The following is a 243,793-nucleotide window of genomic DNA, read 5'->3' on the forward strand; positions in this document are numbered from 1 at the left end:
GCACCCTTTGATATGGATTCAATTTGTCTGTCAAATTAATGTTACCCTGTTCATAGTGTTAATATTTTCAGGTAATTTTTGACTTTTGATGGTATTAATCCTGTTAGCTAATGTTCATTATTAGTCTGTAAAGACTGTATCATTTCTAAACGTGCCTCATTCTTGGTTTTGTCATCAAACCACTTTCTTAAAGATATAATATGAAGAAAAAATGAGTCCCAATATCCAATAAATGGATGTATCACAATAACCATATAAAAATACAATTGATAGCATTAGCAAAAAAGTTGCTGAAAGTTTTAATAGTAATGTTGTTCACAATTATATAACTTTCAAGTTGATTGATTTTTAATTAAGAATATATTTACCTGGTATGAGGTCAGGTAAATTGTTGTAGGTGTAATAATCTTTATTGTCCAGCAGGTGTTGTGGTTGCTGAGTCATGGCTAGTGACTCAACCTGGTGCCACAAACAGTCCTGAACCTCTTTGGCTTTCTTGCCTTGGTGCTGGTTAAATACTGGGAAATATGCTTTGCTTGACAAATTAAAAGCAATTAAGTCAATTCTGTACATGGAGCAAAAATCCCAGAACTCCCAAGAGAGTACAAACTAGAAGCTGTGCAAGTCATCAGGTGGCAGGAAACCATGCCAGGGAAAGTGGCAGTGGGGGTGTTGGGGGTGTGCCCTTGGGAAATTTCCAAGTTGTTACTACACGCAGTTAGCTCTCCTGTGGTGGGGATTCTACAAAAAACACTTAGGTAAAAGCAAGCCAAGTGGGTGGGGGTGGAAGTCTTTCTGGGCTGTGGACCTAGGCCTTTAAGCTGGTCCACCCGGTAGGTGTGGAGTTCATATCCACATGGGCGCCATATAAAGAAGGATGTTTAAAAGAAATCACATACTAGGTCAGAATTGAGTATAATAGAGGGCTATTTATTTTGTGGTAGACTCACAGATCACAATCTTCTGCTGGAACAGGGAACAGCAACTGAATCCCATAGCTGGAAAAGAGGCCAGACATGTGCTTTACATGGGCATATATAGTATAAGAGACCACACCCAAGTGGGCAGGTAACAGAAAGGTTACTGGTGGTAGGAATTCTTACAGCATGTTGCAGATTACAAGTTGTTACTGAAAAAAATAAAAAGAGGAGATTCTATTAATTATTTAGGTTATAAAATGGATTTCCAAAAAATTAGACCACAAAAGGTATAAATTAGGTAAGATTGATTGCAGACTCTTAATGACTTCCAAAGATTGTTAGGAGAATTTTCCCATCTGCAGCCCAATATTTGGATAGGCTCTGATGACCTGATAAATTCAAAAAAATCTTGGATGGTGACAAAGACTTAAATAGTCCCAGGGAATTATGAGCTAAAGCTGAGAGAGAACTGTATTTGATTGAAGAGAAATCATGGAATGCACATGTGGATCATGTAGAACCAAATCTTTACTTCCCTCCAAACATTCTCCTTCAGGAATTTTAATGTAGAGGGAAGATATTATCTTAGAATGGATCTTTTTAGCACATAAACTGAGTAAAAAATAAAAAACTAATGTGGAAAGGTCTCTGAGTTAATTATAAAAGGAAAAATGAGACTTTGTCAATTGTCAGGAATAGACCCAGCAGAAATTATAGTACCTTTTAATAATTATGAAATCGCCAAATTATGGGAAGAAAGTGAATCCTGGCAAAGAGCTTTTAGTATTTTTTTTTCAGAGAGATTAACAACAACTATTCCAAAAGCTAGAAAATTCAACTTATAAAGAGAACTAATTAGGTCCTTCCTCACACTGTAAGGGATACACCAATAACTGGAACCCCATCATTCTATACTGATGCAAATAAATCAGGAAAGGCAGGTTACTAATCAGAAAATTTAAGTAAAAGTAGAACAAAGCCCTTATAGTTCTTTCTAAAAGTCAGAATTTTATGCTATTCTCACAGCACTAAGGAATTTTAAAGAACCTCTCAACCAAGTTACCAATATGCAATATGCAGAAAGAGTTCTTTTTGCACATTGCAAATGCTGATTTATACGAGCAGATTGTTGGTGGATGCCATAAAGTAGTTCTACACTAGCTCAGAAATGAGTATAATAAAAGGGGTAGACTCACAGATCATAGTCCTCTGCAGGAGTGGGGAGAACAGGAACCCAATCCAGAAGCAGAGAGACACAGAGAGAGAGAGAGAACATTTCAACATTTCTAGTACCCAAGGCCATGCCCAACTTGGTCCAGCATCTCAAAGGACATTGGCTGAAGGAGTTTTCCCAGCACCTCAAATCCAATACAAAACCATATTCAATAAAAACAGATATCAAGTGTAAAAATTAGAATTAAAACTAGTATAATCAATATTAAGGAAGAAACATATGCTAAATGTTTTAATAATTACTCTATCCCCAGGAGTCTACGTTTTGTACTATAAATGGTTTGGCTAAGTTATGAGAGGAAAGTAACTATGACTATCCAGTCTTTAACCCTATCAAAGACCTGAGAACGTAAATAATATTACTTGAGTAAACAGAAGGTACAAACTTCCAAAAGGTGCAATAAATGACAGAGACAACTGGCTACCTGGGCAATCACCCAAAGTCTCATTTGCAACGTTGGGGCAACCAACTTTGGCTAAGGCCTAGAGTAACTGACAGACCATTTTCAGAGGTAGGAAAAACTGTCTTGGCACAGTTTGGCAGTGCTTGTCCAGTTTGGACATTTTGTTAGAGGTAGTCCCATACTAGCTCAAAATTGAGTATAATGAAGAGTTCTTTATTTAGTGGTAGACTCACAGATCACAGTCCTTCACATGAGTGGGGAAGAGGAACCGAATCCAGCAGCTGAGAGAGACAGTAAGCATGTGAACCCACACATTTTTAGTACCCAAGGCCATGCCCAACCTGGTCCAGCATCTCAAAGGCCATTAGTTGAAGGATTTTCCCTAGCAGGAGATACAGAATTGACTTTATTATTTATTCAGGTTGAAGATATAATCAGGAATAGGCATTATCCCACATACTTAACACACATTGATCCCACACAGGTCTGCCAGGCCCTCTAGCACAAGGTAATGCAGAAACTAATCAATTATTGATAGGAAATATGCTGAGGGACTCAGAATTTCATAAGCAAAGAATTTCAATAGCAAAGCTTTAACAAAGGACTTTTCTATTACATAGAAACAAGCCAAGAAGATTATAAGGAGACTTTCTACTTGTTCTTTATACAACCAAACACTGCTAACTGCAGGAAGTAACCCAAAGGATACTCAGAGGAATAAAATCTGGCAGATGGATGTATTCCATTTTGTAGAATTTGGAAAATTAAAATATGTACACCACACCATGGATATCTATTTAGGTTTTCGATGGGCAACTACGTTGACTTCAGAAAAGGCTGATTAAATGATCTCACATTTACTAGATGTTATGACCATCATGGACATACCTGCACAAATAAAAACAGACAATACTCCAGAATGTGTCTCTAAGAAAATAAAACAGTTTCTTGCTTATTATAATATAAAGCCTATTACATGTATAATATACAATCCTACAGGTCAGGCAGTTATAGAAAGATCAAATTGAACTATAAAGGATATGTTAAACAGAAAGGGATGATAAATATATCCAGAAATAGATGTCACAATGCTTTATTAAACTTGAATTTTCTTAATACTGATGAGAAAGAACAACAGCTATAGAGAGATGTTGGAAAATAGAAGAAAACTTCTGAATTAAATCAGTCTGTGTACTTCAAGGATGTGTTGACCTCAGAATGAAAACCAGGAAATGTGCTACAGTGGGGGAAGGGGTGTTGCTCTTGTTTCCAGAAGAGAAGAAAATCTATGGATGCCATCAAAATTAATCAAGATTATGTTTGGAAAGGAGAAATATTTTCTGTGAAAAGTTTGTTAGATATGCTAGGCTTGTAGGTCGAAGATAGATGTCCCAACATGACAGAAGTACTTTGGGTAACTGTCCAGGCATTCAGCTGTTTCTGTCATTTCTCACATTTTTTGGATGTCACTTGCTTGTACTTCCCGCTTACTCAATAAATATTCTTTCCTTCTTGGAACTCTGAGGGAGTTGAAGACTAGTTGTTTATAGCTAGAGTTTTCCTTGTCTACCAGACGCAGAAAGCAAGTTATGATAGAAAGTAAATTAGGTACAATACTTTGGATTCACCAAGATAGGATAAATAAGGAGCATTTTCTCTGAATTTGTCTAAAGCAAATGAACTAGACATTGTTGATGTATTTATTGCCTGTATATATTATAGATAGTCATTGTACTTATTGTATATAGTTTTTCTTATATTAGTTATGGCCTTCTTTTTATTTTAGACAAAAAGGGAAAATGTAGTGATATTTCATTTGTATTTTACTAAATAATGCTTACCTGAAGATCAGAAAGCAAAACAGCTGCCCTGATCAGCCTTACAGACCAGGCAGTGGTGACAAACATCTTTAATCCCAGTAGTCACACTAGTTTACCATAGAAACTGGGCATTAGTGGTGCATGCCTTTAATCCCAGCACTAGAGAGGAAGATAAGACTGAAGGAGACAACTCTCCAGTGTAGCCTCATTCTGAGGATTACTGGAAGTGGGATTGTCACTTCAGACTAAGGTAGAAGCAAGAGCCAGTGGCTGGCTGATTTGCTTTTCTGACCATCACCTTGAACCCCAATATCTATCTCTGGGTTTTTATTGGTTGTGCTACAGGAAACCAAGTTTCCTAACTCATTTCTTTAAGATTATATGAATAGTATATTTCTTGGGCCTTACATTGGAAAACAACCAGCTGGTAGGTCTTATAAGCTGAAGTTCCCAGAAACAGACAGACAGACAGACAGACAAACCCAAAACATCATGATAAACATTTTTCAAAACTAATTGATTAGAATTTTTTTAAATAATGGAGCATTGAAAAGTTATAGATACAGAGTCAAATTATATGTTGAGTCAAACATATATATATATATATATATATATATATATATATATATATATATATTTAAAGGGGTATATATACACCCCTTTAAGAGTCAGTCATTCATTGCCCACTCCTGTGTCTTCTCTAACATTCTTGTGACTATTGTGTAAAATCTCTGGTTCCTACCAACTCACATGCCAAGAATGTAATCAAACCTATGGAAGAGATCTCCTTGGTTTACTGTAGCTTCCAATCTGATTTTGTACCAAGGTGTTTGAAAAATGATTTAATTTATGACTTTTGTTCTATAGCTGTAAAAGCATTTATTTGGAGCATTTATTTATACGGCCCATGCTTCTGGGCCATGGTCATTCATATGCAGCTTGAAATGAGAACTGGGCTTTGGGTGGACAGTCTTCTAGCTTTATGATATACCAACTCCTGCCGCTCATGTCCCTCATCATTTTCTTGGCTTCTTCTGGTCCCCGCTGGATTGTACTGGCATTTCAACTCCATCTAATTTGGCTCCTTACTTTCCCTTCTAGGAGAATATGAATCATCATGATACATCATCTTCTAGGTTCTTGCCAAGATCATCAATCTTGGCTCTACGGACAATGCTGCCAAATCAGTAAATTTCCCCTGTTCTATGCTGTGATCTAGACTGCTCAAGATTCATCCCCACATAATTTTTTCCCACTCTGCTGGATTCTGGTAGTTAGGGCTGACTGCTTTCTTGGTGTCTAAAGTATATTTCTTCTCCTTTCAGACATGACAAATACTCTATTGGGTTATGCAACTATTTAATCTTAGCTCCAAACAGCACAATGGTAGAAGTCACTGTATTGTTTTCAAAGAATGTAGAAGTAGAAATGTTGGGAAAGGAGGGAGCTGTTAGCTCTTCCATAGGTTCAGGTTTGTAGAACTTGGACATTCAAAATTTGAGATCTTCCTTCCCAGATGTTCCTGACAAATTGCAGCATTCAGTTTTTCCCTAATGTTTCCATTCTCCTTGGACTTCGGCCTGTGTAGTCTATGGACTAGAAAGGACAAAGTCAACTGTCCTATACAGGTATCCTAGTTTGCTTTTCGCTGCTGCAAGAAGACACTGACAAGAACCAACCTGAGGAAAGAAAGGGGCTACTTGGCTTTCTAGTTCCAAGTCACAGTTTATCCCTGAGGGGAGTAAGAACAGGATCTCAAGCATGAGCCTAACCCAGAGGCAGGAACTGAAGCAAAGACCATGGAGGAAAGTTTTTTATTGGTTTGCTCAGCTAACTTTCTTATAATTTCCATACTCCAAGGCCTACCTTCCCAGTGATAGCACCACCCACAGAGAGTTGGACTCTCCTACATCAGTTAACAATCAAGAAAATGCTTTGATAACCAAGAATCAGAGATTAGATAGCCCAGAGAAAGAGGGTAAAACCAAACACTACTGGTCTAAAATAAATAAATAAATAAATAAATAAATAAATAAATAAATAAATAAAGGATTCCTAATGATAGTCTGCTCTACTCATAGATCAGTATCTTATCTCAGTCATCATCAGAGAAGGTTTTCCCAGCAGCAGATGGGAACAGATGCAGAGACCCACAGCCAGACATATGTAGAGAGAGAGAGTCTAAATGGGTTGTCTCCATCAAATTCCTCCCCTCAGAGAAGAGACAGAAAGAGTGTAAGAGCCAGAGAGAGTGGAGAACACCAGGAAAACAGGTCTCCTAAATCAATCAAGAAAGGCTCATAGGAATTTAAAAACAAAAGCAGCAAACACAGGGCCTACAGGGATATGTACTAGGTCCTCCGCTATATATGCGTACATACTCCCCTTGTTTAATTATATCTTCACCAGTTTTCCATCCTTTGTTGCCTAAATTTGGCTGTCATTAAAACTGGATCTCTAGACCAGGCTGGCCTCAAACTCAGAGAACTGCCTGCTTCTGCCTTCCCAGTGCTGGGATTAAAGGTGTGCCCTACCACACCCAGCTCTATGCTTTTCTTTAGTTCTTTTTCACAAGTTGGAATTTAGCTGAATGGGATCTTGCCCTGAGGTCACCACTCCCTCATTTTCTATTTCTTAATCCATTGATCTCCTTGGACACAGAATTTGGCTCCATTCCATTTCCTGGTACTCTTTTTCTCCTCAAAATTTACATTTTGTAATTTGCCCTGTTCAGCTTGCTGCTTTTCGTTATAATTCTTTATAAGCATGAACCCTAGTAACTGCATGAAGATCTATACTAGGCTGGTTTGGGATTTCTTCCGCTAATGGAATTAATCCAAAATTCTTCACTTCAGCCTCAAACAGACTTTTCAAATAAGGACAAAAACCAAAAAAACAAAAACAAAAACAAAACACAAAAAACCCAACCACTTTCTTCAACAAAATATCACAAGAATGATCTCTAGGCAACATACTAAAATTCTTCTCTGTAACCTTTTGAGTGAACCCCCGACAGTTCAACTAACTCTTAGTACCTCTGTCTTCCATACTCCTACTAGAATGGCCCATTAAGCAGTGCTTATAGCATTCAACTGCTTTCATAACCCAAAGTACCAATGCTTAAATTCTTCCAAATAAAAACATGGTCTGACCTATCACAACATTATCCATGTCTCTGGTACCAACTTCTGTCTTAGCTAGAGTTTTTGTGGCTGTGAAGAGACACCATGACCATGGCAACTCTTATAAAGAAAATATTTAATTGGGGTGACTCATTTGCAGTTTCAGATATTTAGTCTATTATGACCATGACAAGGAACATGAAAGCAAGCAGGCAGATGTGGTACTGGGCTTGCTGAGATTCCTATATCTTACAGGCAACAGGAAGTCAACTGAGACACTGTACAGTATCCTGAGCATAAGAAACCTCAAAGCCCAGCATCACAGTGACAGACTTCTTCCAACAAGGCCATACCCACTCCAACAAAGCCACACCCCCTAATCATGCCATGAGATCTCATTCCTACAAGATTATGGGGGTCAATTACATTCAAACTACCCCAACCTTCAAGCTCTCCATTGACAAAATCACTTAACCCAAGAAGGCAAATTACTATTATAGATTGCTACTGTTAAGTCTTCATTTAACCATGTTTTTCTTTCTCATTTTAGCCACCTAATCATAGGATGGTTATGAAAACAGATGTTTACTTCAGCATTTATACATTCTTTAAAAGAAAAAAAAGGACTTCTGAAGGATGAGAAATATGTAATGGTCCAGAGTGGTTAGGAAAGAATTTTCGATGACTCACAGATTGTTAAGGAATTTTAAATAGGAATCCTTAGTTTACTTAAAGCACAATATATTTAAAGACTTTTTTTGAAAAAAGGGCAACTTTAGTTTGATTATCTCCAGTGATAGGGAACTAAAAACCAATTTTATTTTTATGAACAAGGTTTTAAGAAATCCTGTTTGGGAAACATTTACGTAATTTTAATTCTTACCTGTTGATACTACTTGTGTCTTTTGGAATGAGAAATATAGAATTAATTCTTTTTTTAATATTTATTTATTTATTTATTATGTATACAATATTCTGTCTGTGTGTATGTCTGCAGTCCAGAAGAGGGCACCAGACCTCATTACAGATGGTTGTGAGCCACCATGTGGTTGCTGGGAATTGAACTCAGGACCTCTGGAAGAGCAGGCAATGCTCTTAACCACTGAGCCATCTCTCCAGCCCCTATAGAATTAATTCTTTTCACTCCACCTCTACTCCAGTAGCCTTTAAAATAATTCCCAAGAGTTTCCTGTTTGTCTTCCCGAACATTCTCATTCCTCATTCATCATTCTCATTCATCATTTTTAGGATGAAAAATCCTAAGTATTATTGATGCGAGTAGCCATGCTGAATTCCCGTCTGCCAAATGTCTGCTCATACTGCCTGTATCTAATTTTAGCCTTGCAGGAACCATAAATCATTATTGCTGCCCCTACTACAGATATGAACCCTGAAGCTTCAGTCCCTCACCATCATCTGAGTTGTTCCTTTCTAGATGAATAGGTTTGACAATATATCTGAAAAACATTTGGGGATTGACCTTGTGAAGTGTTTTTTAAGCAAGGCAGTTGACAGTAGACACCCACATTAGAAGAAAAACATTTGAAAAATGAAAACCTGTTAGAAATCTGTGGCAATAATAAGAGATGATAAGTTGGGACCATAAGCTCTAAATTAGAATGATATCCTCTTGGTTTGGGAGGAGAAAGTGGATCTAGGAAGAAGGGGTGAGAAGAGACTTGAGGGGGAGCATGAAGTCTTAAATATTTGTCAAGAATGGCTGTGTACCATGCTGAGTGCTGAGAATGTGTAGTGAACAGGATAGATACATCCATTCTATGATGAGGTCCATGGTCTGGTGGGGAGAGTGATACAATCTGCATAGAAGCAGAGATGCACAAATGGTTCTGAAAATTATTAGGAAGGGAAAGAGCAAGCACCCAGAAAAGCGACCTGCGACCGGTCTGAAACAGAAGAGCATTCTCTGTGACCCTAGGGATGGCTGGCCGTTCTAATCATGAGAAACCCAACCCCTTGGTCCAGGTTCTATGCTCCGTGCAGCAATCGCGCAACTTTACCATGCTGCTGTGTGTAGTAGAAGAGAAACCGGAGTTTGGATGGCCCAGTCATGTTAAGGAAAGAGAGTTTGTGGCTTGAAAAAGTGAGATGGAAGTGGGGAGATGTTGGGGGAGTAGACAGCACAGTTATTTTCTCAGACCAAAGACTTGTGCTGACAGAATTTGGTATGCTTACAGTGAGACCTCTTGGGTGACCCAGAGCGCATATTGACATGCCTTTAGTCCCAGCACTCGGGATGCAGAGACAGGCGAACTTCTGTGAGTTTGAGACCAGCCTGGTCTACAGAGTGAGTTCCAGGACAGACACCAAAGTTACAGAGAAATCCTGTCTCAAACCCTTCCCCGCATAAAGAGAAAGGGACAGAGAGAGAGAGAGAGAGAGAGAGAGAGAGAGAGAGAGAGAGAGAGAGAGAGAGAGAGAGAATATGAACAAATGCTTTAATGAAGACTGGGGAAACGGATGCATGAAAACAATTCAAGACATAAGGTAGAATTTAAGAAAGAAACAGCATCACTAAAGAAAGCCTAAACTGAAATAATCCTGGAAACGAAAAACTCAGGCTACCAAACAAAAACCCTCAGAGAAACGTTTCACCAACATATTAAAAGGCATAGAAGAAAGAAGGTCAGGTCTTAAAGACAGGTTGAAGAAATGGAAATCAAGTCCAAAAAGTATTAAATCTAAAAAAATTCAGGCATAAAACATCAAGGAAGTTTTGGACACCATGAAAAGGCCAAAAAAGATTAATAAGTATTATATCTCAAAGGCTGTCTGTATATTCAGAAATGAGTTTAAATTGAAGTATAGGAGGATTTCTGACCATTAGAAAAAAAACCCAGCAGTCCTCAGGAACTTGTGAAACTGGTTCCAATACACCAAAAGAAATCATTTCCCTTACCTCTGACAAAAGGGACTGTAGTAGGGAGCTGCGGGCAGGCCTTCTTTTCTTCCCACCCGGCTCCCACACGGCTAGACATGAGGGGACCTGCTTGTTGGGGTATCTGTTCCCGCCCAGTACCCCACAGCCGACAAGTCCCAGAGAAAATCAATCACACAGAGATCTCTATAAGTTATAAAGCTGATTGGCCCATTAGGTCAGGCTACTTATTAGCTCTTATAACTTATGTTACCCCATTATCCTTATCTACATTAGCCACATGGCTCAGTACTTTTCTCAGCTGGGCAAGTTACATGCTGCCTCTTTGGTGGTCTGCGCAGGAATGGTGGAGGGAGCTTCCTGCTTCCCAGAATACTCCCAGTCTCTTTGCTCCACCCCTACTTCCTGTCTGGCTTTCCTGCCTATACAGCCTGCCTGGCCAATCAGCGTTTTATTAAAATATGATTGACAGAATACAGATAATTCTCCCACACCAAGGGACGTATGACTCTCTGTTGACAGGTACTGTGGTTGCATATCAAAACCCATGCCGGTCTCTAGGATCCCTCTTCAAAAGTACTTGTTATACATTTCAAAGTCCATGCTATCCTTCCAAAGTTTTATCCTCACTATTCTCACTATACTGTACCATCTCTCTCTATATCTCCCTATCTCCCTATCTATCTGTCTGTCTGTCTATCTGTCTATTATCTATCAGTCTATTATCTATCATCTATCTATCTATCTATCTATCTATCTATCTATCTATCTATCTATCTATCTATCATCTATCATCTATCTATCTATCTATCTATCTATCTATCTATCTATCTATCTATCATCTATCTATCTATTATCTATCTATCATCTATCTATCTATCATCTATCTATCTATCTATCATCTATCTATCTATTATCTATCATCTTTCTATCTATCTATCAACCATCTATCTATCTATCTATTATCTATCATCTATCTATTATCTATCTATCTATCAATCTATCATCTATCTATCTATTATCTATCATCTATTATCTATTATCTATCTATCTATCTATTATCTATCATCTATCTATTATCTATCTATCATCTATCTATCATCTATCTATCTATCTATTATCTATCATCTATCTATCTATCTATCAATCATCTATCTATCTATCTATTATCTATCATCTATTATCTATTATCTATCTATCTATCTATTATCTATCATCTATCTATCTATCTATTATCTATCATCTATCTATTATCTATCTATCTATCTATCTATTATCTATCATCTATCTATCTATTATCTATCATCTATCTATTATCTATCTATCTATCTATCTATCTATCTATCTATCTATCTATCTATCTATCTATCCTCTTGCTCTCTCTCTCTATGTGCTATTCTCTCTTCTCTTGAAGCTATCCCAGGCCATGTCCAGTCTGCTGACTGTGTTCAGTCTGTTTTCTTTTCTCTATATTCTGAATTCCTTCAGATGACTCTGGGTATTTTCTTTCTCTTATGCACAATAAAAACTTTCCCCCTAACCATACCATGGAGTGATCATGGTGGCAGATTCTTTACTACACTCCTTTGTATACAATAGATACAGAAGTAAAAGAAACCCAGGTCAAAACATAGAGAATATTTCAAACAAAATCACTGTATAAAATCCCACCAATCTAAAAAAAAAAAAAAAGAATCAAGGTATAAGGTTTATACAGACCAAATAGACCCAGAAAAGAAACTTCACATGATACAAAATGATCAAAATACTAAAAATACAGAACAAAGAAGGGATAGTAAAAGCTGCAAGGGAAAAAAGGTCAAGTCACATGTAAAGGCAGGCCCATTAGAGCAATACCTGACTTTGTGATGGGGACTCTGAAAGCCAGAAGGACCTGGATGGATGTTCTACAAGCTATGAGTGTTATGATTTTCCTGCGGGTCCCGAGCACCTCGCGGCAGGCCCTGGTGCCTGGTCCCGAGCAGTGGGTCCCTGACGGGGAGATCCAGCAGCTCCAGGCAGGGCCTAGCCATGCAGCGCTGGGTCCCCGGAAGGTGCAGGTTCCCAGCGGCGAGCGGCTGGGCAGGCGAGCGGGTGGGAGACACTTGGACAGACACATCGTACAGAATAGAACTGGATATTTATTACTTGGGGGGGGGGGGAGAAGGAGAAGAGGACAGAGAGAGAGGAAGGGGAGCGAAAGAGGAAGAGAGAGACAGAGAAGGGAGCGGGAGAGCGGGAGCATCCTTGACCAAAGAGAACAGAGAGAAGCCAAGATGGGGGGGGAGGGCTGCAAGGAGTGGGCATGGTTTGTCTCTTAAAGTGACAAATCATAACAATGAGAGACCACAGATGCCAGCCCAGACTCAACTACCCAGAAAAACTACCAATCACAATTGACAGAGAAAGGAAAATATTTCATAATAAAAACAAATTTAAACAAATTCTGTCCACCAATACAGTTCTGTAGAAGGCATTAGAAAGAGAACTTCAGTCTAAAGAGGTTAACTAAATCCAAGAGGACAAAAGGAATAAATAATTTAGAACAGCTAATCAAAAGAAGAGGAAAAACCCCCACATCATCACAACAAAATAACAATAATCAACAAACACTGCTCATTAATAACTCTTAACATTAATGGTCTCAATTCCTCAGGAAAAAGACCCAAGGCTAGCAGATTGGATTAGAAAACATGAACGATCTTTCTACTATATCCAGGAAACACACCTCACTATAAATGACAAATACCACCTAAGTATAAAAGAATGAAAAAAGGCATCCCAACTAAATGGACCCAAGAAGTAAGCAGGCACAGCTCTTTCAATACTTGACAAAATAGACTTCAAACAAAAACTAATCCTAAGAGATAAGTAAGGACACTACATTCTCATTAAAGGAAAACCCACCAAGAGAATATTATAATTCTAAATGTGTGTGCATCAAACATAAGGATACCTAAGAGCAAGAAGGAAACACTAATGTGACAGGGCAAGATAGAACAGTGGTTCCTCCATCTTGTGTTCTTGCTGAGGTCATTTGAGGTGTAACTAGAATTTGATCTCCTTGATGGAGAAATCGTGTAAAATACCCAATTCTATGCTAGGAAATCAAGGTCAAGATGCCCTACCTAACTTAGCTTCTGTTAAACTTCCTGCTTGTGCGGAACCTCTCACAGCAGCTAACTGCTATCTTAGCCTCTGTTTAACTCATTACTTACATAAAACCTTTCTTGCAGCGGCAGAGGAAGGTATCAGGATGTGGTTTTTGCCTTCAAAAACCTCTTACTCTAAATGCTTGGTGTTACACTTGGGTCTCAAATACCCAAGGGCATTCCCAACTGGTTGGGGTAAAGACTTTCAATTGGCTGTAAACCGTGTCTGAGTGGTCATCTTTGGTGGACTCCCCATAACACTGCTACAACTAAAAATCTCATATTGACCCTAACACAACACAGTGATGCAGTGACAGCTGGTTGCTTCATTATCCTATTCTCACCAACAGACAGGTCACCCAAACAAAACAGAAGGGCTGTAGTTGGATAATGACATAAATCCAATGAACCTAACAGACATCTACAAAGCATTCCACCCATACTTTAAAGAATATGCTTTCTTCTCGGCAACCTATTGAATTTTTTCCAAAATTGACCACGTTTAAGACACAAAGAAAGCCTCCATATATAAGAAAATTGAAACAACACCCTCTTTTCTATCTGACTACCGTAGATTAAAGTTGGATATCAGCAACAATAGAAATGTCATAGAGTATACAAATTCACAGAAGTTGAATAATACACTATTGAATAAAATTGGGTCAAGACAAAAATAAAGAAGGAAATTAGAAACGGTTAGAGTTGGATGAATATGAAAACACAACACACTCAGTCCTATGGGACACAGTGAAGGAAAGTTCACAGCACTAGGAGTCTACATCAGAAGGCTGGGGGGCTGTTATATTAATATTAATATTAATGATGGACTAGGAAACTCTGAAAAAACAAGAAGAAATAATTCCCCTCAAAAGCAGATGGGACTAAATAATAAAACCCAGGACTGAAATCAATGAAATAGAAACAAACCAACAAACAAAAAAACAATATAAAAAATTAACTAAATAAAGAGTTATTTCTCAATTAAACAGTTGATAAAACCCAGCAAGATTGACAAATCTTTTGCTAAATTAGCTAGAAGATACACATAGAAGATCAAAATTAATAAAATTAGAGATGAAAAATTGTTTAATACAATAGACATTGATGAAATTCAGAGAATCATAAAGATGTTCTTTAAAAATATGTATTTCACCAAACTGGAAAACCTAAAATAAATGAATAAATTTATTGATATATATGACTTACCAAGATTGAATAAAGATGAAATAAACAATATAAATATTCTCACAAACCCTGTAGTTTCAACACAGAATTCTACCAGAATTTTAAAGAAGAATTAATGGCAATACTACTAAAATTATACCATAAAATAGAAACTGAAGAAACATTTCCTAATTCTTTTTATGAAATCACTATTACTCAGATATCAAAACCACACAAAGAGCTAGTACAAAAGAAAATTACAGACCAATATCTCTTATGAACATAGACGTAAATAATCTCAATAAAATCTTAACAAACCAAATTCAAGAATACATTAAGAAGATGATTCACCATGATCAAGTTGACTTCATCCCATGAATACAAGAATGGCTCAATATATATAAATCAATAAACATAACCTACCACATAAACAGACTAAAACTACATGATCGTCTCACCAGAGGCTGAAAGGTCTTTGTCAAAATCCAACATCCCTTCATGATAAAGTTCTGTAGAGATCAGAGATACAGGGGATTTATATCACACTCAGAGACTCAGGGAACATTGCAGAAGATACAGTGAGAAGGATGTAAGAGTCAGAAGATATGGGGAAGGGCTGTGAAATGTCACCCTATGGGCACAACACAGCCATCAAACTCATGACCTCATAGCAACTGTAGATGCCCACACTGGGTATGCACAATAACAGGCCCACCAGTCCCAATATGACTGGAACCAGGGGTTAGAGGGTTGAACCCTCACTCGAGACCTATCTACTTTAGACAGATCCTAGGGGAAAGGGCGCCATTGTCTTCAGTTTTGCACCCACTGCTGAGCCCACTAGGCTCCAATAGATCATTGGACATCATAATCATTGAGACATAGACCATTGAGACATCTCTGGTTAAACTCAGTGAGTTGCAAAACAGACAGGAATGTGAAAAACATTTGTGGGGACAAGAAAAGGTAGATGGGGTGGCAGGGAGTTACAAGAGGCTGGAATATGAGAGTAATAATCATGCTTTGCATGCATAAGTGAAATTGTCAAAGAACACATTTAATTGATAGAAAGGAAGAGAAACACTAATGGAAATCATTATATATATATATATATATATATATATATATATATATATACATACATATATATTCTTAGTTCTGAATGATTTCTGTTTAAAACACTTCTTGCTTTTCTTTGCACAAAGTGGAACACATTATCAGTCTATTCCTGTTTAGGGAAGGAAAATGCTGCCTTCCGAAAGGGCAGTTTTACTATGATGTACATTTTTGGGAGGTCAGAAAATTCATTTTCAAATTTTTTTCACACTGTTACTGTTCTGCTGTTAAATGATCCCCAGTCCTCTACAATGGATAAGGTTGTAACATGGTGGATATTGGAAATGTAAAAATCCCTGTCCTATCATGTTTAGCTCTGTGGAACAGAAAAGAAGAGAGGGACTGATGCTTTGCAATAAAAGTTCAGTGTACACTAGAAAAAGCAAGAAAGTTCTCTCCTCTGTCTGCAGCCTAAAGTGTTTTCCTACAAGAGTTTGAGGTTTCAGTTAAGGTTTCTGAACCATTTTGAATTGATTTTTGTGTAGCGGAGACAAGGGTGGCTCAGCTTTCCTTTACAACCATTTGCCTGAGGGCTGATAAAGAAACCAAAACAAAGTGGTAGATAAATCAAGTCTGCTTCTGATAAGGTCAAGCAAGGCGAGAGACAAAACGAGGTGACGAGGTGACGCAACCCAGGCGACTTTATCTCTCAAGTAAATGAAGATTATGAGAGTGTGGGAGAAGGGGGAGGGGTGACTGACGGGGCGGGAGAGTGCGCACTTGTGCGTGTGCGTGTATGTGTGTGTGTGTAAGCATGCCCACGCTAATGTGGGTGGAAGTTGGCAGGAATCCGGTGGGGTGTTGGCAGGGGCTGTCTCCCAATCCAACTTTCCATCAGGGACCAAACTTTACTGTTACTGGCCTCTCAATAATTTGGCCTCTCAGTAATCTCCCTAGCCGATCTTGCAAAGGTCCACAAGCTGCCTCAGGGCCTGAACTGTGAGCCGCTGCTGCCTCCTTGTGTCAGAACCCTCCATGGTCAGAGAGACTGTGGTGTCACAGACTTGAGCAAGCCTGAGCTTGCTCTACATTAGGAGTGTGCAATCTGTTGTGTCCAAATTACGACCCCCAGAGAGAGACCACCAGAGAGGCCCAGACTGTAATAAGCAAGGTTTAATCAGCATAATACAAACATGTTTGGAACTCATCTCCATCCCCGTTACAACAAGGTAGAGAGGAGTTGTATCTCCTCTGTGGGGTAAGCTTTTAAAGGCATAACTACAAAGAGAATCTTTGAAGATGCTTTGGCATGGGTACAAGGACTTTTGCTCCCTCCCATTCTGTTAAGTTAGCTTTTTCCTTGTTTTTAGAGCAAGGCCACTGTTCTTGAGTTAGGCCATCTTTATCAGCCTGTACCAGGTGGCTGGCTGGGCTGAGCTAAGTGGCCTTGTGCTCTCCTGGGTGGGAGAGGGGAAGGCCACTATCTTCCTGGGAAAACATTCTGCTAGGAAATTTTTTCTTGCCTCTTTGAGAAAAAGGGGTGAGGGTCCCACACAATCATTGTTTTGGGGTAGCAGGTATAACTCAGGACTGTTCCAGGGAATCCTCTAAGAACAATGGAAGAAGAGGCTTTGTTGCCCAATGTTTACACTGTGAAGATATGCCTTTTCCAAGGTGCCTTCTGACTGGCTTAATAAAGAACTAAATGGCCAATAGCTAGGCAGGAAGAGGTTAGGTAAGACTTCCAGGGAGAGAGAGGACCCTGGGAAAAGGAAAGGTGAAGACCCTAGCCACACATGAATGAAGCAGTATGACCAGTACAGGAAGATGAGGTGAAGAGCCACCCAACAAAATGTAGATAAAGATGAATGGGTTAATTTAAGTTATAAGAGTTATTGGACAAGCCTAAGCTAAGGCCAAGCTTTCATAATTTATAATAAGTCTCTGTGTCATTATTTGGGAGCTGGCTGGTGGGACAGAGAAAGACTCGTTGCATATGGCATCCAACATGGGAACACATATTTCCACATAGAACCCAAGAGAGCTTTTTTTATAAAGTTCCAAAACCACAACACAGAGATGAGGTAATGAGCCATGCAACAAAATGTAGATCAAAATAAAGGGATTAATTTAAGGTATAAGAATTAGTCGGACAAACCTAAGGTAAGGCCGAGCTTTCAGAAGTTATAATAAGTCTCCATTTCATTTGCAGGCTGATGGGGCTGATGAGAAAATATCACTACAAGGCTTTGCTGGGGAACATCTGGCAGGGTTTCTTTCTTTTCTTACATTTCTTCCCAGCATGCAGGCTCCTCTACTACCCAGGCCATCCTACGCCTCATACACTGTTAACAGTATATGAAAGACATTTGAGTTCTGCTGACACACACAAAGAAATCACAATTATGACCAATTTTTTTTTAAAAAAAAAAAGATTTTCTATACTACATGGGGACAAAGCAGATACCAAATACAGTTGCTTTGCTTTGACTTTAAAAATGCACTTTAAATCAATGAAGGACTGAGGAGCCCAGGAGGCAAGCCAACAACGCCTTTCCACAGATGGGTGCCCAGTGGAAGACAAATCAGAAGGAAGCAGACAACCCGAAAGCCTCCAGCCCCGAGAGTGGGTGGTCAGGGAGGAAATGGAAATGGGGGTCTGTGTGGAAAACGATGCTAGGTTTTAAATGCTAAATGTCCCAAGGACTTATTGCAGAAAGAAATGAGGCGTAATGAAGACTGCTATTCAAAAATTAGCTTGGCTTTTATTTTTGTTTTTTTAAATAAAAAAAGAATCCTAGAAAATTAGTCTCCCCAGTTGTGTGTGTGTGTGTGTGTGTGTGCACATGCGTATGTGTGTGCAGCCGTGTGTGTGTACATGTGTGTGCTGATGTTTTCAAAACTGCCATATATGGAAAGTTAAGATAAAAGTTTGTATTAGAAATGAGACTAAATGTTAAATTTTGTTCCAGTATATCAGTTAATAGAAAAAAATCTTTTATTTTCTTCATTTTCTTACATAAAGCTTAACCTGTTATCAGCCTGGAGGATTCTGTCTTACTTCTTCTTTTGGTGGTTTCTGATTTGGTGCATGTGATTGCTTAGGTGTCACCCTGGTCCTTCCTAGACTCTGTTGACCAGTCATGTGATGTCTGCTGAGTTAATCTCTGGAGAATTCATCTCTGCCTTAGATCCTATCTGGCCTGGTGGACTGAGCATGAGAGGACGACTATCTCACACCGAACTTCCTAAATAATATCTGTGCTTTTCCTATTGTCTTCTACTTCATCAGTTGCACACGCAACAGTTGTAATTTCCCCTGGAAATCTTGTTCTTTCTCAAATATTTTCCCCTAAGATTCAGCAGTGGAATAATGCTTCTTAATATCTTGTCTAGAATTACTAACGACAGCTCCTAATCCTGGGAACTTTGCTGACTCAGTAGAGACACTTAGGTACATATGAGAAAAATAACACTTGGAACATCAACCGTGACTCATAGTTCTGGAAAGGAGAATAAAGCATACATACATAGAATAGGGAAAAGGTCTCAGGAATACGCATAGTGCCAACTGTTGAGAGTAAGTTCCCTGGAAACCAAGTATGTGGAATCAATGACAGAATCTAGTATGATCCAATGGGAGAAAATGCAATGCAAAATATGGGATGGACCAGCAACTAATGGAAGCAGCTGCAGAGATCCATGGCTAAGCACTGGTCTGAACTTCCAGAGACCAGTCAAAAAGAGGGAGGAGTGATAATATGAGCAAAGGGGTCAAGACACTGATGGGAAAACCCACAGAAACAGCTGACCTGAGCTAGTGGGAACTCACTGACTCTGGGCTGATAGTGGAGGAATCTGCTTAGGATCAAACTAGGCCCTCTGAATGTGGGTGACAGCTGTGTGGCTTGGGAAGTCTGTGGGGCCACTGGTCATGGGATCAGGATTTATCCCCAGTATTTGAACTGGTTCTCTGGAGCCCATCCTTTGGGAGCGATACCTTGCTCGGCCTAGATATAGGGAGGAGGTCCCTGGTCCTACTTCAAAGTCAAGTGTCAGACTTTGTTGACGACCCATGGGAAGCCTTACCCTCTTGGAGGAGGGATGGAGGGGAGTGTGGGGGGAAGGTGGAGAGAGTGAGAGGAGGGGAGGGAGTGGGAACTGGGATAGATATGTAAAATGAGAAAAGATTGTTTTTTTAAATATTTATTTATTTATTTATTATGTATACAATATTCTTTCTCTGTGTATGCCTGAAGGTCAGAAGAGGGCACCAGACCTTATTACAGATGGTTGTGAGCCACCATGTGGTTGCTGGGAATTGAACTCAGGACCTTTGGAAGAACAGGCAATGCTCTTAACCACTGAGCCATCTCTCCAGCCCAGAAAAGATTGTTTTAAAAATAAATAAAAATAGATTAAAAATATGGTCTGGAGAGATCCATATTTCCCATACACAGGGACTTATTTTGGTGGAAGATGCATGGTGTAGTGGGATGGGAAAGAGTGCCTTCTCAGAGTCTGCCCTTCACAGAGAGATGGAGACACGGGACCCTTTGGTGGACAAGGGAACGGTATAAAAGCATGTCTTGCAGACATGAAAGAATTGTTTGGGTTTGACTGCTGTTGTCTTTAAACATTATACTCATGTCCATTACTTTTTAATTTCATAACTGCAGGTTGCAAACTGCCAGCTGACACAAGTGTTACTAAAGCAGGTTGTGTCTGGGTCGATACTTAGCTCAGTCTGCAAAAAACATGGAATTCTAAGTCTAGAATAAGGTTTTGTAGGGGATAGGAAAGTGTATTTGAGGAAGCATAAAGGGGAAAATGGGGGCTTTCATAATGATTATGGTATATTTCTTAAAATATGACATATTTTTTAAAAGTCAAAAATAGAAGCCAATAATAAAGTTGTTCATGTAAGTCTGGTAGGAAAAAACTCTGTTAAAGTATAAGTAAAGATGGCTCGAGTTATTGGGGCCACATGAGTGCAGTCCACTCTGCTTCTCCCATCTCATGGACCTGAACCTGACTGAGGCTAGACCCTGGCTGCTTTCCATAGCCAGTACCATGCAATTCACTCCCCCCAAATCATTTTTGGTTCTCTCAATCCCTGTTTGGGTGTCAGTTATGTTGTGTGACTCTATTCCTTGGGAGTCGCAAACACATTCCTATCCACCACAGATAGGGGACCAATGACAGATCAAAGTAAGGGTACCACCAGAGTCAAACTTACTGAACCAGTAAGTATTACTGGGGTTCATCCCTAGAGCTTATCTGACTCACAGACAGCTGCATCATCAAAAGCTCACCCCAGCATGGGTGATGGCTTATAAAAGCTGGGAACCTGGAGCTCACTGCACGGCATTAGGGCAGCTGGACAGGTTGGAGAGTATTTTTCCAGGTTGTTCAGTCTGTCCGAGGTTCTCCCAGGCAGCTTGGTTGGTCGGAGAGTGTCACTCAGCAGCCCTTCCTCTTTATATATGCTTGTGGAGGGGGAGACCTAGTGAATCTGGTCAGTTTTAGGGATTTCCTGAAACTATTGAGTTGTTTCCTGAGCTTAAGGAGCTTTCCTGCAGGATGGAATGCTTCACCTTTCTTTAGAATATCAGTGTCTTCAAAGGCTTCTCTCCAGGAAGGAATATTTTATCCTGAAGGACACTCTTGCACAGCTCACTAGCATTGACTCAGTGTTGCTCCAGTCTCTTTTGAGGTGGTCTGGTAAGCTGAACTGTGTGAAACCTCTTCCTGAAAAACTAGTTAGTTCCTCCTCTGATTGACACTATTCCTTCCACCCCTCCCCACAGCACGGAATTCCTGTGGAAATTTTAGTCTTTGGAGTCCATTATTTCAATAATCTGGTAGTCAAAGGGAGTACAGTCAATACCACTGTTTAAAATATCTTCTCTTCCGTTAGGATGGTTACATGAGTGTTACCTGTGTGTGGATGAACTCACAGAACAGGAAAAATATTGAGCTAATACGTTAGAGATAGGCGTTACAGGGAATGGATATGGGGACCTTTATAGCATGTTACAAAAGCACACTTGTACTTCATATTGTACAAAGGGAACTGTAAGTGCACACTCAAGTAACTCAGCATGTACACCACTGATGGGCTGCTTGTTCTGAGTTAGCCTTTCACCTAGATGTAATGGCAATTTAGGAAGAATGTGAGACCCAGTGGCCGCAGTGGTCTACACAGACCCCTCCCCCACAGGCAGATGATAATGAAGGAAAAGTGTAGGTCAGGAGAGGGAAACACCTACCTTGTTACTGGAGTTAAACCACAGAGACCCTGTGGACCATCCGGGAGTCTGTTCCTGGGTCTTGAGGAGAGGTTTCAGTTTGAGCAGACCCGAGTTGTGCAAGGTATGGTCCAGCTCACATCATTTTCTCTTCAAAGTGTTCTGCCAAGTCAGAACTGTGTGAAATCTTCTCTGACACACTCCCCCCCCCACACACACACATACACACCAGCTGACACCAGGCTTCAGCCTTGTCCTCCTGGTGTAAGATTTCTGGGGAGAAATTCCAATTTCTTGGTGATCACATGTTCGATGGGCTGAGGGAAATGTGCAGAACACAAAAGTTTAGCGTATCCTAACGCCTGCCGAGCCTCTCAGAGATGGGACTGACCACTTGAACAGGGAGAGAAGACACATTTGAAATAATTTATTGCTATTGTTCTGGTTCCTGATAAAATATGCTAACACTTTGCCCCTCTCTAACCAGCCCTCTAAAGGTTTGGGTGATATCTTTTTCTTCCTCAGTAGAAACAGTAATGTTTGCTGCTGAGGGGGTGGTTAGCCCCTGAAGGACAGGCCTGGCGATTGTTAGTAGGACAATGGCCACGTGACCTGTCCTATCCAGCTTCCCACCCCATCTTTTCTGGTCTTGATGTAGAATTTCCTCTTAGCTCGTCTTATAGAAGAGTTTTTCTGATCTTGTTTTATAGGGATAGAACCTCTCCCCAGTACTACTCCTAAGAAACCCCATTTATATCAAAACCAATTCCCAAAGACAGCTAAGCGGAGGATAGGAGCAAGCTGCTATTACAGAATAGGTTTCATGCTGTCAGGTGATGTCACCCTGAAGTTCCAGTACCTGAGTGATGGAAGCAGGAAGACAGGGAGATCTAAGCCAATGAGACCCCATCTTAAAAAGTCATTGTCAAAATAATAGCTTTGTAATTGTATTTAGAATATACCAAGACCCAGAGAAAAATTTGCCTATCCCTCTGTCATTTAAAGACACAGTCTGAGCACTAAAGGTTTATTTGTCCTCCATGTTTCCCCACAAAATTGAAACAACCTGTAATAATTCATGCCTCCTGAGCCCAGATGACTGCACTCCCTCCTTCAATTCCTTCCCCTGCCTCTAGGACCTCTCCACGGCTACTTCTTCACATCATCCACATTTTCCTGGGGGAGTGACAAACTTGCCAGCAACATCCAAAGAATATTGACATCCTGATGAAGGCAGTGGGAGATGTGGGAGCCAGCCGTAATAAGCTAAGTATGGGCAGGTCACCCCAAAAAAGCTCTTTACTTCCAACCATTATCACCTGCCAGCATAGAATTCGGCCATTGATAAATTTACTAAGAGGCCAGAGTCTCAATAGTTTACCCTGAGGCAATACCTGGTTGCAGGAAGTACCACAAACTGAGATTATGGATCACCACCCAAGAACAGACCATTCAAAAGAAATACCTAACATTCCAACTGCTGTAGATAGGATCACCTGCTAGCGCACCTCACCAGGATGCCCCTAGACAAATGTCAGCCAATCAGGGATCTTAAAACCTCAGAAACCCCTCACTCCCACCTTTACTACTATAAAAACCCAATTCTAACTGAGCTTGGGCTCTCTATTTATTCCAATACGTTGGGCATGCAGAGAGATCAATTTTGAAAACTTCCTTAAAATAAAGGCTCTTTGCTTTTACACATGGGGCTCAGCCTCCCTGTTGGCTTTTGCGAGGACTTCACGGATTTGTCCATAATAGGAGATAATACAAAGAATAAATGATGGTTGAATACCCATCCATAAACAGGGTGTCTGTATTAAGCCCCACTCACCAAGGCTCAGGGAATATCATCGAAATGGGAGTGGAAATTAAGAGCCAGAGAGCCTGGAAGGCAAGCAGTGAAATGCCACCATTTGTATTTGACGTGGCTATTAGACCCATGAACGTACTCAACTATAGTTTGATACCCATGCAAGATCAAGCCAACAAGATCAGTCAACATTCCAGCAGGTCTCACTTACTGAACACAGTGGGTACAAAATCAAAGGGAGGGAGACCTTGGAGGGGAAGAGGAAGGTTTGTGGAGTGGAGTAGATATGATCAATATACATTGTATACATGTATGAATAGTAGTATGTTGGGAGTCTTGCAGCCTAGTTTTGGTTCAGTATATGTGTGCTTGTCCAATGGGTCTCCAGGTGAGGCAGAGCCCACGGGGGCAGTCTCACTCAGCAAGGACCAGTGGGCTTCCCGACTGCACACAGTACTGCTGGGACCGCGTGGCCTGCGTGCTCTCTTACCCGTCATAACATTGATGGTTTTTTTTGTCGGTTTTTGGTGTCAATTTGTCAGTCATGCGTGGGACAGATGTGATCATTCCTAGAAACCCTATTTTTTTTTTAAATATTTTCCCCTAAAATTCTTTGGGAGCTGATGCTTCTCGGGTTTGTCTGGAGATGCCCACTGTCACTTCAGACCCCTGGAGCTGATAGGATCAGAGGCAGGCAGATCACCCCTATTTCTGCAAATATACTTTTAAATATATTTTTTTATTGATTTTTATTGAGATCTACATTTTTCTCTGCTCCCCTCCCTGCCTCTCCCCTCCCCTTCAGCCCTCTCCCAAGGTCCCCATGCTCCCAATTCACTCAGGAGATCTTGTCTTTTTCTATTTCTAATGTAGATTAGATCCATGCATGTCTTTCTTAGAATCTTCATTGTTGTTCTCTGGGATTGTGATTTGTAGGCTGGTTTTTTTTTTCTTTCTTTTTTTTTTCTTTATGTTTAAAAACCACTTATGAGTGAGTACATATGATAATTGTTTTTTGGGGTCTGGGTTACCTCACTCAAAATGATGTTTTCTAGCTCCATCCATTTGCCTGCAAATTTCAAAATGTCCTTATTTTTTCTGCTGTGTAGTACGCCATTGTATAAATGTACCATATTTTCCTTATCCATTCTTCAGTTGAGGGGCATTTAGGTTGTTTCCAGGTTCTGGCTGTGACAAACAAAGCTGCTATGAACATAGTTGAGTACATGTCCTTGTGGTATGGTTGAGCATCCTTTGGATATATATCCAAAAGTGGTATTACTGGGTCTTGAGGAAGGTTGTTTCCTGATTTCTGAGAAATCATCACTCTGATATCCAAGGTCTGTATCCGCTTGCTCTCCCACCAGCAATGCAGAAGTGTTCCCTTTACCCACAACCTCTCCAGCATAAGTTGTCATCAGTGTTTTGATCTTGGCCATTCTTACAGGTGTAAGAAGGAATCTCAGGGTTGTTTTGATTTGCATTTCTCTGGTGGCTAAGGATGTTGAGCATTTCCTTAAGAGTCTTTCAGCCATTTTAGATTGCTCTGTTGAGAGTTCTCTGTTTAGGTCTGTACTCCATTTTTTATTGGATTATTTGTTCTTTTGATGACCAATTTCTTGAGTTCTTTGTATATTTTGAAGAGCAGACCTCTGTCTGATGTGGGGTTAGTGAAACTCTTTCCCCATTCTGTAGGCTGCTGTTTTGTCTTGTTGACTGTGTCCTTCGCTTCTGTAAATATAGTTTGAATGAGATTATTGTTCTTGAAAATGTGTGCCCATGTTTATCACCTTTTAGTTTTATAAAGACAGGATATACCTGGCTCGAGATTTGGTCAAGCTAGCAAAACGATAAGTGCTGCTTTTGGTTTAAAAGATGTTTTGATGTAAAAGTTGTTAGTTTGTCAACTTGAAACAACCTTGAATCACCTGGGAAGGGCATCTTAATGAGGGGTATCTAGATCAGACTGGCCTATGAGCGCGTCTGTGGGGGATTGTCTCCATCACCTTAACTGAAGTGTGAGGACCCAGTCTGAAAGTGGGCGGCACCATTGTTTGGGATCCCGAACTGTGTAAGAATAGATAGAGCTAGTTGAGTACTAAGATGCATGCATTCCTCCTCTCAATTTTCTTAACCAAGGAAGTGGCCAGCTGTCTCGCGTTCCCTGTCCCTTCTCCTCCCTCCTATCCCGGGTGCTTTATCACAGCAGAGAGATGAAGCTGACAATGCTAATATATAACTAGACATCAGGACTGCGTATAGAGCGTGCCATTGTTCCTACACAGCCCTGCTGTTTCAGCTCTGCTTCCAAAGTCAGAGCACACATTGATGCCATGTTACTGATTCTCAAGATGGCTAAAATGGCATTACTTGTAGATTTGGTGTGTGAATGATTTTTCCCCCATGACAAAATTTAAAAGTAGTTTATTGGGTTGTTTTTTATATAAAAAATTGATTTTTCATGGAAGCTTTGTTTAATCGAGATATGGAAGGTTTTCATTCTATCTACTGTGTTACCTGGTAAAGTGAGTTTAGTTTAGAGTTGCTTTGAACTGTTGGCTAAATGACTTGCATGGGCCACTAGGGGGCGACCAGCAGACAGAAAAGGTTTGGCATCTTTGCAAGGTAGGGGATAGAAGACAAAAGACTTGCTCAGGCTACTTTTTAGTTAACGTATAATTCACTCAGCAGCTCGCTGGCACACTGAAACACTTCTAGAGAACGAACATAGCTTAACATAAATATGATCAGAAGCAAGTAATCTTACCAATTCTAGACAAGTGAGTCACAGTTATTTATTTTCACTTTATGTATATGAGTATTTGCTGTGTGTATGTAAATACACCTTAGAAAAGAGTACCAGATGCCCCAGAACTAGAGTTACAGACAGCTACAAGCTGCCATTGGATGCTTATATATTAAATTAAATTAACTCATTTCTATTAGTCTATGTATCACCACAAGGCCGGGTAAGATTTTCTGGCATCTCCCTGACTCTGCCTACTCTCTCTGTATATCCCTTCCAGCCTGGCTATATTCTGCCCTGCCATAGGCCAAAGCAGCTTGTTTGCTTTTAATGCTCTCAATAATAGATATTATTGTCTCTACTAGAAGTACTTGAAGGCTGGCAAGAGGGTTCAGTATCTAAAGTTCTTGTCACAGAGACTTGATAACCTGAGTTTGTTCAACTTTCAGAGTCCACGTAAAGGTGGAAGGAGAGAACCAACTCCCAAATTTTATCATCTGATCTCCACACATATACCCTCCACACCACACACACACACACACACACACACACACACACACACACACACACACACGGGGAGGAGAGAGAGAAAGAGGAGAAAGAGAGAGATGAATCACTAAAGCTAAAAACTTGCGTTTAGATTTATAGCATTCTTTTGTTCTGGAAAGCTTATTAGATCAATGACTTTACTACAAAAAGAGTCTTCTAGCCCTGTTTCCATTTGTCCCTGATTTGACTAGTTCATTGATTTCTTTGCCATCTCCTCAGACAATTAGGGAGCATTCCATCATAGGCCCAAACCACAAATGGTTTAATCAATCCCTTAATGGTTAGTAATAAATCTCTTTTGCTAATATAAATGGTTTCACTGAATATCTACATTGATTTGCCTTTTTGTATCTTGTACCAGGAGTTATGGCGGTTGGACGCTTAAAAGAAATCCCACAATAACTCAGAAATAAGAAATGGATAGGCATTTATTAAGGGGTAAACTCACGAATCGGAATTCTTTGCTTGACCAGTTGTAAAGACCTCTATGCATAGTTAACTAGAGTTTATATATGTGTGTGTATATATGTATGTATGTATATACATTGTATATGCATATATATGTATACATATTGCCATTGTCCAACTCCAAAATCATCCTGTGGGTTAAAATAGAGAAAGTGGGCCCAATCAGAAAACCATTCATTTCTTTCCCACACATACATTATTTTTTGTTTACGTAGGCCTTCTTCAATAGTTTTTCCACAAATTATATTTTTTTTCTATATTAAAGCCTCACACTCTTCTTTTTAGAGTCATTTTTAGGTTCTTTTAAAAATATTGTTTATTATTTGTATAAAATAAATTAAAACTATAGTATTAAAGATAAAACCAATATTTGCATTATTTGTTTACTTTAGTCACCACACTATATTTTCTAAATTATTAAAATGGTATGTAAATTATTGGAATGAATATGCAAATTACTTGGTGTTCCCTATGTGGGATTCATATCATTGACAAATAGCAAAAGGTTTCTTTTTAATTTTTAGAGATTTATTTATTTTATTATTTTGTATGCATGGGTGTTTTGCCTGCATATATGCATGTGTACCATTTGCATACCTGGTGCCCTTGGACGCTAGAAAAGGTTGTCAGATCTCCTGGGATTAGAGTTACAGACAGTTCTGAGTTGTCATTTGGTTACTGGGAATCAAACCTGGCTCCTCTCTAAGAGCAACAAGTGTTCTTAACCACTAAGCCAGCTCTGCCCGCCCCCCGCTAAAGTTTTCTTTTCTCTTTTGAAACTATTACATTTTTCTTGGTATATTGAGCTGGCTGAAAGGTCTGCTGTAAACCTTGCTTGCTCAAAATGAAGCAAAATAAAAATATCCTAAAACAACAGCACCCAAAGTTTGAATGCTGCCAGTGTGAGAGTCTATGTGTTTTGTTTTTGCTTTTGTTTGAGAGAAAGTCTTGCCTAGTAGTTCAGGCTGGACTTGGTCTTGCATGTACTGTGTAGCTCAGGCTGCCCTTGGCTTTCCATGTACTGTGTAGTTCAAGTTGGCCTTGGTCTTGCATATACTGTGTAGCTCAGGCTGGCCTTGGTCTTGCATGTACTGTGTAGCTCAAGCTGGCCTTGGTCTTGCATGTACTATGTAGCTCACGCTGGCCTTGGTCTTGTATGTACTGTTTATCCAAGACTGGACTTGTATGTACAGCAGTCTTCCCATGTCAGTCTTTTGAGCACTGGGGTATGTGCCAATCCTGGCATGGGCATGGCATGACTAGACTGCAGTAGAGGTTTTAACTACATATTTACTGGAGTTATTAAGAAAACATAGTAAAGTAGTCAAATGTAAAAAAATGGCATTGACAAGAGTATGCAAGTCTTTCACGTAGGAAAAAAACACATTTGGGAAAAAATATGAGAGAAGTCCTAACTGAATAGAAAAAATACGTGTTCCTTTCCCACTAAAATATTATGAACCAAGAACCAGGCTGTCGCCAGGCGCTGGATGTTCTACTGTGTTAACCCTGGATCGCCACTGTCTGTAACTGAGAAAAATAAACTTCTTGAGATAATCCACAGATGAAATGAGATGAAAAGACATATATGTTTGAATTCATTAGTAAAGCATACATTTGAATCCATTGGACATTTTGACATTGCTTATTATTTATTCCCTGAAGAGAAGGGAAATAAACTTCAAACCAGGAGAATATTATTTAGCTACGGCAAAAGCAAAATGTAGGAAAATTTACCACAAGCCAGTGAGAAAAATAAAAACAAAGTGAAATTGCCAGAAGACATTTTCCTTTCCAACAGAGACAACCTTAAATGGTCTCAAAGAATGGGAGAATTCTTTGAATGTGTAATTCATTGTGTAATGAATACACAATAAACAATAACAAAAATACCAGTTCAAAGTACAAAGAGATGATCTTGCTCACTCACTAAATTACCTAAGATTTGCACAGATATGATAATGTGTGTATATGCTACAAGAAACTGTATGTCTTAAATGCTGAAAATGGAAGTAGTTAGTAGAATGAAGTTTTGGAAAAAATTCAGCATTAACTATTATAATAACACTGAAATGGTATAACAACTCATAAATTCCACCTTTTGGCATGTACGGTCATTCTACACTGTCCATAAAGGATTGGCTCTACACACCACCCCCCAGTCACATGGATATCAAAACCTGTAAATGTTCAAGTCCTTTCTATAACATGGCATAGTATTTACATATAACATACAACCTCCCCTATTTATATTAGGTAACTATAAGTTACTCGTGATATTTAATATAATGTATTGGATTGCTACATTGTAATGTTTGGAGAATAAATAGTAAGACATGTATTTAGTACTGACTCAATATAACTACACAATACAGAAAAGAGACAAGGGCAAAGAACATCCAAGCAATCAATGATGTTATAGAGATACTGAAACTCTGTGAGAGGTGACAGGCCACCACAGGGTATGTCTAAATATCACTTCATTCATAATAGATTCAGCATGGTTCTTGATTCGTGATTGTATTTTGAAATTTTGGACTTAAAAATATTTGAGCAGCTGATTTTTTAATATTAACTTAGAAAGCCAGAACTGTTTGGATCTTTCAGCAACTTCTGAAAGAAGGCCATGGATGCCAGGTGCCAGAAGATATAATTATACCTAACAAAACTATCTGTCACAAACAGGAGAAAGAACATGATAAGAACAGGTTAAAGAAATTTCTGACCACTGAGTCAGTTATACAAAGGATACTGGAAGGAATACTTTAGTCTTTATTTTTGAAACAATCTTTTTTCATTTTACATCCCAATCTTAGATCCACCTCCCTCTCTTCCTTCTGCTCTCCCTACTTTCCCCCCACCCCACCCCTGTCCATTCCTCAGAGAATGTGAGGCGTCCCGTGGAGAGTCAACAAAGTCTGTCACATCACTTTAGGCAGAACCAAGGCCTTCTTACCCTGTAATTAGGCTGAGCAAGGTATCCCTCCATAGGGAATGGATTCCAAAAAAGCCAGTTCATGCACTAGGGATAAATACTGGTTCCACTGCTAGTGGGCCCCACAAACTGCTCAAGCCACATAAAGTCATCCACATTCAGAGGGCCTAGTTTGGTCCTATGCAGGATTCCTAGCTGTCATTCCAGAGTCACTGAGCTTCTATTAATTGGGTCAGCTGTTTCTGTGGCTTTCCCCATCCTGGTCTTGGCCCCTTTGCTCATATTATCACTCCTTCCTCTCTGTAATTGGACTCCAGGAACTCAACCCAGTTCTTAACTGTGTATCTCTACATCTGCTCCCATCAGTTGCTGGATGAAGGTTCTGTGATGATAATTAAGGTAGTCATCAATCTGATTACAGGGGAAGAGCAGTTCAGGCACCCTCTCCACTAATGCTTAGATTCTTAGCTGGGGTCATCCTTGTGGAGTCTTGGGAGTTTTGCTAGTGCCAGGATTCTTGCTAACCCCATAATGGTTCTCTCTATCAACATACCTTTTTCCTTGCTCTCCCTCTCTGACCTTCCCCCAACTTGACCTTCCTAATCCTTCATGTTCTCCTCCCCCTCCCTCTTCTTTTCTCCCCATTCCCCTTCTGTTCTCCTCCCCCTTCACGCTCCCATTTTACTCAGGAGGTCTTGTCTATTTTCTCTTTCTAGGGATTTGGTGTATGTTTCTCTAAGGGTCCTCCTTGTTTCCTGGCTTCTCTGGAGTTGTAGACTGTAGGCTGGCTTTCTTTTCCTTTATGTCTATTATCTACTTATGAGTGAGTACATACCATGTTTGTCTTTCTGGGTCAGGGTTACTTCACTAAGAATTTTTTTTTTCTAGTTCTATCTATTTGCCTGCAAATCTCCTGACGTCATTGTTTTTTCACCTCTGAGTAAGTGAGTAAATGTACCACATTTTCTTTATCCATTCTTTGGTTGAGGGGCGTCTAGACTGTTTCCAGGTACTGGCTATGATGAATAATGCTGCTATGAACATAGCTGAACAAATGTCCTTGTGGCATGAATGTGCATCCTTTGGGTGTATGCCCAAGAGTGGCATTTCTGGGTCTTGAGGTAGACTGATTTCCAATTTTCTGAGAAACTGCTATGCTGATTTCCAAAGCAGCTGTACGAGTTTGCACTCCCACCAGCAATGAGAGTTTCCCTTGCTCCACATCCTGTCAAGCACAAGCTGTCATTAGAGTTTTTGATCTTAGCCAGTCTGACAGATGTAAGATGGTATCTTAGAGTTGTTTTGATTTGTATTTCCCTGATGGCTAAGGATGTTGAGCAATTCCTTAAGTGCCTTTTGGCCATTTGGGGTTCCTCTGTTGAGAATTCTATGTTTAGATCTGTATCCCATTTTTTAAATTGGATTATTTGCTTTTTTGATGTCTAGTTTCTTGAATTCTTTGTATATTTTGGAGATCAGTCCTCTGTCCGATGTGGGATTGGAGAAAACCTTTTTCCATTCTGTAGGCTGCCGTTTTTGTCTTGTTGACCATGTCCTTTGCCTTACAGAAGCTTCTCAGTTTCAGGAGGTTCCATTTATTAACCATTTCTCTCAGTGTCTGTGATATTGATGTTATATTCAGGAAGTGGTCTCCTGCACCAAGGTACTCAAGGCTACTTCCTACTTTCTCTTCTATGGGGTTCAGTGTGGCTGGATTTATGTTGAAGTCTTTGATACATTTGGACTTGAATTTTGTGCATGGGAATAGATACAGATTGATTTACATTCTTCTACATATTGATATCCAGTTATGCCAGCACCACTTGTTGAAGATGCTTTCTTTTTTCCATTGTATAATTTTAACTTCTTTGCCAAAAATCAGGTGTTCATAGATGTGTGGATTCACATCAGCGTCTTCGTTTTGATTCCATTGGTCCATCTGTCTGTTTTTGTGCCAATATCAAGCTGTTTCCATTGCTGTAGCTCTATAGTAGAGCTTGAAGTTAGGGACGGTGATGCCTCCAGAAATTCCTTTATTGTACAGGATTATGTTAACTATTCTGTGTTTTTTGTTTTTCCATATTGTGGGAGCCAAGAAATGCAGGCCCATTTCTCACCATTGTCTGGTGGTCAGAGAATTTAAGAGACTAACAGGTGTAATTTGCAATTTGCACCTTCTAACACAGGAGGTGGTTACCTGGCTCTTTTGAAGTTAAGAAAACTTGGTGACATCCTGACAGGTGGTCAAGATATGCCAACGTACCTCTGCTCCTTCCATTGTAACTATGAGACCACCTGGGGAAGGGGTATTTTTTTGCCTATGTGACCCAGTGTACATGAGTAAAATGTGACTTAAGTCATCCTGCTACCTAGGCAACAAAATGTTGATAATGGAAAGTCTCGTGCTGTCATGTTAATGAAGCCTTTGTTACCTTCTCCCCCAGTTTACGTTCCATATAAAAGCTGTGGAAAAATAAATATGGGTGATTTCAGGATTTAAATAATTCCTAAAACTCCCTCCAATATTGTCCCATGCTATCAGTCTTATTGTTTTTATGCATCTTATATTTTTATGTGTCACTTATATTTCTTCAATTCCCACACCTCTACCCTGGCAAAAAGTATTTTTATTGAGGCCTAGTCTCAACATATGGCACCCAGTGTGGGTCCTCAACTGTGGGAGTCTGCGTTTCTCAATGGTTACCCACGCCCGACCCAGGCTGCTCGCTTCCTGAACTCGGGCCCACGAGAAGGGACAATTTCCTGAGGGTTGAAAAAGAAGACACGCACACAAAGAGACCTGGCTCATCTACAAGAGTAAATGGCAACTTTATTAAACTCAAGTCAGATATTTATACCAGTGGGCAACCAGGATCAAAAAGGCAAGGCCTCCTCCCAACCAGAAGCAGGAGGAGAAGATTAAAGCTTCCCGGCCCCTCGGGCAGGGTCAGCTAGGGGAGGCAGGCTATCAGCCCACTGCTAAGACCTTGAATACAAGTGGAATTACTATAACAAAGAGAACCAGGTTCTTGCTAAGTTATCCCCTCAAGCCAGAGCTGGTGCAGAGACTCCAGGAAGCCGGAGGTCACACGGCCCTGCGAATCGCCAGGAGAGAAGGGAAGAAATTTGGTAGCTACACTCAACACCATATGAAGTTGAGTATTGTTCTTTCAAGGACTGTGAAGAATTGTGCTGGGAATTTAGTGGAGATTACATTGAAACTATGGATTGCTTTTGGTAAGATCACCATTTTTACTATGTTAGTCTTAACTATTCGAGAGCATGGGAGATCTTTTCATTTTCTGATGTCTTCTTCAATTTCTTTCTTCAAGGACTTAAATTCTTGCTATACAGGTCTTTCACTTGCTTGGTTAGAGTTTCTCAAGATATTTTATGTTGTTTGTGGCTATTGTGAAGGATGGTGTTTCTCTGATTTCTTTCTCAGTCCATTTATCATCTGTATATAGGAGGGTTACGAATTTTTTTGAGTTAATCTTATATTATGCCACATTATTGAAGATGTTTATCAGTTGTAGGAGTTTCCTGGTAGAATCTTTCAATCACTTATGTATACTATCATATCATCTGCAAATACTGGAAGTTTGACTTTTTTCTTTCCTATTTTTATCCCCTTGGTCTCCTTTTGCTGTCTTACTGCTCTAGTTAGAACTTTAAGTAGTGTATTGAATAGATATGGAGTGAGTGGCCAGTCTTGTCTTGTTCCTGATTTTAGTGGAATCACTTTGAGTTTCTTTCCATTTAGTTTATGTTGTTCAGTAGCTAGTGTGAGATTTCTCCAGGTTCTTTATGTAGTCACTTAGTGCTATGAACTTTCCTCTTAGCAGTGCTTTCAAAGTGTCCCATAAGTTTGGGTATGTTGTGCAGACATTTTTATTGAATTCTAGGAAGTCTTTAATTTCTTTCATTTCTTCCTTGACCCAGGGGTGATTCGGTTGAGCATTGCTCAATTTCCATGAGTTTGTGGGCTTTCTGCAATTAGTATTGCTGTTGAATTCTAACTTAAAGCCTTGGTGAGCCAATATGATACAGGGAATTTTTCCAATTTTTTTTTGAATCTGTTGAGCTTTGCTTTGTTACCTGATGTAGGTGGGTCTTTTGTCTATGTGTTACTTTCATTGGTCAAATAAAGAGACTGCCTTGGCCTTTGATAGAACAGCAGCTTAGATAGGCGGAGTAGACAGAACAGAATGCTGGGAGAAAGAAGCAGAGTCAGGCTGATGCCATGAAGCTCCGGCCAGAGATGGGCATAGGTTAGAATCTTCCCGTTAAGCCACAACATCGTAGCTTAATTAAACACAGATTAATAGAAATGGGTTAATTAAGATGTAAGAGTTAGCCAGTAAGAGGCTGGAGATAATGGACCAGGCAGTGTTTAAATGAATACAGTTTCCATGTAATTATTTCAGGGTAATACTTGCCAGGCGGCTGGGAGCCAGGCTGCAGGAGGCGGCCTGCCACTCCTTTTACAGTTACCGAGTATGTGGTCAATTTTAGAGAAGATTCCATGAGGTGCTAAGAAGAAGGTATACTCTTTTGTGTTTGGGTAGAATGTTCTGTAGATGTCTGTTAAACCCATTTGAGCCGTAACACTTGTTAGATCCTTCATTTCTTTGTTAAGTTTCTGTCTGGCAGTCCTGTCCAGTGGTGAGAATGAGGTGTTGAAATCTCCCACTGTTCCTGTGTGCAGCTGGATGTGTGATTTAAGCTTTAGCAATGACTCTTTTACAAATGTGGGTGCTCTTGTATGTAGAGTCTGATGTTCAGAATTGAGACCTCATCTTGACGGATTGTTCCTGCTACAAATATGAGATGGCCCTCTTTGTCTCTTTTGATTACTTTACTTTGAAGTCTACTCTGTTAGATATTAGGATAGCTGCTGGGTGGTGGGTGCTTTGCTTGTAAAACAAAGCAAAACAAAACAAAACAAAAATATTAGGATAGCTACATCAGCTTGTTTCTTAGGTCTATTTGATTGGAATCTTTTTTCTCAATCTTTTACTCTGAGGTAATGTTTGTCTTTGAAGTTGAAGTGTGTTTTCTGTATGCGTCAAGAGGAGGGATCCTGTTTTTGTGTCTATTCTGTTAGCCTGTGTCTTTTTATAGAATAATTAAGACCATTGATTTGTTTGTTGTTTGTTTGTTTGTTTGTTTTTTGAGACAGGGTTTCTCTGTAGCTTTGGAGTCTGTCCTGGAACTCAAGCTCTCGTAGAACAGGCTGGCCTCGAACTCACAGAGATCCACCTGTCAAGACCACTGATATTAAGAGATATTAATGACCAGTGATTGTTAGTTCTTGTTATTTTTGGTTTGTTGTTGGACGTGGCATTGTATGTGTTTCCCATCTTTGGTTTGCTAACTTCCTTGGGTTGGAGTTTTCCTACTAGTACTTTCTGTAGGGCTGGATTAATGAATAGGTACTGTTTTTAAATCTGATTTTGTCATGGAATATTTTGTTTTCTCTGTCTATGGGAACTGAAAGCTTTGCTGGGATAGTATTCCAGATTGGATCCATGGTCTCTTAGTGTCTGCAAAACATCTTATCAGGACCTTCTGGCTTTCAGAGTTTCCATGTCAGGTGCAATTCTGATAGGTCTGCATTATGTTACTTTATGTACATTTTTTCCTTTGAAGCTCTGAATATTCTTTATTTATTCTGTGTGCTTAGTGTTTTGATTATTGTGTGGCAAGGGGACATTTTTGAAGGTCTAGACTATTTAGTGTTCTATAAGCTTCTTGTACAAAGCTTCTTTCCTTCTTTAGGTTGGGAAAGTTTTCTTCTATGATTTTGTTGAATGTATTTTCTGCGTCTTTGAGCTGGACTTCTTCTTCTATCCCTATTATTCTTAGGTTTGGTCTTTTCATGGTGTCCTAGACTTCTTCAATATTTTGTGTTAAGGTATGTTGGATTTAACATTTTCCTCTGCCATATTGTCAACACCTGAGATTCTCTTCCATCTCTTGTATTCTGTTGATTGTGCTTGCATCTGTAGTTCCTGATCATTTACCCAGATTTTCCATTTTCAGAATTCCTTCAGTTTGTGTTTTTGTTATTGCCTCCATTTCAGTTTTCAAGTCTTATACTGTGTCCTTCACCTATTTGATTTTTTTTCCTTGGATTATTTTACTTGAAAGGATTTGTTTGTTTCTTCCTTTTTTTTTTGTCTTTTTCTCCACTTCTTTAAGGGAATTTTTCATTTCCTCTTTCAGGGCCTCTATCATCTTCATAAAGTTATTTTTTAAGACTTATTTAATTATGTATACAGTATTCTCAATATTCTATCTGTCTGTATGCCTGCAGGCCAGAAGAGAGCACCAGATCTCATTACAGATGGTTGTGAGCTACCACGTGGTTGCTGGGAAATGAACTCAGGACCTTTGGAAAAGCAGGCAGTGCTCTTAACCACTGAGCTATCTCTCCAGTCCCCCATAAAGTTGTTTTTAAGATCATGTTCTTCTGCTTCATATACACTGGGATACTCAGGTCTTGCTGATGTGGACCCACTAGTTTCTGGATGTGCCATATTGCTTTTTATGTTGTTGAATGGATTCTTCCACTGTCATCTACCCATCTTTTCCTTCAATGGATACAGGTGGGGCCTGGCTTCAGGGTATCCCTCTTCTTCCAGTTGGTACAGATGGGGTCTGTGGGTTAGGTGGTCACTCTTCCTCTAGGCACAGGTGTAACTATGCCTTTGGTGGTGGTTGATGTGGTTCTGAGGTTCCTCCAGGTATAGGTGGGGCCAAGGTTCTGGTGGTCCCAAATGTGGTAGGGGATGGTTGGGGGCATGGGAAGGGTGCTCCTAGATCTCTGGTATTATCCTCCAGAACTTGACAATATGACCCTCTTGCTGAAGGTGCCACATATCTGAATCACAGAACATGGAGAAATCAAGCTGGTACCAGCCCAGAAACGTCAACACTATTGCTTAGCTGTCAAGGTGCTAGAGGGCACTGTGCTTGTTACCAGGGGAGAAAAGTCACCAAGAGTCTTATCCAGCTGTGAACTCAGTGCTAGAATAACTACTGGCCTGGCAAGATATGTCCAGTGTGGCAATAGCAGCATGAATGTTATGAGAGTAACCAACCATTTCTGATTGGATTTAAGGTCCATGCTACAAGATGAAACCTATACCTGGGTCCATCACTGAGGCAAGAACCTGTGACTAGACAGGTCATAGGCCCTAGGAGAGACAATACTGCTATTGTTCTGCTAAATGAATATAGTATTAAACTGACTTCTAATGACATATCATTATTCGCTTACCCATAGATTAATGCATCACTTAACTTTCATCAGAGATGCTTCTTTATGTAGTAAATGGTGATTAACACAGAGGCCTGCAGTTGGCCAAGGTGCAAAGGATAAGAGACAACACAACGGCCATATCTAAGTGGGACATCTATTTCACGCCCTTCCTCCAAAGGCTCAGGGATCATTCCGAAGGAGTGGGCGTGTGGAAGGATTGTTAAGATCCAGAGGTAGTGGGTTACAGTGGAAGTGTTCTCCAGACACAACAGGGAAGGAGCATGTATGAACTCTCAGAGGCTGTGACTGCAGGCACAACACCGGGGCAATATCAAGCCACTGAAGATTCCAACATGGATGAGAAAGATTTCATGAGGTTTGAGCCCTAGCTGGGGAGTCATTGGCAATGGGTCGTTGCTGCGAGAGGGAGCCAGTTTTAGTTTGGGGTGCAGCACTTGTCTGGAGCTGCCTTCTTTACCACTCCGAAACCTGGACAATGAGACGTTCCTCAGAACAGTGGCTGAATGTGTTTGAGATGGCATGTCTCAGGAGGATTCTAGGCATCACACAAACAGATAGCCTGCACAATGATGACATTAAGAAACATCTCCGTCTACAGAAGGAAGTAAATGACAGGATACAGCCAACGGCATTTGAGATACTTTGGCCATGTTATGAGAATGAATGTTGGCAGATACCCGAAGATAGCAGTGCTTGGAGGAATGCACGGGATAAGGGGAAGAGAAAGGCCCAAAAAACGCTGCAGAGACAGCAGAAAGGAAGACTGGGGAACCTTAGATATGACAGTAATACAAGCATCTAGAGCTGCCCAGGATAGGAACAACTGGAGAACCGCTGTAAATGGGCTGCCCGTGCACGCTTAAGCATTGCCGGGGCATAAATGGTGAGTGTGATGAGGACCTGAGAGGCCATCCGTTCTCCAGTAGGTGGCCCTAGACCCATTCAGCACTGCATGGATTCAGAGGTTTAAAAATAAAACCCATAAAATTGGGATGGAATATTAGTCTATCTATGTAACATCTATCTATCATTTATGTGTGTACATACACACACATACTGTGTAACTCTCAAATAAATAAAACTTAATTTCATTCTGCAGTTAGTTGAGTGTGGAGATGTAGACTTTTTGCTGCTAAGAAGGCTGACTATTTTCTGAACCTACAGAAACATTGTGTGTAACAGAGAAAGACTGGGACTGACTTATCAATGTCTATCAATGATAGAATGCATTTATAAAGTACAGTATATATAAAGATGGATTACCAACAGTCATAGACAGCAATACGAATGCATCTAAGAGCACCCTAGGAGTTCCTCAGGGTTTCTGTTTGGGAATGTGAAATGGTGTGGTCACTTTGGAAACCATTCTGGCAGGTCAACAGAAAGCTAAATGTAGAATATCCACATGTCCCAGTAACTCCAACAGAAGGAAAGCATGTGTCTCTGTAAGAATTGTCCACAAATATTTACGGCAGCATTATTCAAAATGACTCAAAAGTGGACACAAGTTAATGGTCCACTAGCCGAAAATGGATAAAGTGTGCACAGCAGAACGGCATTCAGCCACAGAAATGAAATACTGGCACGAGCTCACTGTGGACAGACACTGAAAACAGGTGAAGTCAAAGAAGCCAGACACATTTTGTGAGATCTGTGTATTTGAATGGACAGAGGCACGCTTGCAGGCACAGAGGAAAAACAGTGGCTATCTGGACCATGCTGAACAGGACTGGAGAGCGATAGGAAGTAAGCATTGCATGACTGTGTCTGTATGAGCAGTGAAAATGTCTGGAAGTGAATTATGGGTGCAAAACTTTATGAATATACAAAAAAACCACATTGGGCACAACCACTGGGCTGCGCACCTCTAAGGAAGGAATGTTGGCTGTGCTTGTAGCAGTAAGACTAGTAAAGTGACAATTAAATAACAGGAGATCTTGACGATGCAGTCCTGTAGTCTCAGCTGCTTGAACAGCTGAGGCAGGAGGATCACACGTCTGAGGCCAAACTGGCCCATCTCAAAATAAAAGAGAACAGAGGGTGTGGCTAGGAGATAGACTATTTGCCAAGCATGGATGAGGGCCTAGGTTCAGTCCCCAACACTACAAAGACAAAACAAAAACAGAGAAAGAAACCAAACAACAACACCCCCAAACAAAGCACAATATTGTGGGGTGAGGGGAGTGACATGGCCAACAGAGTGGGAGAAAAATATTCCCCAGATATTCATCTGACAGATTAATATCTGTAACACATAATAACTCAAAAATCAAACACCAAAAGCGCAAATAAATCCATTGTCAAGTGGTCAAATGAATTGAATAGATATTTTCTAAATGAAGATGTACAAATAATGAATAAATACATGAAAATTGTTTAAAGGAAATGCAAATCAAAATGACATAGAGGTTTCATAGGACCTTGTCAGAATGCCTATATTTAAAAACAAATGGTCAGATGGCTCAGCAGACAAAGGCCCTTGTCACACAATCCTGGTGACCTGAGTTCAATACCTGGAACCTGTGTAAAGGTGAATGGAGAGAAATGACTCCACAATAACATACCATGACATGTGTACCAACCTATACACAGTAAAACTTAGCTCCAAATAAAACAGGCGAGCAAATAAACCAAAGGAAACACTGGTGAGGCTGTGGGGGCAGAAGAGCCCCGCGCAACACTCCTGTAATGTATGTAAGTCAGTGCAGCCCCTACGGAAGTCAGTAGGGAGAGTCCTCAAAAAACTAAAAGTAGAATTACTTTGTCATAGACAGAATCTGAAAACAACTTCCAAAATGCATTTCTTTCACATATATGATAAACGAGAGACATCATCCTTTACAATAGCCATAAGTACCATAAAATATTTTGGAGTAACTCTAACCAAACAAATGGAAAAATCTATATGTATGTATGATAAGAACTTTAAATCTTTGAGAAAAGAAATTGAAGTCATCAGAAAATGGAAAGATCTTTTATTTTCTTGTGAAGATAGAACCAACATAGCAAAAAATGACAATTTTATTAAAATTAATCTACAAATTTAATGTAAATGCCCATTAAAATTATAGCAAAATTTTTTACAGACCATGAAAGAACAATTCTCAGCTTTATAAGAAAAGATGAAAACTCAGGATAGCCTAAACAACCTTAAAATCCTGTATAATTAAGGAACTTTTGAACGCACCATAATCTCTGACTTTGAAACTTTACTACAGAGTCACAGTACTGAAATTAATCCACCTTGGATACAAATTTACATGTCTACAAACAGTAGATTTTTGACAAAGAAGCAAAAATCGTGAATGGAAAAGAAGCTTATTTAACCTGCTATTTATTTTTAATTGTCCTGAAGCTGTAGCTCTCTGAGGTTATCTTATTTTCAACCTGTATTTTAGCTTCTAGGTGAGCTGCTCCACATGGCCGGGGGTGGGACATGGGCATGCGCTCTCTCTCTCTCTCTCTCTCTCTCTCTCTCTCTCTCTCTCTCTCTCTTTCTCTCTCTCTCTCTCTCTCTCTCTCTCTCTCTCTCTCGTCTGCCATCCCAAGCTCTGGCAGGTGCCGCTGTGTTGATGTTTTAACTTTTTTTTTCATTTTAACCTGTAATCATAAAATTAAGAGAATTGTTGAATCCTCTCTGCTGTTTTATTGACTGTGTGGGGTTAAATTTGTTTTCTAAACTTACTTTGTCTCTTGCTTGCCTTTGCCCTCAGGTGGGTTAGATTTAGCTGTCTATTGTGTGCACATGGCACCTCAATCTCAGCAGTAACCTAGGCGATTGTTTTATTCTTTTTTACCTGTTTAGCAAGTGATAAAAGTTGTATCTCTGTGTCTACTACGCTTACAGATTTTAAATATTTTTCTCATTGTTTTTGTTTTATTTTAACTTTTTTAGCTATTAACATATATAACTAAATACTCTTTTTTGTCCCACTTTTATATATTTTTTTAAATTGACTTTTTATTTTTGAGTGTTTATTATTTATGTATCCACCTGTGGTTAAATTTTTTGTGGGGTTTTTTTACAGTTTTTTTCTGTACTTTTTTCGTGTTTTTGGGGGGTTTGTGGATTAGCTTCACATTGGGTGCCATTATGTGGGGTCCAGTGCTAGCCCTGACCATAAATTATTTCCCTGGACCAGACCCCAACATAAACTATCTCTCTTTGGGCCAGTGTGGGAATAAAGAAACAACTCACATGGCTTTATCGGGAGGGAGATTTTTAGTGATCCCTAATGAAATTTTGAGTTTACATCCTGAAGAATTTTTTTGTTTATTTTAAACAGCCTTATATATCGAAACTTAAACTGAGGGGAAAATCTATTAGTATTTTGTTTCCTAGGCAACCAAGTGAATGGCTTTTAGTCACGTCCACATCTACCTGTGCTTGCTGTCAGGTTTTTTGGTCAGTATGCTAGCTCAGTCACGTAAGTTTGAATTAGCATTTCTATCTAGGCATCCTCCAATATAGGGAAATGAGCAAAACAACATCCTGACCTTTTGTTAGGCTAGCGACAACCTGTCTAAAAGGTTACATGACCACTTCAGACACTAACTATGACTTTGGAGCCTGGCTGCCGTACCATATAAAAATATGGGTCTACAGTTCTATGAGTCTACAGTTCTGCCATAGGATCCAGCTGCCCTACTGAGCACAAACCTGAGGGAATACCAGTCAGTTGACCATAGAAATGCCTCACAGTCACATCCACCATAGCATTGGTGACAATAGTCACGCTGTAGAATCAGCTCAGCTGCCCATCATCGATGAATAAAGAAAATGTGGTAAAAATAGTTTAGTCTGTCCTAAAAGAATCGTGATGTTACGCTGTTTGCAGGAAGGTATTTGGAGCTGGTCATGGTGGTGTGACATGTGATTCTAGCACTCAGGAGGCTGATGCAGGAGGATCATGAATGTGATCTAGGCTACAAAGTGTGTGCAAATGATGCTGCTTAGGTTCCGTAGTGAATTCCATGCCAGTCAGGCCTACCCGAGAGCTCTTCTTCACACACGCAAGCAAATAAGCAAACGAGTTGGATCTGGTGCATTACGTTTAGTGACATAAGCAGTCTCCCCAAGACAAGTATTGTGTGTCTCTGTTCATGTGAATCATCTCTGTGTGTGAGGGGATTTATGAAAGTAAAAGAGAGGCTGGACTATCGGGAAAGGTAATAGAAGATCAAAGTACATTATATACATAGGGAAATGTCAGAATGGAACATATTACCTTATATAGTTAATACAGGATCATAAAAAGTGGCACTGGAAAACATACAAAATTACTTCATTTTTATGAAGAAAACATTTAAAAATCATCTGAGGGTTGTTTATAATAATAGGTATAAAAAAAATCAAGGGATCTGCCTGAGTCTGCCTCCCAAGTGTTGGGACTAGAGGCAGGGAAATCTCTGTAAGTTCGAGGCCAGCCTGGTCCACAGAGTGAGTTCCAGGACAGCCAGGGCTACACAGAGAAATCTTGTTTTGAAACAAAACAAATAGCCAGGGGATAATTAGCACAGTTTGAGACCGTGGTTACTTTAGCAAGAGTGAAAGATGTAAGGATGTCATCAGGGTGGGTTACTGAGAGTCACAAAGAAGAGATTGTCATAGCCTCTCTCTCTCTCTCTCTCTCTCTCCCCCACCCCCCCATGCTAGGTATGTTCTCTGCCACTGACATACCCAGACCTTCTATTAGGTTTTTAAAATTGTGAGACATGTGTATATGTCTGTCTATCATCGTGTGTGTGTGTGTGTGTGTGTGTGTGTGTGTGTGTGTGTGTAAGTGCATACTCACAAGCCATAGAATTGCATGTGGAAGGCAGAGGACAGTTTTTAGGAGCTGATTCTCTCCGCTGAACCATCTCCCTGACCCTTGAGCGGATATATTTTAGTTCTTTATTATGGTTTAGAAAGATCATTTAGGTGGAGGAGGAAATACGGTTAGTAAGTCTGTCGCTTTAAGTGATAGGTTGGGCTACTTTTCAAATAAATATGATAGCAAAACTTATAATGTTTACTGAATGCCGACTTAGGGTTAGATACTAGTCTAGAACTTTGCGTGGACCATTTTTTATATTTTCACAACAACCTTTTGACCCAAGTACTCTTATGTCTTCTTGTTTTGTAGATGAGGAAACCGAGAGACAGAGGTGGTAAACAGCTTGCCCCAGATCTCAGAGACAAGGAAGCAGCAGAACCAGGATGTGACGTCAGCCAGCCTGAACCCAGGAGCTCCACAGAGTCACCCTGCAGGTCCTGTGAAAAGCGGAGGTAGGTGAGAGGGTAAGAGGATAAAAGGGAGTGACACCCGCACCGGACTGGAGAGCTCAGTGAAGCAGCTTCCTCAGCTGGGAGGACAGGCGCAGCCACAAAGTGGAAAATGCTTCCCCGCAGTTAGACAACTGCTGTGGGTGGTGTGAAGCCCGCTTTCCAAGTAACTTCTCCAGCAGGCTGTTCTTCATGGGGAGATGGGGTCTTCATGGGGTTCTTCAGGGTCCTGATGGGGAGGTGCTGGGGGCAAGAAAGACAGAGAAGATAGAAGATAAATGCTTGGGTCTTCACGAGCTTTTTCTTATGCCTGTGCCAAACAGGGTTATTCTATTTGTTTGTTTGTTTACTTATTCATTTATTCATCTATCTGTCTGTCTGTCTATCTATCTATCAATCAATCTATCTATCTATCTACTTATCTATCCATCTATCTGTCATCTATCTATCTTTTTTAGGTTGAATCACTTTATTTTCAACTCTTAACTCAATTAATGGTCTCCCTTTCCCAGATTTATTTTTTATTACAAACACAGTAGACTTCCGAGGACTGGTAGCTTCCTTGGAATGTTTAGCATCTCACTGATCCTTTACATACTGCTCAGATGCCTGCAGTTTTTCTTTACTTAGGGGCCACTGCTCAACCCAAACAGGCTTACTAGTTAACCATGTTAAAGGTAGAAGAGTTAGTATTCTAGCCGTGGCCTCTACTCCAAATTTGGGTGGCCAAATCCTGCTTTGTCCTGCTGCTGAACAACTTTATAGTCTGGGATGTTCTCAATGCCAGTTAGTTGTCATTTTTTATTGTTTTTATTGAGCTATACATTTTTCTCTGCTTCCCTCCCTTCCGCCCCTCTTCTCTTCTACCCTCTCCTGTGACCCCCATGCTCCTAATTTACTCAGGAGATCTTGTCTTTTTCTCCTTTCTGTGTAGGTCCATATATGTTTCTCTTAGGGTCCTCTTTGTTGTCTAGTTCTCTGAGGTTTGAACTGTAGGCTGTTTTGTTTTGTGGAGTTTTTTTTGTTTGCTTTTTGTTTAAAAGCTACTTATGGGTGAGTACATATTATATTTGTCTTTCTGGATCTGGGTTATCTCACTCAAGATGTTTTTTTTCTAGGCCCATCCATTTTCTGTCAGACAGATTTATTAAGAATTACAGAATCTTATATTATTTGCAGGGTAGAGATAGCTAAGGTCAGGAGAGAGTTAAGTCAGACAATGTAGGCAAAAGGAACAGGGAGTGCCTTAGATACAGCCACCTTAAGCCTGGCATACACAGCTCAGGGGGAAGAGTCAGGTCCCCAGGTACTGTAACCTTGACTCCTTTGAGGCACTGGTTCTAGTCCTAGACTGACTTTGCCTAGTCCGCTCTTGGACAAGGACACAGAACTGAAGTTCCCTTTGTCCTTTCTTCAGGGCCTCTAAGAAAGTCTTGGGTTGTTCTGGCTCTGCACAACACCCCTGGGCCAACTTTATTCCAGTGATGGGTGTCTTAGAGGGGAGAACAACTGTTGATCTGCTTGGCCATGACAGCATCCAGTCCTTAATTTCCACCTGTCCTGACGCTGTCCCCAAACCCCAACCATTTCAGCAGTGACCCTGACTACTCTGAGATGCCCCTTACAATCCCAAAGCAGGATCCCCAACTTTCCCCAAGAGGCATCTCCTACTGAGCCCCGTTGTTCATTCTTCTGGGACACCCTTCCTCATTGCATGGAGTCAATCAATTAATCTAATTTGTCGGGCTACATGTGTGCCTGGTGGCCTCTGCTGTTTGGCTATCACATATATATGTGAATTCTTACAGATTCATTTCTTTGCCTTAAATTTGACCTCTTTTTCTGGTTTTCCAAGGCAAGATTCTTTTGTGTAGCTTTGGCACCTGACCTGGAACTCACTCTGTAGACCAGGCTGGCCTCAAACTCACAGAGATCCGGCTGCCTCTGCCTCCTAAGTGCTGCAATTAAAGGCGCCCACCACCACTGCCTGGCTAAATTTGACTTTCTAAATATGTGGAACACCTTAATGCAAACTTTGGCAGAAGCCAGAATGATGAAAGAATCCCATAATTCCAGTGCTCTGAGGGCCGTGGCATGAGTTTGAAATTCTGTCTTAAACAAATAAATACAACAAAAGAAAACAGAGCAAATGAGACGACTTAAGCAGGCATAAGTGCTTGCCATCCAAGCACGGTGGCCTGACCTCAGTCTCTGCAACCTTCATGATTGGCGCACATCTGTAATTCCTGCTTTCTCACGGAGAGACAGGAAGCAGAAACAGGGGGACTGGGCAGACGCTAGGCAGACGTTCACGGGCCAACGAGCCTGGAGTATATACCACAATACAAGCAAAGTAGAAGGGAAAAGTGACTCCTGAAAATTGTTCTCCGGCCTCGACACACACGCCTTGGCAGGAGCGCATGTGCATACCACACATGCATTGCAGATACACAGGCAATGACCATAATAAAAGAATAAACATCACCACAAAACACAGCAACCTGAGGGTGTATGTATCTACCCAGTCTTCTGACTGGCCTTGGCCCCTTTTTTTGTCTGCTTTCTGGGCACCAAATCCTTCCAAGAATTTTAATTTTAGATGTCAGTTTTAATCCTGTTTGGGCTGCCGTGACTGTCATTTCTGAGGTGACGAGTACCTCCTCCCACTTCCTTCAGAAATACCTGCGGCTCCAGTCACACGGCGCTTTAGAGTGTGCATGTCTCAGCGGAAAGAGGGTGGTGTGGCCCGCCGGAGCCTGCAATGTCCTCATTCTAGGCAACATAACTAAGAACTGAGCCTCTGCCTGTCCCTGACTGCCTTAGGGTTGGGGACAGGAGGATAAATCATCAGTGGGGAACCCAAGCTGTGTGCACTATGTTCTGAGATCTTGTCTAGGAGTCCTTTGATGCCATAAATGAATCACATGCCAATGGACAGAATTATTAGTACATGGAGCTGTTGTCACCGTTGACATTGTCACTGAGACGTCTCCCAGTTGGTCTTGTGTTTTCCCTTTTCTCAGATTGGCCGCTTCATCCCTTCCCTCTCATCTCCTCATCCCACATTCGAAGAAAACAGCCGGAGAGGCTGTGGGTCTCGTCTACAGTAAAGTTCCTTTCCCCAAGCAAAGAAGAAAACAGCCGGAGAGGCTGTGGGTCTCGTCTACAGTAAAGTTCCTTTCCCCAAGCAAAGAGTCATTCCAGTCCCTCAGCGGAAGAGAACGCTGAGCACCGAGTGTTGGGGACTCATCTGACTCTGGTGTCCGCGCTGTGGACATGCTCAAGGGTCTTGATGTACAGGCCAGTAGAACTGGAAACTGCTTTTTATTTCCACATCTGGAATGGAGACCTACCTATTAGCCCCTCCTCCAGAAGCCGCCCAGCCCTGACAGGGGAATGGAACCATGCCCTGGACTGTGTTATGTAAGTGGTGGCTCGGCTGCTGCCAACTGTCTGGGCAGGGAGGGTAGAGGTGGGCCCCTAACCTCCTGAGGGTGAGTGTGGGCACAGGAATGTGGTGAGGTCACTCGGAGTTAGGTGGGATGGGCCTTTGCAACCTGAGGACAGTGGGGAGACAGGTCCAAACCAGTTCAACCAGTAACTTCAAAATAGGGTGGACATTGCATTTTTCTACCCCTCCCCGAGTAGCTGCCCCACTGGAAGGAAGCCAGGGGGCAGACAGGAGGCGGTGAGGCAGCACAGTGTGCCAGGAGGATTGATGCTCAGCTCCTCTGAGCTCCTCAGGCCCATGAACGCAGAGGCTTAGTGGGCGTGGTTTAGACCCCTGTTTTCAACCCGTTCTCTTCTATGGAGTCAGCCCTTGCTCTTTGGGCCATTCTTTACCCAGCAGCCAAAGTAAGCCTCTAAAATCTCACGTCTGACCGTGACACTTCTCTGGCCATCAGCCCACGCTGTATATCATATCCAAATTCTAGGCATGACCAACGAGGCGACAGGCAGCCGCACTCTGCTCCATTTTCTGACTGCTAGGCAAGCCAGCTCAAGTTCTTGGCAAGGACCCTGGGTTGCCTTGCCTCAGACCTTTGCACCTGCCGCTCCCACAGCCCAGAGGAGCTCTTCTACCTCCACTGCCACGGCCTAGTGGGGCTTTCCTACCTCAACTCCTTCCTACACTCTGTTCTCATTTGCATTATTCCAGTATGACCCCAGCATCTTCTTTCAGAGCTCTCTACTCACACACCGTATTCCACTTTAGGTCCTTAACGTGCGTGCCCCATGCTCCACACTGTGCCTTCTCTGTATTTGTCATAAGTGTATGAGGCAGCTGCTGTTTATTTGACGGCAATCTCACAGTGGGCTAAAGCGACTGCTTCACGAGGGACCAAAGCTCACTTCTCATTGTAGCTTCTCTCCTGCTGTGTGTGTGTGAATCCGGGGCTCAGATTCATCAGACACTTACCAGGTACCTCTATGTGTCCAATATGCTATACCTTCACAGAAACTCTTAATTAGTTAATTTAATTTCCATATACTTCATGCGAGTTCAGCATTTTAAGTTGTCGTGTGTGTGTGTGTGTGTGTGTGTGTGTGTGTGTGTGTGTGTACACATGTATAAATTCTTTGGGCACTTCACACTTTGGTTTTTGGTCATATGTAGCGCACTCCTCTAACTCCTCCCAGATCCACCCCTTTCCCTACCTGCTCAACTTGATGTCATCATTTTTTTAAGCCTTTGAGTTCAGTTAGTGCTGCCTGTATACTCCTGAGTGTGTGGCCACCCAGTGAAGTGGGTTTGACCTGCCAGCTACTACACCCTTAAAGAAAGACTAGCTCTCCCTCTCTTGGCAGCTGTCAATGACCAATAACTCTTTAGCCAGGGATCCCTTCTCCCCTCTATTTAGGATTTCGTCTGGCTTAGCCTGTACAGGTCCTGTATATGTGTTCACAGCTCATGAGATCCCATGTGCATCTTCCCTGTTGCATCTGGTCATAGTCATCCACCATCTCTGGCTCTTACACTCTTTCTGCCTCTGTACCACAACCCACTCCTTACATTGAGATTTGGAAGGCTCAGTTAAACTCATACATTTGGAAAGCACTGGCTTGGCACATAGTATGTGTTCAGTGAATGTTTACTCAAAGGACAGAGCATTCTTCTGATGAAGCTGAACGATTTCTTTCTAGCTGAGAAATATGACATTCTCCAGCTCACAGGAGATGCTAGAATGAGGGATTGGTTCCAGGTCTGGAGGTGTGAGTTCAGACCTAATTCAGAGTCCCCAGCACAAATGGCTCTGACTCTTTCGGGAGGTCTGGCTACAGAGCATTTAAATGGGGTCTGTGAGCAGCGTGTTACAAATTGTTTAATGGTGACAGATCCACTGCCACCCTGGATCTGGGGCGGAGAGAATGGCTCTCAGAGGCAGTAAACATGCCTCCACCAACGCCCTCCCAGTCCTCCTGCCCCACGAGGGAACTCAAGGAAATAAGAGGCTTTGGTTTGCCTTCAAGGACCCTTGGGAAAGTGGATAATAGGAAGACAATGGCACAATAAACAACATGAAGGCGTGGATCATGCTACAAAAGTTGACATGACCAGTAAGTGAAACTGGAAATCTCTGAGCAGAGAGATCTCTAGAGCAAGGAGGGAAGCCTCAGGTTAGAGAGATAGGAAAGAGCACCCCAAGAATGAGATGACTGGATTGTGGAGAAGAATAAGTCAGCAGGAAGAGACCCCTCACCACCATGTTGAGCAGGTAGGGAAGGGGGTGGTTCTGGGAGGAGTTAGAGGAGGGGGATACAGATGCCCAAAACACAAAGTGTGAAATCATTAAAGAATTGATACATGTGTAGACACACAGACACCACTTGTGTGTTCTGAAGAACAGGTAGGGGAATTTGAAGGACAGGGCAAGCTGGAGGGCCCCGCATGACAGACAGAGATGGCCACGGGACTTGGCAATGGGGATCCATGCAAGAGTTGCCACCCCTGGAGCTGGCTGGCACAAGGGGAACTTCCGGAGGGAACAGTCCAGGAGTGCTGTTGGGGGAGGGGAAATTGCCAGAAACAGCACAGGAGGAAAGGTAGGCGTGGCAGAGAAGGGAAGGCAAGATGGAGCGAAAGAGCAGTGTCTTTGTGGCCTGCTCTGTAGGTGCTGTCTAAAAGTCACCTCATTTGATCTCAACAACAACGGATGCCGTGCACTATTGTCCCTGATGGGGCTGGAGAGATAGCACGGGGGTTAAGAGCACTGGCTACTCTTCCAGAGGACCTGGGTTCAATTTCCAGCATCCATACAGCAGCCCACAACTGCCTGTAACTCCAGTTCCAGAGGATCTGGTCCTTTCACACAGATATGCCTGCAGGCAAAACATCCATGCATATAAATAAATAAACAAATCTTAAGAAAATATTCTCCCAGTTTAGCACAAAATGAAACTGGAGTTCAGAGAGGTGGAGCAATTTGTTCACAGTCATTTTCCTAGACAGGAATTCCCACTAACGCTCACACTTTGCATCCAAGTCCTGTCAGCTTTCCTTAGGTTATAAAGTCCACTGGGCGAGGTACGCAGTTAGCGGGATACTGCAGCAGAGGGCAGCTGGGTGCACAGCAGGAGACTACAGCAGCAGCAGCAGTGGGGTGCACAGCAGGAGAGTACAGCAGCAGGGCAGTGGGGTGCACAGCAGGAGACTGCAGCTGAGTGGTAGTTTTGAGTCTAGAAAGGCTTTGGAACTCAGATGAGCGTGTCTATCTCTGGGGCCTGACTCTGGAGACAGCGTGGTAGGCTGAGGTAGTGCTGCTTGAACTAATTACCAATGAGGTCAGTGACAATGAAGGGTCACGCATGGAAGGAGTGTCCAGCTTGGAGCCACGTGGAGTGCTGACTCCAAAGCTAAGTCCCGGTAGACGCAGTGAGGGCAGCAGGAGAGCCTGGCTGGGTGCCAGCTGCTGAGCTGGGCTCTGAGCCTGGATGGATCACTTTGGGTCTTTGCATCAGTCTCTTGGATGGGAGCCGTTTTCACTTTCCCATCTGAAGAGTAAAATCCGTCTGAAATGCCATCTTCCCTGTCTCCCAGACCCCAGGGAGACTGACCAGGCTTGTTTGATGACAGAGGAGAAGCTGGGCCAGAGGAAATGCTGCTGTCCAACAGCAGAATGGTGCAGGCAACTTGATCCTGATTGACTCAGCGTCAGAGGACGGGCGGCCCTTGCTTACTCGGGATTTGATGAACACACTTGCTGAGCCGCCTCTCTGCTCTCATGCCTGTCGTCACCCACTCCTCCTTCTGACTGTGACCTTTCTAATTAGTTATTAGCTAATAATCCCCAATTAATGATGACCAGGACTCCTGACACTCAAATCAGTCTGTGACAATGTGGGCTCGGAATCTGGGCTCGGAAGACTTCTGCTTCACGGATCTTGCACTTTCTTGCTTGGAAAGTTTGTATTTCTTATAATTTTCTGTAAAAATTCTCTGGAAATAATGCCAGCATTGGTTCATCTGAACATTTGGTGATGTGAGTAGAGCATCTACCACCTGGCCTGGACCCTAATTTCAGAAAGCAGAGATCCCCCAAGAACAAGATAGCAGAGGCAAGGCATGGGGTGACCGGATCCTCAAGGTATGCTGGATGAGGAACCAGGACTGCTCATCTTGCTGGCCTGAGGTCTTTCTCTCCATATGCCTCCCAGACTTGGACCACTGTGAATCTGCATGACTGGTTTAGTTGTGGTCAGCAGCCTATGAAACTGGCCAAAGTGGGCTGCTGGCATTCTTGGGTTTTGATGAGGCCATTCCTCTTAGAAAATGTACAGCCTCATCTTCTCTCTAGGTTGGGCATGCCAGTTAGTCCAATCTACACACTCCTACCCCCTCTTCATCAGACTCTATTCTCCCAAGAGAAATTTGCCATGGCCTCTCTCCTTGCCTACAGTTCCTTGGAATTGGAGTCAGGAAGCTGTTCCCTTCCTCACATGTTCTGAAAGCAGCAGCTACCTCTGATCCGGCCCTTTGAGACCATTCTTTATCCTCTTCTCTCCTTGCCCAAGAAGGAGAATGCCAAGAATCCTTGCTTGTCGCTGAAACATCTCCCTTTTCCAGTGTTTGTATCTCATTGATCCTCTTCTTCCCTCGGCTGCCAGCATGGCTTCTGGCTGTCTTCTGGTGCTTCTGTTTCCTGGAAGGAGGAAAGCTGTGCACCAAAAGGTGCTAGAGCAGCAAGCAGCTGGTGGTGACAACCAATGGGCCGAGGAAGTAACATTTCCGTGTTCTTAGATAACCCCATTTGTGGTGTGTGTGTGTAGGCTAGAGGTTGATGTCAGCCTTGGAATGGGAACTCCAGTGCCCTCAGGGACCAGGACATTCAGCAGCACTGGCCCAAGAACCCTCTCAGAATCCTTGATCTGCTTCCTCTACAGTCCTGCATGAACGCCTTCTCACCCCAGTTTCTGCATTTATCACGGCCATCTTCTTGCATCCCTCCTACCTTTTTGCTCGGGAAGGTTGTGAGCCTTAAAAACAGCCACTAAGGAAATGTTGTTCAGAGAAAAAGGGGAGTTTAGAATGCTGGCTCAGGGACTCACCTAGGAAAGGCCTTCGTGCAGGTGTGTTTGTGTGTAGGGGAGTGTATGTGCATGTGGTGTGTATACATGTGTGTCTGGTTTGTGTAGTGTATGTGTGGTGAATGGTTCATGTGTAGTGTGTGTGTGTGTGTGTGTGTGTGTGTGTGTGTGTGTGTGTGTGCACGTGCATGCGGGCTATGGTGTGGAATAATGTGTGTGGACACGGTGTGGTATGTGTATGGAGTATAACGTGTGTGGAATAGCCTTCCCAGTGCTGATGTCCGCCCTTATTCATTCCTTGCCCTCATGTGGCTCAAGCTGCTCTTCATGCAGTCAGATAAAAACCTCTGAGTAATGTGAAGCCTTATCAAAGAGACTAGCAGGAGCAGGTAAGAGTTCAGAGTCCAGGTAGCGCCCCATGGTAGAAAGCCCATTCTGTGAGAGGACAGGGCCCTTTGCTTGTCATTCCTCCTGGCTTTGTTGGCCTTAGGATAATCCTTATCTGTAGAGAGGAAGGGTCTGTCTGCTGAGCTTCCTCTCAAAGGGTCTCTGTTGCCCGAGCAGAATGTTAGGCCATTGTCACTTCCCTGCTGGGACTCTGTCCAGATGTAGGAGTCCTACCAGAGCCTCTCCTTTGGTTTGTAGCCTCAGACTTGATCGGAATCCGGCTATCAGGTGAGCAGAGACCCTGGGACAGGCTGATGTGATTTGATGCATTCATCCATGGGTGAGGACTTGAAGAACTTTTCTTTCTCCTAAAGTGAAGCCTGTTCTATTTTTTCCATTTACTCTTCAGGCCGAGGACTTTTCCCTTCAAAGTGGACTTCAGTATCATTCGCGCTTGCTCACTCTCCTCCTATCAGCCCCTCCTGACCTCTAGGCTTCACCCCTCAGGTGAGCGCCCACTGGGACTTGCTGTCCCACAGCGGAATGCGGAATGCTCGCTGACGGCCAAACTTCACCCGGGACTGCCCGTCTTTGCCCTTGTAACCAGAATGCAGTACACCCAGTTCTTCAAATGTTTGCTGTGTGCTGATTCTTGCCACACCTTCCCCAAGGACGATGTTCGAAAGACCTGTGTGGAGGACAGATTAAGCCAGGACAAAGAAGGAGCAACAGAAGAGCTAACCCCAAGGCTGTCTCTGGAGACTGCGAGTGATGTGTAGCTTTTGACCCCTTCAACAAGTCTGCCTCCACTCTAGTGTACTCAGCAGGGGTCCTCCAGGTTGCAAGGCTGGTGCCTGCTCTAAGGAGTGGGAGAGAGTTCTGAGCCTAGTTAGTCACCAGCCTTCCTCTCTGTAATCCTTGGTTCTCCTGTTGGAGAATTGAACTCCTGGGTGAGAAGTGTTTACACTTGGCCTATGGGACCTAGAGTGACGTTGGTTCTACCAGACAGGACCACCACCCTGCGTCACTCAAAGGACTCCAAAGCAGACTCCTGCTCAGATCGATTGCCACCAGACATGAAACTATAATCCAGCCTTAGTGTGCGGTACAGCCCCTTTCCCCTTCTGCCCAGGAAGCTTCCCAGCTTCCCAGCTTCCCACATCTGGAATGACAGAGGGAGTGGGGGCTTATGTGCCACATTCCGGGCCATTTCCGAAGTGAGTCTTCTCAACCGTGTAAACCCTATACCACGCCTGGCTGCTTTTCAAGTGTTTTCACACACCTTTTCTTTAGTCATGGACAGGAGGCCGGAGGATCTTGCACACTCTGGAAAGACACAAAGAAAGCAGAAATTTCACTTAAGGATCTAGAAAATCTGACAGTTGTTTCGAGCCCTTGTCTTGTGATGATTTGCTATGGTAACTGTGGAACGGTGAGTGAGGGGCCTCCTTCAGAGCAGCTGAGAGACACACAGCTTGCTACCTCTACAGGGTAATGATTGCCCTTGCCTTGAAGAATGCAAAGGCCACCCTTACTGTCTCCGTGCTCTTGTTTTTGTCATTGTTCCAAACTAAATATTTCTCATTCCTATTCACCATGACTCTTCTAAGCCTTCTCTCTTATCAAGCTCTTTATATTGTGCTTAATTTATAAATTTGTTATTTAGTTGAGTCAGAGACAGTCAGAGGGACAACTCATGGGGACTGGCTCTTCCTTGTGAGTTCTGGGGATAGAACTCTGGCTTGGCAGCAAGAGGCTATCTACTGAGGCATCTCTCTCTCTCTCTCTCTCTCACACACACACACACACACATACACACACTGTGTGTGTGTGTGTATGTGTGTGTGAATATATGTGCATGTGTGTGTTACCAAGAATTAAACTTAGGGCCTTGCATAGGCTAAGCAAATACTCTACCACTGAGCCTGCCTGCCTGCCTTCCTCCCTCCCTCATTCCTTCCTCTTCCCCCCCCCTCTCTCTCCTTTCTTTCTTTCCATCTGTTTGTTTATTTATTTTGAGACAAGGTCTCACTAAGTTGCCCAAACTCATGTTAAATTCATTCTGTAGCCCAGGTGGGACTTGAACTCATGATCCTCCTGTCTCAACCTTCAGAGTAGCTTAGCTGACAGACCTGTCGTCATACCTGACTTCTCATCAAGGCCTTCACTGTGTCCCCAGTGTCCTCACTTTCAGTAGGTCACACGGGGCCTTTCACACTGAAAAAGGAAAAAGCAACCTGTTAGAAGGAAGTTGCTTTCAATCCCTACTCTTTCCTGACTGTGTTCCTTTTTCTTTCAGGTCTGTCCATGGGCTCTTTCTTCCAGACCTGGAGAAGGAGTTGACCTTTCCCAAGAACCCATTCTTGTTTACTAGATTATGTTTCCTCTGCTTTCATTCAAGAGCCTCCTTCTCATCATGGTTTCCCCCCATATTTCTATATTTTTTTCCTTTTACTGACTCTTTCCTTCTAGCACACAATGAAAATCAAGTCTATTTGTTTTCTTAAAGCAAAGGATAGAAAGCTTCCAAGACACTCGGTTAAGAATTGTCCATTTCCCTGACTTTCTCCCTCTCTTTCTAGCTGAACTTAATGCTATGCTCACTGATTTTGCAACATGCTTAAGTTAATGGCTCACGCTCACCTCTCCACTGAGCTGGGACTGGTGAAGCCCAAGTGCCACGCGAGTGCTTGGGAACCAAGGTGGAGAGGACTGTGAACTCTAGACTTATCAGGGCTACATAGCAACACCTGGCCTCAAAAAAACCAAACCAATCCAAAGGACATACCTAAACAATATAAAGGCAATATACAGCAAGTCAACAGCTACCATGAAACTAAATGGAGAGAAACTCCCAGCGATCCCATTGAAATCAGGAACAAGACAAGGTTGTCCACTCTCTCCATATCTATTCAATATAGTTCTTGAGGTCCTAGCTAGAGCAATAAGACAACAAAAGGAGATCGAGGGGATACAAATTGGAAAAGAAGAAGTCAAACTCTCACTATTTGCTGATGATATGATAGTTTACAAAAGTTCTACCAAGGAACTTCTACAACTCATAAACACCTTCAGTAATGTACCGGAATACAAGATTAACTCAAAAAAAAAAAAATCAGTAGCCCTCCTTTATACAGATGATAAATGGGCGGAGAAAGAAATCAGAGAAACATCACCCTTAACAATAGCTACAAATAGCAAAAAATATCTCGGAGTAACTCTAACCAAAAGAGTGGAAGACTTGTATGACACGAACTTTAAATCTTTGAAAAAATAAATTGAAGAAGACACCAGAAAGTGGAAAGACCTCCTATGCTTGTGGGTAGGTAGAATTAACATAGTAAAAATAGAAATCCTACCAAAAGCAATCTACAGATTCAATGCAATGCCCATAAAAACTCCAGCAAAATTCTTCATAGACCTCAAAAGAACAATACTCAACTTCATATGGAAAAGCAAAAAACGCAGGATGGCCAAAACAATCCTGTACAATAAAGGAAGTTCTGGAGGCATCACAATCCCTGACTTCAAACTCTACTACAGAGCTACAGTACTGAAAACAGCCTGGTATTGGCATAAAAACAGACAACAGGACCAATGGAACCGAATTGAAGACCTGGACATCAATCCATAAACCTATGATCACCTGATCTTTAACAAAGAACAAAAAATATAAAATGGAAAAAAAAGCATATTCAACAAATAGTGCTGGCATAACTGGATATAAACATATAGAAGAATGAAAATAGACCCATATCTATCACCATGTGTATAACTAAAGTCCAAATGAACTAAAGACCTCAACATAAAACCAATCACACTGAACCTCATAGGAAAGAAAGTGGGAAGTACACTTGAATGCATTGGCACAGGGAACTACTTCCTAAATATAACCCCAGCAGCACAGACACTGAGACAAAGAATTAATAAATGGGACCTTTTGAAACTGAGAAGCTTCTGTAAAGCAAAGGACACAGTCAACAAGACAAAGCGGCAGCCTACAGAATGGGGAAAGATCATCACCAACCCCACATCAGACAGAGGTCTGATCTCCAAAATATACAAAAAACTCAAGAAATTGGTCCTCAAAAGAACAAATAATTCAATTAAAAAAAAAACGGGGTACAGACCTAAACAGAGAACTCTCAACAGTTGAATCTAAAATGGTTGAAAGACACTTAAGGAAATTCTCAACATCCTTAGCCATCAGAGAAATGCAAATCAAAACAACTCTGAGATTCCTTCTTACACCTGTAAGAATGGGCCAAGATAAAAAACACTGATGACAACTTATGCTGGAGAGGTTGTGGGGAAAAGGGAACACCCCTGCATTGTTGATAGGAGTACAAACTGGTACAGCCCCTTTGGATATCAGTGTGGTGATTTCTCAGAAAATTAGAAAACAACCTTCTTCAAGACCTAGTAGTAATACCACTTTTGGGTATATATCCAAAGGATGCTCACAAGGACATATGCTCAACTGTGTTCATAGCAGCATTGTCTGTCATAGCCAGAACCTGGAAACAACCTAAATGCCCCTCAACATAAGAATGGATAAGGAAAATATGGTACATTTACACAATGGAGTACTACACAGTGGAAAAAATAATGACATCTTGGAATTTGCAGGCAAATGGATGGATCTAGAAAACATCATATTGAATGAGGTAACCCAGACCCAGAAAGACAAATATCATATATACTCACTCATAAGTGGCTTTTATACATAAGGCAAAGAAAACCAGCCTACAACTCACAGTCCCAGAGAACCTAGACAACAAAGAGGACCCTAAGAGAGACATACATAGATCTAATCTACATGGGTAGTAGAAAAAGACAAAATCTCCTGAGTAAATTATGAGCATGGGGATCATGGGAGAGGGTAGAACTGGAGGGGAGCATAGGTTAATATAAAGCTCAATAAAAACAGTTAAAAAAAAACAAAACTATCTTCTCCACTGAAACTGTTTGTCTGAGATTATTAGTTATTTCTTAATTTCCATCCCCCACTGGAAATGTTTCAGTTGCATCTCACGTGTCTGTAGTATTTCCACTGTTGGCACAGCCTCTTCCGGCTCTCCCAGAGCACACTTTCGCCTAGTCATCAGACAAACACTTGGGAAGACTTGTCACGTGCCAAGAATTCTTCTGCAAGGCGTACGAAGTCTTTGTTTTCATAGTATTTATGTTTAGTTTATAGAAAGAGGAAGTAAATAAGACAACCGAATTGGTAAATAAGGAGAGGTAAGATTGTGGTGAGCACCGTGTAGAGAAGCAGAGGCTGATGCAGCGAGAAAGCAAAGGCTGATGCTGCCTCAGATTCAACACCCAGCAAAGACTTTTGGTTTTACTTCTGGAGGTTTGAAATTTAACCAGAAACTTGAAGAGTAGTAATGAGTTAGCTATAAAAAGACAGGGAAATGCCGTTCTGCTCAGGTTGGCGGAAGCCACCCACAAGATAACCTGGGTTCTCAAGGCATGGGCAGGCAAGGAGGACATCCATAGGCCTATCTGGCTTCTTGTAGTCTGGGATGGGTGGATGCCATTATGATGAGCTAATGTGTGCTGGAGAAATGGGAGAGAGAGAAGCAGAATGGTTCTTGTGCTGTAGAAAGAGGCAGGGTTGAAAAAGGGAAGGGATGAGGAGCAGGCTGATGTGGGAGGCCTGCCTGTCACCCAGGGCCATGGTGACATCCCGGCCTGGGCTGCTGCCAAGGGTCACGTCTGGGTCTGTAGTTCTATTGCAGCCATGGTCTGAGGTTGACACCCTAGGCTCCTATTTCCACCAAGGGCTGTGAGGATGTCTGGGGTCTGGCCCACCACCTGGGGTCATGCTGGTGTTCAAGAGCCACGCTGCAGCTATGGATACTGATCTGGATACTGAGGGACCTGCTCAGTCACCTGGGGCCAGAATAATGATGGATCCAGGCTGCTGTCAAAGACGATGTCTGAGTCCAAGGTTCTATCGCAGTCAGGGTCTGTGTTAATGTCCATGGCCCATGTTGCCCAGAAACCCAGGGTCTGGACAGAAACCTCCTACCTTGTTGGAGTCTGAGGACCATGCTGCTGCTGGGGCCATACAGATCTGAGTGGCCTGTGTTGCAACCCAGGGCCGTGGTGTTGTCCAGGCCTGAGTTAAGCTGAGGGCCAAGTCTGGGTCTGTAGCCCTACAGCAGCCAGGGTCTGAATTGACATTGGTGGCTCCTGTTGTCATTGAGGGCCATGTGGATGCCTGATGTCTGGTCAGTCACCTGAGACCATGTTGGTACCCAAGGGCCATGCTGTAGCAGGAGCCATACAGGTCTGAGTAGCCTGGGCTGCTACCTGGTGCCATGGTGATATCCGGGCCAGAGCTGTAACTGAGGGTCGTGTTAGGGTCCGTGGTCCTACTGAAGCTGTGGTCCTACTGAAACCAGGGTCTGTGTTGATGTCTATGGGCCATGTTACCATAGGGGGTCACAGGAATCATATGTGATTAAATCAGAGGGCCATGCTGAGCCGGCCCTACCCTTTGCTGGCCCTGCCCCTCACTGGGCACTGCATCAAGAGAGCTGGCCCTGACCCTCATGGGAGGGCCGGCTCCTGTGGCCATATGCCCCACCACAGACATGGAAGAACTGGCCCTGAATGTATGTAGGCATTGCATACATACATTGCATGCATGAATGTAGAAGAGCTATCTCTACCCCTTGCCTGAGTGGGGTGCCCCAGTTTCTCAGACTGACAAGCTCAACTTCCACAGAGGCCCACATCCAGGGCCTCGGGTTGGCCCACCCTAATGACTACCCCATGTGTGTCCTTCTGGAGCCTGTGAAAGGACTGGTCCTGTAGAATGTTGCTTGCAGGATCTCCATGACTCTGGGCAGCCTTAGTACATCGGAGAGGGGTTTTGGTGAGGACCCAGTGACGAGGGTGAACCAGAAATCAGAGACCTTGAACCAGACCAATGACTCATTGCAATAAACATTCCCAAGTAAGGCTAACTGGACGAAAGGGGACACTATGTGACACACTGAGGCCCCCAATGCCACCAGGACAAATGAAGAGGTGTTGGGAGGTGGGAAAGATGGAAGAGTGAAGAAGGTTTTTCTTTTGGGGTTGTTTGTTTTGTTTTGATCTTAATTTTTTTCTTTTGGGAGGATGCTGCAAGGTTGAGTATCAGATATGGAGGAATAAAAGGTGAGTGGAATTGGGGTACAGGATGTGAAATTCCCAAAGACTCAATAAAGAAATTCTATCTATCTGTCTGTCTGTCTGTCTGCCTGTGTGTATGTATGTATGTATATATATATATATATATGTGTGTATATATATATACGTATATATACATACATACATATGCAGAGAAAGAGAATTCCCACAGAAAGACTGTTGGGAACCAAGCCCCAGAGCTGGCACCAACTTGATGTACTTAATGGAGAACATGTGGGCACTTCTTTCTGGGGTCCAAGAGGACAAGCTGGCAAGGAGGTTGCCAATTCTTCCAAAGACTACTGAGAGAAAAGACAAACAATAAACCCAGAGCACAACAGAGCACAGGAGGTCTACTGAATTCGCCAGAGTGGGCACCATTAGTGACCTGTAAATTCAGTTTGGGGGCTCTTAGGGTACAAATGTCAGTCTTAAGAGGGGCAAGTAAGTGGTGCTCACCAAGTATTTTCAGGCAGAGCACAGCAAACTGACCAGAGCTCAGGGTCGTATACACATCCACGTGAAAGCCCTGCTTTAGGTGCTGGGGGTAAGAGCACTGTTTGCTCTTGCAGAGGACACTAGTGAGGGCCCAGAACCCATATCAAGGTGCTCACAATCGTGTGCAACTCCAGATTCAGGGGCTCTGATTCCCTTTTCTGTCTTTTGTGGTCACCTGTTCTCATGTGCACATATCACACATGCATATACACATGCGCTCGTGTGCTCGTGTGCGCACACACACACACATACACAAATAAATCTCAACAACTTTAATTTTGATTAGTTAAAATGAAGCAAAGTTAAACGTTTGGTCCCTAGCAAACTGAACTAGCACATTCTAGGTCTCTGTAGCTCCGTGTAGCTAGTGGGTACTCACCTGGGCAGAACAGGTGCAATGTGTTTCTCTCATTGAGGGGAGATCTAGTGCTCCAATGCTAAGGAAGATTTTAATTTTTTTCTTGTGCTTGGTTTGATTGGTGTGTGTGTGTGTGTGTGTGTGTGTGTGTGTGTGTGTGTGTGTGTTACAGACCCAGGGCCTCACACATGGCAGGCAAGTACATTGCTACTGAGCCTCATCTTCAATCCTTTTTAATTTTAAAAAATTTTTATTTATTTATTTTTGTTTTTTTGAGATACGGTTTCACTATGTAGCCCTGGTGTCCTGTTCTGGAACTCTCTCTAAAGACCAGGTTGGCCTTGAACTCTCACAGAGATCTGCCTGCCTCTGCCTCCTGGGTGCTGGGATTAAAGGTGTGTACACAATCACTGGGCTTTAACTTTTTATTTTGAGATAGAGTCTCACTAAGTCATTCAGGTTGACCTTGCACTCACTCTGTTCACAGAAAGGCCTTGAACTTGTCACCCTCTTGCCTCTGCTTCTTAAGAGGCTGAAATTATAGACTGTACACGTCATATCCAGTTTGACCGCTGTCAGTTTTTCAACGCGAAGGAGACTAAACACAGCGGTGATTATGTCAAAATGAAAGACACATGCAGGAAATGAAAGACACATATAGAAAATGAAAGTTGCATACAGAATGTTAGATTTCAGAGGCCAAAGGTGACTCCGCATGTGGGAGAGTTTATTTCAAACAGTGAGGAGCAGGCACAACAGGAAAAGGGCATCTGTGAAATGGGAGATTACACGGGGAGGGGGTGGGAAGTTGACAGAGCCTCAGTGAGGTACGTGCCAGTCCCCACGCTCTCCCTCCAGGAGTTGTCTATCCAGACAAGGCCTTCTTATCTTTAGGACCTGCCTCGGCCTGGTTATCAGGGTGCCAGGAGGTGGCTGATAGTGGGTGACTGAGTTAGGCAATGACAGTGAGGGAGAAGGGGCTGGAGTTCAACATGGGGGCAGGGAATTTCAGTAAGCCTTAGGTCAGGGTCTGGAAAAGCCTGTTCAAGGTTTGCTCCAGCACTGACTTCCCTGCCAAGTCCTTTTTTTTTTTTGGTTTGTTTGTTTTTTGTTTTTTCGAGACAGGGTTTCTCTGTAGCTTTGGAGCCTATCCTGGAACTCTGTAGACCAGGCTGACCTCGAACTCAAGATCCTCCTATCTCTGCCTCTGAGTGCTGGTTCTCTATGGAGACTGTCCTGGAACTCCCTCTGTAGACCAGGCTGGCCTTGGTCCTCCTGTCTCTGCCTCTGAAGGCTGGTATTAAAGGCATTGCATTACCACCACCGGTTTATCCTATTGTTCTCTGAGAGGCTACTTAACATTGTAAATACACTTAGAATTGTTGACTTCACCCTGTTCATCTTCACTGGTTTAATTAAACACCAGTTTGGACATCTGGGGACATCATGCATCAGTGGGTAGAATGCTCGCCGACCCTTCTCCTAGACTGTAGGCTTTCATGAGCTATTTGAGGGCTCACGACTAGAGAGTTCCAGCTGGAAGACAGCAGGACAGAGAGAGGTTAGGAGGCTTCTTCTTCCTGAACAAGCCCCAAGCCTCATGAACTGGATCCAGAGGGCAATAGGCCCAGGACGCCCGTATAGCCGAGGGCCACTCTCAGGTGCTGTCCACCCGTCCTAAGCTGGCCAAGGCCTAATCTTGTCCCACATTCTTCCACCTAGTCTCATCAGCTACGCTCGAGAATGGAGGTGGCATTGCCACACCCTGTCAAATGCACACTCCTGTCCTGACGTTACAGATCATCAGAGCCGAGTGACCACAGGAGTGACTTTCAAGAGGCCTTTCCTACTGAACCACCCACATTGAGTTGGACGACGTTTCTTGTTCAGAAGATGATGGGAAAGACACAGTTTTAAGGGGTTTGTTGAAAAGACAGTGCTCAAGGCCAAGTAGCTTGTTGGTTGCCTCTTGGTTGGGGGAAATAGTCTCTTTAATTTCTTTATTTCTTAGTTTCCTAGTCTACAAAATGGCTGCTGTAACAAGTAACCAGAAGAGTCAATTTATAAAGAGAAAAGGTTTTTTTCCTAGATAACAGTTTTAAAGACTCCAGCAATTGAGTTATTTTTTCCTCAGGCTTTTGATGGGGGGCTGGATGGTAATGATAGGGAACATGCAGTGGATCAGAACTGCCCCTCTTGTGACCAGGGAGCAATACAGAGCAAGAATGGCAGAGCAAGAATGGGGTGTGGGTCCCCAGCCAACTTCCAGGGCAGCTTCCCAGTGGGTTCAACCCCTTCCACTAGGAGCTCACATCTTCCTGATAGCACCAGGCTGGGAGTTAAGGCTTTAACGCATGGGCCTTTCTCATTAGAATGCTCAATATACGACTTTGTCCACTCGAACTGCACCCTGCTGCCTCCCACAACGCTAAGCACGGGCCTACAAAGTTGCTGTTAACATTGCTGGTTAGGACTTTCCCCCACAACTCAGTAACCTAGGTTGAGACAACGTCTACACATTTTCATACCAAGACTGACTTCCAAGATGACCACTGGGACCACCTGGTTACCTCCACATGACAAGTCCCAGTGTGAAATGGGTGTATCATTAAAAAAACAACAAACAAACAAACAAACAAAAAATCCAGCAACGTCAGGCATTATAGCACTCACCTAGAATCCCAGTATAAAGGCCAGTGTAGGAGTATTGCAAGTTTAAGGCCAACCTGGGTTACAGAGTGAGACTCTGTCCTCAGTAAAAAAAATAAAGATGCCCCTGTGACTTGGAGGATCGAAAGTGCCCTCTTTTGTTTGAATTTTAGGAATGATGGGGTTTGTAGCACCCTATTTAGTCAGGTGTTATTCAACAGATGTCACTGAAGGCCTGTTTCATACTGATCAACATGGAAGGTATGTTGTATGGCTTTGCTTGCCCACCCTGTGGAGCTCTGTCTACCACAGGCATTGACATCAACAAAATAGTTATGAGCAAATGCTTTCGGGGGAGATATGCAGTTCTGTGAACAAGGAAAGTGGTTACAACTCAGAAGGAGAAAGGCAGGTTACAGGGATGGGCGGGGACTGTCTACGCTGGAGTTTGCACAGCATGGAGTCTGTGTTCGAGGTCTGATCTGGGGTCAGTGAGATGTCTCAGGGCCTTAAGATTCTTGTCCTGGATTTAATCCCTAAGGTGTCCTCTTATTTCCATGTATAACACAAATAAATAAATAGATATAATTTACAAAATATTTTGGTTTGTGCCATAAGAGTAGTGAGGAAGTCAGGTCATGACTATTTCTGCTTTCTCTTCTGAAAATTTAAAACTATTTTGCAATAATGTTATTTACAAAAGTTGCAAAACATAAAACATTTATCATAATATACAAAACTTGCAAATATGGCATGAATTCTCACATAGCCTTCACTCAGCTTTCCCTAATACCAGCATTTTCCAAGGCCCTGTTACTAAATCAGTGTGTCCTTTTCTGGTGCAGAATCCAGTCCACGATCACACATTGCATTCATGTCTTGTGTCTCTTTTGTCCCCTCCATAATTCCCTGAGGCTTTATTTCTCAAGGCCACAGCATTTTTGATGAATACTGGCCAATGCTTTTGCAGAATGTCTCCAAGTTTGTATTTGTTTGATGTTTTCTCATGCTGAAGTCAGGTTGTGAATTTTTTTTTTTTGGCAGAAATGTCACAAAAATAATAACTTTTGGTGATAATTGAATTAGACTCATTTGCTAAGCATTTCTTTGCAAAGATACTGTTTTTCTTCATAATTTTATTGTTTTTGAGACGAGGGTTCACTAGGTAGCTCTGGTTGGCCTGTGACTTGATAGGCAGATCAGGCTAACGTCATACAGAGCTTTGCCTGCCTCTGCCTCTAGGTGCTAGGATTTAAGGTGTGCACCACTATGCCGGGCTAGAATTTTGCTTTTGTGGTTGTTTTGTAGAAGCACACCCGAGATTATGCCACTCTCACTGTACTTTCCGCTCTGAGTCTCAGCATCTGACAACACGCATCTATGCTACTGCTACAGTTTCTCAGTTGGGCCTCTTTTATTGCTGCCAATCTTCCTGCTTTTATTTACTAGCATTGCTGCATGTCTCTTTTCCAGAATTCAATAATTTATTAAACTTTTTATTTATATCAATATGCAATCACTGGTTTTTATTTTTATTCCAGGTAGTACAATCCATAACCTCCATTTATTTGCTGCTCAACTTCTTCATGTTTGACCAAGAGACCTTTGTGTGGCTCTGCCATTCTTCCAACATGCCATGGTCCCTTTTTGAGTATTTCTTTTCCTTCTGGTAGTGTAAGTCATTTAAAGCTCATTTTGTCTTCTCCCTGCACTGGTGGAGAACTCGCCAAAGACTTTTCACTTCCTCTGGTAGAAGTAGTATCGAGAAATTAAGGTTTGGGTGCTCACAGCTCCAGGGGAGATCTTTTTTGTTCTCAGGTTATTTCAGGGAAGAGAGCTAGGAAAGATGTCCAAATACATGCATACACATGTCTCTGTCCTGAATTTAATTCCTAAAGTGTCCTCTTATTTCCATGTATATCCTCTTACTTCCATGTATAACACAAATAAATAAATAGACATAATTTAGAAAATATTTTGGTTTGTGCCATAAGAGTAGTGAGGAAGTCAGGTCATGACTATTTCTGCTTTCTCTTCTGAAAATTTAAAACTATTTTGCAATAATGTTATTGTTATAATTATCTATCATGTGTCTGTCTCTCACCTATTCACGCATTAATAATGCCTCCAATTCCACACCAGCTCACAGGGTTTATCCTGGTCTCCATTTCAGAATCTCCAGCTCCCTTCCCCAGCAGAAATAAATTTAGCTTCTTTATTCATAACACAGTCGCTTACTCACTCCTGTAATGCACAGAAAGTATTTTAAGAATTATAACCCAGAGGGACTGGAGAGATGGCTCAGCGGTTAAGAGCACTGACTATTTTTTCAGAGGACCCAGGTTCAATTCTCAGCACCCACATGGCAGCTCACGACTGTCTGTAACTCCAGTTCCAGGGGACCTGACACCAATGGCAAAAATCAATGCATATAAAAACTAAAAAACAAATTAAAATTCCTTCTAAAAGTCTTTTAAAAAAGAATTATAACCAATAAATGTGAGACACATATTTATGAAATAGTTTCTGTCATTTTTGAAAAAAAAGCATAGTCAAAATATGGTGTATATGTGTTTACACTCTTGTGTATGTTTGCTCGTGTTTATGCTGGTGTGTGTATACTCGTGTGTGTGTACGTGAGTATGTATGCTCGACTTTGTGTGTGCTCATGTATGGGGTACAATAAAGTGGTGCTCTCCACCTTATTGCCTTGAGTCAGGGTCTCTTCCTGAATTAGAAGCTTGCTGGCTGGTCTGCAGGCTCTCAGGATCCACCTGTTTCTGCAACCCCTAGTGCTATGGGTTACGGACACTGGCTTTTTTTATTTGGGTGCTGGGGATTTGAACTCAGGTCTTCATGCTTGCAGAGCAAGTGCTCTTACTCACTAAACAATCTCCCCAGGCCAGCTTCTGACTTTAGTTTCCGTTCTTGTCCCTGCCCCTTGGCATGATTCCTAGCACAGTTACATTAATATCTTCTATTTGTAGCTCATTTTGGATTCCACCTCTCCTCTGTTCACACTAGGAGTGTTGATTTGCTTGCTTGTCTGTTATCTGATGGCTTTCAAGTTTGAACTATGTAAAAAGGCATACCAGTGAATTCCCTTCTCTCTGCTCCCACTCTGCCTTATTTCCATGATTTCTTTGCATGATCTCTGTAGGCAATCAAACATATCTGTTTTCAGTTTGCTCTTGTACCTATGTACAAATCTGTGTGTATTTTCCCAGGTGCCCCTTTCTCACAGTGAAAACTAGAGCAACGGGACAAATATCCTCCTGGCTCCTGGGCAGCCGGGACTGGAAGCAGATTGCTGATGCGAAGAACAGACATATTTCAGTGCTGGAATGGACCTCGTCTGCTTCTCCTGCCCCATGGATGAGCAAGACAGAATTCCCTGCTCCAGGACTTTCCCGGGATACCATCCCATTTCACATTGTTTTGAGCTCTGTATCCTTTGCAGATGAGGTCAACATGGATGAAGATCCTGCTCGGCAACAGGCAAGAGAATGACAGTCTAGAATGCTGTCTTTAACGTGTGTGCTCCGTGCCGGTGACTGTCAGGGCCACAACGGCTCCTGTCATCCACAGGATCCCGACACCAGAAAGGGCGAGAGAGCTCATCAAATGCACCTCTTCTCTCTTCCAAACTAACAGTTGATTCGTGCCAGAGAGATGCTAATCTTAGTCTTAGGAAGTGTTCTGGGAATCTGGAAAAGTCTTTAGCTTCTGTCTCTTGATTTGGGCACACTTCCTTATTGGTGCTTAAGTTAGCAGGAACATGAAGAAGCTGACAGTCTGGTCACAGACAGTCTAAGACTGGCAAGCAAGGAAGCTGGCTTCGAGGACTCAGAAGCAGGAAGCATCAGGTTGAGTCTCGACAAGACATAAACATCAGATTCACGCGGATCCTTTCCTTTTCCAACTTCAGGAAACAAAAATGTGGGCACAGTTGTGTCACCCGGAGGGTGGTGACATTTGGATTTCATCTGTTGCAAGTCACTCGCAGAATTTAGTTTACAGAGCACTTGGCTTCCAGCCTTGTATTCTCTCCTGAGGAAGAGGGATTTCCATCTAAAAGACAACACTGATTTTTTCAGTTGCTCCAGTGTGCCCAGGACTGTGCTCTGTTTATCCTGAAAGTCTTAAACAGCTGGTAGTACTACCCCCATTTCACTGATGAAAACGATAAGGTTCAGAAGTGACACCCTCAGATTGCTTGATTGTTCTAAGATGACTATTAAATTTGAACATGGGTTTATGTGCCCCATTGTTACTCAAAGGCAGAATTTTCAGAGAAGCGTTACATCCTAGGTAGCAATCCTGCCTAGAATGATGGAGATGGACATGTTCACCTGCGCATCCTGGATCTATGAGACCGAGCCTGCACATTCTGAATGTATGCTCTTCTTCTGCCCACACAGACAACCATGGAAGCCGTGGAAGGGAGAGGGACGCCTTCTTGCTCCCACGTATCTTCACCCTTCACTTCCAGGTCAGACTCAGCCAACCAGTGAGAGCCCATACTTCCTCCCTTTAATCTGCCCTTCCTCCCATAAAACACACACCAGTGTTTGCACAACTGCCCACCCACAGGTCATAGAATGATTCTGCCAAACTCCACTTCCGCCGTAGGCCTGCTGCGCCTCTCTGGAACCACAGTGTAGTACTCCCAGGGTAGCACGTGAATGATGACTCAGGGAGGCAGCTACCCAAAACATCTGGGGGGCACTGAGCCCACTCTGCCAGGCTTACAGGAGGCTTACTTCTATATTCGGAAGATGGCTTGCACCCAGCAGCAGCAAGTCTCTGGTGGGATATGGCAGACATCTAAGATCCAAGTGAAAGCAGAACAGTCAGTTTGGCTTTTAAAATTATGCATAAGGGTTTTCAGTCGCTTACACAAAATCTCTTGAAAAGAGAGGAGCAGCTCTTAATCCACCCCACCAGTGCAAGACAATGACGGGAAGTTCTTCCTATCTGGGTACAAGAGGATAGACCAGTGGGATCAGGTGGGTGGAGCCTCATGTTCTTGGTGGGGGCAAAATGAATGTCCTCACCGGACCTTTCTGCCCTTTTCAAAATGACAATGGTCAAGTATGAATTGACATTCTTGCATCTTGGAAAACTTCCTTCCTTCCTTCCTTCCTTCCTTCCTTCCTTCCTTCCTTCCTTCCTTCCTTCCTTTCTCTCTCTCTCTCTCTCTCTCTCTCTGTCTCTGTCTCTGTCTCTGTCTCTCTCTCGAGAGAGAGACAGAGACAGAGAGAGAGAGGGAGGAGGGAGAAACTTTTTTATGTGAACACTGGGGATTGAACTAAGATCCTCATGCTGGTGTAGCAAACATTTCCTTCAGGCTCTCCTCAGCTCTTTAAAGCAGACTACCTCAGAAGGACAGGCATATGGGGAAGCTTGGATATTCAGATAAAACAGGAAGGCGTTGTTCACACTAGGAGAATGGGGGGAATGGGCCTGACATTGTGGTGAAGATGCAGAGGGGCAGGAGCAGGCTGTATGTGGCTCTGGTTGGTGTGAGGCCAGCTTCCCTTTCTCACGGATGGAGAAGGAACAGGTGGCCCTTCCGACCAGCTCACGGTTAGTCTCGTGTTGCTCCTAGACTCCCATTAAGCCTCAGTCTCGACTGAAGTTTTTAACTCATGGTTCTCCCTTAATCATTCCGTGAGCCAACAGGGAACCAACTTGTGTCTATGGATTAGAGAGCTTGTCAAGTTACTGTCCTTCTGCCTTTTGAGAGCCTCTAATGGTAGAGCTTGTTCAATATCGGAGCCCTCACCAGTTCTGAGAGATCAGGTCTTCCCCTGGAGCTAGGAAGCAGGGAGCAGACGTTTGGGTGTGTGAGTATGTGGGGGTGTGTAGAGAGTGCACACAGAAACTGCCACACCCACATCCCACATACCATGATAGGGTGCAGTCATTTGTCACCCTTAATCCTAACCGTCTCATCGCTCTCAGAAGTTTTGATCTTTGATGGTAAAGGGTCCCTAAGGACACAGACAAGAGGACCGGGCAGACGGGCACCCTTCCAGCAACAGCCACTTACCTGCTCCCCCTTCTGGGCATCCCCACCGGCTCATCGTCGTCACAGCATACACTACTGAGAGGAGAAGGGGGTCATGTCCGGCTCACTTAGGCCACAAGACTACATAGTTCACTTAAGGCATATACAGCGTGTTCGGAAACTTGGAGGAAGAATTGCTCCAAATTATTAAGAATGAGCTACAATGCCGGGTGGTGGTGGTATATGCCTTTAATCCCAGCACTGAGGAGGCAGAGGCAGGAGGATCTCTGTGAGTCTGGGGCTAGCCTGGTCTTCTGAGGGAATTCCAGGACAGGCTCCAAAGCTATACAGAGAAACCCTGTCTCGAGAAAAAACAAACAAACAAATCAACCAACCAACCAACCAACCAAACAAACAAACAAACAAAAAATCAAGCTATAATATATCCCCTTGTTGGGGAAAAAAAAAACCAGCATCCTGGTGTTTTGGAAGGTGCTGAGTCTCTGAGAAAGACAAGGTACAAGAACCCTGGTTAAGGAGGCAGTGACAGCAGTACGGAGAGGCAATCTGGCTGACAGGACACTGCAGCAGGTGAGCTGTTCATGTGTGAATTTCAAGTCCTGGGGTCCAGCTTCAACGATGTTACTAAATGACAGAATGACTCTCCTTTCTCAGGAGGCTGGAGGGAGCTCTTCTGAGATTTCCTTCCATTCTAATAGTCTCTCTGTGTGTGTGGGTTTCCATCGTTGGAACTGAGGAAACCTGAAAACTTTCCCAAAAAACCTCATTTTTTTAGTTACATGAGCGTATGTCTGTGTATGAGTGTGTGTGAGTGCAGGGGTTCCTGGGACCCGGAAAAGGGTGCTGGGTGCTCTGGAGCTGAAACCGGAGTTATAGGCAGTTGTGAATGGGCGCTGGGAACTGAACCTTGGTCCTCTGCAAGAGCCTTACACACCCTTAACCATGAAGCCACCCCTCCAGCCCCCAGGGAACCTGAAGGCTTTTGAATAGCAGGGAGAAATTCATGACCCACTCTGTATTTATAAAGCCGCTGGGCTGGGCTTCCAGCTCAGTGTTGACCTGCCCTGAAACCAGCCAGGGAGACAGAAAGCAGGAAGAACAGGAACTCCAGAATCACAGGCCACAGCAGTTTATTATGCTTCGAGCCCATGACATGGTTTCTTCCAGGTAGAAATGGACGAGTGTGTGGGGTGCCCATTACTCGGCTTTCTCAGACCAGGGAGTGCCCCTGCTATCAGTGAACTATGAGATCTCGAGACATGAATATAGCCCACAGTGCAAGAAACGACAGGGAAAGGCAGTGGGTAAAGAGATACCGGACCAGCTCCCCTTGGCCTCAGGCCACTACCAGAAGACCCCGAGAGAGAGAGGCACGGCAGACATGAGCGAGTCTCCACTACTGCGGAAACTCATCCCACAGCTGATGTGACCGTAGTCACGTGTGCGACGCCGTCCATCTTTTTAAGTTTTCTGCCTCCTCTGTCTCATTCAACTTCTCTTCTCTGGTTTGGCCACTCGGCTCCACTCGGTTCTGGACAGGCTGAACTTTATGCCTGTGAAATCTCAACCAGGAACAGAGCTCTGAACAGTGACTCCTTTACATAGTATCAGTGATATGGAAGGCTTCTCTCTCTCTCCTCCTCCCTCCCACTCCTGGGAGACACATCTTTAGAACGATCTATGCAAGTACTCAGCAGCGCAACTGCTTTGAGTACAAACACATGCTTGGACTCAAGCCTCTTCCTTCTTCACCTCAGACAGGGAAGACGCCAGCCCTGAGCTGTGAGGCCGCAAAGGCTCTAGGGAGAGCCAGTCTCTTCGGGTGGGTTGGTGCTGGCTGGGCAGGAGACCTAGCTACTCCTTCAGCAGTCCCAGCTTCTTTAGGGCCTCCCTCCTGTGTCCATCGGGAATGTCCTTTGGGGTTATCTTGACACTGACACAGGGGGGTCGAGGAAGCTTGTCATGGCTCTGCCCTTGGAAGGCCAGCTGCTGGGAATGCTGGCTCTGCTCCAGGCCAACCAACTTGCCCCCCTGGATTTCCGCAAAGTCCTTTCCCATGCCCAAGGAGGCAGGCCGGGGCCGGGAATTATGCAAGACACTAGGTGAAACCTTGCCCAAGACGGGGCTCTTTCCCAGAGATGTACTGGTTTGGCACTTGGAGTCTTTCTCAGCTGCCGAGAGATAGCTGCTCAACCCCACGCCTGAACGCTCCAGGGTATTGGACTTGAAGTTCATCTGTCTCAGGCCAGGGATGCTACTCTCCTGGAGGGTCAGTCGTGGATCAGGCTTGGGCTGTGTCAGGGAACTGTTTCCCTTTGAGGCTTTAGGGATAGGAATAGGCAGAGACTTGGCAGCTGCAACCTTCCATGGAGGGGTTTCCTGGGCAGGAATCCAGCTCTTGCCTGAAGAGGCCACAGGAGTGGCAGCCTTCACTGGGGAAGCTTTCCCTGCTGCAGAAGCAGCCCCTGGGACCAGAGCTGGAGATGCTTGCTGAACCGTGGCCTGGGCCTGGGAAGGGCTCTGAGCCCGAGGCGCCTTGACTTTAAGGGAGGTAGTACGCTTATTTACAAGCAAGCTGGGGTCATCTTGGTCCTGGGGCAAGCCTAGCTTTTCCAGAGCTTCTCTGCGGGCTTTCTTTTGTTCCTGTAGGGAAGAAGGGGCAGGCCCAGAGTCTGCGGCCTCGCTGTGATTTGACAGCCAGTTCTGGGGATGGCTGTGGAAACTGCTTCGGCTGCTCTTCAATACGATATTGGGAGGCAGCCTACGGGGCTTTGAGGTTGTGGGGGGAGCCTGTTGGAGACTTGGCTTGACCCCTGATGGTAGGGGAGCCTCTTCAGCTCTTGTGTTCTGAGATGACTTGTCAGGAGGCTGCTGGGGTTGTTGTGAACCTTCTGTCCAACCTTGCTCGGTGGCTTTGTGGGACATAGTTTCTGAAGATGTTTCCTCTTTCTTCTGGGAGCTGACCACAGTATGGGCCTGTGGTGTGTGTCTCTTCTCTCCTGGTTCTTTAGGTGGGCTCTCTTCCCCACTTTGCTTTGGTCGACTGTCTTGAAAAGCCTCCGGTGGGGGAATGAGAACTGTGTTCAGGTCAAGGGCAGTGTCGTGGGATGGGGCTGGTGACTGGATGGCCTTAGCGTCCTGGCTGCTCTGCCCTTTCTCAGGCTCTGCTAAGAACACCTCAGATGTTTCAGATATGTGGCTATTAATCTGGGTGGCGCTTTCCCTGCGGTTCTGGCTTCTGCCAAGGTGGAGGTTTCTGGGAAGGCTGTAGGAACCAGACCTGAGGCCCAGACTAGGAGACTCAGGAGGACCGGAGAACTGGGATACTCTAGTTGGTGCAGGAACGTGCTGAGAGTCTATCTCGTCTGGGTTTCCTGTGGGGATTGGGAAGAACAGGAGAAGCGTCAACAGAGCGAGAATGCCGTTACTGAGCGGAGCAGAGCGGAAAGCACACACTTCCCCAATGAACAGGGTTTGTTTGACTTTGCTTGACTTTTACAGGGCAGCAGTGTTTCCTGGAGGTCATGTAGACTAATAGATCAAAAATGACAGGTTGTTTTTGACTGGGAATTGATTTTTTTTTATAGGGGTTGGAAGATATCACTTCTTAGTTGCTTCAAAGCCTTCAAAGCCTTACCTCAGGCTCTCCTCACCTTCTAGGCAGGTACCAAAGCCAGGGGGAGATTTGGACATGGTCTTCACGCTATCTCATGGAGCCCAGGTAACTGAGCCCAGTGGAAGCTCTTGCTGCCAACTTGACATGCTTTGGCCTTCTGCTTTCACTTTCTGTGAGATCCTGGATGGTTCTGCGACAGCAGCGTTATGCCTGGCACCCTCGAGTGACATGCTATCTCGCCTAGTGATCTTGGCAGGTGCGTGAGGTCCACCAGGCTAGGTGAATTAGCCTCGGGGTACGTGAAGTTTCCATTTCTACTCTGTCTAAATGGAGGGCCCAAGGCTGTGTTAAGTAGTTATAAATATTTACTGAATGAATAAAGATACCATTGGGATTGTCCACAGTAGCAATGTTTTCTGTTTACCTTGGGACACATTCCTCAACTCCTGTGCGCCGTCCCAACCTCCTCTGCTGAAGTGGAATGGCGCTGTCTTTCTGCTGTCTCCTCACAGGGGCCTCTGGGTACTGCATGCTGCTGGGGAGCTCCTCTCTTATCTCCCAGTCTTGTCCTTTGGGTCACCTAGATTAGCTCCCTGTGCCAAATCATCCTCTCCTGGGCCAGTGGCTTAGGCCACTCTGACTCCTCCCTATGTGTGGTATCATTATCTCTTTTTGAGTTCTTCCCTGACAGGAAGAGAGCAAGCAAACCCCTTTCCCTTCCAGGCCTCTGTTACTTCATAGAAAGTCACCAGAGGTTGGCTTCTCAGGAGTGCCCCCCCCACCCCGGAGATAAGAATTTAGTCTGGCCAGGAGACTGGAGACTGCGGGGTTCCTTTTGCCTAAAAGCTTGCAGCAGAGGGCAAACAAGATGGCAAACATTCAGAAGGAGACACTGGTCTGAGCGCTGCCTCCCTAGATGGTCTCTTACCCTGGGGAGTCTGCTGGGTGAGGGGTGGTGTTCTGAAGCTCCGAGGACTGGTGGTTGGCTCTGACTCGTCTGTGGACAGTCCACTGTCAGCCTCGGCCTCCAGGGAGCCAATGGTCTTCTCCAGGAAGAGCAGACACTCCTTCTCTTCAGCAGACAAGAAGTCGTAGCTGGTGTCAGTCTGCTGGGAGAAGGAATTGTGAGGCGGGGGTCCCGAGACTCCCCCTGCCCCAGAGGGAGAAGGCTGCCAAGCTGGCCACCTGGCCCCGGTTCTGCTCTGCCAACCGGTGAAGTTGCTTCCTGCCACAGTAGGTACCGAGGAGGACTGGCAGGAGAAAGCTCACTGGGATCCAGTTCTGAAGGCTGGGTAGGCAGATGGCAAGGGCGCTTTCTATAGATTAGTCCTGAGTAGGTAGAGTGCTTAGTGGCCCAGATCGGAAGTAGCCCCAAGTTTTCATTCTAGTTCCTCATGATCTTAATATTTCAACAAGTATGTCTCCCATCGATTTGTATGGGTACCGATCTGGCTAACACCCAGCTGTCACTTCTTTAACCTTGTGGAGCACTTTGCCTCCTCTTGGCTGCTACCTGGTGGGCCAGTGCCACCAGCAGCTAGGTAAAAATCCATAGGAGCTATGGGGATATGTGTCACTTGGGCTGAGCTTACTTTTGGCATTTCCACGCCTCTTCCTAATGTCTGTGACATTTCAGCACCGTTACTGTCCAGACTCCCCAAGGTTGCCGGGCAAGGTTGCCAGAGAGTCCCAGAAATCCTCTGGAGAGTGGGGAAGAGGCTGTTAAACCCTCCCCTCCCAGTATTGCCAGCCCCTTAAGTCAGTTGCGTCTGCGTCACAAGGGAGACTCCCCCAAACAGCTCTTTACTTGACTAAAGATCTGCCCTCTGGATTTCTCCTTTATAGATCCAGTGGATATGACTAGTTTATACTAGTGTCCGCCAGTCACAAATAGGATGCTGTCTTTGTGTCCCTGGCCTCTCAAGTCACAAGGAAACTTTGCATGTACTGCCAGTACTTTGCCACCTCTGCCCCATTTTCATATATCAAAACTTATTAACTAGCCATCCAGGTGTGCTGGGCACGCTACTGAGTTCCAGGACGACTGTCTCCAAACCAACCAACAACTATTGTAATGCTAACATTTGCTAGAAACCTTTTATAACCCTGTTTCCCTTTTTCATGACAGGGGCTTTCCATATAACCCCAGTTATCCTGGAAATTGCTCTTTAGGCAAGGCTGGCCTTGAACTCAGAGACCCACCTGTCCCTGCCTCAGAAGTGCTGGGATTAAAGGTGTGCACGGCCACCACCCCAGTTTCTTTCTTTCCTCTCCCTCTCTCTCCCTCCCTTCCTCCCTCCTTCCCTCCTCTTTTTTTCTTTTTGACGGGTCTCATGTAGCCTGTGCTGGCCCTGCACTTGCTGAGGACGGCCTTGAACTCCTGATTCACCCCTCTCCACCTGGTATCCAGTTGGTTTTCTGTGGTGCCGGAGATCTAACCCAGGACTTCATGCTTGTAGGGTAAACACTTCCCCTGAGCTGCATCTCCAGCTATAGTCTAAATTCTCACCTACTTTTTAGGACACAGGACCATAAAGCTCAGACGCTTCACTACAACGATAGACAGCAAAGGAAGGCTTACATTGGGAGGCAAGCAGATTCACTCCTTTGCCCACACCCTATAACATCCAGAATTTAAAATCATGTCCAGATCCAGTCTGTTTGGATGCTCACCTTCCTGGACCTGGAGGGAGGGGGGAGGAACTTGAACTTCCCACAGGGCAGGAAACCCTGACTGCTCTTAGGGATGGAGAGGGAGGAGGAGAGGGAGTGGGGGGAGTGGGAGGGTGTTGGGAGGGGGGCGGAAATGGAAACTTTTATAATTTAATAAACTTTGAAAAAAAATAAAAAAATAAAATCATGTCCAGAAAAAAATAGCTTATTACATGCCTTCACAGACAGGTAAGCATTGCGATTTTGGATGGTTCTATCTCTAGTCATAGAGGGCTATGTATTTTCTACATAGAGGTAAAAATTAAGTGCTTTATTTATTTTATTATTTAAGAGTTTTTATCATTTATTTTGACTGTGTGTGTTTACGGACATGTGTGTGCTACTGAGTGTATAGCGGTCAGAAGGAAACATGCGGGAGTCAGTTTCTTTGTGCCCTGTGGATTCTGAGAATAGAACTCTGCCTTTATCTCCTGAGATATTTCATGAACCCTTTTCATTTAGACAAAGTTTTAGCATATACACTGGCTGCTGGAGAATATGGTCTCCCTGCCTTAGCTTCCCAGGTGTTGAGACTGGGCGTGTGCCAATATATTCTGCAAGAATAGCTTTTCTTCTCTTATTGTATGAGGCACTAGGGATGGAATCGGGGCTTGGACACACTAGGTAATCAGTCTACTGTTTGGCAGCACCCTAGCCCTAGCTTTCGAAATGCTATTTAATGTTGCTTAGCTGTCCTCTTACCCGAGACACTCCTTTTGGGGAAAGCTTAAGAGACTCGGACAGGTCACATAATTCAGACTGCACAGGGGCTCAGAAAGCTCCAAGATTCACATGGCCTCGCCCCAAGGTTATGTAGGCAATAGACAGATGCAGAGAGGGGAAGGGAAAGAGAAGGGAGGGAGGGAGAGAGAGAGAGAGAGAGAGATTCTTTCTTTCTGAGACTATCTGCAACCTGGTCAGGGAGCTACAGGAATGTAGGTTTTAAGCCGTCACTCATGCTGCGAGTCCCCTATGCTCCTGTAAGGAACTCTCCATATTAGGAGCCATCTCGTTGGTCTGCCTGTGCTCTGTCAAGCCTCCCCAGGAAAAGCCATACAGCAAACACATTACTGAACTGAGGACATCTTATTACTCCCTCCAAGAACCATTATAATTAGGTGCTGATATTTTCCCTATTTTAAAACTGAGGAGACTAACTCAGTGTGGTGGCGTACACCTTTAATCCCAGCACTTGGAGAGTCAGAGGCAGGTGGTTCTCTGTGAGTTCAAGGCCAGCCTGGTTGAAATAGTGAATGCCAGGCTAGCCAGGGCAACACAGGGAGACCACAAGCCAGTGTCTCAACCACAAACAAATGAACAACCCCAAGCCAAGGAGACTGAAGCGGAGAGAAGGTGGTGATATGCCCAAGGTCGTACGGCTTCTAAGGAGGGAATCTGGATATGTTTAGCTTAATAAAGGCTCTTAACTATTCTGTCCTCATTGATATTTGTGGGAAACAAAAGCCATGCTATTCATTGCAGAAAATTTTAAGAGTACATGTGCCACAAGAATCTGTCACCCAGTGTCCGCTGTGACCTAAGTGCCTGTTCCTCTTCTCCACCTCATCCCTCTAATCCAATGAAAATGGGCGTGGCTGGGTAGTGATACTTCTGCTCTCCCACCCAGTTCTCTATAGACCCAGAGGTGACTCAGAAGCAGCAAGAATCTAGTGATTCACTCACTGGGGAAGAAGATGAAGGAGAAGGTGCAGGGAGGGATGGTGGGTGGGTGGAGCGGCAGGGCAGGGCGGGGTGGGGCAGGTATGCAGAGCAGGCCAGGTTGCGAGAGGGAGAGAGTACATACAGATCCAGAGTGGGTGGAGGTGGTGCTCATCCTGCGGTCACAGCTGCCGATGTGGGTCACAGGTTCTGAGCAAGGCCCTGCTGGCCAAAGCTCCTTCTTGGGCATCGCCTGAAGCAAGGCGCAGGCAGGGGTGGTGAGGGGGCCCCCAGAGGGGAAGTGAATGGAAGTGAAGATTATGTCCCAAGCTGGGCCTGAAAAGAGAACAATCAAAGCCACGTGTGAGCAGAGGCTTCGGCAAAGCACTGCTCAGGCCCCGGGGTTTTATGGCGGCAAGATACCAAGCAAGCACAGAGTTGGAAGGGGGCCATGGAGCAGTCACGCTGGGAACTCCATCCCCAGTCTGCATAGAGGGACACATAAGACGGTTCAAATGTATGCAGAAGGATGGATTCAGGGAGCAGAGATACAGGCTAGTCAGAAAAGAGGTTCTGGTGGTTCCTCTTGGCGGCCTTTTTTTTTTTTTTTTTCTAGGAAGCAAGGATTTCAACTTGTAATTTCATTATGCAACCCAATACACATTATAAGGTTCTGGGTTTGAATCCCAGTTGAACTAAAATTAGTTACTGATTTTAGGCAAATTACTTGTTAAATATAATTAATTTAAGGATTAAATGGGAGGCCAGTTAGCACACTCAGCTCCACTGGTAGCAGATAATCAGCAAGTGAATTTAAAAGATAGCTATTATTGTTGTTATAAAAATTGGACCAGATCTATCTCAGACCAAATTAAACCCAAGCACAGGGATCAAGAGTTTTGGAAAGAAGGGTTCTGTCTAAATGGAGGACTATAGGCTTGAGAGAAGGAACAGAGTCCTTAATAATATGCTTCTCAGAGTTATTATTAGACTAGGGAAAATGGAATAGCCTATACAGAACAGTGTATGCCCAATAATGTCAGCTGAAACTGTTGTTAATAATATTATAAATATGACACTTCCTTCAAGAAGGCTAAAGTCATCTTTCTGCCCTGGGCCACATGACCATGCACCTGCAGCGATTGAGGGCGGGCCCATTTCCACCATGTGACACTGTGTTCTGCCATTTATGCATTTGCAGCAAAGTTCCCTAGACTATGTCAAATGACAAGAAAAAAATGTCCAGTGTAGCTCCTCTCAATCCCAGCTTCGATGGGGAGAAATAGTTCAAGTTCATTGTGGCAACAATAATAGCAAAAACCAAATCAAACCAAAACAAAACCCATCTCATTGCTGCTACTGAAATTCCCAAGGATTTTTCACATCTGTCTGTGGGAGATAATCCACCACAGCAGGGCAGGTCAAGACTAACTCTTTTCATAGAAAATGAAAATTTAAAAAAAAATTATGAACAAAATTCAGTTGTAAGGGCAAATATATAGTTAGGGGAGAGTTAGAATTACAACAAGTTTTATATGATTCAAATTCATATTTTGCCTGTAACACTAAGGTATATTTTACTCATTTCTGCTATTCTTCTAGTAGAAGGTAAACTGTCCTGGGATAGTATGTCTTATTTGAGATCTAGAGACTTGGGGCTTAGATGCCAGGGTACATATTCCTCTGTTGATAGTTGTTCCAGTGCCAATGCCAACTTTGGGCTGTTAGGTAAATCAGTCCTCCAACCTGGTCATTCCGGCAAAGGTAAGGCAAGCCCTCACAAGGCTCCTCCCCTGCTTAGGAGAGACCCATAAATGGGGTATGGAAGGACGAGAAGGAGGCAAGGGAGAGAAAAGGTAGGGTCCTGAGCCAGACACATAGGGTTCAGAGCCTCTCAGGAGGTGAGGAGGGGCCCCGAAGGGAAGGAAAAACAAAGAAGCCCCCATGCTAATCAAGACTGGGTGGGGCAGCTCTAGGATTTCTCTGTGAGGTCAGATCCTCGACATCCCAAACCCAAAGAAACAGAAACTCAAGAGCACTTGTAGACTAAGTCTGGTCACCTCAGCCATGCATTTCGTTAGTGAGTGCCCAGGCTGGGAGTGCACTAACCCATTCCCAGCCTTCTGCAAGGCCACTCAAAGCTGTTGTCTGCAGAGACACGTCTGCACATAGTGCTTAGGGGAGGCAGCAGCTGAGTGCTCAAATAAGACATTCATACTGTCTCCACCAAGGCTCAGGAAATACTGTGGAAGCATGGGAACAGAAAGAGCCAGAAATGGAGTGTGCATGTGCGTACATGTGTGTATGTGTGTGTGTATGTATGTGTGTTAGGCATGGCATTTCCATGTACTCATGCCCTCTCCACAACTTCTGAAGACTGCCCTGGGTATGCATGAGAATAGACCACCAACAGCCAAGCAAGGACGGAGGAGGCACTCAGGGTGCCCTACCCCTCACTGCTGAACTATTCTCCAGGGACACATTCAGGGAAAGGGGGAGTATGAATTCAGTGTATTCCTTGGTGATCCCACCATAGATCACAAGAATGACCCTGGATAAACTAAATGGGATACATGACGAAGTCCCAAGTCATGAATGTGGGAATGGGATGGCTAGAGAAGAGGAAAGGGTGATGGGGTAGGAGGGAAGGAAGGAAGGAAAGGTGTGGGAGAGAGCAACCGGAATAGATTATATACATGCATGAAACTGTCAAAGAGCTAATGTAATAAAAACAAAAAACAATGCTGTCTGAATAAGCCTATAGGGTGAGTTGTTTGGATGGAGGCTTCTTCTTGGCTTCAACTCACCACTGGAAGCTTTTCAGAGTATTTTATTTTCCATAGAGTAAGTGATTCAGAAGAATTTGGAGAATGTTTGTTTAGATAGCATTTGTGAGCACCTAATAGGCACTATATAAGACAAAAAAAACCATCATTTTCAAGGAGTCAGTGTGGATTTTAGGGACTATTTTTGCCTACAGTTTCCCGTGTTTAATGAGTAATACATCTTTAGGGTGGCTCACTACAATTAGTGCAGGATTTTCTCCAAACGGGTGAGGTGGGGCCTCTTACTTTCAGAGACAATTACTACCTTCGGTCCCTCGGGCGCGCTTCAGGCTGCACTGTGGGTTGCTGGCGTCTGGGTCCTCCCAGGGAAGTCCACTGCACTCTTATTTTTACACCAGAAGCAAGTGAAGAGGTGCTGTGGGCATAGCTCTGCTTCACACCGTCTGGATGCTATCCCTACAGAGTGCTCTCAGATATGCTAATAGGATCTTCAAGAGAATGTGGGAGCATATTCCTCCTTTCACAACTGAGAAAACTGGGGGTCTCCCCAAATTCCTACATGAAATAGGAGTGACTAACACTTACAGACGACATCTCAGGACTGACTAGATGTCAGCCTACTCAAGTAAGGGTCATCGGCCACTCTGCTACCAGAAGTCCACTGCGTCATCCTTGAAACCCTGGGCTTTATCTAGCTCAGCTTTGAAGTTCTAGGTCACTTGTTTATCCTGACAACGAACCCAAGTAAAGGAACAGCCCTGAGTGCAGCTGCAGGTGATGCTGTGGGTGCCACATAATCTCAGGACGAGCGAACACTCAGCTTTACCTCCACACCCAGGGTTCTGACTCAGACCGTCTGGGCAGAAACCGTCTGTTCTCTACACTCTCCATCCCTGGCCTGGCCTAACCTCGATGTTCTGTTTCTGCCTACCAAATTTATAACCTTGAAACTTGTGGGCTGTATCAGGGCAGCAATCGAAACTCTAAGCATTTCTAAGCCTGATAAGAAACCCGAGAAACAAGCAAAGCAGTCAAGGTGAGAGTTTGGTATCTTTTCACCCTTGACCTTTTTTTGGAGACTTAAGGGTAAAGGAAACAAGCAAAGAAATGTGCACAGCCTATATATAGTCAGGGCCACCTATCCAAAGACACATTAAATATTAACTTCTTCTTTGAAACTAGCCAAGCCTTGCAGGAGAGTAAATAAATGGGGCCCACAGAGCCCTGGCATCCAAAGCAGTGGGTGTGGAGAGGGCTTGAGCGCCATTCTGGGCTGTCTGAATCAGACCTCCTGAACAGAATCAGGTCTCCTCAGCACCCCCTCCCGTGAGCACACCCTCCTCTCTCGAGTCACAGAGGAATGCTGCTCTTCAGCAAGGCACTCGGCTTTCCTGGACTCAGCATGAGCCTTGGCTGGAGAAAACCAGGAAGGCAGGACAAGGGCTCCAAGGAGACGGAATTTGTACCATCCCTGCGATGTTAGTCTCTCTTTTATCAGTGCTTTGTGGGAGGGGCTTGATAGAAATACCGTCTGCACAGAAGAGCCCTGTTAGACATTGCAGGTGACCCGGTGGCCCTTACTGCTGACATTTGCCACCTAGTCTTCAGTCAGGGAGTGAGGCTGGGAAAAGAACATTTAAAGCTCCAGCATTCAGGACCAGGGCAATGGTTCTTAATGGCAAGCCTCTGTCTCCAAAAAATATTTACATTACAACTCATAACAGTAGCTAATCATGGTTATGACATAGCAATGAAAATAGTTTTATGGTTGGGGGATCACCGAGGAACTGTACTGAAGGGTGGCAGTGTTGGGGAGGCTGAAAACCTCTGCTCTGGGGCTATGTGCTGAAGTGTTTTCAGATCCCCTCTGCTCTGCAGAAGGCCAGAGGTCAAGTTAGCAGCTGCATGTCGCTCCCCCCATGATGGTGGAGAGCTTAAGTGATCTTCTGATTGGAATCTATATGCTGCCTCCTCAGGCAGGGACACCTGCCACACTATTTTGTTAGCTGGGACGCTTGAAGAAGCGTGAAGTTGGTTCTCCTCTCTAAGGTCTCTGCCGCATCACCTTGGCCTACGTTCCACTTGGCAGTCTGGTTAGGCTTGGTATGCTGAGATGAAATAAAACGTGGGTGAGGCCCCGCACGGCCAAAGAACTTTCTGTTTTCCGGGGTCTACATCTATGAGCAGGTAAAGCCAGAGATTTGACTAGACTAGTGAACTTGAGCTGAGTTAGATTATCTGTGGGCTTTCCAAGGATGAAATGCTAGCCCGAGTTGGAGTTTTCTCAACATTTATTTCCAAACCTCAATTCCCATTGCTAACAATCTAGCTCAGTTCAAACTTTACATATCCGCATAGAGTGCACCATTATCTACAAACACACACACTGCACCCTTTATTTAAATAAAGATAGACTCTGAGCCACAGGAGAATTTCCTTTCACAAATGTAATAGAAAACTAAGGTGCCTGGCTCACCTGCATGACCCTCCCCGCCATTTTGACTGTCTCTGCTTCAATTATTCAATTATCCACTTAGTCTCCTTCAAAATTGCTGCTTGATCTTAGCTGCTCAGAGATGGAAGTTTCCAAAATCTAAACAAAGTTGGTCGTCCCCCCGCCCCCTTTGAGACAGGTTTTGCCAGACACGACAAGCCGAACAGCCTGGCTTCATACTTTCCATCCTCCAGCTTCAGCCATGGGAGCTGTGATTACAGGCGCATACCAGCATGCCTGCCTCTGGTTTCTGTTTGTAGAATACACCTATGTAACTTAAATAAGTAAACGAAAGAGATGTTCCCCAGTTCTCCAGAAAATACTTCAACTCTGGGGGGAAAAAAGAAAAACCTCCTCTGGCTTAATCTTAGGCTGACTGAGAGACTTGAGCAACAGAGATGGAAACCCCAGACTGGATGTGAAGGGACGACACTTTTGCTGCACCCCCAGAACAGCTCTGTAGTCTTCCCCTAAGATCCCTTCCCTTGCTTCAGAGTAAGCAAGAACTGGTTAGTGATTGACTCACCTTCTCTCGGTTGGGGTCTGAAGAGAAGAAAGGAATACTCTTCTACTCCAAAGGGCAGAGATGGAGACGGCTTGCCTCTCCGCTGCCGCTCCTACTGTTTTCTTCTTTTGACCTCCTCCTGACTTACCTAGACAGGTAAATGCTTCATCTGTGCTGCCTGGACACACCCTGCTGCTGACTCTCAGCCAATCCTAGTTTCCCTCCCTACTCCTCATTCCAGCTGTTAAGTCAGGGAGGGCTCGGTAGGGAAAAGAGTAGGGTGGTGCTTCTCTGCCTTAGCCAATCACCTCCTGCCCTCGCCCCGCCCCCTTTTTGGCTTAGAGCCAATAGAGAGCTAAAACAGAGAGGTAGGAAAAGGCTGGAGCTGGTTTGAACCGAGAGTGAAGAGAGAAAGGAGAGTTTGGAAGGATGGAAGTAGGCCAATGGTACTTGATTTTCCTCCTTGAAAGGAACACAACATTCTGGCTGGGCACAGAGAAGTTTCTGCACCCCGATAAGCCTCTCCACCAGACGCAATAATCCAAATCAAACCAAATCAAACCGAATTAGAAAAAGCCCAGGTTTAATGGTTACAAATGCTCCCGGTTGGCTTTCCAATCCCACCCCCACCCTCCCCCCCAGGTGATGGGAAAGATAGACCTCTGTTCTCTCGGAGATAGTTTAAATACCCTGTGAGAATGATCTTGAGCATCTCTGGGGAGGGATCATCGGTTGGCGGGCTTTCTTGGGGGCGGAGTCTGGACTGAGGCAACTCCCAGGGGAGGGGGCTTGGGGTGGAACTTCTACCTGAACATTCCAGACTTTGCGTGTCTGGATGACCGGGGCTGGGGTGAAGTTTCCGCCCAAAAAGGCACCATGTATTTCTATGGGCCTACAGAGATCCGGCTTTCCTGTTTAGACCATCCTTCCTCCACTTGAAGCTGAAAGTATTCTTCAGGCTAATATTCTGATGGCTAGTTTTAGAATCAGCTTTTCTAACTCTCGGTCATAGACAGTTTCATATTCAAAGAAGGTTCAGGGATATCAAGGTTAGAGATGTAGCCGACTCACCCGCTTGCTGATTTGTCGTCCTGGTAGTTTTCTTTCTGGGGAAATAAAACCAACTTCTCTCCCTCTAGAAAGTCCCTTTCCAGATTTAAAATAATAATAATAATGCTAGAGCAAACAGCCAGAAAGTATAGAACTTGACCTCTGTCATTTGGATCTCTGGTCCCTTCGGTTGCTTAGAGAAGGTGGCAATGGACATAGAAAACAAGTAAAGTCAGCTCCCCACCAGCCTAGCAAGCACTTCTGTGGTGGGGAAATGTTTGGTGTGTATGGGAGAGGAGGGTGAGTGAGAAATCTCCTGCTTCCAGGAAGAAATCTCCCTCCAGGTGCAGAGGCCACTCAGGGCAGAGGGGACCGACTTCTCTGCAGCTGCCTTGTTCTCCTGAATGTAGCTTATCCCTAGAAACGACCAACTTTAAAGTATTTCACTTGCCGGCAGTAAAAGGGCGGAATGAAAACGTACTGCAAGGATTGCTTAGTTCAAACCCTTGCTGTGTGCTGGGTATCACATTTAACATTTCCATGTCTTCAACTAAAAGCATTGGCATTGTTACTATCCACACTTCATAGGGAGGTTAAACTTCCTCTTTTTTATTCAGTCAGCATTGTGTGTGTGTGTGTGTGTGTGTGTGTGTGTGTGTAATCTAGATAAAACCTGACAGGTATGCCCAGAGGCATGCTTCCCAGATGATTTTAGAACCTGATTCAACAAGCAAGACCCTCACTCTGCAGTAACAGTTTTAAGAGACTAGTGAAATGAAGCTGTCTTTAATACACTAATGAAGAGACAGCAAGAAGAGCTGGCATGGCATTTTGGTAGAAGACAGTGGTTTTTAAAAGTCCCTGATTTTGAGAAGTTCTTTTTCCTATATGCAGTACCCAGGAAATTATCATCTTTGCTTTCTTCCAGCAGAGACGTCTCCCAAACCCCCAGATCTATTGGTTTGCAAGGCAAAGCCTTCTCAAATGAATATTCTGGGGCTTGAGAATGTTTCATTTTCTTTTGGTGGGCTCAGTCATGGTCACATAGCTGTCTGTCACTTTCCAGCTCTCAGAGTTTTGAGGCAAGAAGGCACCAGCTGGCAGCTAGGGGAGAGAGGGCCTAGTGCTTTGTGCTCATCTGTGACTGAACTGCTCTGAATTCAGCTGGTATTGATGAGGGGCCTCACCATTTCCTATACAGTCAAACTGACAATCAATCAACCATCACAGTTGTCAGGCACCAGTATGATTCCAGTCTGCCTATACTATGGAAAAAAAATTCCCCAGTGGGAAGCATTAGGTACACGGATAATTTGCATACTCAATTCTAACAATTTGCTTCATTTTCTGTTTCATTTTTGGCTTGCAGATGTTTCTGTTTTTTAGGATGACACATGGTTTTTCTTTTCTCTGTGATCATAGGTGGGAGGGAAGTATCCCGGAGCCATGAAGAGGAATAATGTGAAGGAAACCTGAGAACACTTGGGACAACCTGGGACCCTGTTGGCATCGTATGGATCAGAGATGACTGAGGTCTTCAGGGCTGTGACTTCTGCTTCTAATTCATCATCAAACATATGTGATGTCATAATACTGAGAAAACAGTAGGGATCTCCACATCCATTCACTGCAACTGGAGCTCCACCCATGCTGGGGTTGCCGGATTTGATTCAGATTTATATAGGTGAATGATTTAAACATTTGCTTAAAATACAAGCAAAAATTCAATGAATCTCCCAAAAGACTACAAACAGGCAATTATTCAACTTACAATAAACTTAGAATGATCAGAGGGTCCCTTACCTCCTTTTCTCTTTCATCCTAGACATTTGTCTTGGAAAATAAATGTTTCAGGCACCTGGGCACAGCACCCTGCTGTCTACCACTCAGGTATAAAATGTTACCATTGTAGCTGGACTTACATCTAAGTCTTGGCTCATCTCCCCATTCCTCAAAGTACACATATGTCCTGGTTGAAATAAACTACTATCCTAACTCTGTTTCTGTAACATGAGGTGGCCATGTTGGGCGCCATTCTGTAACAATTGTGGGGACCTGGTGGGAGGATAGAAAAACCCCCAACAAACAGGCCCCATCAACTGTCAAATCTTACCAAGACAGGGTAAGACGGTTTTGAAAAATCTCTTGCCTGTTAAAATCTGGAAATGGATACAATCCGGAAATGGATAAACAGAACTGTTAAATCTTGCCAAGCCAGGGTAAGATGGTTTTGAAAAATCTCTTGCCTGTTAAAAATAATCTGTCAGTTATTCTAGGCCTTAGTCAAAGTTGGTTGCTTCAACGCTGCAAACAGGTCTTTGGTGATTGCCCAGGTAGCCAGTTGTCTCTGTGATTTGTTGCATCTTTTGGAAGTTCTTTGATTGCACTTCCTAATTACTCAGGTAACATTATTTCCCTTTTCAGATCTTCTATGGAGTTGAAGACTAGATAAATGTAGCTACTTTCCTCTCATGACTTGGCCAAGTTATTTATTATACAAGATTTTAGCTAGTTAGAATAGGATATTTGTACTTATTGCATATAATTTTGTAGGTTTGTACTTACTGTATATAATTTCATAGTAGGCTTAGAACTCTCTTACTTAAACAAAAGGGGGAGGTGCTGCAGGAGTACCTTCCGCTGCTTCAGCCAATAGTCGCTGACGCACGAGCCCACAGTGCTGCGGGAGTGCCTTCCGCTCCGTCAGCCAATAGCCACTGAAATACCAGCCCACTGGGGTGTGGTATATTTCTCTTTAAAAGAAGAGTGGCAAACCTCAGCTCGGCCTCTTGGTTCCGGAGCTTGGTTCCGGCTCCTGCTCATGCGACTAGGCTCCTTTCCTGACGATTTATGTGCATGTAAGTTTACCCCCCAAAATAAATGCCCCTTTAAAACCTAACTGGTATGGGATTGATTTGCCATTATGTTTCCTATATTGCACACATGTTGATAGCTGAGCCATGAGATATATGGTCACTCACCTTTCCTATGTACCTGTCTCTACACCCTCCACCCCACCCATTATGTAAATTCCCTCTCAGTATACTCACATATACATTGTTTTCTATCAGTCTCATCCTGAAGAAAAATCTCCTTCAGACTTCACATTTGTATCAGTTTGGGGAAGAGTGTTGTGTAGCTGGTCAATGGCTATCATTTTATTATCTTCATCAATAACTGGGAGAAAGCCCTTTTCTCTTGAGTTACCTGGAGCGCAGACTTTATTCCTTCTTAGCCCTCTTCTTTTGGCATAGCAGTTTCTATTAGTTTCTTATGGACAAATGTTTAAAATTCTGCATGTCTGAAATAACTTTATCTCTACTTGATTCGGTGGCTGTGTACACAGCGTTAATGTCTGCTAGCTTCCAGCATTGTTTTTGAAAAGCCTCCAAAGTATTTGACCGTAAATTTTAGGCCCTTCTCTGTTTCTAGTACTTATAAATGATGATGATATGTTTTTAAGAGTCAAAGACTTTATTTGAAGCTCTAGTTCTAGCCATATCAAAGGTCTTGGACTTTCCAGTAAGAGCTAATAAAATTCCTTTGAGACAAAGATCTGATGATTCATTTGAATGCCTTCATGCCCTTTTAGTCACTCTATGACAAACATCAAGGCCAGTGTCTATTTCCTTAGACCCTGATTTCATTTATTCATATTCATTCATTCAAATATATAAAAAATATCTGTTATGTCCCAGTATTTTACTAGAAGACAGAAGTTGGTCTGCTCACATGAAGCAAACTGGATGTCTCCATTTGTCATGCATATGCACATACCCGTATGGACACAAGTGCCTGGAATAAGGGCTTAAGACAGTGAAAGATAGCACAAATCTGGGTCCTTGCCCACGTCTAAAAGCATCTATTTTCTTCTCCCCTCACTTGTACTATGGGCAGAATTTAGGGAACTACTTGGGTCCCTCTCACAGTACTGAGTCTACAGATGCTGCCATATCCCAGTTCAATGCTCCTCCTACTCTTTAAAGGATTAATTATGACATAGAGTTTAGCTTTCATCCCTAATACTATGATTTCTAAAAGGCGCTCCCAGACTCACCGATTTTAATTTGCTCTTCCCATCCCATTATTTTCTTCATGGATCCCACATTCTAATTTCCTTAGAGCACTGTGTCTTTATTTTTCCTTCCAGTGCATCTAGCATCCAGGGCAGTTTCTGAAACAATAGTGCCGTTCAAGAAAGCTCACTGAATGAATCTGCATTTTTATTTTTGGTAATTCTGAGAAATGTGACATTGTGCCCCACAAGGAGAATTTAGGAAGGATTTAACAGCTTACCTGAAATAACTTAGCTTCTCTTAGACAAAAATCATCTTAGTTTTCATCTTTATAGGAAGACAGACAGAACTGGACATAGGCACGGTAGTGCATGCCTAGCCTTGGCACTCCTTCAGGAAATATAAGGACAGACTCAATGAGGTTCTCAGGTGGGAGCCCGCAAACACACACACAAAACCACAAATGGGATGTTTTGCTATTAAATGAACCTAGAGGGAGGGCACTTATTCAAAAGGTCTTAATTCAGTCTGTCTCATACTCTGGAGGTTTAAGAACCTGATTGGTTTCTCCTGCAATAGTCATGCTGTGGGAGAAGGAATTCGTAAAGACCATAGGGAACACTGATTTCCTAGCCCCAATAGGAAGCAGTTTCACTCATAAAAGGAGCGTGGAATTCTAGTATCTGAATTTGCCTACAATTTGGATGACTATATCAATACAATAGCCACAAGGACGAATGTGAACTGTGATAGATATGTTTATGTTACTTGCTAAGCACTTTTCCTTCTGGACTTTACATCCCAAATTGTCAAATTGTACTCTTTTCTCCTCCTCTATCTGCCATTTCCAAGCTATAACCCACCCCCAGCTAAAGTTTTATGATGGTGGTCTGTTGATAACCATAAGGTAATGCTACAGGCATCCATTTCTAGAAATGTTGAACCAAGTAATCCAGATGAGCCTTCTGCTACATTCAGCAATGAAGAACCAAAAAGGCAATAAAGAATTTGGTAGATTACTAGGCCTGGGACAGGGAAAAGGTAGGTATGGTGTGATATACCCAATACTTGGGGCCAGGTTTCTTCTGGAGATGTCTACTCCAGACTGGGTAACTGCTGTGCTGAAAGGTTGAATGGCACTTGTGGCAGCTGAACAAAACAAGGGGAACAAGGACTATATACCCAGTGTAGGTTAAACTCCCGTGTGCTACACCCTCAACTGACCAGGAACTTGTCTGATCTATAGGGTTGTCACATTTAGTTACTCTGTAACCTGGCATTTGGTGCCATTGCAAGAGAGACAAAGACATCCAGATAGAACAAAATTTCAAAACAAAGTATGTTTGTGAACTTTCTGTTCTTGATTGCCTTATTTCAGGTTTGGGGATGTAAGATCTTTATCATGTCAGAAAGTATGCATCTACCACAAATGGATGTCCTACTTTGCAGCCTCTATCATAGCCAAGACACTCTTTTCCCAACTTTATCAGGATAAGGGGAAGAAAAACCCTGATTTGCGTGTGTATAATACCATTTGAAATGAGGAAGAGGTTCTTTTGTAGCAAAAGATATTTTATAGCAAATATTAAAATACTTTTCAAGATGATACAGACCGACTGACTTCTAGTATCATTCCCATAATGCAGAAAACTTCACAGTATTTAAGTCTTTAATATTAAGGCATCCATTTCTTTCTATTGTTGGTTTGTGTGCTGTGTGCATTTGTGGACTTAGATCAAGTTAGAAAACCTAAGCTCTGGCCAACCCTAACAACTCCAGGGTTTCTAGTTATTTAATTGCTGACACCTAAAAATTATAGAGACGTCATCATTTTCAAATAGGTGGAAGCCCATCCAGATCCTATTCTAGCACAAAACAGGCACGTTCAATCTTTCCATTTAAACAATCCATCAGCAAAGGGTATTGAATATAAACTTCAGGGGCTTTATAAATAAATTTAGTCAGTGAAGAGAAATTTTGAGTGACTTTCGGCATGAGAAGGAGAAACTTAACTACTCCAAGGGTGTGAGAATCAGGTACACAAATCCAAGCTGTGGTCTGGGTTGGTAATATGTAACTTGAGTGTAGTATTCTTTGCTGGCCCTTTGCCCCAACCCCAAAACACGCTCACACAACAATGTTTTTACTTAATTTATTCCTTTAAAACAAGTCACGTCAGACATTTAGATATTGAAAAATCACATGTCATAAATAAAATGAATGCATCTTAATAACAAAGGCAAAATCATGAGTTGTATAAAATGAAGTTAGACATCTTCCAGGCAGCAGCAGTGCATGAACTTTGAAAACTTGCTGGTAAACAGACAAGGGAACATTTTGAAAGCAATACTGTCCATCTTCACTAAGAACACATTTTCTTATGCCAAGAAAACAACTCTTTGTTGTTTGGCCCCTTCACAATTATGTTCTAGAGCTCTGTATCTCAGGCTTTAAGATTATTTTATTTAAGGAGCTCTGCCTCTTCTGTGTTAACACAGGCACTACAGACTATTTTTCATTCCTTATCATTTTAACATGCTATATGTACTTTTAGGCATTCTTAAAGGAAAAATTAATTTGGTATAAATATATTTCTTGTGACACCTTGAGTCCTGAATGGCACAAAATGTGAAATGGAAACCCTTGTCCTTTAAATAACTAGGGGATTACACTCAACTAAACATTCTATACCAGTTCTGGTGGCAAGCCACATCATCTCAGTAGAAATTCTCAACCTCTTGACCTATAACTTAACCAAATAATACCTTCACTATACTTAAATTCCTACATACAGGCTAATGTGTATTTTTTAAAAAAGTAAAAAGTGTGCCATGCAAAATGCTTACATACATTCATTGCCTTATACATTTCCTTTTTAGTAGTATTTTTTTCTATTAAATTAAGACATATATCCATAATTCTGTATCAACATAATACTTTGTTTTCCTAATAAAATATTAAAGCACTATAAACAAAATGTTAATTTTTGACAAAAAAATCCTTTATTACAATCAAGGACATCTTCCATTCATTGAGTTGGGTGTGTTGATGTATTACAGTGGTTATTAAGAATACATCCTGGGGCTAGGAATGCTGATCAGCGAGCATTTACTTACCCTAGCAAGTGCAAAGCCCTGGTTTGATGCCTATCACTAGGAGAAACAAACTAGCTTATTCAGATCAAGAGTTCCTTAAAAATACTGCTTGTATATCATACTCAAAAAACAATCTCCCTAAAATAAGCTTACTTTAAAATGAGCTATTTGATGAATCTAAAAAAGGTTTGATGAATTTTAAAAAACTCTGTGCTGTAAACAAATTTTGAATACTGTAAAACAAGTGATAACAATCTCATTACAGAAGTAGCATTTCTTATGTGAGGGCACAGACCATGCTCCTAACAGTGACTGAAGTTAGACTTTCTCATACGATACAGCAAATACTGATGGTAATAACTGATGAAGAGCTGATGGCTAGCAGCTCAAGGTCGGATCTTTCCTGTCCTGGGATCTCTACAAGGCTACGTAAACTCCAATTCTCTAATTTAAAGTGCTGCAAAAAAAAATATTTCAACACATGAAAAATGTAATTCTTAGTATATGTAAATTTAAGAAGGCCACCTGATTTTTAATATATAACGTGTTATATAATTTGTGTCTATGGATCATTGTTACTTAATTTCACATATATCCTATTGTATATTTTCCAAAAGGACAGAAAATTCAGCTAGGCAGCTTGAAGGGAGGAAGCTAAATAGATAAACAAGTTGGGCATGAGCAGTGAGGGGAATACATAGGTAGTAAGTAATGCAACTTTTGGATTCTCCGTTTCTGGGACTGGAACTCGACAGAATATTCAAACGACATAATGGTATTAGTTTCTAAAAACAGGGCTAGGTTGGCCAGTAGCCATTTCATTATGCCCACTTCTCATTCACGGAGGACAATTAAATCAGCCATGAATCACTAGCAAAAGATGTGGTAACACCCAATGTCTTCATATGGCTGCCACATCACAAAATTTCCAGGGACATTAATTCGGGCCAATGCCATGACTAGGGAGAGTATCTTCATAAAAACACACTGAATCTTTAATCCAAAGAAGACTGTGGGAAGGATGGGGTAGCGGAGGCAAGAGTATAATTTTTATTCTATCACTAATATTCTACCACATTAATATAAGTTGTGTCATTTTAATTAAAAAAGAAATTCTTGCAGGACAGACAACAACTGAACAAACAAGAAGGGTTTCAGTAGGACAAAGTTTCTTCTAGCTATGGTGAAACTAAATTCACAGATTCTTCAAAATTCTCAAAATGAGTTTACTCACATTAATAAATATTTCAAGAGCTTAATAAGCACAAGAAAAAATACAAAACAACAAACCCTTTATATTGAGACTAACTAGCTTGTATTTAGAATGAACATAAATTAATAATTAAATAATTTGCATATAATGCTTCACTTTGAATGTTCTACATCCAGAACACCACTCTAACACCAGTTCTCATGTCAGCAAATAATTAAAACGCCTTTTTGAAAGCCATTTGACTATCAGTGCCTATCTGGCAACTGGACAAACCAGGCAAAGAGTAAATAGGATAAGAAATTGTCCCTAAATAAATACTAAATAAGATGTATAAAAACCACTTAGAACAAAGGGTTTGATTTTTAAGACACCAGTGCTCATTCTATTTCTTTACATTTACTAAACTAATCCTCTGTAGATGACATAGACTCAAATTTAAAGTGACAGGAATTTATTTTCAAAAAATAGAACATGCCTGACACATTATAAGTTACACAATAAATACTTGTTGCATGAACAAAGGTCTGGATCCAAAATTTTAGAAACATTGAATTTGGATGCTCAAGTGGTACAGGAAGGCAAACTTTTTAAATATGAAGCAAAAAACTCAATTTGATGGATGTTACCCAGTGCTATATTTTTAATGTACAGTTTTAAATTAAATATTTTATTAAATTAAATATCATGAATGCCAAATGTTCAGTGTTCTAAGCTCATCGGTGCTATCTTTAAGGCTCAGTGAAAAAAAAAAACAAACAAAATTAAATATTTTCAATTTATATAGTAACTGTCATCGCCTGACTGGCTATGTGCACAAAGGGTATTCAAGAAAAGTCATCTGGGCAGGTGTGGTGGTCCCTGCTTGTAATCTCAGGAGGCTGAGGCAGAAGGATTACTTCAAGTTTGAGGAGCCTGGACTATATAGCAAATTCCAGGCCAACTAGAAACACATGGGGAGACACTGTCTCAAATCAAGGACGACTGTCACCTGACGACTGAAGCGTTCTCTGTGACTTGTTCAACTGTTCCTTAAAGGAGCTTTCTCTAAAGTGTTGACTTTAACATTCCTTAATTTTACATGGTTACCATTACCAAGTAAATGGCTAGGGGTTGACCTTAATTTAAAAACAATTGCTAAGATACACGGGAAAAGATGTGTCTAAAGTACACCAACGGTTGTCTGAGCTACTTAATAAATATGGGAAGGAAATAAGAAAACTTCACAACAGCGCCTCTTTACACTGTATGACAGAATGCACAACACATTGTAACTTAAAGATCCCTGATCTTTACAAGAATTAAGAGGTAGATTTTACCTGGAAGATTTATAGAGAAGCTAAGTTTTGAGTGGGTGTGCCTTGAGGATCAATCCATCAAGCAAATGGCTACATATCTGATCTAGGTAGTAGAATTCTGAGAGAGCTGTATAAGGCAAGGATTTTAAAACTTTTCATATTTTGGAAGCGAAACAAACCCAATCAGCTATTTAAAAACTGAAAGTCAAAGATCACAGGTAAAGTCCTAACTTGCAGAAATGTGGAATATCCAAAAGAACAAAGCGGAGCAAGGAACACTGCTGTCTATGAAAAAGACTGTTACGAAGTTCTCAAAGCCTGCACAGCATTAACACTTTAGAGGAAGACTGTTTGGAGGAAGGGCTTTAAGCAGAAAGCCCGGGGAAATGAAATCCCTCCAGACAAATTGATATGTAACACAGCAAAAGAAAACAAAAACAAAAAAGCCATCACTCAAATTTCAAGATACTTCTTGAATTTTAAACTAAATTAGCAATTAAAAAGGCATACCCTGCTCATTTAAAAGAAAAAATTATCTAATGTGACAAACAGCAACACATGAATTGCATTAAAACAAGAGGCCAACGGTCTTTTAAAGCTTCAGTAAGCTGCTTCAGGCACCTTTCTCCCTTATACATTCTACTTTTTTTTAATATGCCAGAACTCTCAAACAGGACCCCATTCCTGTTTTAGACAACATTCTCAAGAAACACACGCATCCCTGTAAAATTGCTTTTTATGCACTCAGAAGTTGTTAGATACACTTATAAAGTCTACCAAATTGCAATATAAAAAGTTTTGACAATTCTGAGTATCTTCATTTGATGAATCAATTCAGAATTTAGAAACTACTAACTCATTCCAAGTTATCAAAAGGAACCAATTACTGGAGACACTGTGGTGTATGTCCAGTGACCCTCTGCAAGGCTTTCACATTACCTAAAATAAGATGTTTTCTTCTGTAAGTTAAAGCCGCTGGGTGCTGGTTTAAAATAGACTCCAGGCTTCAGGTGGCCCAAGCCACCTATTCCATCACCCTAGTAGAAAGAGGGCATGCCACTAGTGTAGCCACACATCTGTAAACTTGCACACTAATTTTAATCTTAACAAGGAATTTCAGCGTCAGTCTTATTGGTTTAAGTCAAAAGGATGGTCCAAGCATGTGTTCTTCTATTCTGTAGGGTTATGAATAGCTTATTGGAAAACCCAGAGCCTTCTGGATCTGTGAGGTAGTAGGCTCCAACTCTCACCATGAACAGATCACACCTCTCCAAAGTTGGTGTGGCCTGTCTCCCTGGCATGGTCCCTTGCTTCCGCTTGTCCAGTCAACCCCTTCTGACATACCATGCATCTCAGGGTGAAGCGGTTTACATCAGTAAACTGTCTCTTTCTTCTAGCTTCATCAGCTAATTCCAGTGCTTGGACAAGAACAATATCATCATTTGAGGAGAAAATGGTCAGGGGAGGAGTGTCTGGATCAGGGAAGTTACGCTGAAGTGGATCATAGTGGATGCCATCATAGATGAGCAGAACCCTTTTGGTATAGCCCGCATCTTCCCCGAAACGATCAATTCTGACTGTCTGTGTATCTACTACACATATTTCACATTGGTAAAACTTAGACAGAATGGAGATCTCGATTGCTCCCCCCCAAGTGTCATCCCTTTTGATCCATTCACAATACTCTTCGTTTGTCTTTCCCAGGATCGCCTCGCTATACAAGTCTGGATTACTGGCTACAATGTGTGCTATGAGGCGTCTCATGTCAGGGGCACAACCTGGATTCAAGACTCCACCTTCAACGACATAGTACACACTGGTAAAGAGGCAAGAGTTGTCTGCCGGGACTGCGGTTCTGGTAAGCACAGGCAAAGGTTCCCTGCCATAACTAGGAGCACCATGTTTGGACAATGTAGGTGAAGCTTTTGGTCTGGTTTGGTCTTCTTCAACAATCAGCATGTCACCTGTGAAAAATAAAACAAATCCAGAACTGCAGAGGAATTACAGATTGGGTGTTTATTAGTCAACTTGGTAAATTATGAGCCAAGTGAGTTAAAGCATAAAGTGTGTTACCAAGGAGAACACGACTCTGTAAACAAGTTTTTTGTTTGTTTGTTTGTTTTTTGTCCACTGTGTCTTCGGAAAGGAAAACAGAGCAAAATGCTTCAAGCTGCATCTCAACTTAGTGACAAAAACCCTTATGTATAAAGAGAAGCTGAAAAACAAAATCTCCTATATTCTGCATTTAAAAAACACGCATTTTTCAGATGTTCACCACAGACTCGGTAGGTCACTAGGGTGTTCTCCTGGCACTTAGCATGACTATACCAACTGATGTTTAGAGAGCCCTTGTCACAGACTGGAAAAGCTCTTGATCAGCACTGATGTTCAAGTTTTAATACTGGGAACAAAACTCTACAGTTAATACAGCCCAAGAAAGTTGGACGCGAAACAAACTATAAAAACAAATTAACAAAAGGGAAAAATAAGACAAAATCGGTATCTCAACCGCTGGCCTGCTGATTAGGACCAGGGCGGGGAAAAGTCCAAAACACAACACAACAAAACAAAACAAAAAACATCGTACCAGTGGAAAAGGGTCCTGCTGTCCTTTGGAAAATCAGAGAAAACAAAATGAATGAGATGTTCCCGAGGCTGACCTGGAAGCAGGCTTGGGGAACCGGGAACTTCAAGGCTCTGGACTTTTCTCCCAACCACACGGAAAGGACTTGACACTTGCCCCTGCCTTGCCGGAGCTCCGGACCATGAAGCCCCTAGCTGGCCCCACCGGCACCTTGCCTTACTTACTGGCTTCACTCCCCTCAACGTCCTCCAGGACTTCCCCGGCCCCAGCCGGTGCCCGTACCTGACTGGATGGGCAGGTCCCCAAGAGTGATGTCCCGGTCGCTGAGATCCAGGCACTCGGGCGGGTAGCCGGCGAGGATTCGCTGACTACCCGGAGCGATGCCGGTGATAGCGGCGATTTGGCCCTGAAGTTCCCGTAAGCGGGTCCGGCTGGACAGCCCCTGCAAAACGTGGGTGCCACCTTTGGCCTTGCAGCGGAGCCGCCACATCGTGTCGGTCGGCCGGCCAACAGCGGGGCCGGCTTTGGTCCCAGCCGCAGCCTGGGAGACGCCGCCGGAACAACCAGCGGGGGGGACCCCAAAATGGCCGCCTTTCGTGCCGCCAAACATCGCGAGAAGTAACCGCGGTGGCGCTTCTCGCGATACCTCGGTAAGGGACCGGCCTCGGCTCTTCCCAAAGCACGGGCTCTTAAAGTGGCAAGGGCGGCTGGAGCTGGAGGCCGGCCAGCTTTCTCAGGCGCTGCGGTGTGGTGCCCTTGGCGTCCGCCAGCCTTTATGCTCTGGGGAGGAGGGCGGGGAAGGAGTTCCCGAGTCTAGCAGAGCAGAGTGTCACCTTGGAGGGAGGTCGGAAATGATGAAAGCAGCCCTTCAAACACCAGGAAAAGCCGACTCATGGTTGAGAAGGTAAACACACGCCAAGGAAGGTCACAGGACCTGCCAAGCAGTCATGGACTGCTGATGAGGCTCGTGGCCTCAGCGAACTGATTCATCGAGGCTAAGGGGACTGGACGACCGGACTCCTCGGTGAGACTAACTTGAAAGCGTCCATCTGTCACCTCAGAAAGACTGTATGAGGTCAGCAGCTGTGCCTAGGGCGACTGCCTCACTCAGGTGGTGGCAGTGCCAACTGCTGTCACCCGGATTCCAGTCCGATTCCTGGGATCCCGACAGAATTCCTCACTGTGGCTGAGAGGCAGAAGACGGGGAAGAAGACACACTAGACATACCAGGCACACTAGCCAGTGTCCAGAGAGGCCGAGACTGAACACTAAAAAAAGTGCTGTAAACACCAAATAATGACGGGGTTTATAGCATGCTCTTAACACGCTGGGGTTGTAAAAACGCATACTCGGGCCGTCTGGAAGATGACCTGATTTCCAGGTAAAGAAGAAATGAGTAGAAACACCTTCGTTTGTTCAGTTTTCACCCTTTAGCTAAAGCAGCAACCACCCCGCCCCTCTCCCACACGGGACTGTCACGGAATCAAGCACCAATGGTGTGCTGGGGGTAACTTTGAAAAGTAGTTCTGGAACGTGGAAAACCCACGGAAACAGCCTCCCCCTATGAATCAATTACAGCCAATCTTTTCCTCCCCACCCCGACACTAGGAGCAGGTGCACTTTTCCTTCTTGGTTCTTCAATACGACCATAGATAATATAGTCTGGGTCGGGTTCTTCAATACGACCATAGATAATATAGTCTGGGTCGGGGGAATGAGAGGAAATAAGGAACGTGATTTGGAGTCACCTGGGTCCAGGAAAGCTCCCGGTTCCGAGCATGGGTGGCTTAGGTTCCAGGATCTGACCATAAGTTGTAGTTCGCTCTTGCACCCTAGTAGCCAGCAAGGCATATTTAAAAGCAAATGTCTCCCTCCCCGGTCTTGGGAACTACCAAGTCTAGCAGAGATTCAGGAGTGAAGGCGTTAATCTTCGTTTTCACCAGTTACCCCCACTCAAGATGCCAGTCAAATTGGTCTCGCGAGAATAAGAAAAGAAGGTAAGGCTTTTTGTTAACCCCGCCTCCTGCTCAATCTGTTCCCAAGCAACGACGCCACCAAGCTGCACTGAGCCGGCTGGTCTGGGAACTGGCAGCCTTAGGCGATCACAGGTCCTCCTGGAGCTAGGTCGGCTTCTCCAGGAGCCCGCCTCCTGCCATGCAAATGCTTCATTGGTCCAGCCTGCCTCCAGGTGAGGGCTGACGCGCGGGTGGGCGGAGCCAAACGGAGCACGTGATTTGCCCCCACCCCGGGAGCTGGGACTTGAGTCAGTCTGCCAGGTTGGTTCGCGGCGCTCCGGTGGCGACACCGGGTCCACAGCCGGGAGGGCGAATAGGGCAGGTCGAATAGGGTGAGCGATAGTTGAGCAGTCTGGACTCGAGGATGGGGTGCTGCGCGGGCGCGGTTAAGGTGCAGAGCGATGGTGCTCAACCCGTTCGGGAAGTGTAGCTCCCCTGGCACTCCTGGGCGTGCAGACCTTCAGGGACGCTGAGCCCCAGCTGGTGTGAGCACTGAAGAATCTGTACTGTCAGGCGAGGAGCAGTGCAAGGGTTTTATTTTCTTTATTTTTTGGCTTTGTTTTATTTTTTAATAGTACCTTTTGTCTTGAGTGAGCTTCTTGGTATCTATCTGGGTTTGATACCTGAGTCCCGGTCCCTCCCTCCTTAGTTGATATTAGGACCCAAGACTTATTGTGCAGGTAAGTCATTTTCTTCCGCTGATCTCAGGGGGTGGATAGGAGAGGGTTGGGAGGAGGACTTGAGAACGGAGAACACCGGAGGAGAACCGAACCTGCTAGGGCTATCCCAGTCCCGTTACAGTTCATCCTTCAGGGAACACGTTTCTGCCCCTGCCCTTCTCACCACCATTCCCATTCTCATTTTTTTTTTTCTCTGTAAGACTGAGTTTTACCTTTGGCTTGAGATTGCTTTCCTGACAATGCCCTTATTCCCACCTCCACCTCACTTCTGGTCGCCTCCTCTGTTCTTTCCATAGTCTTAAAACTAGAATGTGAGGTCAAGAAAATTGGAGAAGAACTTTAGTCGGGTATCTTTGATTTGTTCTATAAAACAAAATGAAATAATCATGATAGGAAAGTCTGCTGTTTAAAAGATGTTGGAAGGCTTGCAGGATCTGAGATATATAAGCGTGAATGAGGTCACACAAATAAATGCAAAGTTGGAGTGCGACTCTATAGGTGAGCAATCAGGTTTGTGAGTGACTTATCCAAGAACAAGTGTCTGCATTGGGAGGAAGAGGCTGGACCTGAATCTCCAGCTCCTTGCTTGTATCACACTAATCTCTGTATTATTTTTAGGGACACTTTCCTTGTATTTTCTACTCTCTCTTTTCCCAGGCGTCTCCTGAAGAACTACCATGTCTGGGAATAGTTCATCTTCCACAGAACACAGAAGCAGCAGCAGCAGTAAATCTCACACCTCAAACCTTCGGAAGGCGGAGAAGAAATGCTGTAAGTTCTGCAAGACTTCCCCCTCTTAGGATTTTTTTTTCTTTTTGTCCTGGAATTGTATTTGTATTCTAGACTCTCTTGCACTGTGGGAGCAAATAGTAATTCTTTGGCATGACAACTTACATGTATTTATTTTGTGACAGGGTCTTACTACAGAGCCCTGGCTTGCTGGGTACTTGCTGTGTAACCCAGGTTGCTGGTGACTCATGCAAAGTTTCCTTTTTTAACCTCTTGAGTATGGATGTGTGCACTGTGTCTGACATATATTGGAGGAGCCCGCTTGTTGGTTCTCAGCTGCTCAGCCCTGAAATAATCACACAGAAACTGTATTATTTAAATCACTGCTTGGCCCATTAGCTCAAGCTTCTTATTGACCAACTCTTACATCTTAATTTAACCCATTTTTAGTAATCTGTATTGCCATGAGGCTGTGGCTTACGGGGGAAAAGTTCTGGCGTCTGTCTCCAGCAGGTCTGCATGACTTCTCTCTCATTCTGCCTCCATTCTCCCAATATTCACTTTGGTTTTCCCCGCCTAGCTGAGTTCTGCCCTATCAACAGGCCAAGGCAGTTTCTTTATTCACTGATTGTATTCACAGCATAAGAGGGGAATCCCACATCAGACATAGGATTTAAAACAAAGTCTACAGTGGGCCATTTCCTACCCCAAACAAGTAGGCTTAGTGAAATGTGTCTTTGGAGCTTGACTGCTGTGTGGTCCAGAGTTTCTTGCTGCTTTCATTAGATATGGGAGCACCTGCCTGATGTTGGAAGCTTAGAACAAGTTGTTATATATATATAGGATGGCCAAGTGTCAAGGTACAGGATTAACATGGGGCTGTCACTCTCTCAGTTTCCCTTTATCTCGTGAACTGTGTTCTAGATCAGGGACACTCTAAATTGCAGGCAGAAGCCAGGCTTGGTGGTACACACCCCTAGTCCAAGCCCTGGTGAGATAAAGGCAGGATTGGAAGTTCAAGGTTGTACTCAGCTATGCACTTAGCTCAGAGTAAGCCTGGGCTACTTGAGACCTTGTCTCAGAAAACAAACAAACAAGTTGCGGGTATAAACCCTTACTGGTTCTGTTACTTAGGGCCTGAGGGGAAATGAGCCCTGACTCTCAGTGTCTTAGGTGCTGCACATTCTTACAGGGTTAGCCTTGCATTTTGCAGATTCTTTCACCTAAGTGCAGAGATGGCAGAAATGATGGCAGAGGAATGAAGAATCTTTTCTCGTTCCCCTGACTTTACATTCCTAAGCAAGGTCCTAGAGTTCCCTCAAAGGCTGGGGCATTGGTCCTCAGATATTTCTGAAACCCTCAGAAGTGTTTTAGCACTCTTGGTCTTCCTTATGGAATACACCTTCTTTTGGAACCCTTCTGGCCAGGTCTCGCTTTAGGAAGAAGTGTGTATGTATATGGTAGGTGGAAGGAGGTGCGGTCAGCATGAGACCGTACCCCAGAGGCTCCGTCATGGTGTCATGCTCTTGATTGTTCTATGCTCGTGTCTCTGGCCTCCGTGAGATGTGTCCTGGATAGGTGCAGTCATAGCACTGAGTTTGGCATACCTCTGTGGATAGGGTCTCCTTTCTTTGCCAGGGCAGGAAGCTAGTCCTGAGGGCAAACAGTGAGTAAACTAGGCAGCGAGGTACTTAATTGTAGCCCCTTCAGTCACACTGCTTGAGTTCGAATGGTGGTTTTACTGTTTCCTAGCTGTGCTCCCTTGAGCAATTTGCTTAACGTTCCTCTCCCTCAGTTTATCCCCACCCCCTTGGCCTTCTGTCCCCTTTAGCCCCCTTCTCTCCTTTCCCTTTTTCTTCCTTGGACAGGTCCCACTACGTAGCCCAGATCAGCGTTAAACATGTGATTTGCTTCCCTTAGATCCAGGGTGCTAGGGTTATAGGTGTCCACCGCCTATAAACTTAACCTAGTTTACTTTGTTATAAAGTGGAAATACTGAAGCGGTTCTCCCGGGAGTGATGTGAGAGTTGGATAAGTCCATACAGACCAGCACTCAGATGAGCGCCACAAGTAGCTGCTGCGTGTACTTTTCACAAGTGACCCTACCTTTTCTATTTGCTCTTGAAACATAGAAGTAGACTCATTATACTCATCATTTAAGAGCCTGGTAAAGAAGTGTTTTTTCAGTGAAGTATGTTTCCTATTGTTTGACAGTATTATTATTCACATGTTCTGACCCAGTGTGGCCCTCTTAAAGGGAATGTACTTCTGTTACTAGAGTATGTAGTCCCAAAGACAGTGGAGAGGGATGGGGTGCCATCAGCGCCAGCTGGCTCACGTTTCTGCCTCGCCGTCCAGCGAGCTGCTCCTGCCTCCCTAACCCCTTCATCACTCTTCTACCCGGCTTCTGATTACGAAGCCAATTCTAGGTCTCCTTTATGTTCTCTAGAGTCCTCCCTGCTCCTGGCCCTAACTGTTCTTTTCTAATCTCTGCTCTTTTAAAACTGCTCCTTCTCCCCAGCTGAAGGACTCTGAATTGTCATTTAGTACCCTGCCCTTCTCATCTCATGGTTGGACTGTGAGATTGCGAGATCCTTGGGAGAATATGAGTTTATTTTCTCTGCCCTGCAGAGACTCAGCAGTTTGAACATCTTGTTCTGGTCCATCCTTCTAACGAGAGTAGATACTTAGGTGCCTGTTCTGTTCTGTTACTGTGTTCTTTTTCAAAACCTCACTGGACAGTAGGTATCAGCCCTAAGTTGATAGACCTGGACTCACCCATTCTGCGTGCTGTGGAGAAGGTACCTTGTTATAGACTCCCCGGCCGCCTCGTGCCGCTTTATTTATAGCTCATCTGCTGCCTCTTTGCTGCTTGTTACACCTGCTTGCTAATTTTGAGTCTGGGGAGTGACTGGGCTTCGCTTCAAGGCCAAAGAGTGACTATAAGGAGCCAAGACCTCCAAGGAGCCTTACTGGGACTTGAGTTGTTCCTGGGATGGGGTTGTAGGTGTCCTGGCTGGGGTCCTTTTAAGGTACCTCGGTGAGTGATTTCAGGAGTCTCTGAGAGTAGAAAGTGAGGGTTCTGTGTGCGTTCCTTATTAAGTCTTTTTTCTCCTTTTCATCTTTTGGTTTCTTTTTTTTATTTTTAAAATATTTTGAATAGATCTGGAGAAGACAAGTGTATAAACCCTAATTACAAAAGTAGTACATATTGAGGAAAACTCAAATAATTCTAAAAGGAAACATGGAGAGTAAAATCTCTTCCAATCTCTCCTATCTCTGTTAAATTCACTTCTATTAGGTGTTTAGTTCTGGTGTATCCCATTACCAAACATAGGTAGACTCATGATATACTTATTCTGTTCTGATGCCGTTTCCTTTCTAAGTAGTTAGTACACTTTTTGCTCTATTTTAGTTTTCTCATGTTGGTGAATCCAGACCGATCTCCTTCTACATTGAGTGAACTTTCCACTGTCCTAAAGAATGCTTCAGTGGACACCTTCCTACTTCTGCATGCTCGTATCAACAGTGCTCTCACAGAAATAAATGGAGCATTATAGATCCAGTGGTGGTCTCCGGCCATGTTGTATGTGTTCTTTGAAGCTGGAGGTTGCCTATTACTACCTAAGGCTGCACTGCCTGACAGAAACCTCAGTTTTCTTTTTCTTAGTATTTGGGTACAGTTCTTTGAACTTGATTCTTTTATACTTATCAGTTAAAACAGCAGTAGATAATCAGGTTTTATAACTTTTAATGAATAAAATTAAGATAGCAGTAATGATAATGTTTTCTGGGTTACACATTCAAAATACTGGGCCTGTTTAATGTGGATAATGGAAAATGCCCTTGGTGATGAGGGGACCAGGAACCGTCCTAATTGCTGGCCCCTCCCAGACATCTTCCCAGATAAGTTGGAGAACATAGTCATGTTTTCCATGGGCCCTTTTGTTAGGTGCTTAAGTGATGGCCAAGAACTAGCAGATAAGGCTGAATAGGCAGTCATGAGATCAGTAATGTGGTCAAGAAGCCTGACCTTGACTTTCTTCTGTGGTCCTCTGGGCCAAGCTCTTAAGTTCTCTGGGGTTTAGTTTTTCCATTTATGTGAAAGAAACTGTCAGGCTCTCATTTTGACTAGGCATGTTTATAAAGAGAAAATGAGTTGAAGCCTGGTAAAGCTAGGTAAAGGAAGTTTAACTCTGTATAAAAAAGACAGAAGAATTTCAGGGTTGGAACAGTTTTCCACTGTACGTCAAGAGATGCCATGTTTCTGTAGGCCAATCAGTGTGTGAAGTCCCTCCATTCACACTCAGGGGTGCTTCTACTTAACAGGACAAGCTCCCCCCAGGGTTACCAGCTGGCAGTGTGAGGTGGGAAGTAGTCTTTGGGTTTTTGTCTTTGTTTTTTGTTTTCTTTCCCCTAGAAAATGAGAAGCCCTGGTTTTAGCAGGGATGTGGGTGTGTGCGTGCAGATTCATGCTTGTGTGTGTGTTTGCACACACGTAGCTGCTCTAGGCTGAGGCAGGAGGAGCCATGCTGAAGAGTAGGGATATGGAGTGCCTGTGTCCAACCCTGCTTCCTTCTGTTGTTAGCTTTCTCTGTCCAGCATGGGGAACACAGAACAGCTCCTCCCTGGTTTCTCTCAGAGCAGCTCCTAAGCGTGCTTTCTCTCTAATCTTCAGGGAGGGAAACAGCACCTCTGGGGGAAGTGCCTAATGGGCTAGAAGATGTGGACAGAGAGGCCAGCAAGTGCAGCTAATGAGCCGAGTCAGCCATGTTCAGAGGAGAATGCATTAAAGCTGAAGAACATGAAGACTGCTCAGACCTAATGCCAGGCAGGCCTGTTGCCTGCTGGGGTCCGTGCTCAGGGACTAATGCCCACAGAGGCAACACGGTGTTGTTTACTCACCTCTTAGCTCCTTGTGTAGCTAGAGATGAAGGCTGCTTATACTGCTCCATGACCTATGTTGCCAGAGCTCCTGTCCAGAGTCAGCAATATTCTCCATTTAACAGGGGTTGAACTCTCGGTCGGTGGTCTTCTAGTTCTTGTTGAAGGAAAGAATTCATAGAGACATTTAATGGAATGCTTATGCAGAAGTTTATCTAGCAAAACTAAACAAAGTAAAGACTCTAAGGAGACTGAAGTGGCCATCTGCAAGGTGGAGAATAGCCCAGTGGGAGTATTGTGTATCTATTAGGTGGGTGCCTTTCTCCTCCCATATCATGGTGGGCCATATGATTTCTTCCCATGATCCCTGGAAACAGGGAGGTGACCCAGCAGCAATGCACATATATGTAATGAGGATGTAGACCCTTAGTACACATGTGTGGGAAAATGCTCTGGTGTCTTAGTTTCTGGCACGACAAGACCAGTCTCACTGAAACATCAAAGATGCCTAGCCTCAGAGTGGCGTTGTCACCATTAGGTGACACATGTTGCCGGATCCCTTTGGAAAAGGAGCTGGAAGCAGAAGGTTTAGGTAGTTTTTTCCCCCTTTTCTTGTCTTTCTCAATGGAGAGAGTCTACAGCCTGAGCTTTCCCTGACAAATCAGCTTGGGGCTGGGCTTCAGGAAAGGAGTTGATGAGGTGCAAATGCAGGTCTTTTCTCTACCTCCGCTCTGTGGCAGCTTGTGCAGGGAGGAAACCGTCCTATGAGCAAACCGAAAGAGGCCTCTTGCTAGGGAGGAAAACTGGCTGGGAAGCACAGGTCTGGATTCCAGTGCCAGGTCTACACTTGAATAACTTTGTGCTATACAAGTCACTAACCATCCAAGCCCTGGTATTTGTAAAGGAGCCTGTATTGTAAAGGAGAGAGGTTATCCCTATGGAAAGGGCACCACCTCCGTATGAGCTGTCAAGGCAGACAGGCCTCCAGGTCTTGTGCTGGATCTGAAACTTTATGGAGTCTCTTCAGACCTTTATCCTGCAGGCTTTGGCTACTGAATATCACCGTGGTTTAGAAATTTAAGTGGAGGAGGAGTTCATGACCTGAGTGTTGTGGCCAAAACATCTTGAGGCAGGGTTCGTTTTGCATCAAAGTCTTGCCTGTGGCTCTGGAGGGATTTGTGGGATCCTCCAGGTAGGATCTGGGACTCTCTTAAAGTTAGTCTGGTTTGAGGTGATAGAATCATAGCTGCCATGTTATTAGTATTCTCTCTCTTGCTAACCTTTACTATTTTTTCCCATCTTGGGAACTCTCTGAAGACTTGGGAAAAAATGCCTGGGTATGGGTACTTTATGGAAGTCTGCCTGACCTTTAACTCTTTCAAGAGGAGATGCCAAATATAGCCTCAGTTTGCCATCTCATTCTTCCTGAACCTTCGCCCTGTAGATTTCTGAGATGATGACTGTGAGGTTCCTCATCTAGTACATAAAGCTCATGAGACATGTAGTCATTTAACTCAGCCTGTTTCATTTTTTTTTTTTTTAGCATGGGCTTCCTACATGACCAACTCTCCAACCCTCATTGTTATGATTGGTTTGCCAGCCCGGGGTAAAACTTACGTGTCCAAGAAACTAACACGCTACCTCAACTGGATTGGGGTACCCACCAAAGGTAGGTGCAGGCCATTCCTTGGGAAGGGGGTTGATGAGTTCTGGGGCCCCACAGGCCTCTGCGAGACTTAGTCTTTCTAACGGCGAGGTCCTATAATGCTTCTGATGAAAATCAAGATTGCTTTCTCATTTACTGAATTTGTTTCCTGTCCTCCTCAGACATGTCTCCTCCAGGCCTAGACAGGTCATCCTAATTTTGATAGAAGTGTTCAGAATTATTGAGAATATGCTATTTCAGAACCCTTGGCACATGTGCCTTGCCTTTGAACCTTAGTGGTACCCTGCTGAGACAGTAGCTGGGGAGAGAGAAGCTCAGTTTTAGACTTGCCCACATTCTTCTTGTAAGTCAGGGCCTTAACCCAACTTGTCTTAGTTTGGTATGTTTGACATACAATGGCACTTTTTCCATGGGCCACTCTCAGACCAAGAAGTCTCCTTTAGTGGGGCTGTTTTTGTACTGTTTTTACTGCAGTGTTTAATCTTGGGGTCTATCGGCGTGAGGCAGTCAAGTCCTATAAGTCTTATGACTTCTTTCGTCATGACAATGAAGAGGCTATGAAGATCCGCAAGTGAGTCTTTTCTTTTTGTTTTAAAGGTGTGAGACTGAGTGTGTTAGGGCCCCCATTTTTCCTCCAGAAATGTTTTAGGAGCATTTTAATGGATGTGATTAGATTATAAGATCAGCTTGGGTTGGGTGGGTAGCTGACAGGGCTCTAGAAGATGCTTTTGTGTGATGCCTAAAGAGGTATAAGGCCTATAAATTGGACAGGGAGGAAGTTGTGGGACGGTGTGTAAACTTCTGTGGGAAAGCTGAAAGATTAGTTAGGGGAAAACAACCGTAAAGAAATCGAGTGGGAAGCGACTCCCACAACTGTGTGTTGTCTCCAGCCTTGTTTGATCTTAGCTCTTTTCTCTGATTTCCTTTGTTCTCATGGCAGACAGTGTGCTCTGGTAGCACTGGAAGATGTTAAGGCCTATTTTACTAAAGAGAGTGGGCAGATTGCGGTAAGTCTCGTCTGCTTCCCTTCATTGCCCCTCTCCCAGCGTCCTGGCTACTTATCTCCACCTGGAGTTGGCCTTGGGCACTACTTCATTTTTCCCTCCTGCTCGTTTACTTCGTATGCTTTCTGCCTAGGTGTTTGATGCTACCAATACCACTCGGGAGAGGAGGGACATGATTTTGAATTTTGCTGAGCAGAATGCCTTCAAGGTGGGCTGACTCTATGCTGGAAGAAAAGGGATGAGTGAGGTGGGGAGCTAGGATGGAGAGGTGGGAATGTCGATCCCTTTGACTCCGATGAGCACAGGATTAGAATAGCTGTCTGATTTTGTCCACTTGGGGCATATGCCAAACCCTCAAGTGTTTTTGTTTAGATCCTTTCTCTGACCTTTATTTAGCCTGTAAGGTCCAGGGGATGTGGTAAGATCTGGTTTTAAAGGAAGAGGCCTTGACGGCCACTATGAATCCTGAAGGTGTGGTAGCTGGGCGGAGTAGGTGAGTATGTGCTTACAGTTGACAACCTGACATTTTGACGTGTTTATCATGCCTTTGCTCCATGGCCAGGTATTCTTTGTGGAATCTGTCTGTGATGACCCTGACGTCATTGCTGCCAATATTCTGGTGAGTGTCATCCCTGTCATCTGCCGTCACTCAGTCTCAGTCTCTGTGTGTGTGGATTGGGTAATGAAAGAAGGAAGCAAACAGATCTTCTTTATCTGAGAACATTTTGTACCTTTATATTCTTCTTTTGGGAAAAGAACCTGGGCCTGAGAGGAATACACTAAAAATGAATTGCTGAATGGGGAACAACTTGGACTGTGGGCATTCTGGCTTTGTGTTTTGATCTTTCCTGATGGTAAGACCTAGATATTGTGCCAGATTAGACTCTTTTTTCCTGTTCAGTCACCTGATAGGAAGATTATTTATTCAGTAGTGGTCTAATGTTCTGATCAGCATTGAATATTGCACTTCTATGCCCTGTGGGGCACAGCACCAGACAGTACTCACTGGATTGGCTGTTTTGTTCTGTGCTAAGGAGGCATCTTTGTATGCTTTTCTAGAGGTGTCTTCCCATCATAGGAACTGGAGTTATTTTATTTGGGGAAGAGGCAGTGATTCCTAAGTCAAATACCGGGTCACATACCCTATTCTGAGAAGCAGAAGGGGAAAATTGGAGCCCATTCTGTGTTTGCAGACAAATACATAAAGGGCTCAGGGCTCAGAAGTAGTATTAGCAGCTTGACTCCCTCTGTCCTTTGGCCAAAGGCAGGCACATGACTCCCCAGTTGTCTTCCCTTTCTTGGTTGCCAGGGTCACAGGACAGGATGAGAGAGTCCAGTGAATGGGGAATGCCAGTGCTCTAGTGAAAAGCTGTTTTTTATGGACTTCTTCTGTTTTTTAGCAGTGGCTATTTGTTGGAGGGCTGTTAAGAACAGAATTCTGATCAGGCCCTTATGTTCCTGTGATTTTAGGAGGTAAAGGTGTCAAGCCCTGACTACCCTGAAAGGAATAGGGAGAATGTGATGGAGGACTTCCTGAAGAGAATCGAGTGCTACAAAGTCACTTACCAGCCCCTTGACCCAGACAACTATGATAAGTAAGGTTCAACACACCATGATCTGAGGGTTGGGGCAGGAGGAAGAGTGTCATTCTCCCTGCTGGTCTCTAATTGTTTCTGTAATGTAAACCTATGATATTTATGCCATTTCACTGAACAAGGTTTTTATTGTGATACTCTGTTAGTTAGGGTTACTGTTGCTGGGATAAAACACCATGACCAAAAACAAGCTGGGGAGGAAAGAAAGGGTTTATTAAACTTACACTTCCATATTGTAGTCCGTCACTGAAGGAAGTCAGGGCAGGAACCTGGATGCAGGAGCTGATTGCTGCAGAGGACATGGAGGGTGCTCCTCATGGCCTGCTCAGCCTGCTTTTTTATAGAACCCAGTATCACCACCCCAGGGATGGTACCAACTATAGTGTGCTGGACCCTTTCCCGTCAATCACTAATTAAGAAAATGCCCTACAGCCTGATCTTATGGAGGAATTTTCTTAATTGAGGTTCTTTCCTCTCAGATGACTTTAGTGTATATTAAGTTGACATAAAACTATCCAGCACAGATATTTATGTGTGTTGTATATTTTACATATCCATACTTAACCTGTGTGTTGGGACCCCTTTGTGGGTAGAACAACCCTTTTACAGCAGTTACATATCAGATATCCTGCATTTTAGATTTTACATTATGATTCATAACTAGAAAAATTACAATTATGAAGTAGCAATGAAAATTTTATGTTTGGGGGGTCACAACATAAAGAACTGTATTAAAGGGTCTCAGCATTAGGAAAGTCGAGAACCACTGCTCAAGAGCAAGAGTTTCCATCTAAGCATTTTTGACATTTTGAACTATGGAATTCTTTGTTATAGGGACTACTTTGTGTATTCTAATATATTTAGCAGTCTCCTTGGCCTCTGTCCACTAGGTGCCAGGAACGCCTCTAAACTGTGACAACTGAAATGTTTTCAGATACTGGCAGATGTCTCCTAGGGACCCAAATCATCTCAAATTAAGAAGTGCTATTCCAGATTGAGCAAATCTGAACTAGAATGCTGTAGGATATCTCTTAGAGATGCATCATCATTTTAAGGTTTATCATATATAATTTGTATTTTAATATATATATATATGCTTATTACATATATATTACATAAATTCAGGGACACAGCCTGGATGAAGGAGAAATGTCTGATCAGTGCCAGCCATCGTGACTGGGGTAGTGCTCATGGCAGTGAGGCATAGAGTACAGATTGATTTGCCTGCTGTGGGGTATAGTGAGATGTTGAGTCCTTCTTGCAGAAAGGCAGTGTGTATATGGAAACCTGTGAGAACATTGCCTTATGAAATCATGAGACTCAGTCCATGCTGGCCTTTAATTTGTTATATATGATATAGTATAACCTCGAAATTCCTAACTCTTATGCTTCCACCTCCACAGTGCTGGGATTATATTTCGATGAAATAATATTATACCCACTATTTTTCTCATCACTGTGGCAGAGCACTTGGCATAAGAAACTCTGGGAGGAGAAGTTTGTTTTGGATTACTCGTCAGCATGTACAGCCCCCGTGGTAGGGAAAGCATGGGAGCAGGACTGGCTCCCACCCGTGCTAGTGGGAGGGTGCTGCTTGACCTGGCTTTGTCTCCCCTCTTACCCCGTTTTTTGAGTCAAGATCTCACTGTGTATCCTAGCCTTGGGCAGGGCCGTGCTAATACTGGGATCACAGGTGTGAAGCCCCATGCCCATTCCATTTTCTCTCCTGATTGAGTCCAGGACCCTCGAGACCATGAGATAATGCCCTGTCCAGTCAGGGTGAGGGTTCCTCCCTTATTTAGTCTCTGTGGAAACACCCTCACACACATACCCAGGAGTGTGTCTCTAGTGCCCAGTCAAATTGATTATGAAAACCAGCCAGCACAAGTGTGCATAGCACAGTGTTAGATCACTGCAGCAATCTCATTAGATTTTTGAGCGTTTCATTTTCTTCGCATGGAGTTCCCAGAATACAAATATTTAGGAGCATTTCTATAATAAGTGACTGAACGGCACTGCTCTAGATGTAGTGTAAGGAGATATTCAGTCTATCTAGGTCCTGTGTAGAACAGCATTCTAGAAGGATATTTATGTTTATAAGTATATGTGTTTACAGATTTATCTTTGGTCGTCAGTGGGTGATTTACCGTATTGTGCCTTTTTCTCCTGATCATTAGTTTGAATAAGCGCCCATTACTTTAATTTTAAGAAAAATCCTATGGCCACAAAGCAAATAGTGGCATTGTCTTTGAGAGAGGTTGATTAGGTGGCTCAGGGTGCAACAGGTACCCTGGCTAACCCGTCTGCCTTCCCAGTCCGTGCTCTGTCTAGATATTGACCACATTATGTGGGGGCCCATGTGTCTCACCAAAATTTGAAGTTAGCAAAGATATTCAAGTCACTTAGTCTAGGTCTGGGAAGCCTGAATTCTGTTTTCCATACATACACATATTTCATGGCACAGGATAGGCACCGAGGAGAGAGTATATGCTTGTTGGGCGTTCAATAAATTGTATGCCGTCTTAATTTAAAGATGTAATCTATCTCTTAACATTTGGTTGTTCTATAAATATGGCTGTGGCTAGGAAAGAAGGAAAGGCTGATGGGGGTCTACCAGTCAGTATACAGCTCATTCTCCCTATATACTCTCTGTTCACTTGTCTGGAGTCAGGGTCAGATTCGAGCCCCATTCCCCTTAGCCTCCAAAGCGCTGCGTTTGTCAACAGGTGCTGATAGCCTTGCTCCCCTGCCCACCTCACTCCTGGCTTCAGATGCTCTTACTGTGAACTTCTTCTTTGTACCTATCCCAGGGATCTGTCTTTCATCAAGGTGATAAATGTAGGCCAGAGATTTCTGGTCAACAGAGTCCAGGACTACATCCAGAGTAAAATTGTCTACTACCTTATGAATATCCACGTGCAGCCTCGCACCATCTACCTTTGCCGGCATGGAGAAAGTGACTTCAATCTTTTGGGAAAGATTGGGGGTGACTCTGGTCTTTCACCTCGAGGCAAGCAGGTGAGTAGTTAGCCAGCAGGCTGGATTTCCTGAGCTTAGAGTTAGAAGGGCGTGGTGGAGGTCATTGTTTTATCCCCTCCTGCTAAATCCCTTTTGGGCTTAGGCTGTGGTTTCACAGAAAGTGCTGAGGATGTTCTCTGCTTACTGTACCTAACTCTGGATTAAAGTGCATGTCACTTGAGACCCTTTCTGCTGTGATCATTCAGCCATCAGGAAATTACTGGGCACTATGTGTGACGTGACACAGAGTCCTCTAACGGAATTTCATTTCCTCTTGGGTTTATAGTTTGACCATGGCTAGTAGTCTCTGTGTGTACTGTGTGTGTGGTGTGGTGGGTTTTCTTTGTTTAGCTTTTATTTCCGAACCCTAGTTTGCTCAGGCTCTGAAGAAGTTTCTGGAGGAGCAGGAGATCCAGGATCTGAAGGTGTGGACGAGCCAGTTGAAGAGGACCATCCAGACTGCCGAGTGCCTTGGGGTGACCTACGAGCAGTGGAAGATCCTGAATGAGATCGACGCTGTGAGTGGGGATTTCTCATCGACACTTTCAGAAGTTACAGTTTGAGGAGCTTAGAAAACTAGAATCATCAACTAGAAACTGAGGAACCTGAATCCAGCCATTTCAGAGGTTAGACGAGAAAGGGGTTAACTACTTCTCATCAGGGCTTCCTGACCGCTCTCGTACCTGAACCCAAGGTGAGATGCACTCCAGTCTTTAACTGAACTGCTGGTGCTTGCAGAGACTGGAGCTAACAAGGACTTATTTTGTAGTTCCTAATTACCCAGTTCTATAATACTTTCTTTAATCATCCAGCCGGCAGTTCTGAGAAAATACCCAAATTTTTCTTGGCATTCTTTATTGCTTAGCCCAAATATATATTACTTCCTGTTTTATTGGTACCAGGACTCACTCTAACCCAGGTTGTCCTGGAACTCATGATCTTCCTGCCTCAGCGTCTGAAATATTGTGCTGACAGGCATGAACCACCATGCTCAGCTTAGCTGCTTCTCTCTCCCCCCCTCCTCTCCTCTCCTCTCCTCTCCTCTCCTCTCCTCTCCTCTCCTCTCCTCTCCTCTCCTCTCCTCTCCTCTCCTCTCCCCTCCCCTCCCCTCCCCTCCCCTCCCCTCCCCTCCCCTCCCCTCCCCTCCCCTCCCCTCCCCTTTCCTCTCTTCATTCCACAAGGTTTCTCTTCCCCTCAGTTTCTCTCCTCTGGTTCCTGCTCCTCTTGTCCTGCAGACTCTTGCTGACCTGTGGCTTCCCTTGCAATAGTAGGACAGAGTGGCAGCTCAAGCTAGAGAAACCACCTCTCTCTGAAGTGCCTCGTTTCCATGGCACCTAGTGACCCCTGACTTGTGGCCACAGACGGGTGCAGTACAGGGAAGGATGGCACATGGCATCCACACATAGTGAGGCACTGCTGTTCTTCAGTGTCATGGTCCTCGTCAGGGATGTGTTGATGTGGGACCGCCCATGTCCTGATGAGTTGATATGGCTCTTGTAGGGCGTGTGTGAGGAGATGACATATGCAGAGATTGAGAAACAGTACCCAGAGGAATTTGCGCTTCGAGATCAAGAGAAGTACTTGTATCGATATCCTGGTGGGGAGGTGAGGCTTCATTCACTTGGAGCAGCTGCCTGGTGCTTTGCTGGGCACTTTTCTTAAGGGGAAGAAAAGGGGTGACATGACAATCCTTTGTTCCCCTGCCTTTGGCCAGCCACACTGCCTAATTCAGCTTAGACAGTTAGTGCTTTACATCTCGTTAGTTTTTAAAGCTCTCTAGGGGACAGGGTGACAGAGAGTGTTATAGAGTGAGCATGATTATGTTGCTTCTTTTGTTCTATTCCCTCTACTCCACTCCTACAGCAGATAGAGTGACCAAGTGAGTATGGGGCATGAGTTTCTTCCTTACCATGTTTTAGCTACTGTCCTTACTGAAATGGCTTCCTAACCTAGGGTACATGTGCCGAAGGTAAATGAAATGTCATGGCAGAGGTTCAGGAAGCTTGATGCTCTGCACACTCCCTATTAGTGTCTGTGAGTAAAAGAGAAGAAAATTGAATTCACATTTGCATTTCTTAAACTGTGGTTTTGAGTCTAAATATTCCTCTTGAAAGATCTGGATAGTCTGAGGGAACCAGGGTTGGAGCCATTAGGCAACACAGAGGCACCACGCCTCCCAGAGTAGTCTCTTGATTCTGGCACATAGCCAACAAGTTGGCCGCCAGCATGTACCTGGCCTCTCACCAGCTCTCCTTTCTTCTTCTGAAGTCATACCAGGACTTGGTGCAGCGACTCGAGCCTGTCATCATGGAGCTGGAGCGTCAGGGCAACATCCTCGTCATCTCCCACCAGGCTGTCATGCGCTGCCTCCTGGCCTACTTCTTGGATAAAGGAGCAGGTGCTCTCCGAGGGAAGGGATGGGGGAGGGGAGAAGCACACACACTGGGACAAGGCTGGACTTGGTGGTACCAGGATTCTTGACCACTGGCTCTCCTTTTCTTCCACGCATATTAAAGTACATTCTTGAGGCTGCAGTGTGGAGCTCCCAGCAGCCATTGGTCAGCCACTTCAGTCTGCCGCTACCAAAGCCAGCAGTGAGGATGACTGATTTGATGCTTCCTGATGTGCCTAAGGGCCAGCTCCAGCTGACATTATTGGCAGCATCAAGGCGGGCGGTTGAATAGTGCAGTTTGTCTGTCTAGCTCTTGCGGGTTGGTCACTAGAACTGTCTTGAGCCTTTGGGTTGGGGTAGAGCACTTGTTTAGAACAGCAGCAGGAAGCACTACTGTGGCCTGGCTTTCCCCAGTCCTTCAAGTTCAGGCCGCTTGAAGCCTTTGACTGCTTTGGAGTGCTCAGGTAGGCCATAGTCGTCCTTTCCAGGGGCCTTGGCTTCAGAGCCCTTCCTTTTTCCTTGCATTTCAGATCTACATTGCCCTTATTTCCTTCCTTATCACTCAGTTTGCCGAGTTTAGGGGAGGAGCTGTGCTGCTCCAGGGGACAGTCATGAGCCTCCTAGATTCTCTTTTCTTCAGATGACCTTATTCTGTACACTAAGACTTTGCTCACCGGGTCTTTTTTCTTTCAGATGAATTACCATACTTGAGGTGTCCTCTCCACACCATCTTCAAACTTACTCCTGTGGCCTATGGTAACTATGAGCTTGAGCTGGGGAGAGGTGGGGACTGTGGAACGTCAGGATATATGGTTCTTTGTAGAGCAGGGATGTTCTGTTAGTAGCTTCCACTTGAACATATGCACGTGCGATTCTCTGGGAGTACACATATGCCCCCAGCATATACTCGACCATGCTGGGACTGAAGGTTTTTTTGTTTGAGCTGCTTCTTGGTGGCTTTCTTCTCTACCCCTACCCTCTTTTAGTTGATTGTTTATTTCTTAGTTTTATTTTGTTTTGTTTTGGGGACTAGTTGGGTCTAGCCTGGCACTCCAGGTAGTGTGGAGCTCATGACAATCTCCCTGCCTCAGCCTCCAAGTGCTGGAATTTCAGGAGTAGCCACCATGCCTAGCTCTGACAGCTTTTCTTTCCTGCTGTTTTTCAGGTTGCAAAGTGGAAACAGTTCAACTCAATGTGGAGGCTGTGGACACACATCGTGATAAACCAACTGTAAGTATTTCCTGGTTGCCTTGAGTCTTTGAATCTTTGTATCCAGAGACTTGGGTTTCTTTTATGTGCAAAGAAAACAAATCCAGAATCGTGGCCTATAAAGGTCTCCTTACTTCTGAGAGGGAAACATGAAGGGATTTTTAGTTCTTTAAATGAGTGTCTCTTTCATGAATCTTAGCTCTGAGAGTTAGCTCCTGGGAATTGAGTTCAGTATAGAAAGCTGAAAGTTTGGCTGAAGTGAAATGTATGAACTCCCTTGCTGCACTCCCAGGGAAGTCTCCATTTGTAAAATAGGGTCTAGGGAGTCACTGCCAGTATAGTCAGCAGGTGCAGGCCAGCTCCTTGGTCTGGTCTTGTAACTTGTATGGTCTTAAGCAAACACCCTTGTTGACTCCCTTACTACTGCTCTTCAACGTGGTCCCCAGAGATCTTCTCCTGTGATGACCCTTTTATTCCTCTGGGGCTGTGGGCCCAGACTATGCCCTGCTTGGTCCTGTGTGTGGAGAAGCAGGAGGAAGAACGGTTACGCTCAGGAGCATTATTTGACCTCTATGGGTAAGGTTTTGGTATGGTTTTCATGTATGTGGTGTCCCTCCATTTCCAATCAGCACAACTTCCCCAAGAGCCAAACCCCTGTAAGGATGAGAAGGAACAGCTTTACGCCTCTGTCCAGTTCGAACACAATAAGGCGTCCAAGAAATTACAGTGTTGGGAGCCGGCCCCTCAAGCCCCTCAGCCCTCTCCGTGCCCTGGACATGCAAGAAGGGGCGGACCAGCCGAAGACCCAAGTCAGCATTCCGGTGGTGTAATTGTGTGTTTCCCTCCAGCTTTGGCCTCTTGCCCTTGCCACTAATCAGCCAAGAAGTCATTTAACTTTACCCCACTCCCGTCCCAGCATTAATCTGAACATGGAATATGAGCTCATGCGTGTGCAGAGCAGCCTTAGCCATTCTCTAGTGTAAATACCTCAGCCGGGGGCAAGATGGCAAGTTGGGTCTTTTTAGGACAGGTTCCCAGATGGGATGGTCTAAAGGAAGAGGAGCCAAGCATGAGTCATGGACTTGGTTCTTCTGTTTCCTCATGTCTGACCCACTAATGTCTCTGTGAAGTGTGTGTGTGTGTGGTGGTGGGGGGGAGAGGGTGGGTTGGGAGGGAGTGCTGAATAGAGGGAGATAGAAAACCCATTTGTCCTTCACCTGTGTCCTTTTAAACTGTCACTACACTCCATTTGACTTCCATGTCTTACAGCTTCGCTTTGGGTTGTCTGGTGTGATGCATGGCATTGTGGTGTCTTAAAGTAAGGGGTGGTTGATAGGAGTCTGAGCCCCATTGGTGCTGTCTGCAAGTGGGTCTGGATCTGTACTGGGAGAGTCTTTTCCTTTCCCTTCTGCCTTCCTCTCCAGCCAGGTCCTGCAAGGGGCAGCCCAGGCTACAGAACATCCACAGAAAGCCCTGGAGTTTGCAAGTGGACAGGGTGAGAGCTCTTGCCTCTTTTCATGAGAAACAGCCCTGAGTTCTTGCTGCCCTGGGGAGCTGGCTCTAAGGATGTGGACGTGTTTTGGTTTGTGTTACTAACTCGAGGAGCCGGACAGTCCTTTGTTGGCTGTGGAGTGGGGCTGGGTAGGGCGAAGTCTAGTTCCTACAAATTCATGGTTCAGACTTTTTGTCATGTGTCTCTCAGTTTCTTCACAATTCCAGTAGCTTTCATGCAGCCCATGACCTTTGGGACTGTTTAAAAGCACCAGGATCCAACACTGAGCCCTGAATTTCTCCAGGCAAAAGGCAGGGTGGTCAGTAAGTTCAGTGAAGCTGCTCATCGTTTACCGGTACTTTTTAGAATAATTTCCTTAAGCTAAGGTTTTACATGAAAAATTATTTTTTGAGCATAAAAAAGTTTTGAATTTAACCTCTCTTATTGGGGCATTTTGTTTATATTGAGAAACTATCTCAGTAGTCCAAGGAGTCTCCTGAGGCTTGGCTCTCGGAAGTTTATATGTATCTATTGCTTAAGGGGGATTCTCTCTGCAGTGGCTCAGGGCCGTCTGTTGAGCTCTGTACCAGTCCACTCGAGGTCACTTCTCTAAGGGACAGATCTAAAGGTCTCAGGAGGCTCTTCAGAAGAGACAGGTGACTCCCTACCTCTCAGTTTGTCATGTGGGGCCAACTGGTGAGAGAAGGGTAGCAGTTTTCTATGAGATTTTTGTCTTGGGATAAAAGATTTTTGCATGGTTCTTATCCAGAGACAGACATCAGACTGCTGGAGAATTTTTGAAATACATACATGCCTGCGTTCCCTTGGTCAGGCTGGGCACTGCCTCAAAATCTCTGGATTGGAGCCTAGATATGTGGTGTTTAAATTACTTCCTTAGTGGTCAGCCCATGAAGGGTCAGAAGGCCCTTGAGGGGCTGGAGAGATGGCTCAGCCGTTAAGAGCACATGCTGCTCTTCCAGAGGTCCAGAGCTTAGTCCCTAACACTCATGTCGAGTGGCTTACAGCAGCCTGTAACTCCAGTTCCAGGGAATCTGGGGCTCTCTTCTGGGCTCCACAGGCGCTTTCTTATGTGCAGCTCATATACACATAGACATAAATAAAACTAAACAAAATATTTTTTTTAAATCCCAGTTTATGAAGCTGGATAGAAAAATGCCAGCATCTTGTTATCTTAGACAAATATGTATCAGACTGGAAATTCTGAATTCTTGGTTCTGATACTGGGGCAGAGCACAGTTTTGAATGAGTTACCCTCTCAAAGGGAGGCTGCTTTGTTAGAAAGGTATTTTAGGTTCTAGTCCCATCTTTTCCCTTGGCATTACAGGTGAGTGCACCACATTACTGACTTAAACACATACCCTTGGACTCACACTGAGAATCCATGCAAGCTGAAGGTACACGGAGATAGAGCCCATGAGCTGATGGAGGGCATTATCACAGGCTACTGACTTCTGGCCTGGAGCCCCGTGGCCTTCCAGCCCACATAGCCTCTTCAGTCTGCTTCAGACTGCTTAGATTCCTGAAACTCGTCCAAGACTAAGAAACTGGCAATTCCTGTTAGGTAGTGTTCATTGTCCCCTCTTGACCTTTGTGGGCACTGGCCTTAGTGAGGAAAATATATGCAAAAAGATAAAACAAAACAAACATTTTCAATTTCCTTGCCCTGGAGATTACAAACAAAACAGCAACAACAACAAGCCAACCCTTAAGAAACCAGGCATATGCGTGTGTTTAGGGCTGATCAATTGGGACTGGATAATCTATTGGGGACTTGTTCTGGATAAGACTGAGTCTCCCTCTCTCAGCGACTGTTGATTGCCTGTGACTCTTCATGGAGAGGGTTTTCATTCACACACGTGTGTGTATGTGTATATATGCATATGAATGCAGCAACAACTAGGAGGGATTATGAACTTGAAAGAGAGTAGGGGAAATTTTGGAGTTGGACAGGGAGTAGGAGGGCTAGAATACAGTACTCATGTATGAAATACAAAAAAAATAAAAATTAAAAAGACAGGAGATTAATTGATAAATTAATATTTGTAAAAGAATCAAACAGACTAGAAGAGCTGACTTTTGGGTAGAGGATAGCCTGCCTTCTGGCTGTTTTCTTGTTCTATGCTGTGAAACCCCAAAGGTTTGGGATGTGCTCTCACAGTGTGAGGATGAGCTGTGGGCTGGGCGGTTTGTCTGGCACTTTGTCTACTGCTTAGTCATTAGCAGCTCTGGTCTAAATTGGCATCCAGTCCTTTCTTCTGTTGCCAGGTAAGAGTAATTCAGAGCTACTGAGTGGGAAGAGGGAGAATTAAGGATCTAGTTGCAAGGGGAGACTTTTCTGAGCACCTGGAGCTAGGCTCCCCTGTTGTAAGTACTGTCTGTAGGGGCGGTTCACTGGGTGATCGTTCTGACTCTGTCTACTCCTCGCTCTTCCGGTTTCCCGTGTTAGTTCGCTTCTGGTACAAGAAGAGCTGGGGTAGTCTTGTTGTCCCTGGATAACAAGGAGTGGAAGTTGCAGCTGAGAAGCAGCAGGGGTTTCAACATCCTTGAGCTTTTAGAGCCAGATCCTTCAGGGGAGCAGAGCGGGAGAAGCAGGAAAGCATTGGAAAGGGCTCTTTTTCCAGAGTTGAGGGAAGTCCTACTTCTCATCTTTTCCCGTTCCCCTTGTTACTTGCAGGTGGGAGGTTACCCTGCTACGCTTGTGTCTGTGTCACAAGCCCTACAAAGAAAGATGACTTGTGGGTACCCTGTATTGAGACTTTCAGTTTTGTTCTGGAAGGAATAGGTGAAGACTTGAATCTTCGTATGTAAATTCTACCTGTGTACAATGGAAGAGAAAGGAATAGTCTGCATTTATTTGTTCATTTATTTATTTTTAAACTCAAAGCTGAATGAAACCCTGAAGAATCTAAATTTAGAGAATTGTTTCTGTCCTATCTTGTTTCCAAAGTAGAATTTAGCACTTACTGACTGTTGATGTAGGGCCTTTTCTCTTGGTAAGAAAATCATCACATCATTTTTAGACATGCATTACATATGTGCTTGCCACCCCTGCTGGCTCCTAAGAAGTCAGAGTTAGGCCTGCAGCATGTTTATGTTCCTAGACCTAATGGTGGAACTTCAGGCAAGGATCTGAACAGTCCTCTTTGAAAGCCACAGTTAATCCTCAGACACCTCATTGAGAAAACAGTATAATTGTTAAGGTAAGTCTGCCTGATGATTCTTCTGGGACACATGTGAGTCCTCTGAGTTCCAGAGAAGCTCTTTAGCCTGGAGTGACGGGTGAACAGGGAGACCCATTGGCAGTTGAGGTAGCTCCAGTGATGGGTTTCATGTGCATCCCCCCGCCCTTCCAGTCTCAGAAGAACATTATACTTGTTGAAGTCTCAGTCAGTCACCCAGTTTTCCTTGTATTCGTTTTGTTTGTGTTTTAAAGCTATTTTATTTTAAAATTATATAACAGTTGAGCCAGGTAGCAGACCTGCCACACAAGATCTCGAATTTTCCCTAGAAGTGATGGACACTCATTGGAAGTGTGGCTAAGAATTTTGTTTGTAGTGTCTAGAAGACGAGAGGTCTGTTTGCTTCCTGTCTCTCATGTCTCTGTCTTGATTACATTACATGTCTCTGTCTATTTACATTACTATAATTTCTTCAAGGAAGGAGCTGAATATTTTACATGTTTCCTTTATGAAGAAGTTCTGTACACTGGACTTTTTATAGATGATTATTATATAATAGTGGCCAACATCTCATTATTTTTTAAAAGATGATTTTGTAGATTGCATGTGATTTTGTGATTACCTAGGTAAGGTAATGTTGTAAGAGTTGTGACTTATGGAAGTCACAGTAACAGTCAAGTTTTGACTTTACTTGAAGTTACTTCATTCAGTCTGCTGCTTCAAGGCAGGAGTTTTCTCTTATCACCCGTTCCTGAACCTAATGTGTCCTCAGATGACTCTGTCATGGGCCACCATGTCCTCACTGAGAGAGCTGCTGGCTTTAGTCTTCTGTATTTGTCCTTAATCTTATACAACGGGAAGGGCGCGCCCACAGACTGACCCCGAGAGTGGGCCAGAGTAGTTCTTTCCTTAAGCCTTTCACCGGGTGTGTGACTAACATTCAGGTGACTCAGTTTTTAAAGAAGCGTCTGAATTGTGTGTGGTTTTTCTTACTCAGATGTAATGACTTTCCTGTGGTATAAGCAAAGGACCAATCACAATGGGACATGTGATACAGAGAGGGGCTGAGCACGGCTGGTTTGGATGGAAATGGGCTGAACTTGGGAAGCCCAGTAACAGAATTTTATTGCAGATTTCTTAGGCACAGCTCTGCTAAAAGTGGGGATATTAATCCTTAGTAGCATTCTGATTTATTCTTGTGATTTTGATAATGAACTATTGCATTGGGTCCATTTAAAGTGTATATAATTGTATTTAAAATGTGTTTTATGTGCATGCCTGTATAGAATGGGTTAATAAAGTTGTTGAATAACTTGACCTTATCCGAAGGCTTCTGGTATTATTATTATTATTATTATTATTATTATTATTATTATTATTATTATGTTTGTATTTTGAGTTGTTTTTCTCATCTACTGTCTTCAAAACTGTCTCATATTGAACAGGAGACTTAGCAAACCAGTGTAAGTTCTCAGAATGCCTGGAAGCCGGGGTCATAGGCATGGCTCTCTTCCACCACCTTCTGGGGGAAGCTGGGAAGGACATTATTGGCAGTGCATCCACTTTAGTTGTCAAGTCCCTTGCACCTTCTGTACTTGTGCAAGAACTAAGAACTATAATAGACCACACCACACCACACATATAAAACTTTTGTTATATATCGTAAAGAAAATTTTGGGAGTTCTTTAAGAATTTGCCAAGCAGTTGATTCTAAAATATGTCCTGCCTGTTTCTAAGCAGATTTCAGCCAATGGTATGAAATGGTACCTAACTCCTTCTGGAGCAGAAGACCAATGGGTGTCCCCTGTTCTCCTGCCTTATCCCACACGGCAATAGCAAGGACCCAGAGCTCACTAGTAATTCAGAATCAGAGGCTTCCTTCCAAACTTACTAAGCCAGGATTTGAACAAGATCCCTGGGTGACTGAATTCATAGGCACATTTAATATTTTAGAAACAAGCTTTCTAAGAGAAAGAATTTCTTACAAGGTAAACATTAAATACCAGTTCATGGGAAGAAGTTGATCTACTCTGGCTGCTGATTTCAGGGTGGACTGGGGTAACCATAACAGTTGTGACCCTCCTCAGAAGCCATATAGCTCGTGGCTTTATTGCTACTGTGTGTGTGTGTGTGTGTGTGTGTGTGTGTGTGTGTGTGTGTGTGTGTGTGTGGTCTCTTGACTAATACAGCCTTCATTACCACAGAGATCCAATCCACCTCTGCTTTATATCTCAGGTATATAACTTAGAGTCCAGTTCTGAAACAGACCTGAAATGTACCCTACTGTTGTCATAAGGTCAGCTTCTCTGTGAAAGAAGTCATTACATGGCTAGGCCATTCAAGTTTACCTGAGCCCCCAGGGTCAGGGTGTGTGCAGGCACACCAGTGTGTCTTCACATGCTTTCGGATGTGGGCGTGAGGGTTGGGGATGGATTCTTCTCGCTTGTCTTTGTTCATCTCTTGGCTGTGGTGTAATGACTTTGCTTCTCTTTCTGACTCCTAGGAAGTACAGGATGTGCTGACTGAGCCTAGACGCCCCTCAATGGCATCCCTCACACTGCTGTCCTGATGTGTGAGGCTGAGGCCAGACCTCTCCGAGGAACTGGATCCACTAAAGAGCCTGGGATGCCAGCGACACTGAGGCTAGAACAGGAAATTAAGTGGGAGCGTCTCATTTGAGGCTACCGAAAATGAGGCCTGGAAAACCTTCACCATGTTTCTTCCCCTCATGCGTAACAGGATTATTACTACGCTGTGCCTCAGAACTCTTTAGAAGCCTGAATGAGTTAACTCTTAATCTCTTTTGACCCAAGTTTGCAAATGCCATTTTACTTAGGCATTTAATAGTCTACCTAGGATCGCCTGCATCCTTAGCTGGAGACTTGCTTGACATGCGAATGCACTGCTTTAGGGCTGGTTTCTAGGTGATGATGAACTTCAGGAAGGCCCTTTTGCTCAGTGAGAGCATGCGTTGGAGGCGGGTGAGCAGGCTGACGTGCAATATAAGTACTAGCGGTTCCCTCTTGCCATGTGAGGAGAGACAGGTGACCAGGTAAATAGAGGCTGTCAGGACCTGGGCTCTGAAGTGCCTCTTCTCTGGTGACAGAAGAGTAGTATCCATGGCTCCCTTTTTATTTAGAGAAGTTTTTCCTGCTCCATATTCTGTGCAGGGTCTGGCTGCCAGGCTTCCCCTAAGGGGACCAGGCTTCATGTTCTCTACTGTTTCCTCTCCGAGGCTTGTGCCTCACATGCCCAGAGAGGACTGGTTCCGTGCCTCCTGAGGGGTCAGGGTCGGGAATGAAGGCTAGATGGGACCACCTCTATCCCACTGGGAACTAAAGATGCCTTCTTCATAATAAGTTACACTGGGGATTTTTTTTTTTTAAATTTCAAAATGGGCAGAGGCAGACATGGTCTGTCTCATTGATGTGGTCTCTGGGAAAGCTGTGGCCATGACTGCAAGAGCAGTGTCCTGTGATGGATGCCTCTGTTCCGGCTGTCACTACTGTGATCAGCTGGTCTCCCGCGATCCTTGACAGATGCAGCATGGCCTCTGTTCCGTGAGTGGATTCCAAACGAATCCAGTTGCTGTAACTAGATCACTGTCAAACGTAGACACGCTGTCACTCCAAATGCACTTCTGTTATTTATTCCTGAAGAACAATGCAGAAGCCACCGTGTATTGTACCTTACAGATAGAATCTAGTGTATTGTCATTTTATTTTTGTTTGTTTCCTTTTCACTTGAAATGCTCACTTGTTGGGCAGAGAAATAGTATAGCAAGAGAAGTCCTGAAACGCAGCTTTTTCTACATGTTTTTTTTTTTTTTTATATATATATACTGTGGACAGTACTGGAGACGGTTACCCGGTTACCCGAGTAGGATGGGAACTGCAGGCAGTTCAGTGTCTCCCAACTTGCAGCTTGCTTTATATGCGCATCACCTGCAGGGAGGCCCCATCTCTGCTTGGTGTAGGCAGTTTTCCCTCCTCTGCTTGCAGCAGGTAGGATAAGGGCTGCCTTCTGCATTGAAGTACACTCCTTTCTGATGATCAGATGGTATTTTTATGCAGCTATTTATTGTGTGTGAGGATTTTGCATGTATTTAATCAGAATGTCATGTATATTCTGTGTTCTGCTAGCTGTGTAGGTGGCTTGAATCCTAAGCCTATGTCCGTAGTATTACCTGAAGTTAGATTTGTGGAGCATAAGTGCTGATGTGTGTTAAAGAATGATAATTATGTTACGACAGTGCATCTTTACATTTTTCATTGGTTTTATTATAAACCAAGAAATGTATTTCTCTGGAGAAAAGTTCTCTCTTGGATAGTAAAACCATGATGAAATGTCTGAGTTACATAAACTGCTTTTGTAATAAAATAAAGTTATTTTTAATTAAAGGGTGTAATGAAATTTTCAATTCACATACAAAAAGGCGTCATTTGGTACATTACAGATATACAAATATTAGTATTTTCCAAAATGTACTTGAAAGTTTTTAGAGAAATGATCTTGAAGTTATTGAATGGTATCTGTGTCTCCAGCTATTATAGTTTCTTCCGTTGGTGACTGTCAAGTTCCTCTAGCAGTTCAAAGTCAGCAGGGTGTGAGAGCCATGGATAGACATTTATTCACTGAATTACAAATATTTAATGACTGCCTGTTGATTGCCAGCTGAAGACTCAATCCATTTTTGGGAAGCCACAGACAAGCAGGTTAAATGTACCTCTTTAAGTTGGGACTGGTATTAATAGCCTTGGAGGTCTTTGAGGTTGGACTCTTCCCTCCTGGTTGACTTTTGAGCCCATCTCTTGTTTTCTTGGTAACAATAGAAAGGCAAGCACCACAGGATTTAAGTCACTGTATGAAAAGTCATTCTTTTTAAAAATAGTTTTATTTATTTTTATTGTTAAAAATTTCCACCTCCTCCCCTCCTCCCATTTCCTCCCCTTCCTTCTCCCCCTCTCCCTTCCTCTCCAGTCCAAAGAGCAGTCAGGGTTCCCTGCCCTGTGGGAAGTCCAAGGTCCTCCCCCCTCCATCCAGATCTAGGAAGGTGAGCATTCAAACAGACTAGGCTTCCACAAAGCCAGTACATGCAGTAGAATCAGAACCAGTGCCATTGTCCTTGACTTCTCAGTCAGCCCTCATTGTCAGCCAGATTCAGAGAGTCTGGTTTGATCACATGCTCCATCAGTCCAAGTCCAGCTGGCCTTGGTGAGCTCCCATTAGATCAGCCCCACTGTCTCAGTGGGTGGGTGCACCCCTCACGGTCCTGACTTCCTTGCTCATGTTCTCCCTCCTGCTCCTCATTTGGACCTTGGGAGCTCAGTCCAGTGCTCCAATATGGGTCTCTGTCTCTATCTCTATCCATCACCAGATGAAGGTTCTATGGTGATATGCAAGATATTCATCAGTGTGGCTATGGGACAAGGCCAGTTCAGGCGCCCTCTCCTCAGCTGCCCAAGGAACAAGCTGGGGAAATCTCCTTGGACACCTGGATCCAGCAATACCACTCTTGGGAATATACCCAAGAGATGCCCTATTATACTACAAAAACATTTGTTCAACTATGTTCATAGCAGCGTTATTTGTAATAGCCAGAACCTGGAAACAACCTAGATGCCCCTCAATGGAAGATTGGATAAAGAAAGTGTGGAATATATATGCATTAGAGTACTACTCAGCGGTAAAAAAAAAAAAAAATGACATCTTGAATTTTGCATGCAAATGGATGGAAATAGAAAACACTATCCTGAGTGAGATAACCCAGACCCAAAAAGATGAATATGGTCTCTACTCACTCATAAGTGGATTCTAGTCATAAGTAAAGGACATTGAGCCTATAATTCTTGATCCTAGAGAAGCTAAATAAGAAGGTGAACCCAAAGAAAAACATATAGTTATCCTCCTGGATATTGGAAATAGACAAGATTACCAGGCAAAAATTGGGAGCTTGGGGGTGGGGTGGGGTAGGGGTAAGGGGAGATGGGGAGAAAGAAGGGAGAAGGGGAGGATGGGGAGAGCTTGGGGGAATGGGATGGTTGGGATGAAGGAAGGGGTGGATATGGGAGCAAGGAAGTAGATATCTTAATTAAGGGAGCCATTTTAGGGTTGGCAAGAGACTTGAAAAGTCATTCTTGAGGTCTATTAAGGTAAAGCTACTTCTTCAAAATAACGGTCTAGGTTTTACCTCTGTCCCTGGGTGGAGAGCTTGCATTCTAAGGCTCTCCAAACATTATATACAATAGTCTTCTTTTAAGAGTTAGCCAACTGGACCTGCCAGTCACTGGGCCAGGAGTCCACCCCACTCCCCCATTAGGAAATCTGATTTGCTTGATGCCATGTGAAGGAGAGGGAAGAATAGTTGATGGAACCAGGAGGCACCCAGGAATAGGCAGGTGTAGACAGGGAATAAGGTAAAATCCTGGCAGAAGACCCTCCTTTGGGCAAACTGCTTCCCTTAGAACACTGCAGAGGCCGTCTGCTTTCAGAAACATACACCTTCCCCTTCCTCTCTTCCCACATGCCCAGAGTGAAGCATGCTTTCCCAGGCACTCCGGGATTCCTCGGTCTTTCTCTGCAAGTGCCCCACCCCTAGCCCCCAGCAGCTGCTCGCGACCTTGCCAACCTCCGTCGCCAGGACAGCTTTACTTCCTCTCTACCGCCCCCTGCCTCTCCGCAGATGCCAAGATTTGCAGGCTTGCCTGTTCTACCGCTCTTTCCTTCACACTTAAAACTGTTCGCAAGTTTCCTTCTAACTGTTTTAAAATTCTTTTATCAGTCAGACTAAGAACTCAAAAAGGAATTCTCAGTTTCCCAGAAGTACTTAAACTTCCAGTCTTCAGTACTGAGACAGGCCTGAGGTAGCTGGTACGTGGAAGCTGATCTGGTATGGATGGATGGACTGAGGCATTCAAAACAAGACTGCCTTGGCTCACTGAAGGCTTGGTTCAGAGCCAGGCCACACGGCTGCCTCCAAGGAAGACCCCCATCAGAGCCATTCAGAACCAGCTCTAGCTAGAACGTGGATGCCAGCTCAGAATAGGTGGTTGTGCTAAGCCATTTCTGATTCAAACAGCAGACTGTCATTGCTTCTAACAACACTTCACATGTTCCAGAACACTGTAGCATGGAGAACAATGGCCCACGGAGAAATGCCTGCCACCTGAGAAAAGTTGCTCCTTCGGTTGCCTCTGGGTAGACTTTGTCTCTAGGCCTTTCCACTGTGTTCTGCAGTGTCTGACAAACTCAGCGTCCCCCTTCTTGTATCTTTGGCGCACTCATTCATAGCTTGCGTTATCTTACCTGCCCGTCAGTGCTATTCCTGGCACAGGAGAGAATTTAGAAAAGTGGGGAAGAGGAGACGCTCAGTTTGGTCTTCACTGGGAAAGTGCCACTGATCATTGCCCCATCTTCTGTCCCCAAAGCTGGAGAGAGCTGTAGGCAGTGGACTAAACACTGGCAAATATTGACAGAAGTCAAGGTTGTCCAGGACCATTTAGCCCACGCCTGCTGGGGAAGGACAAACCCGCAGCTCAAAGGAACTGTTCAACGGGTTTGCATTTCTAGGAACTGGGAAATTCCTTAAAAGTTTAGATTTGGCCGCTCTGTAATCATCTTTTGTGGTTTCAAAGCCACTGGATTCATCGTCTTTTTTCTGCTCTTCTTCCTTGTTACAGGAAAGTCTTTTTTTTTTTTCTTTCACATTTGTTCCAGGAGGAAACTATAACTCCTTCTCTAGAAGCAAGCCGTTCTGATCGTAGGTGGTCAGAAGGATGCTTTTGATTGAAATTACGGTTTAATTTCACCCTGGGTCAAGTAACTGCGCACCAAATGCTTTGCTGGGCTGTATGCTGTCTCGTGTGGCTGATTTCTGCCTTAGATGGTAAGTGTGATTTCCTTACGATATTTCATGTCAATGTGTGGTTTAATAGGCATTCTGTGTAGGGTTTTAATGAAATTTACACTTATAGTATTTGTTAAAAACTCTCAGTTAAGGTATATGCTCTATACTCATCGGGGACCTAGTTTATATTAATGGTGATCTTGTACCCTGGGATGGGTGGTCATTGGTGACTTGCTCTTTTTATTCTGGGACCCCCAAAAGTGACAATTTCAATATCCCGAGATGTCAACTATTAAAAACTCCAGGACTGAACGTGGGGAGGGATTGCTTCTTCAGGAATGGATAACTTGTGGCTGAATTTGACTACGGTGCCGATGATCTGTTTGGAAACATAACTTTAGAAATTCTTGGAGAGTGGGGGATGGGGATACACAAACCATGGAAGAGAGAGGACACAGTGTGAGGATCAGTCTACACAGACTTGGAGGGAGGAGTACAGTGGGGTGCCCTTGCAGCCCGTGATATGCCAAATGATTCCACTCTTTTGTTCCTTCCAACAGAGAGCTGTTCAGAACTTCCTCCAGTGGATAATAGTGTATTGGTTGCAAAGGAAGTAGAAGGACAGCTTCTGGGGGATTACCTGTGTATCAAAGGCTACCACTTGGTGGGAAAGCAGTCTTTGGTCCTCAATATCTCAGAGGAATTGGATGTTTCCCCCGCTGAGTGCCGCTGTGAGTTTGGTTTTTCTGTTCATATCACCATCTCCTTATCCTATTATATCCTGCTTCCTGTAGGCCATGCTAAAATTGTACAAAAAAATCAATCAAACAAGCAGAAAACCCTCCGTTTCTGAGATGCTACTGTGCATTTTCTCCCAGGTGATTCTGAGACAAGATCTTGTTACGGTAGCCCATCACGTTGGCCTGGAATTTGATTTGTAGCCCCCAGGGACCTGGAACTTCCACCCGCTGCCAGTGCTGGGATTTCAGGCACATCTCCAATGCCTGTCCATCACCTTACTTTTAAACTAGAGAAAACTATATCCTTAGTTTATGTATCTGATAAGTGAGAGTCAAGTGGCTTTCTCCGGGTGACAAAACTCACTGTGTTGTGTTCCACAATGACAGAGCGTAATTCTTCCAGATTGCTCCCGTTGTTGCTATTTTCTAAGAAGCTGTGTTAATTTTATGTAAACATAACATTTTCAAGTTCCTTTCATATGGAAAAATTTACATTCCTCTCCATTGACTCCTTATTTTCAACGGGAAAGAAACAATTAAAACAGATAAGAAAAGAGAAATGAATAAGTATATATATATTTGGTTAGATGAAAGAAAAGGAAAGATTTGCTTGAAACGTAGACATTTGAACAGTATTCAATAGCACAGGAGTATAATGAACATGTTACTGGTCATAGCCCGTCATATGCTTCATTATGTGCAGTTCTGGTGTCTCTTATACCATTCTTGTGCATGACCATGTTGCGTGACATTGAAAAATGCCTGCCCATTCCAGATACGGAACTAATGACAGACCGTAGTTAAGCATACGACCAAAGCCCAGCTTGGTGAGTCAGTGAGTTTACTGAGGTTATTTCCAGATGGTGAGGGCTTACTCACAGGAGCAGAAGTGACTCCAAGACAGCTGCATCACCGAAAGCCCACCAGCTGCTACGATGGCTCACAAAAGCTGGGAACCTGCAGCTCTCTCTACACCTTGCAGGCAGCTAAACAGGTTGAAAACTCTCTCTCAGGCCACTCAACTGGTCTGAGCAGCTCCCAGCAGTCCTTCTTGCTGATGTAACCTTGGGGAGGTAAGAACCTTGTGAATTTGGTCAGGTTCAGGATGTTCCAGAGGCTTCTTAGCTGTTTTCTTGCTGAGTTCTTTCCCTTTAGAAGTTCCAGAGTCTTAATGAGCCTTCTTTTGAAGGCCGTAGGTCTTAAGGAGCTTTGGAGGAAATTTCCACACAGCAGTCCACTCGTTTTTCCACAATTATGGTACCTTGGCCTTTATGGTTTGAAAATACCTATTCTCTTAGATACACAGGCACCATTACGTTCTGAGTTACTATTGTCTTTCTGAAGCTTGGGGACATATGGCTTTTACTTCTTCCTAGTCTCTCAGAGCACTGGCTGTTCTCTTCTTCAGTGGGACACTGTCCCGAGCCTGTATTGGAAAATGGCACGACCAATTATTCTGGGCCTGTGAGTGCAGGAGACAAAATCATGTTTAAGTGCATTGATGGTTACATCCTCAAGGGAAGCAACTGGAGCCAGTGCCAAGAGGACCACACTTGGGCGCCTTCCTTACCCATATGCCGAAGTAGTAAGTACTGATTAGTATTGTCACTCTGGGGTCACTATTGCCTTGTGCCGCCATGTTAGTGTATACAACCGAGTAAAATCTTCATCTGCCATGTGAATTACTTCTTCTTCCACTATGACCCAAAATTTCCTCTTTCCTTTCTTCCTCTTCCCTCCCCTCCTCTCCCAACTTCTGATCCTCCTGCCTCTACTTCAGGAGGGCTGGGGTCGGATGTGTGCCACATTCTTGTTATCCGATGCTGGTGCCTGAACCCCATGCATGCTAGGCAGGCACTCTACCAACTGAGCCACGCCTTCTGCCCTAATCTGCCATCTCTTGCATCCTCCCAGCTGTCAGCTCTACAGTGTGTAGTTCCTTTCCCAGACTCAGAGGGTGAGCTGGGGAAAGAGGCTTTTCCACAGGCGATTATGGTTTCATGAGAACGGAATGAATGGAGAACATGCTCCCGGGTCCTGCTTGTACCAGCGTGAAGATGGTGGACTCTAGAGCCCACACAGCACAGGAATCCCTGCCCTGTGAATTGCACCCGGCTCTCACAAATCTCACTCCAGGCTTTCTTCCCCTTAGGAGACTGTGACCCTCCTGGGATTCCGAGCCATGGCTATTTTGAAGGAGGCTCTTTTACTTCGGGATCTGTTGTTACCTATTACTGTCGAGACAGGTAAGCGCAGAGCACCTTCATGTCCTTGTGGGAGCATTTCCCTTCCTATTGCTGGGACAAAGCACCACGGCCAAGGCCACGTGTAGATGGAAGGGTTGGTTTGGGTCTGCGGATCCTGAGGGTAAGAGTCCATTGCTGTCATCACAGGGAGCGTGACAGTGGGTGCATGGTGGCTGGAGCGGCAAGCAGAGAGCTCACGTCTTCAACTGCAGGCACTTAGCACAGAGCATGAACTCAAAATGGCATGAGTCTTTAAACCCTCAAAGCATCCCTCTAGTGACATAATTCTTCCGACTGGGGCACACCTCCTAAGCCTTCCCAAACAGTGCCACCAAGTGAGGATGGAGTATTCAAGTGTGGGAAACTATGGAGGACATCTGATCCAAAGCACCACATTAGGAAAAGTGTTCATTATTCCCAGTTATTCAACCAGTGGTCAGGCTGGGACTCGGGAGAGAAAAGAAAAGGATCCTGAAGGGAGATAGAGTTGCTGTTTGTTTATATGACATGTCCCTTTGTGAGTAATTCCTGCTTCTGCGCACACTTGCGAGACCATTTTCTAGCATGACGGACTTAGCCGTGGTTGGGGCCTTCTAGGGCTACGTAAGGTAATCTGTGAATGGTGTGACTTAAGTTTGTTTTGAGAAGAGCAAACTTCTGCCAGGTGTCCATACTGGCCAAAGAAATCTGCCCCTTTTAATTTGTAGTCTCAGTGCTAGGGGCTTGTGTTGGGTGATTGCAACTATTGCTCTATCGCTGCTGGATTTTCGTCTTTGTTTTGGCCTTTGGTTGAGCATTCTCAGTACTTTAGGGAGGTAAGTGGGAGTCTACCTTGAATGGATGATTCTGTTACTTACTGTTTGATGGGTCCTGCTCCTGGTGAGTCCTGATCCTATTGGGTTGAAGGGTAGATGGAAGACCCACAGTAGGCCTTGGTTCCTCACCTGCTCTTTCACTTCATGACCTATACAATGGTCTTGGCAATTTTAATTACCTAGACAGTCCCATATGGAGAGTTCAGTCCAGTGATTACTACCTCATGGTCTTTTGGTTGACACTTCCTGACAAGCTTGCAGAAGTCTAGAAACAGTGTTAGCAAATGTCAACTTAAACTGGGATTCCCCTGAGCTGGGTAGAGGGCTGATGTAGTGCATTTTCCATCTTAGCTTGTGCTGTGGATATCACTGAGAACATCTCATGTATTTTTTTGTAAGTAGGTACAATGTCTGTCCTATGGGTCTCCATTGTGTTGCGATGGCCTACATGACTGACCTGCGTGCCCCATTCAGCCATGTAACCTGGTGGGGACTTTTTCAGTCTGACCAGCCTGGTCATTTCCAGGTCTTTGTAAGATTAGCTGAGCAGCAACATGCTATCATGTTTTTGGCTTGCGTTTTTTGTTGCCCCTCATATCTCTCCATGGCTCTTGTTCCCACAGTGGGTGTCTGTTAATGGACCACTGCTGACTCTGTCAGTGAGGGAGTCAAAATGGAAGGCCTCTGAATATGGCCCAACTCTCTGTGCTAATAATTAGGATTGCTAGGATCTCACATTGTTAGGGTCCATACTGTGTGGTGGAATTTGGCCTCCTAAGTGCTATAAACTTGACCTTCATCAGCACAGGCGCTTTCTGTCTTTCAGTAGTAGGTTGCTGCCCTCTGTTAAGGTGATTCCACTTTGCCAATCCACCAATTTATCATTGCTTCTCTTTCCTTCACTGATGAGTGTGGTCCAACATTTCACTGGGCATAGTCACGCCCCCTTTGCTGTGGAATAATCCTTTTGTAGTAAAAGTGCGTTGCTGTCATTGTTAATAAAAAACTGATTGGCTGTAACTAGTCAGGATTTTCAGTACAGAGAGAATGCTGGGAAGAAGAAGGGCAGGGTCTGAGGGTCTTGAGCCAGACCAAGGAAGCAACATGGGAAGTTTGTAGATGAGGAAAATGTGCCTTGGGGCAGCACATAGGTTAATTTCTACTAAGAAACTAATTTCTATTAAGAAATAGATTCATTGGATATGGATATATGAGCCAGGGGGTAATGGTGGGGGAACCCACAGAGACAGCTGACCTGAGCTTGTGGGAGCTCATGGACTCTGGACCAACAGTTAGCCTCCATGGGACCGCCCTAGACCCTCTGCATGTGTATGACAGTTATGTAGCTTGGTCTCCTAACAATAAGATCAGGATTTGTCTGTGGCACTTATCTGGCTTTTGGGAACCTGTTCCCCATGCTGGATTACCTTGCCCAGCCTTGATGCAAAGGGAGGAGCTTGGTCCTGCCTCAACTTGCTTTGCCATGCTTTGCTCAAGCCTGTGGAAGGACTGCCCCTTTCTGATGGAGATGGAGGAGGAGCGGAAGGGGAAGGGGGCAGATGGGAAGTGGGGGGTCTTAGAGGAGAGGAGGGAGGGGAAACTGTGGTCAGTATATAAAATAAATGTAAAAACATGTTTGTATTTTTTTTAAGAGCTGGCTGGAGACAAGCTTAAGCTATTGAGCATTTACAATTAATATTAAGTCTCTGTGTGGATATTTGGGAGTGACTGTGGTACAGACAGAGCTGATGAGGGATAAGCTCCACCTACATGTCTTCTATTGGTAGTTCATGGGGTACCAACACTGTTGGAGTTCTCTAACGAGGGAGAATGTGCTATCTCCATATCTAAGGTAGTCTCACTTAACTAAGTAGTTATCAGCGCTGTGCCCGACTGTGGGTGGGTCCACCGCTAAGTTATCTAGCATCCAGTGTCTTGACAACAGCTTCTGGGCCATTGGGTTTCATATCTATTAAGATTTCATAAGTAGTACACCATTGTTTTTCCAACAGACACATGCATGGTTAGGACATTTTTTGTGGATGAACTATCTTCATACCCTGTACTTGCTCTACCTTGTTTTGCTTCCTTAAATGCCTTGGGATAAGCTTCTATACAGTCTCATACCTCTTGATTGGCATTTGAACTGTAGCGTGGCCTTAGGTGGGAGGGGCCGGGTATGGGAGGGAAGCCCTCTAGTCGTCAAGTAGTCCTACAAATTTCTGATTTGCCTAACCCAGACGAGAAGGAGGAAGCCTGGGCCTCTGTGCCTTGTCTGTTACATCTGTGGCAATACTTCCTTTTTTATCGTAATAGACGACACTCAAATATTTCATAAACAATCCAGGTCCTTGGACTCTGTTTGGATTAATGTCTCCTCAGTGTAGTGCAATATTTGAACAGTTGATGGTTTGGTCCATTCCGCTAGGTCAGATATTGCTATCCCATGTCATATTGTGAAACTGTGTAAATAACCCTGGAGAAACATGGTGAAAGTCCACGGGTGGCTTTTCGAGATGAAGGCAAAATATTCTTGCCTTTCAACTACTATATGTGAGCTGAAGAAATCACTGGACAAATACAGTACATAGAACACAATGGTGACGGCCCAGTTGTGTTTCCAAGACTTAAACAGTAGAGCAGTGTTAAGTATGGCCAAATACACCTTAATGTTCCCAGTAACCAGTTGTCCAAACTATGTCCCATCTGACTTTTAGATAGGGCACAGCAACAAACGAAAGGGGTTACATACAAGCATAGTGATGTTTACTCTCCCCAATTCGTGGATTCTTTCCGTGATCTCTTGGCGCTCCTCCGTACCTTTAGAAAATACTGGTATATAGTTTTGAACTCAGTGAGGTCACTGGTGTGGTTTCTTGAGATCGGCTTTATGGCCAAGACATGTTTGTTTACCATGCACCTTTTCCCATGGTAGTTTGCAAACACTTTCTCCATAGTATGTCCACTCTCACAATATATTCAGGGATTATGGTACAGACCTTTGGGGGGCATGTGACCCAGTCTCAAAGTGAGCGCTGGGGCTCTTTGTCCTCCGGAGGTCTTAGCTCCTGTTAAATGGTTCTTAAATTTATCTGGGTTGCTAGAAATGTGCATCTTTGACACCAGTAGCTGTCTGCATAGTGACTTTTTCTGTGCTACTGGGAACTAGTATGCAGCCAACTGTATATGAAGTCTGTTTCAGGGATGTGGAACCTTGGAACAAGTCTCTGTTCTCTGTTTTCTCCAGAACCAGAGGCTCACTGTACTCTCTGGCTCAGGGGAAGCCCTGTCTCTCATGGCATTTCCAACTGGAGGATAGGCCCAGATTTTTCCTTTTTCTTTCCTCGCACACACATGGGTGCCTGCTCTGGAGCTCTAAAGGTACACACTGTCTTAGGAGCTTGGAGTCTTTTCTTGAGGGAGTTGATTTCCAAAGTTTTATTGGCCAAATTTGTCCCCTTGTCTGTTTTTTTAAAATGCATTACTGCCTGACGATTTCATACATGTAAATCCTGCATTTTCATCATTTTCTTGCCCCCCTTCACCCCCTCTCACCCATCTGTCTCCCACTCCCACCAAATTCCTTCTTTCCAACAAGTATTCCCTCATACTCCTGTGTTGTGCTGGGGGACTCCCTCTGAGTTTAATTAGGGCCGTTTGCATCTGGGAGACTTCCCGGGCCACCCTCTTCTACTGAGTGGCCTTTTAGTCTCTCACCACTTTCACATTTACTTATTCTGAGTACAGCACACCCCTTTGTCTCTGACTCCACCGAATCTGCCTGAGCTCCTTTTGGTAGTGTTGGCATAGCCCAGCAACCGCATGGCTATCGGAGCTCATGCCTGACTGGAGGTACCCAGTGCAAGACGACATTTCTCGTCTCTGCTTTACAAGTCATTATAAACACCAGGTAGAGTCAGAACACACATTGCATGTTTCATACCAAGTCTCTTCAAACATGACTGCAGTTTCTCTGAGATGTCTCTATTTCCCTTGGCGTGGGAATGCCTTTGGACTTGGACCAAGTATGTCTAAAGGCTGTCGTTAACCGCACTGCCGGGAGCTCCACAGTTACACTGCATGGCTGACGGTTGCTGTCGCGCAGTCCCACGGTCTCAGCAGGAGGTCCACACTCTGTTTCTGCTTGAGCTTGGCTCTCAGTTCCACTGGAGGAGTGGAGGGATGTTTTAGGAGGATGCAGGCAGCCGAGGCAGGCAGATTGAGTCCTTATCTTCAGGGCGTCTCCGCAGTAGGTCTTTTCTGTCTTGGTAGTCTGCTGCAGAATCACACTGAACTTGTGTCTGCCTGCTCCCGCTTCTTTGATGTTGACTTGTGCCCCTCTGGCATCTCCTCCTAACTTTAGTTCTTCCTGTAATCTTTCCACTTATCAGCCGTGTTATTTCTTTGTTGATGGCGTCTTTGAGTCAGCATGATTGTTACTCATTAGCTGCTGTGGCCACTCAGGTTTCCTTTTGCTCTCCCACAACTGATTTTTCTGTGCCTTCAACTTGGCTAGCAATCTTTCTTGGACTTTTAAGGTCTCCATGTACTCACAGGGTGCTTCCCGTAAATCACATGATGGGGACACATTAAATCACATAGGTGGTGTAGGACAGCCAAGGATTTCTCTGGCAGAACCTGTGTCTGCATCCAGAATTTCCCGAGTCTGTTCCCTCATGGAATTCTGCTGACAAAACCAATTTTATGAAAACTCTCCTAAGGAGGGTCTCGGAGACTTTAGGGGTGACAACTATTTCAAGATACCAAAGAAAGAAATCAGAGGACTCAATGGGAGTTTGGACATCTTTGATTATCAAGCAATCCTTGATAGCATCAGGCCAGAAAGCAAGGATCCCCACCAAGCTAACAAGCATAGCAGCATCTGTATACAGAGGGAAGAGAGGGAAGTCGGATTCTGGTACTCAACACTGCAGTGACGAATTTCTCATGGGTGTGATCCGCTTGTCTAGCAGGCCTTGCCTTCCTGCTCTGTCTCCTGTCTCCAAAGGAGAGAAATGGCCAGTATCCACCTCCCCACATCATCAGGTTCTCCTACAGTCTGAGAACGCCTGCAGGAATGGAGTTGCTGACTGTCTCAGATCCAGATAATGGAACATTTCCCACAGAGCCCAAGAGCAGAAACCGTAAAGAAACAAAAGAAACCAGAAATGTAATGATTTAGATTTTGGACTCTTAAAGCATTGTAACAAGGGCTGACCCTCCTTCAGGTGATCTGGACTCCCTTCTTGATGGGCTTCTTGCCCTTTCTTCCTCTTGACTTAATCCAGGACATGTAACTTCATCAGCCTTTGAATCCCATTCTTAGTTTTGGATCCCCTTCTGCTTCCTGATCACACACCACTGCTCTCGTCTACCCATTCATCTGCGTCTGCATTTTAGACCTTAATACAGATGCCTGTTTAGGTTATGATCAATCGACCACTTCTTCCCTCCTCTGGCCCTGAAATTCACACTTTCCTCCGTGTTATTTTGGGTTGACTCGTCCCTTGGGTTTGCCCATCATTTCAGGAGAACTGTTTTATTCCATGGCTGTTTTGTTAGGATGGAGATAATCTAAGCATGCACTAAGGCTCAGGGGCAGGAAGGTGGATTTAATCACGGTTCGAAACACTGAAATACAGCGACACAAAACCTGTCTCCGTTGCTCACCTCAGAAGCTGCAGAGGCTAAGTGTTGTTCTGGAATCTCTAGGTACCACTTAGTGGGCACACAGAAGCTGCAATGCGTTGATGGGGAATGGAACAGTTCGTATCCTACCTGTGAGCCTGCCCCCAGACCGGCTGACCAGATTGCACTTGAGAAAGCAATTGTAAGTAGGGGCTGTTTTCCATTTTGTTCTTAGCTGCAGTCTCGGGCTTGGCATTGCTCTTGGTATATGCTTAGTGAATATCTGTCCAATGCTGGGTAATGCTTTCGAATGACTTAGCCTTGGCTTGACTGCGGAAGGGGCTTCATGAAATACTAAGTCGTGCTTCTAGATAGCATTCCCGTTCATCATCATTATCAAAGCATCCCACAAATCCTTCCTATGGGGTTTATTGACTCTTTCAGCATAGCAAAGAAGATATAGAATTCTACTCAGTGCCTGAGATCTGTAAGTACTAGCTGCTGTGAGAAGCTGATCAAGTCCAGATTCTAATACATTCTGAACTCATTTATTTCCTTCAGACTAACTTTGGCCTGTATGTATTCTTGGAGAAACATTAATAACTATATTTAAACCAGAAAATGTAAAGGACTGATCATGTCGAGGGCTCAGACCCACGTGAAATTCCCTGGGTTTGCAGCTGCTTGGTTTCAGAGTGGAGAGCTTAATCTCAGGTCCCCATTTGTAACTTTAAAAGTTTTCCTTTTCCTAGCTTGCCTTTCAGGAGAGCAAGGACCTTTGCAATGCCACAGAGAACTTTGTGAGAAGACTAAAGGAAAGCGGACTGACGATGGAGGAGCTGAAGTATTCCCTGGAGATGAAGAAAATTAAGTTGAAGGAAGATTTTTTGCTGAAATATCATAGCTAAGCAAAATGGTAACAAATACACCTGCGAATAAACTACTTCTGAAAGTGCTTGCAGGTTGTTCCTTACTGAGCTGAAATGCAAGGTCTTGTGACCGTAGAATTGATGTATTGTGTGTACTCTGGGGGCATGCATGGGAATTTGACTTAGAATGTAGGGCCAACTACGGGGGTTATCTGCTTCACACCAGAGTTGGCAGCGTGCTAATGCAGAATGTAGAGCTTAATTCTTTGGCTGTGTGGAGGATAAGAAATCATGTACCTGATCTGAGTGTACCTCACATAAGACATGTGTAACATGAGGGCCGGCTTGTTGGGGTTTCTGTCCTACCTGGTACCCCATAGCCGGCAAGCCCCAGAGAAAATCACACAGAGATTCTGCATTAGTTATAACCGATTGGCCCATTAGCTCAGGCTTCTTATTAACTATTGTAACTTATATTAACCCATTGTTCTTATCTATGTTGGCCACATGGCTTGGTACCTTTTTCAGCTGGGGCAGATCACATCCTGCTTCTTCGGTGATCTGGGCAGGACTGGCAGGAATGGGCTTTCTTCTTCCCAGAATTCTCCTGTTCTCTTTGCTCCACCTCTACTTCCTGTCTGGTTTTCCCACCTATACTTCCTGCCTGGCCAATCCGCATTTATTTAAAACATGATTGACAGAATACAGACAATTATCCCACACCAGACATGAATTATTAGTCAAAGAATTCTGAGACAAGAACTAACCTTTTATTCTAGAAAAATATATGATTACATCTTTAAAATCACCTATTGAGTCCTACACAGCCCCAAGCACTAAAGATGATTGCCAATGCTATTGATTGTTCCGACAACTTGATAGTAAGTTTCTATTGCTAGAGAAACCACATACTATGACATACCACATGGAGAACTGCAAGCTTCATCCCTTCTGGGTAGCATTCACAGTGCTGGAAGGTGCTATACATGCTGCCAGAGGAGACAATTAATCATTAACATCTCCTTCAGCTATGAACCTGCAAGCTATAATAACCATCTACATACAAGATATGACCCTTGGTATAATAGTAGCACAAACGTTAGGGGAATAACCAACCACTGTTTGATTGACTTTAAAACCTATTTCATGAGATGGAACCCATCCCTGACACTGTGTAAGTGGCCAAGACCCTGAGACAACAAATATTCTACAAAAGGACCACAGCAATGAAATGACTCCTAATGACATACTGCTGTACCCATAGATCAGTGTGTCACTCAATCCTCAGTAGAGAAGCTTTTCGGAAGAGGTGATAATTTACACAGACAACTGGACAATATGCAGAGTAGAGACTTTGCAGTTGCTCAGCTCTGAATGGGGTATCTTTATCACACCACTACCCTTAAAACTCAGGCATTATGCAGAAGAGAGTTGGCAGCTTTAAAAAACAGGGGTAGTAGATGACTTTAAGGATACAGCCTTTCCAGACACAATGGGAAAGATGCACCTATGAACTCAGAGACTGTGGCAGAATACCGAGACAAGACACCAACACAAGCAGGACAAAATCCAGCATGGAGGAAAGGAAGTAGGCACAAGTCCCACCCTTATCTAATAAGCGGATCTCTTAATAGCAACTGGGAGAGGGAAAATCACTTGTTTCCAATGGAGTCACATTGTGTAGCAACCACATTCCAGGGCAGGCCCCGTGTTCAGGAATAGTTAGCACAAATCAGAGTCCATGGTTTTGGTAATTTCTTCTCTTGCTGGTTTTTAAAGACAAGGTTTCTCTGGTGTAGTGCTCACTGTCCTGGAAATCTGTAGATCAGGCTGACCTGAATTCACAGATCCACCTGCTTCTGCCTCACGAGTGCTAAGATTAAAAGCGTGAGCCACCATTGTCAGGTACCTTTTATTTTTTTTTAAGAGAAAGAAAGAACATGAAGTCTTGTGAGTGGGGAATTAGGAGGAGTGGAAGGATAGAAAAATATTATAAAAATATACTGTGTGAAATTCTCAAGGAATAATTAACATTAAAATGTTTCCAACAAAACAAAATAAATAAAACGACCTGTTGAGACAGAAATAGATTTAGGCTGCAAACTCTTCCTACACCTGGTTTATGAAGCCAGGTTTCTAAGCCTTATGTGGCAACACTGTTACTACCTTTTGGATAACTCCCAGTCCCACATCACCACAGGTCTGAGATAGGAGTGTACCATGAGTGTATTTTCTTCTCCTTATTTAAAGAGTAGGAGATACAGGAGCCCTACGGCTTCCCTAAGGCGCGTTAATGTTTTAAAATGAATGTTTGATTCACTTTTTTTTTTTTTCAGAAAGGGTTGCTGAGATGCAGAAAAGATGGAGTGTGTTCAGGCAAGAGCATGTGATCCGGGTTGGCTTGGATGAAACCTGAGCAGTGGTGAAGGACAGGAAGGTTAGTTGAATCCAGCTGACAGCGAGTTTTAGAATGCATATTAGAAAATTTGCGCTTCTCTTTTAGGCAGAACACACATGGTTTCCGAGCAGTGAAACAAGGACACACAGAGGATGATTTCTGACAGCGGCAAGGAAAACCCTCCGGAGAGTGGGTGGAGGTGGAAAGTAATTGAGATGGAGAAGCCAATAAAGCGTTACTGCAGTGGTCCGAGTATGTGCCCCAAGGCTCATGTTCGAGACGACTCCAATGGGGCTTCTATTGCTGTAATGAAACGCCATGACCAAAAGCAAATTGGGAAGGAAAGGGTTAATTTGGTTTACACTTCCATTTATCACTGAAGGAAGTCAGGGCAGGAACTCAGGCAGGTCTGGAACCTGGAGGAAGGAGCTGATGCAGAGGCTGTGGAGGGTGCTGCTTACTTGATGTGGGATTCCCCTCTGTATGCTGTGAGTATGTTTTATTACCATTGGTTAATAAAGAAGCTGCTTTGGGCCTATGACAGCACAGAATAGAGCAAGGTGGGAATTCCAAGCAGATAGAGGAGAAAAGAAAACAGAGGCAGAGAGACTTTATGTAGCTGCCAAAGCAGACAGATGCCAAATGGAACCTTACTGGTAAACCTCGAGCCTTGTGGTAAAATACAAGATAACAGAAATGGGTTAATTCAGGATGTAAGCTTTAGTTAATAAGAATCCCGAGGTAATAGGCCAAGCAGTGTTTTAGATAATATAGTTTCTGTGTGATTACTTGGGGTCTGGGTGGCCAGGAACAATCAAGCGACCTCTGCTTACACTTACTGGCTTGCTTCTCATGGCTTGCAGAGCCTGCTTTCTTATAGAAGCCAGGACCACCAGCCCAGGATGGAGCCCCCCACCTTGGACTGGGACCTCTATTGATCACTAATTAAGAAATGCCCTACAGGTTTGCCTAAAGCCCCTTCATAGGGAAGCATTTTCTTGATTGAGGTTCCTTTCTCTTAAGTGATTTTAGCTTAGCAGTTCTCAACCTCTGAGTCACAGCCCCTTTGGGAGTTCGACAGCCTTTCACAGAGCTTGCATTTCAGATGCTCTGCATATGAGATATTTACATTATGGTCGATACCAATGTTGTAAAACTGAATGAGGGAGGACCTGGGGGGGGCATGACAAAATACACCATGCAGAGAGAGCTTGAGTGTGGAGTTTATTTAAGAAGAGGGTGTTGGGAGGGTGGGGGGGAGAGAGGGAAGGGAGAGATGCAGAAAGGGGGGGGGACCAGGAACTGCTTTTGCTTTTGCTTGGGCAAAAGAGAGATAAGGAATAGGTGGAGTTTGTCTCTTCAAGGGACCTTTGCACTATATACAGTTGAACTGCTTGCTGTAAGCCCATGGGTGACTGTACCCAAGGAGCAGGGCCAAAGTGTTCCTGGATACTCCCCCCCCCTCCTCTTTCTCTTCCTCCTATTCTTCTTCATCTATTAGAAAGGTGAGGAGTTAGGCATGGCAGATTAAGAGGATGAGGATGTGGGGTTCCCACAACTGCTTCCTGCTGATTTGGGGCATGGGGGGCACCTGAGACAGCTGGGGTGTTGCCATGCTCTGGGGTATCTGGTTGCTTTCACTGCTCTCCAGGTTCTGTGGAACTGTCCGGTGTCTCTCGGACCTGGCAGGGTACTGGCAGAGGAGAGGACAAGGTTAAGTTTAGGAAAAAAAACCTCTTTAGGTCCTGGTGATAGAGGGAGGGGTGTCAGGACTAGGGAGGAGTGGGGAGGCTTAGGCTCCTAGGGTCTGGTAATTGAGGGAGGGGTACATCTGACCTGTTCCAGGTGAATCCTCCAAGTTGGCTCCCTAGAACTTACAAGAATTCTTTGAGCTTGTGAAAACCTAGGTTTTAGACCCATTAGCATTTTTACCATTTATAATCTGTACTGAAATTTGTTTTGTAGAAACGGCAGTGTACTCATGTCAGGAATGGTGGTGACAAATGTTTTTTCACTGTGAAAAGTATCTTTTAGGCCTGTAGTTAGAAAACAACCAAAGAGAATTTAAAGTCTTGATATCACAGTATAGTAATAGCAGTACTCTGTCAGAGCCAGATTAATGGCTTAGAATTCTGTTGGTTAATGTTAAGACTGTGGGCCCTAATATAGCAGCAGTATAATGGAAAGGAGATCTGAAACATGTTTTATTTTTTTAAACATCTCCAATCACTTGCCTTTGTCATTACTTAACCTTTTTATCCTCAGACCTTTATATCTTGCACGTACACACCTTAATAACTTGTATTTGCACACCTTATGTCACTTCCTTGGACCCTAAGACATTCTTAGATCCTCCCAGGTTCAAGAGACACTGGACAGTTTCATACTACAAACCCTGGACGTGAGTAAAGCTACTGGCTACCCCAGGATGCGACCAGCACCCAGCTTTCTCAGGCCTCTCCCCTCCAAGACGAAGCCCACAAATAAGCAGGAAGCAGTCTTGAGAATCTGCCATCCCAATTCCCTCAACCTGCCATGCCTAAGCCCTGCATTTTTATTATAGGAAAAAGATGAAAATGTTATTATTTTGCTGACCTTCCCTGTCACCTGTGTACCCTGTCCCTTTAAGAGACAAGTTCCGCCCACTCCTAACTTCCCCCCAACTTCCAGCTGGGGCAAGCAGATCCCCTCCTTTCCCCCCTTCTCTTTCCCCTCCATAACCCACTAAATAAACTCTATAACCAAACTCTCTCTCTGCATGATTTATCTGTCTGTCTCCCACCTGCCAAGGGGACCTGCCGCTGCCCGACCGAGGCCTTGGGTAGCCCACTGCTGCCCCTCGTGGAACGGGTCTCCCCCACCATGTATTTATAAACAATAACACAGAGTTTTATAGATGCACAGTTGAATTTAAGTTACATATGCGGATACACATAGATACACATACAAATTAAAACTAGCTCACATTCACACATTAAAAATGAAAAGTGAGCAAGAAGAAGCTGGCTTCTCCATCTCTGACTCGCACTGTGTAACAAGTAGACAGACATGTGCAGGTCTTTGGAGCAAAGGAAAAAGTGGAGAATCAAAGCTACCAGTGAAAAGCAGATTTGTTACAGGTGAGAGAGAGCTGTTACAGGCAGATAGAATCCCTGTGTGGGGGTAGACTGTGGAGCTGCTTGGATTGGGGAGAAACCACATGAGTCTGTGGCTCCTCCCAGTCCCAACCTGGTGAAGTGCTCGCTGGGAACCATGGTCACCCATAGCAAAGATGGCAGATAGGTCTTCTGACCTTCCCTCTTTGCCCTTAGTTAAGATGGTAGCGGTCACATGGTCACCCATAGTAAAGATGAAGGTTAGGTCATCTGACCTGCCCTCTTTGTCCTTAGTCAAGATTGCAAAAATCACTCATCACCCATAGCAAAGACAGTGGTGAGCACATCGACTCTGCCCTGTGCCTGCCCATGTGTTGCGAGGCAGTTAGAATCTATGTGTCTCTTAGAGCAGTTGAGCAACAAACGCACAGGATGCATGAAACATACATTTAAAACAGAATCACATCTGTGCGGTCACACACATTCTTTCATACATGAAGTAGACAGGAAAATCCCCCAGCATAAACTGCCAGCCCACAGTTGGGCAGGAAGAGGGACCCACCCTCCAGGCTGGATGGTGCAGTGGTGACAGAGACAGAATAGGAAAGAGAGAGAGAGAGAGAGAGAGAGAGAGAGAGAGAGAGAGAGAGAGAGATTGATTTTGAACAGAAGAGTGAAAAAGAATGTTTCCAGGCAAAGGGAGGATCCTGCCCCAGGCAGACTTAGACACGGTGGGAGGAATGTCTAAGGGAAGGAGGTACAGTTTCCATGAGTGAGGTAGAAAAGAAAAAAGTCCCACAGAATGAACTCCAGCTTCCCAGAGGTTCAGTACGGACTGTGGCTCAAGCTGGCCTTGGATCATCACCTACAAGGTTCAGGGACTCTGGGAAAGAGTGGGCACAAGCCGTGCCCCTACATGGTCACATAGGGTCGGGCCCAAAGGGTTTTAAGCCCAAGAGATGTGTGGCTGCCCAATACAATTTGCTTTTTAAGAGAACCACAGCTGAGATGAATCCATGTGGAGAGAGCTTGAGTGTGTTTAAGAAGAGGATTTGGGAGGGTAGGGGGGAGGGTAAGGAGGGGGGTGAAGAGAAGAAGAAGAAGAAGAAGAAGAAGAAGAAGAAGAAGAAGAAGAAGAAGAAGAAGAAGAAGAAGAAGAAGAAGAAGAAGAAGAAGAAGAAAAGAGGAAAGAGAGAGAAGAGAGACCTGAGCACTGCTTGCTTTGGAAGGAAGAGGGAGATCGACCAGGCTGGCCTCGAACTCACACCACCTGCCTCTGTCTCCTGAGTGCTGGGATTATAAAGGTGTGCACCACCACCGCCAGACTAGAACTTGTCTCTTAAAGGGACCTTTGCACTGTGTACAGTGGAACTGCTTGCCGTAAGCCAAGGGGTGACTGTGTCCAAGGGGCAGGGCCAAAGTGTGCCTGGATACTAATAACCAGTAGCAAGAGAACAGTTATGAAGTAGCAACAAAAATAATTTCAAGGTCGGGGGTCACTACAACATGAGAATTGTATTCAAAGGTCCCGGCATTAGGAAGGTTGAAAACCCACCGCTTTGGTTTGTGTCAGTCTGACATGAACTATCCAGCACAGGAGCTGATTAGGGTTTATGGATCAGTGCCCTCAGAATGGATTGGTACAGATATGTGAGTTATCACAGGAGAGCCGATAAAAGAATTGAGTTCAGTTCCATTTCTTCTTTGCCCCGTGCCTGTCCTCTTGTCCTTCGCCTCCTACCATGAGACAAGTGCAGGCCGTTCAGTTTCCGACTTAACAGACTCCAGAGATGTAAAAAGCAAACCTCTGTTCTTTATACGGTACCCGGTCTGGGACATTCCGTGACAGAAACAGAAAACAGACTGAGACATCCACACAAAAGATGCTGATGGTGTGAACTATTTCTATGGCAGCGGAGATTAAAATGGAACAGAGGGAATGAGGGTGCTGTGAAACTTATACCAAAACAGTTTGTGACCTGGTTTTGTTAGGGACGAAGTATTCAAAAACAGCCCCGAATGCTGTGTGTGAGGTACTGAAGATATCACACAGACAGCAGTAATGTGACTAGAACTGACGACAGTTATCAAAGACAATGATATACTATGGAGTGGGCCTCCTACTGGGAATATTTAAAGGATGAGACGTTCATTAAAGTGAAGAGGGTTTTGTTTCTTTGTTTTGTTTCTTTAATAAAAAATAGATAGGCATGGTAGAGGCCAGTCTGGTTTATGTAGTGAGTTCCAGACCAGTCAGAGCCACACAAACTCTTTCTAAACAATAAAACAATAAAAAAAGAAGGGAATGAAATGTATCTATGTTTATGGATGAGAGGAAGGAAAAGGAGTTATCAAAAATTAAGGGAAATTAGACGCATCAGGAAAGTTTAGGGTTGGTTGTGGGAGCTGTCTTAGTTTCCTCTGCTGCAGTGATGTGATACCCTTACACAAGCCAACGTTTTGGCTTTTGTTTTTTATTTTTTAGCTCACAGTTGCAGTCCACCATGAGAGGGAACTAAAGGCATCCAGAGCTTGAAGTAGCTGATCGCATCGTGTTCTCAGCCGGAAGAGGACAAGGCATGCGAGTGCTGTCATTGCCCTGTGCACATCTTGTTCCACCCAGAACCCCCTGCCTAGGGAATGGTATCACGGCTTTCCTTGATTAGCATAATCAAGATGATCACCCCCCAAGACATGCCCCAAAGCCCATCTCGAGTTGACTTCAAATTTTGCCAAGTGGACAGCTCAATCATAGGAGTCAAAGTGGAAGGATGGTTCAAACAGGAAGTGTTTGGCAATTCTAAAGACTTCAGAGAAATTCTAGGAGATCAGATAAAGACGTTTGAACTCGCAGGTAAGGGCTGCATTCTTTAGAAGTGCAGCATCATATTCAAGAATGGAAAGGAGTTTGAAGTTTTGGCGAGATTGCCGGAACACTTCAGAGCAAGAGCCTGTGAACATGAAGAGAAGAAGAGTCAGCTCTTCAAATCGGGATTAATAGGAGAGAAAAGAAATGACATGGATAAAACTAATATAGAATGAGTTTTAGTAAAAGAGAAGGCAGAACGACGTGGAAAGTAAGACAAGACAGACCCCTTGGAGAGAAAACGCTGTGCCCGTCATGGCACAGAGAGCAGAGAAAAGAACTTGGATACATTGGAAAATGATACTTTGAAGACTGGATTTTAAAGATGTCATTTCCTCCAATTCAACTTAACTTTGTAGAATTGCCCTTTATTCAGATTCTTAGCAAATTAAATCAGTCTGTGACCTCTGTGAAGTGGGGTGCTTTCTTTACCCCTAATATCCTTTCTGCTGACCATTCAAGGCCCACCCTAAATCTCACATCCCTGTCAAACTTCCCTGATGAGCTCAGTTTGTGGCACCATTAGTGTTTATACTGTTTCTTTTTCTTTTCTTTTTTTTTAAAGTAATTTTATTAAATTATAAAAGTTTCCATTTCCGCCCCTCTTCCCAACACCCTCCCACTCCCCCCACTCCCTCTCCTCCTCCCTCTTCATCCCTTAGGGCAGTCAGGGTTTCCTGCCCTGTGGGAAGTTCAAGTTCCTCCCCCCTCCCTCCAGGTCCAGGAAGGTAAGTATCCAAACAGACTGGATCCCCAAAATCCAGTATATGCAGAGGAAACAAGTCCCAGTGTCATAGTCAATGGCTTTTCAGAAAGACTCCGGGCCAGCCACATTCAGAGAATCCGGCCAAATTCCGAGAATCTGGTTAGATCACGTTCTCGTTCAGTCCCAGTCCAACTGGCCTTGGTAAACTCTCATTAGATCCGTCCCCTTGTATCAGTGGGTGAGAGCATTCCTCGCAGTCCTGATTTCCTTTTTTCATGTTCTTCCTCCTTCTGCTCCTCATTTGGACCTTGGGGGGCTCAGTCCGGTGCTCCAATGTGGGTCTCCGTCTGTATCGCATCCATCGTCGGATGAAGGTTCCCTCTGATCTTGCCTTCCGTGCTCACGTTCTCTTTCCTTCTGCTCCTCATTTGGACCTTGGGGGGCTCAGTCCAGTGCTCCAATGTGGGTCTCCGTCTGTATCGCCGTCCTTCGCCAGATGAAGGATCTGGCTGGGAGCTGGGATGGCAGGCGGGAGGGGGTAGCCAGCACTGCAGGGCGACCTGGGCGTCTATGGGGTCGGGGAATGCCCAAGCTCCTCCTCACCGGGACCCTACCATGGCCCGAAGCAAACTCACCCCACCGATGGCCCTCCGCTAGAAGTCGTTTATACTGTTTCTTATAGGAAGTAAATTATGATGCCACAAAGAGATTTTGTTTTGTTTTGTTTTTGCTATACTGATCAAACCCAAGGGCCTTGCACATGTTAGACAAGTGTCCCATCACGAAACAGCATCCCCAGCCCTTGATTTCCTAGATGGGATCTTCTGTGTAGCCCTAATTGATCTTGAGTTTATAATCCTCCTGTCTCAGCCTCCTAAATGCTACAATTACAAGCTTGTACCACTACATCTGGTAAGAACTAATTTTTTTTTACATTTATTTATTTATATGGGAAGCATTGATGGCATGGCATACGTGTGATAGTCAGAGGACTATTTGTTAGAGTTGACTCATCTTGGGGATGACGCTCAGATCATTATTAGGCTTGGCAACATGCTTATGTACCCCCGGAGCCATCTCACTGGTCCGGAACTGCTTTTCAAGAGCAGTCCTTTGGGCACCCAAATCTGAAACTTTGGGATTAGCAGATTAAACAGGCCATGTCAGGGCTTGTCTTTATTTGCAGATGTACGCAGTATTTAACACTACTAGCCCCTCCACTGCATCCTTCTGAGTGGAAATCGGTGTCAGACCAGCTTCTGGAGGCCACTTGATGCCTGCGGTGGGCTGCTAACAGTTGTTAAGCTCCGAGTATGATTCAGGTATGTTCTCATAGAACAGGAATTCAATGAAAGTATATTTATTCTGTATTTGCTGTACCTCCTTGTGACTCCTGGGGACAAGGGAAGAGCAATGCCCCCAGCCCCGGGGTCCCTGAATGCCTCTGGCCTGCTGTCCTGGGAAGGGGTCCTTCTGAGAGGGTTTCTAGCCTGGCTGGATTTTGAGTTGCATCATTCTTTTTTTTTTTTTAGAAAGTAATTTTATTAAATTATAAAAGTTTCCATTTCCACCCCTCCTCCCAACACCCTCCCACTCCCCCCACTCTCTCTCCTCCTCCCTCTCCAATCCTAAGAGCAGTCAGGGTTTCCTGCCCTGTGGGAAGTTCAAGTTCCTCCCCCCTCCCTCCAGGTCCAGGAAGGTAAGTATCCAAACAGATTGGATCCCCAAAATCCAGTATATGCAGAGGAAACAAGTCCCAGTGTCATTGTCAAAGGCTTTTCAGAAAGACTTTGGGCCAGCCACATTCAGAGAATCCGGCCACATTCAGAGAATCTGGTTGGATCACGTCCTCGTTCAGTCCCAGTCCAACTGGCCTTGGTGAACTCTCATTAGATCAGTCCCCTTGTATCAGTGGGTGATCGCATCCCTTGCAGTCCTGATTTACTTTTTCATGTTCTTCCTCCTTCTGCTCCTCATTTGGACCTTGGGGGGCTCAGTCTGGTGCTCCAATGTGGGTCTCTGTCTGTATCGCCATCCATCATTGGATGAAGGTTCCCTCTGGTCTTGCCTTCTTTGCTCACGTTCTCTTTCCTTCTGCTTCTCGTTTGGACCTAGGGAGTTAAGTCCAGTGTTCCAATGTGGGTCTCTGTCTCTATCTCCATCCATCGCCAGATGAAGGATCTATGGTGATAAGCAAAATATTCATCAGTATGGTTATGGGCCAAGGCCGGTTCAGGCACCCTCTCCTCTGTCCAGAGAACAATCTGGGGATCTCTCCTTGGACCTGGGATCCCATATAATCAAGTCTCCTGTAAACCCTAAACTGACTCCCTTAGTTGAAATATATTCTTCCCTGATCCCATATTCATCCTTCCTCCCTCCCGCCCCCATACCAGTCCACCGAGCTTTCCCCATTCCTCCCCTACTCCCTTCTCTCTAACCCTCTCCCCTTCCAACAACCCTCCCACCCCCCCATGCACCCGAGGTTACCTGGGACTCTTGTCTATTTCCTATCTCCTGGCAGATAGCTAAATAATCTTCATCAGGTTCACCTTCTTATTTAGCTTCCTAGAATCACGAATAATAGGCTCAAAGACTTTAATTATGGTTAGAATCCACTTATGAGTGAATACATACCGTGTTCCTCATTTTGGGCCTGGCTTACCTCACTCACTAAAACTCTAATTAAGCCAATTAAAAAATGGGGTACTGATCTGAACAGAGAATTCACAACAGATGAACTTCGAATGGCCAAAAGGCACTTAAGGTCATGCTCAACCTCCTTAGCGATCAGGGAAATGCAAATCAAAACAGCTTTGAGATATCATTTTACACCTGTCAGAATAGCCAAACTCAAAAACACCAATGATAGCCTATGCTGGAGAGGATGTGGAATGAGGGGAACACTCATCCATTGTTGGTGGGAATGCAAACTTGTGCAGCCACTGTGGAAATCAGTGTGGTGGTTTCTCAGGAAACTGGGAGTCAACCTCCATCAGGACCCAGCAATTCCACTCTTGGGAATATACCCAAGAGATGCCCTAACATACTACAAAAGCATTTGTTCAACTATGTTCATAGCAGCACTATTTGTAATAGCCAGAACCTGGAAACAACCTAGGTGCCCCTCAATAGAAGAATGGTTAAAAAAGGTGTGGAACATATACACATTAGAGTTTTACTCAGCGGTAAAAAAACAATGACATCTTGAATTTTGCATGCAAATGGATGGAAATAGAAAACACATTACTGAGTTGCATCACTCTTATGATTAGGAAAAGAAAAGGAAAACTCTGGCATCAAATTCCAATCACCCTTCTAACTTAGGGGAAATGGTTGGCAGAGAAGAAAATAAATAATTGCAACACATGATCAAGAAATGAGGGCTGGTGAGGAAGGAGATTGGGCAAATACCACTGCTCCGGTTTGTTAATCATTCACCAAGACGGAGGAGAGTTTCTCCCTGTTCATCTTTATTTAACTGCCTCTGATGGGCCAGCTGTGTGGGTGGAATCCAAGGACCACTTGCGTGGGGGAGAATCCAGTCACTTTTAGGTGGAGTAATTACTGGCCACCTTTAGGATATTATGATCTACTGTCATCTCGGGAGAAACTAGTACGGTAAGGATCGAGGCAACCTCCCAGAGTCGTTTCCGCTGCTATGGCAGGTCAGTGAACTTGGTAGGTCAGATGATCACTTGGGTGGGGGCTTGGGAGCTTGGGGGGTAAAGTTAGTCATCGGGCCCTTTAGAGTATGCACCTCTGTGTTCTAGTCTTTATTTTTCAGATTATAATTTAGTTGCATTTTCCTATTCCCTTTCCTCCCCACAAATCCTCCCATACATCCTTTCTTGTTCTCTCTCAAATTCATGTTCTCTTTCTTCATTAATTCTGATTGCATGTGTATATTCCTAAATATAACCTGTTCAGTCCATATAATGTTACTTGTATGTATGTTTTCAGGGTGGAACATTTGGTAATGGTTGACTAATTGTGGTTCTTCCCTGGAGAAGACCACCCCTCTCGCGCCCAGCTTTCCTAAGTCACCTATAGCTCTTTGTGTAGAATTAAGGCCCCATGAGCTTCTCCCCACCTAGTTTTGTATATTCATTGGGATCCTCCTTGTTCAGCTCATGACTGGGAGGTCATGTTGGTGAGCTGATGTTACTAATTACAATCTCACAGTAAACTCCTTGATCCCTTGGCTCTTACAACCTTTCTGTCCCCTCTTCTGCAATGTTCCCCTTAGGGACAGGAGTGTTTTGTAGATATATGCATTGGAACTGGACTCCATAACTCTACATTTTGATTGGTCATGGTTTTCTGTGGTGGTCTCCATCTGGTGCAAAGTTAAGTTTTCTTGATGAGGGGTGAAGACTATACTTATCTGTGGATATAATGATGAATGTTTATAGATTGTTGTCAAAACAAAAAAATTATAAACCTATGTTTGTGTATTTATACATGGAATTATGTGTATTATGGGTTTTTTAGAGTTGTGTAGAAGACACTATTGCCTTGGAGTCATCCACCACCTCTGTCTCTTACAATCTGTCTACCTCCTCTTCCTCATAGATTCCTGAGTCTTGAGGGAAGGGGTTTTATGAAGAAAATTCATTTAGAAATGAGTGCTCTGAAGTCTCTCACTCTCTGCACATTGTCCAGTTTTGGGTGTCTGTGTTAATTACAGTCTACTGCAAGAAAACACTTCTCTGTTGAGGATTGAGTGAGGTTCTAATCTATGAGTATTGCAATATCATTAGGAATTTTATTGTTATGTTCATTTAGCAGAATACTGGTAATAGGCTTTCTTTTAGGTTTATGACTGATCTAATCTCAGGTTCTTGGCCACTTTAGCAGTGCCATGTTTGGGTTCCATCTTACGGAGTGAGCCTTAACTCTAATTTTAAAAAGTGGTTGTTTACTCCCGTAACCTTTGTGGCACTATTGCACCCGTGTATCTTGCAGGCAGATCTCCGTTGTGGGTCTCAGAGTTTGTATCTGGGTGATATTGGTGATCACTTTTCTCCTCTTGTAGTGTTCAGGGTACCTTCTAATACCATGAATGCTAGTTAGTAAGAGTGGGGCCTCTAGTTAGACATCAGCTCAGTTTTTCTATGTTTGATGACATAAGTATTGCTGTCTTCAGAAACGGAATCTTACCATCAGGTAGAAAGCAACCAATATCCTTAGAAATAATCTGTGATATTTGGAGGCATATTTTGTCTACTTGGGGCATTGTCTCCCCCATTATATTGTGATTATTTAAATTCCTTTCATATGGAAATATGCTGCTGTATGTATATATATGGAAATAGACTACACACACACACATATACATTCTACTAAAGGATGCTTCTACAGTAGCATGTTTCCATATAATTTTTCAAATGGCCTTTAATATTAGTTGTCCCTCCCCATAGTCTCTCCTTTACCCTGCTCTCCCATTCCCCTCCCCATTTGATCCTCCTATTCTAGTTTTTCTTTTGTCTATCCATAAGACCATGTTGTATAGGTTTGAACTTACTGACGTAGGAAAGAATTTTCTGGACAGGATGCTGATTGCACAGGCACTTAGACCAACAATTAGTAAATGGGACCTCATGAAGCTAGAATGCTTCTACACACCAGAGGACACTATTTGGGCAAAACAACCACTACAGAATGAAGAAGAAAACACCCTCTTTCAGGACTCTTTACCAGCTACACATATGGTGGAAGGCTAGTAGCTAGACTATATAAAGAATTTTAAAAGGCCCTGCACCCTGCATATCAAGAAAATAATCCAGTTAAAAACGGGGTAGATAACTAAGCAGAAAACTAGGTAGAAAGTTCTGAAAAGATCGCACACAAATAGTCAAACACTTAAAGAAACAGTCGACATTTTTAGTCACTAAGAAATGAAAATTAAAACAACTTTGATATTTCATCTTACTCCGGTCAGAATGGCCAAGAACAATAAAGCAGATGATAACACATGCTAATGAGGATGCCAGGAAAGGGGAAAAGTTACTTGTTGTTAGTAGTCATGCAAACTGATACAACCATTATGGAAAGTCAGTGTGGAGGGCCCTCAAAACACTGAAAATCAATCAACCATGAGATCCAGCTATACCACTTTTGGGCATACACCAAATGGACTCTATATGCAGAGATACTTATTCATTCATGTTCATTGCTGCTGCTCTATTCATAATAACGAGAAATTGCAAATAGCCTAGATGTCCATCAACTGATGGATGGGTAATAAAATTCTGATTTGTTTACACAATGGAATATTATTCAGCTGTTAAGAAAGATAACTTCATGAAATTCAGAGATAAATAGATGAAGCTAGAAAAACAACTCATCCTGAGTTAGGTGAGCTGGACCCCAAAAGACAAAATTGTGTATTTCCTCTGAAGAGCATGGTAGCTCCTCAGTCTTCAGTGTGTGTCTACAATCTGAACCCCAGGGTTAGGTATCCAGTAAAGGACCAGGAGAGAGGAGGGGGCCTCCTAATTTGCCAAACTGAAACCCTCTCCTGCTCCCAGCTAACCTGGGCTCGGGTATCACCTCCTCTACAAACTGACTTCCTTTTCGGCTTGGAATGAGTTTCTCTTCCCACGAGTGGCCTTTGCAGAGGTGAGCCCTCGTACTTTCTCCTTGTCACATCTGTGTTCACGTCTCCTCTTCACATCTGGGCTGTCTCTTCTGTGACGAGGTGGATAGCACAGCATTTATTCCAGTGCTTTGTGCCATGTAGATTAAACGGCTGCTTATTACTTTCAGGTTTTCTGGCAGAACAAATGTGGGCAAAGCAGCCGCAGGCTACATGCCCCACAAGAGCTCCACAGGGGAGGCGTCAGAGAAACAGAGATGCGGTGGCCTGGCCCTTCTCCAGGCTCTGGAGAGTCTCTGACCCGACTCTGTTCCAAATGACCGTCATTGCTGCTCTCTGGGTGGCTGTTTTTGGTGAGTGGTAGGCAAAAGTCCAGACGGACAATCAAGAGTTACTCCCAAGACTTTAAAAATGAGATGGTTTAGCTAGTGGAGATCCAGTTTCAACAACAAAGGGTTTATTTGGCCAGCTGGAGTCGGGGCGGTTTCTAGGTATTTCACCTAGAATTTTCTGCCTAAGATTCCAAAGCAACCTGTTTCCCAGCTGGAATTTGACATCAACCTAAACACATTTCATGGCCTGGAGATTGGTCTGGAATGGAGAAGGGAGGAGCATACTTCTACTGGGGCTCGCAAAGGACAGCTTAGTTCTCTGTCACGGTTCATTTTTAATAGGGAAAGTAAGAGGAAGACTTTTATATCTGAAGAGTTCTATGCTTTCTCTTCTAGGTTGCCAAGGCTGGACTTAAATTCATAACCTTTCTTACAGATCACCGTGCCTGGCTTATCATATCATGAAACAGGAAGGTTCTGTTAAGGCAAATCTGCAGGAAATTTGGCTTTTTATTGATGCTCTCTGAGCAGAGATGGCTAATACATGATGATGAAATTTGTGACTGTCTCCTTTTTAGAAAAGTTATTTTATGTAGTAGAGAACAAATGTACGCCCTCTGTCATCATCATCATTGCCACTTATCAACAGGCCTATCTGCACATCGCTCGTGGGTTTGTGACACAGGGGGATAGTACATTAACAATTTTTTTTGTTGTTGTTGTTTAGAGGAGAAGAGAACTGTTCTCCCTCTCCAACGAAAGCACTAAGGTGCTCCGTCTCAGGGTGTAACGTTTGCTGTTGCTGTCCTCTTGGCGTCTAGGTAAATGTGGTCCACCACCCAATATACCCGGTGCCTTGCTAGTAAGTGAGACAAACAAAACAGAGTTCGAAAGCTATGAATTCCTGAAATACAGTTGCCGTCCTGGCTACATGAGAACAGCTTCTGGCCAGGCTGTTTACTGTGGAGCTGACGGGACATGGACCAATACCATCTCCTGTATCAGTAAGTACCAGCACTTACTTTTCTCACTTATGCCCTCATCAGTTTTGGAACATTGGCTCAGGTTATAATAACTGAATCTTAAGTCACTAAGGAACTAGCAAATTCATCGACTAGAATTTCGAATGTACACAAGTATGAACCTTCTGAAAATCAGAATAAAACCGAGTAGACGACAAGAAATAAGGTAGAGACCACGAAGAACGCTTTACTATGCTGGGTAGATTTATGTCAACTCAACACAAGCCAGAATCATCAAATAGGAGGGAGCCTCCGCTGAGAAAAATGTCTCCATAAGATCAGGCTGTAGACAAGCCTGTAGGGCAATTCATTAACTAGTGATTGATGTGGGGAGGACCCAGTCCCTTGTGGCTGGTGCCATCCCTGGGCTGGTTGTCTTTGGTTCTGTAAGAAAACAGACTGACTAAATCATGAGGAACAAGACAGTAAGCTGCATCCTCCATGGCCTCTGTATCAGTTCCTGCCTCCATGTTCCTGCACTGTTTGAGCTCCTGCCCTGACTTCCTTTGATGGTGACCTGTGATGTGGAATCGTAAGCAGAACAAACCCTTTCCTCCAAAGTCGCTTTGGTCATGGTGTTTCATCACAGTGACAGAAACCCTAACTAATTATCAGTAACTCACCAGGCACTTCTTTAAGTAAATATTGTGACTAAGGCCTGGTCTGAGATAGTGAAAACCTTCAATCCCAGCACTTGGGAAGCAGAGGCAAGCAAGGACCTCTGTGAGTTGGGCCAGTCTGGTCTACCTAGCAATTTCTAGGCCACCAGGGCTACATAGTGACAGATCGTATCTCAAAGACGAAACATGAAACAAAACAAAGAGAAGAAAAGAAAAGAAAAGGAAGAATTGGGCCTAGTAGGATGGTTTACCAGGTAAAGGTGACCTGAGGTGATCCCTGTAACTTGTGGAAAGGTGGGAGAAGAGACCTGACCCTTTAGCGTTGTCCTCTGAGCTCCACAAGCGCACTGTAACCAACTCCCAAGCAGTAATAGCAGCAACAATAATAAAAATAGTAATGATAATAATAATGATAAAATATCTTGGGTTTAAGTGGCCAGAAAGTAGCAATCTTACCTCAAACACATGGGGAGCATTTGCTTTTATATGCAGAATCTGGAAGTTTTAAAATATACATACATATATTCATATATATATATAAATATGGGAAAGGAAACTGACCACAGTGGCTGGTGAATATGCTTAAAATACAATGCTATACTTATATGAAAGTGTCATAATGAAACCCACTATTTTTATACTAATTTAAAAATTAAGTAAAATTATGCAGAAAACAAAATATTGCTTGGATTTGGAAGGGCAGCTAGTTCACTGTGAGCGGGGAATGCATTCTGTACTGTCCTCCAACAGCAATGACACACTGTCTGCGTTCTCTTTTTTGTTTCTTTCTATACTCAAGAAAATGATTCCTGCTAAAATATACCAGGGTGATAGAAAGAGATCAAGCTTTGTGTGAATCTTCCCTCCAGAACAAAAATTTAGGAGTCTGATTTTAGAGACAAATACGATTCTAAACATGCAGGCCTTCCTGAATGTGGGGTCAACATAAGTCTGTTAGTTTCCAATGGTAGTACCTGTGAATGGTGGGATCATTCACCATCATTTTAATTTTTCTCTAGAAAAATCATGCGGGAATCCAGGAGACTTACAAAATGGACAAGTAGAAATTAAGTCAGATGTCTTTCTTGGATCACGGATAGAATTCAGCTGCTCAGAAGGGTGAGTGTGAGGTAATTTATAAATAATTCCAACTTAACTTTAGAAAATAACTACTTTCAAATTTTAAAGTGATATAAAGAATATGTATTAAGAGTTATCACTTCCACAACCATCTCCATGTACCTTATTCCTTCCTGTGTTAAGAATTTACGTTTATCAGTTTCTTTTGTATCTTTGTAGTGTTCCCTCATTCTAATACAAGTCAAGAAATTAGCACATGTTTATAAATGTCCCTTTCTGACGATAGATTTAGTTCATGTTTAAGCTTTTTATACAGGGAGGTTGAAAGGGTGAATAGCGATGTTATGATCATATTTCATTGTATACATGTGAAATTCTCAAGAATAATGAAGGTTAAAAAAATCCCTGAATTCTGCTGGGTGTAACAATGCGGATCTTTAACCCTGACACTTAGGAGGCAGAGACAGGTGGCTTTCTGTGAACTTAGGTGGGCGTGTGAAAGGACTCTGAATCCCTGAGCCATCGCGTTCTTGTTTTTCATAGGAGCAGCTGGTCCAGTTTTCACTGCTGAGTAGTGAACAATTTTAATGTGTACATTAATTTAAATATGTAGATCATTTGTACCTTTCACTTAAAATGTATTTTGAAATATTGTCTTCTGCTACAATGCATGAGGATTTTTTTTAAAAAAATTGAATTAATTTAGCATACCGAGTAATGGGTTCCATTATGATATTTTTGTTCCTATGTGTCACCATACTTTTTGGCTTTTACATTAATCTGTAACATACAAGGAGGTGGGCACATTATGGCGTCTTCAGGCTTGGATCATTATACGTTGTTCTGTTTCATCCCTCTCTCCCCCAAACCCTCTGCTATGACTCCTTAACTGAGAAAACATCATTTCTTCATTTTAATATCTGTTTAATCACCGTTATACTCCTTTATTTAAAGTGGGGATTCCATTAAAATCGTTGACTTTCTCTTATCTAGGTATATCTTAATTGGCTCTCCCACTAGTTATTGTGAGATCCAAAGCAAAGGAGTTGCCTGGAGTGACCCTCTCCCAGAATGTGTAAGTAAGTAAAGACACTTTTTGCCTTGGTTATAAACATTCTTAGGGAATGATTCTGCGCATCCTGCCTGACACGTGTGCCCTCCACATACATTTGCAAGAATTTTATCACGGTTAACATGCCCCCCCACCATTTTTTTCTCTACTACTAATTTCTCAGGTGTCAAGTGTAGGCCCCCTCCAGACATCAGCCATGGAAGGCACAGTGGTGGAAATGAAGACTTCTACACGTATGGCTCCACCATCACCTACAGGTGCCACCCCACCTTCTCACTCGTTGGCAGTGCCTCCATCACCTGCAGTGTGGTGAACAAAACAGTGGGTGTTTGGAGTCCAAGCCCTCCTACCTGTCAAAGTAAGTCCTGGGGTGAATTCTGCTCTTCACTCTTCACTTACGTTTTGCTTAAAAGAAAAAAAAAAGGTGAATTCATTGTGGGAAGTAACAATTTAAAGATAAAAGAATGAGTGCGCATATGCATCTATTAGTTGACTAAGAGGTACTCAATGCGCTAAGAGTGGCAAATAACAACAAATCACATTGATTTGGGAAATTAAGAGTTCCTCATTCATCTGTAGTCTGTTCTAAGATGTTGGCTGCACATAGACAACCTTCCCTGGAGAGTATCCTGGACATGCCAACAACTTAGGGTAGAGATCAGCAGTTCAGGTTCTTTGGTCTCATAGCATTTACACGTGGAAATGTGGTTTTGTGATCTCTTTAGTAGAAGAAAGAAAAATAAATTCATCCCTTGACTGGGGGTGACTTTATTGCCACCTTTTATTCAGAACCAGAAATATGTATGTGTTCTTACATCCTGTTCTCGAACTGGAAGTATTTATCAGATCTAAAAGATTTCTGCGGAAGTCTGTAAAGTTTTTGTATTATTATAGGACATGCCATCTGCAAACAGGAATGCTTTGACTTCTTCTTTTACTATTACCATTTGTTTCCTTTCTTAGTTTTGTCTTATTGCTCTAGCAAGGGTTTTAAGCACTGAAACTGAATAACAGTAGCAAGAGTAGGCACCTGAGTCTCACTCCAGATTTTAGAGGAAATACCGTGGGTTTTATTCCTATTTAATATGATGTTGACTATAGTACAGGAAGCATGTAGATACTTGCATTCACAGATAGGCACTAGGGAAGCCAAAACATCAAACATTCATGGTTGTCTCTCCCAAGGGAGAGATGTATAACCTGTTTTCCACCCAGAAATCTGGGAATGGATGTGGTTAATAGTCTGGTGATCTTTGTATTATCTGTGTGACTAGGATTCCCTCAGACCCTTATCTTTAGCTTGTTTATCTCAGTCAATCTACAGTACTATCTTCCCTTAGATCCTTGTCACAAGCATTACTTACCTTGAGCCTACTGGCTCAGTTAATCTATAGAATCCATCTTTATGGAAGATATCACTTGTACTTTACAAGAATTTCGATATAGTCATGTCTTAAGCTTTGTTGTGCACGTGGGATTGAGTTATTTACAAAAGGAAACTTTTCCCCAAATGGTGCTTTGCTTAAATGTGCCTAAAATAAACTGTCTGGAACCAGCAGCAGCGACTTAGTGTAAGTCCCTCAAGACACAAGGCCTCTCCCTCAAGGACCTCTAAGTGCCAGGTTCCACCCACAGAATAACTGTCCTAACTGTTGGACCCTGTCCCCATTCTATAGAGTAAAAAGTCCAGTCTCTGAACATGAAATCCGGCCAATCTCCACCCTGGAAAGCTCCACTCTGGAAAGTTCCATCCCCTTCCCAAGAAACCCTATCTAAGCCTATCTACTCTTATTCAGTTCTCACTCAATCAGAGGCAGCCTTCATCCGAATTCTTTCCCTCCCAAATATATCTCTTGTGTGAGATTGTGGCATGGTGTGACTTTGTGGTATTCCTTGGCTCTTGGTTACCAGGATACCTTTTCCTTCGGAGCTGTAGGTGTTCCTTGACTCCCAACTGCCAGGATGTCTTTCTATTAAGCTGTAACACTTACCCTGAGTCCTGTTGAACCGAATTTCTTGCCTTCTGTGGATTTACAGTCTGTTGGCTGTGGTGTTTGCAGACCCCTCTACACACATATAATTTATTGTTTATAACCTTTGTAATGTTGAGGTGTGGTCCTTCTATTCCTGCCCTCTTCAGGAATTTTATCGTGCAGAGATGCTGAGCTTTGTTGAAGGTGTTATCTGTATCAGTTGATCATGTGATTTCTGTACTAAGTCTACTTAGTATGCAGAATATTACTGCCTTACTGATTTACTTACACTGAAACAACATTGGATCTTTAGAATGATGCCCGCTTGGTTACAGCATATGAATGCTTTCCTATGTTTTTGGATTTGGCTTCTAAATTTTTACTGAGGGGGTTTTAAGCATATTTTGATCAAGGAAATTGGTCACCATGTGGGCCTTTGGGATTGAACTCAAGTAGTTAGGCTTGGCCAGTAAGTGTCTTTACCCACTGAGACGCTGACTTTTACCCTTTGCCGTTTTTACTATCTTGACTATGCCATGTATGGGAGGGAGTCCTTCTCATGTCTATTTTGGGTTCTTAATGCCTCTTGTATTTGAAATCTTTCCTCTAGGTTTGGGGGATTTTCTGCTATGCTTTCACTGCCCTGGGTAGATTCTGTATGCTTTTAAGATTATCGTACCTGCTTCTCCTGTCCTGGGGAGTCTTAGGTTTTTCATCTTGGTCTGTGATGATTAATCTTACACATCAACTTGACAGAATGGAGAGTCACCTGGAAGACAGCCTCTCAGGCATGCCTGTCGGGGACACCTTCATTGTGTTAACTGGGGTGGAAGAGTTGTTCACCCACCCCCTCTTACCCACAAGTGCTGCTCTGGGCCTTTTCTCCCTCGGGACTAGAGCAGGCTACACGAAGACTCCCTAGCCTGGGGCTGGTTTGTTTTCCCTCACATCCACAGAATAGCTCAGTTGTACCTTTCAAGATGGTACCTGTCCTGAGCTGCCTCCAAAGCCATCAAGTCCTGGGACAGAAAGGAGTCTTCCTCATGGCTGGCCCCGTTTTCTTGTCTCATCAAAATCCGCAGCCGGACCTGAGGCTTGTCTGGAGAGTCCGACTTCCTGACTTTCTGCCTGGCTTACTTTTGGGGTGCCTTCTGCTCCCCTACTCCACAGGGAACTGAGTAGCTAGGGCTGTGGTAGGGTTTCTTCTCTATGTCAAGGCCTCTTTTCTGGCATCCTTTTCAATTACTTTGTGAATTTCTAGAGCTCTTTCTCTATTTCCAAATAAAGTCTATTTTTTACTATTCTGACTTCTTCACTGGCCTTTCCAGAGGCATCCTCTAGTTGTTTCCAATAAAATTCCTATTACTATTTATAATCATTCTCCAAGTTACATTTTTTGTGGTACCCAGGGCCTCATGCATACTCGGCAGGCACCCTTCCACTAATCTATATCCACAGATCTCAAATTCTCAAATTATCTGTGATATGTGTGTGTGTGTGTATACATGCGTGTACATGTAGACAGGTACAGGAGTGCCATCGTATGTATGTGGAGGTCAGAGAACAAACTTGAAGATTGGTACTGACCTTTGACCCAGAGGTACCCACCTTGCACCCTGAAATAGAGTGCCTCCCAAGGACTGAGATTAAAGGTGTGCACTACCATGTCTGGCTTTGCATTTATGCTGCATACACCAAGCTAACTGCCTTTACAGCAGTAGGGACGTCTCCTGTCTCATCAAAGGATTGCTGAAATTACAGATATATGTTACCATGCTATTACCATGGTGGATTTTTTTTTTGTGGGTTCTGCAGGTTAGAATTTAGGTTGTTTTGTTCACTCTACTCACTGAGCCTTTGCCCCTATACCCTTTAACTTTTAAAATCTACTTGTCTTTGCTCATAATTCTTCAGAGATCAACTGTCCTCAGCCAAATGTTTTATATGGAGTAATTGATTCTGGACTTAAAGCTACCTATAAATACAAAGACACTGTTAGATTTGCCTGCGTGAAGGGAACCAACCTCAGAGGCGAAAATACAGTCTCTTGTGAAGCTGATGGCAAGTGGCATCCTTCTCCCCCCGTCTGTGAGCTCAGTAAGTATAGACCATGACGGAATTTCACTGTTTGGCATGTAAGGATATTCAGGTATACTTGTGTGGAAAGACTTTCATGTCTAGATTCTGAGTAACAAAAATTTAAATTTGGATTGATGATTTTTAACCTTGTTTTCTTGTTGGAAAGAAGGACGACTTTAGTACTCCTTCAAGGTCTTCTGTCATACGCGGTTATTCACACTCCAGTCCTAAGGAGAAGCACTGGTGTTGTAGACATAGAAGATCAGCACACTTATATCATTAGTTCTTTTGGTAGTTAATAGGTACTTGTCTAACAAAATGGTGCTTGAAAGACAGGTAATAAAATGTCCCTTTTTAATTTGTACAGAAGTAATATATGAACTAGACTCTCTAAAACAATTAACTTGTGGATCTCATTTAATAGTGATAAAAATTCTAATGTTAACTTGGAACTAGTCTTGGTTCCTAAGGAGAGTTAAAGCAATCGATCAATTGTGGACAGTATTATTACCCTAATTTGGTGGGTGAGGAAACATTTTCAGAGAGTGACTTCTTAAGGTCACACAACTGCTAAGGGGAGGAATCCTCTGGTGTCTTACCTTCTGGGTTTTACACTCATGAGGCATTATGAGTCTTTATTTTGGGGGAGTTCTGTGACATTGGTACAAGTAGTGGGGCAGATCTCTATCCTAAAGAAGCATCTATTAAAGTGACCAAAATTAGTAAAGAAATCATTCAGTGTGTCTTGGAGAGTACTCGAAGGAGTTACAACAAATTAATTAATTTTTTCCAGCAAATCTAAGGATACTGGATAGAAATAGCGAGAGGCCACTGTATTGAGCTAGCAATAGCGCCATCTCATTGAGAACAGCTTCTGTAAAGTCATAAATGGAAGCTCCCATCTGCTGTGTGGTGAAAGATATGCTCAGGATGGGCTGCAGTTGAATAGTGTGCATTTTCTAAAGGTCCGTGGTGTGAAAAGCTTATATTATGCAGATGTGAGCAACCAGACATCAGGTCTGTTCCTCCATCCATCTTCCATGGCATAGGATGGAGAAGCCAGGGGAAAGAGTTGCTCAGCTGTATCCTCCTGTTTCTGAACAGCTCTGTCTTGGAAGAGAAATGTTCTAGTAGGGTGGCCAGCAAACTGACACCTCCACTTCCCTCATTTTATAGACTTGAAAATGAGCGAATATTGATGAATGTCATGCTCTTGACTCTGGGCAATCAGATAATATTGAAGGCTAGCCATTGTACATACTTCTACAGAGGTATATCAGGCAAAAGCGCAACAAGAGAGTCAGAGAAAAATTAGTTGTTTCAGGTAGTTAGGAAGACAAGGGGGTGCTTTCTGAGGTATGTCATTAGATGTCATATACTTGAGTGAAATAGATTCAACTTAAGTACTCCAATCAAGACACAAACAAACAAGAAAACAAGAAAAATAACAACGAATCTTGAAAGTAATGAGGGGAAAATAGTGTTCAAATAGCTATTATTTTATATGTACAGTTTTCAAGAAATAATGGTCAGATATAAAGAAATCATAAAGAGTAACTTACAAGGAAGGCAAAAGGTGGCAATGAAAACTGCCTTCAATTGACCAAAATATAAGACTAAAAACAAAAGATCTTCAAAATAGTTATTATAAATTGTAGACAGAGACCATTCATCCATTTCCCGACCACCCAGACCTGAAATAATCACACAAACTATATTAATTAACAATACCATTTGGCCAATAGCTTAAGCGTATTTCTAGCTAGCTCGTATATTTTAAATTAACCCATCTCTATTAATCTGTGCATTACCACGAGGTTGTGACTTACTTGCCAGGTCTCACTGGGCTCCCTCGGGCATCTTTCTCTTTTGGTGGCTACGTGGTGTCTCGCTGACTCTGTCTTCTTTCCTCCTCTATCTGCTTGGAATTCCTGCTTGGAATTACTCTGTTCTGCCCTGCTGGTAGGCCAAAACAGTTTTATTCATTAACCTATGGTTCACAGCATACAGAGGGGAATCCCACATCAATAAATAGGTTTAAAAGCTAAAGGAAACATTCTTTAAAGAATTAAAGGAAAGTATTATGTCTCATCACACAGAAACACCAATAAAGATAAATTATTTTAAGAATGAAATGCAAGTTTGAGAATTGAAAAACATAGTAAGTAAATGGAGAATTTGCATGAGGAATGCAATAATAAACAAGAATAAAATGGAGAGAGAGTCAATGCCTTTAGAGATAGAAGCAACAGAGATTATATGATTTGTAGCACAGAAGGAAAAAGGGAGAAAAGAGGAGCAGACTACACGAGGGATTTTAATAAGAGTATGAAAAAGAGAAGAGTTAAAGAAAGAAAATTATTCAAAGAAAAAGCGATCAAATATTTTCCAAATTTGACATAAATGTTTAATCTATACATCCAAGAAGCTCACTTGTAACTTATGAAGGTTACATTGTAAAAGTTCAAGACCTGGAGATGGCATAGTGGAAAATTTGAAAGGTAAAGATAAATAGAAAATGTTTTCAAGAGGAAGCAGCAAGAGAAAAACAGCACATCAACAAAATTAACATCTGGGTTTTCATTAGAGATGATGGAAGCTGCATGTCAGTGAGTGAAAAGATATAGTTAAAGTGAAGAAAAACACGAAACCAACAATCCAGCAAAACATCTACACCCATATTGTTGACACACCACAGCAAATAAAATTACTACTTCATAAAATTTTATGTTTCATGTATTTATGATAGTAAAGAGAAAAAGTGTATATATTTATAGCTTCCCTTCTCTCTCCAGCTACCTCCTTATTGTTCTTGTGCTCGGGACCAAACCCACATATTTACTCATGGTAGGCAAGCCCTGACATTGCTGGGTTATACACTCTATCATAGATAGACTCTTCATTTCTTCCTATATATTCCAGCCAATATTTGCTGTTTTTACTGTCAAATACATCTTTGTCTGCAGCTAAAACCTGTGTTATTATTATTAAATGCAATGCATTTCTAGATATGCTTAATAATTCAATTATTTTCATTTTTATAGCATGCTCCTTAAAATCAGTTGTATAGAAGAAATGGGCATCAATTGACTCTTTGTATCCAGTTTCCACATCTGGGAATTCAATCAACTGTGGATTTAAAATATTTGAAAAAAATGTATCTTACTAAACATGTACAGAATCTTTCCCTGTTGATAGCTCCTAAACTCTCTAGTGAAACAGGTATTTACCAATATTGACATTATCTTAGACACATAAGCAACAAAAGAGGTAACTTAAGCATGTAGGAATGTAGGAGGAGGAGGTATGTAGGTTGTTTGGAAACATTTTATACTACAGACTTGAGATTCTATGGACTGGGGATTTCTGGAAGTCTTGCAAACCCGTCCCCATTACTAAAAAAGGATAGATGATTGTATCATCTCCTTATTTCTTAATTATCTATACAATGATAATTCATGTGCTTCTGTTTTCCTCTATGCTTCCAGGCAGAACACATTCCTCTCTTATTTCTTGTAAAGACGATCTTTTAGCAAGAATAAGTAATATCAGAATGGTTATTATAAAAAGCCTGACATATTTACGAAGATTTATGGAAAAATTAGAGTTCTATACACTACTGGTGGGAATCTAAATTACTCCAGACACTTTAGAAGATAATTTCAACAGTTCCCCTGAAGTTTGAACATGTGGTTACTGTTTGATTCACAGTCACTTCCCTGGGTATCTCTCAGAGAGAAATAAAAACAGATATCCACACAGAAGATTTTGCATGGGTGTTCAAAATAGCATTGTTCTTAACCACCAACAATCCACATATCCAAACATATAGTGATAAATTGGGATAGCTGTACAATGGAATGGCATTCAGAATAAAAATGAAGTACTGAGAAATACTGAGCATGAATTAATTTTAGAGTATGGTGTCTAGTAAAAGAAGCCAGCTACAAAAAAAAGAAAACATATTGTGCGATTCCACTTATTTAAAAAGCTCAAGGTAGGAGTAATGTTAAAAATATGGGGCTTCTTCAAAAGATGACAAAGATATCCTGAAATTGGATAGTATGGAAAGCTCACAACTCTATGAATATTTAAAACTGTCCATCTGTAGTTTCTGAAGGGTTTTACCCTGTGTCTCATGGTGAATGTTTGGAGATACAATGTAATGAACATCAACATAGACACATGTGTTGTTTTTGAACTAGCAGTACCAGGCAAGGTCTCAAAGCCTAGACTCAAAAACATTAATATTTTGTTTCCTCTTGTTCTGAGTTTTCCCGGATGATGGACATGGTTTGTTCATTTTCGCTTGTCAGGAAAACACACATAGTTTTGGTTGTCTCTGAAAGTTTTCCCATCATGTTCTTTTAACAAGCCTAACGCTTCAATTTAGAAATGAAACAGCTGAAGTACAATGAAAAGAAGAATTACTGTTGAGTGCAGTTGGCACAGCACACGGAGTGCATTTGGTGGTGCCTTTGGTAAGAACCTGCCAGGAGCTGGGCCAAGCTTGGCAAATGTCCTTATACATTTTCTGGTGTGGTCAATGTGAGCTGTGGAAGACTAGTTCCTCTTGGTACCCTTTGATGAAACATGCTCTCGGAGTGTTACGGCAGCCCTATAGCAATGTCCTTCTCTCTTGTTCCTGTTTCATGTGAAGATGGTTGCGGTAATGTACCATACATTCCACATGCTAGTTGGCTACAAAGACTCAAAAAGGAAGATGTGTATCCAGTTGGGGCAGTGTTACAATATCGCTGTCATCCTGGCTATGAACCTGCTACAAGAGAGAGGACGATTCTGGTTTGTCAGAAGAATTTCACCTGGAGCCCATTCAAAGAATGCAAGGGTGAGTTCTGGTTTTCCAGATATGTGTATGTATTAAATGTATAAGTGATTGGGTCTTATACCATATGTGAGTGTAGTTTTATCACTTAGAATAAAACTTGAATCATCTGTTTTAACCAAAGTAGAAGCTATTTAGTATCAAAAGTGATCATAAAGTTTCAGGGGCTAAGATTGTAAATATTTCTGTGGGCCACTTTATATTTTTGGTTGTGAATCTAGCTTTTAGCAGCTGAGCCATCCCTCCAGTGCTCTCTCCAAAACAAAACAGTAAAATGGAAAAGATAAAATCACGATCAAAATTAATAAAATACACCAAACAAACAAACAACAATACAAAGACTCAATGAACTTAGGAGTTAGTTCTTTGATGAGACAAGATTGACACAACCATATCCAATCAACAAAGAACAAGAGAGAAGACTCAAATTAACAAAATCATAGATGAAAGGGAAAGTATAACAGACACTTAGGAAACTCAAAGGATCATAAAAGCATATTTAAAAAAACCCATATTTCACTCAATAGCAAAGTCTAAAGGAAATGGGTAAATTTCAAGATGCATGTCACCAACCAGGGTTGAATCAAGATGAAGCAAATAGTTTAAAAAGACCCATAAAAACCAAGAACATAGGATCAGTAGTTTAAAAAGTCCCAACTAAAAAAAAACAAAGAACAAACAAAAAAAAACCTGAAGGCCAGATAGATTCAGCACAAAATTCTTTCTATAAGACCTTCAAAGAATAAGTAGTAACAATAGTCTTCAAATTATTCTGTAAAATAGAAAATGAAGTAACTCTTCCATTTTTTTTACTAGCCCTGTGTTATTCTGATAGCAGAACCAGATAAAGCCCAACTAAAGGTAAAATTATAGGTTAATTATGAACATAACAGCAAAATTTCTCAGTAAAACTGTAAACCAAATTAAAGATCACATCAAATAGATAATCGACCATGGTCAAGTCAGCTTCATCCCAGAGATGCATAGATGAAGCATTTGTAGCAATAAATGTAATCCATAAGTAAATAAACTCAAGGACAGAAATCATCTCAGTATCTATAGAAACTGTTTTGAGGAGCTCAACATCTCTCTATGATAAAAACTCTGGAGAAACTAGAGATTCACAAACATATCGCAATATAATAAAGGTAATATACAAGATGCCCACAGTCCATACCATGCCAAATGGAGGAGAACTCAAATCATTTCCACTGAAATCTGGAAGGAGACCAGGCTGTATTAATTAAATTACTGCTTGGCCCACTAGCTCTAGCTTCTTATTGGTTAACTCTTATATATTAATTTAACCCATTTCTATTAGTCTGTGTATCACCATGAGGCTTTGGCGTACCAGATAAAGTTCCAGTGTCTGTCTCCAATGGGGATACATGGTTACTCTTTTACTCTGCCTCCTTTTTCCCAGCATTCAGTTTAGTTTTCCCCACCTACCTTCATTCTACCCTATCACAGGCTCAAGACAGTTTCTGTATTAACCAATGGTATTCAGAGCATAAAGAGGGAAATTCACATCAGATATGTCCATAGGATAATCTTATGGAGGCAATTCCTCAGCTGAGGTTCCTGTGTTAGCATAATTAAATGTAACACATCTTTATATAGTTTAAATAATATTACACAGAATTTCCCTCTTTTTGTCTAAATAAAAAGGAAAGGTTTTAACTTTGACATAGTAAAACTATATACCACAAGAACAATTATCAACCAAGGATTATATTTACAGTATCCAGTCCATTTGTATTTGGAAAGGTCATAGAAAATACTCCATTATTTATTCTGTCTTGGCAAGTCCAAAGCTTTGTACCTTATTGACCTTCTAGCATAACTAAAGACGACTGTAACTTTAACTATCTAGTCTTCAATTCCATCAAAGATCCCCAGAAGGATATAATATGATCTGAGTAAATAGAACATGCAGTGCAAACAACTTCCAAAATGACAGAGATATCTGGATACCTGGATAATCACCCATGGTTCTCTGCAACATTGGAACATCCAATCTCCAATCTACAGGTCTAGAATATCTGGCAGACTTTTCTATGCAGCAGGAATTTTGAAGGACTCCCCTGCCTTGTTTTGGAAAAGTTTGGCAAGTGCTTTCTTTTGTGTCCTGCATGTCCAGTTTTGATGATATGCTGTCGGCAATTGAGGAAAGGTCAGTTTCTTGCCCAAATGGCTAACTTTGCCACACTGAAAGGAAACTCCATATTGGAGGTTCTTTGATGCCAACATCTTTTCTGAAGTAAATTGATGCTGCCAGGAGCAGACATGTCTCACTGTCATCAAAAGCCCTATGGTAACAAAATATTTTAAATACCATATTCTGTGGGTCTCTGAAGTGTTTGAAGAACATCTATCTATCTAAAATATATCTGTTTAACCTTGAAAACATACCTAACATGACTATGTTTGACTACTATAGATGACTAACTACTAACCTGAATTATACATTACATTTTTAAATGAACTGCATAGGCACAATACTCCAAATAATAGTAAAAACATACATACAGTATAACAAAATAACTTTAAATTTGTATCAATATACCAAATTCCATACCAATGTAAAATATTTGAGATTAATGGTTATCATTTTATCTTATATTTCTATATTCATCCTAAATGATGACAAACATTTATAACTGACCAGATGACCAAAAATCACCCACTCCACTATTGGGAGTGTGGGTTTGTGTTCTCTAGAATTGTTTCCTGCTGTCAGTGGGGGATGGCACCTTTTTTTGTTTGTTGTTCAAGAGTTTCTCTGTTGCTTTGGAACCCATCCTGGGAACTTGCTCTGTAGACCAGGCTGGCCTCGAGCTCACAGAGATCTGCCTATCTCTGCCTCTCAAGTGCTGGGATTAAAGGCCTGCACCACCACTGCCTGGCTCCTTTCTTCTCTTGATTGGCATTAATCCTTGCTGTTCATTGTGATGGGCATTATGGATTCTGATCAGCCCTTCTTTGTATATCTACTCCTTTAAATAAATTTGTTCATTCTTATCATGACAACATCTTTATGAAACCTGAGAAAATTGAGATAATGGTCAAGTCTTGGGAAAACTTACCATAACATTTGTTGTTCAGTCTCTGTGCAATGGGAAAGTGTAAGGCTTATCTGAAGTCGTGGCTAGAATAGTCTGAGAGGATGGACCATCTCAGTCAGCAGTCTTGAAGCTTTCTGTATGTAGAGCTCTGAGGAAATTGCAACAGAATCACTCTGAGAGGCTGCACCTCCTGGGCCACCTGTTTTCACTGGTGTCTGGTCCTCTTGCTCTGAAAACACACAAACTTTCAAAGGTAACATACATGTCCCCATTAACACAAGTGTGGACTGTGTGTTGTACAGAAGTCAGCCAAAGGTGATTTGTTTCATGTTTGAGCAGGTAAAATATACATCACTTGTCTTGTAATTTTCCTAGGTTTATTTCTTTATGTCTGTAGCCAGGATTTTCAGGGGGTCTCTCCTGATCAAACCTCAACTCCATTAACCTTGAACAAATATACAGCATTTTGTTTCTTGTGAAAACAAAAATATAACCTCCTCTCTAACACAATATATTTTCTGATTTCCATTTTAAAGTTAAGGCATTCCTAAAGTATCTAGGCTGGGTTAATTCAGTGACCCCCTCTTCTAATCTATGTCTCTCAGCAGCTGTTGTTTGTTCAACAACATTCAAAAACTTCAAAGTCAACACAACACCATACAGGATTCAGACTCCCTGTGCATTTTTCATCCTTACATGGCTTATTCCTTTCATATTACTTTACTTTCTTTAAAGATTTTGTTATTTTTCAACTCTTCAAATTTTTTATATGATTGTCTATACCCTTTTTCTTAAGCCTGTGCACATTTTAAACACACTGTGACATGTTTCTAGGCTTTCTCCATCTGAGTGCCTGAAGCTATGTACTTGCAGTGTTCTCTGATGTGTAAGCCAAACTTTAAACTGCTAAGTGATGCCTAGGCCCTCCACCAGCAGCTCTGGTGGCTGGTCCTGTCCCCTACTTGGGTCTATGGGAATTTCACTATATGTAAATTTGTGTCCCATGTTGGAACACCAAAAGTACCAGGCTTTCTTTGGGCCATCAAGCATCTCCCAAATCATGACACAGAGACTTCTTAGTTATGAATGCTTGGCTTTAGCTTAGGCTCCTTTCTTGTGAACTCTTAGAATTTAACCTGTTTCTTTTCATCTATGTTTTGCCTCAGGTTTTATTTAAACCATTCTTCCCTTCTGTATATTATAGGCTGACTTTTCTCTCCCATTAACCTACTCCCCAATAACCACAAAGAGGACTAATGCTAATTATAAATACTTGGCTGATTGCTCAAGCTTGTCTCCAGCCAGCTCTCACAATTTAAATCAACCCATTTCTATTAATCTGTGTGCTGTCCTGAGGCTCATTTACCTCATCTATGAACTTCCCATTGCTTTTTTTGGCCTCTAGCCTGCACCTCCTCAGATTCTGCCCTTCTTCCCAGCATTCTCTCTGCCCTGAAAATCCTGCCTAGCTATTGGCCACTCAGCTTTTTATTAACAGTGAGAGCAATGCAACTTTACAGTGCACAGAAGGATTAATCCACAGTGGCATATCTTACCTTCACTGCAACTTCACAGTGCACAGAAGGATGAATCCAGAGCGGCATATCTTACCCTCACTGCTTCTCATGTCTGTTTGTCCAGTGGCTGCCTGGCTTCTGGCCCTGGGCATGTCCCTCTCTTTTTCCTTCATTTGCTCCTTCTTTTTCTCTCATTCTCCTCTTTTCTCCTACTTATTCTCTCTGCCTGCCACATCCACTTATCCTTCCTACCTAGCTATTGGCCGTTCAGCTTTTTATTAAACCAACCAGGTGTCTTAGGCAGGCAAGGTGAAACAAATGCAACATATCTTTACATAATTAAACAAATGTGGCATAAACAAATGTAACACATCTGTACATCATTAACAAAGGCAGTAGAAACAAATGTAACACACCTTTACATAGTTAAAGTCATATTCTGCAGCATAAACAAATGCAATACATCTTTACAGAGTAAAAATATATTCCACAACAGGTTCCCTCTTTCCAGGTATGTCTAGGTGTGTGTCAAGTTGACGAAAACAAACTAGAACCCAGAGAAAACAAACAACATCATTAAAAGTTTCAACAATGAACGAAGCAGAGTTTCAAAAGAGGAAACGCTAAGGTCTGAAGACCACTTGTTAGAATGTTCCAAATCCTTAGGGAATCTTAAGGCAGATTAAACTACTTTGAGATTTTATTTACCATGGTCAGAGTGGTTAAAATTAGGAATAATGACTTACAACAAGTGCTACTGTGAACGTGAGGAAAGTAAATACTTACTCATTGATTCTCACGTGGAAATGACTCAATATGCTAGAAACCATTCTACTATATGATCCAGCTATACTACTTTTGGGTATATACTCAACATCTCCAATCCTGCTATAGAGATACTTGCTCATCTGTGCTCATTGCCACTCTGTTAACAATCATCAGGAATGGAAATAACCTAAATGTCCATCAATAGATGGATGGACAATGTATATGTGATAACTTTACGCAATGAAATGTTATTCAACAGTTAGGAAAAATGAAATTTCAGGTAAATTAATGGACATTAAAATCTTTCTGAGTGAGGTAACCTAGACCTAGAAAGACAAACATTGCATGTTCTCTTTCATATGTAGATACTGGCTTTGTATCTTTAGACATGTGGTTAAATTGTAGTATAATTCCCATAGAAGTTAGTAAAATAGTAAGGGTTCATGGCACAGTATTTCAATGGAAGGGAGAAAAAATGCAGTTGATATAAAGAGGGAAATGAGCATAGTGAAATAGGAAAGGTTAAACGAGATGGCAGGTGGAAGGGCAGAATAGAGGAGAAAATATGGGGAGAGGTAACACTAAAGACTTTTGTAAAAAGTAACTTGGAAACCCATTATTTTACAATCCTCCTAAAAACATACATACACACATATAAAGAGTTTAAATGGAATTACCCTGTAATAGGGGGTGTAGGTGCAGGCAACAGTGCCTCTTTCAGGCATCAGAGGTTATCAAAAAAAAAAAAACAAAAGGTATGGTTGTTTCTTTAATAGTTGTTGGTCAATGGGGTGCCAGAGACCCCTAACGATTATAGGTAATTGCCATTGCTCATACCTGAGTAATAGAACATGGAGATATCAAGTTTGTATCAACCTAGATGCTTTATCCCTAGTGGCTATCTCTCATTGTATTGCAAGGTGACAAGCACAGTATCAGGAAACTGGGCTGGGCCGGGGGAAGGTAATCATTGGTATCATCCAGCTGTGAACTCTTGCAGCACTGACCTGGCAAGACATGCCCACTGGTGCAATAGAGGCACACGTGTTATGGGAGTAACCGCCCACTTTCTGCTTATATTTAGAGACACAAGACAGAGCAATTAGCAAATGATGGCTGCTAGGAAATGGAGAGTCAGGTTTTTGTTATTTTGTTCAGGATGTGACCTCTGATAGGCTACTCATGATTCAGCAGATGACCCTGTATCTGAGCACACACTGGAAGCATTAAGTTCACCCAGTGTATTTAAAGAAAGAAACATGAAATTCAGAGGGTATAGGGCAGGAATTGTTGTAGAGAGAATTAGAATTGAATATGGCATATTATATGCATGTTTGAAATTCCCAAATAATAAAAAAAATTGTTTACTTGGAGGAAGTGACTAGACTTGAGTTTTTTTTTTAGACTTTTTTTTTTTTTTTAGAAATTTAGGATGTACAAGACTAAGTATTTGAGTTTCCTTTTCTATACCCCAAACTTCTCTTCAGTGTTGTAGAAATTGAGTCATTAACTATAAGGACTTCTTCATGACGATTTCATTGACCCTTATTTTCCATTTTTATTTTCTAGAGGTATGTTGTCCAGTACCAGACCTAAAGAACGTTAAAATCACTGAACATCTGAAGTTGTCTCCTGAGAATGGCTGTACTTATTTCTATAGTGACAGGGTGTCATACAAATGCCAAGATGATCACATCTCTTCAGCTACTTGCAAACCAGATGGCACGTGGAGTCCTCGAACACCGTCATGTGATCCGAGTAAGAACTTAGAGAACTATGTTTGGTGGGAGAGAGTTTCTTTATTTTGTAAATTTTATTTATCTTTATTTTATATGCATTGGTGTGTTGCCTACACGTATGTCTGTGTAAGGGTGTCAGATCCCCTGGAACTGGAGTTACAGACAGTTGTGAGCTGCCATGTGGGTGCTGGGAATTGAATCTGGGTCCTTAAGAAGAGCAATCAGTGACCTTAACCACTGAGCCACCTCTCCAGCCCCAGAGTTTATTTGTATTAATAGTGTGGAGATTATTAAAAGAAGTTTTATCAAGATACCAGTGGAGAGAAAATACAAGTTCAAGGCTAACTTGGGCAATATAGTGTCAAGAATGGGATACATAGGAAACGCTGTTGTATCTTTTTGCTTCATTGTCCCCTTAACTAAACTGTAGTGAGTGTCTTCATTTCTAATACAATTATGCTTTGAAGTCTTCTTTATCAGGTGAAGAATAGCCAATCTCCCTCAGTTTTTGTTTCCATTTGCTTGATAGATCTTTTTTCAGTCTTTGACTCTCAGCCAGTGGATGTTTCTTGGAGACCACAGAAAGTCACATCTCAGTTTTGCAATCAGCCAGTCAGTGTCTGTCATCCTGGTGATGATTGGAGAACACTTACACGGAATGAGAGACAGTTATCGTTTCCTGCAATGTCTGTTGTTGGTTTTTTCTGGATTGTTGAGTTAGCGCTTGCTCTTTATTTTCCCCTCGATTTGTTTTAGGGGTTTGTTTACTCTGTTGGACACGAAGGATTCCTTCCTAGCTCTCGTGTGCTCAGCTATTCTCTCATGGTGTTTATTGTTTTCTGTGCTCTTGTCATTGAAAATGTCCTCCTCCTCTGTATAGTGTTCCTTTGCCTGTCGCCTGCAGTAGTCACTTGGTGGGACTAACTGCTTAGTTTGTGCTTAACTTGAAATAGCCTTAGTTTTCTGTTTGTTTCAAAAGAGAGCTCTTATGGTCAGTTTCAATTGTCAGCTGGAATCACCTGTGAGGAGACACTCAGCACAGATTAAGTAAGCCTGTTGGTGTATATGTCAGGGGTGGAGGTGGGGGTGGAACTATTTTAATCACACTAATTGAGGTGGGAGGCCCTGGACTGATGGATAGGTGAGAATAAGTTGAGTGTGCACGTGTGTGTGAACGTCCCTCTCCTTCCTGATGATGGCCGTCGTGTGGCTGGCAGCTTCAAGTTCCTGCTGCTTACGTCTGCACAATGACAGAACTGGAATGCTGAGCAAAAATAGTCCCCATCTGGTAGTTTGAATTAATTGACTCCCACAATCTCATACGGAGTGGCACTATCAGGAGGTATAGTTTTATTGGAAGAAGTGTGTCGCTGTGGGGGAGGGCTTTGAGTTTCCTATGCTCAGGACACTGCCCAGCGTTTCAGTCCATTTCCTGTTGGCTCTCGGCTACTCCTCCAGTACATCTGTCTGCACAATAACATGCTTCCTCTCATGATAATAAATGGACTGAGCCTCTGAAACTGTAAGCCAGCCCCAATAAAATGTTTTCTTTATAAGAGTTGCTGTGGTCATGATGTCTCTTCACAGCAAGAGAAACCCTAAAACACCCACCCTGAGTTGCTTTTGTCAGGGTATTTTATCACAGCAGCAAGAGACATAACTAAAATCGTGGCTTTACTGGTGATAGGTGTTGTGGTTGTTAGGTGCTGGTTTCAGGGCTTGAAATACGACATTCCGTGGTTTCCTGACTTAGACTTGAATGAGTGAAAAAAAAAGACCTGATACTTTCCTGATGCTTCTTTTGTTGGAGGTATGTTGGCATCGTTTTCTTCCAGCTTCTAATATTATTTCTTTGCTTGATCTTTCATATCATGAGTATAGTATGTAATGAAAGGGCTGTATCGTATGTTTGAATATCTACTTCTTTCTAAATGACTCTTGGGTCTTAATGTTTATTCTTTCTCTAGATCTCGGAACTTTGTGCTTGTTTGTTTGATTTTGAGTCAGGGTTTCTCAACGTACCAGCCGTAGCTATCCTGGAACTAGCTCTTGTAGACCAGGCTAGCCTCGAACTCACAGAGATCCGCCTGCCTCTGCCTCCCAAGTGCTGGGATTAAAGGTGTGCGCCACTACCATCTGGGAACTTTTTTGTTTAACTTCATTGAACAGATTTTCTATGCCTTTACTGTCTGTCTCCCATGGAGTCTTAGGTTTGTTCCCTTGCTCACATCCCAGAGTTCTTGGATGCTGTTGTCACAGTGATTTACTTTTCTTCTCGTTGATGTTTGCATGCGATGTTCCATCAGCCTCGTCCTTTCTCCCCGATTCTCTTCCTTCTACTTGTCAAGCAGCAGTTGGTGGTGCTTTCACTGTATTTTTCTTTGATTCATGGAGATTTTCATTTATATTTCTATTTTTCACAAAAATCTCAGCTTATTTGCTGAATTTATTTCCACGTTGTTGACTTTTTATACCGCTGTTTGTCTCATTTATTTTGCTGATTTTTCCCCTCTACTTTGCTCCCAGAGTGTTGGGATCAAAGGCGTGTGCCACTGCTGCCTGGCTTAGGCAAACACTTCAACGATTAACATTCTATTGCTAGACAAGTACCGGAGAGAAACGGCTTAAAGAAGGGAATATTTATTTTGGCCATGGCAATAGAGGTTGTGCTTAGGTTGGCTGGTGCAGCAGCTGGGTTAGAGTGCCAGTTTGACATAAAGCTGTCAGACTTAACACAAGTCATCAGAGAGGAAGGGGCCCCAGTTAAGGAAATGCCTCCCTGGGACTCAGCTGTAAGGCATTTTCTCAATTAGTGATTGATGCAGGAGGACCCAGTGCATTGCAAGTGATGCCACCCTTGGGCTGGTGGCCCTGAGTTCTGTAAGGAAGCAGGCTGAGCAAGCCATGGGAAACAAATCAATAAGCAGCTCCCCTCCATGGCCTCTGCATCAGCTCCTGCCTCCAGTACCTGCCCTGTTGGAGTTCCTATCCTGACTTCCTTCAGTGATGAACAGCAATGTGGAAGTGTAAGCCAAATAAATCCTTTCCTCCCCAACTTGCTTTCTGGCCATGGCGTTTCACCACAGCAATAGAAACCCCAACTAAGACCGCTGTCTTGATTATTTTGCGTCTATGCTGAAGTTGTAATTGAATGTCATGGTGGGGCAGCGCTGAACAGTTCATAGTGACCCGAAAGCGGAAGCAAGGGGAAGGGAACAAGACGCATACTTTAAAGACTTGCCCACCGTGTCCACCTCTGACAACTAGGCCCTAGTTTCTTTCCATTAATTCACCCAAATGCCATCAAATTATGAATCGATAAATGAGTTAATCTCTTGAAGGAGTCAGAACCCTCATGATCCAGCCGCCTCCTTAAAGCTGCCTTTGAACACTGTCGTACCGGGAGCCAGAACTTCAAATCCAGTGCTTTCTGAGGGAGACGCTTGGTGTTCAGAGGGCGGCATGTGACTCTCATGCAGAATCAACCAGGAGCGTGACCTCAGCTGTTCAAACAAAGGAGATGCCTTTTAAGAAGGAACGCAGAGATGCCAAGTTTAATTCTGCTTTAGAAGAACAGGCATCTAGCAGACATCTTTGGGCTCAAGTGAAGCATCTGTTCGCCGGAACTGGGAGGTCTGTGTGGGCTTTAGAGTTACGGAATAGGAGGGTTGTTCTCGAGAACTTAGTGTAAAGGGACGCTGCAGCAGCCACCGTCTCTACTCTCTGATGTCATTTTCCTGTGCTGGCACAAGGGAGGTGTCTTCCTTAAGGGAAGTTTTATGACTTGCCAGAGGTGGGAAAACGGCAGTTTAGATAGTCCTTTCTGCATCTGTTTTTTCAAGTTGCCTTCATCTCTAAATGATCAATGTAGCAACCATATTTTTGGGTTGCATGTCCTTAACCCTCTCATCTTCTAATCATTTAACCAGTCTACACCACAGTCCTTAAAGGAAGCACAGTTTGAGGCTGAGCAGTGAAGGAAGGCAAACTCATGCCTGCAATATTTGTCTATCAAAATAACTCACGGTCTTCCAGGGTAGAAAGGGTCTGGTAAAGACAACTTGCTACTGTGGCTTTTTGATTACTTCCGGTTCTAGTGTCATATGGAGGAACATTATTGATGGAATGTTGGAAAGTCAGTAATGGTGACTGTGGTAATGGTGACTGTTGCACGGAGGGCTGCTTATTGGTTCCCAGCCACCTGGCTAGCTTAGACCCAAAATAATCACACAGAAACTGTATTAATTAAACCACTGCTTGGCCCATTAGCTCTGGCTTCTTATTGGCTAACTCTTACATCTTAATTTAACCCATCTCCATTAATCTGTGTATTGCCACATGGCAGTGACTCTGGCAGCAGCTCCATGGAGTCCCTCTCTCCACCTTCATTCTCCCAGCATTCAGTCCAGTTTTCCCTGCCTACCTAAGTTCTGCCCTATCAACAGGCCAAGGCAGTTTCTTTATTCATTAACCAATAAAAGCAACACATGGACAGAAGGCCTTCCCACACCAGGTGACTGGCCTTGGTGAATGGGAGTCCACGTTGTTGGTCCCTGCATGAGTTCCACTCAGCCACCATGGGAACTGTCTTCCCACCCCCTGATTCTACTCATTTGATTCCACCAGTGGATAAAAAGACAGTGACAGGGATGCCCAGCTTTAACTGGTACTGTCCTTTAATGCCTCTTCTATAGGGGATGTATTGCTATTAACACACACAAAACCTTCAACCTTCCTGCCCACTGCTGTGTTTCTACTTACCTATTTCCTTGTTAGGACTCTTGTGCCCAGTGTTCCAGTCTTTCTCCTTATAGTTATCTGACCAGAGAAAACCTTCATTCTATCTCAATAATCCCAATCTAGTGCATTCTCAGGCCTCTTATTTTCAGGTGTGCCCCCTATAGCTTGTCTTATAGGAAGGCTCCCCTTTACTATTGTCTTCTGAGATGACCCTGAATGGGTTTAATGTAACCTCCATTCATTTCAACGTGTACACATATAACAAAATACCCATCTATGAGAGATGCTGAGACCTTTTCTAGCCCTGCTGGTGAGTTAGAGTGCATGATCCTATAGCCAGAAGTGTGAGTTAAGGCACCCATATAGCAGCAGGGACTGAACTTTCTGGGGTGCGTTTTCAGAAGTGTTTGATCCCGGATGTTTCATTTCTATTTTATAATGGATTCTTATACTTGTCTGGCTTTAAAACTTTATACATTTGACAGATCTCACTCACGACAAATGGCTATTTGGTCATCTGATCCAAGGTCAGGAGCTTTGTCTAAGGACCAAGTAAAATGGGAAAATGCCAGGGTTTGTGTTTCAATCAGCATGGAATTCTCATCTACAGTGCATATCCTTCCTTTAGGATCTCAGTAGTCTGTGATGTAACTGTCCCACCAACATTGGAAGATTCCCCTATGATAGCCAGCTTCAACACACAAAGTCCAGTCCTATAGGCTAGCATCAGCATGACTTCACTATAGGCTCATCCAGATCTTCTAAACATTTCTCTCCAAACAGGAGCACCAGTCAAACCTGGCAGTCTCCTTTGTCACCTAGTATAGGGGGTAGGGCAATATTCCCAAGTGTTGAGCATGCTGCCTCTAGATTCTGGAAAGAACTACTTGGTGAGCCTGGTGGTGGTGGCTCACACCTTTAATCCCAGCACTTGGGAGGCAGAGGCAGGCAGATCTCTGTGAGTTCGAGGCCAGCCTGGTCTACAAGAGCTAGTTCCAGGACAGGCTCCTAAGCTGCAGAGAAACCCTGTCTCAAAAAACTCGAAAGAAAGAAAGAAAGAGAGAGAGAGAGAGAGAGAGAGAGAGAGAGAGAGAGAGAGAGAGAAAGAGAGAGAGAAAGAAAGAAAGAAATGAACTGCTTGGTGCTCAGTCTCTTCCTTATAGGAGGATGAGCAAGTGACAATCATGTGACCTTGGCTTCAGTGGATGTCCTAACAGTTACTGAACCTTGAAAGTAAAAAACTTGTAAGTGTGGCAAGTCTTGGACTATTTATATTCTGTGCGTTGAGTATCATCATGGTAACAACTTCATGCTCATCACTAGAACTGACATGATGCCATTAATATATTGGATCTATGTAATGCGCTATGGACTGTCAAGATATCTTTCGGCTCTACTGCAGGGGTTTCAACCTTCCTAATGCTGTGACCCCTTAATGCAGTTCCTCATGCTGCGGTGACCCCCAACCACACAACCATTTCCGTTGCTGCTTCATAGCTGTAATTTTGCTACTGCTATGAGTCATAATGTAAATGTCTGATATGCAGGTGATTTTAGGTGAACTCTGTGGAGAGAACAGATGCCCTACTAGAACAGACAGGAGAAAATCATAGCCCAAGACCCAAGTTGAAAAGGTGTGGTAAAGAGGCTGTGACAGGGCTCAGCTGTTGCTCTTCAGAGAAGACTGAGGTCTCCAAAATCCTAACTTTAGAGTCAGGAAGCTGACAAATTTAATAGAAATATGAGGAGAATGACCATTTCAACATATTTACCTAAGAGTGTTGCGCCAGGTGGTGGTGGCGCACGCCTTTTAATTCCAGCACTTGGGAGGCAGAGGCAGGTGAATCTCTGTGAATTAGAAACCAGCCTGGTCTACAAAATGATTCCAGACGAGCCAGGACTGGGATTGTTACACAAAGAAACCCTGTCGCCTTAGTCACTGTTCTATTGCTGTGAAGAGACATCACGACCAAGGCAACTCCCATAGAGGAAAACAGCTAATGGAGGCTTGCTTACAGTTTTTGAGGCTTAGTCCATTGCTTTTGACTTGTGTAAAGGTGATAGGTCATGGCTGGAGTGTAAGTTGGAACAAAACTATTTGCCCAACCATGAAGCAATGGAAAGAAAAAGATGAGAGGACTGGAGTTACACAGTCGCCATAAAGAGAAAGCTCCTAGTGACCTAAGATCCTCCTGTGAGGCAGGGTCCTTGTAAAGTTCCCAACGTCTTCCAATAGTGCCATCTGGGAGCTAAGCCTTTAACTTATAGGTCACTTGAGGAAATTCATCACCCAAATTATACCAGCGGGTCGCTGAGACTTCCAGGTTCCTGAACCTGAGTCTTCCAGGAAGGTCATTCAAGCGTGTGGCTTTGGTCCAGTGATCTTACAGGCAGGGGAAAGGGAGGATAGAATGAAGCATCCAGGATGCACAAATCCTGGAAAGTGCTGTTTGACACATATTGCAAGCTCACCTTTTCTCCTGTGTTTTATCACGAAGATTGCAGTTTTCCTCCAAACATCACCCATGGACATTATACAAAATCTATTGAGTACTTCCGATTCCGTACTAAGGCTACATATGAATGTGATAAAGGGTACAAACTGGTTGGAGAGGCAGACATCTACTGTCGGAATTCACAATGGACACAAGAAGCTCCACAATGTAAAGGTAACTTCCTCCTCCTTCCCACCTCACGACTGCATGGGTAAAATTATTGTCAGGAATGAGAGCAAAGGTATTCCCTGACAGATGAAATATAAAACATTTGATTTTTTTTCTTGTAACTATATGACTTTCTTTCCCTCTCTCTTTCTCCTTTCTTTCTTTCTTTCTTTCTTTCTTTCTTTCTTTCTTTCTTTCTTTCTTTCTTTCTTTCTTTCTTCCTTCCTTCCTTCCTTCCTTCCTGCCTGTCTTTCTTTCTTTCTTTCTTTCTTTCTTTCTTTCTTTCTTTCTTTCTTTCTTTCTTTCTTTCTTTCTGGTGGCTGGCTAATACCTGCATGACTCTGCCTACTCTCTCCCTATATCTCTGTTCAGATTTCCTGCCTGGCTTTACTCTGCTAAGCCATTGGCCAAAACAGCTTTATTCATCAACCAATAAAAGCAGCACATATACAGAAGGACCTCCCACACCAGGTTAGTGCCCCCATCCCACTTCTGGAAGCCTTGCCTGGTTACAGAGGATGGCTGGTTCAGGCTCTGATTCCTCCATTATGAGGAGTCCTCACTAAGTTTACCCCAAAGAATCCTGAGTTTCTACTGGACTAGGCTTCCACATCACCTGCTCCCCATTGTGTAAATGTGTCATATCTTGTTTATCCATTTTTCTATTGAGGGACATATAGGTTGTTTCCAGTTTCTGGCTATTATAAATAAAGTTTCCATGACCATAATTGAGCAAGTATCTTTGTGGTAGGATACAGCAGCCTCTGGGTATACGCCTAAGAGTGATATAATTGGGTCTTGAGGGTAGATTGATTAGCAGTTTTCTGAGGAACTACTATAATGGTTTCCATAGTGAGTCTATAAATGCCCACTCCAACCAGCAATGGAGGAATGTTCCCCTGGCTTCACATCCTCACCTGCATGAGCTGTCAGTTGTATTATTGATCCTAGCTATTCTGACAGGTATAAGATAGAATCTTAAAGTAGTTTTGATTTGCATTTCTCTGATGGCTAAGGGCGTTGAACATTTCTTTCAATGTTTCCTCAGTCCTTTGAGATTCTTCTGTTAAGAATTGCCTGTTTAAGCCACATTGGAAGACCAGCAGCCAGCAGGGCTGATGGCTTCCTCAAAGTTGTATTAAAAATATAAAAGGATTCTCTGGATTCTCTGTTTAGCTCTGAACCCCATTTTTAATTAGATTACTAGGTTTACCAATGTGTAGTTTCTTAAGTTCTTTATACCTTTTAGATAATAGTCCTCTGTCAGATGTGGGGTTGGTAAAGCTCTTTTTCCATTCTGTAGTCTGCTGTTTTGTCCTATTTACAGTGTCCTTTACTTTATAGAAGCTTTTCAGTTTAATGAGGTTCCGTCCTAGATTGTTGTTCTTGGGAGTTGTCTCCTATGCCAGTGTGTACAAGGACATTCCCTATTTTCTCTTCTGTCAGGTTCAATGCATTTTGTTTTATGTTAAGGTCTGTTTCCTCTCTGGTAGGTGTGGTCTGTGGTCTCTACTGGAGTTGGGGTCTGGACTTTGGGAAGCAAATGTGGTCTCTGGTAGAGCAGGGAGCCTTGGCCCCAACTGGAGGCGGTGGCAAGGAGGATAGGAGGGTGCTGGACTGGGGATAGGGTGGGGGATGCTGAGATAGTGGGGAGCTGGGAGAAGGGCAGCTTAGTCAGACTTCTTGCAGTGGGCGTGGTCTCTGGCAGAGCCGATTTTGTTTATTTTAAATAACTAATATAAGCAGATGCTAGTCCACACAAATCATAAGGAAATACACACAGTATCATCGCTTCCTTCTACTTCCTCCTCACATCACACCCATAAGTCTTCTTGAGGCAGCTCACAGTCTAGTTATAGTCATGGTAGTGCATAATTTATTTGACATAACTGTCCCCACTGCTCACAGAACAATGTCAAACTCCATGATGAGAGTCTGACAGAAGTATGTACAGTAAGAGTTAATGTGTCAAGAGGGGATCTGGGATCATAGACACTTTTACAACTATCCTGTCATGTTATTTAAACAATTATAGCCATGGAAAAACTTCCTACCTTCTCCGTATCTGAGTTTTCGTCTTCATAAAACAGGAAAATAACAGACTCACGTAGCAGGAGAATCATGAGACTTAAGTCAAAGTCATACTGTATACATAGACTGTTATGCTCAACAACAAAAATACTCCTCAGTATTTGGCTAACAAAACGAATGGAATGTGGAATAAGTTCCATGCAAATTCAGCTCATTCTCTTTACTGCAGAGTATTCTGTCTTTCCCCTCAGATCACAGCTACCTAAAACATGTTTTCCTTACAGCTCTATGCCAGAAACCAGAGATAAGAAATGGAATGCTGTCTGCCAATAAAGACGAGTATGTTGAATCCGAAAATGTCACCGTCCAGTGTCACTCTGGTTTTGCCTTGCTTGGGTCACCAAATATCACTTGTTTAGAGAATGGAACCTGGTACCCAGAGATGCCCAAATGTGAGCAGGTAAGTGACACAAATCAAGAAGTCCTGTGCCATCAAACACTAAAACGGTTTTCCTAGCCAGCAAGGCTGACCTATGACCTGTTGTGAATCATTCTGAAGTCATTCAGGGAACCTGTTTTTTCCTCGAAGACTTCTGATAAGCTGTCACACCACATTTTTCTATTTTTGCTTGAGGATGTGAGATACCGAAGCCCGTAAAAGTGAAGTTCCATAGATCTAGGAGTACCGCCTCCTGCTTTTCTAGACCACGTGATGGCATGCTTCTCCCTTTCTTGGTGCTCACCTGAAGCCACTCACTGCTACCCCAAACCTACATCTCTTTCAGGAGAAAGACTGTGAGCGTGTGTTCGCAGGCAGGAAGCTGATGCGATGTCTGTCAAATCCAAACGATGTGAAAATGGCCCTGGAGGTTTACAAGCTGTCTCGCGAGATCGAACTGTTAGAGCTACAGATAACCAAGGCAAAACAAACCGTCCCGGAGTGACGATGCCAGCTTCCTCAGGACAGAGGGAGAAGTACCTCACTGTCTTTCTGACTTCATCGTCACAGCAGACCGCTTGCATGCGGCACCTTTTGTCCCTTTGGCACCGATGCTCCTGATAATAAATATCTGTTAGAACAATTCATTCAAGTATGATGTTTTATGAAATAATTAACGATCTGGTGGCCCGTAAATCTGCTGTTCTAAATATAACAGGCACATTCTTTTTCGATTAAAAATCAATGTTGCCCTTGTATTCATTTGCTATTATATAAAATCAATACATTTATTTAAAACATGTGCTACAAATTTCATTTCAGTGCGCTCATCACACGGTTGGGTCCCCGGACTGCCTCTCTCTCAGCCTCACATGTGCACATCATCCAGGTCCTTGGAGTTCAGGGTAACTGTCAGCACATCCCCATCCCCACCCCCCAACCAGCCCAGTCCAGGCTGCCCACTGAAGGCCTCCTCCGAACCAGGAAGAGTGCCTCTTTCACTGGGGCCTCACGTAAGTCATTAACCTCGCTGAAGGGGACGCACCTAGTCTCTCTCATCTTACTGCACCCCGGAGAAGAAAGTTCAAGGAACTGATGGCCATGAAGACCACATCAGCCATCTTCATCTTCTCCAGTCTTCCACCTGATTTGATCACCATTTTCCTTGATATTGGATGAACATGGCTAGAGCTACTTCCCTAACACCAGAGAAGAAGCCCTGTGTCACCACCGTTTGTATTGGAGTTCTCTGGGGCATCGCAAGATTGCCAGGCACCAGCGCCTGCTTCCCCTAAGTCTTCCTCATTCTTGTCTCAGCGTCTCCTGTTGTCTCTTCCCATGAAACTCTGGGGAGAACACGAGTCTTTTTGTTGACTTTCTCCAAACATCCTTCAAGGAAGCCATAATACATAGCACATTTTCACTGGGCCTTAGACAGATGTGCCTGAGCTGCTGGAGAGGCACATGTGACTTGGAAAACTCCTGTCTGCCGTCATAAAAGCCATTGCCCGATACTAAGAGGAGACTTGGAATGCTTTCTTGAATGACTGTTTCTGGTTTTCCTCAGATACAAGCACATGTGACAGCTGATTTACTAAGGTGGTTCTGGTAAGCGCTGGGAGGGGATGGTTGTACAGGAAAAGAAAGAGAACCAAAGAAGGACCGTTATTGAGGGTGCTGTTGCTGCGGCTCCCAGGGATCCAATCAGGCCGACAGCTCTCTGAGGACCTGTGGACCATGACTCTGAGCTAACCTCCTCCTAGTGAGAACCTGGGGCGTGTATCCTGTTGCTCACTCCAGCCGCACTGACCCCCAGAGGCAGCAAAGCTTACTGCAGGGAAGGGGACCATCTCACGGGAGGTGTTCGCCGTGAACTTCAGGGTCGACCACGGATGTAGGAACAGAGTGCAGAAGACCTTTCCTAGAGTCACCTGTCAGCTGACATGTTGTAGCTCGCCACTCTCTCTCTATACAGCGGTCGTCGTTCCTGTCAGGTCCCTGGTTGTCCCTCCTATTGCCGCTGACACAATTCCCTCCCGGTTTTCAGAGTGAGCTGCATCTCCTTACAAACTGGCATATGCAGATTCCGCCTGCCTGCTACTGCTCTTACAAATGAAACGTTTGCTGAACCCACCCGAAAAACAACTTAATCTATTAATAATTCAACAACGCATGGGACACCTTTGGTGGCCTCTTGGCTCCAGGTGCGGGAGTTATTCATGAGCTCTGTCGGTGCCTCCGGAGTCTCAGAAAAGCATGCCTTTTCCTCATCTCACCGTTTAGAGGCCTTAAGTAGAACAACGTTCAACTCGTCTGCATTACTCACAACAGATACGTATTCAGAGAATGAAAATGAGCGATAGGAAAGGGATTTTAAAAATCCCTGCTGGTAGAACTAACAAGAGAAGGAAGATACATTCAACCATTTGCTTACTCATCAATGATGCGAGAGGAAGGCAGGGCAGGAGGTGATATTTGATAGCAAAAATATTAAATAATATTTAGAAAACTAGTACTATTGACTTATCTGGTGGTCTGGAGATATATATCACATTAAAAATGGTTAAACGACAGGTTTCTGTTAGGGCTGACAGATTTAAACAAAGGAAATCCGAACAGACTTTCTCTTTGCACCCTCCAGCAGCCCTTCTCCTTAGCTGTTTTGAGTGTCTAGGGGGAGAAGAGCGCATACTGGCTGGGACTTTGGGATCAAATATTAATAGTTATATGGCAAGGTTGTTTTTTTTTTATTTTCACACACCTGCTTTTGCTAATTCTTCCTCTGTATTTTGCTATCAACATGTGAGACTACATCACTCCCCTCTCCGCACCAAATGTCCCTACAAAATATTTTTATTCATTAGATAATTATTTTAAAAACATGAGATTTGTTATTTAGTTAGGTGCTAGTTGAATACGAATATTTTAAAGTTTTATTGTCATTTATTACTTGTGCTACATTTTATTACATTTATCCAATTGTCCAGAATATATTATGATTATAATTAGTTTGTGCAATATATGTGTCATTTCATATTACATTTAAATTATTAATAAGTTCCTAGAGTATTGGGAAGCTAACTGACATATTAGATGCACAATATGTATAAATCCTTGCTGGTTATTTGTAGCTTAACTATAAAGTGCTTCAAAAAGTGGGATTAAATAGGAAATAGTATTTTCTCCGCTCCCTAAATTAATTCCATAATTTTGTAAGTGAAATTAAAATTCCTCTCTCTAAAAACCACTTCCCACACTTTCTTACTATTGTCTTAGAATAGACAGCTGGGCACACTTCTGCCTTCCTGCCATCAGTGTACTCAAAGTGTTATGTAGCCAGCTGTAGTCTTTGAGGCAGAGAAGAAATGCTTGAGGCCTTTGGTTCCTGGTCTTTTTCTTTCCTCACCACCTTCACGGGTGCGCATGCCCACTGCCCTCTCCGCCTTCACGGGTGCGCATGCCCACTGCCCTCTCCGCCTTCACGGGTGCGCATGCCCTCTGCCTTCTCCTCCTTCACGGGTGCACACGCCCACTGCAGAGTTGTTTGCACACTGCTGGAATCAGGTTCCCATTTAAAAATATAGTCTCTTATTTAATTGGCTCGAAAATTATCTAAAATAAATGCAGCATATCTAAAATAATAAATATTAATAGAATAAAGGTAGACAGAAGTAGCTAATGTCTATGAGATTTCCTTTTTTTCTTTCCTTGCATTTTAAATGTAAACTTTGTGTTTACATTTTCACTTCTGTAAGTGATCCAAATCAATTATACACCAGAATACAAACACACCTTTTCATGACTTAACACACTTCCATTTAAAAATAACTTGAACTATACCCACATTTAAATAAATTATTCCTGCCTGGCTCCAATAAATTATCATTTTCTTACTCCCACAGAACCAGTTTCAGCTCTTATCACATTTCCTCTGAATTTATAGTCATATTTCAGAAAACACATTTTTTTTCTCTTTTATCTTTTTATTTCTTGAAGCAAGGAAAAATGGGAACTGTGATGATTGATTATATGTTTCTCTCTGGTACATAAGAAAAATAAAATTGAAAGTTAAGAAATCACCGTCTAATTTGTGAGAAGACGGGAAAGCATATGGGGGCAATGTCAATACCAAACAACCCCAAATCTGGCCTTCAAAGAAATACATCACCTGTCTACATGTACTGTTGACTTATTAAAACATACTTTAAATTCTATAGGTTAAATAGTTTTTTCACAGAGGTCGCCTAAGACTCTAGGAAAACACAGCTATTTACATTGAGATTCATAGCAATAGTAAAATTACAGTTATGAAGTAGCAATGAAAAAAAATTTATGGTTGGGGGGTCACCATAATATGAGGAACTATATTAAAGGGTCACAGCATTAACAAAGCTGAGAACCACTGGATTAAACTGTTTCTATACAGTGTCCCCAGTGCATTAAACTGAACCCTTGCAACCTTGCATCAACCAGAAGATGAGAAGGCCACCTTAAATGAGACAGGCCTTGTGCTTACTATAAGCACAGATTCCAGATTCACATATTAAGTCTTCAAGGCCCAAACTGTTTCTAAACTCCCACAACTCTCTTGTGCCACAGTTAAGCAGCCTCTGCCATGAGGATGCTAGCCACTCAATTTTCTCTGACTTCTGGGATCTTTTATTTCAAACAGGGTCGTGACTCACAAATTGTGAAACTTTGGTTTAGAATATCTGGAGTGTTTGATGCTATGGATTTCCAGCTCGGTTGATTTCTGCTCAGCCCTGGTCCTCCCGTATGGATACTGTTCCTCATGGTAGCCTCAGATAAGCAAACCATCTCATAGCTGTTATCCAGGGAACCCAATTCATGCAATATTTCCTAGAAATGAACATTTTCTTTTCTTCTCTTTCTATCTACTTATTTGCTCATTGTTTTACTTGATATTTCGAATTTTGAATGATTTCCAAAGAAACTTTTTATATTTTGGGCATAAAACTTAGTTACATGTATTATAATTATCTTATATTTTTATTTCCACAATCCTTAAAATATGTATTAAAATTGAACATTATTCTCCCTTTCTTTGCATTTTTTTTGTTTTGTATTTGTTTTTGGTTTTTTGAAATAGAGTTTCTCTGTGTAGCCCTGGCTGTCCTGGAACTCATTCTGTAGACCAGGCTGGCCTCAAACTCACAGAGATCTACCTGCCAACTTTTTTTTAATGTGTGTGTCGTGGAGGATGCATGCATGTCACAGCACACATTTGGAGGCCAGAGGACAGCCTGTGGGAGGCAGCTCTCTCCTTTTGACACAGAGGGACCCAGGGCCTGAACTGAGATCATCAGGTTTGACAGCAAGCACTTTTACAAGCTGAGCCATTTCTCCAAGCTTTTGTCTTTTCCTTTAATTATTTACTTGATGTAATACTGAAAGGCATTACCTTAAAAAAATCAAAACCCATGTGCTTCTTTATAGAAATGTATAGTGCTCCCAAGGGTTTACTTAAAAATAGGAAATCAGCAGGTGGAGGTTACTCCTAGGAGATTGGCCAGAGTCAGACCTGTGAGAGAGGAAGGACCCGGAAGGTAAGGATAAGAAGGTTGCTTTTATGATGGGGTCACACCGCCTATTCTGCACTGTATTAGACTTCTTTAGGTTGTGAGGTTATTCACGTCACACACAGTTTCATTCATCTTGTTGTGTTTTAGTCTGTTATTCCTATAGACATACTGTGATTTCTTTATCTTTTTCTTTAGGGAAGGAATTTAGAGCTTGTTTCAGTTCCTTTGTTATCACACAACTGGATAGTGCCCCACGGCATGGTGAACTTGCTGACTGTAACATGTGCAAATTCAGTTTTCTTAGATACATTTTCAAACCTAGATTTGCATCTTGACTGTGCTATGTGGGAGCTATATTTAAAAAGTTCTTTGTTGCTTAATTTCCTTTCTGAGAAAATGGTGAGAATTAAGACAACTTCTAGGAGAGCAAGCAAGCTAATCCTGAACACATCAAATACAGCCAATCCTGCACACATCAAATACAGCTAATCCTGCACACATCAAATATGTGGAGACAAGACCAGTGCCTGGCATAATATAGAAACTATGAGCAAGAATGTCTAGAAACAGTCCTCAGTGTCTAAGGATAACTTTTGGTTACTATTTCTCCACCCTTAAAACATAAACTGTCCCAAAACATTTTTTGCTTTAATTGAACCAGTGTTTGTAATGTTTAATTTTTAGATGTATTTAATCATTTCATGTATGTGAATGTCTTGTGTGCAATATGCGTCTATGCACCTATGTTCATGCCTGGTGTCTGAGGAGGTCAGAAGAAGACTCTGGATCCCTTGAGACTGGAGTTACAGACTGTTGTGTGTCACCATAGGGTACTGTGAGTTGTATCCAGGTCTTCTGAAAAAGCGGCCCATGGTTTTAACAGCTGAGCAGAGGCTCCAGACCCCTCAAAATTAATTTTAGCATAGTTATAGGTTTCACAAAAGGAAGTGTATACTGCAATCCAGTTTTCGAAATCTGGAGGAATGGTAGACAAAGTCTGCACCCATGGGTCTGCATGTGTGAATGCTAAATGACATGATAAAATACTGTTATTATTCTCCAATATTGCAGAACTAGAATTCACAGCCCGGATCACTGCTTGTGAGATCTGATAAAATGTAGGAATTGCTATCTTCAGATTGTAAGAACTAATCAGTTTTGTGTGTTCTGAGCTAGAGCTGGCAGATACAGTTCTCTTTCTTCAACAAAAAGGCATTGACCACTCCTTTTTATGCCCGGTTAATCTGGCTGCACTCTCCACTACCGAAAGCTTTTCTTCCATGTCACAAAAGATGGGGATTTGGTTAGGATTTATTAGATACTAATGGATCATGTGGCTAAAATCCCCCCAAAGGCATTAAACATTCTAAGAAGGCCATTGAGAAGTGCAGTGATTGCGCAGAGTTTGGGGTACTGTAGGTCCAGAGCCTGGTTACAATTTTGGGGGAAGTATATTTAGCCCCCTTAGTAGCTATTCCTTGCCCACTTTTGTCTTTCGCTTAATGTTCTTGCGATGATTGTGTGAAACCTTTTGGGGTACATTAACTTAAGAGGTGACTGGATTACATCAGCCCAGGAGACGAGAATGTCCACAGACAGCATCCAAGACCGAGAACAGAGGTGCCCAACTTTACAGTAACTCACTGAGGTTTCTACCAATACATTTGGAAAGTGTTGATTTTCAACTTTCTTGGCTCTATTACTATACAACTTCCACGAAAGCGTGGCCACACAGAAGCATGAGATTGGGGAAACCATGCTCCTGGGCCCTGGCTGCTATTAGTTGGCTCCAGAATAAATGATCTCTTACTGCCTTTGAAGTGAGGGCTGAGTGTCTGGTGCTTTGTTTTCCTCATCCGACAGTGTCTATGGATGGCTCTCATACATCCTCTTGTGTGCATTCTCTATCTTTCTATATTACTCATAACAGCTCAGGATGTAAGAGCTATGAAAACTCTTTTTATATGGTATTGTTTAGAGAATAATGAACTAAAGCTTGCACATGCTCAGTACAGCTCCAACCACGGTGTTCCTCCTTACACAATCTACCATTGGCAGACTGCCTTGTGGGCACTTCTGTAGAACCATTCTCCCAGTTGCCTCTCATGGGCAGGGAAGACAAAACCAAACATGAATATATTTTTATCACATTTGACGATTAGCTTAGAGGAAGGAGTGTTTTAATCTGTAATTAAGCATCTCCAAGAATAATGGCCAACTCTGTATCTACTTGAGCGTGTCCCCACCTGACCAGTAACCACATCACTGGAACTTCTGATTTTGAGCAGAATGTTTGCCTGAAAGGAAAGAATGTTAAGGTGATTCTGTTCCAGGGAGGGGCAAGGAATGCCAGTGACCAAAGATGCTTCATTCTGAGAGGGAGAAAAAACACGGCAACACTAGAGTCTTCCTCGGTCTTACTCAGATACCTTCAGGTCAGTCATTTACTAAACACCCAGAGTATCTTGGGGGAAAGGCTAGAGTTTTATCACCTCGAGGAGTACAGAACTGGGGAAATAGTAATGCCTAACAAGGAAACAAGTTGCATAGTAGCTTAGAAATGTACAGAGCCGTTTTTCTGGTTATGAAACACAAATGAGTTGGTTGGTTTGTTTAGTCCCTGCATATGGGAGTAGGAATGGTAATGGTATTGGCTATCCAGGGAAGTGAAAGGGTTGGAAAGAGGGACACAAGGAGCTTGCACTCAGTACAGGAGGGACAGGAGCCGGCAATACTGCCAGGTCTCTCTCTTCATCTGGCCACAAAACTTCTTTGAGAGGGAGAATAAGCTCACCTCTAAGAGGAAGCCGGTCACCCTCTAAGCCATCTCTCAGGAGAGACTTTAGTCTCCCCTGTGTCTCCTCCTGCTCCTTTTCCAGAGTTAGCATTATTTCCTGATTTTAAAAATAAAAGACCTTAAACCTAAACTTAAAAGCCAGGCCAGTCGGGCTGTGGTAGCACATGACTTTAACTCCAGCATTCAGGAGACAGAGGCAGGCAGAGCCTGTGAGTTTGAGATCAGCCTGGTCTACAGAGTGAATTCCAGGACAGCCAGGGATGTTACACAGAGAAACCCTGCCTCAAAAAACAAAAAACAAAGCAAACAAAATAAGGCATACCATGAAATTTTCACCAGAAGACACCAGCGTGAATCTTTACTTTTACTTTAAGCAATTTCTTATAGATGACACTAAAAACACAAACAACAATAAAAAGAGAAAAGTTGGACTACATTAAAACAACAACAATAATAAAAATAAACTACATGTTTACTCTCAAGGATGACTGGAAAGCTGGGCATGTTGGCAGACTCTTGTTATTCTGCCACTTGGGAAGTAGAGGCTAGGAGACAGGAAATTTAAGGCTAGTTTGGACTACCAGGACTTCAAAGGGACAACTTTTCTCCATAAAGAAAAAGAAACTTTCACAGGCTATCAACAAAAGGTGGTGGATTGAATAAAGGCAAAGTTATTTGAACACACATTTCTCCAAAGAACAGACCTTTACAAACTGCAAACAAGTGTATAGAAATATCATCAGGACCACTGATAATTAGATGATGATTTAGAAGAATTTAAATCAAACTCACAGTGAGAGACCATGCTCACAGTAGGCAGAGCTATTATATCTCAAACAAACAAAAACATAGTAAACACAAGCTCTGAGGGAAAATGTCAAAAATCAGAATCTTCTTGACTGTAAAATGATGCAGGAACTTTGGAAACCAGTTTACTATTGCTGAGAATGTTGACAGTGTCACTGTCTAATCCAGGAGTCTCTTGCCAAGCTATAGATGCACAAAAAAAGGAAATATTCACACAGAAAAAAATGTACACGAATGTTCATTGCATCATTATTTGTAATATAAATGATCTCTAGCATGACAGATTTTCCTATAATTCTCAGAACTTATTTTGTCAGATATGCATGCCACAGAAACAATACTTTGAGTTTCGAAGTCTGGTGTTTTCCTGGGCTGGCAATAAACACAGTGCAGTGTGCTCTGGTTGTGTTGAGCACAGATGAGAACCTGCAGCTACGGGTCAAGCATGGGAGTGGGAGGCGGATGATTGATAGTCTGTAACGACTGTGTCACAAGTGAGGTTGTTTTGATCCCGTCAAGTCTACAAAGTGCCCCCTGTTTGTGTACAAGAGATTTTCAGCACTTTATTACAAGATGGGCTTTGTATTAGATGACTTTGTCTTAGTGTTCTGAATGTTTAATGAAGATTAGGTTAAGGCTTGCTGTTTGGTGGGTGTGAGGGTTAATACTGAGGTATCAACTTGACAGGATCTGGAAAAAGGCCTCTAGGCACACCCATTAGGGTCACCTAGATTAGACTAGCCTCTGGCCATGCCTGTGAGGGTCACCTAGATTAGACTAGCCTCTGGCCACAGTCGTGAGAGATGATGCAGATTAGGTTAATTCAGGTGAGAAGACCATTTGTTGGGCTAGGGTCCTGTGCTAAAGAAAAAGGAGAGAGCTAGCAGAGCGCAAGAATTCATTGCTCTCTCTTTCCTAAACACAGATACAACTGGGCTGCTTTCCCCAAACTCTTGCGGCTAGCACCTCCCACCTGTCAGACTGCTCTCTAAAACTGGCGAAAATGAAACCTTTCTCACTACATTGCTGCCATTAGGGTGTATTATCACAGCAGCAGGGAAAGGAAACGGACGCGGCAGGTCAGAGAGAGAAAATGCACGTTTTTGTTTATGATAATGGTTTTCAGTGGGACAATGAGACACCAGGGAGCATCTTCAGTTTAATACATCAACAACCTGCATGCCCATTGGTTGAGGCTGAATAATTGCAGTGGGCCACACATTGTGGCACTATCTAAGACAGGGAGATCTGGAGACACAGAATTTAGCTGGTGACTGTTCAGTTTGGGGAAGAGAGAAAGGGAATGTTTACTAATGAGAGTGTGACTTTGGAGGAAGTGATAAAGATGCCCTGAAGTTTAGTGAAATATGAAACCTCACAGAGCTGTATGCCCTAAGTAGACACGCTATCCTCAATAGTCACGCTGGGAGGAATATGACTGAATAAGATTATTACCAATAGAACCCCGGGGTCTGTGAGCGATTTACATACTCAGACAAGGTTATGGGCTGCAGGAATCTCTCCTAGGAGACAGTGGAAGATGAGGGAGAGGGCTGCATGACAGTCCTATCAGCTCTGCACATAACCTGGCTCTCCCAGAGGCCGCTGGACACCAGACCAAGGGCCTCTGGTACCGATGCTATTGGCTGTTTCTTTGCCCTGAAGCACACGTAATGTACCCGGGTGGTTAAGCTTCGAAAAATGCCCAGGTATTATCCTACCGAAGATGTGCCTCGGAAGCTGCTGAGCCATGGCAAAAAGCCCTTCAGTCAGCATGTGAGACGCCTGCGTGCTAGCATCACTCCTGGGACTGTCCTCATCATCCTCACCGGGCGCCACAGGGGCAAGAGAGTGGTTTTCCTGAAGCAACTGGGCAGTGGTTTACTGCTTGTGACAGGACCTCTTGCCCTCAACAGAGTTCCTCTCAGAAGAACACATCAGAAGTTTGTCATCGCCACCTCTACAAAAGTTGATATCAGCACAGTTAAAATCCCCAAACACCTGACTGATGCTTACTTCAAGAAAAAGCAGCTGCGTAAGCCCAGGCACCAGGAGGGCGAGATCTTTGACACAGAGAAGGAGAAATATGAGATTACAGAGCAGCGCAAGGCTGATCAGAAAACGGTGGACTCGCAGATTCTGCCAAAGATCAAAGCTGTTCCTCAGCTGCAGGGCTACCTGCGCTCTCAGTTCTCTCTGACGAACGGGATGTATCCTCACAAACTGGTTTTCTAAATTGCTAACAACCTAATTAAACAGCTTCATGTGTCAAAAAAAAAAATAAAGTGCCCCAGCAATCACCCGTTACTATATATTTTAAATCACTATAGTGATGTTTTAATTTCTAAGAGTTCTGGTTTTGACCCAGTCACATCCTAATCTCAATTCTGGGTCTAGCTTCCCAAGTCTTTTCCATATTTCACACTGCAAGCATTATGCCAACTCCTTCCCAGAGGCTATTAGTGTTAAACCCACCCAACAGTTCTAACACTCAGACACAAAACCAACATTCTAACTTTATAAAGGAGAAAAGCCTCCGAGGGCACAGCATACTCTGTGAGCCCAGCACTAGAAATGTAACCTCAGGGTGAGGCCAGGGCAACTAAAGGGTGTGAAACGGCTTCTTTATCACTAAGCAAATGTGCCTGGCATCTATCTGCCATCAGGACTTAAGTCAGCTCCCACGAGCAGAGGGGTGTCCAGAGCACTAATCTTCACCCTCCTCTCCCACCCTCCATTGGATGCCTCCTCATAGAGGCCAGTTTCTTCCAGGCGTGCCTACCTTTAAAACAAACAAAATCTCTCAGCCGGTTACCAGGCAGTCTCAGACTGTGATTCTCCTACTTTATCTTCCCTAGTGTGAGACTATGAAAGACTATTTTAAAAAAATATACATTTAGTAAGTGATTTTGTGTGTGCGTGGAGGAAGTATGGGGTGTGGTGTACATATATGGAGGTCAGTTCTCTCATTCCACTGTATGGTTCAGAGAATCAAATCCAGGACATCAGACTTGGCAGCAAGCACCTTTACCTTCTAAGAATATCACCGCTCTTGTGTTTTTTTTTTTATTAAAAATATTTTTTTTCATATAATTTGATCACATTTCCCCTTCCATCTCTTCCCTACCTCTCCTCCCATTCAATTTCATGCTTTTTTCTCTCTCTCTTTAGGAAAAAACAGACAAAAAAACAAACAAACAAACCATAATTTAAAAAAGAAATAGAAAGTACAGAAACACACACACACACACACACACACACACACACACACACCAAAACAAAACCACGAAATCAGAAACTGTGATACACAAGCCAAAGACCAGTAAGACTGAAAAAACTTATGCCCAAACAAAGCAGGATGTGACAAAAATAAATCTACACAAACAACATTGAGTTCGTTTGTTGCCATCGGCCCTCGGGCATGGAGCCTCCTTAAGTGTGGTTTATATACCCAGGGAGTCGCCACTGGAGAAAACTAACTTTTCCTTTGCAAGTGATTGCCAATTGGAGGTAGCTGCTGCTTAGAGATAGAAGATGAGGCCTACTTCCCTCCTCAGCTCTGGGTCTCTGCCTACCTTGACCTTGTGCAGGCTCTGTGCCTGCTCTCACAGTCTCTGCGAGTTAGTTCACATGTGCATCGGTCCTGCTGGGTCTAGAGGAGTTTTCTTGGTGTCCTCCATCCCCCTTGTCTCTCACAATCTGTCTCCTCTTCTGCATCGCTTCCTGAGGGTTTGGTGAAGGATCTCATTTAGCACGGTTTCAAGGTCTCTCACTTGACCCGTCGCCCAGCTGCAGGTCTCTGTGTCTGTGTTACTTCTCAGAGACAGCAAGAGGAAGCTTCTGAAATGATGCCCGGCCGAGACACTGATCTAATGCTTATTTGTTGTACATAATGATGAACTTCATAGAGACACATTCATTGAAGAACGCCATAGACCCCGACACATTCAGCCCCTATGTCTGTCTTACTTACTTCCTCCTCTGACCTGACACTACTCCCTCCCTTTCCCAAACATTCTCCCTTCTGCTTTCACAGTATCTATCTAATTGTATATAAAGTCAGGATGTACACATGAGAGAAAACGGATGGTATTTGCCTTCTTCAGTTCCATTCGTTTCCTGGAAAGGACATAATTTCATTCTTCTTTGGGGCTTAGTAAGACTCCACTATATACATACAATACAGTTTCTCATCCTTCCCCTCACTCAGTCATTGTGGGTACTGGCACACAAACATGTGCAAGCAGGTCTGGAGTGCGCCAGCATCTACTCTCTCAGGCATTTTCCCAGGAGCGTCACCGCCAGGGCACATGGCAACTCCAGTTTAGCTCTCTTTAGAGATTTCTACACTTTTGTCCTTAGCGGCTGAGCTGATTTTTATGACCACCAGCAGTGTCTAAGACGACACTTTCCCCATAGCGTCTTCATCTGTTACTGTGTTTTCTTTGTATGCACATACTCTGCATGCCAGAAGAGGGCACCAAATCTCAATGTGGATTTACAGATGGTTGTGAGCCACCACGTGGGTGCTGGGAATTGAACTCAGGTCCCCTGGAAGAACAACCCATGCTCTTAACTGCTGTGCCATCTCTCCAGTCCTGCTATTTGTTTTGATTTTTATTTGGTTTTTTATTATCTATCTATCTATTTATTTATTTATTTATTTTCAAGACAGGGTTTCTATGTAGCTTTGGAACCTGTCCTGGAACTCACTTTGTAGACCAGGCTGGCCTCAAACTCACAGAGATCTGCCTGCCTCTGACTCCTGAGTGCTGGGATTAAAAGCAAGCACCACCACTGTCCAGTCCTCTATGTGTTTTCCTAATGATAGCCTTTCCACCAAGAAGTGATGGCCTCTTTGTGTAGCTTGAAATTGCATTTCCCCAGTGGTTGAGAATGGTGTACAAGTTTTCATTTCTCCATCTGTTATTTGTGCTTCATCATTTGACAGCTGTCTGTTCACCAGCCCATGTGTTGTTCAGGGATTGGTAGTTCATTTTCATAGTTCTTTATAAAACTTGGGTTGGCAGGCTCTTCCCGTTCTGCTGCTGCACCAGTTCTGTTGGCTGTGGCCATTACTGTGGAGAAATGGCTTTCGTTTGTTTTCAGTTTATGCAATTCCATTGGTCAATTCTTGCAATCCATTCCTGTGACATTGGGGTCCTTTTCAGGCAACCCTTACCTGTGTCTGTGAAAGCCAACCACAATAAGCTAAGTCTGGGCAGGTCACCCAAAGGAAGTTCTTTACTTCCAACCATTATCACCTGCCAGAGTAGAATTCGGCCCTCGATAAATTTAATAAGAGGCCCGAGTCTCTGTAGTTTACTCTGAGGCAATGCCTGGCTATAATAGGAACCACAAACTCAGTTACCCAACCCTCACCCAAGAACAGACCATTCAAAGGAATGCCTGGCATTCCAAGCACTGTAGATAGGATCACCTGCCAGTGCACAGTCACCAGGAAACCCTAGACAAATATCAGGGGTCTTAAAACTTCAGAAACCCCTCACCCCTACCTTTAATACTATAAAGCCCTATTCTAATTAAGCTTGGGGCTCTCCGGTTATTCCAATACGTTGAACATGCAGAGAGACCAAATTTGCAAACTTGATTAAAATAAAGGCTCTTTGCTTTTACATATGGGACTTGGTTCCCTTCTTGGCTTTTGTGAGAACTTTGCGGATTTGGGTATAACATTTAGGGGCTCATCTGGGATTCCCCAAAGCCCACTAAGACTATCACCCATAAAGCCTTCAACCAGCTGGTAAGTTTTCTGTGTTCAGTTTCATGTCTCTCATGTCTGTGTCTATGTCGTGTGTTTTTGTGAGTGGGCCCAGGAACCCTAGTGCCTGAAGATGATCTGCGGACATGCAAAAAGATCACAGGCAGGGCGTCTGGAGAAGAGGTTCCAGGGGCCTTTCTGCAGAGGGTTCCCCCTGGGGAGGCACGTGGGTAGCAGCCTCTCAGTTCTGTGGTGTGACACGTGGGTAGCATGGGGATGTAACATGAGGGGCCTGCTTATTGGGGTATCTCTCCCGCCCAGTACCCCACAGCTAGCAAGCCCCAAAGAAAATCACACAGAGGGCTCCATAAGATTATAAACTGATTGGCCCTTAGCTCAGGCTACTTGTTAGCTCTTATAACTTATTTTAGCCCGTTATTTTTATCACACAGCTCAATACCTTTCTCAGCGGGGCAGCTTACATCTTGCTTCTCCGATGGTCTGGGCAGAACTGGGGAGGGAGCTTCCTGCTTCCCAAAACACTCCCATTCTCTTTGCTCCATCTCTACTTCCTGTCTGATTTTCCCTCCTATACTTCCTGCCTGGCCAATCAGCATTTATTTAAAATATGATTGACAGAATACAGACAATTCTCCCACACCTTGGGGAGACACATGGGTGGTCATTTCTCTGTAGAGACACACAGATAGCAGGGTCTCATTGTGATAGAGGGGTGGGTCACACCCACAAAACAGCTTGAAGCTGTCTCTTTGGTTTGGTTTGGTGCCATTGTCCTGTTCTTTGTCCTGTGTGTCTGTGTATTGTTTTGTCCTGACTTAGACTGACCTTGAAAGACTCAAATCATGACTTATTTGACTTTGGTATTGTGATCACTTGCAGGACTTTAGAGATAGGTGCATAAGCATAGGGGTATATTTCATAAAAAGGAGTCAGCCTTGACCCCAAGCACGAGGCTGCTGGTTGTGGGGCAGTGTGCTTGTGTGGATGAATGGCTGGGCTATGTAGCAAGGCTGCCAGCCACAGTTGTAGGGGGCAGATGTACCCCAATAGGACTTCAAACACTAAATAGAGAATCTGGGGTGAATTGCTACAGCTTGGAGATGGTAACAATCTTTTCTCTCCCAGGGCTACATACCATCCTGCCCCCGCCATGCTGGTGGAAGAGTTCCCTCTGCCTACCCTGTGGGGTGCATGCTTCAACTTCTGGTCAAACCTGACCTAGGTTTGGCTCCATGGGTCAATATGTTAAAAAAATCTGTCATCATTTATCGAGACTGGTTACAAGTTATTACTGGTTAATGTAAATATATAAAAAACTACTGTAGGTCTCAAATGTTTCATACTAGTACAGGATATGCATGTTTCTGTTCTTGTTTAAAATATTGTAGCCATACATCATATACCACTGAAAAAAGACCACAAGAAAGACTTTGGTAAGAGTTTTTATATTGTTTAATAAGCAAGAGAGATTTTGATATATTGTTTAAAAAGCAAGAAAAAAAGAGATGTAAACTATGTTTGCTATGGTTTCTCATACATACAAATACTAAATGTGCTTGTTTTGTTAAAAAGTTTGTCTATATAAGCTTTCTTGTAAGCATGGAGCTGAGACTTTTAAGCTCTGGTTATTAAATTTGGGTTAACATAAATTCAGATGACTTTTTGGTATGGATAATGTTAAAACTGCTATATGCTTTTTTTAATTAAAAAGCTGGCTCTAAAATTGTATTATGGATCTCCCCTTGTTAGACCCATGTTTTATTTACTTAAAATCTATGCATGGGTAATTTAAAAAAAAACCCATAAGGCATAATTCCATTTTAAATTTTGGATCGCCATTTTACTAAAGTTAAAAAATAAATGCCACATGATTTCATCACCATCTTGATTAAAAGTGACCACGTAGAATGGGCATAACAAATCTCCAAGATAGTTTAGGTTAAGATAAATTTTTAAAAATGCCAGTGCCAGGTAATAGTCACCAAAAACACTGCTACAGTAAGCTAAAACAGGCTAAGATCTAAAAGACAGGCTATGTGTATGTTGTCGAGGGTGGAACAAAAAAAAAGTACTTTATTCTTAATATTGCAAAAAGACATTTTAAAAATTTTATTTTATTTTTTAAGGTTGTGAGACATCTGTGCAACACGTCCATACCCTGAGGCCTTTTTCTTACCTTTCCTCTAGCGTTGTCAGTTTCTTGTCTTGAAACAAAATCTTTAATTCATTCTGAAATGACTTTTGTGTTGTCTGAGACAGAGGAAACTAGTTTCATTCCTCTAACACATGGGTGTCTGGTTTTCCCGGCACTGTTTATTGAAGAGGTTGTCTTCTCTTCGGTGTATTTGTTTGTTTGTTTGTTCCTTTGTTGAGAATCTGGTAAGTGTATGTAAGAGGGATTGGCTCTGGGTCTTTGATTCTGCTCCCTTGGTTTGCATGTCTGCTTTTGTGCCAGCACCATGCTGTTTCTGTGACTGTGGCTATCTAGTATAATTTGAAATCAGATATTATGATGCATCTTGCGTTGCTCTTTTTGCTCAATTGTTTGTTTACTATCTGGAGCCTTTTGTGCTCCCATATGAATTTTAGGGCTTTTTTTCCCATTATTTTTGTTCTGTGAGGAATGTCTTTGGAATTTTGATGGGGATTTCTACTCTGTTGGGACATGAGTATTGAAAGTCTTTCCATTTTCTAATATTTTTTCCATTTTTCTACTGTTCTAAAATTTTCATCAGAGTATTTTTGCCTCCATGCTTACGTTTTTTCCCTAAGTACTTTTGAAACTGCTGTGAATGGATTGTTTTCCTGATTCTCTTGGCACATTCATTCTTGATATTCAAAAAATGCTGATGTTCCATGTTGATTCTGTATCCAATGGCATTTCTGCAGTGCTTATCAGGTCTAAGAACTTTTGGGTGGAGCATCAAAGCCTCTTATTTATAGGCTCCTCTCATCTACAAATAGGGATAATATTACTTCTATTATTTGAATTTCTTTTTCTTGTATTATTGCTTTGGCAATATATTATTCTTTCTTATTTCTTCAAGTGCTCTAAAGAATATGAGTGGAGAAAGTGGATGCCCTGATCTTGTCCAGAGTTACAGAGTAAGGTCTCAGTTGTGAAATGTGGCTATATGTTTGTTGTACACAGCCTTTAATATGTCGAGATATATTCTTTCTGTTCTCAGTCCCTTTGGGGCTTTTATCATGAAGGTGTGTGGAACTCATTGTGGCTTTTTATTCCTGCACCTGTGAGACAGTTGTGTGATTTCTGTATGTAGAGGTAATGGCAGGCTGCATTCCCGCCTGCCACCTGACTAGCTTTACCCTAAATAATTGCACGGAAACTGTATTCCTTTAAACACTACCTGGCCCATTAGCTCTAGCCTCTTACTGGCTAACTCTCACATCTTCTTTAACCCATTTCTAATAATCTGTGTAGCACCATGAGGTGGTGGCTTACTGGGAAAGATTCAGCATGTCTGACCTGGTGGCTGGTTCCATGGCGTCTGCCTGTTTCTGCTTCCTTTCTCCCACAATTTTGTTCTGTCTTCCCCACCTTCCTATGTTCTGACCTATCAGGCCAAGCAGTTTTCTTTGTTAATTAACCAATGAAAGCAACAGATAGATAGAAGACCCTCCTACATCATCTGCACTTAAGTCAATTTATGTTCTGCCTTACATTTATTGAATTGTGTATGTTGAACTACCCTTGCATCCTTGGAATAAAGACAAATTGACCATTGTAAGCTGTCATTGTTATTTCAAGTTTTTTATTGAGAATTTATTTGTTCACATTCTTCAGGGAGGTTGAGCTATAATTTTACCCTCTGTCCCTACATCTCTTTATCAGGTTTTGTAATACTGGATCTGTAAAATGAATTCTGTAGTTTCCTTTCCATTTCTATTTTATGGTATAATTTGAGGAACACTGATGTCAATGCTTCTTTAAGGATAAAGGTAGAAACCATTCAGGCCCATGCTTCTTTTCAGTTGGGAGACTTCTTATTAGTTTTACTCTTAAGGTCTGCTTGTATTACTTATGTTCTCATCATTCAGTAGGTCTGATATGTATAGAAATGTTACCTATATTTTGTAGATTTTCCATTTTGTTGCTTATCTCCCTTTCTCACAATATTGATTCTGCTGACCTATGAGAGGTGAGATCTTTTCATAGTGTAGTGTCTTCTTCAGTATTTTAAAGCTTTCAAAGTGTGTCCAATTAACCTCTGAATTTCACATTGGTAATGTTTGCTTTTTCATTTCTAATTTTGTTAATTTGGGTTTTATCTCTTCCTCTTGGTGTTTATGTCTCTCTCAATCTTCCTCTTCCCTCCCTATCTCTAGCTGGTTGGCCATCTCCACATTGCTGATCTTTGTATTGTTCTTTTTATTTCTATTTTCTTAATGTTTACCCTTATCTTTATTACTTTTTTCACTTATTAATTTGAGGTTTTGTGTGTTCTGTTTTATTAATATGTATGAGTATATCATCAAGTTATTTATGTATAATCTCTGGCTTTTATATAGGCAATTTTAGATATCCATTTCCTTCTTGTTTATATTTTGAGACTGGGCTTCTCTGTGTAACAACCCTAGCTGTCCTGGAACTAGCTCTTGTAGACTGGCTGGCCTAGCCTTGAACTCACAGAGATCTGCCTGCCTTTGCCTCTTGTGTGCAGGGATTAAAGGTGTGTGCCACCACGCCGGGCTTATTAGAGAGTATTTTATGGGCTTCTGAGAACAATGTATGTCCTGTGGCTGGTAGTGGCATACTTTGTAGACGCCCATTAAATCTCTGTTATCTACAATGTCATTTAGCTCTGATGTTTCTCCATGGTTCGTTAGCGAGAAATGGTAAATGGTCCACTAACATTGTGAGAGGCTTATCTGTGCCTGAATATTAGGCAGTTCTTATTTTATTAATAATTTATTAATAAGATGCTGATTATTATTTATCAATAAGATGGGTGTGTTGATGTTCAGTGCACATATGTTTGAAGTAAACTTTCCTGTCACTCACTTCTTTCTCTTTGATGCTACCTTGTAAACATATGCCATTGTGATGTCAGGAAAGAACAGTCACTCAAAAACAACAGAAAGGTTTGTCTGTTCACTGAGGACAAACTCCAAATCTTGGGACTGATAACCCAGGCAAATCTACTTCTAATCAGCCTCTCCCTGTTTTTAACAAACAACCAACACCTTCCTATTAAAATTTCTACCTTCTAACTCATCAAAGTGATGACCACATTGTCCTAGAGATGCCTCCAATTTTTTTCTGTTACTACTATGTCTATACTTGGTTTCCATTTTAAAATAAAGTATTCTGTACCCACCACTTTAGATTTGAGAGTAACACTTACCACATAGGGAGCCACTTCCAGAAGCCCTACACTTAGCTCTCCATATAGAATTAACTGGTCTTCTGAGTAAGTTTCTGGGGTATATTTTGCCAATAGAAGCTGCTATATGTTGTAAATATTTGTATTCAATATGTTTTCTTGTAGACTCAGTTACAATTCCTTTGAAGACAGTTCCTATGTTATTTTCAGTGCTTGATGACAAGCGTCAGACCAATGACTATGAGTTTTCCTGGTAGAAGCGTACTGGAAAGGCGTCAGATCATGTGCTCTCCAAGAGCTTCGCATCCACTCACCAAGAGCTCCGCCCTCAACAGAAAAGGGATAAAGACAGCTTGGTCCTTCCTGGAGCTATGGAAAACCTCTCATTCAATTCTCTTCCAAATGACCTTGGCCACGGTTCTGATGGCTCCTGTTCTTGGTAAGTAATGGATGGTGGGGGGAGAGGAGGACAAGCCAGATGTCACTACACCATGATTCCATCACATACCTGCCTTAAGAAGCAATGTCTAGTGGAAACACATTTTTTACATTGTAGGGTATATTAGATGTCTTGGGATTTAGGAAAATTTGCTATAATCCTGACTAAAGATGGTTTCATTAGGTGCTTTTGATATTTATTTAGATCTACAAATAATCTAAATTCAAAGCAATTATGACCAGAAATAAATATATATTATCTGCCAGTCTGACCACAAAAATTCCCCACTGTTTAATTGACAATTTATATAGAATAAATACAGAAAATTTCACTGGGCCATGTAAAAGGTATTTAGCATTTTATTTAATAATTCTTACTAGGGAAGTAGGATTAAGACTATTTTTTGCCTAAGGATTTAATGTAGTCTTCACATTGTGATGATTTAGAAAAGTATTTCAGAAGCAGACGATTCATACAAAATTCAAAAGCTCCAAGAGAACAGAAATGAAACACTTCTTCTCATCTCTGCTTCCTGAGACAGCTTATCTTGCATAATGAAATATATTCTTACAAAGTCAGAAAAAATATTATTTGGCATGACATAGATGACTGTATTTTGAGTAGGCAGATGTAAACAATGAAAAAACAATTTAGTATAAGTAGTTTACTTATACTACTGAATAGGAAAGAGTAGGTGAAATTTCTATGCCTTCTTCATTGTCATCATTATTATTGTTGGAAAGCACACGTCAGTGATTATCTATTATGTTCCTTGAGATTTGGGGTAGTGAGAGTCAAGATGAAAAAGAAACATGGTCCTTGCTTTGTAAACATTACTACTCAAATGCCGAGGGTCTGGCTCTCAAGATGCAGCTTGTGGTGTCCCTTGTATTTTGGTCCAGGTGATTGTGGACCTCCACCCAGTTTACCCTTTGCTTCTCCAATCAACCAGTTGTATGGGACAAGCTTCTCCCCTGGAACTATTCTGAAATACGCCTGCCGCCATGGCTTCAGGAAAGTCAATTCAAGCCTTCTTACTTGTGATGAAAACGGTTCGTGGATCTACGCCGTCTTCTGTGTCAGTGAGTATCCACCTGGATTCTCACCTGTACTTACTCTGCTCAGGAAGTGCTTGTAGAAATGTAATAAATCCCTCAAGTTGGAAAAAAAACATTTGAACAAAATTATATTAAAAATTAATATTGCCCGGGGCTGGAGAGATGGCACAACCTTCAAAAGGATCAGGGTGGATCCCAGCACCGGTGTAACAAGCCTGGTGCCCAGTTAATACCTCTAACTCTAATTCCTAGGACATTCCACCATCTTCTTTTAGCCTCAACATGCATTGTTGTGTACACTATGCGCACATGTGTGTGCACGTGCATGCGTACACACACACACACACACACACACACACTACTGAAATGATCGAAATAAATACTTTTAAAGATAAACATTAACTATACTATTTGGTAAAAGGAAGTTGGGAGTGTTCCATATCCTATTTGTAAAACACTAAGGATTTAAAATTCTATTTTCCATTTTCTTCTGACTGTGAATAAGGGTAAACATTTTAAGTATATATTCAGGTATAAAACCCACCAAATGTGTTATATTCTACATTATATTAGTGGTTTAATAAAGCAAATTAAACTAGTACTTTTTTTTCTTTTCAATGCATTTCATAACAACTGGCAATATATTTGTTTTTATTTTTTCTTCAAAATAACAATTCAGTCAGTCAGGGAAAGAAACAAGCATTGGAATATACCATCAGCGCTATCTGGAAACAGAAGTTGAAATTAATTAAGTGGCCTTCTCCATTTATTTTATTCTCTAAGTTTTGTACATGGCTACCCTGCATCTTGGTCCCACGCACTCCAGTTCCTCTCTAGAGTTCCCATTCCCCCCCTCACAGCTCACTCATCTTCATGCCATTCTTTCTATAACCCATGGAGCCCAGGTATCTGTATGTACACGTATGTGAGGCGTGGACTGGTGTATGAGAACTTACCAGTGGACACCACCCAGAGTAAAATGGTTCTCCTTGCCTCACTAGCCATCAACCACCTCAGTCAGGGTGGGGCATAGAGAGCCACTCCCCAACTCCATACTGGAATTTTTCAACTGGCTTTTAATCTTTTTTGTTTTGTTTTTTGGTTTGTTTGTTTGTTTTTCAAGACAAGGTTTTTCTGTAGCTTTGGAGCCAATCCTGGAAACTAGCTCTTGTAGACCAGGCTGGCCTCAAACTCACAGAGATCCACCTGTCTCTGCCAAGTGCTGGGATTAAAGGCGTGCGCCACCACCACCTGGCAACTGGCTTGATCTTGTCCTGGTCACCATAGCTGCGGTGAGTTCATTTGTCCAATAGCTATCGTGTCCAGAAGATAGACTTGCACAATCCTCTTCCCTGTCCTCAAGCTCCTACATCCTTTCTGATGTTTCTTTACTAATGTCCCCTAAGTCTCTTTCAAGACAGTGTTTCTCCATAGCTTTGGAGTTGGAGTCCATCTTGGAACTAGCTCTTGTAGACCAGGATGGTCTTGAACTTACAGAGATCTACCTGTTTCTGCCTCCCGAGTGCTGGGATTAAAGGTGTGTGCCATTACTGCCTGACCATCCGCTAAATTTTAAGGGGTGGGGTTTTAGGTTGATATAAATGCTCCATATATCATAAATGGAGACTGTTTGTTTCCTGACCACCCAGACCCAAATATTCACATAGAAACTATATTAATTACAGCAATGTTTGGCCAATAGCTTAGGTATATTTCTGGCCAGCTCTTACATATTAAATTAACTCATTTCTATGAGTTTGTGTGTCACCATGATGTTGTGGCCTACCAGTAAGGTTCTAGTGTCTTTCTCCTTTGGCAGCTACATGGTGTTTCCCTGACTCTGCCTTCTTTCTCCCAGCAATCAGTTTAGTTGTCCCACCTAGTTCTATTCTGCCCTTCCCTATGACAAAGCAGCTTCTTTATTAGCCAATGGTAATAAAGCATATTCATAGCATCCAGAGGGTCATCTCACATCAGCCGAGCACTCACCCATTTACTGTCAATACTTCACACAGTTACGAGTCTCTGTATTAACCATTTCCCCCTTCAATAAAAAGCTCCTCTGATCACAGTTCAGAGTAGCACAGGTTTATGGGTATAAACATAAATATTTAGAAAGCAGTTTGACAACATGATCATTTAGCAAAAAAAACAATAGTAAGTTTTACCCTAGGACCCTCTCCTAGCCTTGGACTTTTAACCAAGTTTACAATACCAGGGATGAATTCTCTTTTGGAGAGCAGACCTCAGATCCACTTTATCTAGGTTACCCCATAACAGGCATGTTATTATTATACCAGTGGGCAAATCATGCCTACTTCAAAGCCAGTCCTACAGGCCCAATGCTGGGAAAGAGCAGCAATGTCTTCTCTGTACAGCACCTTGAAAGCTAGCCAGCAGGGAAGAAGCTTCCTGCTTTATTGGAGATTTATTTCTTTTATATCCTGTTGCCAATGTGTGTGGTATCTTCAGCAGTAGGGTCTTACCTACTATGGCTATGGTGAACCTTCATTGTTTTGTACGCCTCTGGGATTTTCCAACCTATAACTCACAGGAAGTTTCCCTGAGCCTGGCGTTGAGATGCTCACCTAATAACCCATGTGTTCTGGGAGCAGCATTGTCCACCCACTTGGGGTAATTCTGTTTAAGCTCCTTTAAAGTTATGCTCGCTTACAAATTAGTAGGGTTTTGCAAGGCTTCTCCATACATCCTTAGTTATGATTAACCTACTTCATAGCCCTTCTTTCCTCCACCCACTGGTCACCATCTCCACTTAAACCATTTGCTCCCAGAATACCTGTTCTTTCCCTATCATGTGTTATACTATTTTCTTTTATTATATTTTTACTTGGGTTGCAAGGTCATAGTTTCCCATGTAATTTCTCCATACACTCTTCACTTTGGTTAACCCTCTCCCTGACTTCCCCATTCCCATCACTCACTAGCCACTGGGACCTTTCTGTCCCTATGATTTCCCCCTTTGTTCATCACCTATATTCTACTATCATCCTGCCTAAATGCATCCCTCAGTGGCCTGTTTCTGGTTTCCTGGCTTCCACTAAACACACATGAGAGCAGATTTGAAGCTAGCATATACATTTGAGAGAAGACATGTTTTGTTTTTAGGGGAGGAGACTTGGCAAACTTTACTCAGTAAGAATTTTCCCAGTTCCACACGTTTGACTGTAAATCTCGTAACTTTGCTTTTCTCTACAACTGGGTGATGTTCCGTGGTGTATAGGTACCACACTTTCATTATCCTTTCAGCAGCTGATGGATGTCAAGGTTGATTCCACTTCCTTGCTACTGTGCATAGAGAGACAGTGAATGTGGTTGTGGATGTATCTCTGCAGGAATAGAGAAACGTGTGTGGGGTGTATGCCTAAGAGTGATAGAGCGGAGTCGTTTGCTTACCCTGTTTCTAGTTCTATGACAAAACCCAACACCGATGTCCAAAACTAAGTCCTCCCTTTCCCCTAATTTTATATCTTGTGAGTATTTCAAATCACTAATCACCAGCTTAATTTTCCTCCAGAGAAACGGTGCAGAAACCCGGGCGAGTTGGTCAATGGGAAAGTAGAAATCACAACTGATCTTTTCTTGGGTTCGACCGTAGACTTCAGCTGTGGAAAGGGGTGAGTGAGATAAGGCAAGTTGGAAGCCATGTTTTTAATTAGTTTTATAAGGCATAAGTGTATACATCTAGAAAGTTCTTGCTTCAACTCAGTGGTGTTTATCCTTTCTTCTCTGTCTCCTGACTAGTTTGTGATTGTCTTTTCAGTATTTATTAAATGAACACAACTGAGGACAAATACTTTCGCCAATGTCTTCTCCCCTTTTATACACTGTTACTTGACTTTACATGCTGTTTTGAACTTTAGTTTCCCCCCATCTTAACTGCATTGCTTTGTGCTGAATGTGACTTGACTTACCCACATTCATATCTTCATTTGCAAGGTTTCTGGAGATGAGTCCCTTTGGATGTAGGCCCCCTCCATGCTTAAAAGATGTATGTGAGAACTGGTTTCCTTTGTATCTTTTTGCAACCTGGGAAGCCACTAGAACTCAACCCCAGCCCCTAACCTTCCAGCCTCCAGAACCACGAGAATGAAATATTTATTAAGCCATAGGGCATATTATGAAGCTAAATATATACCCGAGATACTTGCTCCACCTGTTTCCACTGTTTGCTCATTCCCTATTTGTATTATGTATTTGCTTGTGTGTAGTGCATGAGTTTTCCATTATTGTGATAGAAAAACCTGTGATTAACAATTTAAAAGGAGGAAAAAGCTGTTTGGCATTGACTCTAGAGGCTTCAGTTTATAGTCTGTAGTTGTAATCATCCTGGTGTGCTAAGTGTGTGCAGTAAAACTGGTCACCCCATGGTGTGAGAAGGGACTAGGTGTTCATATATTCTTCAATAGCCTGACACTTCGGGTCTATATACTCCCATTAGACTCTAAATTGTTCATCTCTCCTAGTAGATCGACCAGCTCAGGACCACACCTTAAACATCTGAGTCTTTGGGAGATATCCCATAGCCATACTATAGCAGATGAAGTCTCATCACAATTTAGTCAATGGTCCCTGAAAACAGACGTCTGTGCATTTCCAATCTCATGTTATTACATACTGTTCTCAGATTCGCTTTTCTCTAGATATGGCATAACACACACACACACACACACACACACACACACACACACACACACTTCTAAAGGGTACAGCTCCAAGAATGGGATGGTTGTTCTAAACCAGTAGTTCTTAACCCATGGGACGTTACCCTTTTGGGGACAGAACAACCCTTTTACAGGGGTTGCCTAAGGCCATCGGAAAGCACGAATATTTACATTATGATTCACAACAGTAACAAAATTAAAGTTATAAAGTAGCAAAGGAAATGATTTGGTGTTTGAGGGTCAGCACAGCATAAGGAACTGTATTAAAGGTTGCAGCATTTGGAAGGTTGAGAACCACTGTTTCTATACAAGAGACACACTGACATTTCGATAAAGCTTGGCAAGTGACTCTTCATAGACTGTCAACATTTTTATAATGAAAATCAATGTCTATTTATAAAACAAACTTCCAATTCGCTTCTCAGAGTGAGCATTTCATCCAACTTTAGAATGTTTGTTTATTAAGGTGATAAAAACCAAACACTCATTTACTCAAACCATTTGTTTATAAGAAATGATAGTACAAAATTTTCATATACTGTTTTCACTGCCTCCCAAAGTTACATTTTGTATGCTATAGTTTCATATCCCAACAGGAAAATAAACATTCATCTAATCTGTTGGACACATTGAGTCCGCCTCCTTTACATGCATGTTTCTGTGAGAACATGGCTTATAACTTCTGACAAATGTGTGCACTTGTGTAACCGTTGCCACAGTCAAGGGATGGATGGCTACAACATAATTGTTAGCCCTTTGTCTCCAACACTCACCCTCCCTTCTCCCCTCTTCCTCCATTCTGCCATCTGCTGATGTCTGTGTCTGCAACTGCATCATTTCAAGAGTGTTCTATGAATAGAATCACATAGTATGTAACCTTTTGAGGTTGATTTTAGTGTGAAGGATAATTCTCTGGACACCCACCAAGGTTATTTTGTGCATGCACGGTTCCCCTGTCCTGCTGCACGTCCCCCCCCGCCCCCGTAATATTCCACAGCCTAGAAGGGATATCACTACTCGGCCATTGATGGACACTTGACTGTTTGTTTCCCTCTCGTCTTTAATGAAGAAAGTTTTGTAACCACTCATACATATATTTGTTTATTTTTGGTTTGAACTTGGGTGTTCTATCTCTTGAATGCAATTACTAGGTTAACAATATAGTGTTTAAGTTTTAAGTCACCTTTATTATCCACACCAGCATTTGTTGGTGCCATGGCATTTTATCGTTACAAATGTCATAGGGCTTTAAACGTGCATTTCTGTAGGAGGTAATGGTCTTGTTTTCCTCTGCTACATCCCATGGGCATATTTCAGTAAAGTATCTGGCTGTCTCTCTCTCTCCCATTTTCCAACGGGATTGTTTGATGCTTTCCTTTTATGCTTAGAATTCTTTGCATATTCCGGAATTTACTATGTAAATTTTGAAGTTTCCTTCCAGATGACGAGGGTTTCCCCCCCCCCCCATCATTTTCACAAGATCTTTTATAAAGAAAGGGATTTTAATTTTGATGAGATCCAGTTCAGCAGTGTTTCTTTCATGAAACAGTCCTTTGGTGTCAATTTTGAATTCTTCCCTCAGACCTACCTTACCCAGTAGGTCCTACGGCACAGACTGTCTTTCGAACCATACTGAGAACCTTGCACAGGAAACCAGGGGTACTTCCGGCACCACATGGACAAAAAGTACCATGTAACTCAGGAGCCTGCCACTCCCACCCAGAGCTGCAAAACAGAGCATTGGTCCACTATCTTCTGGATCCAAAGGTGTACTTGTGGCTCTCCATGTTTCTTGTTTTTCCTAAACATTCTATAGGTTTATATTTTACATTTAATTTTATGATAATAATTTTTGAAGAAGTTGGTGTTATGGAGTTACCCTCCCCCAAAATAATATATTTCATGATTTTTTCATGTATATTTGTGTCAATATCTTTTTCTTTTTTCTTTAAGATTTATTTTTATTTGTGTGTGTGTGTGCGCGCATGCGTGCACGACTGTTTATATGAGCATGCACCATATAAGTTTATGCCACTTCTGTATGTCCACAAAAGCCAGAGAGGGTGTCGGATACCCTGGAGTTAGAGTTACAGTTGGCCATAAGCTGCCTGACAGTGGTGCTGGGAACCAAACTGGGGTCCTCTGGGACAGCAGCCAGCACTCAGTCTTTAAGTCTCTATAGCCAGCTTTCTGATTTTTAAAATATTTTTATTGATATTTATTGAGCTCTACATTTTTCTCTGCTCCCTTCCCTGCCTCTCCCACCCCCCCTTTAGTCCTCCCCCAAGGTCCCTATGCTCCCAATTTATTCAGAAGATCTTGTCTTTTTATATTTTCTACTTTCCATGTAGATTATCTATGTAAGCTTCTCTTAGTGTCCACATTGTTGTCTAAGTTCTCTGGGATTATGGTTTGTAGGCTGACTTTCTTTGCTTTATGTTTAAAAGCTACCTATGAGTGAGTACATGTGATAATTGTCTTTCTGGGTTTGGGTTACTTCACTCAAAATAATGTTTTCTAGCTCCATCCATTTTCCTGCAAAATTCAAGCTGTCATTATTTTTTCTGCTGTGTAGTACTCCATTGTGTAAATGTACCACATTTTTCTTATCTATTCTTCAATAGAGGGGAATTTAGGTTGTTTCCAGGTTCTGGTTGTGACAGATAAAGCTGCTATGAACATAGTTGAGCACTGTCCTTGTGGCACAATTGGGCTTCCTTTGGGTATATACCCAAAAGTGGTATTACTGGGTCTTGAGGAAGGTTGTTTCCTAATTTTCTGAAAAATCACCACACTGACATCCAAAGGGGTTGTACCAGCTTGCATTCACACCAACAATGCAGAAGTGTTCCCTTTTCCCCAAAACATCTCCAGCATAAGTTGTCATCAGTGTTTTTGATCTTGGACATTCTTACAGGTATAAGATGGAATCTCAGAGTTGTTTTGATTTTCATTTCTCTGATGACTAAGGATGTTGAACATTTCCTTAAGTGTCTTTCAGCCATTTTAGATTCCTCTATTGAGAGTTCTCTGTTTAGGTCTGTATTTTTTTTTATTGGATTATGTGATCTTTTGGTGTCCAATTTCCTGAGTTCTTTGTATATTTTGGATATCAGACTTCTGTCTGATGTGGGGTTAGTGAAGATCTTTTCCCATTCTGTAGGCTGTCATTTTGTCTTGTTGACCTTGTCAGTTTCAGGAGGTCCCATTTATTGTTTCTCTCAGTGTCTGTGCTGCTGGGGTTCTATTTAGGAAGTGGTTCCCTGTGCCAATGTGTTCAAGTGTACTTCCCACTTTGTCTTCTATAAGGTTCAGTGTGGCTGGCTTTATATTGAGGTCTTTGATCTATTTGGACTTGAGTTTTGTGCAAGGTGATAGACATGGATCTGTTTTCATTTTTCTACATGTTGATATCCATTTATGCCAGCACAACTTGTTAAGTATGCTTTCTTTTTTCCATTTGATATTTTTTGCTTTTTTTTTGTTTTTGTTTTTGTTTTTTTATTAAATTATAAAAGTTTCCATTTCAGCCCCTCCTCCCAACACCCTCCCACTCCCCCCACTCCCTCTCCTCCTCCCTCTCCATCCCCTAGAGCAGTCAGGGTTTCCTGCCCTGTGGGAAGTTCAAGTTCCTCCCCCCTCCCTCCAGGTCCAGGAAAGGTGAGAGTCTAAACAGACTGGAGCGCCAAAATCCAGTATATGCAGAGGAAGCAAGTCCCAGTGTCGTTGTCAATGGCTTTTCAAAAAGGCTCCGGGCCAGCCACATTCAGAGAATCTGGTTGGATCACGTCCTCGTTCAGTCCCAGTCCAACAGGCCTTGGTGAACTCTCATTATATCAGTTCCCTTGTATCAGTGGGTGCTCGCATCCCTCGCAGTCCTGATTACTTTTTTAATTTTCTTCATCTTTCTGTTCCTCATTTGGACCGTGGAGTGCTCAGTTCGGTGTTCCAAAATGGGTCTCCATCTGTATCGCCATCCAACGTCGGATGAAGGTTTCCTCTGCCCTTGCCTTCTTTGCTCACGTTCTCTTTCCTTCTGCCTCTTATTTGGACCTAGGGAGCTAGATCCAGTGTTCCAACGTGGTTCTCCGCCTCCATCTCCATCCATCGCCAGATGAGGGTTCTATGGTGACATGCAAAATATTCATCAGTATGGTTGTGGGCCAAGGCCGGTTCAGGCACCCTCTCCTCTGTCCAGAGAACCATCTGGGGATCTCTCCTTGGACCGGGGATCCCCTTTATAATCAAGTCTCTTGTAAACCCTAAAATGATTCCCTTAGTTGAGGTATATACTTGCCTGATCCCATATCCATCCTTCCTCCCTCCCGCCCCCATCCCAGTCCCCCGATCTTTCCCCAATCCTCCCCTACTCCCTTCTCTCTAACCCTCTCCCTTTCCGACAACCCTCCCACCCCCCCCCATGCACCCGAGGTTACCTGGGACTCTTGTCTATTTCCTACCTCCTGGCGGATAGCTAAATAATCTTCATCAGGTTCATCTTCTTATTTAGCTTCTCTAGGATCACGAATAATAGGCTCAAAGACCTTTAATTATGGTTAGAATCCACTTATGAGTGAATACATACCATGTTCCTCTTTTTGGGTCTGGCTTACCTCACTCAGTAAAGCGTTTTCTATTTCCATCCATTTGCATGCAAAATTCAAGATGTCATTGTTTTTCACCTGTCAGAATAGCCAAACTCAAAAACACCAATGATAGCCTATGCTGGAGAGGATGTGGAATGAGGGGAACACTCATCCATTGTTGGTGGGAATGCAAATTTGTGCAGCCACTGTGGAAATCAGTGTGGCGGTTTCTCAGGAAACTGGGAGTCAACCTCTCTCAGGACCCAGCAATTCCACTCTTGGGAATATACCCTAGAGATTCCTTAACATACTACAAAAGCATTTGTTCTACTATGTTCATAGCAGCACTATTTGTAATAGCCAGAACCTGGAAACAGCCTAGGTGCCCCTCAACAGAAGAATGGTTAAAAAAGGTGTGGAACATATTTTTTGCTTCTTTATCAAATATCAGGTGTTTGAAAATGTGTGGATTGATATCCCGGTCTTCTATTTGGTTCCATTGGTCTTCCTATCTGTTCTTATGCCAGTACCAGGCTGTTTTCAGTACTGTAGCTCTGTAGTAGAGTTTGAAGTCAGGGATTGTGATGCCTCCAGAAGTTCTTTTATCATACAGGATTGTTTTGGCTATCCTGGTTTTTTTGCTTCTCCAAATGAAGTTGAGTACTGTTCTTTCAATTTACATTTAATTTTATGATGATTATTTTAGGAAAAGTTGATATTATGGAGTTACCCTCCCCAAAAGTAATTTTATGATATTTTCATGTATATTTGTATCAATATTTTTTCTAATATGTCTGCCAAACCAACATGGTAGAAGGACAGAGCTTATTCCTGCAAGTTGTCCTCTTATCTCCAGATTTACATGCATGATTCCCCACAAATACATAAATAAAATGTTTTTTAAAAGTAAACATTTATTTTAATAATATAAAATAAAACATTTTAAGACAATATCTTAACTTTAAGATATATCGGGTCTACTTAGAGGCTTCTTATTCAACAATTTTAGTGTGTTTATACGTTCATACAATAAGTTCCTTCTTTTTATTTTAATAATTCTTGTTTTCATACTTATTTCCTCCTACTTTTTCTCCTACTCATCCTTCTACTGTCATATATATATATCATATGACATATATGTCATATATATATGTCATGATATATATATATATATATGGGATATTTGTGTTTCTGAGGCTTAATTTGCGTATTGCTTAATATAACGTTCTTCATTTCAATCTAATTTCCTGCAATTGAAATAATTCCAATCATTAGGACCGATTAAAACTCAATTATTTGAACACACACACACTTCCTCACTATAATAGTTATTCTTACTAGGATGGGGTGGAATCTCAGTGTAGTTTTAATTAGTATTTCTCGATGGCTAAGGATGTGGGACAAGCTCTTATAGCTATTGATTATTTGTACTTCATTCTTTGAAGACGAATTTATTTCCCATTTATGGATTTGAATCCCCTGTTGAATGTACAATTGCCCGAGATTCTCTCACATCCTCTCTTCAGTCAGCTTTCTGTACTATATTGCCGTCACAGTACAGCGCTCTTTAACTTCATGCAATCCCAATGGTCAATTTGTGGGATTGCTTTATGAGTCATTAGAGTAATTTTGCAAAAAACCTTTGTCTATTCTCCTATCTTGAAGTGTGTTTTACCTGTTTACCCTAGCAGTTTAAGAGCGCTTCTTCTACTTCTTGGATTTCATACAGAGTGAGTAGGGATCTAGTTTTATTCTTCTGTAAATGGGGACACAATTTCCCTAGCACCGCTTGTTGAAGAACCTGTCTTTTCTCCAATGCATGCTTTTTTTCTTTTTTTTTTTCAGCACTGCCAAACATTGAGCAGTTGAAGCAGTGTGGGTTTATGTGTGCACTACCCCATTCTTGCTTTATTACCTTGGCTCTGAGATCAATTATTGTGACACCCCTAGAATTTTCTTTTTTTTTCCTTATTTATTTATTTATAAGAATTTCCACTTCCTCTCCTCCTCCCAATACCTTCCCGCTCCCCCCACTCCCTCTCCTCCTCCCTCTCCAATCCCAAGAGCAGTCAGGGTTTCCTGCCCTGTGGGAAGTCCAAGTTCCTCCCCCCATCCCTCCAGGTCCAGGAAGGTGAGCATCCAAACAGACCAGGATCCCAAAAAGCCAGTACATGCAGACGAAACAAGACCCAGTGCCATTGTCAATGGCTTCTCAGTCAGCCCCCATGTCAGCCACATTCAGAGAATCCGGTTTGATCACATGCTTGTTCAGTCCCAGTCCAGCTGGCCTTGGTGAGCTCTCATTCGATCAGTCCCCTTGGATCAGTGGGTGAATGCACCCTTCGCGGTCCTGACTTCCTTTTTCATGTTCTCCTTTCTTCTGCTCATCATTTGGACCTTGGGGGCTCAGTCCAGTGTTACAATGTGGGTCTCCGTCTCTATCTCCATCCATCGTTGGATGAAGGTTCCCTCTGGTTCTACCTTCCTTGCTCACGATCTCCCTCCCTCTACTTCTCATTTGGACCTAGGGAGTTAAGTCCAGTGTTCCAGTATGTGTCTCTGTCTCTATCTCCATCCTTCGCCAGATGCAGGTTCTGTGGTGACATGCAAAATATTCATCAGTATGGTTATGGGCCAAGGCCAGTTCAGGCACCCTCTCCTCTGCTGCCCAGGGAACAATCTGGGGACCTCTCCTTGGGCCTGGAAACCCCTCCAGAATCAAGTCTCTTGCAAAGCCTAAAATGGCTCCCTTAGTTGAGATATAAGATATAAACTTCCCTACTCCCATAACCATCCTTCCTCCCTCCCCCTCCCATTCCCCCAAGCCATCCCCAATCCTGCCCCCTCCCCTCTCCCTAACCATCTCTCCTTACTCCCCCCCCCCCCCCCCCCCCGTGCACCCAAGTTTGCCTGGCAATCTTGTCTACTTCTAATACCCAGGAGGATAGCTATATGATTTTCTTCAGGTTCACCTTCTTATTTAGCTTCTCTAGGATCATGAATTATAGACTCAAAGACCTTTAACTATGGCTAGAATCCACTTATGAGTGAGAACATACCATATTCCTCTTTTTGGGTCTGGGTTACCTAACTCAGTAAAGCGTTTTCTATTTCCATCCATTTTGCATGCAAAATTCAAGATGTCATTTTTTTTTTTTTTACCGCTGAGTAAAACTCTAATGTGTATATGTTCCACACCTTTTTTAACCATTCTTCTATTGAGGGGTACCTAGGTTGTTTCCATGTTCTGGCTATTACAAATAGTGCAGCTATGAACATAATTTTCTTTTTGTTAAGGATGGCTTTGACTGCTTGGCTGTTTGTATTTCCATGTGAATTTTCATATTTGTCTATTTCTGTGATGAATAAGGTTTTTGATGGGAATCACATCCTACTTTTTCATTGCTCTGATAAGACACCATGGCCAATGCCATGTAAGAAGAGTTTATTGAGGGCTTACAGTTTCAGCGGATGAGTCTATGTCCATCCTTTGTCAGGAAGGTTGACAGCAGGCAGGCAGGCACGGTGTTGGAGCAGTAGCTGAGAGCTCACGTCTTGATCTTCAAACACAAGGCAGAAGGACCCATCTGAGAATGGCATCCCCCACCCCCAGTAAAGCCACACTTTCTAATACTCTCAAACAGTTCTCCCAACTGGGGACCAATTGTTCAAACATTTGGGATCCTATGGGGACTATTCTCATTTAAACCACCACATATTTGTAAATGATCATTTCAACAATATTAATTCTGCCAGCCCATGAGCATGGGAGGCCTTTACATTGTTGGTTCATCCTCAATTTCTTTCTTCATCGTTTTTAAAATTCCATCCCACTGGCCTTTTATTTCCTTGGATAAGCTTATTCCTAGGATTTAAAACAAAACAAAACAACAATAACAACAAAAACATGTCATGAAAGGGATTTCTTCCCTGACAACTTTGTCATTTGTCTATAGGAAACCTCCTGGGTTTTGTAATCTGATTTTGCACTCTACTGCTTACTGAAAGTTCTGGTTAGGTCTAGGAGTTCTCTGGTTAGAGTTGGTGGTACAAGATCATGTCATCTGCAAACAATGAAACTTTTTCATTTGTTTGCTTTATATCCTTTTTATTTCCTTGTCTTGAATTGTTGCTGTAGCTAGAACTTTAAGCACCACATAGAGTAATAATGAGGAGGGTATTCTTTTGTCTTGCTTTTGGTTTTAAAAGACATGCTTTCTGTTTTCTCCCTTTTAATAAGCTGTTGGCTATGGATTTCCCACATATAGACTTCATTCACTAAAATATGCTGTTTGTATTTTTAGTTTCTTTTGAAGTTTTTATTATGAAGAAAAGTCAAGAACATTTTTAGCATCTTTTGAGACAATCGTATGATTTCTGTTCTTGGTTCCCTTCTGTATTTAATTGCATTTATTGATTTGTATATGTTGAACCAGCCTTTAGTTCCTAAAATGAAACCAATGTGGCCATGATGTTGGATATTTAATGTGTTTTCAACTTCATTTATGAATGTTTTATTGAGAAAAATTTCATCTAAGTCCAACAAGGGAATTGGCCCCTAGATTCTTTTTTGTGTCTTTTGCTGGCTTTAGTATCCCATCTTTTAAGTTTTACTGCATGATATTTGTCAGTATTCCTTTAGAAATAATTTACTTGTTCTCTTTTCTATATAACTTTAAATTGGTTGTTTTCTTCTTTGGAAGAATAAATACATTGTGATGTTCAGTTTTTGTAGTCAAAAGTTAGTTACGTCCATTTTTCTGCCCTAATTTTTTGTTTGTGTTTCAGAATAATTTAAAAAGATTTCCCTACATAAAGAGAATGGAATGTTTCCTGAAATGTACACAGATGTTAAAAAAGTTTAAAAAGAGTTTCCCTGTGACAGGGTGACAATGCCCCTACTAGACACTATAGGCTAACAAAGAAATAGCCCAGAATAGTTTAACTCTTTTCAAGTGTTGGTTAGTGGAGTGCCATAAACCCCCAAGCAGTATAGGTAATTGGTATAGAGAAAATTTGTAAAAAAAAAAAAAAACAAAAAAACCCAAAAAACTTTCATCCAAAGAAGCCCTTTATGCAGATGCATATAACCAATTTATTTTTAATTCTGTAAAATTGTGAACAACCAGTGAAATGTTCAGTTGATGAATAAATAAACTTAGAACCTGTGGGAAAAAAAAAGAAAATTTGTAATATTTGTCTTGCTAAGCCTGACCTAATTCATTCAATCTGATCATCTCTGGTTGCATTTCATTTTCCTAAAAATTAACTAGTCTTTATTAGACTAATTCATTATTATAAAGATTAATGAATTAATTAGTCTTTATTGATGAAAAATTTGTATTAAGTCCACATAATTCTTTTTATTTATCTATTTTGCAGTTTTCAGATACCTATGCTGGTTCTATTACTTAATTGTTATGAATAGTGATTCTCTAAACATTGACATGAAAGTATCGCTGTATGTTGACTTGGAGACTTTTGGGTAAATACCCAGTAGCGATACAGCTGGGTCATGTGATAGTTTGAGAAATTGTCTGGTGCGGGAGAATTATCTGTATTCTGTCAATCATGTATTTTAATAAAACACTGATTAGCCAGGCAGGAAGTAGAGGCGGGTCAACCAGACAGGAAGTAGAGGTGGGGCAATAAGAACAGAAGAAGGCTAGGAAAGAGGAAACCCATTCCTCCATTCCTGCCCAGACCATAGAGAAGCAAGATGTAACCTGCCCTGCTGGAAAAGGTACTGAGCCACATGGCTAACACAGACAAGAATTATGGGTTACTGTAAGATGTAAGAATTAGTTAATAAGAAGACTGAGCTAATGGGCTAATCAGTTTATAACCTAATGTAGACTCTGTGTGATTTTCTTTGGGACTTGCCAGCTGTGGGGTACCGACCAGGACAGAAACCCCAACAAGCTGGCCATCATGTTACAATTGTCCACACTGATTGTCATGGTGGCTGGGGCAGCTGATGTTCCTATTGATGTACTGTGGTCTTTTATACTAATGTGTGGGAAAATTTCAAATATTTTTAATCTTCTACAACCTAGTTGTACTTCGTTTAAAAACAATTATAGCAACAAAACTGACATGTGGTCTTTCTATTGGTTGCATTACAAACACTTAGAAAACTTAGTCAATTGTCACAAATGGGTGAAAGAAGTTGTAGCTTGAGAAGATGAACCCCTGCTCCATAGGATGAAATTGAGGAGCCTCGAGACGGCGCTAATGGTGATTAGTGATCAATAGAACATTCGTTGCTCTACTTTAAAATGATGAGTAAAATTGTATTTGTTCAAAACCTTGAGTCTAGAGTAAACTAAAGATTCCAGATAAACCTTTGACCTGTCTTTCAGATACCTTTTGATGGGCTCAGCAACTAGTCGGTGTGTGGTCCAAGGTAAAGGAGTTGACTGGAGTGATCCTCTCCCAGAATGTGTAAGTAAGTAAAGACGTTTTTTTTCTGGAAAGATAATACGACACTTACACTGCGTTATACACTAACTGCTGTGTGTCTGTGGCCTCCTTGGCCTTCATTTGCAATTGACAGACTTTTGGATGTGCAGTGATACCTTTCCTGATCACTCCTTTCTCTCTCCTTACTCATCTAAGTTGTCACGTGTGAGTCCCCTCCAGACATCAGCAATGGGAAACACAGCGGCCGAGATGAAGATCTTTACACATATGGCTCCTCCGTCACCTACAGCTGTGACCCCAACTTCACGCTCCTTGGCAATGCCTCCATCGTCTGCACTGTGGTCAACAAAACAGTAGGTGTTTGGAGCCCAAGCCCTCCCGCCTGTCAAAGTAAGTCCTGGGGTGAATTCTACACTCAGCTGTTCTCCTTTATTCATAAGAATAAGAAACGTGTATGGGGGTAGTGACAGCAGTGAAATATAAAGTAATGATTGTAATAAAGAGGCAATTCATTTGTTCAGCCATTATGCTACATTCATTAGAATGCTATAGATTATCTGATAATAATCTACATTACAATCCTAAAAGATTTCTGCAAAATCTCTATTACTGCATTGCTAACCCAGGGAAACTTCTTACACAAGCTCACATTTACATAGTGACCAGCCTTCTTCAGATGATCCTCAGGCCTCGATGGCCAAACTTGTACAATCAAATAAGACAGAAGCTGAGACTGCAAGTGTTGGCAAGAAGCAGATGAGGAAACGCCTGGTGTGTCAGTGTGTCACAGAGTTGTACAGACACACATCTGTTCCCCCCAGATGGGCACCAATGGACACAACATATCGGTGGGACCAATATGAGCTCTTTTTTCTTTCTTTTTTTGGTTTTTTGAGACAGGGTTTCTGTAGCTTCAGAGCCTGTCCTGGAACTAGCTCTCGTAGACCAGGCTGGCCTCGAACTCACAGAGATCTGCCTGCCTCTGCCTCCCGAGTGCTGATATCAAGCTGGGCGGTGGTGGCGCATGCCAATATGAGCTCCTTAGGCATGCTTGCAGAGTGGCTCCAGAGCCTCAGGAAGAAGTTACCCATAGAGGGCCATTGGCTCCATAGCAGCTGTATCGCGACCAAGTCCCGCCCCATTCTGAATGGCGACCTCACGGAAGCCGGATCCTGCAGTACAGTTTTCAGTTAATCTTTCCCTTCCTACATCCACTGTCTGCAAGATCACGTGCCGCTAGGGAGGGGACCCAGGAACAGCAGCTGGCTTCTCCAGCGAGAGTCTGGTGACCTTGTACTTGAGTGTGTCCATAGCTCCCTCACTACCACCACTGTATGTCGGGCTCTAGTTCTACCGTGGGGCGCAAAGTCACAAGTGGGGTTGTGTTAAGTCATCGGCAAAGCATCTCTGAAGAGCCCACTTTCAGAAGGTGAAGGGAAGGCACTTCAGGGCCAGTTGGAAGTGGGACAGAATGTGGCTGACAGACATCGGTCACTACCACCTAAAAGAGAAGGGGCTTCTGTTGCATCCCTGCGGTGGTATGGAGAGAAATAGGGAGGCATAGGTGGCAGAAATGATAGGGTCTGGTTGGGTGGGGCCTGGGATATGGGGTGGTATTTGTCCTCTGCTGTGAGGGTCAGGTCTCTGATGCTCCGTCACTCCCTGACCTGTGCCATCACTATAGGCTGGTGATCTCCCACCAAGACATTCTGGAAACAACACCATACACCACAATATTGGAAAGATTTGGAGACTTGGAGTCTAGGCTTCAATATTTAGATATTTCTAAACTTTTTTTTTAATGGAGAAAATCAACTCTATCGCAATAACCAGCAGGATGGGCCCTCCGTTCTTTGTGGGGTGCCTAGAGAATATATAATTTTTAAATGTGTCCCTTGCATGTATCTGACATAAACTTATATTATGAACCGAGTTAAAATGGTATAGACCAGAGCCATATTATCTTGGGCTATCTTTAGTCCTTTGAAAGCCATCCATTGTCCACCCTGTGTCTGACTGAGCATTCTTGTGACTATCAGAATCTTAGTATCCTTAGCAAACAGCTAGCTTTCATGAATTCAGAGTTTAAGAATTTCATCAGATATTATATAAAGTCCACAGCATAGTTTTCCTGCTGTAGTCGTCTACCTGTGGCCCCACCAGCATGTTTGGTAAGTGCATTGATTTATGACTTTCTTTGTTCTGTCAGTGACAAAATCTCCTGTAACCACCTCCACAGTGGAGCACGGTGGATGGGGAGGCCCGAGTCTGTGTTCCCAGGGCATGCTACTCATACTGGGCTCCAGAGAGGAACTGTCTTTAATTTCTTTTTTTTTTAAATTTATTTATTTATTTATTAAAAATTTCCATTTCCTCCCCTCCTCCCATTTCCCTCCCACTCCTCCTTCTCCCCCTCCCTCTCCCTCTCTAATCCTAAGAGAAGTCAGGGTGCCCTGCCCTGTGGGAAGTTCAAGGTCCTCCCTGCTTCATCCAGGTCTAGAAAGGTGTGCATCCAAACAAACTAGGCTCCCACAAAGCCAGTACATGCAGTGGAATCAGAACCCAGTGCCATTATCCTTGGCTTCTCAGACAGCCCTCATTGTCAGCCACATTCAGAGACTCCAGTTTGATCCCATGCTCCTTCAGTCCCAGTCCAGCTGGCCTTGGTGAGCTCCCATTAGATCTGTCCCACTGTCTCCATGGGAGGACACACCCCTCATGGTCCTGACTTCCTTGCTCATGTTCTCCCTCCTTCTGCTCCTCATTTGGACCTTGGGAGCTCAGTCCAGTGCTCCAATGTGGGTCTCTGTCTCTATCTTCATCCATCGCCAGATGAAGGTTCTATGGTAATATGCAAGATATTCATCAGTGTGTGGCTAAGGGACAAGACCAGTTCAGGCACTCTCTCCTCTGCTGCCCAAGGACCTAGCTGGGAACATCTCCTTGGATGCCTGGGAACCCCTCTAGAGCCAAGTCTCTTGCCAACCCTAAAATGGCTCCCTTAATTAACATAAGGTGATAACTGGGTCAACCACTTTCCCTGGAACTGTAACACTCCCCTCCTCCCTAGCCACCTCTCGACTCTCATTTCTCTTTCACAACCTAGATGTCTTTTCCTGTGCTTCTCTAGAAATCATCTGTCATCAGCCACAGATTCCCAGGGCGGGGGGACTTGGCCCCTGGATTTTGACAGTTCTTTACTTACAAAGACTCTGTTGAGATCAGATGCAAGAAGGGTTCTGTTCTCAGAGGCAGCAGCATCATCTGCTGTGAAGCTAATAGCGAGTGGTACCCTTCTGTCCCCACTTGTGAAGCCAGTGAGTAAGGACCGTGAAGAAGCTGCAGTGTTTTCAGCTGAGGTTATCCAGGATATGGGTGGGGTACGTTTGTAGATACAAGCCCACTTTGAATTTCATGTGTTTATTTGGTTGTGCACACATGCGCGTGTGTGCGCACGCGCGCGCGCACACACACACACACACACACACACACACACAATGGACACATGTGAAAACAACTTCCTGGAGCTTGCTTTCTTTTGTCATGTGGGTCTAGGGAATGGGACTCGGGTTTTTAGTCTTAGTAGCAAGCACCTGAGCCCACGGAACCGTCTCAGTGACTCCCCAAACCTACCTTAATGCAATAATCGCACACGTTAAATTTTATACTTTTTTCTCCCACCTTTTTTGTTAGAAGGAAGACATTCTTGTCAGTAATATTTTACTGTTATTCAACATGTGCATTACATAGTTTTCATGCCCTGAGTCCATTGGTAATATGAATTAAGTAATTGCTGTAAAAATCTTCCTGTAGGCTCTGCCAGCAGGATGGCCCAGTGGCTAAATGGGCTTGCCTCCAAACATAATGAACAGAGTTTGATCCCCCAAACCCACTTTCTGGAAGGTGTTAACGAAAGAAACAGCTCTCATCTCAAAGGAAAGCAGATGATGGTTTTTCTAGGGCTGTCTATGAGTGACCATGGCCTGGGAACACAGATGCTGGTTTCCTCAAATCCCATGTTCTAATGAGACAACAGTTCCATGAAGTTATCATAGAAACAGAAGGGCATAAATCATGCTGGTTGTTCCATCTGGCGGTCCAGTTCCATCAAAGTGGGAAACCTCTGCTACTGCCTTGGATGCTGTAGGATTGCATTCCCAGCCCTTTAGAGGGACGGAACTAGGGATCTGTTGAGCTGTCCACAGTTGACCATGATTACAATTCAGGCATGAGCTTTATTAAGAGAAAGGGACTTTAGGGGACAGAGCATTAGAGAGGGACAGTATACGCAATTAAAAACAGTATGGCAGGACCTTAAGGGACAGAAAAGTTTTCTCATTAAAACTAGAGAGGGGCTTCTTTAAGAGGAATAGTGTAAAGTGTGTGTGTGTGTGTGTGTGTGTGTGAGAGAGAGAGAGAGAGAGAGAGAGAGAGGGAGAGAGAGAGAGGAAGAGAGAGAGAGAAAGAGATAGGAAGAGACAGACAGACACAGTGACAGATGATAGATGATAATAGAGATGTAGAGATAGATAGGTAGATGATAAGTAGATAGATAGATGATAGGGATAGATTATAGAGACAGATAGATGATAGAGATGGGTGAATAGATAGATGCTAGATATATGATAGAGATAAATAATAGGTAGACAGATGAAAAAGATGGATAGATGGATGGATGATAGAGATAGAGATGGATGGAGATAGATAGATAGATAGATAGATAGATAGATAGATAGATAGATAGATATGGATGGAGAAAGAGAGCTGCAATGGAGAGGGATGGAACCGTGAGGCACAGATGCATTTTTTGTAAGTCCTAGGGGTTTTGTGGGAAGTTGTACACCTTGTGATTTAGGCTGGGACTCTTTCTATGACAAGGAGCATGGAGGAGCCAGGCACTGCTTAGGACCAAAAATTAGGAGTTGTAAACTCATAGCACAGCAAGGTCTCTGAACTCCTAAGCAGAAAGGTGCCGCAGATGAGGGGTAAGGCTGATTTCTCAGACTGTGGGATCACAGGAGCAGGCCATGAGATAACATTTCCAGAAAGAATGAATTTATACATAAAGAAATCAGAGAAGACATGAAGAATAATGAACATCAAGTTTGAGTCCCCAGCTTCCTCAAGGTGACTAGAAAGAGAGGCCTGGAGTGTAGCCTCCTCCATCAAGCTGGTAGTTGGGGGTGGGCTCTGGGGCAGAGACTGACATCTACTAGATTCATGCATCAGGAAGACATGGCCCATTCTTTCAAGGCTGTGTAGTGTGTCAAGCAGTAGTTCGGGTGAGTGAGTCAACAGGCAGACTACAGAGGACACGAACATAAGGGTGCCACGTCTGGGGGTCTATGAAGAGCTTTGAAATCCATTTTTAAAATGAATTTGATAAGTCGAGGTGAGCTACATAGTTTGGTGAACGGTATATTTTTGATATTTTAAAGTAGGTTAGGAAAGACTGTTGAGAAGGCTTCGGAGGATAAAGGCAGGCTTTAGTATAATTGGGCTCATTCCAGATGTGTCTAAAGTTAATGGTATTAAGTAGTTTTAGAGCCCCAGTCACAAGAATGCTGTCACACACAGAGGAAGGTAATAGCTTGACAAATGTTTTTTAAAAGCGCTAAAATATTCATCCCAGAATACCTGTGGCTTTGGATCTGTAATGTTGTAACTCTTATAGATGCCTGTCACAGACATTCTACCTGCATAGGTAGAGCTTGTTGAAGCTTTGGCACAGATGTGGCCTCTTACTGGTGACATCACATTTTTCTGTGCATAGCACTATTATCTTACATCTCACATGGCCAGGAGCTGACCCCAATCCTCATGACTGAGGCTGAGGAACCAGGACGGTCTTCAGGAAGAGAAACGATATCAGAACCATTGAGGAAGAAATTCCTGGATCATATGAATCTATTAATCATTATGATCTGGTGTGATTTATTTTGTCCTCTTCATTTCGAATAACATTTTATATGTGAAATTTTAAAATTAGAATAACCCAGAACTCAATACGTCCTAAAGAAGTAATCAACAAAGGAAACAGGTATTTAGAATTAAATGTAGAAGAGACCTAATCTAATTGTCTGTACCAAGTAATACAGGAAGTTTGGTAAACAGTTGTATAGATGAATGTCTGAGGGAGGATTAATTCTGTAAATAAAACGTTCTGCTGTCCACCAGGCAAAGGCTATGCAGCAGGTGTTTTGCCCCGAGGAAAGACATATAAAAATTCACCTAAATATTATGAAGGCACAGCTCAACTCTTTAAAAAAATTAATAACCTTTGTGTGGCATTTAGAAATAGCACAGACACAAAGCCCAGACAATTTTCCATAGATTTCAAATTGGGCGATTTCTTAGGTAGTATTCTTGATTGAACTGGGTCGGATCCCCTAGACTAGTATTTGTCGGTCACAATGGCCAAACCAAAACGACCTTTAATCCTCTAAGGAACGCCAACTCAGCCTCAGTTTCTGCAGCATGGACCCTCCACCCTTTGCTTAGGTGTTCTGATTCTGGCTTAGCCCTCTGTCTTAGGACCGGCTTGCCATGCTCCTTCTCTAACCATTTCCTTGTTCTTACATCCTGCTAACATCATGAGATACTAAAAATAAAGTTTGTCAACATGGTAAGAGAGAATTATACTCAAATTACATTTGTAGCTCTAGTTGTAAGGGAGCTGTTAGGTGGTTTTAGATCATAAATTTTCCCCCTAACTAAGGTTTTAGATCATAAATTTTCCCAAGAAAGGCAGAAAACTTTGTCTGTTAACCCTTTAAACACTGGTTACTTTTAATACACTGTAAACAACTGTTCTGAATAAAATTATTATGTTTAAAGGGAAACCTAAAAAGTTTGTTCTGAATCACAAACATATGCTGGTCGTCACAATAAGTTACTCTTGCTAAGTAAAGCTGTGACAGCCATCTTAAATCCCATTCTCATGGCTCTCTATGCCAGTTCCAATAACATTCTTCATAATGTTTTTCATGGCCAGATGGTTGTACTGACGTACCAGATATTCCCTATGCTTCCTGGGAGGGCAATAAGTTTCCCTTAAGAAATTTTGAAATATTTGTGATTGGGACCAAATTGAAATACCGGTGCAAGCCTGGCTACCGACCGGTTGTCATGGAGCCCCAGATCGTGACATGTCAAGAGAATCTGACGTGGACGCCTTCCAAAGGCTGTGAACGTAAGTGACCTCGAACTAGAAAAAGCCATTCATTGCACGCGTCTTTCAAGTTATCTATTGAATGGGTTAAGCACAATCTTTGAAATGTCTTGGGGCCCATTTCAGAACCTAAGAAATGATTAGTTTTTATAAAAATTCAGTGCACATTTGAATATATGCCTTATTTTGTGATTATTAAGTGTTCTGTATTTAAATCTGTAAATCAGTTTCCTCTGAAGGACTGATGACATGTTTATGTTTTATCTTTTAATTTTTAAAACATTTTTTGGTATCTTGAGATGACATTAATAGATGTGTGCATGTTTAAAATGGTGTATCTTACTGATGTGTTTCACATTTATTATTATGAAATGACCCTTTACAGCTGTAGTCTTTTTGTCTTTAAGTTATATTTTCATATCAATACAGCTCACAGCTTATTTAAATTTGTAGCGAATGACTTAGTTTTAAGATTTCTGTTGTTCAATATTTTAAATATTTTTTTCAAGCAGGTGAATGTGCAATTAATGTAATTAGTATTGCACTTGAAATTATGATATATAATTATATGACATATCATAGTATACTATGTTTTCTGCCTTTTGTATTATCTCCTTGACTTCTTTTGAATTGATAATTTCTTTCCTTTCTCTTTGTTTATTTTTCTATACACACAGAGACAGAGACACACACACACATACCTAGCTTTTATTTGCTTTAGTATACAATGAAAATTATATCATGCATTTTTAGTTTTTGCTATAATGCCTTCACCTCTTTCAAGGCAATAGAAAGACTTAGAGACCTAATTTATTTCTACTCAATTTAGATGCTATTTTTAAAATACATTTTAACTCTACATAAGTTTTAAATGCCACGTAACTGTTCTCATTGATACCTGCCATTGAATCTCTTCTGATTCTTTAGACTTATGATGCCATGTTCCTTTCCCCAACGGATACTCTAGTCTCCTTTAGTGAGGATCTACTGGTGATGAAATGTTCTTTGTCTGTCTCTTGCTATGTCTTCACCTTACTATTGGGGGTTATGTTTTAAGGGCAGACAAGTCTAGGCAGACAACTGTTTTCTTTGGTCATATAAATTTTATTCCATCTTGGTTTATTTTTAACATGAATTTTATTATTGTTTACACTCATGATTATTTCAAAGGAATTTTTTTCCTGACTACTTGCTAGAAGCTTCCTTTCCTCAGTTTTTCAACACTTTTCCTAAGTGTGTGTGCTTTCGCTGCACAAACCTGGTGATCTGCATTGAACCCTGGAACCAACAAAGGTGAAGGAGAAAAACTGACTTCCTTGAGTCTCAGGGGTTAATTTTAGATTATTAGGTTTGTGCAATCAAGTGCCTTCACTCACTGAGCTTTCTCTCTGGAACCAAAGCATATTAATTTTAACCGATAACTTTTTACCTCTTGTTCCTGCATGTTCTTGGTAACCTCAGAATACAAAACCCAACTTTAAGTTATAGAAAACCACAGCTAATCAAAATGCAGGGTTATTGAGCCCAGTCCCAGTGGATATATCTATAAAACACTCCCACACTCCAGGAACATTGCCAAGAAGACAGGGTGGAAAGAGTGTAAGAGCAAGAGGATTGGGGACTGTGATGTGAGGTAGTGTCTCCTAGGAATGTCAGAAGCTACACCCGTAAAGTCTCTCCTGCATGACTGTCTACACATGAGCTGAAGAGGGAAAATGCTAACGGACATGCTGAAAGGGACAGTGAAAATCCCATGAGGTCTCAACACTACACAAATATCTACAGGCAACTAAGGGATGCTGAGAGTGGAATAGATAGTCTTTTCCAGGAAAGAACATAACATACCGATTGGTTATCTACTACCAAATGGTCAACCTCGATAACACACCACACACACACACACACACACACACACACACACACACACACATAACAATTATTAATGACAAAAGAGGCCCCAAATTTAAAAAAAAAAAAACAGCGAAGAACGGTATATGGGAGTGTTTGGAGAGAGAAAAGGAAAGGGAGAAATGATGTAAGTGCAATCTCAAAAGTAAAAGAAAAAAGTCTCACCGTCTTTGACAGCTTCAATTTCAACACTGTATAAAAGTCTACGCCCAGAATGCAGGCAGTCTTTTAACCGCAAGCCCCTGTAAGATATAAGTGACTTGGTTCTAATGTCAATGGCACATGATAATAATTTCCATTTTAAATGGAAAAAACAGAGATGTCGAAAGGAATTACTAGATTCAAGTGAGACTGAAACCCAGTATTGAAAACACCAAATCTTGCAGCTGTGTGTCTGGCATCTGGGACTCCTGAAGGAATCATCTGGGCTCCAAGGGGCTTCGTCCTCACCGTTTCACCCAGGGGCCTCTCAGTGAACTCCTTGCAGAGACTCCAACCCTGTTACAGACTGACTGGTCTCAGTGACTCCCTGAAACTTCTAAACAAGTCTTGCATCTGTCATGTTTCAAAACACATGCCACGTGGATGCTGCTGCTAAGTTCTACTATTAGTCAAGGATGGAGCCTGGCCTTTTGGACCACAGCTATTGTGGGTTTTGCTGCTTTGTTGGCTAAATCAGCCACTTTCCTAAGCAGTCAGTTTAGATGGGGGGCCCCTGAGGCTGCAGTGTTGGATTTCACCACCTCATTTCCCGTGCATTTGCATTTTCACAAATTGATTCCTTTGATGGGTGTGGTCTTGCTTCCAAGGAGCCTATCCTATTATTCCAATGGAAAGAGTGGTGTTTCTTTTAAACATTTGTAGATGTTTTGTCCTATGCACTTTCCTTGCCTGCAGTTTTAAACTTGTGTGTGCAACTTTCCTTGCTACATTTCACATTCCTTTTTAATATTTTTAATTTCTTCCTTTCCCCTCTTGCTCTCCCTCCCTCCCTCCCTCCCTCCCTCCCTCCCTCCCTCCCTCCCTCCTTCCCGCTCTCTGTCTCTCTCTGTTGTAGATCTGAACAAGAACGCTGAGAATTAATCATGTTGTAGATTGAACATTAGGAAGTCTTCCAATTTCCTGTACCAAAGACATTAGTTGGCTTACTCATGAGTTCAGCATCACTCAGGTTCTCAAGACACAGGCAGGATGAAGCCAGATTCTTGTTCAGAATAGCAAAAAAATGGCCTCTTGGCCAGTTCCCAATAGAGCTGTTAATTATTCTCCTCTGAAACTTCATAAACTGGCTTCCAGAGTCTGCATTTGACATTCTGGTTTTATAGCCCCCACCATAACCATTCTTTGAGTTCTGTTTGCAGACCTCTGGGTCTAATGTTCCAAACTTTTCCACATTTCTCTCGAAACCAGTTCCAAAACCCAAAGAATCATATGTTCACATTAACCGCAAAGAACCTACTTTTTGGTACTAATTTTCTGCACTATTTTCTTTTCTGATTGCTGAAACAAAGTACCTCATGAAAGCAACATATAAGGTTAGAAAGGTTCGTTTTGGCTTACAGACCTAGGAGCTGCCACATTGTGTGCATAGGCAGGAACCAGAGAACCTTGAATGCTGGGGCTTAACCTGTTCCCCTTTTATCCAGTCCAGAACCTAGGGGAGGGAACGGTGTTGCCTGTATCCACAGGGTGTCTTTCCATCTCAGCTAACCAAATCTAGATCATTTCTCACAGACATGCCTAGAGGCTGGCCCTGTCTGGATAATCCCTCAAAGGTTTGAGCAGAGATTTATCTCCTGGGGGATTCCAGAGTCCATCAAGTTGACAACACTAACCATGACAATTTGACTAATATTCCTAATGCTTTCCTAATTGAGCCATTGAGATTTTCCTGTAAATGCGATGAAATCATCTGTGGACAGTGATGATGACTTCCTCTTACAACTTTACATTTTAATAAATTTTTCACTTGCTTGTTTGCTGTGACTAGGTCTTCCAGTACTGTCTTGACTCAAAATGGTGTACATGGATGTTTTGTCTTATTTTGGATCCTATAGAGAAAATTTTCAGCTTTACCCACTTAGGATGCTGTTGACTGTAGGTATATTCCATATGACATATGGTTTTTATACCTACTTTTCTCAGAGATATTTGCATGAAAGTGTTTTTAGTTTTATCAAAAAATTCATCTATATACTCCAGCTTATTTATTTCATTCTATTGATGTAGTATATTGTGATTATTGATTTTTCTGTGTTAAACCGTCTTTCTATCACTGGGATAGCTCTCAATAGATTATGGCCAATAGTCTTTTCAAGGTGCAGTTGGACTTGGCTTGATAGAATCTTATTGAGGATTTTTGTCTCTTTTTTCAGGGACATTATCCTGTAACTTTCTTTCTTTTTTTTTTTGTGCGTCATCGTCTGACTTTGGAATGAGCATCTTATAAAAAAGAGTTTGAAAGAACTCTTATTGTTTTAGCCTCTACATTAGCCAAGAACTGATATTAGTAAAAACCCCTGGAACTGTCCATGCCGTTCATAGGAGAGAACTCAGTCTCATTATTTCTGGCTCAGTCTCATTATTTACTGGTCTTCTCTCTCTTCATGACTCAATCCTCGCAAGGTCATGTATTCAGAATCATATCTCCGAGTGTGAGCATTTCTTATGTGACCATTTTCCCTGCTGAGGCAGAGCGATCACAAATTTGAGACCTGCCTGAACTACAGAGCAAGTTCAAGACATTTATTATGTTCTCTGGGCTGGTGGTGACTGCTGAAATGTCAACATTAGTTCCCATCCCAAGTTAGGGTTTGCCATAGTCATAGACTGAGTCTCTATCGGTGTCTTAGCAGTTGGGGGTGCTCCAAGTTCACACTTGTCACAACCTGCAGTTAGTCTGAAGCTCAGGATGGTTGATGAAGGTGCTGAGGAAGGTATTCCATTCCTGTTATGTCCTGAAGACTTTGATTTCGGCTGGGGAAGACCTAGAATCTTCATTCACAGCCACTGGCCTGTAATTTGGTGCCATAGATTATGCCTGAGGTGGACAGTGCTGTGGTCACCTGTCTAGCGGATCACTGAATCATCCTGGATTTTATTGCTTGTCGTGACCAGCACAACACTGCACAGGACCAGGACCAAGGACCATCTTCTAAGACTGCCTGCTCTTGCCCGTTTTGGGCCAGAGAGGACACAGCCTGACAGAAATGAGCTCTATTGTACATTCTACCCAAGCTTTGCTTGTGCCTTCAACCATTCCCTTGGCAACAGTGAACCTAACTATGGGTACTAACTATGGACCAAAGATCCTGCCCATTGTATTCTTCCAATATTGGGTTTTAGCATAGCAGGAATTATAAAATAGAGTTTTGAGCTTACTTTCTTATCCTGCCCTCAGCAGAGGGAGTCTTTTCTTATTGAAGGTTAAGATAGTCCAAGGTTAAGAAAGGAAAATTAAAAATGACCCCTTGGTCACTAAATCTGATACTAATCTAGGTCACGCTGGAAGTTTATACCTGAACAGAGCCCTGAGAGAATGTTCTCAGGTCCATACTATGGCAGACAACAGAAATAAAATTTTTATGGAGGAGTTTGTCCTTCAGAGGTCTCAGATTTTCTATTGTCTGTGGAGATTCTGTCCACAGACGCTGATCTAGAAGTAGGGGCCATGGAGCTCTGCCCAGTAGTGGTCACTGAGGTAAACCTGGTACTGGTTGTAGGGCGTATGTCTAGTTCCCTCTCTTTCTTCCAAGTAAAAGATGTCTCTCTCCCTATAGAAGTGCTTAGAAGGGGGATTAGGGGTGAGCTGGGAGTGAGTGGCTATGGTACAGGCAACTCCTTCTCCCTTTCTTTTCTTCTTCAACACACCTTTTCTTTTTACTAGGCTCAAACTTATTACACTGCCCTCCTGCCAGATTCTCCTAAGTTTTTGTGAAGGTATTTTTTATAATAATTGGGTTTGGGATTGTCTTTCTAATATGTATTATGCAGAAGATCACAGATATTTTTCCGAGCACCACCAAAGCTATTGATAGAGTTATGGATCAGGATATACTGACAGAGGGCTTACAAAAGTTTTTGTCAGAGAACCTAACACATTGGCTAGCAGTTCCAGGCATACATGTGGTGGACTGAATACTTGGTCCATGGTTGGTGGAGCTGTTTGGGAACAATGAGGAGGCATGGCTTTGTTGAAGGAAGTGCATCACTGGAGGGAGGCTTTGAGGTTCCAAAAGACTCACACCATTTCCAGTGTGCCCTCTGCCTCCTGTTAATGAGTTAAAGTATGAGTTCTCACCTGCTGCTCCAACCACCTGTCACCATGCTCCCCAACTTTGCCATCATAGTCTCTAACCCCATGGGGCCATAAGTCCAACTGGACTCTTCCTTTTGAAAATTGACTTCATCATGGTATCTCATCCCAGGAATGGAAAAGCAACCAACAATACGTTTTAACAGGGGAAATGATCAAATCAGGACTTATCCTGCCATCTTGATGCAACCCTTCTTTCTCTTTTCTTCTGGATCATGGTTATCAGCACTAAAAGTTAAATATACTCCATTGATCAGTGTGTAGTGTTGCAATCATCAACTGCATTGCTCTACTGTTTTGCACTGGACGTTTCTAGAATTTGTTCAGCTGAAACTTTATACCTACTAAAATTTTTTCCTCTCCCCTGAAAGCAACATTTCATCCTGTTACCTGGAGTTTGATTATTAATATCTTCCGCGAGATAGAGCCGCAGCTTCAGAGCTGTCTTTCCCATAAGATGAAGCATGCGCGTTTTCTTTTATCTTTCAGGAGCATGCTGCCCGACGCCAAATATGAATAAAATCAAGATTGTCAGTGAAAGGAGAGACTTAACCGGCATGTGCCTCTATGCCTATGGAGACTATGTTTTCTATATCTGTGCTGAAGGCTCTTACCCTATGTCGACTGATGGGAGGAGTTCGTGTCAAGCGGATGGAAGGTGGGAACCTGCAATGCCATCATGTCAGGGAGGTAAGACTGCAGAGGAAACTTGTCGTCATCATTTCCCAGGTATCCCGAGTGATTCTATGCAGTTTCATGAAGAATATTCTTAAAAAGTAATTGAGTTTGGGCCGGGCGGTAGTGGCACATGCCTTTAATCGGGAGGCAGAGGCAGGTGGATCTCTGTGAGTTCGAGGTCAGCCTGGTCTACAAGAGTTAGTTCCAGGACAGGCTCCAAAGCTACAGAAAAACTCTGTCTTGAAAAACCAAAAAAAAAAAAAAAAAAGAAAGAAAGAAAGAAAGAAAGAAAGAAAGAAAGAAAGAAAGAAAGAAAGAAAGAAAAACTAATGAGTCTGGGATTGTCCTTCCAATAAGTATTATGCAGAAGATCACAGATATTTATCCTAGCACCACCAAGGCTATTGATAGAGTTATGAATCAAGATATACTGACAGAGAGGGCTTACAAAAGTTTTTGTTAGAGAACCTAGCACTTAGAATAAAATCCTTCAATGTTGCAGTTTGCTAATGTTCCTGCATATATTATCAGTTAATGTTATGGCCAATATTTTAGTAATGTAAAAGACTAATCCATGAGTCTCTGTATTTACACACCAAGGGGGAAAATGGCTTATAGAATTATGAAACAATGGGAGATTTCTTATGGACGGGAAGATTGTGTACTAGTGACTGACATCAACCTTATCCTTTTTCTCATTCTAACTCAGAAATGCAAAGCCATGTTGCTGTTACCTCACCAAGCGTAGCAGAAACAGTCACGAAGAGCAATAAATATATATCTGATAATGGTAAGACACTGAAAATATCATCATAGAGCATTGTGACTATCTTACTATGAATGATTCCTTATCTCGACATGACAGTCTATCGCACACCATAGTTTGGGTTAATATAACAGCAAAGTTTAAGAAGATATGTTGAGATCTAGTAGCTAATTTTGTAGGATGTCATAGGAAGTAGGGGTGGGATGTGAGAAAGAATCATGATTAAAATAATATCCATCATAGTCTTAAAGAACACTGTAAAGGAGAGTTGAAAGTAAATGACCTCTACTCTGGGGTTGTAATTGCTATGACTAGTCTCCTTTCACTGCTGCCCACTCTATTTCCTCCCATCAGCACTCCAGTGGACTTGGGCTTTTTGACAGATGTGATATCTCTAGCTGTTATTCCTGGTGAACAGAATTTCTTCATGCCTCAAAATTGCTTACTCAGTCCAAATCCCACTGGTGGAACTCAACAGTGACTGTCTTGGGCTCCAGATATACTACTTCCTGAACCAGTATCTATCTGACATCCTGACTCTTCATCATGATCACAGCTTATTGCCACAAAGTATGGTAACACTTCCCCTCGTCCAAGCTGTCCCAGTAGGTAAAGAAGTCCAGAGAAATTTGCTGAGAGTTATAGCCTAAATATCAACGCTCGGCTTCAGTGTCCAAGTTTCAGTGTCCACTGCTTGGATTGTTTATGTCAATGGTCAGCTTCAGTGTCCACTGCTTGGATTGTTTATATCAGTGGACAGCTTCAGTGTCCACTAGTTGGATTGTTTTGCTTCTGGTCTTTGAAAGCAGGATGCATAGTCTACTGATCCAAAGATACAAGAAGAAAAGTAAGTTATGAAAATATTATGCAAGTGGCTTGGTAGGATTAATTTTGAGTGGCATGAACCATACTGGTCCTGTGTTTTCCCCCTATTAGTCACATAACTGTACAGAGATACTAATCAGCATCCTGGATGTAGCATCTTTATTCTGTTAAACGTGTGTGTGTGTGTTGTATGTATATATGTATGCATGCATATGTTTCCTGTTTTATTAATTTTTGAGGTTAGAATGCAAATATATGTATGAGCTTGATTATGGAACTTCTTTCTATTCATGGAGTCATCATACTTTGTTCTAATTTCTTTCTTTCTCCTATTATTCTCTCCTTACTTCCTACTTTTCTTTGACCAGCTCTATTTGTTCCCCTGAGAGTATCCCTGCTATGCTTTCATGTCACAAATATGATATTATTTTCTCTTTACCCCTACTTTAAGAACTCTTCCTCTCCTCATGACTCCCTTTCTAGTTGCACAATTTACACACACACACACACACACACACACACACACACTTAAATAAAAGAAAGTCAAGGTAAAAATCACCAATGCAGAAACAAGAGAAAATAGGAGGAAGCCTACATTGGCTTTTTTTTTTTACAGACCACATACCATGCTAAATGGTGTGTGTGGAGAAGAATTCTACCAGAGAAGTGTCCTGAAAGACTCAAAGCATCTGGTGCAAGATTGTCCTGTGGACAATCTGTGTTACTGGAAACCCAAGCCAGAGGACAAATATCACAGCCACAGAAGACAACAGAAACACACCGTAAAGGGTGTAGGAGAATCTGAAACTGGAAGATTGCCAATGCCCAAATTCCTCTGTCGTCTCTGTTATTGTTTGGAAGGGCAGGTGGTTGGATTGTAGGACCTCAGGACTAGCAGAACTGTTCGCCAAAGACTAAACACAACCTGTTTGGATCCCCCAAGCAGGATCAGTGCCACAGCGCCCCAGAGACACAGCCTGGGTTAAGAGATCGGTGATGCTCAGTATCATCCTATCCCACTATGCCCTGTGGCGCAGGGCATCCATCCTAGTGCATCAGCACACAGAAGATATGTCCTCCCGACACAACAGACCGCAACCTGCACGGACTGCGGAGATCGGCAGAAGTGAGAGGATCTGATGCTCACAGACTTGCAGCGACCTCATCCCTGCCATGGCAGGGAGGAACTGGCCAGATGACAGGAAGTTTTTTGTGCCATGTGTGGCAGAAACCTGATGGACAAAACTGAGGTCAAAACAGGCATTGAGGTTTCCCCCAGCCACGAAGAAGCATCGACAGAGAACATAATACTTTTTAAAATCAAAACTTTATTAATTTATAATAACTTCTCAAAATTACATACCCATATTTACTAAGCCTAGACACTGTGCATCTCAACAAACTTCTATACATGTAGAATAGCTGTTTTGAAGCTATGAAACCTCATATGTGATTTATACTTTAGTAATCAAATATATTTTATGCATTTATCCACCAACAGAAAATGAAACCAGTAGCTTTTCTATATACCAGCAATGAACTTGTTGACAAATTATATAAAATATCCCATTCACAATAGCTAAAAATAATAAGATATCTAGGAATATGGGGCTGAAGAGATGGGTCAATGGTTACAAGCCCTGTTGTTCTCTTACAGTATCTGGGTTCAGTTTCCAGCACCCACCATTCCTCTAGTTTGGGTAGGATACGAGATGTCCTCTTTTGACCCTCAGGTATCAGGCAAAACATGTGGTTCACATACATACATGCAGGCAAAACACACACATATAAAATTAACCAATTAAGAATAAAATTTAATATATATAGGACTAAACCTAACCAAGAAGATGAAAAACCTTAAAACATTGAAAAAAGAAATTGAAGAAGACATTAGGTGTTGAGGAAAAAAAAAAAAAAAACCTTTGTTCCTGGACTGGCAGAATTAACTTTGTGAAAATAGCTATCCTCTCTAAAAAAATTTAGAGATTCAGTGTAGTATTCATGGAAATGTCAATGACATTCTTCACAGAACTTTAAAAGCATTTTAAAATTAGCATGGAAACACATATAGAAATTTACAGGTAGCCAAAGTAATCCTAAGCCACCAGAACACAGTTAGAGGTTTATTACCTGACCTCAAACTGTGCTACGGAGCCTTAGTGACAAACATCGCATGGTGCCAGTCCAAAGGCAGACACATAGAGCAACAGAACATAAGGGGCCTGGAAGTAAACTCACACGATATGCACTCATACATGTACCATATATAAACTCACACGATATGCGCTCATGCATGCACTACATATAAACTCATATGATATGCACTCATGCATGCACTATATATAAACTCACATGATATGGACTCATTATGCACTCTATATAAACTCACGATATACACTCATGCATGCACTATATATAAACTCATATGATATGCACTCATGTACGTACTATATATAAACTCACATGATGTGCACTATATATAAACTCATATACTATGTGCTCATGTATGCACAATATATAAACTCATACAGATATGCACACCTAATTTTTTGACAAAAGAGTTAAAATTTGTTTTTAAAAAATCCAATTCAAAAAATAATGCTAGCTGGCAAAATTGGACAAGTGCCAACAGAAGAATGAAATTAGGCCCATATTTCTCTCCCTGTACAAAAGCTAATTCAATGTGGATCAAATGTCTTGATTTAACACCAGAAATGCTTAGACAATTATAGAAAAGCATGGTGAAATCATTTCAGAATACAGACAATAGAATTCTGCCAGAAATATCCACAGTTGTTGGCAAATAGGGTTACGTGAAGGTACAAGGCCTCCGATCAGTGAAGGAAACTATCAGCAAGCAAGCAGACAGCAAAGAAAATGGTAGAAAGGCCTTTCCAGCTACACGTCAGAGAAAGGGTTAATCTAGAGATTTTTTTTAAAAAAGCTACAAAAATTAAACACTGATAAAACAAACTTCCATTCAGCAAATAGGCAATGAGCTGAACAGACAGCTCTCAGAAGAAAAATACAAATGGCCAATATATATTTCAAATACATGTTCAGCATAGCCATCAGGGAAATACAAGTGAAGAGTGTTTTGATATTTGGTCTCACCCATCAGAACGGCTATCTGCAAGAAACCACAAAAGCAATGCATGAGGTTGTAGAGAAAGAGGAAACCTTGTTTCCTATTAGTAGTCTAGACTAGTGCCGTCACCATGGCAGGATGGAGCTTCCTAAAAATTAAATAGGTTGGGGGCTGAGCACGACTGTAGTCCCAGAACTTGGGAGGCAGAGGCAGGCAGATCTCTGTGAGTTTGAGGACAGCCTGGTCAACAGAGCGAGTTCCAGGACAGAATCCAAAGCTACAGAGAAACCCTGTCTTGGCAAACCAAATAGAACTAATATATGACCCAGCTAAACCACCTCTGAGCACACCCTCAAAGGAGTCCATATCTTACCACAGAGATACTTGTACATCCACATTTATTGAATCCCAAAGACCACCAATGGGTGGATAGTAAAAATGTGCTACTTATACACAAAGAAATTTTATTTGGCTGTAAAGAGAGATGAAATTCATAGTTAAATGGCTAGAACTAGAAAAAAATGCTGTGGGTTAACAGGCTCAGGGAACCAATTTCTGTGTGTGCTTGTAGTGTGACTTCAACTTGTTCTTTTGTGTATTTATGTGTGAGTGAGTCTAAGTAGAGACCAGTAAACTTTCTTGATGTCTTTCATTGGGGACCTTTGCCTCCTCAATGTTACACCAGGCCCACTAGCCATGCGGGGAAGACAAAATTACAAAGTAAGAACAACAATATCTTCTGTCGGTCAAGAACTACCTAAATCTTACCTTTTCTCTTTTTATTTAATGACATCTAAGATGTGAATAGTAAACTTAAAAAACTTGGCAAAAAGAATGTTAAAAATGAACACCAGTTTTCCTTCCTGAGCCTTAAGAGCACAGGTAAGCCTCATTGCCGGAAGCAGCCCCTACTGTTCAGCTGTTCTATGTCTTCCTAGACACTTAGAGGCTAGACTTGATGACTTTGGTCTAAGAATCTATTTGTGCCTCAAGCAAGCTTTCCACAACAACCTTCATTTCTTTCCAAGTATTCAAGAAAGAGGAATTTCAAGGGTTAATACCTAGCTCATAAAGTGTTGCAAATTCCCACTGAAATATTATGATAGCCACGATCTGTCCATGGCCCTTCTGTGTCTGTGGACTGATGATGCTCCTGATTGATGAGCTGATGCAGAATGAAGATGAGGTAAGAACGTGACTTCCTCTTCAGTGTCCTTGGTTCCTTCATCATTTTCCTAGCAACCAAAAGTCGCTGTTTCTGTTGAACCCTGCAGCATTAAAAGATGAGGACAACGGAAAAGTACATCCTTAGCATCATGCATTAGATCAAGGCTGTGGGGAAGGAATGCAAGCATAGGTTATAACACTTAAGGTATACGAGGTTTAGAGGATTAACTTTCTCAGTTTTGTTGTTGGTAAGATGTTAATAACAATAGAAACTAGTTCATAAAAGCATAGTAAAATTTATAAGGCAGCAAAAATTTAGCATCTAAATATACATAGTACTTTTCTCAATAGATATCAGGACTACTATAATTAATAATGAAACCAGTAAGTTTTGCTGAAACCAAATGTAAGTATACACAAAGTTTCTCATTATTTTCGTTGTCTAATTCAATTTTGTCATCTCCTTGAAAGAGGAAAGCTCAAGGTACGTTTCTGCTAGAGGTGTGTGCCCTAAACCGGTGATCACGCATGGAAGCCTGTCTGTGGAGAAAGAGCACTATGCTGAGACGGACAACGTCACCATTCAATGTGACACTGGATATGACTTAGTTGGTTCCTCAAACATCATTTGTTCAGAAAACAGAACATGGTACCCTGGGATACCCAGCTGTAAGACGGTGAGTGGTGCAATTCAGGGAACTCCCGTGATGTCAACCTTAAATATAGCAGTCTCTTCCCAAGGTTCTGTCCCAGACTAGGATGGTATCACCTGGCACCTACCAGGATGCCCAGTTTACTAGAGATGCACTTATAACCTTGAAGCATCATGGTGAGCTTGAAGGAGCAGATTTTTCTACTCTATGACTGGATCCAGAACTTTAGGATTGAGGGTTTCCTAGACCTAGTGCCCTGACCATAACTTTTCATGTTTGTGGTCTGTATACATTTGCTCTGCTTCTGGGGTGTGTGCAGGACTCCCCCTCACCTCTCCTTATGGGGCTGCTCTGAATCCTTGGAGCTCCGTGTCTTTTCTTCTTCAACTATACTTTTCTGCTTTTCAAGAGCCATGTGCCATGGCATATGCTTATAGTCCTAGCAACCTGGTGGTGGGCATCGAAGGTCCTAAGCACTTGCACACACACACACACACACACACACACACACACCTCTTCCACATGGTGTGGCCTGCATGGGAACACCTGCTAGGGATGCGAAGTCCTGATTTTCTCTATGTCCATCAATTCTATCAACCTCACTTCTGCCAGGAATCCCTCTCAGACCTTACCCTTCCCCATTTATTTCTTTAAATCACCTGTAGGAGGCCTCTGAAGAGTGCAGACAAGTGAATGAAGGCAAGAAGCTCTTGCAGTGCCTCCCAAGCCCAGATGATGTGAAAAAGGCCCTGGAGGTGTACAAGCTGTCTCTGGAGATCGAACGGTTAGAACAGGAGAAAGGGAAGTGGATACGAATCCACAAAAAAACTTCTAAACATGTTAAAATTAAGGGGCCCTTTAGGCCTTTTGGTTAATGCACAGGATCTCCATGCAGCAGCTGGACTGGCCCCTAAGTGCTACCACTCCTGTTATGAAGTTTCTGGGACAGAAGAACTTAGGTGGCTTTTTTCGTTTTGTTTTTGAAGCTACGTCAGTGCTTATTGGCTAGTTATTGCGGTTCAGTTGCCTTCTCAGCTCGACTCACGGGAATGGGTAAATATAAACTATTAAATGCCAAATGTCTGCGTTGTCGTTCTGTCCATTATGTCGTATGAATATGATGGACCCGGAACACAAATTCACTGTCTAACATGTCTGCAGGTAATTTTATTTCTCCTTTATTTTCTGCCTTGCAAAGAAAACAGTTCAGACTGTCCCAACCCTATTCCTGCTGACTTGTCACCGAATGCCATGACTCTGTGACTCGTGTGTTGTAGGAGGCCACTTGTTTCTTCCCGGCGGCTCAGCCCTGAAATAACTACACAGACACTATATTATTTGCGATACAATCTGGCCAATAGCTTAA

At 42.7% G+C, this 243,793-nt stretch overlaps 7 protein-coding genes and 2 long non-coding RNA genes across 23 annotated transcripts; 6 read left to right on the forward strand and 3 right to left on the reverse strand.

Moving 5' to 3' along the window:
• The first annotated feature begins 43,906 nt into the window (after positions 1-43,906).
• Positions 43,907-57,944, forward strand: LOC146894995 (uncharacterized). The gene is made up of 3 exons (XR_015737935.1): positions 43,907-44,088; positions 47,109-47,508; positions 53,408-57,944. It is a non-coding gene; the product is annotated as an uncharacterized LOC146894995 (long non-coding RNA).
• LOC148122141 (uncharacterized) lies at positions 53,555-58,358 on the reverse strand. The gene is made up of 4 exons (XR_015737936.1): positions 58,034-58,358; positions 55,143-55,215; positions 54,281-54,324; positions 53,555-53,686 (listed from the first exon to the last, which is right to left on the reverse strand). It is a non-coding gene; the product is annotated as an uncharacterized LOC148122141 (long non-coding RNA).
• A 12,483-nt stretch (positions 58,359-70,841) lies between these two features.
• On the reverse strand, positions 70,842-83,711 carry C5H1orf116 (chromosome 5 C1orf116 homolog). Of its 5 annotated transcripts, none has more exons than XM_085688302.2 (5): positions 83,525-83,711; positions 77,861-78,051; positions 74,937-75,044; positions 74,273-74,453; positions 70,842-73,102 (listed from the first exon to the last, which is right to left on the reverse strand). In XM_085688302.2, the coding sequence occupies exons 2-5, from the start codon at positions 77,963-77,965 to the stop codon at positions 71,583-71,585; spliced, it is 1,914 nt and encodes a 637-aa protein (XP_085544428.2). In that variant the 5' UTR covers positions 77,966-78,051; positions 83,525-83,711; the 3' UTR covers positions 70,842-71,582. The 5 variants fall into 5 exon arrangements, with proteins under 5 accessions (XP_085544428.2, XP_087762663.1, XP_087762662.1 ...); XM_087906537.1 differs by having other exon boundaries at positions 74,273-74,450; positions 83,522-83,711; XM_087906536.1 differs by having other exon boundaries at positions 83,522-83,711.
• Positions 83,712-90,704: 6,993 nt separating this feature from the next.
• Yod1 (YOD1 deubiquitinase) lies at positions 90,705-97,514 on the reverse strand. Its single transcript, XM_048430654.3, has 2 exons — positions 97,036-97,514; positions 90,705-96,133 (listed from the first exon to the last, which is right to left on the reverse strand). Exons 1-2 carry the CDS (start codon positions 97,361-97,363, stop codon positions 95,430-95,432), a joined length of 1,032 nt encoding a protein of 343 aa, XP_048286611.1. The 5' UTR covers positions 97,364-97,514; the 3' UTR covers positions 90,705-95,429.
• Positions 97,515-97,884: 370 nt separating this feature from the next.
• Pfkfb2 (6-phosphofructo-2-kinase/fructose-2,6-biphosphatase 2) lies at positions 97,885-125,037 on the forward strand. Of its 7 annotated transcripts, XM_087906541.1 has the most exons (17): positions 99,050-99,100; positions 99,344-99,448; positions 100,106-100,219; positions 106,605-106,730; positions 107,202-107,298; positions 107,668-107,734; positions 107,865-107,939; positions 108,294-108,350; positions 109,202-109,326; positions 112,137-112,344; positions 112,716-112,862; positions 113,845-113,949; positions 114,613-114,742; positions 115,430-115,492; positions 115,902-115,966; positions 116,575-116,754; positions 123,141-125,037. In XM_087906541.1, exons 3-17 carry the CDS (start codon positions 100,126-100,128, stop codon positions 123,204-123,206), a joined length of 1,605 nt encoding a protein of 534 aa, XP_087762667.1. In that variant the 5' UTR covers positions 99,050-99,100; positions 99,344-99,448; positions 100,106-100,125; the 3' UTR covers positions 123,207-125,037. The 7 variants fall into 7 exon arrangements, with proteins under 7 accessions (XP_087762668.1, XP_087762670.1, XP_087762671.1 ...); XM_087906542.1 differs by lacking the exons at positions 99,050-99,100; positions 99,344-99,448 and adding an exon at positions 97,885-98,134; XM_087906544.1 differs by lacking the exons at positions 99,050-99,100; positions 99,344-99,448 and adding an exon at positions 98,805-98,941.
• Positions 125,038-128,045: 3,008 nt separating this feature from the next.
• C4bpb (complement component 4 binding protein beta) lies at positions 128,046-138,867 on the forward strand. The gene is made up of 6 exons (XM_048430645.3): positions 128,046-128,522; positions 129,044-129,214; positions 130,632-130,808; positions 131,376-131,469; positions 137,997-138,114; positions 138,665-138,867. Exons 1-6 carry the CDS (start codon positions 128,471-128,473, stop codon positions 138,818-138,820), a joined length of 768 nt encoding a protein of 255 aa, XP_048286602.2. The 5' UTR covers positions 128,046-128,470; the 3' UTR covers positions 138,821-138,867.
• Positions 138,868-151,308: 12,441 nt separating this feature from the next.
• C4bpa (complement component 4 binding protein alpha) lies at positions 151,309-185,080 on the forward strand. Of its 3 annotated transcripts, none has more exons than XM_048430642.3 (12): positions 151,309-151,467; positions 154,618-154,800; positions 155,601-155,783; positions 157,441-157,540; positions 158,495-158,580; positions 158,737-158,931; positions 162,461-162,643; positions 167,286-167,474; positions 174,391-174,579; positions 181,799-181,969; positions 184,279-184,454; positions 184,780-185,080. In XM_048430642.3, exons 2-12 carry the CDS (start codon positions 154,635-154,637, stop codon positions 184,936-184,938), a joined length of 1,797 nt encoding a protein of 598 aa, XP_048286599.3. In that variant the 5' UTR covers positions 151,309-151,467; positions 154,618-154,634; the 3' UTR covers positions 184,939-185,080. The 3 variants fall into 3 exon arrangements, with proteins under 3 accessions (XP_048286599.3, XP_087762675.1, XP_048286598.3); XM_048430641.3 differs by having other exon boundaries at positions 151,313-151,514; XM_087906549.1 differs by lacking the exon at positions 181,799-181,969 and having other exon boundaries at positions 151,311-151,514.
• A 7,210-nt stretch (positions 185,081-192,290) lies between these two features.
• LOC125398095 (zona pellucida sperm-binding protein 3 receptor-like) lies at positions 192,291-243,508 on the forward strand. 3 transcript variants are annotated; one of them, XM_048430639.3, is made up of 11 exons: positions 192,291-192,411; positions 204,879-205,107; positions 206,010-206,189; positions 209,701-209,800; positions 221,796-221,881; positions 222,052-222,246; positions 228,851-229,048; positions 235,740-235,940; positions 236,638-236,718; positions 242,246-242,451; positions 243,093-243,508. In XM_048430639.3, the coding sequence occupies exons 2-11, from the start codon at positions 204,885-204,887 to the stop codon at positions 243,300-243,302; spliced, it is 1,680 nt and encodes a 559-aa protein (XP_048286596.3). In that variant the 5' UTR covers positions 192,291-192,411; positions 204,879-204,884; the 3' UTR covers positions 243,303-243,508. The 3 variants fall into 3 exon arrangements, with proteins under 3 accessions (XP_048286596.3, XP_048286595.3, XP_048286597.3); XM_048430638.3 differs by having other exon boundaries at positions 192,297-192,411; positions 204,834-205,107; XM_048430640.3 differs by lacking the exon at positions 228,851-229,048 and having other exon boundaries at positions 192,297-192,411; positions 204,834-205,107.
• On the forward strand, positions 195,261-195,840 carry LOC148122142 (large ribosomal subunit protein eL6). Its single transcript, XM_087906548.1, has one exon. The coding sequence runs from the start codon at positions 195,282-195,284 to the stop codon at positions 195,813-195,815; it is 534 nt and encodes a 177-aa protein (XP_087762674.1). The 5' UTR covers positions 195,261-195,281; the 3' UTR covers positions 195,816-195,840.
• Positions 243,509-243,793: the final 285 nt, after the last annotated feature.

Source organism: Myodes glareolus, chromosome 5 (genome assembly GCF_982192425.1).
Source record: "Myodes glareolus chromosome 5, mMyoGla1.1, whole genome shotgun sequence".
Taxonomy (NCBI): domain Eukaryota; kingdom Metazoa; phylum Chordata; class Mammalia; order Rodentia; family Cricetidae; genus Myodes; species Myodes glareolus.

Coding starts and splice junctions, on each gene's coding strand:
- C5H1orf116 (XM_085688302.2), bottom strand. CDS start 77,965: ATGCCCAAGAAGGAGCTTTGGCCAGCAGGGCCTTGCTCAGAACCTGTG. Junction 74,454..74,936: donor GAGGCGTGGAAATGCCAAAA/GTAAGCTCAGCC, acceptor TCCTTCTCCCAG/CAGACTGACACCAGCTACGA. Junction 73,103..74,272: donor CACCCAGCAGACTCCCCAGG/GTAAGAGACCAT, acceptor CAATCCCCACAG/GAAACCCAGACGAGATAGAC.
- Yod1 (XM_048430654.3), bottom strand. CDS start 97,363: ATGTTTGGCGGCACGAAAGGCGGCCATTTTGGGGTCCCCCCCGCTGGT. Junction 96,134..97,035: donor GGACCTGCCCATCCAGTCAG/GTACGGGCACCG, acceptor TATTTTTCACAG/GTGACATGCTGATTGTTGAA.
- Pfkfb2 (XM_087906542.1), top strand. CDS start 100,126: ATGTCTGGGAATAGTTCATCTTCCACAGAACACAGAAGCAGCAGCAGC. Junction 100,220..106,604: donor GAAGGCGGAGAAGAAATGCT/GTAAGTTCTGCA, acceptor TTTTTTTTTTAG/CATGGGCTTCCTACATGACC. Junction 109,327..112,136: donor GACCCAGACAACTATGATAA/GTAAGGTTCAAC, acceptor TACCTATCCCAG/GGATCTGTCTTTCATCAAGG.
- C4bpb (XM_048430645.3), top strand. CDS start 128,471: ATGCTTTGCTGGGCTGTATGCTGTCTCGTGTGGCTGATTTCTGCCTTA. Junction 130,809..131,375: donor CTTACCCATATGCCGAAGTA/GTAAGTACTGAT, acceptor TCTTCCCCTTAG/GAGACTGTGACCCTCCTGGG. Junction 131,470..137,996: donor ACCTATTACTGTCGAGACAG/GTAAGCGCAGAG, acceptor TGGAATCTCTAG/GTACCACTTAGTGGGCACAC.
- C4bpa (XM_048430641.3), top strand. Junction 155,784..157,440: donor CAATACCATCTCCTGTATCA/GTAAGTACCAGC, acceptor ATTTTTCTCTAG/AAAAATCATGCGGGAATCCA. Junction 167,475..174,390: donor CCCATTCAAAGAATGCAAGG/GTGAGTTCTGGT, acceptor TTTATTTTCTAG/AGGTATGTTGTCCAGTACCA.
- LOC148122142 (XM_087906548.1), top strand. CDS start 195,282: ATGCCCAGGTATTATCCTACCGAAGATGTGCCTCGGAAGCTGCTGAGC.
- LOC125398095 (XM_048430639.3), top strand. CDS start 204,885: ATGACAAGCGTCAGACCAATGACTATGAGTTTTCCTGGTAGAAGCGTA. Junction 209,801..221,795: donor GACTTCAGCTGTGGAAAGGG/GTGAGTGAGATA, acceptor CCTGTCTTTCAG/ATACCTTTTGATGGGCTCAG. Junction 235,941..236,637: donor AATGCCATCATGTCAGGGAG/GTAAGACTGCAG, acceptor ATTCTAACTCAG/AAATGCAAAGCCATGTTGCT.